Genomic DNA, 288,358 nt, shown 5'->3' with positions numbered 1-288,358 from the left:
ATAAAAATCATGGAACACAGGCGGTAGAAGTGGAAGTAGATCCAAAATGTCTTTCTTCTTTTCAGAAGAAATGGGGAACTACAGCGCTGTACCTTTTTAACATAGTTGTGGTTCAGAGATTTCTCTTTCCCCTGTGAATAAAGCTAACTTCCTTAAAAGGACCCTCTTGAATAATTATGATCTCTATGGTAAACAGTTCCTTCTTGATCCTTTACATATCGCAGCCATTGTACATTCGGTGTCTGACGGGAAGTTGCGGCAGCTGGTAGTTACGGCACGAGTAACAGAGACTGCACTATGCTACAAACATTAGTCGTGATAAACAGTGCGACAGACGCGTGATCATTATTAAACTGTCCATTATGCGGTACTTACTGTACAACTGCACTACCACTTGAAACTTCACAAGCACTTCAGTTCACAAGAATCACCACGGACGGAACCGATGTTTATTGTCAGGCCTTGGAACTTGAGATTGGCGCATGCGCAGCAGCTATGCTTACCCTCTACGCCCTTTACCCCATATGCACGCGACTTCTCGTCAGACAACCACCGTACATTGTTTCACTTAAAGCACGGGTGTCAAAGCTTGTCCGCCGTAAGCGCAGTGCCCGTGCTAGGAATACCTGTGCACGAGGGCGCAAGCCCCTTCCCCTCTGTCGGCTTGTACTTCCCCACGTTGCTGACTCAGGGCTGTGCACGCTTACCGGCGATAGGCTCCAGTTACCTGCACTGGTCTACAAGTAATGGTTGAAACATTCAGCTGCACAGGCTGTGGCATAAGAATTGGCACAGTGATTTGTTAGTATGTGTTTGTGTACTTCTGTATCAAATGAATGGAGAGTTGCTATAGTAGACCTGGGTATAAAGCTGAAAATTACAGGTCAGTCAGTTTGACATCAATTGCATGTAAGCTTTGGGAGACTATTATTTCTGATTATATTAGACATGATTGCGAAATTAATAACTGGTTCGACAGGACGCATTTGATTGATTGATTGATTGATTGATTGATTGATTGATTGATTGATTGATTGATTGATTGATTGATTGATTGATTGATTGATTGATTGATTGATTGATTGATTGATTGATTGATTGATTGATTGATTGATTGATTGAAAATCTCAATATCTACCCACTGATTACCAACAAAGTTAAATGCATGGAAAGATTATTATTATTAGTAGTACAGTTTTATCGTACTTATCTCTAATAGAAATAAAACTGCCGTTTGGTTAAATGGTGATGTATCGAAAGGGTTACGTAAACAAAGATACACACGAATATAACAGGCAAGATACTATCTAATGTACCGTATCTACACTACAATTCTCAACTGAAAAGTGGTTATGCGATTATTACCACTGGTAGATTAACTATTATTTTTCCTGCTCCTTAAAACTGAAAAATAATGGGTTGTCTACAAAAATTTCTCAAGAAAATTTCTGTCAAATCTACGCCGGGTACTTGAATTACAATTGTTCGGATTTAGAAATTCGATTATAATTAGCTAACCGCTCTTAAAAACTGGAAATTCGAGGGTGCGAAGTATACATTACGGACACTTCAACTACCTACTCAGAACTATAAATGATCGAAATACAGGAATCAGCTATAATATAATAATTTCGTGTGGCTATTTCTAGCCGAGTGCAGCCCTTGTAAGGCAGACCCTTCGACGAGGGTGGGCGGCATCTGCCATGTGTAGGTAACTGCGTGTTATTGTGGTGGAGGATAGTGTTATGTGTGGTGTGTACGTTGCAGGGATGTTGGGGACAGAACAAACACCCAGCCCAAGGGCCATTGGAATTAACCAATGACGGTTAAATTCCCGACCCGGCCTGGAATCGAACCCGGGACCTTCTGAACCGAAGGCCACTACGCTGATCATTCAGCCAAGGAGTCGGACAGGAATCAGCTGATTCTTATTTATATTTCCTTGACTACACTTGTAACTGTTCAAGTGTATGACTCGCAATTTTAGGTTAGGAATTGTTTATAAAATAATGTTTAATATAAAGTAGTAAATATCTTATGAGTTTTGAATTGAGATGTAAGAACATTATATTATAAGAAGAATTTGGGCGGCATCTGCCATGTGTAGGTAACTGCGTGTTATTGTGGTGGAGGATAGTGTTATGTGTGGTGTGTACGTTGCAGGGATGTTGGGGACAGAACAAACACCCAGCCCCCGGGCCATTGGAATTAACCAATGACGGTTAAATTCCCGACCCGGCCTGGAATCGAACCCGGGACCTTCTGAACCGAAGGCCACTACGCTGACCATTCAGCCAAGGAGTCGGACAGGAATCAGCTGATTCTTATTTATATTTCCTTGACTACACTTGTAACTGTTCAAGTGTATGACTCGCAATTTTAGGTTAGGAATTTTTTATAAAATAATGTTTAATATAAAGTAGTAAATATCTTATGAGTTTTGAATTGAGATGTAAGAACATTATATTATAAGAAGAATTTGGTAGTAGGGAATTATGTATCTACGTTTCTTTATATGGTGTAACCTTAATTTGTGTATGAATCTGCACATGGCATAGCAGTAAAGTTTATGCAACCAGAAAAACAGCTACTATATCGGTAAAGACAGTTGAAGTTGGTTTAAAGTGTTGCAACATGTGTATTTTGTGCTGCATGGAGCGAGTATCGATATGTGTGTGTGCGTGCTACGAGTTTATTGGTATTGTCGGGTATTATTGTGCATGACTGTTACAGTTGCTGATTATTGCTATTGAGGTTACTGTTGACGACAATTGATACCACGAAGTGGGTGCTGTACGAGCATTTTACGGGAGCATTATTACTGCACAACTACGGAGTCAAGAGTGCATTGCTCGTTAACAGACATTCCTAGTGAGCGGTTGGCGGGAGATGCTACACGGTGATGTTTTATAAGACTCTGGATTTTCCCTCGCCGAGGAAATGCATATTATGTGCAGCCTTTAAATGTGCAGTGTGGAGGTAAAATGTGGTTCACAGAACTAATTACAACTTGATGAAATATAGCACAATTGTTCATTACCTGCGTATTCTTGGAAGAATACCACATGCTTGTTGCTATTTATCGTGGAGAGAGTCTTTATAAACTTACGCGAGCATGGAACTGGGGTCATTATTCTTTTACATTGTCCGATGTGCATTCAGATTCAGTAACCAGTATGGACTCAGTGTGTGAACAGTTTTCATTCATACTTGTTTGGCTGCAGTTCTCTTCACTTCACGTAATTTGATATTTTCTTCGCAGACACTTGACTTGACATTGTACGTAGCTAAGATTTGATTGATATCACCTAGCATGCGGATGTGTCCATGTTAATATCTCATACAGTGACATTACTTGGTATTCTCAAATGGTGATGGTACTTCTTGCTCAGTGTATATACGAGATCAAAATGGGACTAAGATCTCGTAGCCTACTTCTAAACTGTCAGTAATAGGCTAAGCAGTCTGCAATCTGGATAAAGATGAGGGGAATTGGTGCAGTGTTTCCTAGGTGGTGATGTTTTGGAGCAACCAACCAACCTATAGATGGTTGTGGTAATTGGAAGGGCTCAGAAGTCAAGATTTAAGAAGTGAGCGTTGTATTAGGTTAGGGATGCACTTAGCAAATGACTGGTTTCAAATCATAAGGCTAGTTGGGGCACCTTGTCCTTACTAATCAATATGTTGAGTGAAAAGTATATGCGTTTGAACTTGTTATAAGGGATACCACATGTGGTACATATGTACAGTGTAAATATTATGTTGTTTGTGAAGTGGGCAAGATGGAAATGTAATTGTATATTGTGTGTAATGTTAGAATTTTTTATAAACTTCACTTCGCAGCAAATTTAATAGTTAAACGTATGATAACTTTTACTCATGGAGTGAAAACCTGGCATGTTACCTAAATTTAATTTCAGGGGTAAACAGGTAAGGTTATATAGCAAGTTTTTAGCATCGTCAGCCTGATGACCGTCCCCTTGATAGGGGGAGTTCTGTCATGCTCTTTGAGTCAATTATCCCTGTAAATTGTTTGCATGTGGCGCCCAGTTTAGTTATTTATATCTTATACTAGTGACTATTCATTCATGTAGTATTTCCTGTTTCGCCAACCTGTCAGAATTGGCGCCCAACGTGAGGCGAAATTATATCCAGACTTAATATATGACTTGAATGGGCACATTTAGTCCAGTATTTTATGAGCTCATGTTAGAAGTAATTTATCTGTGTTATCATGTTTTAGTAATATGTGTATTAGTGGAATATGAATACCAGTGACAGTAATAATAATGATGGTCTAATATTTTATGTGCTCGTGTTAGGAGTAATTTATCAGTGTTATGTTTTTAGTAGGCTACTGTGTTAATCAGTGGAATATGGGTACTAGTGAGAGCAATAGTAGTGTAATGAATTTGAGAAGGAGAACAGTGCATAAAGGAAGTATGTCTGGTAATGGTTTGGAGAGTAGCTCTGACACAAGTGCACAAAGTTTTGATGAAAGTAGTTTACATGGTGAAAATATGTCTACGGAAAAAGTGTATGGAATTGTAATGGGGTTGAAGGGTAAGGTAGTAAAACCAAAGTAACATGGGGGTTATAATGAGCTTATGAATTTAGTATTAGAGCAGCTGGCCAAATTAAGTGATGAAATTACTGATCAAGGGAATAATTTGTGTAGTAAAATTACTAATCAGGGGAAGGAATTAAGTAATAAAATTCAGAATCAACAGAAGGAGTTGCATAGTTTTGGCAAAATCCTTACAGATAAAATGGAAGAGAAATTTTCAAGTATTAGCAGAGAATTGTGGAGTGTTAAGGTTAATACTGAAAGGAGATTTGAATTGGTGGAAGAAGAGGTTATGAAGATGGATGGGATTAGAATAAGGCAGAATATTTTAGAGAGTAAGATTGAAGACCAAACCACTCAATTCTAAAACCAACATGTTCAGGTGGAGAAGGACAAAAATGAATTGAGATCCATTCTTGAAGAGAAAGTGGAGAGCGTGAAGTTCAGTGTGACAGAAGAAATTCGTGGAGTAAGAATGAATGTTGACACAAGAATTAAGGAAACGAAAGAGAAAACCGGAAAGTTGGAGAGGGAATTAAATAATTTAAACTCGAAACGGATAAACATAACTGAAGTAGCACAGCAGATTGAGGTGGTGAAGGAAGTTGAATTGCCACGGTTCAATAATAGGCAATTAGGTTCTATGGAATTTCTCAAGGTAGATAAACAAAGATTCGGGAAAGGGTTGTCAGATGGTATCACGCAGTGGGATGCCATAGATGTTAAGATTTCTGAAGCTCTTATGGGTGAGGCCAAACTCTGGTATGATGTACACAGAGAAACGATAACTTGCTTGAGTGAATTCGAGGTAGCCTTTAAGGCCAAATTTTGGAAGAATGACATCCAGGGGAAAGCTAAAGAAAAAATCAATTTTGGCAGATATAGGAGTCAGGGAGGGGGTAGCATGACTCAATACATCTTGGAGCATGGGTTACTAAATCAGAGTCTGAACTTGAATTCATCAGAACAGGATATTGTGAGAAGGATGTTGGGACATTTTTCTGAAGAAGTTCAGTTGGCAGCGTGTATGCAGAGAATTGAGACTATTAACGACATGGAACAGCTGTTAGAGATGTTCGATTCCTTAAGTTCGCCTAGGAATAACAACAGTCATTCCAATATCATTCTAAATGTTCGACAGAGACAGAACGGTCCAGGAGAGTACCATCGGTACCCTGACCAAAAGTGGCAACCACAGAGATCAAGACCCAGGGAGAAAAACCGTGGTTATGGTAGAGGTTCTGAGTCCCGCAGATATTTGGAGAATTGGGACAGGAGTAACAAGGATCGCATGGGAATCATACTCCAAATCGAGTGCATCAGTCACCAAGAAGAAATTTAAACGATTAAGGGGCGGGCGATATAAATCAGGCGACTCGTCCTTAATGAAGATGCTGTTGTAACGTGTGCTATGAAGGAAATTAACTGTCAAGTAGATGTTGAAGAGGATCTGATTAAAGACCACATTGCTGACAAGGATAATTTGAGTAACATGCCCATCATTCCCTTCATTGAAGTCTTTATTGAAGGGGAGAAGGTGAAGGTTCTAATGGATACTGGTAGCCAGAGGTCCTGTATTAATAATAGATTCTATGAGGAGTTGAAGTGTAAAGGAGTGGAGTTTGAGTAGATCCCTGTGTCTAATGTATATGTGATTTCTGCTGTTGGCAACAAGTCACAGAGAATCAGGAGTCAAGTCCTTGCTAAAATGAGTATTGGGGATGTAGTGAATGAACAGATATGTTTGGTAGTTCCAAATTTGATTTATCCAGTTATTTTGGGGTCAGACTTTCTGAGTAGGAGCAAGTGTAAATTGGGTTATATGCATGCTGAAGTAAGTTGGCAGACAGGTGAAGATCTGAAATCTGTTAGGTTATTATTGTGTGACAGGGAACTAATTAGCATATGGGATTTGTCGTATCCAGGTGAAGACAGAGAACAACTTGTCTTTATCGACAGAGAGAAATTTTGAAGAATATTGTGATTATTCGAAGAGGGAAGAGGAAAGTATCTCTGATGAGAAAAGGCACATTAAGTGTAAAGAAGAGGAGATTAGAGAAATTGTTGAAGAGACAGATCTAGATAAAGAAGGGAAAATTATTAGAGTTATTATTAGATTGTAAGGATGTGTTCTCAGAGAAACCTGGAATGACCAATTCGTATGTACATTCCTTCAATGTTACTGACAGATCGAGTTTTGATACTTATCGGTATCTTATACCCCATGTATATGCTAAAGCAGTAGATGATTTAATTAATGAACTGTTACTAGATGGGATTATTGAGAAATCACTGAGTCAGTATGTTAACCCATTGGTTGCTGTTGGTAAGAAAGACGGCACGGGACGTGTTTGCTTAGATGCTAGTCAGAAAACAAACGCATCACGGCTGATCATGATAGACCTGAGACTACAGAGGAGCTAGTTCAAAGATTCGAGGGTAGACCCAGGTTGACTTCTGTTGACTTGAGTTCAAGTTTTTTGGCAGGTCCCTCTCAGAAAAGAAGACAGGCCATTAACAGCCTTTTAACATCGTGAGAAACTGTACCAATTTTGCTGCGTCCTATATGGCACTAAGACATCATCTTCTGCGTTAATACGAGCATTAGATATTGCACTTGGTCCAGAAAATAATGATTTTACGACTACATACATTGATGATTTAGAAATTGCTTCTAGAACATTTGAGGAACATTTAGAAAATTTGTCCACTGTCTTCAAAAAATTGTTGAGATCTGGTTTTACTTTGAAATTGAGGAAATCTAGCTTTTGAACCCACAGTGTTAGTTTTCTGGGTTATAAGATCACACCTGAAGGTGTGACACCTGAGATAACTAGACTTGACAAGATATTTCCGGCTAAGACACCTAGGAACGCAAACAATTGAGATCTTTGTTAGGTGTATGTAACTATTTCAGGCGATTTGTGATCAAGTACTCATATCTCACAGAACCGTTTAGAGAGCTACTAAAGCAGAATGCTGAATGGAAATGGACGAAGAGGAACGATGAAGCGTTAGAGGCTTTGAAGAAAGGTTTTCATGAGGCAGTCATATTGCGATACCCTAAGCCAACACTGGGTTTTTATGTGATGACAGATGCATCTGATTTGGGCATAGCTGCTGCATTATGTCAACCTGACGAGGGTGGTAATTTCGGTGTAGTTTCTTTGGCCAGTAGAGGGTTTAACCCTGCCGAGAAAAGATACGCTATAACTGAGAAGGAATTGCTTGCAATGGTATATGCACTTAGAAAATTTAGAGTTTATTTGTTAGGTAGAAAGTTTACGATTTACACAGATCATCATGTTCCTGCTTTCATCAGACCTGTAAATTGACTTTGGGTCGTTTGTCGAGGTAGATTCTGGCAATCCAAGAGTACGACTTCGAAGTGGTTTATCTAGCAGGGAGTAAGAATGCTTTTGCAGATTATATGAGTAGGCACCCAGCTGACATGCAAGGGGAGGTAAAAAATGAAGAGAAGGAGGGTATACGCATATGTCGCTTGAGGAAGGAAGATAGTAAGCAAGAAAGATTAAGACTCTTAAATATGAGAGGGGAACAAGTCCAGGAATTGGAAGAGGAAGGACAAGGAAAAGACATACTTCGAGGGAGTAAGAAATATAAGTTGCTAGGAGACTTGGTATCAAGAGAAGATATAATTTGGTTTAACCACATTGAGCTAGGACATTTTGGAGCAGACAAGGTATTGGATGCCATACAAGAGAATTTTATTTGGAAGAATATGTGTAAAGACATTAGGAAGACTTTGGCAAAGTGTGATTTCTGTCAAAGAAGTAAACATCCTAATCGTTATCTGGAAGGCCCTAGGCAATCTGTTGTGACAAATGGACCTGGGGAGTTGGTTTGTGTAGATTTGTGTAGTCCTCTTGTAAAATTTAAATATGCATATCAGTACATATTTGTTGTTATCGACTCATTCACCAAGTATCTTAAATTGTATCCATTGCGTAAGGCCATTGCGAGGGCCAGTGCGGGAAAAAATCTGGACAAATATATACCAGAATTCGGTAAACCAAAAAGAATCTTGTCAGATCATGGATCTCAATTTCCTTCCCTGATATGGAGGGACGGACTGAGCGAAATTGGAGTTAGCGAACATTTCTCTTCTATACGATATCCTCAGGGAAATGTGTCCGAGAGGGTAATGCGCGAACTAGGCCGCATGTTTCGTACATATATTAGTGAAAATCACAATTCTTGGTTCAGCTACTTGGGAGACGTAGAACACTGGTGCAATGTAACGATACATGCATGACAGCACTGAATTTACACCAGTAGAGCTGCAGCTGGGACGTAAGCTTGCACGGGAATTGGCTAGAATGTTGAGACTTTCCACAGGCGAAGAAGTACCGAAGGACTTAGTGATAGTTTTAGCGAGGCAGAATTTAAGGAAGGCGTCGGATAGGAGGATGATTAAGCAAGGGAGGCATCATTTTGAAGTAGGGGAGAAAGATTATTAAAGGTTCCACACACTTCATCTGTCGAAAATAAGGAAATTCACAAATTCTTTAGATTGTATCAGGGACCATACAATATAGATAAAAATGTTGGCAGATGTGCTTATCACTTGTTGAACAGTGAAGGTGACATGATTGGTACATACAATATTCACAATCTTAAAAGGTATGTAAGGTGAAGTATTAAAGTGCACATGTTCTGTGTATGTCAACAAGAATGTGCAAATTGTTGTAATCTTGAGTGAACTTGCCGGGCTCTGCAGACTTTGATACTGAAAAAACTGTGATCTGCTCAGATGTATTGTAAGTAATATTCACAAATCAAGGGGAGGTGTTGTAACTGTACGAGTGTATGACTCGCAATTTTAGTTAGGAAATTTTTATAAAATAATAAATTAGTAAATATCTTATGAGTTTTGAATTGAGATGTAAGAACATTATATTATAAGAAGAATTTGGTAGTAGGGAATTATGTATCTACGTTTCTTTATATGGTGTAACCTTAATTTGTGTATGAATCTGCACATGGCATAGCAGTAAAGTTTATGCAACCAGGAAAACAGCTACTATATTGGTAAAGACAGTTGAAGTTGGTTTAAAGTGTTGCAACATGTGGATTTTGGCGGACGCTGTGCTGCATGGAGCGAGTCTCTATATGTGTGTGTGCCTGCTACGAGTTTATTGGTATTGTCGGGTATTATTGTGCATGACTGTTACAGTTGCTGATTATTGATATTGAGGTTACTGTTGACGACAATTGATACCACGAAGTGGGTGCTGTACGAGCATTTTACGGGAGCATTATTACTGCACAACTACGGAGTCAAGAGTGCATTGCTCGTTAACAGACATTCCTAGTGAGCGGTTGGCGGGAGATGCTACACGGTGATGTTTTATAAGACTCTGGATTTTCCCTCGCCGAGGAAATGTATATTATGTGCAGCCTTTAAATGTGCAGTGTGGAGGTAAAATGTGGTTCACAGAACTAATTACAACTTGATGAAATATAGCACAATTGTTCATTACCTGCGTATTCTTGGAAGAATACCACATGCTTGTTGCTATTTATCGAGGAGAGAGTCTTTATAAACTTACGCGAGAATGGAACTGGGGTCATTATTCTTTTACATTGTCCGATGTGCATTCAGATTCAGTATCCAGTATGAACTCAGTGTGTGAACAGTTTTCATTCATACTTGTTTGGCTGCAGTTCCCTTCGCTTCACGTAATTTGATATTTTCTTCGCAGACATTTGACTTGACATTGTACGAAACTAAGATTTGATTTGATATCACCTAGCATGCTGATGTGTCTATGTTAATACCTCATACAGCGACATTACTTGGTATTCTCAAACGGTGATGGTGCTTCTTGTTCAGTGTATATACGAGATCAAAATGGGACTAAGATCTCGTAGCCTACTTCTAAACTGTCAGTAATAGGCTAAGCAGTCTGCAATCCGGATAAATATGAGGGGAATAGGTGCAGTGTTTCCTGGGTGGTGATGTTTTGGAGCAACCAACCAACCTGTAGATGGTTGTGGCAATTGGAAGAGCTCAGAAGTCAAGATTTAAGAAGTGAGCGTTGTATTAGGTTAGGGATGCACTTAGCAAATGACTGGTTTCAAATCATAAGGCTAGTTGGGGCACCTTGTCCTTACTAATTAATATGGTGAGTGAAAATTATATGTGTTTGAATCTGTTATAACGGATACCACATGTATGTACAGTGTAAATATTATGTTGTTTGTGAAGTGGGCAAGATGGAAATGTAATTGTATATTGTGAGTAATGTTAGATTTTTTTATAAACATTAATTCGCAGTAAATTTAATAGTTAAACGTATCATAACTTTTACTCGTGGAGTGAAAACCTGGCATGTTACCTAAATTTAATTTCAGGGGTAAACAGGTAAGGTTGTATAGCAAGTTTGGAGCATCGTCAGCCTGATGACCGTCACTTTGAGAGAGGGAGTTCTGTCATGCTTTTTGAGTCGATTATTCCTGTTAATTGTTTGCAGCTGGCGCACAGTTTAGTTATTTATATCTTATCCTAGTGACTATTCCTTCATGTCGTATTTTCTGTTTCGCCAACTAGTTACACACTATGCCCTTTTACCACGATTCTAGCCAACAATGCAATATTTGAATACGAAGAGGTAAAATAATCGATAACAATACAGCAACTTTTGACTACTTCGCCAATGATATACTGTATATTCTGTTGAAATCCGTCCTTCAAACAATATAACAGTATCCCATTATTTAAAGAAAGTATTACCTTTGTGTTAGGTGGAACAGTTGAACTGCTATTTGAAATACCCTGTCTATTGCCTGCACTAATATAACCGCTGCGGAAGTTGCAGCTCTTTTTAATATCCCGTCTTTGTAAGTATTCCATCAACAAACCTAGTGATATTTAAATCATATTCTTTTAAATAATGATATTTCTTTCTTCACACAGTCCTAACGTACAACTTGTAATCTGACGAACGCCTACTCAGTGTAAAAATGCAAATAAATACCACTAATCTCAATTCTTACAAACAAACACTAAACACCAATATTTGTGGAACTGAATGTATCGCACATACACAAAATTAGTTAAATTTCTACAACTGTTAACTAGGCCTACTTTATCATTAAAATAACACAGAGCTCTTGTATCAACCAATCATGGAACCCGATGATTGCAAAAATATAAAAATAACTAGAGATTAGGACACGCGCAATAGAGACAAAAAATCACACTATTAAAAAATACATCACTGCGGGGATATTGGTGGAATATCGTTGGAGGTTATAACCGTCCTCGAATATCTTAAGTAATAACACCATTAGTCATCTTCTTATCGGTTTACCTAAGAATCCCTGCGCCTAAATTTCTCCTCTCTTACCGCTTTGTTATATCCTTAACTCATATCAGAATAATTTATTGAGGGACATTTCATTTCCCAATACATTCACTTGGTATTTACATATTATTGTCCTGTCCAGCTATCCTCAGTTATTGACCTATTTTCTATTCATTTCAACTTTCTTAACTGTATCATTTTCTTACTTTGTACATATGCGAATGCTAATCCCAAAGCCTGGACACTCTTTTCTTTGAGGAAATATTCTAAGGTATGCAAATGTATAACTTCTGCCCCGGAAGGTATCGGAATATTGATGCAGTTTTAACGGCGGTGCAGACCTTAGCTTCGGGATAATTGGTGGCTAAACGGTAAGTCGTATCACAAAGCAGAAAGCACAATCGCCATTAATTTTGTGGGGGGGGGAGGGTCCTATGACTTTTTGTCGTATTTCTATCCCTTGTACGATGAATAGAGTTGTAGTTCTCCATTTCAAGTTAATGTTGTACTTTTTACACGTATATGTTATCGTTTGGCATACTTATAGAAAAGATGCAATCGTGACATTGGGCACGCACATTTACATGACTAGTGGCCATATGTTCGCCAAATGTTATGATTCCAGTGACACATGGGTATCAAAAAATAAAGGAGTATGTGAAAACTGTACTTAATTTCACCCCATACAATGACTAACTGAATCTAACCCATAAATACAGGAGATACGAGAAAATGTTATAGGTTCAACCATGTAGAACACTGAACGAGGCGTCGCATGGTGAAGTCCGTTTGTAGATGCAATTTAGTATAATATTACTCACTGCCTTTACAGTAATTTACGGAGTAATCCGTATACAATGTAGAATACCCGAGCGAAGCACGGATACATTTGCTAGTTTTGGATATGAAGGCAAACTTTCGTTTACAGATACTACACAGGTGGAACTACTACTGGGATCTGGAATTAAATCACTTACAATAAGCACGTGGCCATCATCTCTAACTTATTTATTGTGAATAGATTCTCCAGCTTCCTTACAGGCCGTCCGTTTGTTAAAATAACTGAATAAAGTCTTCTTCATATTCGTGAAATAGACATTCGCTGTTTATTAAAGTAAACATAAACTTGATCGAGACTCAAGACTTCCAGAAGCAAAAACTGACCCAAGCGGGATCAAGCAATAAAACAAAAAGAAGGAAAGATACGACACTACTGAAAACGGCTGGTAATACTTTCTGTTAATTTAAAAATTAAAAGTTCTGCAACGTTGAGAAATTTAATATTCAATATCACACATTCCAGAGACTGATGAAACAGTGTAAGTAGAAATACAGTTGACAGTAGTGATTTGATGCGGAAGCTCTTCACTATTGGCCTTTGAAATACTGTGGAAGATTTAGAACATTAACGTGTTATAAAACAAAGAAACTTCAAACAATTTAAAGGGAATAGATTTCAGACTGCGTTCCGCCTTTCCAGATAGGTTTCAGGCTCCATTCCGGTGCGTTCCGGCACCACCGCATCCCTGCGGCTTCAGGTTCGTATGCAAAATGAAAGATGTTTCGTGAAGGGAGCTCTGTTCCTTCAAAGTTTAATGTGCACAGTTGTACAATTCAACAAAATTAGTGGCACTTACAGCACCATTCAGTTTACTTAAAATTTATCACAATTTTCTACTACTATTACTGCTGCTGCTGCTGCTGCTGCTGCTCAGTGACGACTTTCAGCTGTTGAGCTCGTTGAGCATAGCGAAGTAAGCGTAGGAACCTCTCAGAATCTGCAAAGAGACAGTACATATACTGTGTGTAACATATACCAATAACAGGATAACTACATAGTGTTATGGAACAATAACAGAACAATTAGTAATATGGAACATTATCAGGACAATAATTATATGGAACAATGGCAAGACAATTACCGATATGGAACAGTAACAGGACAATTAGTGATCGGAACTATAACAGAACAATTAGTGATATGGAAAAATACGCGTAACAGAACAATGAGTAATATGGAACAATAATAGAACAATTAGGAACATGGAACAATAACAGAACCATCAGTGATATGGAACAATAACAGAACAATTAGGGATGTGGAACAATAACGAACAATTAGTAGTATGCGATATTATCATGACAGTAAGTATATGGAACAACAGAACAATTACTGATATGGAATAATAACAGGACAATCACGGATATGGAAAAATAACAGGACAGTCATTGATATGGAACAATAACAGAACAATTAGTGATATGGAATAATAATAATAAGACAATTGCTGATATGGAACAATTACAGGATAGTCAGTGATATGGAACAATAACAGAACAATTAGTGATATGGAATAATAATAGAACAATTACTGACATGGAACAATAACAGAACAATAACAATTAGATGTGTTGTACAATAACAAAACAATTAGTAATATAGAAGAATAACAGAACAGATCTCTTCACACGGTCTTGAAGGTATTTTTGGGTTGTACTAAGGATGTAAAGGAGAGGTCATGTAAGTTACTGGTAAGACCACAATCAAAGTAAGGTTCCATTTTATAGGATCCTCACCAGGATTCTTGTTTCGAGAACTGTAAAATATCCCAAGGAAAGCAGCATAATTAGTTCTTGGTGATTTTCGTCAAATGTGTTACGGAAATATTGCAAACTTCCGGCTGGGAAGACTTGGGAGTAAGGAGACGATCAGATCAACTAAGCGGTATGTTCCTATATGTCATTTGAGGGATTCTGCAGACGAATAATCTTGAAAGGGGCTTTTAAAAGTAGGAAAGATCATAATATGAAGATAAACCTAATCATTGCTTAGAAATGGCTATAGGTTTAAGCTGCAATATGACGGCTGTTGTTTACCTCACTAATGTACCTTCAGGTTCGTATTCAAACTGAAAGATGTCACGGTGAAGGAAGCTCTATCTCTTCAAAGTTTAATGTGTGCACCTGTACATTGCAACAAAATTAGTGACACTTGCAGCACACCATTCATTTTTATTAAAATTTATCATAATTTGTTGAAAAGAAGAAAATGAGCTACAACAACGTACTATCGTAAATATGTAAAATATCCTTGAGGTAGCGTTCATAAACCTCTAGCCACCTCTATCGAACCCGGGACCCCTTGGATCAAAGGCCAGCACGCTAACCATTTAGCCACGAAGCCCGAGTTTTTTCTATAAAAGGAAATAAGTAATGTACAAGATGATTTTCTACTTCTGAACTAAATGCTATGGAACCATGTATTGCAGGACGATGTCCGTCAGGTATATATTTCATCTGTTTGTAGATGTACAGGTGTGAGTTGATGACCGAGGAGAGTACACAGCTCACAGATGTGGTTATTGAGTGCTCTTGGGGAGACCTTGACTTCGGTAGAACAATAACTTCAGATTCTCAGTCGGTCAACAAGTTTTCAGTTCCAAACTTATTTGGGGAACTATTCAAGTTAAACAACAGTAAAGGGCACTCGTTATCTACATAAATGAAAATATAATTTTGTCTGTACTCTCCACATTTTTACTCAAGCTTCGTCTTTATCTAGAACTAGATACATAAAAGCCGAAAATACATTCAGTTCGGTTTTGGACCACCTGACTGCCATCTCTTTTGGTTGGTCGGTAGGTCGGTCGGTCGGTCGGTCAGTTGGTTGGTTGGTTCACGACATTGTGGGGAAACGGCTGAACACACTTTCTTGAAACACGGTACTTAAGTTCAGGGATACTCAGATTATGCATTTGACTATATATCACTGTAATTAATTAATGTACAGGAGCGTAGCGATGTTCAGGGTGGCAAAACGAACATTTCTTTGTAAATTTTAGCTGATTCGAACAATTGCGCAAAGTAAAAGTTAAGAGTAATATAATATATATTTCTATTCCATTTATATTTCATTTTATATTTAGTATTTATATATTTATTTAGATTTAATATTTATATATATTATTCCTGCATTAAGGATAATAACGGAGATACTCAAGATTATTAAGAATTGCAGTAATGGCATGACGAATATAAGAACCAAGTGTGATTACTCAACTGTTATAGCGTGGTAGTTTGTGGACCCGCCACTGGGAGCACTGCAAACGTCGGAATCCAACACGTGCTTCAGTAGACCGGCAAACCATGTGTTGGAAAGTGCGGGAGATGTTGTTGTGCGAGATATTTCAAGTCAATAAGTTGAATTTCCTTTGCTTTCAGTTCCTAAACTCAGTTCATTGTGTGTTGTGCACTTAAAGCACGTGTGTTAGTGGTCTGATTAAATTAATAGTTCAACATGGCGTACTGTTTTGTGCCTGGCTGTAAGTCAGGCTATGGTAGAATAGTTAATGGTATAAAATTCTTTTCACCACCGAAGGATATAAATAAATTTGAAAAATGGGCCAGAGCTATTCCACGAAAGGATACTGTGTTAACGCGTAGAAGTAGAATTTGTCAAGTTCATTTCTCTGATGATTTGATAGTAAAATCAGATAACTTTATAGTGAATGGTGAAAAAGTGGTTATGCCTCGTGATAGATGGAAATTACGTCCAGGAGCAGTGCCTCACATTTTCCCTAATTTGCCGAAATACCTTTCAAGTGAGATTAAGTCCCGTGAAACTCCCAACAGGAAAAAGAATCTAGACACCACTAGGAGAAGAAAGAAGATTGAAGACGCGAGTGTAGCAGCAAATGGAGAATTCAAAGGTCAGTCTAATGTTGATCAAAATTTGGGTTATACTAGTGTGCTTTCTGATGCCGGAAAGACAATATTATCGCTCAAAAGGCGCCTAAAAAATGCTAATCGAAATTTAATTCGAGCTAGGTCCAGTCTAAACTCAGCAAAATCGAGAATTAATTTACTGGAGAAGCAGGTTAGAACTACACAGGAATTTAATTATAGAGATAACGAACACCTTAGCACGAAGGAAAAGATGATAATCGATACCATGCTTAAGAAATGCCAGGTGAAATCTTCTAATGGAATGAGGTACAGCAATGAATTCATTTTAGAGAGTTTATTGTTGAGAATAAAATTACCGAAAGGATTCCGTCATTGTCGGCGACATGACCTCTTGCCTCTGCCCTTGAGAAAACTTTGTAAAGGGCTTAAGTGCCCTTATGGAGTTAATTCGCATAGCATAAATGCTATTTCAGATTTTCTTAAGGATGAAAATGATAATTCACGTTATGGTGTTGTTATTTTTGATGAAGTTAAGCTAAGAGAAGAAATCCAGTTCAATAGTTTTTCCCATAAAGTAGATGGATTAGTTGATTTAGGTGAACACACGCCAGACCTCCAGAAGAACTTGCTTGCAAATCACGCTCTAGTGTTCATGTTCGTACCTTTTATGCATAATTGGGTGCAACCAGTTGCTGTTTATGCATGCAGAAATGCTACTCCAGGAGACATTCTCGCAAAAATTCTAATACAGGTGATTTTGCAGTTAGAAGAGGCTGGGGCGAGGGTGGTTGGATTTACTTGTGATGGTAGTCAGACAAATAAAATGGCCTGGAAATCGTTAGGAATCAGTGGCAAGACAAGTTCTCTACAACCTCACATCATTAATCCTGCAGATGTTAAGAGAAAAATCTGGGCTTTCTCCGACTTCGTGCATGTATTGAAATGCATAAGAAACCACTTTCATGATAAAGTAGAACTTCACTATAACGACAAAATCATTAATTTCAATTTCTATAGGGAATTGTTCAAAGAAGATCTATCAGGATATGCTGGGCTTAGAGCCTGCCCCAAGCTGACAGTTGCTCATTTAGACCCATCATCGTTCGAGAGAATGAATGCTAGGCTTGCCTTCCAACTTTTTAGTGATAGTGTTGCCAAAGGTATGAAATTTTATCGCGAAATGGGACTGGCAGGATTACAAGGTAGTGAGGACACTGAAACATTTACCAGCGATATAAATATTGTTGCTGATGCACTAAATGCATTCATCCCTTCTCAGGCTCTTCGTAGAGGTTCACCTTCTCATACAGTTCTTGTTAATTTTCTTCAAACTGTGAGATCTACTAATAACACCTTTGCCTCCAACAGAACCTTGGAATCACTTATGGTAACCCTACAGAGTACTTTGGAAATGTCTGAATGGCTTTGGGAAAGAGGTTATAAGTATGTGTTAACAGGAAAGCTCACCCAGGATCCCTTGGAACGGCACTTCGGAATTATGCGTTCTTTCAGTTCAGATGATCATCCATCGACAATAGATTTCCTTCATTTGCATCTACTTCAATGTGTCTATGTCCCTATAAAGCAGGCTTTAAATGTAGGAGGAAATTGCGAACCTAAACGGGAGCCGATCTTGACCTCGTATGTTAATCAGATGCGTATGTTAGCCCGGAATGTGGAAATGCATAATGAGACAGTGAAACAATCAGTGGAAACTTCCATTAAGCAACAAATCGTGGTTCAAGATGCAGTAAATATCGAAGACTGGGAAAGCTCTGTACCTGAATTTGATAGCGCAGTTCGAAACTCTTCGATTGAGAAGTGTTTAGTGTACCATTTGGCTGGGTACGTTGTTAAGCACTCTTCTAAATTTATTAAGTGTTCGTCCTGTGCCCATTCTCTACGTGATAATAATCATAGTACATTTTCAGTTCTCTCCGATATAAAAGACTACGGTTCAAGCAATAATGAAGTGTTTTTAACACGCCCTTCCAAAAGTATATGTGACATTCTTTTCCAGGCCGAGAAAGTAATTAGTGAAAAACTGAACTCAAAATCGATGTGGAGCGAAATATTTTTTGATTGTATCGATTCTATAGACAAAATTTCAGTTCATCATTCAGGTGCTGGCTGTTGTCTTCAACATATTATGGATATAATCCCCAGACTTGTTTATCATTATCTGAAATGCAGATTTTTCTTCAGAGTGAAAGAAATCCGGCGAGATTTACAATCTCGAACATCCGCCAAATCTTCACGCAAGCTTTCGAAAGTCTAGTAACCGACAAACTGAGATGGTAAATAGAGTATTAACTTTAAATAGTTCATGGGTGCTTCTTAATATGCTATGTATATGTATATATACACTCGAGTAACTTGTGCTTTTCGCAACATGTGATGAAAGTCGTAGCTCTTATTTCCGTGTGTGATATTTTTCCATTGTTCTCTGCCGTGGCATTTTAATTGTAATCTTTTTATAAAAGACAGTGTATATACTTATCAGTTACGGAGTAATACGTTTCCTGTGTCACCATTCCTAAGAACAGCTGATAGGTATTGTGGAGCCACCAAACTCTAGCGCTGCCTGGCAGGGCGCGCCTGAACTCGATGAGTCATCACACTTGGTTCTTATATTCGTCATGGTAATGGGATGACAGCTTTCCCATATAATGTCTCTATCTGAACATTAGGTAAACTACTCCAAGTTATGGCACCGTTTAAGTCAGAGGAGAGAGCTTAGGAAAGACAGCTTCAGGTGCGCTGGGTTTCGCCTAAAGAGTGACTACGGCATAGAAATGAAATGCGAACTAGGATAAACGCGACTTGTATGTGGTGGAGGGGAGTCACAGGCGTACTTTGTGACAAAAGAATGCCTCTCCGCATAAAGTGAAAGATATACCGAACTGAAAGCCGGCCCTCCAACAAAAGCGCTGGACGTCAGTTTCACGCCATAGAGATGCGAGTACTCCGCTGGTCGATAGGCATCTTCTTAATCCACCATATCAGGAATGCCACAATTCTGCAGCAAACTGACATCGCTACATTTACGGAGAAAATACGAGTAAGGAGTCCCCGATCGTATGGTCAGGTTCTACTGCTGCACCTGACATAGTCGCCAACTTTGCTTTCTACCGCACTTTGACGTAAACGGTGACCACTCACCTGGACGACCAAGAAAGCGCTCAAGAGATACGGTAAAAGCGGACGTAAGGGGAGTTAGCTTTGAGAGCAAACGACGCCTAGGACCGTGCAAAATGGCGTTTAAGGACTCAAAAAGCAGACCCTGCATCTGTTAGACAACGCTAAGAAGTAGAAGATTCGCGATTATTATGTTTTTTTACAAATTTCCAAATATTTCCGGAAAAATCTGTTCTATCTAAAAGGTATGCACATAACAAAACTGAAGCAAGTTCAATTTCCAATCTTCTATATTGGCTACATTATCACAGTACGAGTAATACTAATGATGATAATCGCGAATGTAGACTTTCATTACGAAGTACATCAACTGTGAGAATCGCTGGCGTGAAGATATTGTTCAGTTCTCATGGCAACTAACCGGTGCCGGAGGGTGTTGCCATCTTGATTGCTTTATAAGTTGAAAAATCGTGTGTTCATTAGCCCCTCTTGATCAGGAAGATAATGAATATCACTATGGAAGAGAGAAGAAGAATGTGAACGAACTATCACTTGGAGAACGATAAAAGAGGGGGATTGAGTGCCCAAACATTGCCGAGGCGAAAGAAAACCAATTTGTGATGAACTACAATGTTCTAAGCCCTTTATCAACAATAACATTACACTGTTAGATAGGATGTGCTCTGTCTCTTCTCCGGTAGGTGGTATTACAGCTGAAATAAAAAATGGTGATTTCAAAGTAGCCAATGTAAAAACAAAATAAAGTATTAAAAATAGGGCCAACAAGTAGTACGATACGGGAAAAAATTACAGTAAATAATAATCGCTTCCAAAGAAAACAAAAGTATGTTGATGAATATTCACTACAAACTTACATAATGGCGTAAAAACGTAAATTAGCAAATGCATATGCAACTTTTAAAATGTACTGTTATTGATACAAGAAATTTCTCTGTATATTACTGAACCCTTGAACTTACAATTCCATCGTTGGTCGGCCACGGCTGCTACAGTAGAACAATATAGAACTCTTAAATCATGGGTCGTTGCGGGAATAAATTCGGTCACGATCTTAACCAAACGATGGGGTTCAGAAGAGAGCCTAACTACTTGAAATGAGGAGCAAATATGTGCTTACTAACTTTTATTAAATCGAAATAGCACGACAACATTATTATTTTAATATAAATCCTTGAAAATAAAAAAATATAAATCTTTTATTATTGAATGTTTCAAACGCAGTCACATTGCACAGCGTTGATTTATTTCTCACAATATCGAAGAGTTGATTCGGAGAAATTAATACATTAGTGGACAACGAAACTGAAAAACTGAAAAAGGGAAGACCTGAAAACCGGGCACCTATTACTCCAAACGAGAACTGAGAGTTAATCCACACGATCCGTGGAAAATCTGACTTTCAACAAGTAGAACGCCTGATTTCCTCTCAATTAAGGTTATCCACCAGTCGAATACCCTTTACGGATACGGAACACCCGCCGGATGGACCCTTAATCGAACCAAATTGACTATCAGTTGTTTTGGATAGGTTGCGAAATATTATGGGAAAGCATGGTGTTCATTACGAGTTAACAGCATCATTCACAATTGAAATAAAATTCCACCATGTATTTGTCATTCATGACACCCTTAAGTGATAAGGTAATCCCGATGCTAAATGTGCATCACCCAAACAGCTGTTCGGAAGGAACCAACAACAACATGATCCGCGAGGATATTACGTTACGTCGTTCTAAAGGAACAAAACTGCGAAATGCAGGAAACACTTATTCATCACGCATTTAGAAGAAATGCCAAACACTGAAGTTAATTAAAAAGTGGTAAATCACTTGAAAAGTATTATTATCAACCGATTTTCAGGTTAGAAATGGATATGTTACGTTGAATAAAATTACCAGTCCACATTGAAAAATACTACAGCTTTAAGGAATTCTTTCCTTTGAAAAACAATGACCACCATTACAGATCCATCTACTTATTGTTTGTCCCAACACACTACCTATAAAGTGATTACTTAATCGAATTCAACTACGAATAAAATGAAAGTACGACAAAGATTGAAAAAATAATAATATTACTGGCTGACGAATCGAAACCGCATTCGCAACTCAAGTTTCACACTAATACACTGAGTGTCAATATGCACACTATCAAAACGAAACGGACGTCAGAACGACAAAACAATTAAGTCCGTAAAATAAAATAACATATCGAAGTCATTAAAACTCAACACGCAGGGAGAATTACAGTAAAATATTTAATCTCCATCAGGTCGATATCCAATATTTGGGCAACCCTCATTCGCCGATAGCGGCCCCGTTATGTTAGGGAACACCTTCCAGCTGTTTGGGGCTATGCACTAGTTGGCCTCATTATTATCGATCTAACCCTCTTCATATTTCATATTTTACTGTAGATGCTACATTCGCCCAGGTCACTTCGCAAAAACAAAAGAAACATGTAATCTGAGACTTGAGTATGTACAGCTGACATCCCAGACCTATCGTCGTGCTCACTTAAAATCTGTACATCCTAACACTAATCTCTATGTACACGATACCTTCCAAATTCTATCGTCGGGCGTGAACTAGGACGTCTCATCATCAGTAACTCCAAGGATAACATGTGACGTCCTAAATCTATGGTCGGGCGTAAAAATGGGTCGTACTACGCATCCCCTAGCATATCAGGCGAACTAACAGTTTCAAACCAACTCTGACATTTCAATACACATGGAACCACGTCTCTTAATATTAAACGAATGCAAGTCGGAAAATGCAGTAAGTCTCCATCTCGTTACAATACGTGAACTCGAAAATACCAAATATACGTGACGAACAATTCTCCAACTCAAACACAATATCAGCCTGTGCAATGAAGTTTTTAGGGAAGCAATGATAATTCCCAACACACGTCTACAATTTAGTGGATGTATTCAAAATAATAATCATCACTACCGCATTAGAAACTCTCAAATCGCCTACCGTCAATTCCAAATATTTATATCAATGACATACCCAGTGAAACGAAATTCAATACAACACCAACCATGTATTCTAAATGCTCTTTTATCCTTGAGGTCACATTATCTTAATATTCATACGGGCTTTACGTAACTAGTCACTTGACTTTTACTACCAAGATTTTTAACCTTTTACTAGAGTCATTTTCATTTGGGATCTTACTAGAAATCTACGGTTCCTCACACAGTAGTCGTCTCAAATTTCGGATTGGTAGCGGAAAACACTACAACCTGCCACAATACAGCCTGTCTCACAAATACTTCCTCGGCAAACATAGCCTGTCTCAAACTCATTCTCCTCGCCTTATCCCAGCGGTATCACTTAATATCCAGGCTCCCTTTCATCTTTAGTATTCCTATCCCTCTCATCTCCACATATATAAATTCTTCGCTCTCAATCCATTTTTCTTATATTTCCAAGACCCTATTCATATTTAATTCCTCTTGTGAAAACAACAACCATTATAAAATACACCTCTTTATTTTACTGTTACTACTACTTTCGGACCTCGAGAGTACAAGAACACACCGCGATTTTCCGTATCATCGATATACACGATGTCACAAAATTTTACTTCCCATGAACAAATATAACTCTATCGAATTTCACTGGAATTATCTAAATGCCTGCGATCCTTGTAAAATATCCTGGTTAAATGCACTTTTAACATAGAAAAATTTCTTTATCCCGCGGTAGACATTATTATTATTATTATTATTATTATTATTATTATTATTATTATTATTATTATTATTATTATTATTATTATCGACAAACATTTCTGAATTCATCTGATGTATGAAATTAAGACATTCGCCACGACTATTTTACCATTATAGCTTTCCTAATTTTCCTCACTTTGGACAATATCTCATAGAACATTAACACCAGATTTAAACGTCGCATTTTACAGTTTCTTGACGTGAAATTTACAAACTAAAATTTTCACACGCTGACCAAAATTATAACACTTTTCACCTGATAATTGCAAATATCAACCCGACAATCATCTTGAAAAATTTGTTGGGACAGACAATGAAATCTAACTACAACATAATACAAATATAGACAGACCTGCAAATGGCGTCATTCCCTGTATTCTGGCTACATCGTCGCCAGATGACCTCGTGCCTTTAGCCGTACATTGGTACAAATAACATCATCTTCTTCAACATATCAATCTTACAAACACTGCCTTTTTCACACGATATTAAATTACAACACAAATCACGCACTTTCCTCGTTATAATATGTACCACGAAACTCCCTCGTTCTGCAGTCAACTGCGACTGTCTGCTTTCTTCCCAGAGGTGTCTCTCTCTGTCTCCCAAAACACAACAGGTGTTCAACAGATAACGAAATCAGAACTACTCTGACTAGCTTCCCAACTCTCTTACCACTTTCAAACGCACATGAGGTGATACAATAAAATTAGCTGTGTACTTTAACAGACGCCTATACTTTCACAGTTTGTCGGCAAAAGTTCAGAAATTTTCTGTCACCTTCCCTTTCTAACCGAATATGTGGACCTCAGCCACGAACGTGTACTAAGTTGTTTGTAGATTAATCTGGTACAAATTTCTGCTGACGACGGGCGTAAGCTACCGCCGCTTCAAAAACCAGATCGACACTGAAAAATATGCAGTGGGGGGTTCCTTTTATAGTCTTATGAGGGACGCTACACACACTACTAAGCTTGATTGCGTAATCTGCTAATTTCGCGTCCAATAGACCGATTTTTATGAGACTTGTCCCAGAATTCCGGACAGACTTGTAATTATTTTAGATGTTAATCTCATAATTTTACCACACTCGCAACAGATGAAATAAATTATTTCTGCCCGGGCGTTTCGCGGGTTTTCTTCATCCATTGACCTTGATACGTGGAGCTAGATCTCGGATCTGACGCTGACTTGTACTTAGGCTTAACTGCATTTAGGTTTTACCCTGGGGTTCTGTCTTCACGTAGGGTTTAAGAATAATTTAGATTATTTATTTCTGTGTTTACTGTATTGCCAAAATATCTCGTTACGCAGAATTCCGTGAATTTAAAGAATTATCGGGCACTCGAAGTCCGCCGAGGTGTCACGGTATTTCACGAGCTTGCCGCGGGTGAGATCTTTCCCACGCGACATCGAGACTCTAGGAGCGCAACATGGCTGCCCTCAAAAATAAAAGTAGCTTGTTGAATTGAAATAAATATTGAGAAAAATAAAAAATATTTTTCTCATCGTAGAATTATGGGTTCAATACGTCTAAGGAAGAGATCAAAAGCCACCGGGCTGAGTAGCTTAGACGCGTGAGGCGCTGTTCTTCTGAGCCCAACTTGGCAGGTTCGATCCTGGTTCAGTTCGGTAGCATACGTCAAACTCGCGTCGGTAGATTTACTGGCATGTAAAACTACTGCAGGACAAAATTCCGGTACCTCGGCGTCTCCGAAAACCGTCAGAAGTAGTTAGTGGGACATAAAAAGTACAACATTAACTATCAGATCAAAAACCAATAAAATTAAGTAATTCCATGTACAAAAATGCGCATGTTTGGATTTGCCTTTGCCGCGTGTGACTTGTTTTTTTCTGAGACGCTACCAGGACTTGTTCCGTTCTACTCAGATTGTTTAGGGGAAGAAATGCGACGGTGACTGCTGGTACGGACCTTCTTGTGAATGTTTTAAAATCACACTGTTTCTAATCTCCGTCAACTCGATTACATCTTCTGGGTATTTTCAGGCTAATATACTTCCACAGACCAGACGGGAACTGGAGGTTATGAAATATTCGGTTGCTCGGCCACTTCGGCTTTCTTACATTTACACAGGCACTCTTATGCCCAGTCTCGGATATATTTTTAAATTAAGATAATGAGACATTTCGGAAATGTTCTCAAAATATTCTAATATTTCACAAGTTATCAACGTACTACACCCTTCCGGCCCTCGAATGAATGACCCACGCATAAGAATGCCTCCACGTAACGGGGTAAACACCTACGGATGAGATTGGATTGAAGAGAGGGTCGAATTGTTTAACGAGCTTCGAACCGCTCCCCTTCCTACTTTCTGTGCTGGCCCGGCAGCATGAGCACTTGGGGAGTGGTACGTTCGAAAGAAAGAAAAAAAAGAAACAAATACTTAAGATGGAGCCTTATGTATATAATATGAAAGTAGGATCTCTGGGTTCAAATGCCTACTGGATACTGCTTAGCACTGCTACAAATGACAAGAATCATAAAATAGGGGTTACGAATACTAATTTATTCAAAAATGACATATTAAAGAAATAGATACAACTCTATACAATGAACTCTCCGCATATGGGAGGAAAAGAAAATAAGGATCACTTTCAAATATGAATCGCCCATGGGCGTCGTCTGCATTACGGTGTAATTGAGGTTTTGCGATTTCTATCGTTCATCTTTCCTCATTAGTTCATACCGTTCATGACATTTTTATATTATTCTGTCGATCACACCGTGAGATGATATGATGTCCCTACTCACATATTACTTCCTGATCTTAGCACGAAAATAACCGGGGCCTACGCTACATAATTACCATATTAAAAGAAACATTTGCATAATACACAGACAAACACACATACCATTTAGCGAAACCCCGGACTTCCTCATCTATCACCAAGACCACACAACGTTGTACAAAGGTTCTGTTTGAACTCAAAAATGTATGCACATTAATTCTACACATACACAGATATATATATACACTTCATGCTTACAGGAGAACCATTCCTAGAAAGAAACAGCATGGTTATCACTGTCTCCGGCCCAAGGCGCAAGCTTGGGGCAACTCGCTCCCGGGGGCCATCCTGGTCCACGGCCGAACTGGCCGACTCCAGACCGAGAGGTACTGTGGATTCCTGAAAATCCCTAGACTAGCTACAGTCTCATATTACCGGATATTTGGGGGAGATCCCTACTCGTTTATTAATTGCCTTCTACATCACCGTGAGATTATCATTGACGGCAGTGTTTTAGTTGAACCATTTACACAACAGTAATTTACGGGGGAAGCCCATAGCCTCAAACCTTAACTAAAATAGCACAGCGGGACCAGCTCTGTCGTGAGGGGCGAGGAGCAAACACTCACAAGAAAAAGAAGGGAAGGTCATTCGCTACTACATCCATCACGCATTCATTAGCCACGGCAGATTCTTGACCCCTCTCAATTACCATAGCCAGCCGGGGCACATATCCCTGGCCCATTTCATTTGTTTATATCATCTTACCGCTGAGTTCCCAAGAAATACACTTTTATTCTCTCCCTTCTCGTTATTACCGCTGAGCGCCGACTGTGGGCACGATCACTTCTAACTCATCTCATCGTAAATTCCTCGGGCATTCGGCCCTCTCATTACGTCTTATATCGCGTATCTTCTTTCCTTGGGCATAGGGCTCTCATGACTCCTCAGTCAACCTTTCCCATACACCTCGCTCCTCGCACAGGAAATATACATATATTTAAATCTTTTGACCAAAGATTAGAGACTCCTGCCTCTGTGTCTCACCCCGGCTATAGATTTTAAAAAACTCCAGACATTCTGGCCAATTAATCAAAAATCAAGGGAGACTCGCACATGGTCCCTCACAACTACCTAAATAACACAGCATACACCTCTCCCGGCCGGGATTTCTTCTCTCTTGCTGTACATGCACTGATTATATGTGTAAGCTAGACATGCATTTTCTGACTGACCCATGAGTTTCCGCGGCATATACGATAGCCACGTGGGACAGTAACTAACAACATTTTGACATGGTTTTCCCTGCTCGCCAGCATTATTGTTCCAGCCACCCCTAAGGAGAACTCAAATATTCTCCTAACCTTGTTCCCATATTTGCTAGGACATTCTACATATTACTAAAAATAACCCTCACGATAAGCTAATCATTAAGAAAAAATGGGTCGTCCGGGAATTCAGCTCCCTTGAATTTACTTCAACATTATCAAGATCAATAAAATTTCCATATTAGGACATGCATTATCTTACAACATTTTGATATTTACAAAAGAAAGCTAATCCTATCCCCGGTTACATTATCATGCTTAAGAAATTAGATTTGGACATCACTCATCTGTTTGGTGGCCGTTGTTTTTCCTTCCACGGGAGACCCATGGTGGAGTTTAGTGCTGCATGACCCCGGGGCTGGAGGCGGGCGTGCAGTCCTTCATCCCTGGTCCATACAAGTCCGACATCCTAGGGAACTCGTTCACAGCTGAAATATTACACTAATCCAAAATGGGTAACACTTCACCACTCGTCACACGGCCTCTATTTCCAGAGTTTACACCACGAATAAGCAGGTCTTTCAAATCACGGCGGGCGCGTTCACGACAGGGATCGGGTGGCTCACGAGACTCGAGCACCCTGATTCAGAGTAACACTTTGGGTGATACCAATTTATTAATATCACTGACTCATTTAAGCCGGCACTGTCCCAGCCGACTTCCGCTACTCGTTTGTGAATTATGCTCGCGGATTGACTAGTTTGACACGCGGCACAGAGACAATTCACCTAGGCTCGTTTGGCCTCCCGTTTACACTTCACAAAGGCTTTGTACTTCGCGGCCGCGACGGACACAATAACACTCTTAGTAAGCGGTCAATGGGTTCGGACTGTAAAACTGGAGCACCACGGGACACACTGTCCCTTCTCAACGACCCGCAAAAAACTGTCTTCTGCGATGGCCAGCCCGGCCTATATTATTTTCCCCGCCGGAAGCCTGGGGGCGTAAACGTTCACGGTTCATTAAGGACAAGAGCTCCCTTCATACCAACAATTGAAGACATTTAAATAGTGCATCTTGTAGCCCTCCTTTTCCTCTTCTTGTTGACCCAGGTGCGCTTAACCAACGATCGGCAATTATCCCGTAATTCGACTCCCGCCTTTAATTATTTCATTAGCGTCCCTCGGGGGTGGAGTCATCTTTTGAGCACGACTCTTAGCTTGGGTAACGCTGTTGTATTCACATGTGTTAGCAATATGTTAAATCTGGACAGCTGGTGACCTCATTTCTTCTCCTGAAAAAATTATTACATATTTTTAGTCTGGGAAACGCAGAAAATTCAGCTCTATTCATTGGTGTGTCTCACATAATTTTCCTATGTCTGAATCAAAATATCATCCCATTTTTACGCGCCAAAACCCGACGTTGGCACCCGTAACACGTGCATAAAAACCGGAAGTTCCTTATGTTAGTCTGGAACTCTGGGAAGCTAAGCCACACCTCGGGGCGTATCTGACTACTCCAGCATCGCGTCCTCTTCTAGCTCTCTCTGCAAGTTGAGAGGGTCTCTTCGCGGGGGCTTGGCTCCTGCTCTGTCTTCCCTTTGTTTTCCAGGCGCTCTTTCGCGGGTTCCATTCTGGCCGGACGCCGCTCGATCCCCATCGCCCATACTGCTACCAATGACGCGACCTTTAGGAGTGATTTTAATGAAGTAGAAAGGCACCTATAATTCCAATGAGCTGTACAGGACACTGTACGGTTTCAGTACCTAGTCATCTCATAAATATTGTCACGGATATCGATAGACGAGACGAGCGACACCTAACGGTACTTGCTATCACCTCGCGGTCCCGAGCTGTATTAACTTTACAGCACGCCCCATGCTCCGAGTTCACCGGGAAGTGGCTATTACGCCACCTCACCTCGACAGCTGTTTGGGTAAGCTCTGGTATACATTTTTTGGGACACCCGGATTTTACGGAGGGTCCTAGTGCTGGAACGAAACGATACATGTATTGCACGTCAAAATGCATGTAAGAGAATATTCGCTGCAATCTTACATTACCGGTTCCGCTGCCTCTCGTATCAGATAACTCTACAGTTGCTCTCACGAGGCAGGGTGAACCCCGTTTCAGCCCTTAATCAAGAATTAAAATTCCTGGGTTAGTCGCGAAACGGACCCGGGCCCTCCAGTAAGAGGCAGACCCCAACATTACAGGATCTGCAATAGTAATAGTGTAATATCCGGAAGGAATGTTCATCCGTGAAACGAAATGTTTGTGTCCATTTCAGGGCTTAAATTAACACTTTGCCCTTGCAGTACATTCAGTCTCTCGATATTCATTAAATAAATGTACACCGAGGCATCCCATAACAACGTGAAGTTCTGTTGAAATTATATTATCAAAATGAGAACACGCGTGGGATAATATATTAAAAGCTCAAAGGTTAATGTACTGTACATCTTAGAGAGTCATATTAGCAGTAATACATGCTCGGCACCTTCGAAGAAAGTTAACTGTGTCTCGCCTCAGTACCAACAGCTGCAAGCACACGTTCACATACTTCTCTGTATTAAAACTTCTCGTGGCCCAAAAAGAAGATAATATACAGTCAAACCCGCTTAGAACGATTGCCGATACAGCGATAAACCCGGGTACAGCGATAATGTTATATGGGCCGGGCATATTTCCTATATTTACTATGTTAATTACCCCTCATTATAACGATGAAGACATTTTAGTAACACCCTGTTATAACGAAGACAAAATTTCGAGGATCTTATTATTTTCTGCTTCTAAAAATCTGACCATAACAGTACGTATTGTTTGTTACACCTCTAGACCTTCAGCGCTGTATTCTTAGAAGCTTCCCTACATATTGTGCAGCCAGTAAGCAAGTAGCGAATAGCCGCGGCAAGCTGTGCTCGGCGGCAAGTAGTAAGAGTCAAAGAGCTCCTGTGTTTGAAACAGTGTTAACTGTTGTATTCTGTACATTATTGAGCTTGAGTTGCAGTCAGGAGTGTTTTGTAGAGCCGTTGCCTACATGATATACAAGGCCTGGAAGAACGGGCGATTTTCCGCCAGAATAGCGGGACACTTCAGGTTTGTAGTCTTGCCGCTAGATGTCAGGTTTATGGGCTGTTGTCAGTCTACTAGAACCGTAACTTGGTGCAAGATTCGCGCTACTAGTGTGATACATTTGCAGTTCATTGGTGGTTTTAGAGGTGCATTTTGGCGTGCTATGGTTGAACGAAATTTTAGAAGCCTTATAGACGCATCCTGCCATGGTTTTTCCTTCATTAATTACAACTTTAATAATTTTTCATCTTATTCTATCTTTAAGTTAGTTTCGATCCGAGTTTCATATTTTGTAGTTTATTCATTAAATGTATAGGTTGCTTTTCCGTTTCCTTATGTACCAAAACACCAATACTACAATTAGTTATTTGTGGCAGCGACGATTACTGTGGTTTTGCTGTCAATAATATAATTATTGTAAGGCCAAGTCATACATTATTTAGAGAATATTTTTTAGAAATGTCAGTGAAGTGACAAAAATGGTGCATTGCTGTGCTCCGAGATGCATTTCAGACACTGCAAAGAAAGAAGAAAATGTGACGTTCCATCTGTTTCCTGCTGATCCAAGTTTACTAGAGAAGTTGAAAATTTCCGCTTCGAGGCAAGGTGAAAAACTAGTTTCTTTATGGTCACCCACAAGAGCATCCAAAGTGTGTAGCAAGCATTTCCTGGAATCTATTTTTAGTGGTAGCGCAACAAAGAAGAGTTTCCTTCCAGATAAAGTGCCATCCGTGTTTAATGATTACCCCACTCATAAACAAAAATGTGCCAAACGCAGAAGTTATCCTACCCCCAGATTAGTCTCGTCTAAAATCAGAAAACTTTCAAACAATGGCAACATCACCTACAAAGAAACTTCTCAATCTTCTATGAAAGAAGTAGGAATTCAAGCATATACACCATCTCCAAGAGCATCCCGAAGAGCTAAATACAATAGAAATAGACAGAACATTATTTTGTTAAGGAGGTCAGTTTACAGATATGAAAAAATAATTTCTAAGCTAAAACAGAGACTGGAAGAATTTAAATCTGAGAAGAAGGTGAAAATGACAAACTTACAGAAGAAAGTAAATGAAATTGAAAAAATTGCCAGTAATGGTGATTTAAATACACTATTTATTGCAGAGCTGCTAGATACGTACGGAAAAACATTAAATTTCATGAAACTACTTTGAAAATAGCTATTTCTTGGCACAGAAAAGCACCTAAAGGTTACGATTTCATTAAATCAATTTGTCTAAAACTTCCTCGCAGGAAGACATTAACACATTTCATTGGATATACTAATGCAGAGACAAGAATAACTTCTCTGATTAAACAACGACTGCACTATGCAGTAAGGAATTTGGAAAATCCCGAAGAAAAGATCGGTTCGATTATAATTGAGGAGATGGCCATTAAAGCGAAATGTTTTATGATCGCAATATCGATCAGTTCCTTTGCTATTCCGAAGGTCAGTTCGAAGAGACTGGTACCAGCTATAAAGTTGCAAACAGGCTTCTATGTTTCTTGTTCCGAGGGCTGTCAACTGCTTTTCGCGTACCTGTTTCACGCGCCAACTAACGGGCACCCAACTTCACACTTTGACGAAGAAATTTGTCATCGAGGTAGAAGAAATTGGATTCCAAGTTTTTGGAATCGTGACGAAAATTGTTCAGTGAACGTTCATATGATGTAAGGGTTTGGTAATGGTAACCTTCGGAGCGAAATTCCGCACCCTGTTGATGAGAACAGGCCTTCCTCAGTTTTGACTCAAGCCAAATCTTAAAAAATTTGCGCTCACAATTTCCGAGCAAGGACTTCAACCATACGTAATTGTCAAGGGGACAGATTAATTTCATTAATATGTAAATTCAATACTTAGCCTGTAAATAATTTAACGTAAACGTAACCAGCGCTTAAGGTCATCATGTTTTAGAAAACAAGTGAGTTGACTTTTATTCGTTATGTCAATGTCTTTTTATGATTATTTTTGCTTTACTTGTGGAGATGTTCTGGTCATCTCGGGATAAAGTAAATATTAAAGAGATATGTTCATGTAATATGATTAATCTAAAATTCAGCAATTAAACTTGGGGAGTAAGAAGATTCCACCATGAATGCGTATGACTGTGAGTGTATGTTAGATCGTGGAGCGATCTTGTGTTCGACGCCAGTATAGGGTCATCATGAATTTGTGTAAATAGAATAGTGTAACTGTGCCTATTATTGTGGAAGGTTATGTTGCCCAGAAAGACAGTGTCTTCGTCTTATTTCCAGTGTGTAAATACGTGATTGTGAAGGAACTAATGATGTGCGTGTTGTCTTAAGTTTCGACTGAAGGATTATTTTTGTGTCGAACAACTGAATCTCTATTTGAAGCCGCATATTATTAAGGTGACACTCCGGAGATAAAAATCGATATTTCGATCATTTTGGTGAAATTTTTATAACTGAAATTGAAAGGATTGAGTTTATTTTTTTCTTGTCACGAAGTTATTCCGCTGAATCCAAACAATGTATCACTGTAATAATGCTTTGTTTGCCATTGTAATTTTACATTTAAATCCCATTTTCTCCCATAATATCCTGCCAAATATAACAAAATGTGTATGGTATGTGCATCACAGCTATATTAAGAAACCTGCATATGGAATTTTGATTGCAGAATTTTTTCAAGTAGTAGAGAGTTTTAAGTCCAAAATTTTAGAACGTAAAAATTACACAAAGTTTAGTACGATATACATATCTCCTTATATAAATTATGTACAGAATAATCGATACGTAGTGCTTTAAAAAGAAGTATTATCTACCTAATTATGAGTTTACATTAACATGTTAATTAAATTTCATGAAAAAATAGAATTAAATTTTCAAAAAATATTTTGCAAAACTATTAATTGTATTTGAAAGAAATGTTCGTGATATCTCTACTTTTACGTGGGTGAGATTCTCACAAAGTTTTGTGAAAATCCATGCATTAAGTAAAAGTCGCCATTTGAATATGTTGTTATTAGGAGATGGTCACTAACGTTACGACAATAGTGGCATAAGTACGATCATTCGATTTTACGTTTAATCGAAGTAAATCATTTGATATGAGACTGAGTATTTCTTGTACACGCGGAAACGATCTTCGTAATACGCTCAAATGTATTATTGGGATAATCGGATATTGTGAGTTTGTCATAATTTGTTGTCATGTAAATTACTTTTAGGACCTGTGGTTTATTTGATTCAGTATTCATATAGAAATTTGTACTTCAATTAAAGACTAGCGTGATGAACACGTATTTTGTTAGACTTGCCTTGAGTAGTCTTTATTATTTTTGTTTGCGGCATCAACGATTGTACCTGGTCCCGTGTAGGCCAGTGAAATTTATTTGTGTGAGAATTGGAATCCCAGCTGCGTGAGAGGAGCATTATACTCCGTTGATGTTTTATTCCGTCGAGGAGTAGGGCCTAATTCCGACGAGGATTGTTTGCAACCAAGTACGGTCGTTGTTTAGTGCGGCCTGTGATCATATTTCACCCACGTTGTTAGTGGTTGTTCGGTTTGATGATTTATTTTAAGATTGAAATCCCTCGATTCGACCAGGGATTAGACATGGGTCGCCGAGGACCGAAGGCCGCGGCACTCAGCCAAAGAATCTGAACAATTCGTATCACCGTCCCGAGATAATGCAGCTCTTTTGGGTATACGTACCTTTTCAACGACTCTGATAAACTTAAATACCTGAGGATCAGGAATCGAACTCGGAGCTCTCTGAACCGAAGGCAAGAACGATGACCATGCAGTGAAGGAACGGAACTTCCCAGGTAATTATTTTTTTCTAATTTTTAAAAACCGCCTTTTGATAATTACTTCTGCCCGTTGATTTTTCCTTCCCGAAACTGTGGAGTGAAAGGTACCATTATTTATTTATTTATTTATTTTATTTATTTATTTATTTATTTATTTATCACTAATCGCATTCTGAACTACACAGATGTTAATGGGGCTTACCTTGGAATGAGGTAGGAGTGTGGCGTTTCTAGGTGGGGGAGGCGTAGAAAAATGCATGTTTGAGAAAACAAAAATCTGTGTTATATTACGCACCTATAAAAGAACAAAACTCTTGAAAAATGAAATTCGTAATTACTTTCATGAAAAAAGCACATACTCCACCTAAGATTGCAACTAATCAATAAAAAATAAGGTTACATTTTATATAATGTTTCGGTGTCAACTTCTTTTCTGTCTAAAACATCGTCGACATTTAAGAGCATGTTCTCGTAATTCCTTTGAGCAGTATATAATCTTACATCTCGCATTAGGAGAGAGAGACCTACCGTGGCGAAAGTGTCCAATGAGAGATCAGCAAACTTGCCCATGGTGAGTATAGCTGGCTTCTGACTGCGACTCATGATGATGCCAATGGACCGCTTAACGGAGGGAGTAGCGTGGTACCACTGAGCTGAGTAAGCTGCAAAGGCCACTGCCTCACTCTGCAAACATGAATATCACGTCATAAACATCGTGTTCAATAGACATCTCATTGTGCTTCTAAACCTTTTATTAAGAAAGGCCCTCCTTGCTTCTGCTAGTCTGCATTTTATGTCCTCCTTACTTCTGTCCCCATTAGTTATTTTACTACCCAAGCAAAAATGTGCATCTACTTCCTTTAAAACTTCATTTCTTAATCGAATATTTCCTGCATCACCTGACTACATTCGACTGCATTCCATTTATTTATTTATTTATTTATTTATTTATTTATTTATTTTCATTTTGTTGCCCTTCTCCAAGATTATGTCCATACCATTCAGCAATTCCTCCAGATCTTCTCCAGGCTCAGATAAAATATCTCATCATCGGCAAATACCAGAGTTTTTATTTCTTTTCCTTGGATTGTGATTCCTTTTCCAAATTCCTCATCGCATGTTCTATGTAAACAATGAAAAATAGAGTGGAAAAATTTCAGCCTTGCCTCGCTCCTTTCTGGATTGCTGCTTCTTTTTCATAGCCTTCTATTCTTATCGCTGCAAACTGTTGTCTGTACAGATTGTAGAGATTTTTCTCGATATCCGATCCCGATCACATTCAGAATCTCAAATAGCTTGGTCAAATCAACATTATCAAATTCCTTTTACACCTAGATCTACGAATGCCATATACATAGGCTTGTCTTTCTTAATTCGATCTTCTAATATCAGACATAAAGTCAGGATTGCTTCACGTCTTTCTACATGTCTTCTGAAACCAAACTGATATTTCCCAACTCAGCTTCAACTTGTCTTTCCATTCCTCTGTAAATAATACGTGTTAAAATTTTGCAGGCGTGAGATACTAAACTAATGGTGCGGTAGTTTTCACACCTGTCAGCACCTGATCTATATGTATATCATTCTGTCTAAAATCAGATGGCACTTCTCCTGTATCATATATCTTACACCCTAAATGGAATACCCTCACTATAGCGTTTGTCCTACGGTGGTCAGTAATTCTAACGGTATGTCATCAATTCCAGGTGACTTATTCTTATGCAGGTCTCTCAAAGTTCTGTCGAATTCTGACCTCAAAATTTGGTCTCCCATTTCATCAGCATCAACAGCCTCTTGTTGTTCGAGAACCTTATCATCTACTTCTTTCACTTGATAAAATTGTTTAATGTATTCCCGCCGTCTTTCTCTCTTGTCTTCTTTGCCTAGAAGTAGTTTTCCTTCTGAGCTCTTAATATTCATAGACCTAGTTTTCCTTTCTCCAAAGGCTTCCTGATTTTCCTATATGTAACATCTACCTTTCCTAGGGATATACAACCTTCAAAATCCTTGCATTTCTCTTTCAGACATTCTTTCTTGGCTGACCTGCACTTTCTATCTACTTCATTCTTTAATCTCCTCTATTCTTTTCTGACCTCCTCATTTTTCGTATCCTTGTATTTTCGCCGTTCATGAATCAGGTCTAATAATCCCCGGAGTTAACCACTGATTCTTACTTGATCTTACCTTACCTACTGATCTCATTCTTTACGGCTGTCCACTCTTCATCTATTGTGTTCCCTTCAGCATTTTCATTTTGTCTTTGTGCAATATGCTCCTTGAAACAATTCCACACACACATTTATTTCTCAAATTTTCTAGATTCCTTCTCCTTGCATTCCTTCTTGCGTTGTTGGATGATTTAGCCAGCAGTATTGAACGACATACACTGGTTGCAATTGGCCAATTGCTGTCCCGCTAGTTTAGTCAACCGCGGCTCTGTCGGCACAATCCTTCCACTATCTTAAGGAAACACTGCTGTATCTTTTGGAAGCTGACATCCGGAGGTATTGTGTTACTTCATGAAGGCAACTGTCGGCGTAACCATCTGAGTCTTCCCAGGCCTGTAGTTTACTCTCCTTTTGCATTTGTTTCCATATTCATAATGAATTGGAGTTCCACCATGACTCAACTTCTTGATTAGCTGTTCAAAGAAGACGAATAACAAATATAGATCTTTCGAGATATGAAACTACCGTGGTTGCTTCATCGATATGTTGAGATTTTCTGACATGTACACTTCTAATTACAGTGGTTACAAAGTGTGTAGCGCATTTGTAACGCTTATTTTTACCTAATGCTTTTATAATATCGCTGCCTTGATCGTCAACGAAAGCTAGATTATCACATTAGGCTATACTGTTATACCTACGGAGGCTCCCTCCTTATATTGTGTTTAATTTTCTTCTACGAAAACTCGTAAGTGAAAAGAGTCCTACTAATAAGCTAACAGCCTTTAATATACGGAGTTGTTATTGCAGTAAATGAATGTTTTCGCATGTCATCTGTCCACATTTCCATTGTGAAAGACAACTCACGATAATGCAGTGCCTGATGAATACAGCTGATACACGGAATTAGCTCTTTCCAACGTGCGTCCTGAAATAGTAGCCGGATACGGCAGCACGTATGGCTTCAGCTTACAGCAATATCCAATAAATACTGATAAAGCCATTACCAGCAACAATTTCAAATAGCCTCAAGTCCATTGCACCTTTTACTCTTACCACTTTTCACCTCACGGGATTTCGTTTATTCGTTTGCGTTCACAGTGTCTACGATATCACTCGTGGAACATTTATGTTCTGTGTTTTTGCTCACTGAACAGAATTCTCCGTATGGCCATGTAGGTGACTTGCATTCTTAACAAGAGACGATTCCTTCCTCACCAGGATTACTTGATTCAAGAACTGGAAATAATTCAAAGAAAAGCAGCTCGATTTGTTCTGGGGGATTTTCGACAAAAGAGTAGCGTTACAAAAATGTTGCAAAGTTTTGGGCTGGGAAGATTTGGGAGAAAGGAGACGAGCTGCTCGATTAAGTCGTATGTTCCGAGCTGTCACTGGAGAGATGGCGTGGGAGGACATCAGTAGACGAATAAGTCTGAGTGGTGTCTTTAAAAGTAGGAAAGATCACAATATGAAGATAAAGTTGGAATTCAAGAGGACAAATTGGGGAAAATATTCGTTTATAGGAAGGGGAGTTAGGGATTGGAATAACTTACCAAGAGATATGTTCAATAATTTTCCAATTTCTTTGCGATCATTTAAGAAAAGGCTAGGAAAACAACAGATAGGGAATCTGCCACCTGGTCTACTGCCCTAAATGCAGATCAGTATTGACTGAGTGAATCTTTGCACAGACGCTCCATTGGGCGAAAATGACATACGGCAATGTGCAAATTAATACTGTTAGTAGCTTACTGAATATTAATAACTAATGTGTCCTCATTTTGCTTTAATGTGACCTTATGAACACGTTGCGGCATAGATTCGACCAGGTTAGAGCAAATTTCTCATAGTTCGTCGTCATGAAACTAAACTTTTACCACATTTACTAGCATGTTTTTTTGTTTTGTTTTTTGAACAGTCCATTTTACCAAGACGCATTTTCACAATACTCGACAAATTCTCTAAGGAATTTAATTACCAGATCACTGGAGCACATTAATGTTATTTTCTTCCATGAACGTCTCGACAGCTTTCGAAGTATGACACAGGGGCAGATCGTGTTGAAATGTTCCTCCACCATCTGCAAAGGTCTGTCGGAATGGCACAATCCTGTGCCTAAGGATTTCTATGTACTTGGTTTAATTCAACCATCAACTGGAACTAGTGCCCCTGGGCCACTTGCAGTGAAGAAACCCCTAAACAGTTTTTTGGGAGGGTGTTTTACAGTCTGCTCAAGATGCTCATCTCTGATTGATTCATGGGTGTTTCGCCTGACAAGCCTTGCTTGCTCTGTAAAAATGCGACTCATCAATGGAATACGTTTCCAGCGTCATTGGAGGTCAAAGATTTATATATTTTTGTTCATGCCAACCATTTTTTCTTCATGGCAGGTGTTAACAAATGCTTCATTGGCTTTCATGCCTTTTGCCCACAATCAAGAAACCTACGCCATACCGTAGAAGAGTCAATTTCAACTACAGTAGCCAATAAATCTTTCTAAAGGTCCTTATATGTCTTGCGAGGATGAATTCTACTGTTTCTACGTAAAGTTTTGTCATATATAGGGGTGTTATTTTCTTCGTCAACATCTGCCTTTTCTCTTTGGAGACAATGAGATAGTATCGCTACATGCCCTAAGAAGTCTTGAAACACTACATTTTCCCACATCAACAACAGAGGCAATACCTCTTATAGTAATAGATGTGTGTTCACGAAGAGCAATTATTTTTGCCCGCTTTTTAGGTGAAATGTCCATTTTAACAGAAACACTAAATTTTCCTGTCGAGAACACAGAAATAGGACACGCTGTTACTACACATATAAACACTCAACTGAACTGGAGGGCACCTACAATTGCTGTTCATAGCCAAGAGTCCAGCAATTGGGCGGATAAAATTGGTTACAGCTAACCAACTTCAATTCCTTGTAAAATATGAGCTTGTTCCAATTAATTTGCACACTCCTGTACAACGTATAAGGAACAACTGGGCGCCTGCTATATCACTAGTACTGCCTGTAAGCAGGGGTGCCAATCATACGGTTTTAAAATAACGCATATCAGACAAAGGTAAGAAGTAGATGTATGAAAGGGTGAACTTACCACCGCACTTTGCCTGTAGCATTCCTGGTAAATTCAGTACTTTACACGAAGAGCATTATCCTTCTCCTCTATTCTGTTACGGGCCGGTCCTTCAACCCGACCCGAATCCGATAGATAAAACTATGGCCCGGCCCGAGTCCGACCCGGTAATATTTCTTGCGTCCGGGCCCGATCCGAGCGGCGATTATTACTCGGTTTCGCGGCCCGACGTGTTCGGGCTGTACCCATTGGGGCCATATCCCGACCCGCACTGTTCGAGCACGGGTATATATCAGAGTTCTGCGCACGGCTCTGAAGTAGAAATATTCAGAATATGTCTGCATTTAGTTTTATCTCCGTCCATTAAGTAGAAGTTCGGAAATGATAGGTTTAACCTTGATAATACCGCCTGTCAGCCAGAGGGAGGAGAACAAATAGTTCAGCGTTTTTCTTTGCGGGCCATTTGAAACACACCCAGATCTACTTTTGGTTTCTTGTTAACAACGGATGTGTTTGGTACTTCCATGCCTTCTGGTCGCTATGTAGAACACAAAAAAACTGTTTTAACATCGCTCACATGTGTACTGGCTGCAAGATTTTGTTTTTTATGATTATTTCTTCACTGATATCCTTAAGAGTAATGTCCTTACCCCGTACTCACGGTAAGTCCTCAGCACACACGTTGTTGTGCGACTTCAATTCTAGTCGTATACCTACTCGTGGCCCCACTATTAGCGTTCCATGTTTAAAGTGTAAGCATTTTCTCTTGTAACTGTAACTCGCTGCGTAGAATCCGAAGCCATCCGACGTACCTAACATTAACACCTCAGTCTTAGTAGCGTAGTACTTGGAGGCGCCCGACCTAGTGTTTCTTGCCGATCGTAGTGTTATATGCCCACTCTCGGCGACTTTCCTTGGGTTACATAAATGGCCACAAAATATACTTCCACGTGGTAAAATTTAGTATTAAGCAATAACAAACAGGGAAGTACTTACCTCTTCTTGCACCTGGTCCCCGAAGTAGCAGAACATCCCCAGTTGTGTGAGAGCTCCACTGATCAGTCCCCCCATGCTCACCATCAGCATCAGTATGTTCTTGCCGGGCTAAAGGGCACACATTCTACCGTTTAAAACAGTAAAACAGATTTGGAGACAATTTTTGTTAAGGACTGTTCTGACTTACAGAATTCAGTCTGCAAACCTCTGAGAATGCACTGACTTCACAATTTTCTTTTGCAAATGCAGCAGTGGACTATCGTACTCCTACACCTATGACCTTGAAACAACCAAATAAATAAGTAAATAAATAAATAAATAAATAAATAAATAAATAAATAAATAAATAAATAAATAAATAAATAAATAAATAATTGTAAACAAGGAAAAAAGGGTTTTAATAATCGTACCGGTATTCCATATATCAGTGCACCACGCAAGCTGTTTGCGGGCATTTTACAAACAACAGTGTGACCAATGGAGGAAAATAAATTGGATGAAAACTAGTGCAGTGTCAGATCTCAGATGTGCTGTCAGGACCAAATGTTTGCGATATTTTTTCAGTAATTGGAAGTTGCTACGGGAGGAATAGATTGTTGTGCTTAGCGAGGCATACTGATGGGTTATAGGATAAGGGTAGGTCATTAAGGACAATCAAAGGTATTTATGTTTACAATCGAGTCGCAATGAGAATTGATGGTACAATTTATGGGTTCCATACATTTGCAGGAATTAAACAAGACAGTAATCTTTCGCCCTTATTGTCAACAGTACGCATGATAATTTGCTGAAAGGGGTAAAATAGAAAGGAGAGATTCGATTGGGTTGGATTATGTTTGGTGTTAATGGCGGACTGTGGTGAAAGCACGCAATCTAATATCTTGGAGCTTGGAAAGAAGCTGCAGTGATTACGATAGAAAATTAACTTTTCCAAGACTAACGTGATGTCAGTTGAGAAGAAACCTCAGAAGACTGAAAGTCAGGCGGATGATGCAAAACTGAAACAGATGAATCATTTCACGTCATACTTAGGATCCGTATACTCTTCTCGAATTGAGGTGCAGCAAAGCTAATACTATATAATAAGCTTACAGTTGCGATCACCACTATTCTGTTAGAAAGAAGTCAGCTATCGGAGGAAATGATCAATTCTTCGGTCAATGAAAGCTGAGTGGACTCAGGTTATCTCATTTATAAGTTGGAGGTAGCAGACTGAATGTTGGTAGTACAAATAGGTAGAAATTGTGGTAGAAGGGTACTCGGAATGACGAGACGAAGGCTAAGTTAGGAATGAACTCGATGCATGAAGCTGGGCGAATATAGGAGGGTGAGCTACCTGCGAGGATAATGGAATCGGCCATACAAGGTAAGAAAAGTATAGAAAACCCAAGGAGACGATGGTTAGACTCGGTTATTAATGATTTCTAGGTAAGGGAGGACACCCAGCAGGTTGTAAATAGGGGCTTGTGGAGACAGTGCATTCACAGTGGCCGACTGAACGCTGAAAAGCATGACTGTCTATAATGAACAATAATTTATGTAAACTTCAGGCCTTCAAACTTCGCTTTAATCTCACGTTAAGTCGACATTTCACTACCAAGGACAAAGTATATGAATAGTAACTTACGGTAGTCAAGTGAAAAGCAGCAGTGCAGAACATCATAGAACTGGCGAAGAACTGTGACAGCATCACACGGTTCATGACATGTTCCAGAACATCTACAAACCTGTCAGGAAAATCAAATATAGTTCGGTAAAATGTGCAGATTGCATAACCTTGTTTCTCTATATAGTAAAGGAACTTTACATCTCAAAGAGAATGAGTTTGATTCTTCACACAGCCTTACAAATGTAATAACGGTGTCTCAAGACCAGCAATGCCCTTTCAGCTCATGAAATTCGAAGGCCTGTAACACACGTAAAAGTATACCTAGGAGAAAGGAAACGAAGAAGAAGAATATGGTCTCAGCTGCCATGTTAGCCCGCCTGGTGGCCATGGTCGTTAAGGCGTCAAGTCTGTATTGTCTGACACCGTGGCTTGCCGGTTAGAGTCTCCACCATCGGAAAGTTGGCCGGTAGAATAGATGTGTTGGTATAGATTCCTAATCACTAGATTGCGTGCCAAAGCTCTGGATTCAATTCCAAATCTTTTCGCAACGTCCCTATGGAGTGAAGATATATGACGCTGTTTATGGTGATTCGTCCGTTGGATGGAGACGTAAAGCCTTGAGCTGACCGCTTGGTGTTATTCGACGGGAGTAGGCTACGTGCCGACACCGGGTTTCACCCTCTCCTTACCTCATTATCTTCATCTGAACCAGGCCTTTCCGGACGCTATACATCACTTGCGCGGGTCACTCATGGTCTGCCAAGTTTGAAGAATGTAGCTGTGCTCTAGATATTAAAAAATATGTAAGAAACTGTGAAAAATGTAGAATATCAACAGTGGAATGGCACGAATTATCATTCAACACCTAACCAAGAACCAAGAGTAACTGGAGGTTTGGGGGCGATGCCCCCAACGAGCAGAGTCGAATCTATGTAATATATAAAAAGTGAAGTATGTAGGCTATGAGTGTAAATTCCACATCTCCTCCTAAACCAATGGAGCAATTTCAACCAAACTTGGTACACTTATGACTTAAATCTGGAGATCGAACATTGTGGGATGAAATGTAAAAAAAATTGAAAACGACCAATATTATTGTCAAATCCACGGTTTTGGGGGTCGCTGAGATGAATTGTGACACTCTGGATGTCGATTACGTCAATGTTCAGCCCCATCGGCATCGAGGGTGAGAAGAAGTGAAAAAGAAAATGGACTGATATGTGTGTGGGTTCCAGCATAACTATCAACCAATCTCGGCACACGTAATATGAGTTACTATCTGTAAAAAGTACTGTGGTGGTAATACACCCTTAGCATCCCTAGGAGCAGAGGTAGAAAGGGGTGAAATATAGAAATAACACAAAACGACCAGTATTAATGTAGAATCCACAGTTTTCGAGGTAACTGATATGAATGGTGACACTTCGGATGTCGTTTAATCCAAGTTCAGTCCCCATCGGCATAGAGGTTAAGAAGGGGTGAAAAAAAAGAAAATGTCGAAAATGGCAGAGGTTACGGATGAATGCGTGAATGTTCCAACATAGCTCTCAACCAAACTTGATACACATATAAGTTACTGTCTGGAGAAATTACTATAGGGGCAATAAACCCCTAGCAACCCTAAGGGAATGGGGTGAAATGTAAAAAATACCCGAAAATGACCGATATTAGTGCCGAATCCACAGTTTATGGGGCAGCTGAGATCAGTAGCGGCGATTGGGAATAAAAATTGTGGGGGCAAAGGATTTACAGACAACAAACAGTATCCGGGTTTGCGGGATATAGCGGAGGATGGGGGGGAGGGGTGTATATTCATCAAAACTTGAAAAAAAGAAAAGGCCACAAAATGGTACGTTTATTATGCTCTGTCAGCGAATTTCGACAGAGAGGTAAAGATTGACAGTTTACCAACTTAAATGCGGTAATAATAGTTGAGATTTTGATTCAATACTATACAATACAACTTTCGCCAAAGGAATAATATTACACATTTATTAAATTAAAAAGAAATACGGTGTGATTATACAATTAAAACCATTTAGTATTTCACTATACACTGACAACGTGACAGACACTAAAGAGACCGCCAGAATGACGAATGCACGCGGCAAGGTGGTGAATCGTACCTCAATGTCTATGACTTTAGAAAAAAAATATTGCCCTGGTACCCTTCCTTATAGCACAGGCAAAGTCTTCACTATTTGCTGAGGCGCTACACAAATCGGTTAGCCGGGACGAAGGACATTTTGTGCGTATTTACGCTAATAATTTTGGTAATGATTAAAGAAAATAAAGAAAAGAATTAGCTGATAAGACAACAGTGCTTGTACTAATGGCTTTTGTTAATAACTCTTAGTTTCAGCCGGCTAAAATGTAATAACAATATAATATTTTCTCCAAGAAATTGATGATGATTGTTTAAAGGGCCTAACATCTAAGGTCATCGCCTCTCTCCAGAAAGTAGGGGGGGAACTGCCCCCCCCCCTCGCCTCCCCCTAATCGCCGCTACTGGCTGAGATGAACTGTGACACTCTGGATGCCGTTTAATTCAAAAGTACATTTCTAGTCGGGATGCGGTTTAGAAGGGGACAAAAATAATATCGAAAATGATCGAGATTATGGATGCACGTGTGTATGTTCCAGCAAAGCTTTCAACCAAACATGGTACATATATGATTACTGTGGGGTAAGACACCCGTCCGGGCGGGGGTGGAAAATGGGTGAAATACAAAAATAATAGGAGACGACCAATATTAATGTAGAATACATACTTCCCGGGGTCACTGAGATGAATACTGACAATCCTGTTGTCGTTTAAGTCCAAGTTCAGTCCCCATAGGCATAGGGGTGAGAAGAGGTGAAAGAAAAAAAAGTATCCAAAATTGGAGAGATTACGGATGTATAGGTTCGAGAATAGCTCTCAATTAAACTTGGTACACATATGATTTACTCTCTGAAAAATTACTATGGGGATAAAACACACCAAGCACCTCTAGGGGATGGATGAAATACAAAACCAAACAAACCCCATGGCGCTACAGCTCTTGAAGGGCCTTGGCCTACCAAGCGACCGCTGCTCAGCTCGAAGGCCTGCAGATTGCGATGTGCCGTGTGGTCAGCACGACGATTCCTCTCGGCCGCTATTCTAGGCTTTCGAGACAGGGGCCGTTATCTCACCGTCACATAGCTCCTCAATTCTAATCGCGTAGGCTGAGTGGACCTCGAACCAGCCCTCAGGTCCAGGTAAAAATCCCTGCCCTGGCCGGGAATCGAACCCGGGGCCTCCAGGTACGAGGCAGGCATGCTATCCCTACACCACGGGGCCGGCATGGAGAAATACTGAATAAAAATAATCGAAAGTGACTCAAATTAATGTCAAATCCACAGTTTTCATGGTAACTGAGTTGACCTGTGACATTCTGGATGCCAGTTATGTGATACTTCACCCGTAGTGGGAATAGAGGTTGAGAAGGGGTGAAAATGAATGTACAAATAACCGAGATGTATGTGTGTGTGTTCCGATACATGTCTTAACTTAACTTGGTTCACATATGGCTTACTGTCTAGAAGCAAATACTGTGGGGGTTAGACAACCCTAGCGCCCATGGGGGAAGGAGTTAAATGTAAAAATAATCGAAAAGGACCTCTATTAGTGTCGAATCCATAGTTTTCTGGGTTCCTGAGATGAATAGTGACACTCTAAGTTAGTTACCGTTTAAGTCAAAGTTCCTTCTCCAAAGGCATAGGGTTTGAGAAGAAAAATGTCCAGAATGGCGAGATTATGGAGGTGTATGTGTGTGTGTGTGTGTGTGTGTGTGTGTGTGTTCCAGCATAGCTCTCAACCCAAATTGGCACATGTTTGACTTACTATCTATAAATAAATTACTATGGATGTGAGACACCGCTAGGGGTGGGGATTGAAAGGGGATGACATGTAAAAATAATTGGAAACGACCACTGTTCTTTCCGAAACCATATTTTTTCGGGTCGTTGGGATAAACAGTGATATTCCAGCTGTCGTGTAAGTCCAAGTACAATCCCATCGGCATGTGGAGTGAGAAGTAATGAGACAGAAAACACCCAAAATGATCAAGTGTATATATGTATGTATGTATGTATGTATGTATGTATGTATGTATGTATGTATGTATGTATGTATGTATGTATGTATGTATGTATGTATGTACGTATGTATGCATTGCACCCATACCTCGAATTTATATAGAATGGGTGATCATTTTAATCAATATCTAGTTGCAAACATAGCCAGCGCAGCGAAATTCACTCCAAGTTCGGCATTTGTAGTTCAAATAAATTTTGGGTCGAAAGTCTTCCAAGCAGGCAAGCTTCAAGGCACGTAGCAGGAAACTCTTAAATGGACAACACTTGTTGAGATCCCTCAAATAAAATTGAGATGCCGAGTGCAGAGTGTGCCAAAGGTTCGGTCACTCCCAAGTGGGGTGTAAGCTTAGCCACAGATGCAATTGGTGTGCTGGGCCCCCCTCCTCCCGTGACTGTCCGAATGGCAGAGACAGGGAGTATGTTAAATGTTGTAACTGCGAGGGGAAACACGCGGCCAACTACAGTGAGTGCCCGAGCCGCAGGGAATACGAAAGCTCCCTCAGAGCTAACAGACCGAGAACAACAGCGTGGCCGCCCTGACGCTCAAAAATGTCCATCAGGCAACAAAGGCCCACCCCCTAGCCAACCAGGCCTTCAGGTAAACCTGGCCAACCAGGAAATCGAGGACCTGCTAACGGTACAGGCCATTCAGGCCGAGGCAAGACACAAAATAAACAAACAGGACAAAACAGCACCCCGAGTCTCAAACTCAACCAACCCCGACTCCCCAAGCCTCGGGCAACAGAAATCCAGCCTCAAACAACCAAAGCAGGACCAACCCCCTAACCAAATGCAACAAAATGGACGCAAAGACCACGCCCAGGGAACCCGAGCAGGAACCAAAGGGAGAACCCGCCGCCTGCTCCACCCCTCGCAGTAAGCGCACGGTAACTAGGATCACACACAAAGCATCCGCTACCCAGACCACGCCCACCACCACTAACACAACACTAAACACATCACCCCAGCCACAACTCCCACGAGAACCTCCAGGTCAGAAGACCAATGCAGCCGAAGACATACTGAAGTCACTAGGCATAAACATACCGCTGACCAACGTGATCCCCACCATTCTAAACTTCTTAAAAAGGGTGGCAGAGGAGGAGAATCTCAAGTGGCTGCGGATAATAGTAAACCTCATCGAGTCATGTATCTCTATTCCCTGAAATGGCTGCACAAAATACACACCACATAAACACACACAACACATACGGGCTGCGAGTTCTAATTTGGAATTGCGAAGGAATACGCAACAAGAAAATAGAACTCGAAGCCTTCCTAGTAAAGCATGAAATACACGTAGCACTAAACGCGGAGACATTTCTCGCCCCAGGCTCGAAACTAACAGTTAAAGGCTACAAAGTACACAAGTACGACAGACCCTCACCCTGAGGCGGCGTGGCAGTCCTGGTAAGAAGAGACCTAAAACACATGGAGCTTGAAATTTCAGAGCTAGTGGCAATGGAAGCATGCGTAATACGCCTACAAGTACGTGGGACGTTAATCAACGTCATTGCAACGTGCTCCCCCATAAGGACAGTCAAGACAGGCGATATTGACGTACTCCTAGGATTAGTCAGAAACACGATAATTGGCGGAGACATCAACTCGAAACACGAAAGCTGGGGCTGTCTTAAGCCTAACAAACAAGGCACCACGCTATACGAACACATTATCGCCCGCGAATACGGAATAGCTGCACCCAAGGAACCCCACCTTCCTAGCTCCGAGAGGGCACACTTCTGATATACTAGACATTGCCCTACTCAATCACATCCCTCTGGAATACAGTATGAAGAGGATCAATGACCTAGCATCAAGACACCAACCAGTACTTCTAACACTGGATGCTGACCCTGAGGGATACGAACTAAATCCCAAGCGAAGGCTAAACTATAAAGCAGTCAAATGGGACAAGTTCGTAAGGAAACTTGATTCGCTGTTACAGGGAATAGAAAACAACACCCTGAAAGCCCCGCCGAGATTGAGGAGACAATATCAACTCTCATCAAGGCGATACAAACAGCGACAGAAATGAGCGTACCCACCCACACATATAAGGAGCACACTTTCGAAATTCCAAGTAACATTAAGGATCTCATGCGAAGACGGAACCGTCATAGGCGTAGCTGGGCCCGATACCACTACGACATAGACAGGGAAATGAAAAATCAGTTGAACACTGAAATTCAAAATGCCCTAAAAGAACACCGGTCTAACGAATGGAACAACAAGCTGCGAAAATTCGACACGAACACCAGACCCGTCTGGCAATTCGCAAGACACATCACACGCGAACCACACATTCCAACTATCAAGGGACCAAATGGACCAGTATTCGACACGTGGGAGAAGGCCGAAATCATAGCTGATACATTAGAGACAGCATTCACGCCGAATGACGACCTTTCAGACTACGAATTCACGCGGCAAACCGAAGCAAAGGTAGAGGAATTTCTGAACAATGCACCTAGGCCAGAAGTTAAAAAAGACCAATATCCACGAAATAAAATGGATCATTGATCACCTCAACCCTAAAAAAAGCCGCCGGGCCAGATGACTTCATGAACCTAGTTCTCAAAAAGCTAAGCAAGAAAGCCCTCACAATAATTACCAACATATTCAATGCCATGCTTAAGTTGCAATACTTCCCAGAACAATGGAAACTAGCAAAAATCTTTGTATTCGGGAAGCCAGGGAAAGATAAATCGGATCCCAACAACTATCGGTCCATAAGTCTACTAAGAGCCATAAGCAAAGTATTCGAGAAAATACTGCTAAAAAGGCTCGTAACCCACATCAAGGAAAAAGGAATACTAAGGAATGAACAATTCGGGTTCCGTAACGGACATTCCTCCACTCAGCTCCGCATGCGGTTCCTAGAACATGCCACAATCGGGTTTAACAAGCGAAGGGATACCGGCACTGTATTCTTAGACACAAAAGGCCTTCGATAAAGTATGGCATGAAGGCCTGCTGGCAAAACTGATAGACTACGAGTTCCATCCTGGATATGTAAGGCTAATTAAGTCCTACCTAACAGACAGAAAATTTCAAGTATACGTACCGTACATAACACTCTATCAAGTACGCGAAACATTAGAGCGGGCGTACCCCAAGGATCACTAATAGGACCGATCCTATTTGTCCTGTATACCAACGATATGCCGACAGCAGAGCTCACTACCACGTACCTCTATGCGGACGACACAGCAATTACCGTCCAGCACCCCCAGCTCCTGAGCACAAGAAAGAGGCTCCAGGTAGCGCTGCGCACACTGGAACCGTGGCTCACTAAATGGCGCAAAAAAGTCAACGTAGAGAAGTACCAAGCAGTGATGTTCACACGCAAAAACAGGCGCACACACCAACCCGCCAACATCAAACCACTCACACTATTCAACAAACAAATAAAATGGCACGAAAGAGCTAAATACCTAGGGGTAATCCTGGACAGAAAGCTAACGATGCTACATCACGTAAGAGACTTAAGGCGAAAAGTCCACATACGGCTTGTCAAACTGTACCGCATACTAAACAGCAAATCCAGCATAAACACAAAGGTAGCAGTCAAGATGTATAAAGCCTTGATCAGGCCAATCATCATATATGCTGCCCCAACATGGGGATACACGGCCAAAACCAACATAAACAGCCTCGAGTGCATACAGAATAAATGCCTGCGAGCAGCGGCGAAACTCCCTTACGGAACGGCAACAAGGGACCTACGCACCTTAACAACTCGCTCTATAAGAGACCACATCAGAAAGCAAGCACTTCGAGTGTTCACCAAGCCGTGGGGCAACAGGATCAATCCCTTAATCAGGTGTATTGGAAGGTACGACCCAGACCAATACAAAAAGTACCCCACGCCAAAACAAATACTATTCAGCCACAGGAATAGAAGATAAAGGGACTCCCCCAAATCCTTCTACGGCTTCCACCTCACTAAAAATATACATACGAACACCACTCAAACATCACTTTTAAAAAAGCTGTATATAAAATGTACATAATATGTTTTTCCATATTCTTGTATTTCTATATTCCCATGTTTCAGTAACGCGAGGGGTAAACAGGAGACCTGCCCCTCAAGAAGCGTACATGGACAACAATCGCATAAGATTGGCTGCAGCGACAAGAGAGCGGAAGCCCGAGCCCGCACTCAAACTTAGTGTACAGTAATCATTATAATATCAAGCATGTATGTATGTTCTTGTATGTTTATGTTTATTTTTAGATTAGAAGTGGCAGGAGTGAATACCACCGCAATACCGGGACACACCCAAGAGATGAGAGAAGAAGAAGACGTTGCCGAAGAAGACGTTAGCCCCACCTACACAGCTGGCTTGGCTCATCCCTTCTCCGCAAATGGAGGCTTGGCACCAGGGAACATTGGCGGCTGGACAATGGGACTTTTCCTGTGTCCCAAAGCCCAGATGCCATTGGACCCGCGCATGGAATTCCGCAGTGCCAAGAAGGCTGATCCCCTATAACAAACAATATGGCAGGAAAATGGACAAGACTTGTGCATGATACATACTCCTCACTAACACAACCTGGAAAAGTCCAGCCCACATCCTTGCATGTGCTATCTACAAAATGTCAGGTTTTACATGTAGGCATCTTTCTGTTTCCCCCTATGTGGTTTGGTCCTGACCCTTACTACCTGATTACACCGCTGTTGATACCCACCACCACATCTGGCCTGGTAACATGCTGAGCATGGGGACAGGCAGATACTCCTGTAGTATCACACTTCCACTCCTCCCTTCTATCTTTCTCTACTTAGAACTAATAGCATGTCGGAGGCCATGTAGATAGAGTCGATGGTCACGCGGGGGGAGCGGGCTTCGCCCCCCCCTCCCCCGAAAAAAAAGCACTAACTATCATTGTATTCTGAGTTCTCAATGTCAGTTCGTCCGTGTTACTTGTCACCTGTCAACGTCTCAAGTGAGTTACTTCAACACTTGTAGTGTTTCTGTGTCAAACTAGAAACAATGATTAGCAACATTGACTTTAAGTTGGTCATGCCGACAACTAACTTCAAGCCATCAGAGTCTCGGTGCATAATGAGTTAAAGAATTCATTCAGAATAATGGTTTCCAGTGGGGAAATAAACAATCTAAGTCTAACTTCAACAAGTAGTAATTCCATGTCTTGCCGTATAAACTATATCATTTGCAGATGCGGTACCACTTCTAATATTCGGTGCTCCTGATGTAAATACACCCCAGTTAGTTTGAAAGGGAAGGAGGATAGAAACTGTGCATTGGTTAACGGGACAGACACCTTGTAGTAGTTATTTTGCAGTGGGACAGGTAGCTGCTAGGGTAAGAATGTGTGCAATCACCGAGCAGCTCACTCAGACCAGTTCAAATTCCGAGAATAGCAGGATGACCGACCTTCAAACATAAACAAATGTTAGGCGACCTTGTTGGAAGGGAGCGGAACTAATCCGATATGACTCACCACTACTTTGAGGAATGTGTGCAAGAGTTTCTTTGTGGAAGCAGTATTAATGTCCGAGTGTAGATGCAATCATTGATCTTACTAAGTGCTATTCTAGTATAAGATAAATCGTGTAATTAGTGAGTAAATTGATCAAGATCGTGTTTCGTGTGTGTGACGAAGCGTACTTGCTTAGTTGTTCACCAAGTTCGACTGTGTGAATTACTGGACTGTCTCTGGAGTCGAATGAAGGAACAGACATTGTGTTGCGTGGCGAGTAACCCTGTGTTCAAATATAGCCGTCTGCATGGAGTTGCTGTGTGGGGTGACTGGATCTGGAGAAGTAAAAGTAAGGAGATCCTGTCAATAGCATTATAGACCTCTCAGGTAATTCAACGAGCCAGGACTCCTTGCCGTGTGTAAAGAACGCAGCCTTGTAACTAGACAGCAATTAGTAAGTATTAGAGTTGGCCAGTGTATGCATGCTCCGAAACCAGCGAGCTAGAATAACATAGAGGGGCTGTATACCTGACATCAGCGCTCCCTGCTTGAAGCAAGTTGATAAGGGGTAGCCATGTTAACGGTTGTCAAAACAAAGCGAATTGGCGCGAGAGCATATGTTGAGGTGACAGGGAGATCGTGCATGCCAATTTAATTCCCTAAGTTTTAAGAAGTGGAAACATAGATTCTCGCTTTCAAGAATGCCAGCCGTAAGCTCAGCGTATGGTTGTACTAATCGGAGTAATAAAACCAAGGATATATCGTACTTTAAGTAAGTATTACTGAATTATAGCCGAGATTCCTTTTTTTAATTTCTGTTTGTAATTAAATCCATTTTATTGTTTACTTAGCGAAAGTACGGATAGCCACGGTAATTATTTGTCGAATTTTGTTTCAGATTTCGTTTAAAGAACAAGGAATTAACCGAACAATGCGTTGTGAGGGCGAAAAGAGATAAATGGTATCCCACTCAATTCAGTTGCTTATGCTCTGTACATTTCCAGCCCTATTTAATTTTCATTCACATTTATAAATAAAGGAAATGGAGCGCCCACCACCAAGAAAGCGTAACCACAAAAAAACACTTATATCGTTCAAACGTACACCAAGTATGATAAATACAGCATTTTACTGCTATTTTTGAAATGTATACAGCCTTTATTGTAGATGTCTGTTGCCTTGGTTTTTAAAACTTTGCCACACTTCATAATGGACAACTTTCAAGTTTACCTTTCAGCTAGTAATCCCAGTATGATATGGTAATGGGAGAAACATGATATCCCTCCTACATTATAATAAATAATTACACTAAACGATTATTGTGGTAAGGTATTCATGGGCCGCCTCTGTGGTGCACTGGTTAGCGTGAGCAGCTGCCACCTCTGGAAGCCCGGGTTCGATTCCCAGCTCCGCCACGAAATTTGAAAAGGGGCACGAGGGCTGTAACGGGATTCTATCAGCCTGGGAGGTCAACTGAGTAGAAGTGGGTTCGACTCCCACCTCAGCCATCCTCGAAGTGATTTTCCGTGGTTTCCCACTTCTCCTCCAGGCAAATGCCGGGATGGTACCTAACTTAAGGCCACGGCCGCTTCCTTCTCCCCCCACAAGGCCCCTGTTCAGCATAGCAGGTGCAGCCCTCCCTCACAGTTGTATCCCCCGACCCAATGTCTCACGCTCCAGAACACTGTCCTAGAGGTGGGATCCGTCACTGAGTCCGTGGGAAAAACCAACCCGGGAGGGTAAACAGATTAAGAAAGGAACACAGTACTCATGAGGATGCAATAATTTTAAAAATATGAACATAATGAGGTTATAACCTATTGTAGGTCCCTATGATTTTAAGGTTTCCTGTCATAAATATTTATGTCCATCGTTTTTATTCTAATTTATGCTTAACAACAACAGCCAAGCAGGGTAACGCTCTTGTTCCGATTTCGAGGCCTATTCGTATGTCACTGTGCGATGATTTCGAACTACCCTACAATCAACTGATCGTGATGTTGGCCTCGTGCCGCAATATGATGAAGTGGCGGTATTCGCTTTCATGCTTCAAGCTTTCGACAACGGTCTTTAATTCTCCCCCAGCGATTCTAAAATGCGCATTTTCTACACTTTTCGTCATTTAAAGGCCATGCCCCCTTGCTTGTGTGACAACAGGAAACATGGCGGACGTTCGTTCTATTAGGTTCACCCAGGCAGCGCTTCCGCCTCTCTATGTTATTCTAGCTCGTTGTCCGAAACACTGAGCCGGCGCAATCAGCTGTCTCTTTCTCGTCATATCTACGCTGCACTGCTCCGAAGCAGTGAGACTGCTTCGTGTGTCGTGTCGCGTGAATATAAACTCCAGTCATTCCGTACCTGTCCTCTACATCGATCCTTCGAAACAATGACGGTGCTTTATCTTCTCGCCTCAATCGAAACATTCCGCGTGACATTGTCGTGAAGATGAGCCGACACTCTTTAATAGACGCTTCATATTCTGAACCGCAGTTCAGGTTACTAAAAGAACAATGTACTCCGCAATGTAAGGTCGTAGTTTTACACACAAAAAAAGAAATTATTCTCAAAGCTGGGTCATACTATAACAGAAAGACCCTCCCGTTTGTCAAATGTAAAATTTTCGACAATTATGTTTTTAAACTTCAATTTGAAGTAGATATCTAAACTAGTTTAGCTCAAGTTGTTACTTCACTTATAATACCAACCGTGGACTCTTCTTAGATTTAATTTTTCGTTTTCTATAATTCAAATAAGTTTAATTTATTAACTATCTTACTATGCTTTCGTAACTAGTTTAGGTTCTTTGTTAACGTATGTAAAATTCCTATTTCCGATTCTTCTTGGATTTCATGATTCATTTTATAATAATTCAAGTTTATTTTCTTAGACTAGTATTTTACTATGCTTTTGTAACTGGATTAGGTTAAGTTTGCTATTGTATATAGAATACTTATTTTGAACTCTTCTTAAATTTCATTAATCATTAGTTCCTGATTTCGCTTTTAACTGTAAAACTGACCCCTTTTTAGTATCATTCTAAGTGCTTAGTGAAGAAGCAAACACATAATATTACTACAGTACGCGAAACTTTTAGTGATACGTCGGCTCCCTAGTGCTCTTCGAGATTCGTATTGGTAACATTTCACACACAATCGATTACGTATCGCCGTGAGACATCTGGCATACATTTTACGTACTAGTACAGTTGTTGTTTACACAGCAAAGCCAAAATATAGAATTCATGCTAGGAACAAGATTCGCATCGAGAAATGTTATATAATGTGTGTGAGACACAGTTGTTGGCTTAAGATTAAAAAGTTTTAAAAAATTCATAACGATCGATCATACTATCGATTCAATTCAGATTTCATTTCCATTCAGTTGGCAGTATTACCGGAACCGGAGTAACCTCCCTCCTCACTCCTCACCCCCGTCAAGTCCAGCTCTATGGCTAAATTGTTAGCGTGCTGGCCTTTGGCCACAGGGTTCCCGGGTTCGATTCCCGGCAGGGTCGGGAATTTTAACTATAATTGGTTAATTTCACTGATATGGGGGCTGGGTGTAAGCTATGAGACGTCTTCATCATCATTTCATCCTCATCACGACGCGCAGGTCGCCCATAGGGGTCACATCAAAAGACCTGCATTTGGCGAGCCGAACTTGTCCTCGGACACTCCCAGCACTAAAAGCCAATCGCCATTTCATTTACCCCCGTAAAATGAAATATGACTAAAAGCTTCGCAAACTTTATGTACTAGTACTATTATACTGTACATCGTCTATTTATCATACTGTATTTTGTACATTTACTCGTTAAATATTTCATGAACCTCATGTTTTATCGTTATCAGAACGTCGAACAATATATTCAGTTAATTGAACTTAGCTATGAAGCGTGATTCATGTTTCACCACGCCATCGCGAAACACTGCTTCTCTTACAGTCCGAGACGGAAGAGTGCCGTGCGTCGACACACTGCTTCGAAGCAATTCGCTGTGCCGTATCGAACGTTTCGAAACAGGAGTGCCACTTCGCCTAACTCTAGTATGGCCATTGATTGTTGAGTAGGAGAGAGAGAGAGAGAGAGAGTGTGTTTTTATTGGGCCATCCTGAAATAAATTAGAGTAATAAAACAAACGGTGTGTTATTCGTACCAATATTATATTATATTATATTATATTATATTATATTATATTATATTATATTATATTATATTATATTATATTATATTATATTATATTATATTATATTATATTATATTATATTATATTATATTATATTATATTATATTATATTATATTATATTATATTATATTACTTTCAAGAAGTAGTGTCTTTAACCTCATGTAGTGTATGTGGTACCACGGTACTTACCGCAGTATAGTTTGATGATGTGTCACGCAGTTCTTTAAAGCGCGTTGCATCTCACGATGAACGTCATCTGATGTATAGAATTCGGATGCATCGATACTAACTTCTTGATTCTCTTCCTTATCTTCTTCTTGGTCCTCGTTTAAAGCTTCAGTATTCGCAGTGTCTCCGTACTTCATTCCTTCCACTTTCGCCGTAGCATAATTACGGATGTTTTGGAGAGTATCTTTCAAAATTCTGAACTGACCAACGACGTGACACATGAGAGAAGCGACAAAGTTATCGCAAGCAGGGATGAGAAAGATATGAACCAGACCTACATACCCGTGGTACAAATATACTATGATGTACATTACATTGCCACTTGAGTCGAATGGAAATGAAATTTTATATGGAAACCTCCAAACGTACGGCTCTGTGGAATTGGAATTGTTCCGATAGTAAAAGGCCTCGGTGAGAGGCACTAAAGTGAAGCCTATGACAGTTGAGAGACAAAGGAAGAAGAAGCCAAGAGTTAGTCGCCTCGCGTGATTATCTTGAACCTTTACGATCTGGAGGTGTTTGGCCCGCTGTCGTTGTTCGCTCATGAAAAAGTATCTATTGACAGTAGATACGAGTTGTTTGAACTCGTCCTCGTACTGGATAAGCATCAGATATTTGTGGAAAGTAACACCCACTAGGAAAGCTATACCGAGACACTCGGTGACCACCAGGAAATCTCCCAGTGAACGATAAACCTCTACCACGGTGCCAAAGAAGAACGCCAGAAACATTGCAATGATGGAGATCGACAAAGGAGTTAAGCGACCAATGATGGCTTTTTTCGGCCACAGGCCTGTCATGTACAAGAACTTCAAGTTCAGGTTCAGATATCCTTCTCCTACGTACAGTTCTCCCTTAGGTAGACTATCCATCTTCTTGCTCGGTTACCCACTGACAATGAGACACGAGAAATCATGGGGAGCTGAAATATTCAATGCAGTAATTTAAACTTTGTACTCTTCATGTTTCAGATTATTACTCGGAAAACGATCTGGTCAGTAATAGCCTGCTATTATGAATTTACTGGACTAGTGGTGGGATATAAAACTTGACAGATTACTATGGAGAAACAAATTTTGACTCATCGATTTAATCATACTGAACTATTGACGTAAGTACAACATGTCCAAGAAACCGTCCACCAATTGCGCTTTTAAAGTGACAACGCCAACGCATTCTTAATAATAATAATAATAATAATAATAATAATAATAATAATAATAATAATAATAATAATAATAATTTAAACGATATTATAAAGATACCGCTTTTCCCAAACATATGGGGTCCCGAATGCGAACTATGTCTCACAAGTGGATTTGGCCCTATTTTACGGCTGGATGCCCTTCCTGACGCCAACGCTATATGGAGGGTTGTAATCACTATTGCGTGTTTCTGTGGTTGACTACTGTAAACGATACCTAAGTGAATACATGGTTTACTGTGTTGTGTATTATGTGTTTAAATTATTATTATTATTATTATTATTATTATTATTATTATTATTATTATTATTATTATTATTATTATTATTATTATTATTATTATTATTATTGTTACGGAGTTTTTCCGTGGTAGGTAGAGGTGAAAGAAGGTGCGGGTGTGAATAGGTCTCCAGCTACGAAAGCAAAATTAATTTAAAATTTAACAAGGTTATATTTTCTTTTCAAAAACAAGAAATAACAAGCATGGCAGGTACAAAGTAGCAAGTCAAAAAGGGTAGTTACAATATTTACAGGAATTGGGCTTCGCGCCCTGATTTTACACAGCTTGGGCAATCAGCTCAGTTTTACCCCAAACACGAGTTTTAACAGAGGGGCAGAAAACCCCATTCATACCTAGGAGCCCTTGCTCCAAATTGCACAGAAAAGCCTCCACGAGGCATACAACACTTAATTTTCAAAAGAGCCACTCGCTTTCAAAATTTAAGCCTCTCCCAGGCCACACCAAACTCCACCTTCAAGTTGTCCTCACTGGACATAGACACAGGGGTACAATACCCAACCTACTGAGGTCTATTAAATGAAAAGGGGCAATTACATGACCTCTAAAATAACAATTTGAGAGGAGGCAATCTGCACTCCTAATACACTTGTTTTTAAAAAAACCTAATCTGGCTCTAGGCCACTAATGCAAGGGCTAATCCCATACTACCGAGGTGACTTTAGAAAAGAGCAATTTGTTTTGCATTAACGAAGAATAGGTTGAGAAAATAAGTTCACCTCAAAACAATAAGAGTGGGAGCTCGAGAGGGTTAGCACTCTCTATCCCAGAAGGTAGCTTAAAAGAGAATAGAAGAAAGATTGTTACATTTTAGGAAAAGGTTACATGGTGGAACGCTTCGCACCCGCCCCGAGAGTTAAACTGCTGAGCTAGCAAAGAAAGAATTTATTAATCGGCCATTACCTCATTGATGACCGCTGCCGAGGAAAGAGGCGCTTCCCGCCTCCTGCTATGTACTTTATACACTGAAAGATGGAACAGAAGTGGCCCGGAGACCCTAAAATCAGCAGTTTAAATCCTCTCGCGGAAGTTTCTAGGCGTTAGGGGAATGAAAACACCCGCCCACAATTACTTTATTGGCTAGGGTACAGAAACATATCCAAGATGGGGGAAGATACATCGGATTGGTCGGAAATTACTAAAAGAAATTCGGGATTGGATAAATCTAAAACAAGGGGGAAAAGAGGGGTATACAGCCAACTTAAACAATAACAGAAAGAAATTTAGCAAGAAACAAACATTTGAAATAAAAATTTCTCCAACAAAATAGTTCTTTGACTCCGCACTAGGGTGCACTATTGTTGATCTTCAGTAGTGTCCTCTAGAAGAGAAAGTTCACACTTCTTACTTCAAGCGAAACAAAAACACATCAAAAATGACACAGTTCAAAAATTCAAAATTTTCCACGTGGTGTCATCTTCTGAGAAGGTAAAGAATTAATAGCGTAGATAAAGTTCAGACTTCCTCCAGCAGAGGAGTTTCAACTGGCGCACATTTTAAATTAGCGGAGTGGAGGTGTACCTCCCGGTACAGACCTCCCCCCCCCCCCAAAAGTTCCTCCCGGGGTGACACATGAAATTGTTTGAAAACAAGGTCCAAGTTTTGATGTAGATATGGAGATTAATTGCCAAAAAAAAAAATTTATAAGATTTTCTTAATTTGGTTTGATTTAGTTTCAAAATTTTGTTGTTGCAGATGAAGTAAAGTTTTTAAGTTTGTAGAAGTAGAATTCCGAAGATAGACTTTTAATACTTAAAAGTGATGAAAAATTTTGCAATGTCCACCAAATATTGCTGTTGAATTCCCGAGTGTAGTCATTGCTTATCGTAACTGTCCATGTAGTTGAGGTTGATGAAGTTGGATGGCCAGACCGGCCGTTGCAGCTTGCGTCCAAAGGAGGCCGCTCGGACCCCTCAAGTACCCTGAGATACCGCTCGCCCGCACTATGAGGGGAGCAGTGGTGTTGAAAAACGCCGCGCCCGCGGTGAAGGAATACAGGCTGCGGGCAAGTAGCAGGACGTGCGCCGCACATCAGCCTAGGCCGGGAGGAGAGCTCCGGCTCGCCGTGCACATGTCGTCCTCGCTGGGGCCGAGGGGGCCCGTCCTCGAACCCAGCCGCGGCACAGCGCCGCGCGGCTGCGGGGGCACTGAAACATTTAAGCTAGGCGGCAGAATTGTGTTGGACCATCATGTTTCTTTTGAGGGCACAGGCATGTAGAGAGATTGAGGGGCCAGCGGCGTGCAGATATCCATGGCATTTCATCTAAGCCAGCCACTGTGTGTAGTGGAGCAGGAGACGGGAGCGTGGTAATGGCCGTGGCAAGGACAGGATGGCAGTTTAACAAATCGGGGGAGGTTTTACAGAAATGCTTACATATAAAATAAAATAGAAGGAGCAGAATGCCTTAAGAGTGGAACTCAAAAAAAAAAAATATAACCTTCATATTCCTATCAAATTATATGAAGCAAGTTGACACAAAATTTACACCGGTTTCACCTGGGACAGGTGAACCCTAAATATCCTCTCGGTGGCTGGATTGCTTACTAACAATGTAACCGGCGTAAGAAAATCGAAAATGATGCATGGCCCATGAAATCTGGGGGCAAGCTTGCCCGCGGGAACAAAATTCTTGACCATCACCTGGTCACCTACCTTCAAAGTGGTGGGTCTCCGTCCACGATCATACTTTTCTCTAACTTTTTCATGAGATACCTTAAGATTGGCTTTAGCCTTCTTCCAAAGATCTTTAATATTATCCGGATCTATTGTCTCGGGTAGAATGTCACTCAGAGACCAAAGGTTAGAGAGCGGCGTGTTGGGAACAAATTTGAACATCAAGGAAGCTGGAGTGCACTTATGAGATTCATTAACCGCCGAATTCAAAGCAAAAGCTAACCAATGCAGGGACGTGTCCCACCTGGAATGATCGTCATGATGATAGGCAATAAGTGCGGACCTGAGATTACGATTAACCCGTTCAGCCAGAGATGGTTGAGGGTAATAAGCAGAAGTAGTTACATGAGAGATGGATAAGTCAAAACAGAATTTACGAAATAAGTTAGATGTAAAAGCCTTCGCATTATCAGATACAATATATTGGCACGGACCAAAAGAAGCAAAAATAGAATTTAAGCAAGTAATGGTAGACTGAGCGGTAGCCAGCTTAGTCGGAAATAACCAAGAAAATCTGGTAAAACCATCTACACACACAAGGATGAACTTGTTGGCATTACCCTTTGACTGGGGGAATGGTCCTACATAATCAATATACAGGCGTTCCATGGGGCGCGACGCTTGCTGAGAAGACAAGAGGCCTACCTTGGTGGACATGGTCGGTTTACTAAGCAAACAGGATTTACAAGCCTTTACTAGTTCACGGATTTCACCCTCCATACCTTTCCAGATGAACATTTCACGAATCTTTTCACGAGTTTTAAAGATTCCAAGATGCCCTCCTAATGGGGTCTCATGATAATACTTGAAGATCATAGGTACAAGAACAGCTGGAACGACAACTTTCATCACCTTATCATGCCTCGAAGGGCAACATAGAACACCATTCCTCAGAACATAAGGGACAACATGTTCCCCAGAAGAAAGGGTTTCCATTATCGGAGCCAGCGTCGGATCTTCACGTTGGTATTTCTCGATATCCCTAAAGAGCATGGGAGCATCTGTTAGGATGGCATTAACCTTAGATAGTATGGACTCGGAAGGTGATGAATTGTCGACCGGTTCGTGGGTCTCGACGTCGTTAGAAGACATACGGCTGAGTCCATCAGCAACAACATTTTCGGTACCTCTGATATGTCTAACATCAAACTGGAAGGCAGAAATACGGATGGCCCAGCGGGCTATACGACCAGTACGACGCGGCCTACCTAAGACCCAGCTTAAGGCTTGATTATCTGTCTCCAGGTCGAATTTGACATGTTCCAGATAGAGACGGAACTTCTCTAAGGCGAATAAGACTGCCAAACCTTCGAGCTCATAGATGGAATACTTGGCTTCTTGAGCCGACAATGTCCTAGACGCATAGGCGATGGGGCGCCTCCCTAGTTCAGTCTCTTGAAGAAGGACTGCAGCTACCGCTGACGACGATGCGTCGGTTTGGACAATGAATTTCTTCGAGAAATCAGGCATAGCAAGTACAGGGGCATTACAAAGAGCTAATTTAAGGTCTTCAAAAGCGGCTTGTTGAGAAGGTCCCCACTCGAATTTGATGCCTTTCCTACGAAGAAGGTTTAAGGGCGCCGCTCTATTAGCGAAGTTAGGAATAAACTACCTGAAGAAATTCACCATACCAATGAACCTGGCGGTACCTTTAATGTCTTTGGGAGGTTTAAAATCACGGATGGCCTGTGTTCTAGAATGATCGACTGCTACACCATCCGGTGACACAATATGCCCTAGGAAAGACATAGAGGGCTTAGCAAAGGCAACCTTGGACAACTTAACAGTTAACCCAGCTTTACGAAGGCGATCGAGAACTTCTCGCAGATGATCTAGATGTTCTTCAAAAGTCTCTGAAAATACGACGACATCGTCCAAGTAGTGATATAAGTACTCAAATTTGATGTCGGAGAAGACCCTATCTAGTAGCCTAGTGAGTACAGCTGCTCCCGTGGGGAGCACGAAAGGCACGCGGTTGTATTCGTATAAATTCCAGTCCGTGGCAAACGCTGTAAGATGTTTAGACTCTTCGGCAAGGGGAATTTGATTATAGGCCTGATTCAAGTCCAAGATAGTAAAGAACTTGGCCTTACGAAACCATGAAAAACAAGAATGAAGGTCGGGAAGGGGCACAGATTGTAACACCACCTTCCGATTGAGAGCCCTGTAATCAATGACAGGCCTGAAGCCCCCTTGGGGTTTCGGGACTAAAAAAATAGGCGAAGAATACGCTGACTTAGAGGGCCTAATAATACCGTCCTTCAACATCTGATCGATGATTTCTTTTAGAGCCTTCATTTTAGGTGGAGATAGCCGATAAGGTGGAAAACGGACAGGAATCGAATCCGTGACCTCAATTTTGTATTCAATAAGGTCAGTAACACCAAGAGTATCAGAGAACACCTCGGGAAACGACTGACACAATTTGCGAATACTATCAGCCTGCTCCTCAGGTAGATGCCTAAGGTCTAACAACATCTCATCCTGGGTAGGCGAAATAGAAGAACATGATGCAGAATTACACTTTAATAGAGGGATATTACAATTAGAGGCAAATTTGAAAGTGCAAAACCTACTCTGAAGATCGAGCACAAGAGCAGTGTGAGAAATAAAGTCCGCTCCCAATATAATGGGGTAAGACAAGTGCTTGGCCACAAACAATTTAACTTTCCATGTGAATTTAAAAATACGAATTTTGGCATATAAGGAACCGAGAATTTCTAATGGAGAGGAATTAGCCGAAACGTATTGGATCGCCGACAAACAATAGTTAGGAAGTTTACAAACAGATTTCAATTTTGAATACCAATCAGCCGAAATAATAGAACAAACACTACCTGAATCTAAGAGAGCTGTTATAGGCTCGTTATTTAACTCAATTTTGAGAAAGGGGACCGGTGCGGGGGTATCCGCCGCAATCCTAAGACACTCTTTGGGACCTTCAAAAGATGAATTTGAAAATTGCTCGTTCCCTGAATTTACAACCTGTTTACCAGGGGCTGAGTCTCGGGAAGATGGATTAGTCGACTCAGCCGAAGCCACTAGTCACTTTTTATTATTGGCATAGGTGGAATTTGCACCAGAAGTTGAGCAGGAGGGGGTGCTATTCGAATTGGGACAATTCTTGGCGATATGTGAGAAAGCCCCACATTTAAAACAGCCTTGTGATGACCCGGCTCCATTCCTTGTCCCACTTGACTTGATCAGTGGACACTTGTTGCGCAGATGGTCAGGCGACCCGCAAGCATAACATTTACGGGGATTGACTGGTCGGCGAGGTGGAGGCCGAGTATTACTAAAGGAAGGCGGGGGTTCTTTCGCGACACGCAAAGAATCGGCGTATCTAACTCCTTCCGCTGAGACGGCCAATGCTTCAAGTTCAGAGAAAGTTTGCGGGCACGCCGCAAAACACAAATATGACCTGTAGGGTGGTGAAATCCCTTCCACAATAGCTTGTACAATCTGATCCTCAGGGAAATGAAGAGCAAACACCCTAGTATAAAACTTAATGTCCTGTATGAAATCAGCCAAATTTTCATCCAAGCGTTGTACACGGTAATAGTACTTCTGAATAAGGGAGGACCTGGCCCTAGCCGGGATGAAGTTAGCTAGCAAGTGGGCGTGGAAGTCTTCAATCGATGATTGCTCGGCAATGGCTCTTACGATTTTATCTGAGAGAATACCAATAGCATACGGACAGATAATTTGCAAAATTTGACATGGAGAAAGAGAAAACACAAGGGCATGATCCTGAAATTCAACTAGAAATCTTAAAAATGAAATTACATCACTGGTGGTATTAACGGAAAACCTAGAGATGCCTCTGAGCAACATTGCCAATGGATGAGGCAAGCTGCTAAACCCGGGTGACATAGTAGGTAAAGGTTTCAATGGCAAGGAAGTTAATTCAGAACGGATGTTACTCAATGATGCACGACGTTCAGATTCGTTGTCCAATGGGGCAGGGATAGTTTGAGCAGCAACGGTTATCCTATTAACTTCTCCCTTGGGAGGCGCTTCCTCACTACCTGCATTCACTGTGGTGGGTAGATCGCTTTTGGGAGGAACCTCCCCTGTTAACAATTGAGTGACCTTGCTAGATAATTCAGACATATTTTCAAGCAGCGTACTAGCTTCCTTCTTCTGAACGTCATTCAACTTTAGAGACAACAGATCGTTAACCCTATTCGAAAAATGATATAGCCTAGCTTGCACACGCTTAATTTGATTAGGAGAAGGATCATTTTCGTCAAAAAAACTAACTACAGGAGCTAGCCCAGTAATATTCTCCGTGATCGTGGAAAGAGAGTCGTCAATTTATTTCTCTCCCAAATTGGGGATGGAAATGGGCAAATCTAGGGACTCTCTAAGCTTGTTTGTGTCTACTGCAACCGTGCCTCCAGATTGTACATTTCTAATAGACAATTCAAAGATCAACTCCTCCTTGCGCAAAAAGTTAAGATGGAGAACATCGCGAGGGCCGGGCATGGTGACAGAACAATTTTGAAAAACTCAAAAAATTCCAGCAACTGGGAAAATAGTTAGAGTTCGGAACAAACAATGTTTAGCCGTCAAAAGGGGCTAAATTGAGACCCATTCAACCACGCTCTGCTACCACTTGTTACGGAGTTTTTCCGTGGTAGGTAGAGGTGAAAGAAGGTGCGGGTGTGAATAGGTCTCCAGCTACGAAAGCAAAATTAATTTAAAATTTAACAAGGTTATATTTTCTTTTCAAAAACAAGAAATAACAAGCATGGCAGGTACAAAGTAGCAAGTCAAAAAGGGTAGTTACAATATTTACAGGAATTGGGCTTCGCGCCCTGATTTTACACAGCTTGGGCAATCAGCTCAGTTTTACCCCAAACACGAGTTTTAACAGAGGGGCAGAAAACCCCATTCATACCTAGGAGCCCTTGCTCCAAATTGCACAGAAAAGCCTCCACGAGGCATACAACACTTAATTTTCAAAAGAGCCACTCGCTTTCAAAATTTAAGCCTCTCCCAGGCCACACCAAACTCCACCTTCAAGTTGTCTTCACTGGACATAGACACAGGGGTACAATACCCAACCTACTGAGGTCTATTAAATGAAAAGGGGCAATTACATGACCTCTAAAATAACAATTTGAGAGGAGGCAATCTGCACTCCTAATACACTTGTTTTTAAAAAAACCTAATCTGGCTCTAGGCCACTAATGCAAGGGCTAATCCCATACTACCGAGGTGACTTTAGAAAAGAGCAATTTGTTTTACATTAACGAAGAATAGGTTGAGAAAATAAGTTCACCTCAAAACAATAAGAGTGGGAGCTCGAGAGGGTTAGCACTCTCTATCCCAGAAGGTAGCTTAAAAGAGAATAGAAGAAAGATTGTTACATTTTAGGAAAAGGTTACATGGTGGAACGCTTCGCACCCGCCCCGAGAGTTAAACTGCTGAGCTAGCAAAGAAAGAATTTATTAATCGGCCATTACCTCATTGATGACCGCTGCCGAGGAAAGAGGCGCTTCCCGCCTCCTGCTATGTACTTTATACACTGAAAGATGGAACAGAAGTGGCCCGGAGACCCTAAAATCAGCAGTTTAAATCCTCTCGCGGAAGTTTCTAGGCGTTAGGGGAATGAAAACACCCGCCCACAATTACTTTATTGGCTAGGGTACAGAAACATATCCAAGATGGGGGAAGATACATCGGATTGGTCGGAAATTACTAAAAGAAATTCGGGATTGGATAAATCTAAAACAAGGGGGAAAAGAGGGGTATACAGCCAACTTAAACAATAACAGAAAGAAATTTAGCAAGAAACAAACATTTGAAATAAAAATTTCTCCAACAAAATAGTTCTTTGACTCCGCACTAGGGTGCACTATTGTTGATCTTCAGTAGTGTCCTCTAGAAGAGAAAGTTCACACTTCTTACTTCAAGCGAAACAAAAACACATCAAAAATGACACAGTTCAAAAACTCAAAATTTTCCACGTGGTGACATCTTCTGAGAAGGTAAAGAATTAATAGCGTAGATAAAGTTCAGACTTCCTCCAGCAGAGGAGTTTCAACTGGCGCACATTTTAAATTAGCGGAGTGGAGGTGTACCTCCCGGTACAATTATTATTATTATTATTATTATTATTATTATTATTATTATTATTATTATTATTATTATTATTATTATTATTATTAATATTATTATTATTATTATTATTATTATTATTATTGTTGTACCGGGCGGTACACCTCCACGCCGCTAATTTAAAATGTGCGCCAGTTGAAACTCCTCTGCTGGAGGAAGTCTGAACTTTACCTACGGTATTAATTTTCTACTTTCTCAGAAGATGTCACTACCTGGAAATTTTGGAGTTTTTGAACTGTGTCATTTTCGACGTATTTTTGTTTTGCTTGTAGTAAGAAGTGTGAACTTTCTCTTCTAGAGGACACTACTGAAGATCAACAATAGTGCACCCTAGTGCGGAGTGAAAGAACTGTTTTTTTGGAGAAAATTTAATTTCAAAAGTTTGTTCTTTGCTAAATTTCTTTCAGTCATTGTTTAAGTTGGCAATATTAACCCTTTCTTTCCCCTTGTTTTGAATTTAGCCAATCCCGAATTTCTTAAATTAATTTTCCACCAATAATGTGTTTCTTCTTCATCTTGTGTAGGGGTTTTCGTTATCCACCAATAAAAAGATTGTGGGCGGGTGTTTTCCTTCCTGAAACGCCTCGAACTTTCCGCGAGAGTATATAAACTGCTGATTTGAGGGTCTCTGCGCCACTTCTGTTCCATCTTTCAGTGTGTAAAGTACATAGCAGGGGGCGGGAAGCGCCTCTTTCTTCGGCAGCGGTCAACAACAAGGTAATGGCCGATTAATAACTTCTTTCTTTGCTAGCTCAGCAGTTTAACTCTCGGGGCGGGTCCGAAGTTTTTCCATAATGTAACCTTCCTTAAAATGTATCTATTCTATCTTTAAACTGCATATCGGGATAGAGAGTGCTTAACCCTCTCGAGCTCCCAATCATATTGTTTTGAGGTGAACTTATTTTTCTCAACCTATTCTTCGTTAACGTAAAGCAAATTGTTCTTTTCTAAAGTCACCTCTGTAGTATGGGATTAGCCCTTGCATTAGTGGCCTAGAGCCAGATTAGGTTTTAAAAACAAATGCATTAGGAGTGCAGATCGCCTCCTCTCTAATTGTTATTTTAGAGGTCATGTAATTAACCTTCTTCTCATTTAATAGACCTCAGTAGGTTGGGTATTTTACCCCTGTGTATATGTCCTTGGAGGACAGCTTGAAGGTGGAATTAGGTGTGGCCTTTGACAGGCCTGAATTTTGAGAGCAAGTTGCTCTTTTCCCGAAAATTTTGTTTTCTGCGTGCCTCAAGGAGGCCTTACTGTGTATTTTGGAGCGAGTGCTTCTAGGCATGAATGGGGTTTTCTGCCCCTCTGTTGAAACTTGTGTTTGGGGTAAAACTGGGCTAATTGCTCAAGAAGTGTGAGGCTGGGGCTCGAAGCCCAAATCCTGTAAATATTGTAATTGTATTTTTATTGCCTTGCTACTCTGTACCTGCCATGATTGTTATTTCTTTATTTGGAAAAGAAAATATAACCTTGTTAATTTTACATGCACTATAATTTCGTAGCTTGAGACCCGTTCACACCCGCACCTTCTTTCACGCATAACTACAACAAAAAAACGGTAACAAGTGGTAGCAGAGCGTGGTTGAATGGGTCTCAATTTAGCCCTTTTGACGGCTAAACATTGCTTTGATTCAAACTCTAACAATTTTCTCAGTTGCTGGAATTTCCTGATTGTTTTAAATTGTTCTGTCATCATGCCCGGCCCTCGCGATGTTCTCCATCTTAACTATTTGCGCAAGGAGGAGTTGATCTATGAGTTAACTATCAGAAATGTGCAATCTGGAGGCACGGTTGCGATAGACACCAACAAGCTTAGAGAGTCCCTTGATTTGCCCATTTCCATCCCCAATTTGGGAGAGAAAGAAATTGACGACTCTCTTTCCACGATCACCGAGAATACTACTGGGCTAGCATCGGTAGTTAGTTTTTTGACGAAAATGATCCTTCTCCTAATCAAATTAAGCGTGTGCAAGCCAGGCTATATCATTTTTCAAATAGAGTTAACGATCTGTTGTCTCTGAAGTTGAATGACGTTCAGAGGAAGGAAGCTAGTACGTTGCTTGAAAGTATTTCTGAATTATCTAGCAAGGTCACTCAATTGTTAACTGGGGAAGTTCCTCCCAAAATTGATCAACCCACCACGATGAATGTAGGTAGCGAGGAAGAGCCTCCTAAGGGAGAAGCCAATAGGATAACCGTTGCCGCTCAAACTATCTCTGCCCCATTGGACAACGAGTCTGAACGCCGTGCATCGTTGAGTAATATACGTTCTGAATTAACTTCCTTGCCATTGAAACCTTTACCTACTATGTCACCCGGGTTTAGCAGCTTGCCTCATCCATTGGCAATGTTGCTCAGAGGTATCTCTAAGTTTTCCGTTAATACTACCAGTGACGTAATTTCATTTTTAAGATTTTTAGTTGAATTTCAGGATCATGCTCTTGTGTTTTCTCTTTCTCCATGTAAAATTTTGCAAATTATCTATCCCTATGCAATAGGTATTCTCTCAGACAAAATAGTTAGAGCCATTGCCGAGCAATCATCGATTGAAGACTTCCACGCCCACTTGCTAGCTAACTTCATCCCGGCCAGGGCAAGGCCCTCCCTTATTCAGAAGTACTATTATCGGGTACAGCGCTTGGATGAAAACTTGGCAGATTTCATCCAAGATATTAAGTTCTATACTAGGGTGTTTGCTCTTCACTTCCCTGAGGATCAGATTGTACAAGCTATTGTGGAAGGAATTTCACCATCCTATAGGTCATATTTGTGTTTCGCGGCGTGCCCGCAAACCTTCTCTGAACTTGAAGCATTGGCCGTCTCAGCGGAAGGAGTTAGATACGCCGACTCTTTGCGTGTCGCGAAAGAACCCCCTCCCTCTTTTAGTAATCTTCGGCCTCCACCTCGCCGACCAGTCACACCCCGTAAATGTTATGCTTGCGGGTCGCCCGACCATCTGCGCAATAAGTGTCCACTGATCAAGCCGAGTGGGACAAGGAATGGGGCCGGTTCATCACAAGGCTGTTTTAAATGTGGGGCTTTCTCACATATCGCCAAAAATTGCCCAAATTCAAATAGCACCCCCTCCTGCTCAACTTCTGGTGCAAACTCCACCAATGTCAATAATAAAAAATGACTAGTGGCTTCGGCTGAGTCGACTAATCCCTCTTCCCGAGGCTCAGCCCCTGGTAAACACGTCGAAAATTCAGGGAATGTTCTATCTTCAAATTCATCTTTCGAATGCCCCAAAGAATGTCTTAGGATTGCGGCGGATACCCCCGCACCTGCTCCTTTTCTTAAGATTGAGTTAAATAACGAGCCTATAACAGCTCTATTAGATTCAGGCAGTGTTTGTTCAATTATTTCGGACCAATGGTATTCAAAATTGAAATCTGTTTGTAAACTACCTGACTATGTCTCATCTCCTGTTCAATATGTTTCGGCTAATTCATCTCCATTGGAAATCCTAGGTTCTGTAAATGTCAAAATTCGTATTTTTAAATTTACATGGAAAATCAAATTGTTTGTGGCTAAGCACTTGTCTTGCCCCATTATATTGGGAGCTGACTTCATTTCTTACACTGGTCTTGTGCTCGATCTCCAGAGTAGGTCGTGCACATTCAAATTTGCGTCCAATTGTAAAATTCCCTTGTTAAAGTGTAATTCTGTATCATGTTCATCTATTTCGCCTACCCAGGATGAGATGTTGTTAGACCTTAGACATCTACCTGAGGAGCAGGCTGATAGTATTCGTAAATTATGTCAGTCATTTCCAGAGGTGTTCTCTGATACTCTTGGTGTTACTGACCTTATTGAATACAAAATTGAGGTCACGGATTCGATTCCTGTCCGTTTTCCACCTTATCGGCTATCTCCACCTAAAATGAAGGCTCTAAAAGAAATCATCGATCAAATGTTGAAGGATGGTATTATTAGGCCCTCTAAGTCGGCGTATTCTTCGCCTATTTTTCTAGTCCCGAAACCCCAAGGAGGCTTCAGGCCTGTCATTGATTATAGGGCTCTCAATCGGAAGGTGGTGTTGCAATCCGTGCCCCTTCCTGACCTTCATTCTTGTTTTTCATGGTTTCGTAAGGCCAAGTTCTTTACTATCTTGGACTTGAATCAGGCCTATAATCAAATTCCCCTTGCCGAAGAGTCTAAACATCTTACAGCGTATGCCACGGACTGGAACTTATACGAATACAACCGCGTGCCTTTTGGGCTCCCCACGGGAGCAGCTGTACTCACTAGGCTGCTAGATAGGGTCTTCTCCGACATCAAATTTGAGTACTTATATCACTACTTGGATGATGTCGTCGTATTTTCGGAGACCTTTGAAGAACATCTAGATCATCTGCGAGAAGTTCTCAATCGCCTTCGTAAGGCTGGGTTAACTGTCAAGTTGTCCAAGGTGGCCTTTGCTAAGCCCTCTATGTCATTCCTAGGGCATATTGTGTCACCTGATGGTGTTGCCGTCGATCATTCCAGAACACAGGCCATCCGCGATTTTAAACCTCCCAAGGACGTTAAAGGTATCGCCAGATTCATTGGTATGGTCAATTTCTTCAGGAAGTTTATTCCTAACTTCGCTAATAGAGCGGCGCCCTTAAACCTTCTTCGTAGGAAAGGCATCAAATTCGAGTGGGGACCTTCTCAACAAGCCGCTTTTGAAGATCTTAAATTAGCTATCTGTAATGCCCCTGTACTTGCTATGCCTGATTTCTCGAAGAAATTCATCGTCCAAACCGACGCGTCGTCGTCAGCAGTAGCTGCAGTCTTTCTTCAAGAGACTGAACTAGGGAGGCGAGCCATCGCCTATGCATCTAGGACTCTATCGGCTCAAGAAGCCAAGTATTCTATCTATGAGCTCGAAGGGTTGGCAGTCTTATTTGCCTTAGAGAAGTTCCGTCTCTATCTGGAACATGTCAAATTCGACCTGGAGACAGATAATCAAGCCTTAAGCTGGGTCTTAGGTAGGCCGCGTCGTACTGGTCGTATAGCCCGTTGGGCCATCCGTATTTCTGCCTTCCAATTCGATGTCCGGCATATCAGAGGTATCGAAAATGTTGTTGCTGATGGACTCAGCCGTATGTTTTCCAACGACGTTGAGAACCATGAACCGGTCGATAGTTCATCTCCTCCCGAGTCCATGCTATCTGATGTTAATGCCATCTTAACAGATGCTCCCATGCTCTTTAGGGATATCGAGAAATACCAACGTGAAGATCCGAGGCTGGCTCCGATAATGGAAACCCTTTCTTCTGGGGAACATGTTGTCCCTTATGTTCTGAGGAATGGTGTTTTATGTTGCCCATCGAGGCATGATAAGATTATGAAAGTTGTCGTTCCAGCTGTTCTTGTACCTATGATCTTCAAGTATTATCATGAGACCCCATTAGGAGGGCATCTTGGTATCTAAAACTCGTGAAAAGATTCGTGAAAGGTTCATCTGGAAGGGTATGGACGGTGAAATCCGTGAACTAGTAAAAGCTTGTAAATCTTGTTTGCTCAGTAAACCAACCATGTCCACCAAGGTAGGCCTTCTGTCTTCGCATCAAGCGTCGCGCCCCATGGAACGCCTGTATATTGATTATGTAGGACCCTTCCCCCAGTCAAAGCGAAATGCCAACAAGTTCATCTTTGTATGCGTAGATGGTTTCACAAGATTTTCCTGGTTATTTCCGACTAAGCTGGCTACCGCTCAGTCCACCATTACTTGCTTAAATTCTATTTTTGCCTCTTTTGGTCCGTGCCAATATATTGTGTCTGATAATGCTAAGGCGTTCACATCAAATCTTTTTCGTAAATTCTGTTTTGACTTGTCCATCTCTCATGTAACTACTTCTGCTTATTACCCTCAACCATCTCTGGCTGAACGGGTTAACCGTAATCTCAGGTCCGCGCTTATTGCCTATCATCATGAAGATCATTCCAGGTGGGACACGTCCCTGCATTGGTTAGCTTTTGCTTTGAATTCGGCGGTTCATGAATCACATAAATTTACTCCAGCCTCTTTGATGTTCAATTTTGTTCCCAACACGCCGCTCTCTAACCTCTGGTCCCTGAGTGACATTCTACCTGAGACAATAGATCGGGACAACATTAAAGATCTTTGGAAGAAGGCTAAAGCCAATCTTACAGTGTCTCATGAAAAGGTTAGGGAAAGGTATGATCGTGGACGGAGACCCACCCCTTTGAAGGTAGGTGACCAAGTAATGGTCAAGAATTTTGTTCCCGCGGGCAAGCTTGCCCCCAGATTCCATGGGCCGTGTGTCATTCTCGATTTCCTTACGCCGGTTACGTTGTTATTAAGCAATCCAGCCACCGAGAGGATATTTAGGGTTCACTTGTCGCAGGTGAAACCTGTATAATTTCTGTGCTAACTTGCCTCATATTATCTTGAAAGGAATATGAAGGTTATATATATATATATATTTCTTTTTTTTTTTTTTTTGAGTTTCACTTTTAAGGCTTTCTGCCCCTTCTATAGTATTTTGTTTTATATGTAAGCATTTTTGTGAAACCTGCCCCGAACCGTTAAACTGCCATCCTGTCCTTGCCACGGCCATTACCACGCTCCCGTCTCCTGCTCCACTCTACACAGTGGCTTAATTAATGCCATGGATATCTGCACGCCGCTGGCCCCTCAACCTCTCCACAAGCCTGTGCCCTCAAAAAAGATGATGGTCCAACAAATTCTGCCGCCTAGTTTTAATGTTTCAGTGCCCCCGCAGCCGCGCGGCTCCGTGCCGCGACTGGGATAGAGGAAGGGCCCCTCGACCCCAGCGAGGACGACATGTGCACGGCGAGCCGGAGCTCCTCCCGGCCAAGGCTGATGTGCGGCGCACGACCTACTACTTGCCCGCAGCCTGTATATGTTCACCGCGGGCGCGGCGTGCTTCAACACCACTGCTCCCCTCATAGTGCGGGCGAGCGGTATCTCAGGGTACTTGTGGGGTCCGAGCGGCCGCCTTTGGACGCAAGCCGCAACGGCCGGTCTGGCCATCCAACTTAATGAACTTCAACTACATGGACAGTTACTATCAGCAATTACTATACCTGAGAATTCAACAACAATATCTGGTGGACTTAGAAAATTTTTCCTCAACTTTAAAACTAAAGTTTTCCTTCTGAATTCAACTTCTACAAACATAAAGACTTTACTTCGCCAGTCACAACAAAGAATTTGAAACTGAATCAAACCACATTAAGAAAATCCTATAAATACTTCTGCAATTAATCTCCATATCAACATCAAAACTTGGACCTTGTTTCCAAACAAATTGCATGTGTCACCCCTGGAGGAACCTTTGGGGGGGGGGAGGTCTGTACCGGGCGGTACACCTCCACGCCGCTAATTTAAAATGTGCGCCAGGTGAAACTCCTCTGCTGGAGTAAGTCTGAACTTTACCTACGGTATTAATTTTCTACTTTCTCAGAAGATGTCACTACCTGGAAATTTTGGAGTTTTTGAACTGTGTCATTTTCGACGTATTTTTGTTTTGCTTGTAGTAAGAAGTGTGAACTTTCTCTTCTAGAGGACACTACTGAAGATCAACAATAGTGCACCCTAGTGCGGAGTGAAAGAACTGTTTTTTTGGAGAAAATTTAATTTCAAAAGTTTGTTCTTTGCTAAATTTCTTTCAGTCATTGTTTAAGTTGGCAATATTAACCCTTTCTTTCCCCTTGTTTTGAATTTAGCCAATCCCGAATTTCTTAAATTAATTTTCCACCAATAATGTGTTTCTTCTTCATCTTGTGTAGGGGTTTTCGTTATCCACCAATAAAAAGATTGTGGGCGGGTGTTTTCCTTCCTGAAACGCCTCGAACTTTCCGCGAGAGTATATAAACTGCTGATTTGAGGGTCTCTGCGCCACTTCTGTTCCATCTTTCAGTGTGTAAAGTACATAGCAGGGGGCGGGAAGCGCCTCTTTCTTCGGCAGCGGTCAACAACAAGGTAATGGCCGATTAATAACTTCTTTCTTTGCTAGCTCAGCAGTTTAACTCTCGGGGCGGGTCCGAAGTTTTTCCATAATGTAACCTTCCTTAAAATGTATCTATTCTATCTTTAAACTGCATATCGGGATAGAGAGTGCTTAACCCTCTCGAGCTCCCAATCATATTGTTTTGAGGTGAACTTATTTTTCTCAACCTATTCTTCGTTAACGTAAAGCAAATTGTTCTTTTCTAAAGTCACCTCTGTAGTATGGGATTAGCCCTTGCATTAGTGGCCTAGAGCCAGATTAGGTTTTAAAAACAAATGCATTAGGAGTGCAGATCGCCTCCTCTCTAATTGTTATTTTAGAGGTCATGTAATTAACCTTCTTCTCATTTAATAGACCTCAGTAGGTTGGGTATTTTACCCCTGTGTATATGTCCTTGGAGGACAGCTTGAAGGTGGAATTAGGTGTGGCCTTTGACAGGCCTGAATTTTGAGAGCAAGTTGCTCTTTTCCCGAAAATTTTGTTTTCTGCGTGCCTCAAGGAGGCCTTAATGTGTATTTTGAAGCGAGTGCTCCTAGGCATGAATGGGGTTTTCTGCCCCTCTGTTGAAACTTGTGTTTGGGGTAAAACTGGGCTAATTGCTCAAGAAGTGTGAGGCTGGGGCTCGAAGCCCAAATCCTGTAAATATTGTAATTGTATTTTTATTGCCTTGCTACTCTGTACCTGCCATGATTGTTATTTCTTTATTTGGAAAAGAAAATATAACCTTGTTAATTTTACATGCTCTATAATTTCGTAGCTTGAGACCCGTTCACACCCGCACCTTCTTTCACGCATAACTACCACAAAAACACGGTAACAATTATTATTATTATTATTATTATTATTATTATTATTATTATTATTATTATTATTATTATTATTATTATTATTATTACTAGACCTATTATTGATAACTTTCTACAAAGTAGTTTTCCTACAACACGGAGGTTAATATACGTACTTAACTTGTCCACAATCTTCTGTCCTGTTTTTCCTCTCAAAAACCTATTTTAACCATGCTTCCTCCTACATCATCCTTCGACTATTTCCTACCTTTTCCCCTTTCCCTCTTGCCCTCGGTTTTTTCAATTCCGCATCGTTTTTGGAATTCTGTCATTTGCCATCTATTTCACGTGTCCAAACCATTTTAATATTCTTCCTACAATTATGTCCAAAACATTTTCTAACTCCACAATTCCTGCGATGTTCGTGATCTTGTCTGTATGCAATATTTACGTTCTAGCCACTCTCCTCCAAAATTTTACCTCCACAGCTAAATTTGTTCGCGTACCGAGCTCGATAGCTGCAGTCGCTTAAGTGCGGCCAGTATCCGGTATACGGGAGATTGTAGGTTCGAACCCCACTGTCGGCAGCCGTGAAGATGGTTTTCCGTGGTTTCCCATTTTCTCACCAGGCAAATGCTGGGGCTGTACCTTAATTAAGGCCACGACCGCTTCCTTCCCACCGAGTTCGATAGCTGTAGTCGCTTAAGTGCGGCCAGTATCCAGTAATCGGGAGATAGTGGGTTCGAATCCCACTGTCGGCAGCCCTGAAGATGGTTTTCCGTGGTTTCCCATTTTCACACCAGGCAAATGCTGGGGCTGTGCCTTAATTAAGGCCACGGCCGCTTCCTTCCCATTCCTAGGCCTTTCCCATCCCATCGTCGCCATAAGACCTATCTGTGTCGGTGCGACGTAAAACCAATGGCAAAAATTTGTTCGCTTGTTGTCAGTTTATTTCCCCTGTTTCCGCTCCATACAGCAACACACACTGCACACTAGTGTACATGAGGCTCTTCGTTTCATTTGACTTTTTTCTATTCCATACTGAATTTAGTGTCCCAATTGTCCTTACGCTCTAGAAAGCCAAGAATAACGGACAAGATGATTCGTCGTGCTGACGACACGATATCTCGTAATCTTCAGGCCTTCGGGCTGAGCAGCGATCGCTTGGAAGGTCAAGGCGTTTCAGGGCTGTAGTGCCATGGGGTTAGTTGTTCTTACAGAAGTTGCTTTACGTCGCACCGAAACAGATATGTCTTATGGTGACGATGTGACAGGATTGGGCTGGAAATGGGAAGAAAGTGGCCGTGGCCTTAATGAAAGTACAACCCCAGCATTTGCCTGGTGTGAAAATGGGAAACCACGGAAAACCAACTTCAGGGCTGCGGACAGTGGGACCCGAACTTACTATCTCCCGAATCCCAGCTGTTCTTCAGCTCTAACTTCTTCTCTCAATTGCATATACTGTAAACTAGTGTCTTCGTCCTCAGTTATTGATCCCAAATATTTAACTTAGGCCTACTGGCTGTCTTAATGTCCTCGTTTCCGGCCTGTAACATTCCGTCAGAATTTTTTTCGCCAAAGATGGGCCATTTCGGTAAGCAGGCATCTATACAAAATTCGAATATATTTAGTATAACACCCCAGTGACAACCTTTAATTGTGTAGAATGATCTGGACAGAAAACGTTCAGTTTTAATCCAGTACTTATAAGCTGTGTATATATAACATAAGATATCGACATTCCCTGTTGGTAAAAAAAAAATGGCGTATGGATTTTAGTGCCGGGATGTGTCTGAGAACTTCGGCTCGCCAGTGCAGGTCTTTTGATTTGACTCCCGTAGGCGGCCTGCGCGTCGTGATGAGGAAGAAATGATGATGAAGACGACATATACACACAGTCCCCGTGCCAGTGTAATTAACCAATTATGGTTAAAATTCACGACCCTACCGGGAATCGAACCCGGGAACCCTGTTACCAAAGGCCAGCACGCTAACCATTTAGCCATGAAACCGGAGAATGTTGGTAAGAAGCAGGACAAGAAGAATAATAATAATCTCAATGGCTCAATTGCTTTGTCGTTATCCTTCTGTTCTTAAGTCGGTGGCATTTGCGATTGTTTAGATGAGACAACTCTGCGTCGTTGTTTTCCAGCACTTCAAAAAACTCTTGAGGGGGAAGAAATACCGGCACTCTGACGTATTTTACGATCCGTAACATTTGAAGGGTCATAAAATAAATAAAATTATTAATATTATCACGATCATCATCTTATTTTCCGTTATGCGACAACATTTTGTATTCCTGTCGACCTGTTGTTGTTCGTATGAAGATTTCGACGGTCAGTAGGTTGGTCCAGTCTAAAGACCCATGATATCCCGCTTTTCTTCCTTCCTCATTTAACAGAAACCTTCATTATTGAATTGTAGCGATTGATACTATTTTAGCCCATATAATATGTGCCAGATATGTGTTTTCCTTCTTTCAGCAGGATTTAATAAATCCTCCCTCTCACGTTAATTCTCAGGACTACTTCATTATTTTCCTTCCTATCCTGTGGTAAATTCACATTGCAAGCAGAAGCTCATCAACCCTTCTAGGCCCAAGTCCAATCCATTTTAGTTTAGATATTTTGTTTCAGATAACAGTGTTAGGTGCCATGTATAATTATTTCAGCACCTGATGTATCAGTCAATTCTTCCATCGTGCAAATGGATCATATCAACGAGCTAGAACAACATAGAGAGGCTGTATGCCTGACTACAGCGCTCCCTGCGGAAGCAGGTTGATAAGGGGTAGCCATGTTAACGGCTGTCAAAACAAAGCGAAATTAGCGCGAGAACATAATATTTTGAGGTGAAAGGGAGATAGTGCATGCCAATTTAATTTCCTAAGTTTTCGTTTTAAGAAGTGAAAAGAAAGATTCTCGCTTTCAAGAATGCCACCCGTATGCTCAGCGTACGGTTGTACTAATCGGAGTAATAAAACCCAAGTATACATCGTATTTTAAGTAAGTATTACTGAATGTTAGCCGGAGTTCTTTTTTGTAATTTCTGTTTGTAATTAAACCCATTTTATTGTTTACACAGCGAAAGTGCGGATAGCCACGGTAATTATTTGTCGGATTATGTTGCAGATTTCCTTTAAAGAACAAGAAATTAACGGAGCAATACGTTGTGAGGACAAAAGGAGATAAATGGTACCCACTCAATACAGTCGCTTATGCTCTGTACCTTTCGAAGATAAGTACATGTATGAAACAATTGACCAACGGCGATTACTGGCAAATGCCGTTCCAACTCTATTTAATTTTCATTCATATTAAGAAACAAAAACAATGGAGCGTCCCTCCTAGGAAACTTAACCACGAAAAAGTCACCTATTTCGGTCAAACGTACACGAAGTATGGTAAATACAGTATTTTACGACTATTTGTAAAATTTATGTAGCCTTTATTGTAGATGTCAGTTGCATTGGTATTTAAAACTAGGTTACACTTCATAATGGACATCTTCCAAGGTTACCTTTCAGCTAGTAATCCCAGTATGATGTGGTAATGAGAAAAACATGATATGCCGCGTATATTATAATAAATAATTACATTAAACAATTATAGTGGCACTGTACTCATGGGCCGCCTCTATGGTATAGGGGTTAGCTGGTTAGCGTTAGTAGCTGCTACCCCCGAAAGCCCGGGTTCGATTCCCGGCTCTGCCACGAAATTTGAAAAGGGGTACGAGGGCTGGAACGGGGTCCACTCAGTCTCGGGAGGTCAACTGAGTAGAGGTGGGTTCGAGTCCCACCTCAGCCATCCTCGAAGTGTTTTCCGTGGTTTCCCACTTCTCCTCCAGGCAAACGCCGATATGGTACCTAACTTAGGGCCACGGCCGCTTCCTTGTCTATCCCTTCTAATCCTATCATCCCCCAACAAGCCCTCTGTTCAGCATAGCAGGTGCGGCCACCTGGGTGAGGTACTGGCCCTCTTTCCCAGTTGTGTCCCCAACCCAAAGTCTCACGCTCCAGAACACTGTCCTTGAGGTGGTAGAGGTAGGATCCCTCCCTGAGTTCGTGGTAAAAACCAACTCTGGAGGGTAAACAGATTATGAAAGAAAAACAGAACACATGGGGTTGCAATGCTTTCAAAAATATGATCAGAATAAGGTTATAACCTATTGTAGGTCCCTATCATTTTAAGTCTTTTTGTCATAAATATTTAATTCTACGGTTTTTATTGCAATTTACGCTTAACCACAGAAGCAGGGTAACGTTCTTGTTCCGATTTCGAGGCCTATTCGTATGTCACTGTGCGATGATTTCGAATTACCCTACAAACAACTGATCGCGACGTTGGCCTCGTGCCGCAATATGATGCAGTGGCAGTATTCGCAGTCTATGAAATGCTTTAAGCTTTCGACAACGGTCTTTAATTCTCCCCGAGTGATTGTAAAATGCGTATTTTCTACACTTTTCGTCATTCCAGGGCCACGCCCCCTTGCTTGTGTGACCACAGGAAACATGGCGGACGTCCGTTCATTAGCTTCACCCAGGCAGCGCTTCCGCCTCTCTATGTTGATTGATTGATGTTTGTTATTTAAAGGGGCCTAATATCGAGGTTATTGGCCCCTAATGGTACGAAATGAGACGAAATTAGGTGACAACTTAAAAGTCCAAAATCCTCCACTGACCAGAATTCAAAGCGTGAAGGCGAAGAATGAATGGACGGACGGACGGATATGAATTTAAAACGATCAGTGGATCCGACCCACATTGCCTCACATGCACAGAAGCTGGCACAAAATAATAGTATTACTGACCAAGGGACTGCTTCTATAGCACGATGCTGAATCGATTATGCTTATAATCGAATCGGGTCCAAAATCCAGGTCATCGGCCCCTCATAATGGTATTTATCGCTAGGAAAGTAGAACCATGCTATGTGTAATGTTGCGGTACTAATCAAAAATAGCGGAGACTCGCGGTATTCCACACATTATGGTACTATTCACAGGTAGTTTAATGCGCACATGTAACACAGACCTATGGTGTTTCGCATATTGCGGCGCTATTTACAGCCAACGCAAACCTATAAAAGGAACGCAAAACTATGGCGTTCCTCACGTAAGTGGACTAACCACTGGGACTCGTACTATCCCATGGAATTTCTCACATAGTGGGAATTGAGCATAGGTTAGGCAGAACCATGGTGTCGCTCATATAGGGGTACGAATCACAGGTACTGTAGGACCCACCTCCTGATTCACTAATCACCAACCTATTGCGTACCTAACTTAGTGGTAGTACGCGCAAGTAAATGCGACCCATGGTTTTCCCTGCGTGATGGTCCTAATTACAAGTAGTCTCATGGTTCTAATTGGATCATCCCTTGGTCGCCACTCTTAGTCGCCTCTTACGACAGGCAGGGGATACCGTGAGTGAATTCTTCGTCTCCGTCCTCCACCCACAGGGGATGTGTGTGTAGTCCGCGAGAGGTATTTTATTTCCCTCAAGTCCACCGGCAAGCCGGTTAGGACTCCCCTATCCGCCAGCTGGGACGCGCCACGTGGGAGTATCACTACTCCCCCTGCTACGCCAGCGTAGCAGGTTCGTGGCCTCTCTATGTTATTCTAGCTCGTTGGATAATATACAATAAACCGTCACCAATCAAGCTGATAATTGGGAGCGATTGCATAGACAATGAAGAAACGTAGCTAATCGAGCTGAATTGTAACAGCTATAAGTAGAAGGGCAGAGTATGTTCTGAAACAATGGGTACTGCGTCAGCATTTCCCCACGCTTTTGGCGGGAAAATTTGTACTTTTGCTGAGTCAGCATTTTTCTTGTGCAGGCAAGGTCATTGACCCCTAGTCAATGACGTAACCATGACGTCTAATCTTACCTACGTGGGCTGGTAGGTTATTACGTCGGGATGGCATCTTAACCTAACCTGCAACCACAGATGCTAACCTAACCTCATTGGGTTAGGTTAGGGACCGAGGTTCTTTTTTCTGGGAGGGAGAGGAGGGGATTTTTACCCCTCATTTATTTATTTCCCTTAGTTATTTACAATTTATGATATGAGGCTATTGGTATCAAAAGGAGCAATCCCCACTTTTCGTTGGAAATGAGTTACTGATACCGTTGTATTGTATTAACAGCTGTCTATAAAACTATGTTGTTTGTCTTTTTCAAAAAGAATAAAATCCTATCGTTTCAGAGCACGAAAGTGCAGTTTGACTTTCAGGCAGAACAATCTCCGCCGTCTGTTAGTATCAAAAGGGACAATCTCCAGAACTACCAATCAGCTCTTTCTGCTCACGCCATGTGAGTGCTGCCATATTGGTTCAATTGAGTTATAAATTGAGACTGTCTTGCTTAGGTTTTAGAGTTATACTGGAGGTATTTTCAGTGTTTTGAAAGTATATGAACGTGCACGAACATATTATATTACCATAACAAACTGTAGCTTTTTTCAGTGTGTTCTCTGATGGACATGCTACTGCAAAACGTGACACCATTGTCACCCACAAAAGCGAGGAAATAGACCCATGATCATAGGAAATGGAAATCAGTTGTTGCAAAAAAAGTGGCAATAACATTCAGTCAGTAAATATTTTTCTACCAGGTAGAAATTCAATTGGGAAATGGACTTATATACTCTTGTATAGTCAATATCCATATGAACTGATCATAACCTCAGGTCACTTTATTATAACAGCTATCCTTAGTTTACAGACTTCTCTTCCTTCTTTTTACTGACCCTCTTTTTTTTTCTTTTTTTTTCTATTTGTTTTACGTCGCACCGACACAGATATGTCTTATAGCGACGATGGGATAAGAAAGGTCCAGGAAGGGGAAGGAAGCAGCCGTGGCCTTAATTAAGGTACAGCCCCGGCATTTGCCTGCTGTGAAAATGGGAAACCACGGAAAACCATCTTCAGGGATGCCGACAGTGGGGCTCGAACCCACTCTCTCCCGATTACTGGATACTGGCCGCACGTACGCGACTGCAGCTATCGAGCTCGGTATACTATCTGAAGGTTAACGTTAATTTTTAAATGTTATTGTACCCTATATTGAATGTATTGGTAATACGATTGTTTGCAAAGCTAAACTGATGTGTTTCGTGCTGGTGGTCTTCCGTTTTTCAGTCTAGGTAATATTATTCACCACTTTTCTAACTCTCAAATAAATGTACAGTACATTATAGTGACATTCTTGACCTTTCAATCTAGTGTAAAGAAAAATAGTGTAGGTATCACAATTCTGTAAGTTATTAGCAAAAAGAGCAATCTCCTTACATGTTGGTATCAAAAACAATATCCACGAAAATCTGAAAGTTAGTATCAAAAGGGACAATCTCCGAAATACAATTTAAAATACCTAATTAACCATTAATGATATGGTAGGTTTTCTTTGATTACTCTCTCACAGCCTGTCTGTTGTGTATATAAGACAAAAATCACCCAGATAGAGTGAATAGAAATGCATTAGATAAAAAATCACTCCCACTGTAAAGTGCAGGAAGGTGGAGATTGCTCCTTTTGATACCAATAGCCTCATATACAGTTTATATTGGTGTTGTCTGAATGAGAGGTACATTAACTGATTAACAATGCGCTACAACGAGTTTACAATATTCTACATTACAATATATACAATATTTATTAGTTTACTTTGTAGTATACAGGTTGCGCTAGAGCACATTGCATTCCATGTTACAAAACGTAATACATATTTAGTTATAATGTGGTCATACAGGGTTCATTATATTACATATGTTATTTGTTTCTACTTCAGATCAATACAGAACTAATACTTGTTTCATCATCATCATCATTAGTCGTTATGCTCATTACTGAGCGTCGTGACCTCATAACTCTATCATTTCCGTGTTACAACCTTGACGAGATGTCTCTATCCCGAGCGGTTTTCACATTCCTTTAATATGATCTGAAGTGGTGGACCAATGATCTTCTTCACCTGATCTATCCACCTACTTTCTGTTCTTCCTCGTGGTCTACTGCCTTCGATTTTGTCTTGCAAAATTATCTTTTCCAAGTTATATCCGCCTCGTCTGAAAATGTGACCAAGGAACTGGAGGTAACACTCACTCACAAGGGAAGATAGACGTTTCTTGACGCAGAGTTCGTCCAGAATGGAAACATTAGTTCTTTTTTCTGTCCAGGGTACACTTAGCATTCTCCGCCAACACCACACCTCAACGGCATCAATGCGCTTTTTTTTCCGTTAGCATTCACGGTCTAGGTCACACAGCCGTACAAAAAGACGGAGAATATTAGTGATTCTATCCAGTGCATCTTCCTAGCTTTTGATATTGCCCGATTCTGCCAGATCTTAGCAAGTTTAACCATTGCAGCACGGCCTAAGGCAATACGTCTTTTTACCTCTTTATCACAGATTCCCGTGTCATTGATGACTGACCCCAGGTATACAAATTCCTTTACTATATCCAGGTCATTTAGGCATCCTGTAAGTCGGATTTGACCTTGCAGATCAACTACCATTAGTTTGGGCTTTTTAATGTTTATCTCTAGACCATACTGAAGATTAGTGTTCTTCACCCCTGTAAGCAGGTCAGAAAGTTCCTCTTCACTTCCAGCGATGAGGGAAATGCCACCTGCAAAGCGCAGGTTGTTCATTTTTCTGCCACCAACCGAGATTCCACCATTCCAGCCATTGAGAGCTCCCACGACAAAATAATAAGACCAAGTGAGAGCGTTTCGCACGACCAGGGATGATAACAATCAGTACAACCACAATAATAAATAGAAACACTTACCAAAGAGATCCCAAGAGATTCCAAGAGATCCCAAGGAAAAGGTCGTCGCAGAGTGTGAAAGTAAGGGCACACGAAGCCAAGCGGAACGATTAAAACTTAATTTTAATTTATCCTCGGCTGAAATAATAAAATTAACTGATTTGTGGAGAAAAAAACGTTAATTAAATGAAATTGATTTAAAAACTTCCGACCATGGTTAACAAAACTACAAATTAAACCAATTCAGATATCAACAATTAAGTAGAGATCAGTAAAGGGGGAAAATGCATTAATAGCAATCTCACAATGTTTGAAGACTTCCATTAGGATGTGAAAACAGAAAACAATTTCTAAGAGACTAACTCGGTTTTGTTGTTAGGACTGAAATCGGTAATGAAACACAAACGGCATGCAAGCTCCAAATTAAACAGGAGAAGAAAATCAAATATAATCCAAATAACGGCCACGAAGAAATAATGAAAATGAAAACCTACAACCTGTTTTCCAGTCATTGACCGGGTCAGGGATGTAATGAATGAAGCAGATATAGGCTATTAGTACGATGGGGTCGCCACTCCCAAAGTGATTATTAATGAATGATATATGCTACGAAATGATAATGGAGAGTGTTGCTGGAATGAAAGATGACAGGGAAAACGGGAGTACCCGGAGAAAAACCTGTCCCACCTCCGCTTTGTCCAGCACAAATCTCACATGGAGTGACCGGGACGAAGAAATAATACAGGCTCAAATAAATTAAATATCAATACCACAAGAGCCACAGTAAATTAGACTTAATTATCACCAGAGCGGACGAAAATCCAACCACACAAGGAAAATTCTCATCCCAACAGGCGAATGTCAAATGTCATAATAATGAGACGAAACGCAAATGTCAGGCTCAACAGAGTACACGCCCCCAAACTGTTTACACTCGGTTACATAGCAACGACTCACGTGACATCCATACCAACAAGATGGCGACCCAAACAAACCGAGCAGTCAACTAGAAAAGGTTTTCCTCTTACTACCTTTATACCCAAAATGGTGGTTGGGAAATACACAAGATAACAACCATGATTGCAAATGAGTTAAATAAGATCAATTTAAACCACCGAATAGAGTATTATACCAATAAGGTGTTCATAACCAATCATTCTTAGGAGCTCCTACAACATAGATTCACTTAACCTTACTTCATGAAGCATTTAAATTATCTCACCATGAAGGTCAAACCGAAATACACATTTACAGTTTCATTGAAACCCCAATTACAAGCCAAACATAACATTGACATGATTATGACCTGATTTTTAAATATTCCACCAATTCTGAATTACACGAAAATTGAATCAATAATTTCTCACACGGTTATTACGTCAAAACAGCTTCTATTTGCTTCTTAACATCATGCATTAGTAGTATCCGTTGATCAGGTTAGTCCCGTAGACAAGAGGATTCAAAACATACTCACAGCGTCGGAGAATACCAAATTTAAAAAGCAAACCAACATTTCAGGTCTAATCGCCCGGGTGGCGATTATTCTACCCTGGATCCAGTCCGAGTAACATCTCCACAGCTCTCAATTGATAGTTGTACCACTTAATATTCAACCAGAACGTTAGCCACCAAGCTGCTTTCTTGAAAATAATCAGAACAACTGCACTCACTCATTGTCGTGCTTACGGCAGACGATCGCGGAGCAAGTTCGACTTCACGTACCCAGGCGGCAGCACACACAAGCGACCATGAAGGCTAGTACACCGTTTCCCCCACTAGGAGGCGCACAATTAGCGAGCCGAGAATAAGGAAATGCATTTTACGAAGGTATAACCCACTCAATAGACCACAAATCACGTGAATGCATAGACAGAGCTGCAAAATACTTCATGACTCACATCTAATCATTTAAAATCCATTATAGAGCTCGTTTGATGACACACTCTGCATAGATGTTGTAGAGTTGAGGTGATAATATACAACCTTGCCTTACTCCATTTGTCACATTGAAAATGCCTGAGAGATCACCATCCACCTTTATAGTTGCTGCGTGGTTTTTATACAGGCCTTTCAATAACGATATTAAATGCACTGGAACCCCAAATTCCTTTAGCACCTGCCACAACTAGTACCACATAACACAATCAAAGGCTGTTTTGTAGATCAGGAGGCAAATAAAGGCAGGGACACAAAACTCGCGACATTTCTCAATTTTCTGTCTCATGTTCAGGATAGACTCTCGTGTTCCTTTATCTGCAACAAAGCCTGCTTGTTCCGCGGATATCATAGGTTGCAGGAATGGTTTTAGGCGTAGATTTAATATGTAGAGAAGAACTTTGCTTGCATGGGATATCAATGCAATAGTACGATAATTTGAACAATCCCTTGTAGACCCCTTTTTGCGAATAGGGGTTAGTATTGATGTTGTAGAAAAATAACGTTACATAGAAATTAAATAAAATACGTATTTGGTTGCAATGAGGTTATATACAGGATTGATGGTTAGAATGTGGAAAATAAAATAAATTAAATAAATAAATAAATAAATGGCATATATATAGTTAAAATGAAGTGATATACACAATTATTATGTGAATTAAAATATAGAGGGTTGTTGGATACAATGTAAAGGATAAAGAACATACATAAATAATACACATTTTGTTGTAATGAAGTAATATACAGGTTTGTGATACACAGGATTGTTTGGTTACAATGTAGTAAATAAAATAAAATAAAATAAAATAAAATAAAATAAAATAAAATAAAATAAAATAAAATAAAATAAAATAAAATAAAATAAAATAAATAACACATATTTGGCTTCAGTGTGTGGATTGTAGGTTTCTACTCACTGATGAACACACAGGGCAGGATGACATCGGATGCCGAGTGGGGGAAGCATTACTATTGAAGGGGGATTGGTGAGGGCGCGTGTGAGGGCTCCCAAGTGTGTCGTGTATTATATTATTGATTATTGCTATTGGGGGATGGGAGCTATTGAGGGTGGGGAGGTGGGGCTGGAGAGTGGGAGGTGGTGTACTCACAGTCCTCAGGGAGGGGAAGGGGACGATATAGGTGGTAAGGTATTTGGATGAAATGTGGGGAGGGGAGGTGAGCCATTGAGAAGGTGGTTTAGGAGGGGCTGATCAAAGTCGAGGGCTCGTCGGTAGGAGCGCTGGAATTGGGTGAGGACGTAGGAGTCAAGTTTGGGAAATGGAAAGATGTCGTGGAGGTCCGGGGTGTGATAGCGGAATTGGATCCGGAGGGCAGGATGCGATAGAGTTTAGGGTTGGATTTAGCTATGGCTATCCAGGTGGTGAGTCCGTAGGTTATGGGAGATCGGACGAATGACTTGTATGTGTGGAAGAGAAGCGAGGATTGGAGGCCAAACGGCGCACCAGTCAGGCACGGTTGGCCGTCTTGGACTTGAGGTGCTGGTCAAAGGGTATGCCGAGGCATTTTAAGGTGGGTTGGGTGCGGATGCGGGTGTCCCGGACTTTGAGGCTGAGGTGGTCAGGATGCGAGTGGTGCTGGATTTACCGCGGTTGCGGCGGAAAAGGATGGCTTGGGTTTTATCGGGTTTTAGTTTCAGATGCCACCAGTCGTACCAGGAGATGAAGGTGTCGAGGTAAGGTTGGATGGTTCGTTTAATGGGTTGGACTGAGTATAGGAGAGCCAGGATGGCTGTATCATCTGCAAAATGGAGGAGATGGATGGGGCAGAGGGTTGCGGGAGATCAGCTATGAAGAGGATAAAGAGTAACGAGGAGAGGGGAAAATCCTGGGGGACTCCGTGTGCGAGGGCGAACGGGGAGGGAGTAAGTTGTTTATGGATATCTGGGTAGAGCGATTGGTGAGGTATTAGGATATGAGGCAGATGTAGGAGATGGGTAAGGCGAAGAATCTGAGTTTAAAGAGGAGCGCGGGATGCCAGACGGAATCGAAGGCTAGCTGGAAATCAAAGGTGATTAGGAGCGTGGGACGAGCACGGTTAAAGTTATTGGATGTGGATTGGATGAGGCGGAGGAGTTGGTCTTCGGTGGATAGTTTGGGTCGGAAGCCAGATTGGAAGGGGGTAGGAGATGGTCAGACTGCATTTGGGGGCGGATACGGCGAACCAGGATGTTATCGAGTATTTTGACAAGGAATGTGATCAAGGTTATGGGACGGTAGGAGTCGAGTTCGGAAAGGGGTTTACCAGATTTAGTGAACAGAAGGATTGTAGAATGTTTCCAGGAAGTAGTAGAATCTTGTGCGAAGGATGAAGGTGCAGAGGTCGGCCAGTAGGGTAAAAAGAGATGGTGGGGCATGTCGGATGTGGAGGTGGCGGGTTTTGTTCGGCCTGGGGTCTGTGTTACGGGATTTGAACATGATTGATTGGATTTCGGTTGGTGTGATGGGGGTGTCTAGGGATTGGTTGGAGAGGGTGTGGCTATTTGAGGGAGTGAGTAGTGGAGAAGAGGTTAAGGAAAGATATAGTGGGTATCGGTATTGTCGAAGCAGGAGTCGATGTGGGTATTAAAGCGGTGGAATAAATGGTGAGCGAAGTTTTTCAGTTTCTCCTTAGTGTTGGCTGGAGCTACGCCGAGATAGATTATGGGGTATTAAATAGGTGAATTTAGTCCGGATGAGGCTATTGAACTTTGGCCAGAATTTAATGAGATGGGCGTGGACGGAGTTCAGGTTAGAGCAGGTTTGGGCCCAGGTGCGGGAGTAGTGGGCTGTAAGGTAGTTTCGGATGGTTCTAAGGGTTTTCCGGTGTAGACGAAGGAAGTAGCGGTCCCGGGCAGTGATGAATTTTCGAAGGTAGGATTATGAGAGTTTCCGTTGTTGGAGGAAGCAGCGGAGGGGGGGACAGTCGGGGCTGTAACGGAGAATGTAGGGTGGTGGGGACGCCGGATTCTGAGGCGGAGGTTATATCAGAAAAAAATGAACGTATTGAGGGTATGGACGGAAGTTTGATCGGTGAGGGGATGAGGAGGATTCTCTAGGGCTTTGTTTAGATCAGTTTGGTAGGAGGACCAGTAGGCTTTGGAGAAATTAGAGATGGGGATTGGAGGAGGGGGTATTGGCCGATTGTTTGAGGATGGGATTTGGAGGAAGACTGGCAGGTGGTCGCTTCCTATGCTAGGGAGTAGTTGGATGTTGAGGATGTGGGCTAGTGAGTTGAGGGCTATTATGGCGTCTGGGGTGTCATTGGAGGTGGGACGCGTGTGGCAGAGTATAAGGATTACGGAGCAGTCGCTGTCACTTACGAGGGTTTGGAGATTGTTCATTTTACAGTGGGTTCTAAATGCGAGGTTCAGGTCGGCATATATACAAGTGTTTGCAGTGTTGTGTGGGTGCGTAATATTAAGTGGTGCGGTGTAGTGAGTTGGTGTCCGCTTAGGAGGGGGGCTCTTTCGGACCTCCGGCCTCTTAAACCCTGTGGCTGAACAGAATGTGTTTCGGCGTGGGGTATTTGGTGTATAGATCGACGTCGTAGCGTCCTATTCTACTGACTAGTGGGTTGATCTTAATACTCCATGATTTCGTGTACATACGGAGTGTTTGTTTTCGCATGTGTTGCCTTATCAAGCTGACTTTCACAATTTCGCGTAAGTAAGCCCCTGCTGGGATAAGAGCCTGGGTATATATGTAGGAGCCGCTGACTCTCATTGGCCGCCAGGGAGAGGCGGGGAAAGTAGCCAAGGGACATGGAGGCAAGCGGCACGGCGGCCAACCTTGGGGAAAGAACTACTCTAGAGCGAGAATACATATCCCTTTACTCTAGAGCCATAAGTTGGAAAGGAGGGAGATACAATTTTATAATTAAATGCCTAAATGGCATAAAACATAAGACATCAATAACCACTGATTAAAAATAAGAAACAATCAGGCAATTTACAAGAATGAAAGTGAAGACGGAGGAAAGAAATAAGGGAGGATACAATTCATGGTACATTAATAATAATAATAATAATAATAATAATAATAATAATAATAATAATAATAATAATGGGGCCGGTGACCTTCGATGTTAGGCCCCTTAAAACAACAAGCACCACCATCATCATCATCAATAATAATAATAATAATAATAATAATAATAATAATAATAGTAATAATTGTACCGGGAGGTACACCTCAATCCCGCACATTTAAAAGAAGCGCCTTAAGGAACATTATCTATCGAACAACTTGTGAAACTGCTAATACGTAGAAGTTGGGACATTAATCAGAAGATGTCACTACTGAATAACTGAGAAGTTTGTTATTTTAAAGTTTCCTGAACTCACTGAATTTCTTTTTCTTTGTTTTGGTGTACATCTAGAAGTTTGCACTCTGGTGCAAGGTGGAAGAATGAGTGATTTAAATAAGTTTTGTTTTTATATGTTTTCTCAACTAAATTAACTTTCATTTATTTTGGTATTTCAAGGTTTGCAACACTTCCGATCTCATCTCGCCAGCTTTTGAGTCTGACCAATCAGAAACTTTCTGTATTTATTTTTCAACCAATAATTGGCTTCTTGTAACATTTTATTCTGCCAATAAAAATGAGAGGATGTGTCCGGATTTAGTCCAGAGCCTTATCGAGCCCTCCCCTCGGGTATATAAGCTGCGGCGTTTTCAAGCTACCTTGTCTTATTGATCGTCGAAGTTCTGAGTGTGTGTGTTAAGACAAGAGGCGGGGTGCCTCATTCTTCGTTACGCAGAACATCAGCCCAGGTAATGGCCACCAGTTCTCTATCTCTGTAGCTATCTCCGCAAACTTACACGAGGGGAAGGTCCTAATCTTCAACTATGTAACTATCTGTTTCTAAAGTGTAACTTTTTTCCTGCTAATGTAAAATTTCATGATTTAAACTGTAAATCGGGGATAGAGAGTGCGTTACCCTCTTCCCCGTTCCCCTTCAATTTATCTTGACCGGGCGAGTTGGCCGTGCGCGTAGAGGCGCGCGGCTGTGACCTTGCATCCGGGAGATAGTAGGTTCGAATCCCACTATCGGCAGCCCTGAAAATGGTTTTCCGTGGTTTCCCATTTTCACACCAGGCAAATGCTGGGGCTGTACCTTAATTAAGGCCACGGCCGCTTCCTTCCAACTCCTAGGCCGTTCCTATCCCATCGTCGCCATAAGACCTATCTGTGTCGGTGCGACGTAAAGCCCCTAGCACACAATTTATCTTGAGGTGACTAAGATTTTGTAACTGTTTCTCTTCCTGTAAAACTTTAATTAACCTTCCTTCTAGTCACATCAGTAGCTTGGGATTAGCCTCTGCATCAACGGGCTACGAGCCCAAGTAGGGTTTTATTCTTGGTTTTCTTGGAGCGCAAGTGTACGCCTCCATACACTGAGTTTGGGCCAGTAATTTAACCCGTTCTTCTTTTCCACGAAGGCCCAGCAGTTTGGGTAATATATACCCCTGCGTACAAAATTGTAAATTGTAGGTTGGCCTAGAGAGGCCAGAAGTGTAAGGTTTTTGTGTAATGTTGCCATGAGTAGGCTGTAAGAAACTGGGAGCACAGCCTCCTAGGTTGAAGTTGGAGAGCATGGAAACTCTTTTCTGATATTGCTGTAACATTGAGGGGTGCCTCTGGAAGGCTGTAAATTGTAACGCTTGGAGCAAAGTGCTCTGTCTTGGGAGTTTCTCTCCTTGTCTATCTAAACGCTACATTTGCGGCGTTGTAAACTTGTAATTTGGAGCTTGAAACTCAGAAATTGTAAATTTCATGTATCTACATTGCGTTGTACTTGTAACATTGTTATTTCACAAAGTAAAAATTTTGTTAAGTCTGACATTTGAAAAGAAATATTACCTGTATTTAAAGTTTTTATTTAATTTTTGATATCGTAGATAGACCCTTTCAAGGCCACGCCTTCTTTCACCTCTCTCTGTTCCACGAAAACTCCGTAATTAATAATAATAATAATAATAATAATAATAATAATAATAATAATGACGATGGTGATGATTCTACGGTTCTTCACTACTTGTAGGGTCGCAGGTGCGAACTGTTACATACATGTGGACTTCCCTAGTACAACGTGAATATGAAGAGGAAAGTTTTGGGATAAACAAAAACACTCAGTCTCCAACACACCAAACCCCATGGCGCAACAGCCCCGAAGGGCCATGGCCTACCAAGCGACGCTCCTCAGCCCGAAAGCCTGCAAATTACGAGGTGTCGTGTAGTCAGCGCGACGGATCCTCTCGGCCGATATTCTTGGCCTCCTAGACCGGGGCCGCCATCCCACCGTCAGATAGCTCCTCAATTGTAATCACGTAGGTTGAGTGGACCTCGCACCAGCTTTCAGATGCAGGTAAAAATCCCTAACCTGGCCTGGAATCGAACCCGGGTCCTCCGGGTAAGAGGCAGGCACGCTACCCCTACACCAACACTCAGTCTCCGAGCCGGAAGAATTAATCAAACGAGAATAAAAAATATATTATTATTATTATTATTATTATTATTATTATTATTATTATTATTATTATTATTATTATTATTATTATTATTGCCCGCCTCTGTGGTGTAGTGGTTGTTGTGACTAGCTGCCGCCCTCCGGAGGCCCGGGTCGATTTGCAGCTCTCTCACAAAATATGAAAATTGGTACGAGGGCCGAAACGGGGTCCATTCAGCCCCGGGCGGTCAACTGAGTAGAGATGGGTTCGATTCCCACCTTAGCCACCATCGAAGTGGTTTTCCGTGGTTTCCCAATTCTCCTCCAAGCAGCCCCGCTTCCTTCCCTCTTCCTCCACTGTCCCTTTCAATCTTAACCAACCCCCTACAAGGCCCTATTTCCACATAGTAGGCGAGGCCGCCTGGTTGAGGTACTGGTCTTCCTCCCCAGTTTTAACACCTGATCCAAAGTCCCACACTCCAGGACACTGCCCTTGAGGCGATAGAGGTGCTCGCTGAGTCCACGGATAAACAACCCTGAAGGGTAAACAGATGAAGAAAGAAATGAAGAAAGAAAGAAAGAAAAAAGAAAAAGAAAGAAAACATTATTATTATTATTATTATTATTATTATTATTATTATTATTATTATTATTATTATTATTATTATTATTAGCAGCAGCAGCAGCATCATCATAGGACTAAACATATGGTAAATGCAATGTGCTCAAATACCATAATGTGATTGAAGTTCGTATATCATTAAACGTATTTCTGCTCGTGGCGAATTTAAGACTTGTTAAGTGTTATGCATCCGTCAATGTGTTGTTAAACATATGTCTTCTGGAACCACGTATTTTTGTATATGCTTGTTATATGCTGAGTCATGAGCTGATTCTTGCATACTGCAATGCATATGTAGAGTTGATGAGACACTTCTGCAACGTGCTCGCCGATTTTTTAAAATTAAGCCTATACTTGATACCCAGCTCGGTTAACTTCATAGACACGAGTCATACCGCTACCTAATTACATGTGGTAGGTGAGAGGAGGTGAGGTGGATGAACTACTGTAAGTACAACATTTTACAGTATAGCCGAGTCTAGCTGAGTCTGGCATACTTCAATGCACGTGTGTGTAGTCCTAGCTGCGAGAGTTGCAGAGTTTCTGAAACGGTGTCATCTAGCTAGCCTGCGTATCAATGCATCCACGCAGCACATAAAATGAACTATTGCGGGACAAAATTCCGACTCCACTGAAAATACAAATTTCAATCATTTATCGTATATTGTGTGCTTTTAGTGTAAATAGTATGGAAATATTATTTCATACGTACGTTTGCAGCTTGTATTCCATTTCCAAGACTTATCAATGACGTAAGTATAACAGACATGCCAATGTTTAAAAAATAACAAAAATTGTATGTGCTTTTTGTGCATGAGTTAAAATAATTAATTCTTGTAGTCTTCAGCTAATTCTTCTGCTAGAAGGGGTTCAAACCGGTCAGGTCGCAAGCCCCGTTAGAACAGTCGAATATGATATGACCACCCCCCCCCCCCCGCCATTGAAGCAGCCGTATTGGTTAGGTGAACTGCAAGCAAGTTTAACACTTGTGTTTAACTAACCTAACCTAAACCCACACAGGCTCTTTACCGTCTGCTCTTAGAAAAGCGTAATCAGTTGATGGCGTGTAGTTGAAGTTAGAATGATATTATGACATTATAACCTAACTTTGTTACTAGAAACGCAAACCTAACCTCACACACGATATTTATTGACTCCACTGAAGGAGTTGAACATGTAAGGTAACGTGTGGGTAAGGTTAACACGTGTGTTAACCTAACCTTGCCTATAAACACTAACCTAACCTCACACTCTCCCCTTCAGAGTGCCCCAATTACTGTCTCTTCTTGCAAGTGTCAGGTTGGTGAGATTCATTCACCAGAAATAACCATTTAAATGTTCCTTTCTCTTCAGAACAGAAGAGATTGTATGCTGACTGTTCAAAACTTTTCTATTCATTAGAAAATTACGGTACATGTGGATTTGAAATTTATGAACAAGATAAGATAACAAACTAAATGCATGTTCTAAACACAAAATATAGGTCGTATGCGTTCAAAATTGCCAGGCGTGGCGCCATCTTGTTCACTCCCGCTACTTGGTAGAGGATGCATGCTGTCCGTTCCCCTCCACGCACAATGCATTCCCCTATCTTGCACACCTCCTTTCTCCTACGACCAGGGTAACATAACATCAGGGAATGTCTGTGTTTAAAACACACACAAAAGTTGTCTGGATTCAGTATTGGCAGGTGAACCTACCAACTTGCTCACATACGCAACCTAGCAGAAGACGCAGATTTATCTGCTTGCCTGATGTGTTAGTCTTATTTGTATAAAATTTCTTCCTTGACTGTTTTTTTGCTTGTGGCTTTACATCGCACCAACACAGATAGGTCTTACGGCGACGATGGGATAGGAAAGGCCTAGGAGTTGGAAGAAAGCGGCCGTACCCTTACTTAAGGTAGAGTCCCAACATTTGCCTGGTGTCAAAATGGGAAACCACGGAAAACCATCCTCAGGGCTGCCGACAGTGGAATTCGAACGCACTATCTCCCGGATGCAAGCTCACAGCCGTGCGCCTCTGACAGCACGGCCAACTCGCCCGGTCCTTGACTGTTGGAGTGCACTATATCTCATTGCGCATGTATGCTATCTCTAGCATGCGCACTACAAAGTTTTTACTCTTAGCCGTTAATAGTGAGCAGTAAAGTCTGTTCCCACATTCGCCCGTCAGAGTGCAATGTAAGAATTACGCTCCACATTCCCCCTCCTCACATCCACATAACGCACCACTCCCTCAACGAGCATAATGTTCTTTTCAGGCCAGAGCACAACAAATTGTATGAGGACAGTTATAAACTTTTCTGTTCATTACCAAATACGTCTAGATATTTAATTTATGCATGAGGTGACAAGAGAACGCGTAGGTTCTAAAATCATGCAAAGATTTAATATTGGCGGTTAGATAGGCGCGTGTCAACCATCTTGCACGCATGCGCTACCTAGCAGAAAAACAGCGAACTACTGCCAGTGCGTGATCTGTTAGCCATCTTAGCAACTAGCTGCTAGGCAGCGCCGCTCTACTTTTCTTCTTAGTCGCGTGGAAGCACTCTGTTATGTCTCTAGCGTGATCTGATAGTCATTTGTTTACAAACTAACCCCCACTACCTCCCACGTCCCCACTCCCACGCCCACTCTATAAAACACGAGGACGAGAAAAGCGTTGTTCGCGAGGACGGGTTTAGCAGTCACAGCCAGCGGACGTACGTGCTTCCCGCTGAGTCACTTTCCTCGCTAGGCGATCTGTACGTCCCAAGTACTAGCCAGGCAACTGTACCTGATACTACATCTTCCAAAAGAACATTGTCTACTGTTTGTACTTTTAAGTATGCAGTACGAGAATTGTCAGGAAGCACTTCTCAGTGCTAGCCATTTTTCAGGTTTTATTTCAGGAGGACAAGGATGGAGCAGCTATCCATCCCAGCGAGACCGGACGACTACGACTTCAGGACAGCGATGGAGAATCTCCGAGTGAGGCAGTGCTCGGAGCCCGCTCCCGACATTAGACTCCCGGCGCTGATGGTGTACAACCGGTGGGAGAAGCACACCTACAGGGAGACGATTGTCATAATCGATCTCCTCATAGCGATTGCAGAGCACTTCGGAGAGGAGACGATCACCCAGATCATCCACGAGGTGATCCCTGGCAGGACGGTCATCAACCGCCCTAGGGACCCAAACCGTCTCCGCGCCTACGAAAGACTGGAGTCTCAACACTTCCAGGTTGTCCGGATACCAGGACTCGGGGAGCAGCTGGACGACACAGGCAGCCAGGAGGCAGCAACCCAGACGTCACAGCAGACGTCTACCATCCAGACGCAGACTGCTAGGAGGCAGAGGAACAAGCAGGTGGGAACGGACCCACGCTTCTTGGCCCCTCCGGAGCCGAATACCGAGGACGACGGCGGCGCTCCCGAGCGGTGCGACCCAATTGGATTTGCTGTACTTCACGAAGTACACGCAGACCGACAAGGCCGCCAACCAGGAACGTTTACCACCTGTCCGGGCCAACCAGGGAAGGCCCACCACCTGGCCGCAGACCAGGAAGACGACCCGGACGGCGGGAGGCGGCACGGAGACGGACGCCCCCGGCGCTGCAGCTGGGCCACCCGCAACCCCAAGGTCGCCAGGTGGGGAGGAGGGCCACCAAGACGAGGTCTCGTCCCCAGCCGAGAAGAGACCACCCCAACCAGGAAGCAGACGCCGCCCCCGCACCAGGAAGAAGAAGACGTCGCCGGCCCACCAGGAGAAGGCCACCCAGCCGCAGCCCAGGACTGCTCCCAGGATAACAATCGACCGAGAAGCAAATCAGGAGAGGACCTAAGCGGCTAGCGGCAATCAGGTGAGATCGAAATGTTCCCCTCGGCAGCTCTTGCTGTGTTTCAACTGTTTGAGGTTGGGCTACGGCAGGAGAGGTGTGGGCTTTTAGTGAGGTGCAACCGCTGTGGGGGTGATCACCACTACACGGCCAGCGTGCCACTTAAAGAGGCGCCAACTGCCGGGAGCCACCCGTCCTCTCATCCCAGTTGTCCTGTATACCAGGCCATGGCGCGGGCGGAGAGGAAGGAGGCCCGGCGTCATGACCCACCCCTATCCAGGAGGCCCCTGCCCCGGCGGGCTTGGCCTCATTCTCCGGGATCGGAGACTAGGTACGAGGGACCCTAAGGAGGTGGCGCTATGCGACAGGCCCTAGTGGTAATTGACGCATGGCTACGCAACCGGCAAGGCTCACCCTAGTCACGGCAGTGCCCAGAAGAACTGATCCCTTGACAACTGGAATGGCGAGAATACGGATCATGGCTGGTGCACGATACATTTTCTCTAGTAACACAAACACCTGGACCTATCCAGAAACCACATCCTTGCATGTGCTATCGCAATTTGTCAGGTTTTACATGTAGGCTCCTTCTCTTTTCGCCTATGTGGTTTTCTCCTGACCCTTAATACCACGCCTTAACACCACCTTACCAACACAAACATTAAGAGAGTGTCAAGGAAGTGAGTGGAGCAGAGCAGCCGATAGAAAGCTAGACTCAAGGGCTGAATAGATGATGTCCTACCGTCGATATGCAGGACAAGGGAAACTTGGAAACGCATGTCTGAAATATGACGGATGCGAGAACACGAAGAAACAAGTCTGAAGTCCTAGAAACGGTTAGGAAGAAATACGATATGAGTAAAGGACTGTGTTAAAGGGTTGGACTGAAAGTGAAACTTGCACCTGTGAGGTAGGCAACCCGCACAGTAGTATTCAACTACGTATTTTGGATAAGCCGGTGTAGAATCCTCCCAGTATTTAAGGCAGCTAGGATCGGACGACAGTTGCGTTTGACGTGTTGCCAACAACTAGCCCGAGCTTATACTCCACTTATCAGCGCAAATTGTTTTTTAACTCCCTCCTCTTTTGAACTTCATTACCCATTATCTCAATACCAACGTTAATATCAACTATCAAGTATGCAACCTTACCACATCCCAGGCAACTGGCTGTTTAAAAAAAATTGTTATGTGGGAATCGAACCTCCTACCTCGGGCACTGTTCACTATCACATATCTCCCCGACAGCTTGCCATGTGAGCTACTGCGATACTTGGCCTACGGCGCCCACTCCCCAGCCCATACAGTGCCGTGCTCCCGGTCTTGCGTTCACCTCCTTTTTAAAGTACGTGTTCTGCGAATCTGTACTCGTTTTACGGGTTCATTTGAGGTACCCAGAATGAATTAATAGTGGTGAACATGATTCCTGCTGTCTTCTAGCCCGTAAACACAAATCTCGTTACATTACCCCGGTTTAGGGAGAGGGACCGATGATATTCAAAAGTGTAGTAAATGTGAAGGGATGCATAAAACAGGATCGCAAGGGGTTGGTGGACCACCCGGTATATATATCAGCACGAATCCAAAGTCAGGTAAGATTTCCACTGAACGCAAGCACGTTTCCTGTACAAAATAAGGAGTGCCTCTTTTCGCTCCCAATATACAAAGTCCGAAGACCAAGTTCCCGGTTGTACGGGGGTGGGAGAGACTAGTGAGAAGCACTGTACTACGATCTCCAACCACACCAATGATGAAGGCTGACTGTCTTGCCGGGAGGTTGGTCGGGTTCATAATTATATACTGTACCAGGAAAGCATAGGCCCTCGCACATACGAGTTATAAATTTTATTTATGAGCGTATAGTTAAGTTCCGATGCATGAACAGCTGTGTGAGAGAAGGTTCTTGTTCTCAATGTGCTGCGTGAGGGAGAGCGCAAGTCGAGCAAGGTCAAGTACGTCACCACTGCCTGTAGCTTCCCTCCCCTTCAGAACTCTCTCGACAACTATTTTATGAACTTGTTAACGCCTGGACCAATTAACATGAGACCAACGCTGAATTGTAGCCAATATTCTGGAAGTGAAACCCTGCCGATTTGAGATCAATACGTCCAGTGGTTTCCGAAATATAATAAGTTAAAGTTTGGAAAGAATTATCACCCCTTCATCACCTGATTCCGAGCGCTGCTCGCAGACCTGTATAAATAGGTCAGTGAACCAAGGTTATAACCAGTGTGTGTGTTCTGCATTTATGAAGGACATTATGCTCCGTCGCGATTCGCGAGGACATAGTAGTGGTCACACTCGAACGCTTTGAAAATAGTACGAAAACGTCGTAAGTCAAGTTTCTGCCGCGCCGCGACGACGGAAATATTCTAAAAGTTTCTCCGACTAAATCGTCGTTAGATAATACTCAGAAGTGTATTAACTTTAGGAATAATAGGAAGCTATAATAGGAATTGTGAATTGAAGTGTCAAGTATTTCATTTATCAGTATACGACATTGTGAACTTTGCCAATTTCACGTAATTCTGAACTGTGACGATATTCTAAGTCATTGCATGTGGTGAACTAAAATTCTAATTTCAGACGACTTCAAATCATTCTGAGACGTATTTCACCTACAATAATACAATCGTGCACTGTGTGAGACATTATTTCACTAGACATTCGTCCAATAACGGGGCTAGAAGTAACTATTTTTCTTGTGCACTTTCTCGATCTTTCGATCGTCACTGCGAGAAACTCAGTGAACATTAAGGACTTTTTATGACAATATTAAGTAGTACACACTCGTGTGTTGTAAATCCAGCCATAAAATCGTCTTAATCCATGAACAGTATTATTTGAGACACTGTTGTTAATAACATTTTTCAAGTGCTTGTGGACTGTGATCATTATTCCACGGTCGAACCTCAGACATAATTAGTGACAATTATGAACTGTGACAGTGTTAAATCTTAATTCCATGAACTGTGTGTATATAAAAACTGTGTTTTCCGTAGCATGGACTGTGAATTCGAATTCAACACCGTAAAATGAATATAAGAATAGAACTGTGTATTACAACTTGTGTCGGTGTATTATATCAATTCTAGTGATATTTGAGAGCTGTATAGTGCCAACTGAACTTTTCGTGTTCCGACATTACCTCAAAGAACAACGGAAACCTTGGCAAAGTGCTGTGAGATTCTGCTGCATCGAACGTCGTTTCCATCGTGGGATTTACGTGGTTTCTTCAGTTATGGTACCCATCGAGGGACGTCGACGAGGGAGATCAACGTGGTATCTTCACTGAACACGTCGCCGGTGCTAAGTTCGAGCCCTGGCTGCACGCTGCGGAATGTTCCAGGCACCAAGTCGCAGTACAGCACAACACCAACACTTGTAAGCAGATTCCAGGTAATCTTCTCATATTCTGAGTGAGTAATCCTACTGATTAACTTTTAACAAAGCACTCAGTTAATTACAGCGCTCCAACAAGTACTCCGTGTGAATATCAGCTTGTAATTTGCAATAATTCGAGGAAGGTTCATATCTTGCTTTTAAACTGTAAATTCCTTTTCAAAATCATTCATAAATTGAATTAATTTCACAAAGAAGAACTTTAGGATTTACAAGTGCACTATTTATTTCATTTCTCAACTCAAATGAACTGTAGGGACATACAGCAAGTGATCAAATATTTTCATTTAATCTATTAACTTATTCATGACAGTGTGTGTTCATTTTATGTTCAAAATATTAGAAAGACTGTAGGTCAACACCATAAATGATGAACTTGATGAAATTCAATATACAAGGTGATATTTTTGTATTTGAATCCGCATTAGATGAACTGTAGGGTATACTGTCTATAAAAAGAGTGATACTAATTTTGGACATTCTTAAACAAACAGACGTCTCAGAAGATAATGGTATCGATCTTTATTTTGCACTTTTTGAAAAATATTGGCTGGAAATTAGAGTTTGAAATTCCAATTTCAGGGTGATTTTTCTGTGAATACTTTAAATAAATTCTATCAAAAAGATTTACCATCTATTATTCGCCCTGCGATACTTTCCATCTCTGTACCTGCTCCAATAAGAAACCGAACACTACCTGAGATCCTTCCCATGCTCTGGCCCCCAATCATTTCCTGGTATAATACGGATGTACATGGAATTCATGAAGAGCATAAGGTCGACGGCTAATTCTTCTCGGAAGTCGGAGAAGTGCGTGACGTCAAGATGACGTAGACGGAGGGACAGACAGCAGCAGATCCATCCAGTGTGCTCTTGACCTCTGTGGTCGCTGGTAGAGGCGGGGAGCAATGTGATTGCCCCAGGATGTGCCGATACATTTTGCAACATAAGGTTTCAATCGTTATAGTGTGTTTCGCCTTTTGACACCCGACACAATCCAGCATACGTGGCCGAACAGTGGCGCTCTGGCCGAGTATCTATTGCGTGTTGGGGTTGGATGAGCTCTCGCGGGATAGGAATGTTGCCAGTGGCGTGCGGTGGTCTTTCTCACTACGGACTAGGTTTGAAAACGCATTTTTAAGGGATAAATATGTTTAGAAATTGAATGAGTATATGACTATGCATAATTTAACAACATAAATCATTACCTTAATAAATGAATCATATAAAAGGATAATTCAGCAATCAAATAGTAATAAAACAACTATCATAAACTCGCCTTTATTTGTATATTGTGTCATTGTAGATGTATTTGTGTAATTCTCCTTTCGCTTTACTGAAGGAACTCCTCGATAACTGCGTCGTAGAAGGATTTTTCACTTTGTAGTTCATCTAGCAATCCTCTTTCAGTTGACAGCAGGGAAAATGAAGAAAGTCTTCTCCCTGTGCGTATTATGAAATATCTTTACACGTTTCAAACAAGAGAATGTACTCTCTACAGTAGACATGCTGACTGGTATTGAGAACAAACAACATAATGTATATGTTTCGGTAATCGCTTCTTCTGTCAAGCCTGTCTCTTTCAAGAAATGCATTATTTCAGTCACAGTTTTGTTCGAAAAGTCCGAGAGCCTATAAACCGATATGAATTCACTGTCTGGATGTTCACCAATACCCTCAAACAGCCTAGTGTGTGTTTAGTTTTTATTCACTGGATTCACTATTCTCGAATTATTGTAATTCCATCTTATATTGGCAATACTTTGAAATCGTTTCATTACTTCAGATTCAGCAAATGCGTTAACGCGTTTCGACGAATGCGAAAATATATTCAGAATGCCACTCAATGTTCTAAAAAATATCTTATGTCCCTTGATATGGATAACAGGACGGGAAAGAACAAGATTGAATCTGCGAGCATAGCAGTGTAGAGTGCTCTGAGACACCTGCTTTTGTTTTGTTTTATAATCTGCTTCACGTCACACAATCACAGATAGGTCTTATGGCGATGATGGGACAGGAAAGGGCTAGGAGTGGTAAGGTAGCGACCGTGGACTTAAGGTACAGCCCCAGCACTTTCTTGGTGTAAAATGGGAAACTACGCACAGTGCCGACAGTGGGGTTCGAACCCACTATCTCCCGAATGCAGGCTGATAGCTACGTGGCACCTGTTTTTCACAAGGGACTGTAACCCATTTAAGTGACCAAAATAAATGACAACTCTATCATAACCTTGCGCTGCAAGCTATTTTTTTTTGCTAGTGGCTTTACGTCGCTCCGACACAGATAGATCTCATGGCGACGATGGGGTAGGAAAGGCCTAGGAGTTGGAAGGAAGCGGCCGTGGCCTTAATTAAGGTACAGCCACGGAAAACCATCTTCAGGGCTGCCGACAGTGGGATTCGAACCCATTATCTCCCGGATGCACTACAAGTTTTTGCTTACAACTGAAATGAAAGAGGATTTGAAAAACATGCTCGCTTAGAGCAATCGCAGTGCGATCACTTCTGACATCTGTAAAAACAATGAATCTCTTATGGATAGTGCCGTTTCTACGTATCGAATTACGGTTGGACATTGAGAGAGCTTTGCAATGTCCGCAGTTCCGTCCAACATTATCGCTGTAAAAATTGCATGGTATATTTCTGAATTAATATTAACCAAAATTACGTCATTAACACATTCAGTAATATCGTTTTGAATCCTATTTGATGTTCCTTTAAACACTCCCGTGCTGAGATGATGAAAATTAATTTGCTATCGTATTTGGAAAGAAAGTTAATTAGCTCAATTTATTTTCCCCAGTTAACACAATCTTCCCGCTCGTTACGACCTCTGAATAGCAGTTCTTGTTTAGCCAACGAACTACAGACATCAACCAATAAGTTCATTAGTTATCGGTTTGAACTAACCTCTGCACTATGTTTTAAAACATATAACCTTCGTTGCTCGCTCAACTGAAAATCAATTCTGGTTCTCCCTAAAGTTTTCAATTTAGTTATTATTATTATTATTATTGGAAACGCGCACATGCCATACAGAATTAAATTTACATTACATACACATTACTTTTCTTTGCTATAAGCTACGATGGATTTCTGTCTATTCCTGCATTTTACAATATGGTATCTATCACAGAATTCCAAGCACAACTCACACACACATTCGTTATTTGGTTCGTGAAATAATTTGTTACAGCACACCTTGTGGTGGAAACCATGGATCGCCAACCTCGTCGTCACGTGTCGCATATCATGATTAGCTTCCATCCAGGTCCTGTCTTGCATAGCAGATGTTGCATAGAAGTCCTCCGGTATGGTGTTTTTCTTCTCATGCAGATCTTGTATAAGCTGTTTGAAGCTGGTACTAGCTGGAAGTATGAGCTCGCATCTCAGATCCTCTATTAGGAAGGTCTCCCTGGTAAGCTCATACACTAGCCTCGATCTTGCATTCTGCGGGACTCCTAAAATTCTCTTCAGGTATCTAGCCTTTACTCGCTCCATTTCTTCCAGCTGTTTGTACGTGAGGTATTCTCCCACTAATTCTAGGCCATACGTCAGAACAGGTAGTATCTTTAACCTAAACAGGTCCTTAGCTGTGCTGATTGATAGTTGTGTGATGTTTCTGATTTCATTCATAGTTCTAGTGGCCGCCACTGCTCTAGATCTTATATATAAACTGAAACTCTTTCCCGTTGTTTGAATTGTGATACCTAGATATTTAAAATTGTTAGCCCTCTTGAGTATCTTGCCATTGCATTTGATGTTTTCTGCTTCAGTGAGTCTTCCTCCTTTCCTAAATACTACCATTTCCGTTTTTTCTTCGTTTATCTGGATGTCGTTTCTCTCCGCCCATTCACATAGTGTGTTTAGCGATACTTGCAGTTTATCTATATCTGTCGCTGCGATGGCCATGTCATCAGCGTATACGTATGTGCTTGTTCCTGCCATTCCTTTGGTGACATCGTTCGTGAGAACATTAAACAGGATAGGGCCGAGTGGATCGCCTTGGAGGACGCCGTTTGTCTGTGACAGCCAGTCAGATGTCTATTCCATCATCTATCTGTATGTAGTTTTCTGCCAGTGTGTTCGTTATCAGGGTCGTTGTGCTCGTTCTTCCAATTAGTTCCTCCAGTTTATCTATTAATACCTTTCTGTTGACCATATCGAAGGCTTTTGAATAGTCAACAAAAACCACATATAGTTTTCCTTTTGGTCTTTCTATCGTCTGTTTTATTTGTTCCAACAGGTTTTCTACTGCCAGAGTCGTGGACCTTCCCTTTCTAAAATCAAACTGTTCCTCTGGTAGAAGGGGTTCTAGCTTCTCTGCCAGCCGTTTGACGAGGATTCCTGTTAGGAGTTTCAGTAATGTAGATTCCAACGCTATTCCTCTATACACGTTTGGGTTCTCTGTGTCTTCTTTCCCCTTGTATAATAGATTGATTGTTGACTTTCTCCATTCGTCTGGTATACTCCCTAATTCTAAACATTTATTTAGAAGGGAGGTCCATATCGGTAGGTATTCTTGTGCTGTCTGCTTTAAGTGTTCACTTCTTATTCCATCTACTCCTGGTACTCTGTTATTCCTCATTTTCTGTATCGCTTTCGCAATTTCATCCGTGGTGAAGATCTCATCAGCTTGTGGAGTCATAGGTGTCTTAATCATGGGTCTTGTTTCTTTTGAGCAAATTACTATTCTTATATGATCTATCCATGTTTCCATGTTGGGCTGTATTTTCTGCCCTTTTGACCTCAGAGCTCGGTAGGGGTCTTCTTCTGCCTCCTCTACCATTTTCTTATTTTCTTCTTCCAGGTGTTGCTTTTTCTTCTTTTTTATTATGTCCTTGTATTTCTTTCGTTCTCGTTGGTATTCTTCGGTGGTTGCGCTTGCCATTTGTCCTCTAGTTTTATGTAGTGTTTTCAGTGTCAGTTTTCTTTGTTCATAACATTCTCTTTCGAACCACGGCCTCGCCTTCCTATTTGAATCTTGTGTGGTGGCCCTACTTATTATAGTTGATTTCAGCCATGTAGCGGCCTCATCAATATTTCCTGCTCTTATTGCTCTTTCAACCTTATCTTTTTCTTTCATTTTCCCTTTAATTTTTTCCATGTCCAGGATCTTGCCAAATGTTATATTTCGTCTTTCATCTAATTTGCTACTTCTACCGTTTTCTATATTTAATTGTACTGGAATGTGTTTACGGATGACTGCTGCTTCTTTTTTCACTGTGGTGGCAAGGTGTTTTGATCTAAAGCCCTTTGTGATTATTAGGTCTATTGTGCTAGCTCCGTTATGCCCTATGTATGCCCAGTCCTCCTGTCTGTTGTGTATTGTAAAGCCTTCGTTTGTTAGATATTCCATTACTTCTTTGCGTTTTCTATCTTGCCTATTTATTGCACAATTCAGATCTCCCGCAATGATTATCTTATCCATACTTCTACTGTGATCCAAGGCCATCCCTAGTTTATCTATTATGTCTGTCGCGGTGTGATCTGGATTAAAGTAGACTGCTACTATAACTCCAATTCTTGTTCTGACAACCAGCATGTTTTCCTCTCTTAATAGTAGTTTGAAGGGGGCCAATTGTGGTTTGATGATGCATAGCACACCGCCCGCTGGTCTTCCTCTTCTCATACACTGTATCGCATAGGCATGAAAATTGTAGAATTCTGGGATGTTCAGTTCGGTGTCCTCTTTTACCATTGTCTCTGTGAGTACTCCAATGTCATAATCAGCCATGATATTTCTCGGGAGCTGGCTCAAGACTCCCCTCAGGCCTTCTACATTCCAAGTTATTATATTAGTCCCTGGTTGCCGGACCTCTGAACTTCCAGGGTTGCCGAAAGGGCCGACATATTACATCTTCTGGCCAGAAGTTTCCATCGTAGACTGTTTCTAGGTCTTGCATTGGAATGCCTATTTTGAAGGCTCTGCTTCCTATTTTGTCATTCACCAGGTTGCAGTATATTTTCCCTTTTATAGTTATTGCGGACAGGTGTGAACGACGGCTCGCCTTAGCCGATGTCACAGTATCCAACATTATTCTACACTCGCTTTTCTGTTTCGAACAGAACGCAAGGCCAACAATACAGTTGATTTCTTGAATTGATGCAGTTACAGTAACCATTTTGAAGAAGCATAATAGTCCGTTTTGAAATTTCATTTTTGTCTTAATGGAAATGCTTGAAGTTTGTATACCTCTGGTTATTATTTGCTGCTTTTCTTCAAAACTGAGGCCTCCAAATGATACCATGAATAATATCTTGGTCGAGAAGAGAGCAGTCAGACTGCCGGTCCCCACTCCTATTCTCCACCGTATCGACTGACGTAACGACACTGCTTGCACCATCGTTTTGCTGCAGAGGACTAGATTTCTCAACGGAGTCTCCTTCCATACTTTACACTTGTATTATCAATATGTTTTAAAAGAGATTCGAACACTTCGTTTGTTCCTTTCCCCCGAGAAGAGCAGAACGTTGAAAATTGAGAAATATAACCTACGGGGTTTTTTCGTAAATGATTATCGCAAAATACTTTAATTACAATGTTAGAGGACTAGGCTGGTCCCCTTAACCGCACACCATTGAATGTTGCTCAAAAACGAGCAACGTCTCACCGCCATGCAATATGTGCACATTTTAGATAATTATGGTCCCTTCCCTGCGGATGCTTCATCCCGCCGGAGTTATATAATTTCAGCAGGACCTTTCTCCTATCCACACTACACGATTTGTTCAGGAATTGTTCGCAAGACCAGGTCTGGTCGAGCTTGCCGGCTGGCCACCCCATAGGGCAGCCGGGAATCCCATCGAGAACGTGTGGGCCGAAACGAAAGGATTAATGATGGAGACCTGGCCCAATCCCGCCCCAAATACGAACAACGCTCTGTAGGATGTCAGTGCGGCCTGGGACGAGGTGACAGGTGCCAATACGTATGTTTCTGTCCTAATCGATTCCAGGGCCACAAGCCTGGAGGAGGTCGCGCACGACTTTCAATGTAACCGATTTTTTTTTAAACGGAATTAAATTTTCAGCAAAATCAAAAAACACACTTTGAAGATACTTCTTGTCTAAACTGCAAACAAATTAAAGAACACATGGCAACGTTTCCGCCAAGCAGGTAAGACTTTCATGCAAGTAAAGAACATGTCATTTCCACAAGCGAAATTTTCTGTTCCCAATGCCCAGCAAGCATCCGTTTTACATTTAAAAAGGTGAAGTTCACTTCTATACACTGTATTCTTAACTCAAGAAACCATAAAATTGTGGACAAGTCCCCTTTTTGAACTCACCTCTCCAATTAAAAATGAGAGGACTTACAACATGACTTTTCACCCCATTTTCTTTCATACCATTATCTGGCTGTCCTCCTCACAACACTCCCAAGGTCCTTTGCAGTCACTCACAATCCTTTAACTCATGTATTATTCTGTACAGTATACCAGCATCAGCAAAAAGCCTTATCTGTGATTTCAGTTCTTTATTCATTGCATTTATATAAGCGCACCGGACAAAAAGTTGGTCAACCGCACGCGCATTGTCTCCACGTGAGCATTAAGGCAGTAGCGATCAGTGAGACATTGATGATTCAAGCGGACAGTGGGTAAATGTAAGGATGCGACAGATTGGCAAAAAGGGACAATCGTGTTTGGCCGTGCCCATGGCCATACGGTGCCTGAAGTTGCTGGATATTTGTTGCTGTTTCGCAGCGGACTGTTCAACGGGTCTACAAGCAGTGGTGTACTACACATGGCCACAAAACACGACGACAGAATTGTGGTCGGAAAAAGATCCTGACAGAGGGACCGCAGATGCGTTTCACGGTTTGTGAATCAAAATCGCCTCTAAACCCCACAGGAATTGCTGCAGTCAGAGAATGGAAGTCCATCCCAACCTGCTAGCGAGAGAACATTGCGACGCGAACTGCATGCAATGAACATTTGGAGTAGGTCGCCTCGCAAAAGGCCACTGATCACATAGGCACATAAAGCTGTGCATCTTCAATGGGCTAGAAATTATCGAACGTGACTGTAGCCGGCTGGCGGAACGCCATGTAGTCCGACAAATCACGTTTACGCCTGTATTCCAATGACGCACGTCGTCGAGTACACCGAAGGCCAAATGAAGCATTTCATCCTGGATGTGTGCAAGGTCAGGTTCAAGCCGAAGGTGGGTCTGTGATGTGTTGAGGGTGTTTTTCGTATCATAGGCTGGGCCCGCTCACTGAGGTGACCAGTAACATGAACCAGCATGTTTATTTACACATTCTGGATGATCAGGTGTTGCCTTTCAGTCAACATCTGCATGATGAGTATGCTATTAATACCCCAATTTTTCAAGATGACAACAGCAAAGTTCATCGGGCTGGACGCATATGTGAGTGGTTTTATGATCACTCCCCTACCTATTACATCTCGATTGGCCTACAAAATCACCTGACTTGAACCCCATTGAAAATCTTTGGGACATGTTGGAACAGTGGGTAAAGCGCCGAAATCAGCATCCCCGCATCGAATCTTCAGTCAGTGACTTAACCTGGATGAGACGTACCTGCACAACCTTGTGAACTCACTTTCTAACCGAATCCAGGCGGTTAACAAGCCCAGAGGCAGCGTTAAATGGTATTAAATAATGATCGTAATGATTTTTCCAGGAGTGACTGTCCGGTGAACTTATATATAAGAAAGCAAAGATCCAAAAGCAATGCTTTGGTACTAGCACCTACACGTAGTAAAACTGTAAATTAAACATTCATAAAAACATGAATATGTAGTTAGTTTCTGGGCACAAACTTGAGGAACATAATAAAAGGAACAAGGTTATAGATAATAATAATAATAATAATAATAATAATAATAATAATAATAATAATAATAATAATAATAATAATAATAATAATTGTACCGGGAGGTACACCTCAATGCCACGCATTCTAAATTAGCGTCTAAATGAACTCCTCTATCAATCAAAAGTGGAACTAATAACACAACAAGTTGGAACTTTAATCAGAAGATGTCACCACCGAAATATTATGTAATTTTGTTATTGTGCAGTTTCCTAAACTGACTGAATTTCTCCTAGTTTTTATTTGCTATACATCAAGAAGTTTGGACATTCCTCCACAGGTCACACTACCAAAGAACTATGATCATGTACCCTGGTGCAAAGTGAAAGAACATAATTTAAAGAAGTTTTGTATTTCTAGGTTTTTGTAACTGATTGATGTTCATTTATTTTTGGGTTGGAAATATTTCTTTTTCCTTTCCGCCAGTTTTGAATCTGGCCAATGAAAAATTTCTGTAATTTATTTTCAACCTATCACGGGCTTCTTGTTCGATTCTGAGTGTTACTTTTGAACTAAACCAATTAAATTGAGAGGGTGTGGCTGGTTTAGTCTTGAATGATCTCGAACCTTCTCTGAGGGTTTATAAACTGCGGCTTTTCTCGTTTCTTGGCCAATTGATCGTCGTCTATTTGAATGTGTGTGCTTAAGAAGGAGGCGGGCGACCTCCTTCGTCGGCAGCTAGAACATCTACAAGGTAATGGCCACATAACTTTATTTCTTCTTGCTAATTCCGCAGTTTAATCCGAGGGAAAGGTCCGCATCTCCAACTATGTAACCTACTTTTCTAAAATGTAACTTTCTTCCGGCTAATGTAAAAATTTCATAAAATCTTCTAACTATAAATCGGGGATAGAGAGTGATGTACCCTCTCGAGCTCTCCTTCATTTTGGTTTGAGGTGACTACGTTTTGTAACTGTTTCCCTCTGTAATGTGTTGAAGTAATTTGTATACGAGTCACCTCAGTAGTTTGGGACTAGTCCCTGTTTCATCGGCCTAGAGCCCTTTAGGTTTTTAAGTGTTCATATCTAGGAGTGCAAGTATACGCCTCCATTCCTTTTGGGTTCTGGCCATTAATTTAACCTGTTATTCTTATCCCATGAAAGCCCAGTAGGTTGGGTAGTTAATACCCCTGTAAAAATAAGTTCCATTTGTAAATGATGGTTTGAGAGGCCAGAGATTGATGAGGCTAGAAGAGGCTAGAAGATACTGAGAGCCTGTTTGCTCTTTTTCAAAGTTTTTTTAAGATTAATGAATACCTCAGAGGCTTGAGATTGTGGTTTAGGGAGCAAGTACTCCTGAATTAGGGAATTTCTGCCCTTAACTAAATAATACCACTTCCATTTTAAAATTGTAAAACTAGGGGCTTGAACTCCAAAATTGTTAAGGTTCTGAATCTTGGATTTTTCCTAATCTGGTTTCAAGATTGTCATTGTACCTGATATGTTTTTTTTATGTTCACCAAGTGAAAATTGTTAAGTCATCGTTTTTTGGAAAAACATAACCTTCAGTTCAAGTTTTAAATTAATTTTGATATTGTAGATAGACCCATTCACCCCAGCACCTTCTTTAACATGTTTCTGCTCCACGGGTAACCCCGAAATAATAATAATAATAATAATAATAATAATAATAATAATAATAATAATAATAATAATAACGGAGGCATGGAAGAAATGGAGTTCCACCAGAAGGAACTGTGACTTGATTGCCTTCAGAGATCAAAGAAAATTGACAGCACAAACTTTCAGGCAAGCGAAAAGACAATATGAAACAGATCAGCTGAAGAAGACCTCAGAAGATTTCCAGAAAAATAACACCAGACTGGGGAAGAACTTGTGAAGAAGAAGAAGAAGAAGAAGAAGAAGAAGAGAACCTACACAGAAGAACAGAAGAAAGAAGTCAGTGCAAGGATGAAGAAGTACTGGCAGAATGTGAAGTCAGGACTGGTGAAAAATAACGTAAAGACTGTAAAACGTGGTCCATAGATGGCCGGAACGATAATAAATAATAATAATAATAATAATGGATAAGGTTTTATTTCCAAATCACTGTAGGACCAGATAATACTTCACCTATTCTAATTCTCTGCAATCTATTTTCTACAAAATTAGCCACACATTAAATCACTAGTTCAATAGCCCAAATTTTTATCAATAATTTTCCATGATCTACCCAGTCAAAAGCCTTGGAAAGGTCAATAGTGATATAATTTTGAACACTCAATATCCTTCACAATTTACCTGAGTTGTGCTAATTGGTTCATCTTATATATATAAATGAGGGAAATAAATCAAGACAGTGAAATTAATGTGTTATATCTTTAATACATGCCTTTGCTGGCGAGATGTAGTGTTTATAGTGCATTATGTCTTCTGGTATGGACTATATCAAATTTGTTACTTTCATTGACCTGTCTCAGTCTCATCCTTGGCTTTGACAATATGAAAGTGACTGAGTTATGGGTGATGCTAGTAATACCATTGCTTATGCAGCCAGTCCCTGTTATCAATGGTGTGAAAATATCGCTCCTAGGGTCAGTTGGTGCATGCATTTCAGTGGGCTTGGCAGACTGATATGTAAGAGCAATGGCTGGCTCGGTGAGGAAAGCAACGGGAAACTACCTCACTCCTCATTTTCCTAGTACGCCTCTTCAGTGACGCCTAGGCTATTTATGACAGCTGTTGGCGGAGCTGCAGAGGATCAAACCAGCCTTCGGGCTGAATACCCAACATACAACACATCTTTAATACACAAACATTACTACTATCTGTTTGTCATATAAATAATATTGTATATATTACTGCAATGCCAGCATTATAGTAAGAGTTGAAAACTTTTAATATAAATGAATAACAATTTATTTCCAAAAGCATTTGTTACACATTACTACCACCTAGATGTAGTAAAATTGTAACATTTAAAAATCATAAATGTACAGTTAATTTCTGGACACAGACTCAAACAGAATAAAAGAAACAAGATCATCGCACACAATACTGAATACTAGTGGGGACAATATTTTTGAAAATAAATATAACAATAATACATAATCTCCAGATTAGGGGAACAAAACCTCCAGAATAAAAACCTAAATTCACAAGAGTAACGTACTTAAACTTTTATTTTAAAAATACTGAAAGGTAGTGATGGGCAATGCTCTCGCTCAAGAATCTTGAGATCGATTCTGCCGCGCTGCGAGCTGTGCGACGTTCTACTAACTACGAGTGTACACTTGATAGTTTATCATCAGCAGTTATTGCGTGAAATAACGTTCTCATATGGAAACATGTGAGCCAATAATTTTTGTTAAAACCCTGGAAAAGTATTGCATGTTCAACTACGAGCCCCTTAATACCGTTACCGAAAGTGAAAATAGAATGTCAGTATCTTAAACTGTTCACGACTTATTTGGGGTGGACAGCTTAGCTGAATAATCCTGTATAATTTGTGAATAACTGTAGATAGGATGTACACCTACTTGGAGACTAGAGGTGTGCACTGGTCGAAATTGAGACCAGGAAAGATGTGCATTGCTGCATATGCAACCACCATTACACACGATTGGAACGTGTAATCTAAAATGCCCGAGTTTGCTCCAATTCTTTTGACAGGGGTGACCAACGCTCTCGAGACCAATTATCCTATGCTGCAAGCTGTGCGTCCCAGTAACTACGAGTATAAACTTGATAGTATATCATCATCAGTTCTCATATAGAAACGTCCGTGATGATAAATTTTGTCAAAAGCCTAGGAAAGCACTGCATGGTGAACTATGAGCTCCTTAATACCATTAACGAAAGTGAAAACAGAATGTAACTTGACCTGTTCACGAGTTATTTCAGGTGAACTACTTAGCTGAATAACCAGTATAATTTGTTAATAACTGTAGATATGATGTACACCTTCCTGGATACCTCGCAATTGTCCACAAGGCAGCTTCTTGTGATGCAGACCGGGCCGAAGGTGTTCTGTGACGATTCACCTTCATTGATACATGTTTTTAAGTACCGGATTCATCCCAAAGTATTTCTGCCGACGTATTATACTTCTTTTGAACGAACAACACAGCAGGCTGTGCTATCTGTCATCTCTTCAGAGTAACAGACATCCACAACTTACGTTGCTTTTCGTAAATTGTCTTCACGTTGTCGCGTACAACTAGACACAATTACACATTGCATCGTCATATACCGAAGTATCTAATTATGACGCGAATACTCTATAACATTATAAGAAATTATTTCCTTCGTCACCAAAATATCGGTAAACACAAGCAGTGGGCATATGATATTGAATGTGGGACGAGATTACGATGTACACCTACCTGTCGAAAGAACTGCAGCAAACTCAAGCATTTTAGATTACACATTCCACTCATGCGTAATGGCGATTGCAGATGCGCCTTCCTAATGCACGCCTCTAGTATCCAAATAGGTGTACCTACAGTAGCCATCAGTTTCTGTACTTACTCTATTCATTCGTGTACTTACCGCTGCATACAATGCCAGATTGCGTATCTTTTATAATTATGTTATACTGCACCAAAATAGATCTCGGTAGAAATGAACGAAATGGACGCTCTAGTCGCTTGTTGACATATATTTACGAAATGGAGAAGGCGTGTGGTTTGCTATTTGCATACCCTGCACAGACAACATTCACCTCCGACTACCTGTAGGCCGATTGAAATAATAACATTAAGTTATTTATTAGACCACCTAATCAATACAAAATCGTCTTGGATGATTTACATAAATTTGTTAGCTAATAATGGGACATGTTTCGCCTTCCCTGAAGGCATCATCAGCCATAGTCTTAACCTTAAATTAAAAATAGGCGTCTAAATAACATGTAGTAATGAAATGAATTTTAAAAATCTTGAAGAGATTTGAAGTAAAATAAAGTTAAAAATAACAATGATGGTTTGAAAATACAATGTGATGAGATACAATAGTGGAAGTATTAACAAAATTAACATTAGAAGGCTGCTAAAATAAGTACAATGGATAAAACAACAGATTGTTATACAACAAGTAGTAAGATTGCATAAAAGTAAAGTTGATAGTCATGGCGGTTATAATTAGACAATGGCGAAAAATCTTATATAATCAAAGTAAAGAGGAGAGAATAAAAGTCAAAGTTAGTCGAGAGATCCAAAGTTCATCATGATCTTGAAGATAAAAGACGAAAGTCAGATGCATATGTTGAAGTTGTAGAACACGTTGAGGATATGAAGTTGGTGAATAGAAGTTGAAGAACAGTTTCAAATAGGATCACTATGGACCATCTCAAAATTGTTAATTTTGTTAATACTTCCACTATTGTATCTCATCACATTGTATTTTCAAACCATCATTGTTATTTTTAACTTTATTTTACTTCAAATCTCTTCAAGATTTTTAAAATTCATTTCATTACTACATGTTATTTAGACGCCTATTTTTAATTTAAGGTTAAGACTATGGCTGATGATGCCTTCAGGGAAGGCGAAACATGTCCCATTATTAGCTAACAAATTTATGTAAATCATCCAAGATGATTTTGTATTGATTAGGTGGTCTAATAAATAACTTAATGTTATTATTTCAATCTAATATCATCAATACGGACCAAAAATGATATTTATTACATGTAATACCTGTAGGCCTACGACAAGCTGCTTACCACACAATGCCGGGACAAATACAGTAGAGACAATACACGACACTTACGGATTTCGCCTTGCTAAAATGGGAGACAATTCGACGGTGGCACTCCTAGTGACTTGACCTGAACAAATCGCGCTAAATTCAAATATCAATGGAAATGTATATACGGAAATGGATAAATAAATTACGTCTAGAAAGAAAGTGGTATTGAGATATTAACTTCGAAGTTGCTAAAGCAATTCTGGATAAATGAATGAAGAATTGTTTAAAAGGTTATTATTCAAAGACTGAAATTAGACATATAAACAAGGTGTGAAATTGACTGCTGTGAAATGGCTTGATCTTTCATTTATGCATTACTTTTTTAGCTTTAGCATACCTGCCTGAAATCTTACGGTTGGATTTGTCTTTTTTCCTCACTTAAAAACATTGTATCATCACATTAAGACATTTGTCAATAAAAATATCGGCACATTCCTTACACATATGATGCAATGAATTAACATTTAATAGCTGGACAATTTTCCTCTTAACATGAAGCCTACTAACAGAAAGAAAATCTATAAAATCCCGGCTTTAACCTGAGAAGAAAGATAAAAGAAAGAAAAGTTTGAAAATGTTGTTGATAGTGATGCTTTGAGGAATATTTACGTACAATTAGAGTAAAAATGTAACATACCCTTGGCTGTATAGTCGAGGATTTTTAAAGTCGCTGGCCTGGAAATGATCTGAACAGATCTTATAATTCTTATACAAGCGTAACGTCCCTTCTTTCTTGTACACTTTATCCAAATCGCTTCTGTGACATTTCAAAACCCACAGATCTCACCTACAACAACACATCGGTATTAAAGGTTAACTGCTGCACTATACAATAAAATATGCGTATTATATTTTAAGCTCATTAAAACATGGGTCGAGCAGGTCAGAAGATAATGAAGTACTATAAAAATCTCTGTCACTGGAAGAATATATATATGCAAACTTACTTACATGTTCTTGTCACGAGGGAACCTGAAGAACGACCGCGCATTTTTCTCTACTTCGTAATTACTGCAGCCAAACACAGCACATACCTTTCCCCTCATGTTGAGAGGAGATATCAAGGAATGACACACGCTACTATTTAATTATGTCAACTTACTGAAAACGCATAAATAACACCAAAAACTTCGCACAAAAATACACGTGCTCTTATGACAGAATCAGTACCGTTCAGGTCTATCCGCTAGAGTGAGCTCCAATAGCTGTCCCTCGATATCTCGCTCAGTGTCGCGTATTGTCTCTACTGTATTTGGCCGGGACAACGCTCTCGAAATTTCTCGCGAGAAATAGTGCCTCCGCTAGTCTCAAGAAATATCAAGACTGCCCATCACTACTGAAAGGTAAATAACCAATGGACAGAAAATGTCACCATAGGAAATTCTTAATTATTATTAATTACATGGAAGCCAATGCAAAGTTATACGAGGCGTGTTTTTTAAGTAAGAGTCATTTGAAAATAACTACACAACGAAATATGATTTTCAAACACCACATTTATTTGCAGGTTCTACATACGTTACTCTATTTTTCAACATAGCCGCTAAGTTTGTTTAAACACTTATTATACCTTACAAGTAAGTTTTGAATACGCTGTTCATAGAAACTTGTCGCCTGCTCCGATAACCAAGAGTTCTTGATGTTGCGTTGGGACAGTCTGTGTGCCTCCATTCCATGCTCTGTAGCTTCGATTCGGGCGTGATATGTGAAACCCATGTTTTGTCTCCCGTTACGATCTGACTCAGCATGTCATCACCTTCTTCGGCATAACGAGTCAAAAACGTCTCCGAATACAATGGAGACACACATTCTCCTGTAAAGTTGAAGGCCAAACAGACTCTGTCCCAGCACAAGATCAAGATCTCTTTGTTATTGGAGCAGGTGGCATGCTTCTATGAAGATACTTCTAAGGTATGATAAGCATTTAAACAAACTTGGTGGCTATGTTGAAAAATAGAGTAAAATATGTAGAATTTGCAAATAAATGTGGTGTTTGAAAATAGCCTTTCGTTGTGTAGTTATTTTCAAACGCCCCTTGCTTAAAAAACACGCCTCGTATTAGTCAGGTCCACTAAAACGTTTGATATCCAAGAAACAACGAACTTCATTTCTGTCAGGTACATTCTACATCCAATAATAAATTTGTTAAATTAGGTACTACTCTTCTTGCTATGATTAAGTTCTGCAAAAATGGTAAACTTGTTGGCTGGGCCAAGTTGACTTGAACAATAAACTATAGAATTCTCAACAAAACTAAGACTTCCTTGAGCAACATGACATTTCAGGGGACAAGGATTTCTCTATTCTGGTGTGTTGTAGAATGAAATTTATCTAAAACTGTGCCTACCACATGATATACGTTTAGGTCAATGTCATGTGATACATGACAAACTGTAGGGAAATTTTACATTTTGTGAAGACTTTTCTCCACTTCCTCAAAAGGTTACCAGGCTTTTCCACAGTTTCCAGCAACAGATATGAGGACAAGTAAAAGTTATTTTTGTATCCTAGTGTATGTTATTTTACCGGTACCATTCGGTTCTCACTTTACTTACTCCCTGTTACCACTATTACAAATCAAAGCACACTTACAGGCACTGCAAAGAAGTTACATGTGGCAGAACTGTAATTCACTTGCATCCAAAAAGCAAACTACACATCAGTGCAAGGAGTAGATCAAGGAGATTGCAACCAGAGAGCACACTGAAGGGAAAACATAACTACTACTTGTGTGTATTTAAATAAGAATGGCATTAAAAAGTGATAATGTTGTTATTCTTGTAAAACTATACTTATAATAACATTGAAAATCCAGGGGGGTATGATGCGCAAAGGTATCACCCAAATATCACTATAACATTTGTCACAAATGGAACATAATAATTGCTTTTACACATATCAAGTGAAAAATCCCTGGCAAATTAAGAAATACCGTCGTTATTTGAGAAATATGAAAACATACTTAAGGCTTGTAGACAGGACTGGTTTATGTCGTACTACGCTGCTGGTGCCGTCTTTTGTTACTTTCTTCAGGTCCAGGGCTAGCACCGTGGAATGGGAGGGCTATGTCTGTGGATTCTCATTATCTTTGTCCATTCGCTGCTGGTGCCGTCTTTTGTTACTTTATTCAGGTCCAGGGCTAGCACCGTGGAATGGGAGTGCTATGTCTGTAGATTCTCATTATCTTTGGCCAGTATAAACAGCAAAATGGAGGTCAAACGAAAAATAGCATGATCCCTGGACCAATAAATATTTTTATTTCTGTTCGAACGAAAGTAGCTCGATCCCTGGACCAATAAATCACTAGTCCACTGAATTTTTCTTATGTACATTGGCTATATCATTTTGTCGCCTATTAAATATTGCATATCGCGATACAATTCATGAAATGATGTCATTGACAAGTGAAGAATGAAACGAAAGCAAAGAACTTCAGTGAACATAGATATCACACACGAAATTGTTCAAAGTGTAAGACAAAAGACATACGTGTGTCACTGTGAGCGCAACACCAAATGTACTTGCAAAGTAGTAAAGTACGTATTAATATTCTCCAAAAAACATATATTTCTTAATTTGCCAGGGATTTTTCACTTGATATGTGCAAAAGTAATTATTATGTTCCATTTGTGACAAATTTTATAGTGATATTTAGGTGATACCAATGCGCACTATACCCAATCCAGGGACTTCTGGGTACAAGTAATTGAGTCCAGGGACATTCCAGGGATAAATTTTCTCAGAGGACAAAAAGTAAAATTCATGGACTGTCCCCAGAAAACAGGGATGTTTGGCAACCTTATTGTAAATGTATCATGGCCGACGATGACTGCTTAATAATTTCCTATTAAACTTAAATGTTTAATGGTAATCAATGCAATAATAATATTAAAATGAATTCATGACTATAACCTCTAAAACAAGAATAAACCCTGCTATTTATACTATATTACCTACAAGAATTTATGTAAACATATGTCATTCTAAAAATACATTGATATCACATTTGTAAACATATGTACTTGTGTCTATTTCTGCTTTTTCATATTATTTTTTATTCATTGCGCTCAATAGGGAGCACATTTGAATTTATTTCACACACTGCTTCTCCTTTTCTTCCCAATACCTCTTACACTCATTCAGCAAGTTTCTTTTTGCATTCTTCTTTCCGTCCTGTATCTTTTCATTTAGGTTTTCCATCAAATTTATATTTGTTTATGAGAGTTCTGAATTTGAATCTATCTAGAATGGTTTCTTTGTTAATACAGATTTCTTGTAGGCCTTCATTTATTTCTACTAGCCAACTGTTGTAGACTTAAGAATTTTCTTTGTTAGCCTATTGTTATTCATTCAGTACTGATGACGATAAGATATTTTTCTGTGATTTGACAAATTTCCTGTGGTTTCTTATTCATTCAAATTCCATTTTTGCATTTTGGTCCTAGGACTTTTCAGAGGATTTCTGTCTATTGTTCTTTGTGCTTCTTCACGAACCTACTACGCTGTCATAACAAGCGAAGAGGTGATACTCCGACATGGCGCATCGCAGGAGGCGGATAGAGCGACCCTCACCAGCTTATTGGCGGACTTTAGTGAAATAAAATAGCTCTTGTGGACCAAGCACACAACCACCACCTCTGTAAACAACCACAGTTGTAATTTGGAACTTGCTCCAATTAAGGTTCATTACCTTCAATAGTCACTACAGAAAGGTCTTAAAGGAAAATAATTCCACTGTGTTCCCCAATCAGGCTTAGGAGAAGGCTACTTTGAATTCAGTAGCTAAATGAGAGACAGCAATGAGTCGAAGCATTTGCAAACAATTAAACTTAAGATGATTAAGCATCAACAAATGAACTATATTGCAACACACAATATTAACTCCCTACTTAATACTGGAAAACTTAAGAATTTCACAGATGAATTAAATAAACAAAAAAAATTAATTAGTGGGCCTTCAAGAAATAAGAAACATGATGGAAGAACCTTTTGAATCACAAGGTTACAGAATTTACAATGGGATACCTGACTAAGGAGTTATGAATCAATGTTCCCAATTTGGGAATATAATAGATTCTATAATCGATTTTCAAGCAATATCACCAATATCACTACCAAACTGTCAGCTAACAACTGTGACACATACTTTATAGACAGTTTTATTAATGGCCTCGGACTGAAACAGTTTAATATGTACCCAACCCATGGAACCAACACCCTGGACTTCATACTCTCCTCATTAGAACTTAAAATATTAACCCCAGGCAGAAACCTTTTCCTGTGCGACCACCAATCTCTCGATGCTACATTCCTCCTTCCCCACCCCTCCTCAAAGCCTCACAGCAGGACATCCTACCGCCCTACCTACATCTGGCGCCGTGACAACTGGCCTGCAATGTGTCGTGCCCTGCAATGCCTTCCCTGGAGTCTGCTCGAAATAGCTGATATCAAATAGGCTCTTGACCTGCTGTACAACTGGCTGCAAGCTGCAATTAAAGACTTTGTACCTGCACAACGGGCTACTACCAGCAAATATCAACACTGGATATCACAAGAGACCAGACTGATACTATTTAATAAGAAGAGAGCTTGGCGCCTGCGGAAAGACTTCCCTAACCCACACACTCACAATACCTTCGTTAAAATCCGCCGCCACGCGAGGTTTATGGTCAGAAGAGACTCCAAAACACACGTAGACACTGTCATTGAAAACGTCCCCAGCAATCCGAAGCGCTACTGGAGTTTCATCAACACACGGAGAAGGACGGAGCGGATTACTGTTGGCGTGAACCACAACGATGCAACAGCAGACGGCGCCGATCACAATGAACTGTTCAACAGGTATTTCTTCTCCAACTTCTCCCTTCCCTTACAAAACCAACCGCTCCATCCCGTTGGTACAGTTTCAGACAGAACCCTATCAAGCATAAGTACCACACCAAGTGAAGTTCATAACCTTCTTCAAACTCTTCATACCAACAAAGCTACCGCTGCCGACACCATAGGTCCTCTTTTTCTAAAAAATACTGCCAGCACTCTTTGCGTCCCTCTCTCTAAATTATTTAACAGATGTGTTGCCACGGGCTATTTTCCTATTACCTGGAAACTGGCAAATGTTGTTCCACTTCTCAAATCAGGCAACAAATTTAATGTTTCATCTTACCGACCAATTTCTATTCTCCCAACACTATCCTTGATCTTTGAAAAAATTATACACCAGCGTCGCCTTGCATTCACTTTGCCGTATATCTCAACCAAGCAGCATGGTTTTCTACCAGGTGGCTCTTGTCTAACAAACCTGGCCACTCTGCATAGCTTTGCATCACATGCCATTACAGCTAAATCACAGCTGGATATCTGCTACGTAGACATTTCGAAATCTTTCGATTCTGTAGACCATACTCTGTTGCTCCATAAACTCTCTGAACGATTTAATATACATGGCAGTCTTCTGAACCTTCTTGGTGGCTTCCTACATAACCGTTGGCAGAGAGTTGTAATATCGGGCATTTCATCCTCATGGTTACCAGTCACCTCCAGTGTCCCACAAGGCAGTACTCTTGGCCCCTTGCTGTTTTCTTTGTTTATGGACAACCTGCCATCCGAACTCAACGAAACAGCCAATACCCTACTCTTTGCTGACAACTGCAAGATATTTAGGGAGATCAGGAATCCAGCAGATGCAGCTCTGCTACAGTCCTTACTTAATGCCCTTTCGAACTGGTGCCGTACTTGGAAACTTATCCCCAATCCACAAAAATGCAGCCACATGACCATAACACAACGTAAATCTCCTCTACCGACATCATATTACCTACTCGACAAGCCCATCACTGTAGTTATGCAACAGCATGACCTAGGTGTAATATTCGATACAAAATTGCAATTTAAGACCCACATAGAAACATATACAACCAAGGTTATGAAATTACTAGGCATTCTCTATCGCTTCACAGAAATTTCTGACCCCATTGCTCTTTGTCACTTCTTCCTCAAGATCATTCAACCTCTCTTAAACTACTGCTCTCCTATTTGGACAACGGCCTCCCCCTCCAATACTAAGCAGTTAGACAGAGCAGTGTCCTTCTTTGCTGCAGTTGTAAGGAACAGAAACCCCAGGCTCAGAAATCTGTCTACGCAGCAGGTATTAATGGCAATTAATATGTCACCACTGCACATCAGGCGACAGTTGGCTGACCTGAGTTTCCTCCACAGGATCTTAAATGGACATTACCGCTCGGAACATCTTGTCTCACTCTTCTCTCTCTGTGTTCCTTTCCACTCCACCAAAACCAAAGACCTTCTCCACATTCCCCACAGTCAGCACTCAATACTTCAACGATCTTTCCTAATCAGCCTCCCAACACTCTTTAACAATATTAATAGGAGACAAGAGCTTGATATAGCATCAAATAAAAGTGTATTCGAGAGGTGTGTAAATAGTCTCTTAAAGATAAGTTGATGTGAAGGGATTATACTGCCATCTTGACCCACGACGACTTGGCTATGAACACAGACATTCTCATAGTTTTCGATTTGGACGGTTGTTTATTAGTAGGCTGTGTACCTGATCTTGTTATATTTTGATATGTTTGTTATATTTTATTATGAAAGTTTACGTTTGTTAAATAGTCTGTTGACAGTGCAAGTGAAATTTGCTCAGTGTAGCTGTATCTTGTACTTCGTGAATAAATAAATAAATAAATAAATAAATAAATAAATAAATAAAGAATTGCAACTCTGAACCTTAAAACAACAAACAACATGTATACAATAATGCTACAATTTTTATAGGAAACTTTAATTCCCAATTACAAAGGGAAAAAACAAAAAGAGATAATTAGAAAATGGGCTTCACATAAATTTTAAAAAAAAGAATGACCAAGGACTTGTCGAACCTTATATCTAATTCAATCTATTAAAAAAAAAAAAGCTTAAAACTTGGAAGTGTTCTGATTGGAGAAAAGGGGAATGGCAGGTAGAAGGAAATGTAAAATATAAAAATATAAAAGTATTAAGAGGAATAGCTACTGGTTCTGATCACTACATTGTCAAAATTAAATTCACACCACTAAAGAAGAACATAAAAACTAATGAAGAGGAATTATGACCCTCGCCAGTTAATAAAAAATGACAAATATAAAGCAGTCACACAAGCAATAAAGCTGACAAATGATGTTGAAGAACTGATCCCAATGCTCAAATAACAAACTGAAAATTTATCTCCACTGAACTGTCATAAAGAAACATGCCTGGTGGACAATGTAATGTGACAAAATTCATAAGGAGAGACATCAGGCATGGTTAAGGTTCCAAACCCATAAAACAGATGAAAATACTGTCAACACAAAAAATATCAGGAAGAAATTCTCACAAAATATTAGATCATCAAGATGTAATAAAAATCTATCATAACACCAACTCTAGAGACTATTATAACATTTTTGGAAGACAACTACAGAAATATGACCCTCCTACATTAATGTTAAAAGATGAAAATGGGAAAATGACATATAGTAGTAGTGAAAATATTGAGATTATAGCAAAAGCATTCAGCAAACTTTCCAACTGTGCAGAACATAAGGAATTATTATAAATTGATACAAATCCCCCAATAAAAATCAAATTTAATGACAAAGACCCTCCAACATTCCAGGAACTAGAAAAAACACTCAAAGAATTTTTTGAACTATAAGGCATGCAGAGAAGACCAGGTTTTCGCAGAGAGTGGAAATATTCAAGTTACGCAGTAAGGATTTTCTTACACATGGCTTTAACAAAAATTTGTATTATTGACCAATTTCTGGAACATTGGACAGGAGATAAGAGTAGCCCAGATAATTATAGAGGATTATGTTTTGTGCAAATGTCAGATAATAAGGCTCTCCTTCTCTGGTGAAATCCCCTCTATATTAATTGAGATTGTTACCAACATTGCTGAATGGCAAAACCACAAAAAGATCCAGAGAAATAAAAATCCAATGGTATGAAGAGGAGAATGACCACCTTGGCGCACCATTCACGGAAGAAGAACTGAGATATGCTATCAAATGTATGAAAACTAACAAAGCTGCCAGCTTGGATGACATAAGATCAGAGCAAATAAAAAAATTTGGCCCCATAACTATCAACTGGGTTTTGAAACTGATGAACACGTGTGTGACTAGAATGTTGATTCCAAAGATCTGGCACAAAGCAAAAAGTTGTGGCCTTGCTTAAACCAGGAAAAGAGCCAAATGACCCCAAAAACTTCAGACCTGTAGCTCTTCTCTGTCACCTTTTCAAAATTCTGGACAAGATGATATTGAATCGTGTTCCTGATTCTATCGATAGAAAGATTATAAAGGAACAATCAGGTTTCAGACCGGGGAAGTCATGTTCTGGTCAGATACTTAATCTAACCCAGCATATCTAGGATGGATATGAGAGGAAACAAATAATAACAGTTGCTTTTTTTGATCTCACGGCTGCTTATGATACAGTGAGTTAGTTATAAGAGAATGACAAGGAAGCTGTATTCAACAACCAAAGACTATCGACTGACACAGTTTATTCAATGCCTGCTCCAGAACAGAAGTTTTTGTCACTTTGAAGGACAAGAAAAGCCGATGGAGATGTCAAAAGAATTGTCTCCCCCAAGGAAGTGTGTTGGCTCCAATATTATATAACATCTATACCAACGATCAGCCACTTAGCACCAGAACTAGGGCTTTCATCTACGCAAATGACACAGCTCTTGCTGCTCAAGGAGTGACATTTGAAGAACGGAAACTGACATCTGCTCTTGAAGAACGAGCTGTCTACAATGACAAGAATCACCTGAAACTCAATCTGGAGAAAACTCAGGTATGTGCATTCCATCTGCGCAACAAGAAAGCAAGAAAGGAGTTGAATGTAACCTGGAAAGGACACAAATTAAACCATTGTGATCAACCCAAATATCTAGGGGTACAGTTGGACTGTGCCCTAGCTTATAAACAGCACTGTATAGATACCAAACAGAAGGTATGCAGCAGGAATAATCTCATTCGCAAACTCACACACACAACATGGGGAGCACAGCCTAATGTCCTCCATACATCTGCCCCAGGGGCAGATTTTCAGGTGAAGTAGGTGAAGTGCCACTTCACCACTTATTTTTACCATAATGAATTACTTAAATTTATTTTTCTTATGACATTTATTGGTTTTACGGAAAGAAAATGTTTTATTGTACGGCGTTTGGAGCACCTCATCACCTGATGAGAACCAGGGGAACTCACGAAAGCGCCGGCTGTCGGCCACCGTAAGGCGCGTGAGACTGAGTGAAGACGAGAGATTCTGCAGCTGCCTCTACCTTCCAAGTGCTCCCTCCTAGCACTTGGCCTTGGCGGTTGCCACGACAACCGTAACGTCACCCGCATACTTTCCACATAGCGGAATGTGATAGTGTTGTCGGAAGAGCGGAATGTTTCGTCTTCCCTGCATCATCCTGTGTGAAGTACGAGTACTTATGCATCGTGCTTCATTCGTAGTGTTGTGCTGTTTTATTTAAATATGTATCCTATTTATGACATAGTGTGCATTTTATTATTGTTACGGAGATATCCGTGGTAGGTAGAGGTGAAAGAAGGTGCGGGTGTGAATGGGTTTCAAGCTACGAATTTAACGTGCAATGTAAAATTAATTTAAAATTTAACTAGGTTATATTTTCTTTTCAAAAACAAGAGATAACAATCATAACAGGTACAGAGTAGCAAAAATGTAGGTACAATATTACTAGATTCGGGCTCAGTGCCCTTACTTCATAACTCTTGGGCCATCAGCCCCGCCTTACTCCAAAAAAATTTTAGCCAAGGGGCAGAAAGCCCCATTCATGCCCAGGAGCACTGGCTCCAAACATTACACATAAAGCCTGCACGAGGCATACAGAAACAAATTTCAAAGAGCGATCCGCTCTCAAAATTGTAAGCCTATCACAAGGCCACACCAAACTCTACCTTCAAGCTGTCCTCTAAGGACGTATTCACAGGGGTAAAATACCCAACCTACTGAGGTCTATTACATGAAAAGAAGGTTGATTACATGACCTCTAAAATAACAATTTGAGAGGAGGCGAACTTGCACTCCTAATACACTTTGTTTTTAAAACCTAATCTGGCTCTGGGCCACTAACGCAAGGGCTAATCCCATACTACAGAGGTGACTTAGAGAAGAACACTTTACATTACATAAACGAAGAATAGTTTGAGAAAATAAGTTCACCTCAAAACAAATGTGAGTGGGAGCTCGAGAGGGTAGCACTCTCTATCCCAATATGTAGCTTTACAAGAAAAAGATGAAAAGAGTAATTACATTTTAGGAAAAGGTTACATGATGGAAATGCTTCGAACCCGCCGCGAGTGTTAAACTGCCAACCTAGCAAGAAAAGAAGTTATTAATAGGCCATTACCTGGTGTTGAACGGCTGAAGAAGAAAGAGGCGCTTCCCGCCTCCTGCTATGTACTTAATACACTGAAAGATGGAACAGAAGTGGCCCGGAGACCCTAAAATCAGCAGTTTATATACTTTCGCGGAAGTTTCTAGGCGTTAGGGGAATGAAAACACCCGCCCACAAAGTTTTTATTGGATAGGACCCCGCAATCGATTCAAGTTGGGGGAAGATACATCTGATTGGATAGAAATTAATTTAAGAAATTCGGGATTGGATAAATCTAAAACAAGGGGAAAAAGAGAGGTATACAGCCAACTTAAACAATAACAGAAAGAAATTTAACAAGAAACAAACTTTTGAAATAAAGATTTCTCCAACAAAATAGTTCTTTGACTCCGCACTAGGGTGCGCTATCGTTGATCTTCAGTAGTGTCCTCTAGAAGAGAAAGTTCACACTTCTTACTTCAAGCGAAACAAAAACACATCAAAAGTGACACAGTTCAAAAACTCAAAATTTTCCACGTGGTGACATCTTCTGAGAAAGTAGAGAATTAATAGAATAGATAAAGTTCAACCTTCCTCCAGAAGAGGAGTTTCAACTGGCGCAACTTTTAAATAAACGGTGTAGAGGTGTACCGCCCGGTACAGACCTCCCCCCCCAAAAGTTCCTCCAGGGGTGACACATGAAATCAGTTTGAAACAAAGTCCAAGTAATGATGTTGATACGAAGATAGATAGCAGAAGCATTTACAAGATTTCTTAATTCAGTTTCAAAATGTTGTTGTTGCAGGTGAATGAAAGTTTTTATGTTTGTAGAATTTGAATTTCTGAAGATAAACTTTTAATACTTAAAGGTGAAGAAAAATTTTGCAATGTCCACCAAATATTGTTGTTGAATTCCCAAGTGTAGTTATTGCTTATGGTGACTGTCCATGTAGTTGATGTAGATTGAGTCGGATGGCCAGACCGGCCGTTGCAGCTTGCGTCCAACGGAGGCCGCTCGGACCCCTCAAGTACCCTGAGATACCGCTCGCCCGCACTATGAGAGGAGCAGAGGTGTTGAAGTACGCCGCGCCCGCGGTGAACAGATACAGGCTGCGGGCATGTAGCAGGTCGTGCGCCGCACATCAGCCTTGGCCGGGAGGAGAGCTCCGGCTCGCCGTTCACATGTCGTCCTCGCTGGAGAGGAGGGGGCCCATCCCCCTCCCCAGTCGCCGCACGGCGCTGCGCGGCTGCGGGGGCGCTGAAACATTAAAGCTAGGCGGCAGAATTGTGTTGGACTATCATCTTCTTTGAGGGTACAGGCTTGTGGAGAGGTTGAGGGGCCAGCGGCGTGTAGATATCCATGGCATTTACTATAATGAAGCCACAGTGTAAGGTGGAGCAGGAGACGGGAGCGTGGTAATGGCCGTGGCAAGAACAGGATGGCAGTTTAACGGGTCGGGGCAGGTTTTACACAAGGCTTACATCTAAAACCAAAATATTACAGAAGGGGCAGAATGCCTTAAAAGTGAAACTCAAAAAAATATAACCTTCATATCCTTTCAAAATAATATGAAGCAAGTTCACACAGAAATTACACCGGTTTCACCTGGGACAGGTGAACTCTAAATATCCTCTCGGTGGCTGGATTACTTAGCAATAAGGTAACCGGCGTAAGAAAATCGAGAATGATACAAGGCCCATGAAATCTGGGGGCAAGCTTGCCCGCGGGAACAAAATTTTTGACCATAACCTGGTCACCTACCTTCAAAGTGGTGGGTCTCCGTCCACGATCATACCTTTCCCTAACCTTTTCATGAGACACTTTAAGATTGGCTTTAGCCTTCTTCCAAAGATCTTTAATGTTATCCGGATCTATTGTCTCGGGTAGAATGTCATTCAAAGACCAGAGGTTAGAGAGCGGCGAGTTGGGAACAAACTTGAACATCAAAGAAGCTGGAGTAAATTTGTGTGATTCATGGACCGCCGAATTCAAAGCAAAAGCTAACCAATGCAGGGACGTGTCCCACCTAGAATGATCTTCATGATGATAGGCAATAAGTGCGGACCTGAGATTACGGTTAACCCGTTCAGCCAGAGATGGTTGAGGGTAATAAGCGGAAGTAGTTACATGAGAGATGGACAAGTCAAAACAGAATTTACGAAATAAATTAGATGTAAAAGCCTTAGCATTATCAGATACAATGTATTGGCACGGACCAAAAGAAGCGAAAATAGAATTTAAGCAAGTAATGGTTGACTGAGCGGTAGCCAGCTTAGTCGGAAATAACCAGGAAAATCTTGTAAAACCATCTACACACACAAAGATGAACTTGTTGGCATTACCCTTTGACTGGGGGAAGGGTCCCACATAATCAATATACAGGCGTTCCATGGGGCGCGACGCTTGATGAGAAGACAAAAGGCCTACTTTAGTGGACATGGTGGGTTTACTGATCAAACAAGATTTACAAGCTTTTACAAGTTCCCGAATTTCACCGTCCATACCTTTCCATATGAACATTTCACGAATCTTTTCACGAGTTTTAAAGATTCCAAGATGCCCCCCCAATGGGGTCTCATGATAGTATTTGAAGATCATAGGTACAAGAACCGCTGGAACAACAACTTTCATCAACTTATCATGCCTCGAAGGGCAACATAAAACACCATTCCTCAGAACATAAGGGACGACATGTTCCCCAGAAGAAAGGGTTTCCATTATCGGAGCCAGCGTAGGATCTTCACGTTGGTATTTCTCAATATCCCTAAAAAGCATGGGAGCATCTGTTAAGATGGCATTAACACCAGATAGTATGGACTCAGAAGGTGATGAACTGTCGACCGGTTCGTGGGTCTCTACGTCGTTATGAAACATACGGCTGAGTCCATCAGCAACAACATTTTCGGTACCTCTGATATGTCTAACATCAAACTGGAAGGCGGAAATACGAATAGCCCAGCGGGCTATACGACCAGTACGACGCGGCCTACCTAAGACCCAGCTTAAGGCTTGATTATCTGTCTCCAGGTCGAATTTAACGTGTTCCAGATAGAGACGGAACTTTTCTAAGGCAAATAAGACTGCCAAACCTTCGAGCTCATAGATGGAATACTTGGCTTCTTGAGCCGACAATGTCCTAGACGCATAGGCGATGGGTCGCCTCCCTAGTTCAGTCTCTTGAAGAAGGACTGCAGCTACAGCTGACGACGACGCATCCGTTTGGACGATGAATTTCTTCGAGAAATCAGGCATAGCAAGTACAGGGGCATTACAGAGAGCTAATTTAAGATCTTCGAAAGCGGCTTGTTGAGAAGGTCCCCACTCGAATTTGATGCCTTTCCTACGAAGAAGGTTTAAGGGCGCCGCTCTATTAGCGAAGTTAGGAATAAACTTCCTGAAGAAATTCACCATACCAATGAATCTAGCGATACCTTTGATGTCCTTAGGAGGTTTAAAATCACGGATGGCCTGTGTTCTAGAATGATCGACAGCTACCCCATCGGGTGACACAATATGCCCTAGGAATGACATAGAGGGCTTAGCAAAGGCAACCTTGGACAACTTGACAGTTAACCCAGCCTTACGAAGGCGATTCAGAACTTCTCGCAGATGATCTAGATGTTCTTCAAAAGTCTCGGAAAATACGACGACATCATCCAAGTAGTGATATAAGTACTCAAATTTGATGTCGGAAAAGACCCTATCTAGTAGCCTAGTGAGCACAGCTGCCCCCGTGGGGAGCCCGAAAGGCACGCGGTTGTATTCGTATAAGTTCCAGTCCGTGGCAAACGCTGTAAGATGTTTAGACTCTTCGGCAAGGGGAATTTGATTATAGGCCTGATTCAAGTCCAAGATGGTGAAGAACTTGGCCTTACGAAACCATGAAAAGCAAGAATGAAGGTCGGGAAGGGGCACAGATTGCAACACCACCTTCCGATTGAGAGCCCTGTAATCAATGACAGGCCTGAAGCCTCCTTGGGGTTTCGGGACTAGAAAAATAGGCAAAGAATACGCTGACTTAGAGGGCCTAATAATACCATCCTTCAACATCTGATCGATGATTTCTTTCAGAGCCTTCATTTTAGGTGGAGATAGCCTATACGGTGGAAAACGGACAGGAATCGAATCCGTGACCTCAATTTTGTATTCAATAAGGTCAGTAACACCAAGAGTATCAGAGAATACCTCGGGAAACGACTGACACAGTTTCCGAATACTATCAGCCTGCTCCTCAGGTAGATGTCTAAGGTCTAACAACATCTCATCCTGGGTAGGCGAAATAGATGAACATGATACAGAATTACACTTTAACAAGGGAATTCTACGATTGGACGCAAATTTGAATGTGCACGACCTACTCTGGAGATCGAGCACCAGACCAGTGTGAGAAATGAAGTCCGCTCCCAATATGATGGGGCAAGACAAGTGCTTAGCCACAAACAGTTTGATTTTCCATGTAAATTTAAAAATACGAATTTTGACCAGTACGGAACCTAGAATTTCTAATGGCGATGAATTAGCCGAAACATATTGAATAAGAGCTGAGACATGGTCAGGTAGTTTACAAACAGATTTCAATTTAGAATACCATTCAGCCGAAATAATCGAACAAACACTGCCTGAATCTAAAAGAGCTGTTATAGGCTCGTTATTTAACTCAATCTTAAGAAAAGGAACAGGTGCGGGGGTATCCGCCGCAATCCTAAGACATTCTTTAGGGCATTCAAAAGATGAATTTGAAGGCTGATTGTTCTCTGCATTTACAACCTGTTTACTAGGGGCTGAGTCTCGGGAAGATGGATTAGTCGACTCAACCGATGCCACTAGTCACTTTTTATTATTGGCATAGGTGGAATTGGCACCAGAAGTTGAGCACGGGGGGGTGCTATTTGAGTTTGGGCAATTTTTGGCGATATGTGAGAAGGCCCCACACTTAAAACAGCCTTGTGATGAACCAGCTCCATTATTTGCCCTACTAGACTTGATCAGAGGACACTTATTGCGCAGATGGTTAGGCGACCCGCAAGCATAACATTTACGAGGGGTGACTGATCGGCGAGGTGGAAGCCGAGTATTACTAAAAGAAGGCGGGGGTTCTTTTGCCACACGCAAGGAATCGGCATACCTAACTCCTTCCGCAGAGACGGCTAATGCTTCCAGTTCAGAGAAGGTTTGCGGGCACGCCGCGAAACACAAATATGACCTGTAGGGTGGTGAAATCCCTTCGATAATAGCTTGCACGATCTGATCCTCAGGGAAGTGGAGAGCAAACACCCTAGTATAAAACTTAATATCTTGGATGAAGTCTGCCAGGTTTTCATCCAAGCGCTGTACCCGATAATAGTATTTCTGAATAAGAGATGACCTCGCGCGGGCAGGAATAAAATTTGCAAGCAGATGTGCATGGAAATCTTCGATAGATGACTGTTCAGCTATGGCTCTTACTATTTTATCTGAGAGAACCCCAATAGCATAAGGATAGATAATTTGCAAAATTTGACATGGGGAAAGAGAAAACACAAGGGCATGATCCTGAAATTCCACTAGAAATCTTAAAAATGAAATTACGTCACTGGTGGTATTAACGGAAAACTTGGATATACCTCTGAGCAACATTGCCAATGGATGAGGCAAGCTGCTAAACCCGGGCGACATAGTAGGTAAAGGTTTCAATGGCAAGGAAGTTAATTCAGCACGTACATTGTTCAACGATGTGCGGCGTTCAGACTCGTTGTCCAATGGGGCAGAGATAGTTTGAGCAGCAACGGTTATCCTATTGCCTTCTCCCTTAGCAGGTTCTTCCTCACTACTTACATTCACTATGGTGGGCTGATCAGATTTGGGAGGAACTTCCCCAGTTAACAATTGAGTGACTTTACTAGACAATTCAGAGATAGTTTCAAGGAGCGTATTAGCTTGCTTCCTCTGAACGTCATTCACCTTCAGACACAACAGATCATTAACTCTATTTGAAAAGTGATATAATCTGCCTTGCACACGCTTAATTTGGTTAGGAGACGGATCATTTTCATCAAAAAAACTAACTACGGAAGCTAGCCCAGTAATATTCTCCGTGATCGTGGAAAGAGAGTCATCAATTTCTTTCTCTCCCAAATTGGGGATGGAAATGGGCAAATCAAGGGACTCTCTAAGCTTGTTAGTGTCTATTGCAACCGTGCCTCCAGATTGAACGTTTCTGATAGTTAACTCGTATATCAACTCCTCTTTGCGCAAATAGTTAAGGAGGAGAACATCGCGAGGGCCGGACATGATGACAGAACAATTTTTAAAAAAACTCAAAAAATTCCAGCAACTGAGAAAATTGTTAGAGTTCGAATTAAAGCAATGTTTAGCCGTCAAAAGGGGCTAAATTGAGACCCATTCAACCACGCTCTGCTACCACTTGTTACGGAGATATCCGTGGTAGGTAGAGGTGAAAGAAGGTGCGGGTGTGAATGGGTTTCAAGCTACGAATTTAACGTGCAATGTAAAATTAATTTAAAATTTAACTAGGTTATATTTTCTTTTCAAAAACAAGAGATAACAATCATAACAGGTACAGAGTAGCAAAAATGTAGGTACAATATTACTAGATTCGGGCTCAGTGCCCTTACTTCATAACTCTTGGGCCATCAGCCCCGCCTTACTCCAAAAAAATTTTAGCCAAGGGGCAGAAAGCCCCATTCATGCCCAGGAGCACTGGCTCCAAACATTACACATAAAGCCTGCACGAGGCATACAGAAACAAATTTCAAAGAGCGATCCGCTCTCAAAATTGTAAGCCTATCACAAGGCCACACCAAACTCTACCTTCAAGCTGTCCTCTAAGGACGTATTCACAGGGGTAAAATACCCAACCTACTGAGGTCTATTACATGAAAAGAAGGTTGATTACATGACCTCTAAAATAACAATTTGAGAGGAGGCGAACTTGCACTCCTAATACACTTTGTTTTTAAAACCTAATCTGGCTCTGGGCCACTAACGCAAGGGCTAATCCCATACTACAGAGGTGACTTAGAGAAGAACACTTTACATTACATAAACGAAGAATAGTTTGAGAAAATAAGTTCACCTCAAAACAAATGTGAGTGGGAGCTCGAGAGGGTAGCACTCTCTATCCCAATATGTAGCTTTACAAGAAAAAGATGAAAAGAGTAATTACATTTTAGGAAAAGGTTACATGATGGAAATGCTTCGAACCCGCCGCGAGTGTTAAACTGCCAACCTAGCAAGAAAAGAAGTTATTAATAGGCCATTACCTGGTGTTGAACGGCTGAAGAAGAAAGAGGCGCTTCCCGCCTCCTGCTATGTACTTAATACACTGAAAGATGGAACAGAAGTGGCCCGGAGACCCTAAAATCAGCAGTTTATATACTTTCGCGGAAGTTTCTAGGCGTTAGGGGAATGAAAACACCCGCCCACAAAGTTTTTATTGGATAGGACCCCGCAATCGATTCAAGTTGGGGGAAGATACATCTGATTGGATAGAAATTAATTTAAGAAATTCGGGATTGGATAAATCTAAAACAAGGGGAAAAAGAGGGGTATACAGCCAACTTAAACAATAACAGAAAGAAATTTAACAAGAAACAAACTTTTGAAATAAAGATTTCTCCAACAAAATAGTTCTTTGACTCCGCACTAGGGTGCGCTATCGTTGATCTTCAGTAGTGTCCTCTAGAAGAGAAAGTTCACACTTCTTACTTCAAGCGAAACAAAAACACATCAAAAGTGACACAGTTCAAAAACTCAAAATTTTCCACGTGGTGACATCTTCTGAGAAAGTAGAGAATTAATAGAATAGATAAAGTTCAACCTTCCTCCAGAAGAGGAGTTTCAACTGGCGCAACTTTTAAATAAACGGTGTAGAGGTGTACCGCCCGGTACAATTATAAACATCATTTTTACGTTGGAGAAACGAAGATCAGAATGAAGTTCTACATTTTGATCGCCCTACTGAATCACTGCAAATTTGTGCTACAAAAGAAGTGAAACATTCCAGTAAATCTTACAATCTTAGTTTCAAACGATCGTGGTTTAAGGAATTTCCATGGTTGTGCTCCTCTCCAGCTCTACAGAAGTTGTTTTGTTGGGCTTGCTTGCCTTTTATCAATAAAAATAATGTTTGGAATAAAGAAGGATTTTCAGCCCTTTTGAACATAACACGTTCTTTACATAAGCACTCAGACTCTGCAGAACATAAAATACGGCAGCTAGATTTCAAGACATTGGAAACAAACCAAAATACGATCTCTGATGTCCTGAAGGAAAATGCCAGACTGTATATTGTAATTGTACAGTTCAGTGAAAATGTACATTTAAATAGGCTTTTCCTTCAGTTGGTAATTGATGCAGTACTCTATTTAAGCAAGCAAGAACTAGGTTTTCGTGGTCATGACGAAACATTAAATTCAATAAATCGTGGTCACGTGCTGGATCCTCCGCCAGTCACAGGTACGAGGTACGAGTACAAAACAACCAAAAACAACACGTAGTTTCTAAATCTTGTCCTCCTCTGTGGTGTAGCGGTTAGTGTGATTAGCTGCCACCCCAGAGGCCCGGGTTCGATTCCCGGCTCTGCCACGAAATTTGAAAAGTGGTACGAGGGCTGGAACGGGGTCCACTCAGCCTCAGGAGATAAACTGAGTACAAGTGGGCTTGATTCCCACCTCAACCATCCTGGAAGTGGTTTTCCGTGGTTTCCCACTTCTCCTCCAGGCAAATGCCGGGATGGTACCTAACTTAAGGCCACGGCTGTTTTCTTCCCTCTTCCTTGTCTATCCCTTCCAATCTTCCCATCCCCCACCAAGGCCCCTGTTCAGCATAGCAGGTGAGGCCGCCTGGGCGAGGTACTGGTCATCCTCCCCAGTTGTATCCCCCGACCCAGAGTCTGAAGCTCCAGGACACTGTCCTTGAGGCGGTAGAGGTGGAATCCCTCGCTGAGTCCGAGGGAAAAACCAACCCTGGAGGGCAAGCAGATTAAGAAAGAAAGAAAGAAAGAAAGAAAGAAAGAAAGAAAGAAAGAAAGAAAGAAAGAAAGAAGTTCCTAAATCTGTCGCTCGAAACCGAACGGGTAATAGCTCTTTACCATACTTTACAGCCACGAGCCGCCACTGATCTGCCCTTGCCCTGTGTTTCTCTGCTGCAGAGTATGCTGCTCCAGTCTGGAGGAATTCCATTCATACAAACCAAGTGGATGTTGCCCTCCACGAGACAGGTTGCATTGTTACAGGCTGCTTACGACCAACTCCTGTTAATAAGATCTTTCCACTTATGGGAGTAGCACCTCCAGATGTTAGGAGACAAGTTGCAGCAGAGATTAAGAAGAAAAAGCAAAAAACTGATCCAAGACATCCAATGTTTGGACTTCACGCCCACCTATCAAGATTGAAATCGAGGAGGAGTTTCCTACAAACAACAACGTCACTCCCAACATCAGCCGAATCTCAGCGAAAGGAACACTGGAGAAGGAAGTTGCCTGTAGGATTATGGGAAGTGAAAGAGAAGCCAGCTGCAGGACATCATCTTCAATATGGACATTGGAAGATGCTTAACAGATTAAGGTCTGGAGTGAGACGATGTAAAACCAATCTGAAAAGGTGGGGGTACAGTGATCAAGATTTGTGTGAGTGTGGTGAAAAGCAAGATCATGGACACTTTCTCATCTGTACAAATCTGCCTAAACCATATAGTATGAAGGATTTGGTGGAATCCAATGAATGTGCCATCTCGACAGTTGAATACTGAAAAAACAAAGTGTAAATAGAGTAGTTGTAAATATATTGCAGTGATTTCGGACACGGATAAATAAATTTAAAAAATAGAGGATTATCTATCTTGGACAGCAAATATAAGATTTTTCCCAAGATCTTATATGGGAGGGTTAAAGATCAACTAGAACAAGAGTTAGGAGAATACCAGGGAGGCTTCAGACCCTGGAGAAGTTGGGCTTAAGAGATTATCACTCTAAAATTAATAATGAGATACTACAAACAATAAAACAGCCTATAGTAATAATATTTACTGACTTTAAGAAGGCATCAGATTGTATACATAGATATTCAATTTTAAAATTAATTAAACTGTTATCACTTACTTTAACTACTACCAAATCAAAAAAGTTTAGGAGAAGTTTCAGATCCATTTTTGATCAAAACAGGAGATGCGGACTATGACCTGCGACACACAAAGACGAGATTTGCAGTACTCGGAAGACGACTTTCCACACCCCAGATGAAGCCACTTGTGAATGTGAACTGTGCAGAAGATTGTGCGATCAGTACCATGCATTATGGTGTCAACAGAGATGAATAACTCTCAGTCAATTCTGTAATGACTAAGGCCATACAATCAGATCATTCATGCACGATATGCATTTTGCAGATTCACAAGTATTTTTTTTTTAATGCCACCTTGTCGATACATTAGTTGCTTATGGCAACTTATTGGTTAAAAGTGGTTCATGTTTCATATATTATTAACATCTTCAGCCACATAACACTGTTTAGATGAAAAATTCACATACTGACAAAATATCAATGCTTTGAGAGAAAGTGTCCTTAATATTTTGCTTTTAATGTTGCCATCTAATCTCCTTATGCTAATTTTAAGGACACTTTCTCTCAAGGCATTGATACTTCGTCAATATGTGAATTTTTCATTTAAACAGATGTTAATAAAATACGAAACATGTACCACTTTTAACCAATAAGTTGCCATAAGCAACTAATGTATCAACAAGGTAGAAATAAAAAAAATACTTAGTTGTGAATCTGTTCAAGTTCGATACGGACCATGAAGCTGATTTTATGTAATTCATTTTGCAGTCATTTTGCATTCACAGTACCATCAACATCAATAGAAACAATTCCTATTCAACACAAAATGTTATGAACACCATATTATGTGTTCTTTTAACCCTCAGAAATGAGATAATGTTTTGGTACATTGTTAATGACCAAACAAAAACATTTTATAGACAGGTGAGGTCTTTTTAGTTAAATACTAAACATGACAAGAGAAATTTAATTGCTCTCTACAAAATTTGAATGTAGTCCATAATGAAAGAAATATACCCTGAGCACTGAGAAGATTCCTTGATTCCCTGTTTTTACAGAATGGACACACTAATTAAATATTCAGACTAGTTACTGAAGATATTGAAAATTCTATTTTGTAACAAATACAATTAATAACTTTCACAACTCAAAAAAATATAGTTTTGCCATCCAGTAAACTTACCATAGGACACAGTAGATTTTAAAAAAACTGAAGTTTTCTGGAAATGACAGGATATCTAATTACCCTAAAACAAATGTGCAGAACACATGTTGAAGCCATGGCCACAGGTCTTTTCGGTGTAGAATACATTATGCAGGTCTTGGGTGGGTGTTGGAAATAAGTGTATGCACACAGTTCAGGTTTTAGATATTTTTTCTTGAATGGACCCTCCTTTTACAAACGCTGTAGTCACACTATTTCCAATTTAAGAGACATTTTCTTCTGTGTTTTTGGACATATCCATCTCCAGATGTCAGTCGGGAGTGTTAGGCATACTCACATTATGGCTTGTAGAGCTCGGCCATCTCAGCTGTTATACATTGTACATAGGCTCTCTTATGGTCAGACTCAAACATTTTGAGCTTGATCCATACTTTCTTTCTACATGTTTTCATTTGTGGTAGGTCTGAACCTTCTCTATATTACGATATTGAGATATTTTGGAAATTTTAGAAAATTCTAAATTATTTCACAATTTTTCATGCACGTAGTCAAGTGTTCTCATAACAGATGTCAACAGATCTTGAAAACAAACAGAACATCACCTCACGATTTGGGCTATGACATCACCGTACATAGTTACACTGGACTCATTTCACCACACACTCCAAGCTCTGATTTTTCCACAAATGGCAGGTGCAAGCACCAATTACTGTTGCACCATCTGACCATGAAAGCTATTTGGGTAGACTTTTCAGATCTTCCCCTTTTCTCAAATTAGTAATTATATTTTTACTAGCTTTTATAGTTTTAAAATTATTGAAGAAAGTCTGCTATACACTTTTTTAGAACACACAGATTTTCACTGAGGGACCCAGCACTAGAACAAAATGATAAGCTGTATTCTAAATCAATAGATGTTCAAGAGCTAGAACTTAATGCAAGGTGTTCTTTAGCATACCAGTAACATAGTTGATTAGGCACTCATTTCCAGTGATCAAGAAAGTAAGTTTGAAATCTTAGCATGGTTACTTGACATTTTAAGGGGGCACAATGCAACAGACCATGTCTGTAGGTTTACGAGCATGAAAGAGCCTCTTTCAGAGAAAAATTCCTGCACTCAAGGATCTCTTACAACTGATAGCAGATGAAGGGATTAAAAATATAGCATTATAAAATTAAATTCTTTAGAAGTTTGCTTCATGACATGCTTGAACACAATTTCAGGTATGCCCTATACAATATATTAGTATATTTTGGCTGCATTCAGGTACTGGCATTTGTGTGTTAACTGTTCAAGAGTCCATGTCACCTTTCTAAGTGTTAAAAACATAAGAACATTGTTCTAAGTAACCTCCATTAATTCACTTTTCTAGGTAGTTTCTCTTCATTTGTAATACTGTATACACACTGAGGCTTCTTTAGGACAGGATGGATATTCTTCAAACATCCAATTTTATTTCCTGAATCTCGATACTCCAAGTATTTCCTGACAAAGAATTTATTGCCATCATGAATTTGTGGATGATCTAAAAACTCCTGGATCTGGAAAGCAAAAAAAAAAATTATTATTATTATCATACAATTATAACACAAATACATGAAGTAATCACACACAGACTTGTGCACTCATTATAAGCAGCAATGAATATTCTTAGGGCAATACACTAACAAAGAGAGTGCATGAAGTTCCCAGTTAGGATTTTGATGAATCTCACAGTTGAAAGCAAAACTAGAATGGATTGTAATTGCAATTGTATCTAAGGGTAAGTAGAAAATGTTACAAGAGTTCGACGACTAGATAAGCAGCCCCTCGAATGTATTTGTCTACTGCTATGAGAATGTGAATTTACGATCCTAACAACTTCCACGCAAGTATAAACTGTTTATTTTCCAGAACGTAACAACAGCTCATTTATACAATTTCAATCACTACTGATCTGCATTTAGGGCAGTCGCCCAGGTGGCAGATTCCCTATCTGTTGTTTTCCTAGCCTTTTCCTAAATGATTGCAAAGAAATTGGAAAAATATTGAACAGGTCTTGTCCTCTTGAATTCCAACTTTATCTTCATATTGTGATCTTTCCTACTTTTAAAGACACCATCCAAACTTATTCGTCTACTGATGACCTCCCACACCATCTCTCCACTGACAGCTCGGAACATACCACTTACAAGTAACTATTCTCATTTTGGTTCCGTATTGAAGTTGACGTATGTCTCAAGTATTATTACAATATTATAAGTCCACCTGTTCAATACAAGTGTTCTCATAACAGATGTCAACAGATCTTGAAAACAAACAGAACATCACCTCACATCATATTGTATTGTATTGAACAGGTGGACTTATAATATTGTAATAATACTTGAGACATACCACTTAGTCGAGCAGCTCGTCTCCTTTCTCCCAAGTCTTCCCAGCCCAAACTTTGCAAAATTTTGTAACGCTACTCTTTTGTCGGAAATCGCCAAAAACAAATCGAGCTGCTTTTCTTTGGATTTTTCCAGTTTCTGAATCAAATAATCCTGATAAGGGTCCCATACACTGGAACCATACTCAAGTTGAGGTCCCACCAGAGACAAATATGCTCTCTCCTTTACATCCTTACTACAACCCTTAAATACTCTCATAATCATGTGCAGAGATCTGTACCCTTTATTTACAATCATATTTATGTGATTTCCCCAATGAAGATATTTCCATATATTTATACCTAGGTATTTACAATGATCCCCAAAGGGAACTTTCACCCCATCAACACAGTAATTAAAACTGAGAGGACTTTTCCTATTTGTGAAACTCACAACCTGACTTTTATCCCCGTTTATCAACATACCACTGCCTGCTGTCCATCTCACAACATTATCGAGGTCATTTTGCAGTTGCTCACAATCTTGTAACTTATTTACTACTCTGTACAGAATAACATCATCTGCGAAAAGCCTCATCTCTGATTCCACTTCTTTACACATATCATTGATATATATAAGAAAACATAAAGGTCCAATAATACTGCCTTGAGGAATTCCCCTCTTAATTTTTACAGGGACAGATAAAGCTTCACCTACTCTAATTCTCTGAGTTCTATTTTCTAGAAACAGAGCCACCCATTGATCTACCCTATCAAATGCCTTAGATAAGTCAATCGCAATACAGTCCAACTGACCTCCTGAATCCAGGATATCTGCTATATCTTGCTGGAATCCTACAAGTTGGGCTTCAGTGGAATAACCTTTCCTAAACCCAAACTACCTTCTGTCAAACCATTTATTAATTTTGCAAACATGTCTTATATAATCAGAAAGAATGCTTTCCCAAAGCTTACATACAATACATGTCAAACTGACTGGCCTGTAATTTTCAGCTTTATGCCTATCATTTCCTTTATATACAGGGGCTACTATAGCAACTCTCCATTCATTTGGTAAAGTTCCTTCATGCAAACAAAAATCAAATAAGTACTTCAGATATGGTACTATATCCCAACCCATTGTCTTTAGTATATCCCCCAAAACCTTATCAATTCCAGCGCTTTTCTAGTTTTCAACTTTTGTATCTTACTGTAAATGTCATTGCTGTCATAGGTAAATTTTAATATTTCTTTAGTATTAGTCACCTCCTCTATCTGGACATTATCCTTGTAACCAACAATCTTTACATACTGCTGACTGAATACCTCTGACGTTTGAAGATCCTCGCATACACGCTCCCCTTGTTCATTAATTATTCCTGGAATGTCCTTCTTGGAACCTGTTCCTGCCTTAAAGTACCTATACATACTCTTCCATTTATCACTAAAATTAGTGTACCCACCAATTATGCTTGCCATCATGTTATCCTTAGCTGACTTCTTTGCTAGATTCAATTTCGTAGTAAGTTCCTTCAATTTCTCCTTACTTCCATAGCAATTTCTTACTCTATCTCTTTCCAACCTGACCTCCTTCTTAGTCTCTTTACTTCCCTGTTAAAATATAGTGGATCTTTACCATTCCTTACCACTTTTAAAGGTACAAACCTATTTTCACATTCCTCAACAATTGCTTTAAACCCATCCCAGAGTCAGTTTACATTTTTATTTACCATTTTCCACCGATCATAGTTGCTTATTAAAAACTCCCTCATGCCTGTTTTATCAGCTGTATGGTACTGCCTAACACTCTTAATTTTAATCTCTTCCTTTCTTTCACATTTATTTTTAATTACCACAAAAACAGCTTCATGATCACTAATACCATCTATTACTTCAGTTTCTCTATAGAGCTCATCTGGTTTTACCAGCACCACATCCAGACTATTCTTCCCTCTAGTTGGTTCCATCACTTTCTGAATCAGGTGCCCTTCCCATATTAACTTATTTGCCATTTGTTGGTCATGCTTCCTGTCGTTCGCATTACCTTCCCAATGGACATTTGGTAAATTGAGATCACACGCTACGATCACGTTCCTTTCCTTATCGTTTCCCACATAGCTGATTATCTTATCAAATAATTCTGAATCAGCATCTGCGCTACCCTTTCCTGGTCTGTACACTCCAAAAACATCTAGTTGCCTATTATCTTTAGAAATGAGCCTTACCCCTAGAATTTCGTGCTTGTCATCTTTAACTTTTTCGTAGCTTACAAATTCTTCTTTCATGAGAATGAATACTCCCCCTCCTACCTTTCCTATCCTATCTCTACGATACACCCTCCAGTTCCGTGAGAAAATGTCTGCATCCATTATATCATTTCTCAGCCATGATTCAACTCCTATTACAATATCTGGTAAGTATATATCTATTAAATTACTTAATTCTATTCCTTTCTTTACAATACTTCTACAGTTGAGTACTAACAGTTTTATGTCATCCTTACTTGATTTCCAGTTCCCTGTTCCCTTAACACCGCTGCCTAGCGCACCCTGTTTCCATAACCCTTCTAAACAAATTTCCTAACTTATATGTACCACTGCAGTTTAAGTGAAGGCCATCTGAGCGCAGATCCTTATCTCCTACCCACCCATTAGGATCTAGAAATTTCACTCCCAGTTTCCCACATACCCACTCCATAGTCTCATTTAAATCCCCAATCACCTTCCAGTCAGTATCCTTCCTACACAGTATTCCACTAATAACAATCTCCGCTTCCTTAAACTTCATCCGTGCTGCATTTACCAGATCCCACACATCCCCAACTATGTTGGTACTTATACCTGCTTGTCTTACATTGTTAGTACCAACGTGAAACACTACCACCTTCTCCTTCCCCTCCTCCTTCTCTTCTACTTTCTTCAACATATGCCTTAACCTAATTCCTGGATAACACTCTACCCTGGTACCCTTTCCTCCACACACTTTCCCGACATGTCTAACGATAGAATCCCCCATGACCAGAGCCTCAACCCTACCCACCTCATTTGATCCCCTCCCCTCCTGGTCAGTCCTATCTTTCCTGACAGCTGCAGAAGCTACTTCCTCCTCCCTTTTCTCCATCCCATGACCCTGTTCCACCTGTCTTTTCCTATCCACTACTCCACATTTCCCTTTCCTACCTCTTCCCTTTCTCCTACTTCCAAACTCCTCGGCAAAAGTTCCCTGTTCCTCATCTTCCCTCGGTTGTTCTACCTGCAGTGACTCATACTGATTTCTCACAGACACCTGTCCTGAATTTTGATCCTGAATGGAGCCCTTAGCCTGCAATCTCCTTCCCCTTAAAACATTAGACCACCTGTCTTCCACAATTCCCCCATTTCCTTCCAATCCCTCTATTTCACCTACTGTATCCTGTACATTGTTTGGAGGCCTACTTTCCTTCCTGTCTGCTGAGAGTATCCTAATTATCTCCCTCAAGCTCTCCAACTCCTCCCTCATACTCCTTAATGCCTGGCCACACCCACAGTTCATACACTTGCAATGCTTAGGCATTTTTTACTAAATAATGAAAAGAAAAGGAAAAATAAGATAACTTATTCTGTGCAAAATAAAAATGAAAGGAAAGAAATATTGTCTAGGTTAGTTCACAAAGAACACACGACAGTAAGTTATTTAATATAGGCTACTACTACACTACAACACTACTTAATTGTACTATTTTTATTCCTACAACATGCTAACACGATGGAAATAGCTGTTAATCACTGGAAACAGAGAATAATACAAAAGAATTACACAATTCTTAACTGCAGTTAAGTCTACCCTAATTACAACAACAGAATTTTATTATTGTGTGCTCTCAGTGTGAGAAACAGCTGTGTTTCTAGCACTGCACTGGGAAAGTCCATTATTATGATTTGGAGTGAACATATAGTACAGTATTTTCTTCCTTATGTACACCTTCAAAGTTATTTTTGTTCATCATATGATCCATGCAGTGTTGAATTCAACCCTATACGGGCCCTTAGGCAGTTGAGCTCTTTGTGGCCCCCTTTGACAAATACCCCCCTACCAAGTATTTAACGTCATCCCAAAGTCAAAAGTCATTAATCAACCAATCAACTTTCAGTTACTTTAGAGAGAAATAGCATTACACAATATTAATATGATTATGCAATACACCATAGCTGTACAAAACACAAAGATAACATTTTAAATCTAATCAAACCAATATCACTTTAAACATCCTCTTTCCTAAAATACAGAAATAACATTTTAAAACTAATCAAACTGATATCACTTTAAACATCCTCTTTCCTTAATTTTTTTATTATTATTTTATTTTATTTATTTTCTTCCAGTAAAATCTTTCACTATATTTCAGAAATCTGTTTTTCAAGATGTCATATTCAGTATATATAAGGCAAGAGCAGTTAGTCGCTGTGCCACTGAAAATCAATGACAAACCTTCATTTGGAAAATGTCCATTCAGCAGAAGCATTTATCATGAGATTCCTAAAAATCTTCAATGCTGTCATTTGGGAATGTTGATTGCACCTTGTTTTCATGAACGAGGTTGTATGATACCGAAGCTGGCATATAAAAATTCTAACTCTATGTCCTCAGGATAATTCTCCCTGAATTTTTGGGTAGCTTGTTTAATATCAACACCTCCCTTCACTGGAAACTCAACCAGTATCCCAAATAAAGACTTTACTTTTGTACATACTTCCATGCAAAGTGGAAGCTTTAAACATACTATAGGCTTAGCTTATCCAGTATTGGTACATACGTTTCAAAATTGAGCTTTTCTTTTCCACAAAGGACAACCTCTTTCACAGTGCCATCGTCATGATTTCATCTTCTTATGTGCAAGTGCCTGCTTTTGTCTGTGTACTGTGCATCTGTTTTCTCACTAGCCTTCTCCTCATAATCAGCAAACATTTTTCTCTGTTTACAACGGAAATTTAATATCTCCTCCTATTCAATACATACACATCTCCATCATTAGATGGAGTAATAATAGTCATACATGTTTCAACTTGTTTGAGCCATCTTCAGTGAAAAAAATGGGGTTGCAAGTTTTACATAAATGATGTTAAAAAAATATGTTAAAACATAATGAAGAAAAGAATGGAAACAAATGAGACATGATGGAAATTAAAACAATTCAATATATACACATCTCCATCATTCTAATATCTTGTAATTTTTCCCTGTGACATTAAAATATTGAGTAGGGATCTCAGTAAATCGACAGCCACTTGAGGTTTTATGTTATCCTTCTACAGAGATTTTCTGGCTCCATTAATCTGATCTAGGATTACAGCTCTGAAGCCTGCCATGACAACATTTATACAAGTGGAAGCACTTGCTTTCCCTAGTGCACAGTCACTGCATTGCCCTACATAAGAGGCTTGCAGTGTAGTCTCAATGGGCACTAGCCGCCAGCATCTTCGAAAGGTGTAGCATTCCAACTGATGAGCCCACTGCTACACTGAGGTGAAACGCTGATAATTTCACAACTGAAAAAGCCTAAAGAGCTTAAATGTTTTTAACATTTTCTTTCTTTGGCAATCATTTGATAAACATCTGGCATCATGTGCTATCTCTGGTTTTTTATTCCCATTTTTATTAATGACCTCCAGAGCATTCTGGAAGCAGGTATAGCCTTAGGAAAGAGCTTTTGTTGCATCAGCTCTTGTACAACATCTTGTGTCAGTCACCGGTATAGCGCTGAGCTTTGATGGCATTCTACAGCATTGTCCTGAAGATAGTCTAGCTCTGGCATTACCGCTCAGCATTATGCTGATGCCAAAAACAAGTTGTATACTGCTTGTATAAGTCTGAAAAATGGGATAGTACCAACACACCTTTCTGCAGCAAACACTCCTATTAAATTGAGAGAGAGTGCTGCATATGTATGTAATGTGCAAGATTACTTACCTTTCTAATATGAGCTAGCAGATCTTTCTAGAATTCAGATATGTTTGCAGCACTGTCACAGGACTGTCCTCTCAGATTTCTTGTATCAATGTCGCACTTGTTTAGGAAGGTCAAAACAACAGTGGCAAGCGCTTCACCACTATAGCTTGCAATTGGGATGAACATGAGAAATTGTTCTACCACTTCAGTTACTCCGGCATACCTAAGAACTACCGTCAGCTGGTCAGTATGTGATATGGCTGGTATTGAATCAACACTCAGGGAAAAGTATCTAGCATCCTTGATTTTCTCTGCAATAAATTTATGAACCTTATCACTAGAGCCCGGATCTTTAGGCAGTAATAAGTTAGTATAGAAACTTGCTGAAATGAGTAACATGTATACTCCAGTCTGCACAATGGTTATGCTATGAGATTTGCATTAACTTTAACAGTATAGTCTATTAGAACCCCAACAATTTATCCAATCAAATTGAGAAGTCTTTTCAATATCAAACAATCAATCAATCATCTGAATTCAAGGCTATCGTGCAAGTGGCAGATTCCCCATCAATTGTTTACCTAGATTTTTCTTAAAAATCTATTGAACATTTCCCTTGATAATGTATTCCAATCCCCGAATCTTCGTCCTATAAATTCATATTTGCCCTATACCTTCACATTATGATATTTTCTACTTTTAAAAGCTCTGGTCAAGCTTATTCACCTACAATGTCATTCCACGCCATCTCTCCAGTGACAGCTCAAAACATACCACATAGTCTAGCACCTTGTCTCCTTACTCCCAAATCTTCCCAGTCCAAAGTTTTCAAAATTCTCAGAACACTACTCCTTTGTCAGAAATCACCCACAACAAATCATGCTGCTTCCCTTTGGATCTTTTCCAGTTCTCATATCAAGTAGTCCTTGTGTGCATCGCATACACTGATGGCAATTTCATGTAGATTTTCAATGGAATGAATTGCTTCATGCCTGTTGTTGGAAAGGATTGCTATGTCATCAGCAAAGGCCAGACACTGCATGTGAATTCTGTCTTTACATAGTCTTCCAAGGGTTATTCCTTTAGTTTCCTTTTCCCAGGTCCTGATTACTTTCTCAAGTACCAAGTTAAACAGCAACGGCGATAAACCATCCCTTTGATGGACCCCGGTGTTAACAGGAAAAGGCTCAGATATTTTGCCTAGGAATTTAACTTTTGAAGTGAGTGCCAGTTATTATTTGTTTGATTAATTCTCTTGTTTTTCTATCCACTTGAAATTCTTCTAGAGTACTGAAAAGTGTTTGACGGTCTATAGAGTCATATGCTTTTCTGAAATCTACAAAAGTAATGACTGTTTGTCTGGTTTTGCAAATTTGGAGGATAGTTTTGAGATTAAGGATTTGTTCTGTACAAGATCTTCCTTTTCGGAAACCTGCCTGGTATTCACCAATTAGATGGTCTGTTTGTTTCTCAAGTCTAGTGAGCAAGGCTTTGGAAAAAGTTTTGTAAGCAACTGGTATCAAGCTAATTCCTCTATCATTATTGATGTTCGTTTTATCCCCTTTCTTGTGTAGTGGATGGATTAGCGCATATTTCCAATCTTCCGGGATTTCTTCAGTGATCCAGATGTTTTCAAGAATTGAGTGGATTTTCCGGGCTACACTGTCACCTCCTATCTTCAGCATTTCGGCAATTATTCCATCTTCCCCCGGGGCTTTGTTATTTTTGAGTCCAAGGATTATTTCTTTGACTTCTTCCAGTGTTGGGGGTTCTAAACCTTGATTAGATAAGGGTTTTTCAAAAGTGAGTTGTTCTTTAGGGGATTCGCAGTTTAAAAGATCCTGGAAATCAACTACTAGAAGTTTGCAGTTCTCTTGATTATTCATTTCCAATGTCCCATCTGGGCATTTGAAGCAAAGACCAGATGCCTGATAATTTGAAAATTCTTCTCTGAAAGTTTTGTAGAAGTTTCATGTATTGCTTTTTGTAAAATCTTGTTCAATTTCTGCCAATCTGTAGTGTTTGTAGTTACATTTTTCAGACCTGATAATTTTTTATGTTTGTTTCTGTATTTTGGTGAATTCCTGGCAGGTTTGTTCAGTTTTATGAGAATTCCAATTCTGCCAGGCTTTAGTTCTAAAGTTTATGGCCTTGTCACAGGTTGCATTCCACCACCTATATTTCCATTTCCTGGGTGGTGTGCCAACATTTCGATAAGCCTTCAAAAGTATGTCTTTGAGTTCTAACCAGTTCGAAGGATTGTGAGTAGGAATACTTTCAAGGAAAGTACTAGTGTTCTGTTTAAGAAATTCCAGATCGACACACAGGTGTTTTGTTATTCTCGGTTTGGACCTGTTTGGTTGAAATTTGACCTTGATTAAGGATAGATGGTGGTCAGAGTCAATGATCCCTTTTTTAACTTTAACATTTGTAATTTCTTTTTGATTTTTCTTGGAAATAGCCACATGATCTAGTTGAAATTCTCCCAAGTGAAAATTTGGGGATCTCTAGGTTGTTTTCTTGTGTGGAAGCACCCAGCAATGTGTTGACATTAATTTGAGATCAAAATATTTGCAAAAATCAATTAATCTTTCTCCATTTTTATTAGTTCTATTGTGGGCTGGGTATAGTCCTACAATGGTCCTGGAATTGTGGCTGTAGTTTATTCTAGCAGTTCCCAGAAGTCTTCCACCATTTGTGGATCTTTTTTATAGTAGTTATTGGTGGGTGCATGCGCATTAAGTAATGTATAAGCTTTGTTTCCTGATTTATGGATAGTTTTGAAATTCTTTCAGAATGTGAAGAAAAGTTAAGTACTGAGTTTACAATGTTTCTTCTTACAGCGAATCCTGTGCCAAATTGTAATGGTCTCTTATGAAGGGAGATTGCTGGCTTGCCTTTGTAAATTCTATAATTTCCTGAATCAAAATTATTTTCTTCCATGTATCTGGTTTCCTGAAGTGCGAAAATTTGGATGTTTAAGTTATTTATTATTATTATTATTATTATTATTATTATTATTATTATTATTATTATTATTATTATTATTATTATTATTATTATTATTATTATTATTGCTATCATTGAGATAGAAGATAAGGAGGCCCAGAAACTTTTAGATATGGATAAAATTAAAATAGAATGGTTGGATTGTAGAATCCGAAAAAGGATCATGGTATCTCGCTGCTTTCGATGTCTTTCGTATAGATACCATGCACGAAACTGCAAAGGTGCAGATAGAAGCAAAATTTGTTTTAAGTGCGGAGAAGCCGGGCATAGGGCGGTAGGTTGCAAAGCAAATCCGAGATGCATAATTTGCACAGACATTAACGTCGACGAAGCTAATCGAAGTCATGTACTTGACTCAAAAGCCTGCACAGCGTTTCGTGAAGCTCTCGAAAAGGCTAAAACTAGCAATAAATGATGAAGGTTATTCAGGCAAATATGCACAGGAGTACCAGATTTGGGTAGATGCCCAGTATCAAACCAAGGATGCGGAGGCGGTTTCGTTTGGGTCTGCACTGGTAGATATACTTTAGTGAGCTGTTACTTTACGCCAAATGAGTCAGTATTTGAATTTCAGGCTAAGCTGGACGGCCTAGAGGACGTATTACAAGGTTTTGACAACGGATTAATTGTGGCTGGTGATTTCAATGCCCAAGCACTAGAATGGGGTATGCCACAGTATGACTCTAGAGGGCGCCGAACTATGGAGATGGCCGCTAGGCTGGGTTTGACGGTCACTAATATTGGAAATGTGCCAACTTTTCAACGACCGGGCTGTAGAGGAACCATACCGGACGTGACTTTTGTATCTGAGGACATCGTGTCGAATATCAATGACTGGCGGGTGATTGAAGAATACACAGGAAGTGATCACCAGTACATTACTTTTTGTATTCTTCCTGAAACTTCACAGATTAATATTACATCGTTTGAACTGACGCGGTGGAATATAGAAAGTATGGACAAAGAAAATTTCTTGCTATCCTAAGAAATGAAATGGATAGTATAACAGAACAAATATGTTGTTATAAAAGGAAAGAAGCTGCTGAGAAATGTGTTGAGCTCAACATGGAGCTTATTCGGAGAGCATGTGATCTTTCCATGACTCGTAAAACATCACGAAACAAGAAGCGTTCAGCGTACTGGTGGACCAAAGATATTGCTGATCAGAGAAGACGTTGTCTGCAACTTAGACGGAAGGCACAGAGAGCACGAGTCAGCCAAGAAGACACCTCACTCACAGCTGAGTATAAGTCGGCGAAGAAAGAATTGAGAAATGCTATCAAAAAGAGTAAAGTCGACAAATGGTGGAAAATGGCTAAAGAAGTGGATGACGATCCATGGAGTTTAGGATACAAGATCGTTGCGAAGAAACTTGGAAGTTTCTTGAACCCGATCATGGACTCAAATGCAATGAAGGATATTGTGGATACATTATTCCCAGATCATCCTGAGAGGTCTGCTGCTGCTGCTGATGATGATGATGATGATGATGATGAATTCATAGATGATGTGCCACTTTTTACACGAGAAGAATTGACAAGAGCGATTAGGTCCCTTAGAAATAAAAAGGCCCCAGAACCTGACAGTATTCCAGCAGAGATATTAAAGCTGATAGCAGATTTCTGTCCACAACTACTGCTGAAAATGTACAATAGCTGCCTGCTATCAGAGGTGTTCAGTGTTCGCTGGAAAACAGCTCAGCTAGTTTTAATAAGCAAAGGAAAATCTGGGGGGTATAGGCCTTTATGTATGCTGGATACTGCTGGTAAAGGATTAGAGAAACTTTTGCAGCCAAGAATACTTTCAGCAGTTCAACTAGCTGGGGACCTCTCTGATCGTCAACATGGTTTTCGAAGAGGGCATTCGACAATCGATGCAGTATGGGAAGTGTTGAATACAGCTAAAAGGACACAAATGGGTAATCATCACTCTCGAAAAGTGACACTCCTTGTGACCCTTGATGTTAAGAACGCTTTCAACTCGACCAGTTGGAATGACATATTGGAAGCGCTTCAAAATACTTTCAAACTACTGGAGTATCTCATGCGCATAATGAGAAATTATTTGAAAGATCGTACTCTAGTATATCACACAGAAGATAGGCAGAGAGTGAAACGGCTCACAGCTGGTGCAGCACAAGGGTCCATCCTTGGCCCAAATCTGTGGAACATAGTGTATGCTGGATTGTTGAGGTTAGAGATGCCGGAAGACACAATGCTAGTGGGCTATGCTGATGATATAGCTGTTTTGATAGTTGCTCGAAATTTGGAGCTGGCTCAGTTTAAGCTCAATCAAGTAATGCAACGGGTGAAAGATTGGATGGCGAATCACAGATTACAGCTTGCAGATCATAAAACAGAGATTGTTCTCTTGACGAGAAAAAGGATCATGACTGTCATTCCAATGTATATTGGACAAACAGAAATCGAAACATCTAGAAGTATAAAGTATCTCGGAGTGACACTTGACATCAAACTTACTTTTTGGGATCATATCAAACGGGTGATAGATAAGGCGGTGAAAACAACGATTGCGCTGAGTAGATTAATGAGCAACGTTAAAGGTCCGAAGTCTAGCAAACGACGACTTCTGATGTCGATAGTTCACTCGACACTTCTATATGGTGCCGAAGTCTGGGCTGAATCTCTGAAGTTTGAAAAATACCGTCGAAGGATAGCTGTGGTACAGCGGAGATCAGCTTTGCGTATTACAAGCGCATATCGCACAGTATCCAAACCTGCGGTCCTTACAATAGCAGCGGTTGCACCGATTGATTTACTTGCCTTAGAGAGACAGGAAGTCTGGCGAACTCAAGGAGAGCTCGGAAATAAGCGTGCTAAGGAGCTAGCTTATAGGCAGCGAAAGGAGTGGTGGCAGCAAAGATGGGAGGAAGATCCAAATGGACTAAGCGGCTGATACCACGCCTAGCTGATTGGGTTGCCCGAGCTCATGGCGAGGTTAACTTTTACATTACGCAACTATTGACGGGTCACGGATACTTCCGGAAATTTCTACATAGAGTAGGTAGAGCGAGCGACTCGGCGTGTATTTATTGCAATGATATAGACGATGTATTTCACACATTTTTCGTATGCTGTCATTGGTCAACTCAGAGAAGATGTTTATATACTGAGCAAGGAGAGTTGACGCCAGAAACTATTGTGCAGGCGATGCTACGAAACCAAGAATCTTGGGATCAGGTAGCAGTATATGTAAAAGGCATCCTGCGTCAGAAAAAGAGAGATATGAATGCTCATGAACGGCAGCAAGGAGAAATAAGGAAGAAGAAACCTGAGAAATTAGCACGACACCGCCCTGAAGTAATGCGAGAACAGTTCTGGGGCAGAGATATACGTCGTGGGAAAAGAGTGTGTCGGTTTTAGTGAGTAGGAACCTCACACGCTTGTGGAGTGCGGACCCTCACAAGTGTCTAATGAAAGATTTCCCACACGTCCCTCGTAAAAAAAAAAATTATTATTATTATTATTATTATTATTATTATTATTATTATTATTATTATTATTATTATTATTATTATTATTATTATTATTATTATTATTATTATTATTATTATTATTATTATTATTATTATTATTATTATTATTATTATTATTATTATTATTATTATTATTATTATTATTATTATTATTATTATTATTATTATTATTATTATTATTATTATTATTATTATTATTATTATTATTATTATTATTATTATTATTATTATTATTATTATTATTATTATTATTATTATTATTATTATTATTATTATTATATAATTTGCTGGGGCCATCAAGGACCACGTTAAGTCTTGTTGCATTTGACACTGAACTTGGCCTTCTTTAGAGCCCAAATTTCCCTCATTCTTTGTGAGTGGGCCTGCTTACGCTCCTCTGTCCAAGGGGCACCGTGTCTTCTCTTCGGTTGCTCGACTCGGTTTAGCCCGTCCGTCAATATTTTCTTACGGAAGAGATCTCTGTTAAGGGCGTCTTCAGCTGAGATATGTAGCATTTGCAGGTCTTTTGTGGTATTTCCAAACCAGGGAATTGTGATTTTGGGGTTTGAATCAAAAAAGTGAAAGATTTCTTTAGTTAACTTTCCTCCATCCATTCTTTTTGATGACCGTAAAATCGTGCCCGTCTTTTTTCTGATTGTGTCGGTAATTTTCTCTATTTTGCTGTAGATTTCCTCATTGGATCTCTTTTGATGGATTCCATTTCTGTACTTTGATCCCAAGATTCCTCTCACAATTTTGCGTTATTTTTTTTCCAGTTCTTCAAGGAGTCCTTTGTTGGCATTTAGAGACAGGGTTTCAGCTGCATATAGAACTTCTGGCTTCAGAACTGTTTCATAGTGACGTATCTTGGTGTTTTGGGAAAGGCATTTTTTTGTTGTAGATTGTGCGGGATGTTTGGTAGGCTATTTCCAGTTTGCGTACTCGCTCCTGACGTGCTTCTTTGTCCAGTCCATTTTTCATGATGATCTCACCCAGGTATTTGAATTTGTCTACTTGGATGATGTCCCCGTATTTTGTATGGAGTTTTGGTGGAGCCTCTTTGATGTTAGTCATTACTTCTGTTTTCTCAAACGATATCTGCAGACCAGTTTGTTCGGCAATTTCCTTTAAAATTTCAACTTGAGCTCTAGCGGTTTCTATGTTGTTTGAGAGAACAGCAATATCATCGGCAAATGCTAAGCAGTCTGTTGCGATTCCCTTGGATTTGGTTCCTATTCTTAATGGACTGTAGTTGGTTTCCTGTAATCTCACCCGCCAGGTTCTGATGATCTTTTCAAGAACACAGTTGAAGAGTATCAGGAATAGCCCATCACCTTGTCGGACTCCTGTTTTGATGTCAAAGGAATGCGAGACACATCCGTGGAACTTCACCTTGGATTTTGTATCGGTCAGGGTGGCTCTAATTAATGCCAGCAGTTTCAAATCAATTCCAAATTCATTTAAGATGTTTAGCAGGACTTCCCGTTCAATGGAGTCGTACGCTTTCTTGAAGTCCACAAAGATGGACACATACTGCTTGGACCTTAGTGTACAATATCTGATGATCGTTTTAAGATTTTGGATCTGTTTGGCTGTTGAGCGACCTTTTCTGAACCCTCCTTGGTATTCACCTATTTGATGTTCGACTTGTGCTTCCAAAGGCTTCAGGATGGCAAGTGATAGAATTTTGTAAGGTACGGGTAGCAAAGTAGTAGTAGTAGTAGTAGTAGTAGTTGTTGTTGTTGTTATATAATAATAATAATAATAATAATAATAATAATAATAATAATAATAATAATAATAATAATAATAATAATTTGCTGAGGCCATCAAGGACCACGTTAAGTCTTGTTGTATATGACACTGAACTTTAGAGCCCAAATTTCCCTCACTCTTTATGAGTGGGCCTGTTTACGCTCCTCTGTCCAAGGGGCACCGTGTCTTCTCTTCGGTTGTTCATCTCGGTTTAGCCCGTTCGTCAATATTTTCTTGCGGAAGAGATCTCTGTTAAGGGCATCTTCAGCTGAGATATGTAGCATTTGCAGGTCTTCTTTGGTATTTCTGAACCAGGGAATTGTGGTTTTGGGGTTTGAATCAAAAAAGTGAAAGATTTCTTTAGTTAACTTTCTTCCATCCATTCTTTTCAGATGACCATAAAATCGTGCCCATCTTTTTCTGATTGGCAATAGTCATAATGTTGATCAGTGCCAATCAGGTCCGTGCAAGATGTGCGAAAAATATCATAATTCACTATTGAATTATGACACCAGACGTGACCACAGCAGGCCAATGCTTAGATCACGGGAAACAGAGAGGGAATACAGCTCGCGCCAGGCAGTAGCTAATAACACAACCCTTTCAATAGATGTTGCTCAATGCGCTGTCAAGGAATCCGATCTGTCTACAGTTTTGATATCAACAGTACCGAGCTCGATAGCTGCAGTCGCTTAAGTGCAGCCAGTATCCAGTAATCGGGAGATAGTGGGTTCGAGCCCCACTGTCAGCAGCCCTGAAGATGGTTTTCCGTTGTTTCCCATTTTCACACCAGGCAAATGCTGGGACTGTACCTTAATTAAGGCCACGGCCGCTTCCTTCCAATTCCTAGGCCTTTCCTCTCCCATCGTCGCCATAAGACATAACTGTGTCGGCGTGACGTAAAGCAAAAAAAAAATGATATCAACAGCGAGAGTCAAGGTTAAGGACATTCACAGTAATATGCATGAAGCTAGATGTCTTTTGGATTCAGGTTCTCAAACGAATTTCGTGAGCGAAGAACTAGCTCAATTATTACGTCTCAGAAAACAAAAACATGTTACACCAGTAACTGGAATTAACGGTGCAGGAGTTCAAACCTCACACTGCATTACAGTTCATTTGCAATCTGCGGTCAGCCCTTTCAATATAGATGCCACATGCTTAGTGCTACCAAAGATTACAAACAATTTGCCAAATAGAAAAATCAACATTTCAAGATGGAATCTACCCACCAATATAAAATATAAAACCAAACCAAACCAAACCCCATGGCACTACAGCCCTTGAAGGGCCTTGGCCTACCAAGAGACCACTGCTCAGCCCGAAGACTTGCAGATTACGAGGTGTCATGTAGTAAGCACGACGAATCCTCTCGGCCGTTATTCTTGGCTTTCTAGACCGGGGCTGCTATCTCACCGTCAGATAGCTCCTCAATTCTAATCACGTATGCTGAGTGGACCTCGAACCAGCACTCAGGTCCAGGTAAAAATCCCTGACCTGGCCGGGAATCGAACCCGGGGCCTCCGGGTAAGAGGCAGGCACGCTACTTCTACATCAAGGGGCCGGCATACAACACCACCAAAGGGAAAATGCAACATCACTATTCATCCAGGTAGACCAATTAGACACACAACTTAAAAGATTCTGGGAAATAGAAGAACTGAATATGCCACCAGTCACAAAAGAAAAAAAGGGATTGCGAAGAACACTTCACCGAGAACACAACAAAAGATGCTACAGGAAGATTCCTAGTTCGACTACCACTTAAACAGACTTCATCGCAGTTAGGGAATTCATACCCACAGGCAGTAGTGAGATTCTACACCACTGAGAAGAAACTTAATCGTGATCCCAAATTAAGGGAAGAATATTCAGCATTCATGAATGAGTTATCTGAAACTTGGCCACATGAACCAGTACCCACATGCACCAAAGATGGAGGATACTTCATGCCACATCATGCCATATTCAAACTGACAAGCACCAGCACTAAAACTCGTGTTGTCTTTGATGTGTCTGCTAAAACTGACAGTGGCGTATCTTTGAATGATAAGTTACTCGTAGGTCCTACCATACAAGATGACCTGCATTCTACTGCATGTTTCAGATCACACAAGATTGCTCTTGTCGCAGATATTACAAAAATGTATCGATAAATTCAAGTTGACAACGAGGACATGAAACTACAACGAATACTATGGAGAAACACTAGCACCAAACCACTCCAGTGTTATGAACTCACAACAGTTACTTACGGAACGGCAAGTGCTCCCTTTCTCGCTGTGAGATATTTGAAACAGCCGATGAAGTATCAAAGAAATTTCCACAAGCAGCAGCTGTCCTGAGAAAGAATTTTTATGTTGATGACCTCCTAACCGGAGCCAATAATGAATCAGAAGCCATTCATTTACAGCAAGAATTAGAGACATTACTGTTAAGAGGAGGATTTGAACTTAAAAATTGTGTTCTAACAGCAGTAAGGTGGTAAAAAATACCAGAAGAAAATAGAGAAACCAAATCACCACTTCAACTCGACAATGCAGACACAGTAAGAACATCGGGAATACTCTGGCGCCCTTCTATGGACCAATTTCAATTCGATATAATTGTTAAAAGGGTTTCCCATGCAATCAAGAGAAGTGTACACTCAACTATTGCTGCAATTTTTGACCCTCTGGGGTTATTGGGTCCAGTTATTCTCCCATGCAAGGTCTTTACGTAACAACTCTGGACCTGCCAAATCAGCTTCTTAACACTTGGAATGCAATTTACTCGCAATTACCAGAACTTAACGATATAAAAATTGACAGGTACATTTCAACCCTCCAAATGGCAAATGCCTGATATCAGACATTTTATGTGTTTACCCAGTGGCAACGCCTCATATCAGGCATTTTGACATGCTCTATATTTTATTTCGATAACTGAATTATTATTTATCGAAATGTGCTAATTACGAATCAATCGAAGCAGAAATGTTCGGTCATAACCATGAAATAGTTTGTATAATAGCATGTTGCACTAATCTAGTGTAAATCGTTGCCAAAGTAGCCTCATAATCCCGCTGTCTTGTGCTAGCTGCTACATACTCAGCGGCCGGCCACACGTATGTTTCAGCTGAGCCAGCTATATTTAGTCTCCAGTTTTCCTTCTGATATCAGTCTGAAGTGTTGATATGCACTCATGTCAGGCATTTCATACCAACTCAGGAAATATGCATCGACGAATCAATGATAGGCATGAAGAACCGATGCGTGTTTATACAATATGTGCCAAATAAAAGACATGATGGCTCGGTTCAGCATAAAAAATTCTGAAGTGTGTGACAGTAGGACCTTGTATGTTTTGCATGTGGAACTTTATGGTAGGAAATGATCCATTTACCCAAAAAGGCATTTTGGCTTTGCTAGAAAGAACCCACTTATTAGACAAAGGGTACCATTTATTCACGGATAACTGGTATACAAAACTCCCCTTGGCTAACAAACTACTTGAAAGGGATACGTACCTCACAGGAACAGTGAGTAAATCTTCAAAGGGACTGTCTCAGATTGTTTTAGGTACAAAACTTGAACTTAGGCAAACAGTTTACTTAGGCAAGGTAACATTCTACTGGTTGCTTATAAAGAGAAGAAAACATGGAAACCAGTTTATTGTCTCATAACTGGATGTCACACTGAGGACAATGTTGTAAGAGTCGAAAGGGAAATGAAGGGTTGAAACCATTACTGATTCATAAGTACAATATCTTCATGGGAGGTGTAGATAATAAAGATAAGTGCATTTACCATGCCACTTGTTCCAGACCAACCAGAAAGTACTGGAAGCAAATTTTTTCAAATCTTCTAGATATGACATTATTTGACGCATACATCCTGTACATAATGAACACTGATAAGCCTTTAGCAAGACGAGACTTCATGGTCAATATAGTTAGGGGATTGCTAAATGAACAGTACCCAATTCCAGTTGTGAGGCCAACAGGTCATGCAGGAGGCCCCTCTCATGCTTTTGAAAAATTGCCACAGAATAACAATCGCCTATGTGTTGTGTGCTTGCAAGAAGAAGAAGAAGAAGAAGAAGTCTACATTCTGGTGTCCAGGATGTAATGGTGGTATTCACCAGGGGTGTTATCATAAACTAGTGCTCTTCTGGAGGCCTGACAATCGTGGAGTAAAAAGAAAGACCCACCCATGTGACTCTGAGTGAAATGTACAAGTGGTAGCATACAGTACAATTTTTTTATACTTTGTTGTATATTTTTCCAGCTAAGAACAATATTATAAACTATGTACCAGTACACAACTATTTACTATGAACTGGTGTTCCTTTTGTATATGTCATTTTTTTTAATTTACCTAAATATAAAAAATAAATAATATAAACTAATTCAATATATTTTTGGTCTTACACTTTTTGGATGACAAATAACAGCTTTAGTATCAACATCATCTTATTCCTTGTACTTCTCAGGATAAAAGCGTGTGCTGTTTATGTATGTATAAATAACATGTCTACGATTTTTAACACTCTTTATACTAAGAGTCTGCAACACTGGTAAAATATTGCTGCCACTACAGAATAAATGAGCGCCACTTCGAGGGTTAAGTAAGACTAAAATTGTAAATTGTATATTACATGGTTTCTGTGATGACTCTGAATGTGCTTACGGGGTGTGCATATACATTCATACCACAGATGAACAAGGGCTTATTTCATGCAATTTGATATGTCCTAAATCAAGAGTCACTCAATTTAAACAATTGTCAATTACACACTTAGAATTGTGTGGCGCTCTCTCCTGATAGCAAAATTACTTAAACAAACGTTCACAAGTCTCAACTTGGATATTAGTTCTATCCATGTGTGGACAGACTCAACCATTGTCTTACAATGGAGTTCGTCACCGTCGACAAGGTGGAAAACATTTATCGCCAACCGGGTCTCTGAAATCCAGGACACGGCTGAAAACTGCACGTGGCATCATGTATCTACACAACAGAATCCAGCTGACATATTGTCACGAGGAAGCGAGCCTCAAGCATTAAAATTACATGACCTCAGGTGGCATGGACTGTCCTCGTTGTGCCAGTCTGAAGAATTATGGCTAATCAGTACTGCAGAATGTACCTCAGAAGCACTTGAAGCCAAACCCACTACATGTGCAATCAACAGCTGCGATAATGAAGACTTCACTACAAGGTTTTCCTCGTTATCAAGAATGAAACATGTCTTTGCGTACTGTAAAAGATTCATCTACAATGTACAGCACTCTCACGCGAAGATTACAGGAAATCTAAGCAAGGAAGAATGCAACAATGCACTACTTTGCTGTGTACGATATATTCAACACCAGAAATTTCAGAAGGAAATTCAGTATCTCCAACTAAAAAAAGAAGTTGACAAGAGGAGTCAGTTAAAATCTCTTGCTCCATTTCTAGATAAAAACTAGTGTCTCAGAGTGGACCAGTTTATATTACCAGCGCATCACCACGTCACAAAATTAATTATTTGTGACAAACACTTAAGATTACTACATGCTAGTACACAGCTACTAGTTGCAGAACTTAGAATGAAGTATTGGATTCCTCACGCCAGGACAACTGTCAAAGGCATCATTCGCAAATGCGTGACATGTTACAGGTTCAAGGCTGACAGCTCATCGTAATTAATGGGCCAGCTGCTGAAAGAGTTAAGCCCACTCATCCTTTCCTATATAGCGGTGTAGACTTTGCGAGACCCTTCTTCATTAAACAAGAATCTCCTCGTAGTAACACGAGAGTAAAATGTTACGTTGCACTTTTTGTCTGCTTAGCCACCAAGGCCATTCATTTGGAACTTGGAAGCAATCTAGCCGTCGAAGCCTTCATTGCTGCTTTAAGGAGAGTGATAGCCCGGAGAGGAAAGGTACTTCAACTTCACAGTGACAATGGTTCATCATTCATTGGAGCCAGAAATAAACTTTGAGAACTTCATGAATTATTCCAATCAGAGCAACACCTACGACAGATTGATAATGTTGGAATCTATGAAGGATTTACCTGGAAATTCATTCCTCCACGAGCACCAAATTTCAGAGGTCTTTGGGAAGCTGGGGTGAAATCTATGAAATTTCATGTTACTAGAGTTACCAAGCATGCTCACTTGACATTTGAAGAAATGACTACTCTCCTCTGTCAGATAGAATCCATTTTAAATTCATGTCCAATCACTCTCCAGAACAATGACCCAAATGACACCTATCTTTCAACAGGACATTTCCTGATAGAAGAACCCATGATGGCCATACCTGAACCACACCTAACCGTATCAAATACTTCAAGGCTTTGCAGGTGAAACCATCTTCAAAAGATGAAGGGACATTTTTGGAACAGGTGGTCATCCAACTATCTGGCAGCTTGCAGCAACGCATGAGATGGAGGTCAGCACAGCCCAGTGTATCTATAGGAACTGTTGTCCTAATCAAGGATGACAACATTCCACCGTTGGACTAGAGATTATGCATTATTGAGCAAACATTCGCAGGCAAGGACGGGTTTGTGAGAGTCGTTGATGTCCTTACACCCTTAGGAGTTTATAGGAGACCTGTGCACAAATTATGCCCACTCCCAACTGACTAGTGATGAGACAGAACTCAATGCACTACTTGTTTTATTTTCAGGGTATTCAATTTCATTGTTATTGGATTTATTTTGTAAATGTAAAATGCGAGCACATTTTAAGTGGGCTGGTATGATACTGCACATATCGCATTAACAATTATATTTAAGTAATTATATAATTTATTTGTTTTAACTTAACAATATTGTAGTATTTCATTTATATAATGTACTTATTGAAGTTGTGTATAGAGGGCAGCACCTCGCTTCCGGGACTGTTTTTCTGGCGTGAATGACTGGCTAGGGATGCAGAGGAGATGGGCAACAGACATGCTGCGAGTAACATGTGGAGACAACAGTCTCATTAAATTATGTAATTGCACAACAGTGCTAACATTTTAAGTTCAGCCAAATGATTAGCACAATTTTAGTTACATCCTTTCAAGTGTAAATAATATTTGTAGTGTTTTTAGTGTCAGTGCTTACCTCATATGTGTGAATGTATAATTGTATATGTACAGGCAGTACATACAGTAATGGTGTGTTTTAGTTAACATATAACTGAATAAATCAGTGACTTGTGTGCTTTTTATTTTTTACAAAACGTAATTTTCTTAATAACATTTAAGTGGTCCTCCGAAAGTGTACTTTATTATGTGGTTATTATATGCGACCACCAGAGGTAATGTTAGATCGTGAACATACAGTAGTTTCATCTCAGTCAAACACATATGACATTGTCAACATCTCTGATCCGCTCACGGAAAATCAATAACCCAGCGCATGCGCTCTGTTCAGTAAACTAAACTGTCAAGCGACATCTTGACAAACATTCATGAATATTTAAAAAATAGAGTTATAGTTACCATCGAGCATAAAGTCATATGCAACTCGCCTATAATGGTAATTAAGACAATCTTATGGAAATAATAAAACTCGCTTTGCTCGTTTTGTTCGCCGAACTGTTGCAAATAAATTATGAATTTTGATTTGGACTATTTTAATTATTTTAATGTATATACGTGATTATTACGTACACATTAAACTTGTACAAAATAAAAGTTTTTTTTTTCAGTAATACAAATACTGATATTAAAATATTCATTGCATAATGGTCACACCCTACATTTTTTTTAAATATGGTATAAAAAGCGCAACGATTATGCAGTGAAATACAGTAGGTTTCTTTTATGAGATAAGACATGCCCGCATTGTTCATTACGGTCCACAACAAAACAAAAAGCTCAAATCCACCACAAAAATCACCATTCAAATGAAAGCATTATAATAAGTTTGGCATTGCCTTCCTTCAAGTTGCATCTTCTGTCTGTAACCACTATATTATAGTGGGATAAACCACACTCACTGCCAACATTGCTTGTTGGGGTTCACAATAAATCAAAACAAAATTTAGCAAATGCAGAGAATTCATGACTGCACTGCAGTTAATGCAAGCATGATATCACATTTTGCACTTTCCTTCAGTTGATTTTGAATTGCATCTCTGAGAGAACTGTGACCAGACCAGATTTCCTTTTGTGAAAGAAATGATGCACCATACAGTTTCTCAAGCTCAGCTGCTTTCCCATTATTGAAGATGATATTTTTAGGATACAGAGCTTGAGAAATAGCGACAAAATTATTTCTGTTGGGATCTCTGACTTTCAAAGAATGTGCCGCTTTAATCAAACTGTCTTTACATGCAGCTTTCTCTAAAGGAGTGAGCTCAATCAAGGCATTGTTAGTTGCTTCAGAAAAATTCCAGTCCCAGATTTCAGAAAAAGTTACCTCAAGGTTATGAAGTTTAGGGTACAGCAAATGAGGTTGGATACCGAGATCCCTCAAGTTCAGTAAGAAGCTGAACCATCTCAAATGCATGATTGCTGAAAAAGACCCTATGTGAATGAAATCAGGCAGATCCTTTATGTAGGTAAATCGGTCAGATCCTTTATGTAGTTAATGCCACAGTTATCTTTCTTGCCAGATGATTTGAAAAATGTGATAATGTGTTGAAAATACCCATTTAAACAGAAGACAGCATCAAACCAGCTGTACCACCGAGTGAAGGAAAAAGCTTTGCCTCCTTTGAATCCCCACACTGAGACCAAGTGTAAATACTTGTATTTATGCTTTCTTATATTCAACTTCCCCATGTTACCACATGATTCAAATCAGACATCACTGTGACCCAATTAACTAAGCTAAGCTTATGTGCCCAGCACTGCACAGGCTGAAGATGATCCCCTATAACAACACATGTCATAAGAGAAGGTCATATATGAAGGATGAATGGTTTCTGGACCAAAATAAACCAAGGAATTGAATCCTGGACCAAAACTTGATGTCTCAAAGGAGATTGCAAAGGCGGTTGGTGTATGGGCCGCTTTTACTAATGCACCTAATCTAACCTTTCGCTTCCATTTATGTAGTTAACGCCACTGCCATTTGGTTCAGATCCATTGTGTCCACTCGCTGCAATGTTGTATTTATGCATCCTAGATCCAAAGTAATACCAATTACGTGGTTCAGATAGGTACATTTTAGTTACCTGGTAAATATTCCTCATGAAGAGTTTTCACACATGCCAGCTCTTCATTCGAAAACTGTGTAACCCATGCTCATAACTCTTGGTTTTCGAGCTTTGCCAAAAGGTTATTTGCTTTTGTAAACACTACAATTGTTCTTTTTGAGAAGTGATCTTTGGAAGTTTTCTGGTGTTTGCAGCTGTCCAATCACTCCGTAATAGATGTATGTTGTATTTGAGATTGAAATGGACCAGCAACAGTGATAGAATTTTTGCATCGCTTTGTTATGCGTTTTTCACTGTTAACGTGTTTTACAGTACAGTCCTTTTCCAACGCAACTCTGAAATTGAAAAACTTGCAAAACATTGTTTTTTTTTTTTTTTTTTTTTTTTTTTGCAAGGGGCTTTACGTCGCACCGACACAGATAGGTCTTATTGCGACGATGGGATAGGAAAGGCCTAGGAGTTGAAAGGAAGCGGCCGTGGCCTTAATTAAGGTACAGCCCCAGCATTTGCCTGGTGTGAAAATGGGAAACCACGGAAAACCATTTTCTGGGCTGCCGATAGTGGGATTCGAACCTACTATCTCCCGGATGCAAGCTCACAGCCGCGCGGCTCTACGCGCACGGCCAACTCGCCCGGTGCAAAACATTGTCAATGAATCTGTGGCATGTAAACCATGTGAATATTGCCAAGCACATTCACAGGCATTAATTGCCATGCGTACCATAACCTCAACAATGAATGCAGATTTATTCTCTTCACCATGTGCACAACTAAATTCAAACAGGAATGACTGGAAGTGGAAACACACATCTTCCCGTCTTGTCTCGTGCCGATATAGCTTTTCAGCAATAATTGACAGAAAAGTTGTATGAAACCAGAAATTCAGGAAGAAAATGACATCTTGATATAGTTTATCGGTAATAATCGATAAGAAGTCATATGAGCGTTGTATAAATCAATTATTAATCAATCAATTCCATTAATACTAGTCTATAGTAATGGTTGAAAATAAGAGTTTTGGATGTTTTCTGTTGATATACATGGTTTTCACTAAAAAAAATGCATTTATAATTAATTACTTATAAAATCGCAAGTATTTGTTAATTTTGCATTATTCGCATTTTCAGTAAAAATTCGCATTAAAATTTGTGGCTACCATAAAATGTGAAACTTTCCAGTCCCTACCAATAGCTTTTTTTTTCCCTTTACAGGTACCATAGCCTATGTTATAGTGATTTAAGTGTTATATTTCATGTTTCGAAGGCAGAAAAACTTAAGTTTTTTTATCTCAGAAGATTTTACTTCAATCTTGTAATACTTGAGTTCTTTTTCTAAGTTGAGCATGTTGTTGTTTTATGTACCTTACGTATACATTGTAGAAATTTCGAATACACTGAATTCTCTTGTAACGAGATGACTGACATAGTCTTACTCAATCCGAGGTAATCGATCTGCCCAAAGAACTAAACAGCAATTTAAGAGACCATGGAAGCATCAATCTTGTTTGTAGTAAGTCATTTTTCTGATTTGAAGAGAAATATACTTTTACCTTCATCCATTTGCAGTCAGCTATTTCACGATCACACTTTTTAATTTCCAGAGTTAGAGGTGTCAATCCTGCTATAATATAAATATCAGAGCATCCAAACATTCCATGGTGTGTGTGTCGTAAAGTGATGAGGAACTGGAACTCAGCTGTAACATTTGTTTCCTCAAGTACTTCCCGCACAGCAGCATCTCCAAAATTTTCCCCTGTAAAAAGGCCATCACAAGTCCTTTAGAGCAACATTTTTCTAATATAAATCATAAAATGAGAATTCGTTTAATAATGTTAGTTAAATTATGCTATAAAAACTATTAAGTTATGTTTCTAGCAAACCAAGAAGAAAATACTTAGACGTAACACAGGGACATCAAGAAAAAAAAATAGAAATGAAGAGATTTGAAAGAGGTCAGGAGTTTCAAAACTAAAGACAGGATGGAAACAAACAAGCAAGCAAGTTGAAACAGTATGGGAATGTGATGGGAATGGGAGAAAAGTGAGTTCTAAAGAATATATTTATAGAGAAACCAACAGGAGAGAGAACACAAGGAAAGCCTTGAAAGAGGTGCAAGGGAACAGTGGAGGAGAGAGGAGGAAAGATAGAAGAAATATCGGAAGCACAAAAATAGTGGTGGAGAGACAGGTGATAATGGAGGTCCTTGATTCATGACCCAACCTAATAATGCTATTGGCTTAACATCCCACTAACTACTTTTACAGTCTTCAGAGATGCCAAGGTGCCAGAATTTAGTCCCACAGGAGTTCTTTTACGTTCCAGTAAATCTACCGACATGAGGCTGACGTATTTGAGCACCTTCAAATACCATCGGACTGAGCCAGGATCAAACCTGCCAAGTTGGGGTCAGAAAGTCAGCTCCTCAACCGTCTGAGCCACTCAACCCGGCATATATAACCCAACCTAGGAGAGGACTAGAAATGGGAACTGAAGAAGGAAAGCTGTATAACTAGATTCACTATATTGTGACAGCTTCTTCAGATGTTTAAATCTTGAGTGCAATGAAAGAAAGCTGTCAGCCTTTTCCAGATAAAATTAAGCAACACAGTCAGAAAATGTGGTCCATATCAAAATCAAACAATTCACACAGGTATCAGAGTTAACCTCAAAAATTCTACATAAAAGTTAATGTCTTTATTTTGTCTAAGGCATAAAATCTATTGAGTATTTCTTTCAAAACTGTAAATATTGGTGTTTCTTTTTCTTGTATCGGTTCTGCCCTGTCAATGCCTAAATATACAATCACAAAGATTGTTGTTTACATTAATTCTAAAAATGTTTTGAGAACCTTTGTTTCTCTCATCAGCTTACAAATTCAGTAACCTATTAGCATATCTAGACCATTAAAATTACCTAATCATGAAATGTACTTAAAAATGCAATCTATTTGTAAGGTTCTCATGGTTCTTATGCTTCACAAACACAATGAATCATAAACCTGATGAACGGTGTGTGATGGTCTTATACAAAGTTATAATAGTTATTAAGTTCCAAGAGTGTTTATATAAAAAATTAAAAAGGGGCAGATTTTAATGTCATATTTTTGCTTGAAAAGTCATATTCTGGACAAATTTAAGATATTGGTCATATTTTGCTTGATATGCAATAAACTCATATTTCTTGTCATATTATAAGGATTTTCATATAAAGTGAATTTTTGTGGCAAGCTATTCAGTGACGAAATCTTGCTGTAATAGGGAGTCTATTTGTGGACTGAATATTACTCTGTATGCAGGAATGGGCAGGTAGCAGGTAAATGGAATTATGAACAAGGGATCGTCTTGGAATTTCCTAATGAGGAGCACAAAGTGAATGACAATACTCAGGAGAAAGGCATCCTGGGGTGCATATGTAGGTAATGAACTGGTATTTCTGTTTACTAGAAAACAGAGGACTGTCTGGCTTGTTGTTTTGAGACCACTACTTCAGTGTAGTTTCAACATGCCTAAACTGAAGTGTTCACAGAGAGTGAAATTAATGCAGTTTGTTAAAGAATTTGGAGAGCAGAAATTGTAGTGATGGTGTTATTTTATATTGTAAACTGTGTGAAATGAAGGTATGTGCTCAGAAATATTTTAATGTGCAATAACACTGCGCTACAACTAAACATCAGAAGTGCTTAATAAAATCTTCCGTGGCAAAGAATAGGCAGTGTTTGCTTTTTTATGATGATGATGCTTGTTGTTTAAAGGCAGCCCAACATCTAAGGTCATCCGCCCCTAATGGTACGAGATGTACGACATGATATGATAATTACAATTTTAAAATGTATCTACTGACTAGAATTTAAAACAAATGAAAATGAATAACGATGGTGAAATTAAAATAATCAGTGGATCTAATTCACAATGCCTTATTTGTGGTAAAATGAAAGGTGATAGGTAATGGTAGAATAAGATATTGCCTTAAAATTCAATAATACGGTATATCATGCAAATGACTACTGAAAAATCACATTAAAATAGACATGATTCTGGTGCCGGCATCCGAACCCCTGGCCAGCAGATCCTGGATCCGCTGCACCAGAGGGTGCCAAGGGAAACAGGTATCAATAGACTGTAGCGAGCTCAAGGAGTCAGTACATAGCAGAAAGAGTCTGCGCTCATCAGACAGTGCGTACCGCAGAGATTCACAGATAGCACAGAACTCTGCTGTACACACATTACACGTTTTGCTTTTTGAAAGGGCCTCACTGGCACCTACTGCTCCGTCAGACAACAGATCGGAATTCCGTAAGGATCTCTGCAATGTGATGGTTACTTCAAATATTCCCTTGAAAAAACTGAACAGTTCACCAGCTTCAGGTCATTCTTAGAGAAGTATATCAGTCAACCTATTCTAAATGAATCAACTAAGAAAATTGTATATCTCGAGTCTCTATGAAGATGTTTTAAAGAAGATAACATACTGGCGTAAATGACCTAATGTAATTATTGGCATTCTGAAAGATGACAAGCCCAGTAATGTATTTCTCCTGATGTGTGCATTTTTAGAGGAAGTAAATAATTCCTCCATTGCAGTGCTGTCTGATGATGCTATAAAGTTACTGTGGCCAGATGGGGTAAAAAAAAAACATTCTACTTGTAACAGATGGCACCCCGTACATGAAGAAGGCAGCCAAACGACTAAAGCTACTTTATCCAAACACAGTCCACGTAATGTGCCTGTCCATGCTTTGCATAGAGTTACTGAAGAGGTTTGGATCAACTATCCTGAAATAGATAATAAGTTAATTGCAAAAGGCAAGGCAATATTCTTGAAGGCTCCCCTTCGAGTTCAAAAGTTGAAGAAACTGCTCCTGCTCTGCCTCTTCCACCTCTTCCCATGGAGGGAATTAGATATTTTTCACCCATAGAGCATGTCAAAAATGTCAAAACAGATCAGATGTAAGGCTTTTCAGGCGTTTGCTCTATTAACCAGCGTTTCGTCTTAGATCTGACACTAGACTCATCAGAGTGGGATGTGTCAGACCCTACCCACTGACGCTGGGGTGTATGCAGGTGAACTTATCAGAAGCCCTTATAAGAGGCACAGTCTCTGATAACTGCATACGGGAGATAAATCTCCACAATGGAATTATTGCCCGCCTAGCAATTCCGAATGGAAAATTCTAAATTCCCATGGAGGGAATTAGATTTTTTTTTTTTTTTCTTTCTTAGCGAACAATATCAAGACAGATCAGTTGAATGGAACATGCCTCAAACAGATTCTAGAGGGCGGCATACAATGGAGATGGTCGCCAGATTGGGATTAATGGTTATCAACATTGGTAATGTGACAACCTTTCGGCGACCCGGGTTTCAGGGAACTATACCAGATGTAACCTTTGCTTCTGAAGACATTGTGTCTAGGATAACTGAATGGTGAGTAATTGAAGAATATACTGAAAGCGATCATCAGTTATATCACTTTTCGTGTACTTCAAGAGACTCCGCATCTAAGGATTACCACGCGCAAGCCAGAAAGATGGAACATAGCCACTATGGATAGAGAAAAATTTCATGAAGTAATACAGAATGGAATGGACTGTATGACGGATACATGTCACGGAGGCAAAAAGAAGCATAATTGCTAATAAATGTGTGGAACACACCATGAGACTCCTTCAGCAAGCATGTGACGCATCAATGACCAGAATCAAACAATGGAGAGGCAAGCGTCCAGCATATTGGTGGAATGAAGAAATTGCTGAGCTGAGGAAACAACGCCTGCGACTCAGACGAAGGACACAAAGAGCACGACATAACGATGAAGCTCTCTCAGTAGAGTATAAGACTATGAAGAAAAGACTGCGAAATACAATTAAAAAGAGTAAAGCCGACAAGTGGTGGGAAATGTCTAAGGAAGTGGATGAAAATCCATGGGGATTAGGGTATAAAATTGTTATGAAGAAATTCGGGATGCTACCAAGCCCTATCATGGATCCACGCACCATGGAAGAAATAGTATACACACTATTCCCTGATCATGCAGAGAGGATTGATGATGAGGCCGAGAAAGAACTAGATAATGTACCACCTTTTACAACTGAAGAATTGATAACAGCAATTAATTCCCTTAGAAATAAGAAAGCCCCTGGACCAGATGGTATTCCAGCAGAAGTACTGAAGGTGGCAGTCGAATTATGTCCTCAACTGCTGTTGAGAATGTATAATCATTGTTTGGAAGTGGGAATTTTTAGCTTTCGTTGGAAGATAGCTAGATTGGTTCTGATCAGTAAAGGGAAAACTGGGGGTTACAGACCTCTATGTATGCTGGACACCGCCAGGAAAGGTTTAGAGAAGCTACTACAACCGAGAATACTAGCAGCAGTCCGATTAGCTGGCGACCTGTCTGACCAACAACATGGATTTTGCAGAGGTCACTCAACGCTAGATGCTGTGAAGGAAGTGGTGAAGACAGCAGAACGAGCTCAATTGGATAATCATTATTCTAGAAAGCTGACGCTTCTTGTGACTCTAGATGTTAAAAATGCTTTCAACTTGGCAAGATGGAGTGATATTTTGGAAGCACTACAAGAAACTTTCAAGCTACCAGAATATCTCATGTATATACTGAGAGACTATTTGAAAGACCGTACATTGTTATACGACATGGAAGATGGTCAGAGAAGAAAACGGCTCACAGCTGGTGCAGCGCAAGGCTCAATTCTCGGACCACACCTTTGGAATATCATGTATGATGGTTTGTTAAGGCTGGAGATGCCAGAAGATATAAATCTTGTGAGTTATGCTGATGATGTGGCTGCTGTGATAGCATGCCACAAAGAAGATGCTTAGAAGTTATGCAGGGAGAATTGATGCCAGGAGGGATCGTGTCAGTAATGCTACGAAGTCAAGAATCTTGGGACCAGGTAGCAGTCTACGTAGAAAATATTCTGCGTCAGAAGAAGAAGGACCTGGACGATTACAACAGACTGTAAAGCAGAAGAAGGAAGATGAAGCACAAGCTGCATTAAGCACGACATCCGTCCTGAAGTAATGTGAGAGCGGTTTCTGGGGCGAAGCTAAACACTGTGGGAAAAGGGAGTGTGGTTTTTAGTGGGTAAGAATCTCCACACACTTGTTGAGTGCGGACCCTCACAAGCGTCTTATGAAAGATTTTCCACACTCCCTCACAAAAAAAAAAAATTATTATTATTATTATTATTATTATTATTATTATTATTATTATTATTATTATTATTATTATTATTACTACTTTTTAACTATTATTATATTTTTATTCTATTCTCTTCTATCATCTGATTTTGCTATTTATTGATTAATTATAGCATTGCTTCATTTGATTTCATCTATTATGTATCATATATATGTGTGTACGTTAGCATTAAGATTATGTATATGGTGAGATTTGCTGCTTTATATAGGACTAGCAATTACCCTCAGTTGTGTGGATTTCATAATTTGATCAAAGTAATCATTCCTCGGCATTTTACTAAGACATTATCTGAAAATTCCTAAAGTATCAAACTCACCCAAAAATTGAGTATCATTTACCCCAGAAATTCTTTGTAAACCATGTTTGTGGTATTACCGTTTTGGGCTAAGACGATCGTGCGACATAGAACTGTACATGTGAGAAACAGTCTTCTCTCAAGTCGAAAAAATAAATACACGTTTATTTTTAAAGGTGATTCCAAATACCTATTCCCACATCTGTAACATCTTCAGTTTTTGAGATATACATAAGTATCACCATAAAGAGAATTCAACCCCTTGATCAGTCCTTCCCCCACCCTCACCCCCATCTAAGTGTATTTTCCGAAAACAAAAATACATGTTTCTTTATTTTTAAAGGAGACTCCAAATACCAATTTTCACATCTGTAACATCTTCAGTTTTTAAGATATAAGTATCCTCATAAAAATAATTCAACTATTTTCCACTTCACCCCCTGTTAAGTGCCTTCTCCGAAAACTAAAAGGTAGAGGTTTCTGTAATTTTAATGGACTTTCCGAATACCAAGTTTCTTGTCTCTAAAATGTTAACCCTGGAGTGGTTGCGTGGATTTTGTCAGTAAATGGTCGCACCGGGTCTCTCAGACCCATTTTTTCTCAGTGTTTTACTATTAGATTTTTATACTTTATTTCCAATTACAGTATTATAGGACACTATTTAGTTTATTTTAATATAGTTTACATGAATACAATATTTAACTATCCTGTTTCTTAACCAAAAGTATATTTTTATAATTACACTGAAAAACTGATTGTTTTCTGTTAACTAGTGAAAGGTAAAACAGGGTAAGAGTAAAATGCAATTTTAATAATTTTTTTTCATTTTCTCCTGCATTTACATCCACAAAGCAACACTTTCATCTAGATTCTACACAGTGTTAATAAAACATATTTTTGAGAATTTTACACTTGAACTATTGGTAAAAGATATGGATTTTTTTTAGGTATGTGTGAATTATATGTCATAATTCATGAAATAAAAATCAAAATTAATTTTAGAAACACATCCCAGTACAGGGAAACATCACTTTAATAAATTTCTATGCACATTCTGCAGCCTAGTTGTCCATGTTCTCTGCAAATGAAATTTTTGCACTGGGGGCAGATGAAGGATGTCTTCCTGTCTTTGTTTGTTGTGCTGAAATGACATCTCTTTCTTTTCCTGGGAATTTCTGTGGCAGGTGCTTGCACAGGGTAGTTACACCCAGAATTAGCTTCATCCATTGTTACACAGAAGAAAAAGTGTACTAAACTAACAATGCAAAGTTTGACAACAAAGACTAACGTTAACAGTTGCAATGGGTCTGCGAGACCCTGAACAGCCTGTACGCTCAAAGTTTCCAAGGCAACTGAGAGCGGGCTACTGTGTTCGGTTGAAGGTCTAGAGCCAAGAAGCTACCAGGGAGGCGGAAGCATTCGGTGCATTCCAACAACAGGAACACCAATAAATATGTCCGTCCGGGTCTCGTAGACCCATCGCGACCACTCCAGGGTTAAGCTTTTGACATATAATGCAGATATACCAGAACTCATTTTAAAAATTCACCCACTTTTCCAATTCTTTTCAGTCCCTTAACTGGATTTTCTGAAAACAAAAACAAAAATACATGTTTCATTATTTTTAAAGGAGATTCCAAATACCAGTTTTAATGCCTGTACGTCTGTAACTCCTTCAGTTTTTGAGATAAATATATACTCATAAGAATAATTCAACTTCTACTTCCTCACTTCTTTCCACCCCTCTCCCACCTTAAGTGGACTTTCCAAAAACAAAGAATACGTGTTTCTTTATTTTGAAAGGAAATTCAAAATACCAACTTTCACATCTGTAACAGCTTCAATTTTTAAGATAAAGTACCCTCATAAACATATTTCAATTCCTTATTTACTTATTATCAACCCCACACCGCTTACGTTGATTTTCAAAACAAGAAAACAATAAAAAAGTGTTTCTCTTCATTTTTACAGGAAATTCTAAATACTAATTTTCACATCTGTAACATCTTCAGTTTTCGAGATATAAGTATACTCACCAAAGTAATTCAACTCCCTTTTCACACACACCCCCCTCCTACCCGTTAAGCTGATTCCCCCCTCCCAAAAGCGCGTGTTCCTTTATTTTCAAAGGTGATTTCAAATACAAATTTTCGCGTGTGACCTTAAGTTTTTGAGATATAAGTTCCTCCATAAAAAGAATTAAATGTTTTCACTTCTTTTCACCCTCCCCCCTTAAGTGAATTTTCCTAAAACAAAAAACTTGTTTCTTTATTTATAAAGGAGCTTCCAAATGCCAATTATCATGACTGCAACATCTTCATAAAAAGGAATTAAACTCCTTTTTTCACCGCCCCCACCCCCAAACTGATATACCCCTCCCCCCAAAATGTGCGTTTCTTTATTTTTAAAGGAGATTCCAAATGCTACTTTTCACATCTGTAACATATTTAGTTTCTGAGATACACTGACTGACAGAGCAAATGCAACACCAAGAAGGAGTGGTTCGAAAGGGATGAAAGTTGGGGAAAAAACAGAGACGGCACGGACGAATAATTGATGTTTATTTCAAACCGATATGCAGGTTACACAATGCGCACGGCATTGACTCAGTAGGATGTAGGACCACCGCGAGCGGCGATGCACGCAGAAACACGTCAAGGTACAGAGTCAATAAGAGTGCGGATGGTGTCCTGAGGGATGGTTCTCGATTCACTGTCAACCATTTGCCACAGTTGGTCGTCCGTACGAGGCTGGGGCAGAGTTTGCAAACGGCGTCCAATGAGATCCCACGCGTGTTCGATTGGTGAGAGATCCGGAGAATACGCTGGCCACGGAAGCATCTGTACACCTCGTAGAGCCTGTTGGGAGATGCGAGCAGTGTGTGGGCGGGCATTATCCTGCTGAAACAGAGCATTGGGCACCCCCTGAAGGTACGAGAGTGCCACCGGCCGCAGCACATGCTGCACGTAGCGGTGGGCATTTAACGTGCCTTGAATACGCACTAGAGGTGACGTGGAATCATACGCAATAGCGCCCCAAACCATGATGCTGCGTTGTCTAGCGGTAGGGCGCTCCACAGTTACTGCCGGATTTGACCTTTCTCCACGCTGACGCCACACTCGTCTGCAGTGACTATCACTGACAGAACAGAAGCGTGACTCATCGGAGAACACGACGTTCCGCCATTCCCTCATCCAAGTCGCTCTAGCCCGGCACCATGCCAGGCATGCACGTCTATGCTGTGGAGTCAATGGTAGTCTTCTGAGCGGACGCCGGGAGTGCAGGCCTCCTTCAACCAATCGACGGGAAATTGTTCTGGTCGATATTGGAACAGCCAGGGTGTCTTGCACATGCTGAAGAATGGCGGTTGACGTGGCGTGCGGGGCTGCCACCGCTTGGCGGCGGATGCGCCGATCCTCGCGTGCTGACGTCACTCGGGCTGCGCCTGGACCCCTCGCACGTGCCACATGTCCCTGCGCCAACCATCTTCGCCACAGGCGCTGCACCGTGGACACATCCCTATGGGTATTGGCTGCGATTTGACGAAGCGACCAACCTGCCCTTCTCAGCCCGATCACCATACCCCTCGTAAAGTCGTCTGTCTGCTGGAAATGCCTCCGTTGACGGCGGCCTGGCATTCTTAGCTATACACGTGTCCTGTGGCACACGACAACATGTTCTACAATGACTGTCGGCTGAGAAATCACGGTACGAAGTGGGCCATTCGCCAACGCCGTGTCCCATTTATCGTTCGTTACGTGCGCAGCACAGCGGCGCATTTCACATCATGAGCATACCTCAGTGACGTCAGTCTACCCTGCAATTGGCATAAAGTTCTGACCACTCCTTCTTGGTGTTGCATTTGCTCTGTCAGTCAGTGTATAAGTATCCTCGTACAAAGTATTCAACGAATTTTTCAATTAATTCACCCCCTTAATTGGATTTTCCAAAGACAAAATATTACTTATTGCTTTACTTTGAAAGAAAATTCCAAATACAAATTTTCATGTCTGTAACATCTTCAGTTTTTGAGATATAAGTATCCTCATGAAAATAATTCAACTCCTTTTTTACTCCACCCCTGCCCGTTAAGTTGGTTTCCCCCATCCAAAAATGCGTGTTTCTTTATTTTTAAAGGAGATTCCAAATACCAGTTTCCACGTCTGTAACCTTCAGTTTTGAAATGTAAGTTTCTCCAGAAAAAGACCTCAATTTTTTTTACTTCCTTTCACACTCCCCACTCAAGTGAATTTTCCAAAAACAAACAGTACCCGTTTCTATAAAAGAGCTTCCAAATACCAATTATCACGACTGTAAAATTTTCAGTTTTTTGAGATTATCCTCGTAAAAGGAATTCATCTCAGTTTTCTCCCCCCCTCCCCACCTACCAAGTTGATTCCCCCACCAAATGCGTGTTTCTGTATTTTTAAAGAAGATTCCAAATACCAGTTTTCACGATTGTAAATTTTTAGATTTTTTGGTATATACATACATTCTCATACAAATAATTCTACTAATTTTTCCATTCTTTCACCCCTGCCCTCCGTTAAGGGTTTTTCCGAAAACCAAAGAAAACAAGTTTCCTTATTTTTAAAGGAGATTCCAAATAACTGTTTTCACGTCTGCAACATGTTAAGTTTTTGAGATATACTGTAGATACACTAATTTTAAAAATTCACCCCCTTTTACAGTTCCCCTTAAGTGGACTTTCCAAAAAAATATTTATGTTTCTTTACATTTACAGGAAATTCTAAATACCAGTTTTCAAATCTGTAATATGTTACATGTCTGAGATAATTTGCAGATATAGTCTTTTTAAAAATTCACCCCGTTTGTCACTCCCGTTCACCCCCTATTCATCGGATTATCCAAAAGCACAAAAATACGTGTTTCTTTATTTTCAAAGGAGATTCCAAATTTCAATTTTTATGTCTGTAACATCTTCAGTTTTTAAGATATAAGTCCCCTCATAAAAGGTGTTCAACCCATTTTCCCCCTATTTTCACCCCCCTTTAATGGGATTTTCCAAAAACAAAAAATACGTGTTTATTTTTAAAGGAGATTCCAAATACTAATTTTTATATCTGTAAACTTTTAAATTTTTGAGATAAAGATAACCTCATTTTTAAAATTCACCCCCCTTTTCACCCCCTTAGCGACGGAATATCCAAAAATCCTCACTTAGCGAGCACCTACATGTTAATATGAATGTATCCCCAATATTTGATTTCTTTATGTCCAGTAGTTTTGGCTCGGCGATGATGAATCAGTCAGTCAGTCAGGACAAGTTATTTTATATATACACATATGTATTTATTTTGTGAAACAACATTTAATAATGTCACATTTTGTGTTGAGTCATTGCTCTGTCACTGTTTTCATTTAGAACCAGAGGTGAGTCAGGGAGCTAACACAACCTGTGGTTATTTTATATATCAGGTGCAATACATCGACACATGGTTTGAGTGATGTCATGGACTGTTTTAACCATGACGTGGGTGTAATACCAAGTGTCTATATAAGGAGCCTGTATCCTATAGCAGCGAGTCAGTTGGATACAGAGCCTTGCCATAAGGAGTTCTACTGAGATGGTAGTGACCAGTCATATGCATAGTTAGGCCTTAGTCGGCCAGTCAGTTAGACAGAGAAGAAGCAATTATCTGGATACGGAGTTTTCCATGAGCAGAAGGATTAAATGTTCAGAGTGTGTTTCGTGCATATGCTCGGTCAACTCCTTGTCGGTTCGATGACAGCCGGAGATTGAGTCTTCGTAATGCAGACTAACAGTTTAGTGAATTACGTGTAAAATTTATTCTGCAGTATGATTATATTTTCAAGTCATGCTATCTCTCATTTATGAAACTAAAGGGATAAGTCACCAAATTAGGTCTGAGATACCTACAGCTGATGCCACTTCCAAGGAATATGTCATAATAACACTTAAAGTGTTCAAGATACAGTTAAATGAATTATTGCAGTATAAATTTCTTGTAGAGATTTCTAATGTCCGGTCAGGAGTATTGAAACTTAATGCCTTAACCGTCATTCCATTTTAACTTCAGAGTTTTATATTACACAGTAACTGTATTATCGCACCAAATCTCATATTTCAATACAAAAGTTAAAGAATATATTTTGTTTAGTATCAAGTACAGTTAATTGTTTTATCAAGTAACCTCAAATTTTAGTTGGGAAACGAAACGTCAATAACCTTTTCCCAGAACCTATATATTATGCTGTCAAAGTAAGCTTATTACCCCACATCCTAGAGATATTCAAGATTCTCATTCTACTACTGTTACATTTATTTGTAAATCGCGCCCATCATAAATCAAAGTGTTAGTATTTCTGGTTACTGTATGTGGAAACCTGAAGGTAAGTACAAAGTGAGACCACATAGCGCGATAATCAAGTATTTTATTTTATGCATATTAAATGTGATTAGAGTAGTTACAATCACACTCCTCCTCTTCTGGCCAGGAGAGTCGCGTGGGTTGGAGGAGTGAAAGATTTGGAAGATAAAGCATGACACAGCATTCAATTACTTACCTGGTTCTACATACCCCCCTGGTAGCTTCCAATGAGGAACATTAAAGAACCGTTCTTGTACCACCAAAATCTCATCAGCAGAATTCACAACCACAGCACCTACACCAACCATGGTGTGAGCAAATGGAGGGATATTACAGGTTTCTGTCTTAGGAAGCCACTTGTACATCGTGACAAACTGATTTCTTGTGTGATGAAAAACAAACCCATTCTGGAAATTTAAAAAATGCAAGATTCCAGATATTGTAAGAATTAAATAATAATTTAAAGAAACAATAACACCTGTCATAAAAACCTTTTCTCTTCCTTAATCTCTTTGATGAATAAAATCTTTTCATGAGAGGCTGTTCCTAAAAGCCTCGGCAAAAATAATAAAAATACAGACAACAACAACAACACCATCAAACTGTTTAGAGTTGAGTGTGTTTTTGCATAATTTTGATCCTACTTAACACAAAAACTGAACTGCAATAAGAATTAAAATTGTGTAAGATTGCTCATAAAATTAGGCATTAGGAAGTTTCAAAATAGGCAAAAATGCATTAAAACTTTTGGAAACTGGTACTTGTTATTAAATTAAGTACAATTCTTAAATGAAAATTTTAATTTCAGTCCCTTCAAAATTAGTAGAGTACTACCGGTACTCATCTTTCATTTTTGGTTTGAATGTGGAAATATAGCTATAACTTGCTAAAGAAATCAATATTTATAAACATAAAATTTTCAAATAAATTATAAATGAACATTATAAATGAAATTCCATAACCTAAAATATGCAATTTTCAAGAGAAAAGGGACTACAGGCCAACATCACCCAATCATCCCTTCAAATAGTAACAACGTAATCCAGCTTTCAAGAACTGGCCAGCAGGGTGTGAAGCGTAATTTCAAAAATTAGTAAGCACTCTCTAGATGTTTCAAATGGAACGCTATGTGACTTGTTAAAAAGAGACAAATAAGCATTTATAGACATTTTCATGTACAGTATATTTCTTCAGCACATGATAAATATTATTATTTTCCAATAATGAATTTGTATGTTTTTACAACTCGGTATGAGCAAAATTCTTAAAAGGTGAGAACTGTACCTTCTTTTGAGAGAGATTTTTTGGTGATTGTCAGTTGCTGTAGGCTTCAGTGATTATATTTGTCATCTAGGCAACCAATCGAGCAGCCCATTGCTGGTTCCATGTCCAGATAAAGGAGGAGGGTGGTGTCAGGAAAGGCATCCAGGCATTTTAAAAAATTAAGAAGGAAATCCTACTTTTCCAGCGTCAACTTAGTTAATGACTTGTAAGTTTTTCAGTCAGTCAAAAAACAAAATGTACTGACTTAGTTAACAACTCAGAATTCTCATTTTTTTACAATTATATTAAAAGTGTATGTAGTGTTTCATTTTGTGTTTTGACAGACTGAAAAACAAGTTAGTACAAAAAAATTGCCAAAACAGTGTGAAGAGTTGTTTAGATTGGCCTTGGAAAATGCTAAGGCATTATCCAGAAATGATGCTCAAGGATACTGCCTGCATCTTGTGAAAAATTGGTAAGGGCTACTGAGTCAGGTGGCTCAGATGAAGAAGTCAATCCAGGTAAGGGTAGAAACTCAATCTTGGGTCAATGACTGGAAGAGGACGAGAGGTGGTAGACATGATGGAGAGATGGAAGATCCACATCCTATGCCTACAGGAAACTCAATGGAAAGCAAACAAGACCAGAGAACTGGGTGAAGGGTATAAACTGTTTTACAGTGGTACTGGCAGAAGAAACAGAAATGGGGTAAGAATTGCATTAAACAGAGATCTGAAATCAAATATTACTGATGATGCTTACTGTTTAAAGAGGCCTAACATCTAGGTCATCGGCCCCTAATGGTACGAAATGAGACGAAATGTAATGATAATTTAAAATTTCAAAATCATCCACTGACCAGAATTCAAAATGTGATAATGAAGAATGAATGGATGAATATGAATTTAAAACAATCAGTGGACCCGACCCAAAACGCCCCACATTCCCAAAAACTATCGTAAAGCGATATTATTACTGACCAAGGGGCAGCTTCTAAAACACAATCCTGAATCTATGATGTTTGTTGTCTAAAGGGGTCTAAAATCCAGGTCATCAGCCCCTCATAATGGTACTTATCACTAGTAAAGTAGAACCATGGAATTTGTCATGTTGCAGGAATAATCAAAAGTAGTGTAGATTCTTGGTATTCCATACATTATGATACTACTCACAGCTAATGTAATACGCACATGTAACGTAGGTAGACCTATGGCATTTCTCACATTGCGGCGCCACTTACAGGCAACGCAAACCTATGGAGTTCCTCACACAGGTGTACTAATCACAAGGACTCTTACTATCCCGTGGTGTTCCTCACATAGTGGGTAATTAATTTCGTGTGGCTATTTCTAGCCGAGTGCAGCCCTTGTAAGGCAGACCCTCCGATGAGGGTTAGCGGCATCTGCCATGTGTAGGTAACTGCGTGTTATTGTGGTGGAGGATAGTATTATATGTGGTGTGTGAGTTGCAGGGATGTTGGGGACAGCACAAACACCCAGCCCCCAGGCCATTAGAATTAACCAATGATGGTTAAAATCCCCGACCCGGCCGGGAATCGAACCCGGGACCCTCTGAACCGAAGGCCAGTACGCTGACCATTCAGCCAACGAGTCGAACACATAGTGGGTACTAATCATAGACAACGCAGGTCCACTGTGTCGCTCATATAGTGGTACTAATCACAGGCAACGCCCAGACCCGTGATGTTTCTCACATAGTGGTACTAATTACAGGCAACATAAGCCCGTGGTGTTCCGCATGTAGTGGTACTAATCATGGGTACTGTAAAACCCATCCTGATTCACACACTGTTGCTACTAATCACAAACCTATTGTGTACCTAACATAGTGGTACTACTTGCAAGTAATGGTGATCCATGGCATTCCCTGCATAACGGTACTAATTACAAGTAGTCTCATGGTCCTAAACCAATCATCCCTTGGTTGCCCCTTTTAGTCACCTCTTACAACAGGCAGGGGATACCGTGGATGTATTCGTCTGCATCCCCCACCCACTGGGGGTTGTATGTTTGATCCGTGAGAGCTATTTTATTTCGCTCACGTCCACCGGCAAGCCGGTTAGGACCCCCTATCCGCCACCTGCGACACGCCACGTGGGAGTATCACCTCTCCCCCTGCTACGCCAGCATAGTAGGTCGTGGGCAAATATTATTACTGTCAACCACAGATATGATAGGTAAGCAGCATTAAACTGGAAATTTACCAAGCTCGATAGCTGCAGTCGCTTAAGTGTGGCCAGTATCCAGTATTCGGGAGATAGTAGGTTCGAACCCTACTGTTGGCAGCCCTGAAAATGGTTTTCCATGGTTTCCCATTTTCACACCAGGCAAATGCTGGGGCTGTACCTTAATTAAGGCCACGGCCTCTTCCTTCCCACTCGTAGCCCTTCCTTGTCCCATCGTCGCCATGTCGCCATAAGACCTATCTGTGTTGGTGCAACGTAAAGCAACTAGCAAAAAAAAAAAAAAAAAAAAAAAAAATTGGAAATTGGGAAAACATTCAACATAGTTTGTGCTTATGTCCCATAAACAGGATGTGAAGCGGAGGTGAAGGATGCATTCTGGAGTTGGAGCACAAAACTGGTGAACTACGTAGGTGCTTTGAAAAGTTCTTGGAATGTACTAGAATTAAGTATCTTACCTCGGTGGAACTGCTTTTATTTTTCAACATAGTCTCCCTGTAGACTGATGCATTTAGTCCAGTGATGTTCCAATGCCTTGATCCCATCTCGAAAATGAGATTCCTCCAGGCCTGCAAAATACCTCTCCAATTCAGCTGTCAGTTCTTCCCTTGTAGAAAATCTCCATCCACTGAGGAAAATTTTCAGCTTGGGGAATAGAGGAAAATCTGATGGTGCCAAATCAGGTGAATAAGGTGGATGTGGCACCAATTCGTACCCCAGTTCATGAAGTTTTTCCACGGCAATAACACTTGTGTGCGGCGGAGCGTTGTCCTGATGAAAGATGACCTTTTTCCTTGCCAAACCAGGCCTTGTTTCGCATATCTTTTCCTGTAGTTGGTCTAGGAGGTTTGCATAGTATTGCCCCATAATTGTTTGGCCAGTAGGAAAATAATCTATCAGCAGAATGCCTTTTGCATCCCAGAAAACTGAGGCCATGACCTTTCCGGCCGAACGCACTGCCTTTGCTTTCTTTGGTGGTGGTGAATCAGCATGTTTCCACTGCTTTGACTGCTGTTTTGCCTCTGGGGTATAGTAGTGGACCCAAGTTTCATCTGTAGTCACAAACCGGTGCAAAAATCTTGTTGGTTGCACTGAAAACGGGCCAGACTTTGTTCGGACATTTTCAATCTGGTGCGTTTATTGTCCAATGTCAAGAGCCGCGGCACCCATCTTGCAGATAATTTTTTCATACCCAATTCTTCAGTTAAAATATAATATACCCATTCAGGAGACATCCCTACAGCTTCAGCAATCTCCCGCACTTTCAGTCAACGATCCTCCATGACCATTTTATGCACTTTTACGATAAATTCTGGGGTCATAACACTTTTTGACCGTCCACTACGCGGATCATCATCCAAACTCTCCCGACCAAATTTCAACTCGCTGGTCCACTTGGCAACAGTTGAAAATGAAGGAGCAGAGTCCCCCAGTGTGTTCTGAAAGTCAGCAAAAATTTCCTTTGCTTTCATACCTTTCTTTACAAAGTATTTAATCACTGCTCGAATCTCAGTTTTTTCCACTGTCACAAATCACTACACGGGAACAACAACAAAGAGTCGTCAGTGCTCTAGCAGTGCACCACGTATTCACTCACAAAGGATGTGTGATTATTGCACGGGAAACTCGTTGCTCTAGCACTGACATCTAGCGGTGATTCCGAGAACTTTTCAAACCGTCCTCGTACTTTAAGAGAAAAGGGTATTCTTTAGGCGGTAACCTGCATGGCTACATTGGCAGGGAAAGCTAATGATGATGGAAGACTAGTGAATGATGGATGTAACTTGAAAGCCTTTCAGTCTGTCGCACACACAAGTTCAAGGTAAATATTACATTATAACATACCTGTAAAAAAACACACTATTAAACAAGGAATAAAAGTACATTATCTGCAAGAAATGAACATCATGGATCAAGACATCCACAACAGAACCACTTTCAGAAACAAGGTACATGTGAGGGGTTCCTAGAGCCAGAAACAGTGACCAAGAAACAACATTGGACAACTAAAAAGAAAGAAGCTGTAAGCTAGAGAATGAAGGAATACTGGCGCCAAAGAAAACTCAAATCATGAAGAGTTATTTACGTAGACCGTCGCTGGCCAAAATTGATACTGCCAGTCCGCTGGCCCTCTGTTACGTCACAACCCCCACCCTGGTCAGGTCAATGACACACTGCACTTGGCCTTCAGGTGCTTTACCTCTAGTGTTCCCTTAGTATTATCATTGCTGTGTTGTTGCTATCAATATTGTACATATATGCACATGATTTAAAGTGATTTGATAGAATGTGAGGATGCTCTTGAAGAACGAAACATGTCATTCTTTGTTTAATACTGTGTGGATTGGTTTGTTTTTTTTTTTTTTTTTTTTTTTTTTTTTGCTAGGGGCTTTAAGTTGCACCGACACAGATAGGTCTTACGGCGACGATGGGATAGGATAGGCCTAGGAGTTGGAAGGAAGCGGCCGTGGCCTTAATCAAGGTACAGCCCCAGCATTTGCCTGGTGTGAAAATGGGAAACCACAGAAAACCATCTTCAGGGCTGCGGACAGTGGGATTCGAACCCACTATCTCCCGGATGCAAGCTCACAGCCACGCACCTCTACACGCACGGCCAACTCGCCCGGTACTGTGTGTTTTACAGGTATGTTATAGTGTTACATATTATGTTTCAAACTAATGTATTTGACAGACTGAAAAGCTTTCGAGTTATATTAACTAAGGTGACAATGGAAAGTATAGTTTCCTTCTTAACAAACCTTTCAACAATAGTGTTAGCACTGTCCGCAGGTCTCTGGCGCACCCATCCTTCACAATTCAGTTAAACCTCAGGTCAGTGACCTTGAAGCATAGCAATTGAGAAAGGGAGTGCAGGTTCAGGATGAAGTGCATTCCTCCTGTACAGCCTCACCTTTGTAGATAAAGGAAACTTGTGCCATACCACCTGGAGCTACATGCCCAACATGCCCATATGTTTCAAAGTTTGCAGCATTCTGGTAGAAGAGCAACTAAGATTGGTCTTTTCTTATTACATCTCCATGCATCATATTGCATTAAAATTCCTTTAAACAATGGAGAGATTATTTTACTATGTATGCTAATTAATTACTGTAAAATTATTACTTTAAAAAAATATTTTTCAAGACCTGCAAATTAACCGTGAAATGAATTATCCACATGCAAGTTATCGGGCATACACTGTACAACAAGGTAATTCTGTTTGCTGACTTAGCCAACAGTGCTTTCTTTCTATCTTTCTTTCTTTCTTTGTTTCTTTATCTACAAATTCCACTGATATCAATAGCACCCAACTGAATCTCATTCTGTTTGCCGAGTTGTTTTCAAGGAGTCCTTGGCCTGTGAAATAGAAGTGAAACTGTCACTCCCATAGGTCTGAGGCTTAGTAAAATCACTGTGAACATCATTGTATGTTCAGTAAATTTCTATGAAATAGAGTCCCAGTGAAACCTTTTCATTCTGATGTTTTAGGGACCACTGGAAGATTTCAGTGTCCTGTCCACCCAAGCACAACTCAGAATACATCCCAAATGTACACTCCCATCCTACGGTAACTCAATAGTTGGCATACAGATTCTCAAGACTATTTACCAGACCAATGAACAATTGTCCATGATTCATAAACATTACTATAGGAACTCAAAATTACAAATCTTTTCAATTAAAGCAAGTGAATATTGTTTTTATCACTTACTGTACCTCTTACGTAATATGTATGAAAATATCACTCAGTTATAAATTAAATTGCCTTCCTATATATGATTTAAAGGAAGAAAGATATAAACCTTAGCAAGAACAGGAACCCAGTCAGCATGTTCTAGTGCCACTTGAAACCAAACACCACGAACATTTTTCTCACCCCATCTCTTCAAAGAAGCTGTAATAATAAAGATAAAGAAAGAAACAATATTAAATTCAATTAGGTAATTTACATATATGAGGGTGGATCAAATATAAACTGGAATATTTTTTTTAAAAAATGTTTGCATCAACCAAAAGATATACACATATAGGGATCACTTTTCTATATAGTGACCTACTTTCAATACACTTTTTCTCCATTGGATTGGTAAGTTTTTGATGCCATCCTGATAGAAAGAAGAGAGAAGTTTGCAGAGCCAATTGTGCACAAACTCTTCTACACTTGGATCACCACTGAACCGCTGTCTTCCTAGGTCTTGTATGAGTGGTCCAAACAAATGGTAGTAGCAGGGCAATAAAGCTGGACAGGTGTCCAGTGAATTTCCTCCAGTTTTTCCCGTATTAAATCGGCGATATGCGGCACTGCATTTGCATGGGGAAGAATGAAGTTTCGGGTCGGTTGCCAGCGTTGCTTGTTGCGATATGCTGCTTTTGCTTCATCCAAAAGGTGACAGTAATAGGCTGCACTAATTGTCCTTTGTTCGTGAAGAAGCTCTATTAGCAAAACGCCCGCAGAGTCCCAGAAAATAGTTCCAAGCACCTTTCCAGCAGAGGGGCATGTTTTGGCCTTGACTGGACCTGATTCGTCTCTTCGCTGCTACTCTATGCTTGCTTGCTTTGACTCTGAGGTGTCATGCTGCACCCAAGTTTCATCACAAGTCACAATACGATAGAAGAAATTCTCTCCTTCCTCCTCGTAGTGATGCAGGAGTCTCTGACGAACTTCCTGGTGTAAAGTTTTTTGTTCCTCATTGAGGAGATGAGGAACCAACCTGGCACACAATTTTCTGAAATGGAATTCATCTCGGATGATGGTTTGAACACTTCCGTAACTTATTCCTACAGCTAAAACAATTTGTGAAATTTGTATTCACCAAACTTCACCAAAAACATCACAAATGACAACAATGTTGCCTGCAGTGATGCTTGTCCGTGGACTCCTTTAATGAGGTTCATCTTCCACAGCTTCTCTTCCTACCATATATTTTTTAGCCCACTCATACACTCGAGTCTGAGAAAGTGTTTCTTCCCCAAACTGTGTGCGGAGCCATCTCAAAATTTTGGAACGTTTGGTGCCCTCTATTGCATGAAATTTGATAATGATGTGTTCCACAACAGGCATGTGCATCTCTTGCTCATTCATGGTGTACTGAAGCACCCCAGCTCACCACTGCTGTTCGCGCGTGCAAACCCCTTCTCCAGACACCCCCACCAACATCCTGGCAAAGAATTATTACTAACAGCAGCAGTACATTCAAATTCCTGTTTATATTTGATCCGCCTTTGTATATACATCGTTAAGAAGTAACATAGCAGTACAATGAATTAAACAAAATTCAAAAATAGCAGCAAAATTAATAAAGTGAGTACCGGTAATTAATGGTATTTTGCATGAAAGGAACAACTTCAAAAATATACAATTATATTTATGAGTATTTATAAAATGTTGCCATTAAAATTGGCACATTATATTTTCTACATATGTATGACAATAATTAAAATGATGCATGGATAAATGTGAGTCACTTAAAGTCTTTCAAATATTCTCTTTTGACTTGATGCAATGTTTGAGAGTGGCACCACTTGTTGAAAGATTGATGTGGATAGAAAAGAAATTAACAGTCTAATGGGTACTGGAAGATACCACATATGTGTTTATTCTTGTTGCCAATTTAAGAAAACTGTGAATACCCAAGTGTGTATGGTGAGAAAAAGTGCCAAAAAAAGTGCTGAAGGATTGGGAAAAGGGGATTATAATATCAACATGCAAGAAAGGGGGTAAGAAGATATAAGAGGAATTGCCATCATCTCCCATGTTGCCAAGATAATGCAAAGGATACTGGAAAGAAGAATTAGAGAACTAGTGGAAAGTTACAAGAGGAACAATTTGGAATCAGAAGTGGAAGGTAAACAGTAGAACCCAAAGTGCTGGAAATATAGAAAGCCTAATGCAGAGCCTCTGTCAGGGAACAAATAACAATGATATCTTACAGCTGTATGAAGACAACAGTGTGTAGAACAGAATGGTTTGGAATTGACAATGGGCTAAAACAAGGGAGTGTCACTTTTACTGTTCATCATAAAGGCAGCAAGAGAAGATTATAAAGGGGAAAGAAGGAATGTAATGATGTTTGCAGATGATTTGATCTGGGGGGATGATGAGGTAAAACAGCGGAATGTATTGAATAGAAGGATAGAACAATGGGGACTGGGGGTCACCATGGAGAAGAGCAAGACAATGGAACTGGAAAGGAACTACCAAAATTGGAGACAAGGAACTGGAAATAGTAGAACGCTTCAAATACTTGGGAAGTGAACTGACAGAAAATAGAAGACTGGATAGGAAAATTAGTAGAAGGATACAACTAGGGAGCGCCTTTCACCACAAGGTACAGAGATTAATATGGAATAAAAATGTACCAATGAAGGCTCAAAAAGTAATATATAAGGAACATTACTTAGCTACAATGACATATGCAGCAGAAACCTGGACAATGACTCAGAGATATGAGTACAGGCAGTTGAATTGAAATTCCTGAGAAGTATTAAACCAACTTATTTACTACTAACTATTTTCACTGGATCGGTCGAAACTGGCTAAAAAAATTTGCCAGGAGCTGAATCCAGTCCTCTTAGACTTATAACCAGAGCGAAAGGGGTACGTCCCAAAAATAATAATAAAATGATGCAGATCTAGGATTAATTTAAATTAAACATTTTTTAATATAAGCAAACAAGAAATCAGTTCAAGACTCTCATAAATGAATAAATAAATAGGGATATGGGAAGTCAATTACTCACATACATGAAGTACAACAATGGTCAATTGAAAGGAAGTGTTACACAATCTCATATTTCTTTAGTATACTTCTAGAAAACACGGTAGAGGAATCTGTTTGGAAATATAATACTTCTCTCACCACACAGTGAGCACAGCGCTTAAGATCAGATCCCAAATAATTTCTTTCTCGAAATAAGTAAAATAATCCTCCCGAGGTACATCATCAGAATCTATACTCTCACCTTTTTATATAACAATCCTCACGGAGATTAAACCCCCAATAAAATCAAAGAAGCCAGCGAAATCAAGTCCGGCTGAAAAGAAAAATCATAGAACACAAAAGAGTAAAGAAAAGGGTTGTCAGAGTAACAGGAAATAAACACGCGGCAGCAAGGTGTAAAAATGAGGTAAAAATCCAAAACACAGATAAATCGGCTAGAAAGGCCAGAAATGAAAGTAAGATAAAACAGGAACAATGATAATAACAAACAATATTTAACGTCAAAAATTTCATTTTTAGGTCCGTATTGAATTGAGATTCACAAAGTAATGAAACAAGATATTAGGATCCACCTATTCAATGCTAAATTATATGAGAGATTATTAAATCATCATATATTCATTTATTTCTCATAATACCGGTTTTGGCAAAGTGATTGCCATTATCAGCCTAGGGAATTTCTACAAAGACATTTGAAATTACATTAACATGTGACTCTTATAGTTAATACATACTTACCAACTTAAAATGGATATCCATGTAAATCCATGAATAATGTTATTTACAAGTGTTACATGATAGTCATTGAGCATTTACATTTTCAGGTTTACATCTTAACAATCATATAATTAAAAAGAAATTGACAGGCTAAAATTTCTGAGTGACTTATTTAAAATATACACTTTGTGATTAAATTTTAACTTATCAATCACTAGTAGTATGTACAAATGGCATTGTTTGTGTTCATTACACAGCTTGATTCAATTATAAGTTTGTGAGTATTGTAGCCAATTTAGTATTAATAGGCTAATATGAAAGCAACCGACGTTCTTGATAGAAGGTAGTTCCTCAAAGAAATATAAGCTGCAAAATTGTTTACAGCACTGGGCTCGAACTTCGTGCTAAGATGTGTGATCGTATCAGAGGAATGGATCTCACAGAACAAATTTGTTATTACTGGTGCTGATCTGAAATGTTCTCAAACTGAGACGGAACCTACAAGAAAAATAATTCGCAAATTAGCGTTATGAATGAAGAAACGGGGCAAAAAAGATTTATAGATAGAAAATTCACCTCGAGTAACAAGCTGGTGGTAGTAAGGTTGAGGAGGAACTAGCAGACTGATCTTACAGGCAGCAGACCGCCGGAGAGAGCAGGGAGGGGGGGGTATACTAGGTTGGAAGAGGGGAGGGCACAGTAGAGGAGGAAGTGTGGCCGGGGGGGGGGCGTGGGCAGTGATAGGGGTAATATGCAAGCGTATTGTGTGTTATCTGAAAAATTGATTGATTCTTAGGTAATTCAATATTGTTTTTCAGTTTTTCAGATAAATCGGAGAGATTTAGATTTGGATTGTAATATTGATCAAATAGAATATAGCATTGTTCAGTTAAGGCGAGTAAAGAGCCCTCATTTATTATTTCAATAATATCTATGTCATGATCTATGCTGTAGAATTTGTGTTTGCAGTCGTTCACATGTCGGCCTACTGCAGAGAATTTTTTGTATTTGATTGCATTCACATGTTCTGTGTATCTAATTTTATATGACCTACCAGTTTGTCCAATATATGTACTGCTGCAGTCATTGCAGCAGAATCTATAGAAGACAATGAGGGATAGAGTAAGAAATGTAATTAAAATGGAGTTGAGCAAAATATTTAGGTTTCTATTGTTGGTTCTAAAGGAAAAATTAACGTTCTGCTTCTTGAATATGTTCGTGACTCTATGAATATTGCAGTTAAAGGTGAAGGTTGAGAAAATTTTAGACTTTATTGTTTCTTTGATTAAATTAGATTTTGGGCAGTGTTGGAACTTGTCTATTATATGTTCTATAAAGATCCTATTGTAACCATTGTGAAATGCGATATTATGTATAGTATCTAACTCTTTGTTAAGGTCCGACTTCGACATTGGAACATTAAAAGCACGGTACACTAAACTATTGTAGGTGGCGCATTATGGTTGAGAGGGTGTACAAAATCTTGTTTAATTGTTGTCGCAGTGTGCGTACGTTTCCTGTAAATTTTATACTTGAAAGAAAAAGGAAGCCTGGTGATAGTTAAATCTAAGAAATTAACGGCATTATTGACTTCAAATTCTAGTGTCAATTTGATGTCCGCATCGATACTATTAAGTTATTTTAGAGTAGCAGCTGCATTGGTAGAACCCTAGTCTAAAATAATAAATGTATCATCTACACATCGGGACCAAAAGTGTATGTTATTAGATTTTCCATCTTTATCTATTTTTGTATGTTCTAGAAAGTCCAAATATATTTCAGCTAACACAGGGTGAACTAAAAATGCCGCACTTGGAGGTCGGCATGCGATTCCTCATCCCATTGCAAGACAAAAGTTTCTATAGCCAAATCGGATCTGGTACTGTTGGAAAACAAGTCGAAAATGAGAAGCTGGCAACACTGTCACATCCTGCAGTGCATCGGAATGTAATAGAGAAACGTGCATCATCCCGCTGTACCGTACCCGCCGTCGCAGCTCACTGAGTAGATGGCTGGGTTATCAAGAAAAAATTAAAGGTCTCCAACCAAGCACAACAAGCAAACCCACCATGCACAGGAACAATCAGGCCGATGCCACCTTTCGCTCTTAGCCGAAATGAGCACACATAAGTAGACATGCAAAGGAAGGGAGGTAACAGAAAATAAGTCTGCAACAAAATAATAAAAGAAATAACACACAAAAGGAGAGACCTCCTTATAAACAGGCTTACTACCTATTACAAACCAAGAATGATAGGAACAGACATTTTCAACTGTGAATGATAGGAATGAACATTACCTCAAGAAGTAGTCATAGTTCCAACTCTAAACTCTTAGAGTCGTACAGGATAATGATTTTAAAACGTTTATAATACCTCCTGTAAGAGACAAAATCCACATCACAAAACACAGTCTCCGTCTTATTATTCTTTCTCAACGTCAGACTGTCAAAGAACACACAATGTGCAAATAAGACAGAAAGAAATGCTTTGGCAATCATCATAGCAGGAGCTGCCATCTGTCTAAACAGGGATAAATCACACATCGGGCACGGCATTCATTATGCCAAGCAGCCATGACAGACAGACATAAGACATTGCATAAAATGCGGTACCTGAAGAATATGAAAACAAGAGAAGCAGGTTATGAGGTGCGGCTCAGTATGGTATAGAATACAATGAGGGACAGAATAAAAAATGAAGACATACAAAAAGAGCTGACTGTGCAAAAACTAAATGACAAACTGGAACAGAACAGATTGAGGTGGTTTGGACATGTCATGCAGACTGCCAAGACAAGCACTGGAAAGACAGATGACAGGGAAGAGACCAAGATTACGATGAATGGACTCTGAAGAACAGCATAGGACAACAGAATCTGGACTGGAACACAGTGTTGGATAAGGAATGGTGGAGACTCAGGACAAAGTGGTGAGAAATCATATTTGCCCAACCCGGTGTCAGCTGGAAAAGGGGACGACGATGATGATTGTTGTTGTCAATAAGGAAGCCTGTGAAGTTGTTGGTGTTGTTGACTAAATTAAGCAGGTCTTCTTAATTAGGTTGAGAGGCTTATAGTTATGAACTTCATTGGTTCCGTATTGAAGTAGGATTACAACAAAATTAATTTCTTTCAAGGTCCACCTATTCAATACAATGACGTTTTATTGTGATTTAATCACATGTCAAATAGTCAAATGGTACCAGTTTCGGCATCTATGTGCCATCATCAGCCTTGAGTACAAATTAAAACAAGATATATATTCCTAAAACATCTAAAACACATTTTAACACATTATAAAATAACATACAATTAATGTGGTGATACGTGAAATACGATAAATTATGATACAATTGGTGTGATATAAAATTCTTAAAATTCCGGCTGTTCGTTACATAATTCAGTCTGTGTGCATCCGGGATAAGTGAATTTTTTACAGTTGTATGCTATCTATGTGAATGACATTTGTTCCTTTAGATATTAGGTGGTTCCAGGGAAGTTTACTTTGATCATGTAAGATCGTGATGTATTTAGAGATGAATTCCCACTTCAATTTGAACCTGAAGGAGAAAATAGCTAAGTTAGATGTTGGAAGCAATGTATAGAAGTTACTAGAAACATTAGAATCGTTAAATGATGATTGACTCACCTTGAGCAGCATGTGAACGTGTTGTTACACAGACGGAGCCGGACGAAGTGTGTGAGCAACGGTAAAGGAGGTTAGGGGAAGGCGAGGGGAAGGAAGGAGGCGGAGCACTTGCGGGGGAATGGAACTAAGGCGGGGCGGAAGGATGGGGTAGTGGGGGTAATTGACGGGAGTGTGTATTCCGGATTACTTGGAAAATCGAACTGTGTTTCGATAGTTTGGTATTTTTAAGCCAATCGATTAAAAGATCAAAAAGGATATTGGGTTTCTCGTAAATCTCATTTAAATTATAATTGGGGTTAAAATATTGGTCGCAGTTGATGTAACAACTTTCAATGATATTCATTGTGGGTCCCTTGTTTACTGTTTGAAGAACTTCCATATCTTGTTCAATGTCGGTAAATTTGTGATTAGTGTCGTGCATATGTACACCCATGGCGGAGAACTTATTGTGTCTCATCGCGTTGACCGCCTAAAACCAAACTCATAAAAGAAAAAGAAAAACTCATATTTCAACCACCTTCACTTATAATAATGACGTCCACAAAATCACCAACCTTTTCCGAAAACACAACGTAAGAATTTTATTCAAAACTAACAATAGAACTTCCGAAATTTTACTGAACTGATTGAGAAATTAAAGGTATTAAACCTACAACCTAACCACTCCCTCCACTCCTTTGACATAGAAAATATGTACCCGAGCATACCAATTTCTAAACTTCCAAAAATCATTGAAAATAATCTAAGTAAATATAGTTCTCTTAGCAAACAAGAAATACAAGATTTCATTCAGCTTCTAAACCTGGTCATCAACAATAATTTCTTCGTTTTTGACAAAATTACATATCAACAGAATGGAATGGCGATGGGATCACATTCATCAGGAATTTTGGCTAATATTTATTTAGATAACTTAGAACATACAAAAATCAATAATAACAACTTTCCAAATATTCTCATGTGGGCTAGATATGTGGACGACACATTCGTCATTATGGATAAATTAATCAAGAACGCGGAATCCACTCTTCAAGACTTGAATAATATTGACCCATACATTAAATTCACACTAGAGTCAGAAACCAATAAAGCAATCAATTTTCTAGATATAACTATTATTAGAAATACATCTGGCCTGTCTTACAAAATATATAGGAAACCTACACAAACTGCTAACACTATACACAAAGATTCCATACATCCCATAATGCACAAACGTGCAGCATACAATAGCATGGTATATCGACCCTTCGCCATACCCACGGCAAAGAAAGATTTGAATAATGAACTTAATACCATAAGGGCAACTGCTAAGTTCAATGGGTACAACAGGCAATTTATAGAACAAATAATAAACAAATATAGGTACCGGCCTAAAACCAAACCCATAAAAGAAAAAGAAAAAACTCATATTTCAACCACCTACACTTATAATAATGACGTTCACAAAATCACCAACCTTTTCCGAAAACACAACGTAAAGAATTTTATTCAAAACTAACAATAGAACTTCCGAAATTTTACACAACTCTGCATCAATCAATACCCCCAGTATCTACTCCAAATCTGGAATATATAGACTAAAATGCAATGGATGCAGCAGCTCCTACATAGGTCAAACAGGACGCAACTTTATGATTAGATATTCGGAACACGTCAACGCGATGAGACACAATAAGTTCTCCGCCATGGGTGTACATATGCACGACACTAATCACAAATTTACCGACACTGAACAAGATATGGAAGTTCTTCAAACAGTAAACAAGGGACCCACAATGAATATCATTGAAAGTTGTTACATCAACTGCGACCAATATTTTAACCCCAATTATAATTTAAATGCGATTTACGAGAAACCCAATATCCTTTTTGATCTTTTAATCGATTGGCTTAAAAATACCAAACTATCGAAACACAGTTCGATTTTCCAAGTAATCCGGAATACACACTCCCGTCAATTACCCCCACTACCCCATCCTTCCGCCCCGCCTTAGTTCCATTCCCCCGCAAGTGCTCCGCCCCCTTCCTTCCCCTCGCCTTCCCCTAACCTCCTTTACCGTTGCTCACACACTTCATCCGGCTCCGTCTGTGTAACAACACGTTCACATGCTGCTCAAGGTGAGTCAATCATCATTTAACGATTCTAACGTTTCTAGTAACTTCTATACATTGCTTCCAACATCTAACTTAGCTATTTTCTCCTTCAGGTTCAAATTGAAGTGGGAATTCATCTCTAAATACATAACGATCTTACATGATCAAAGTAAACTTCCCTGGAACCACCTAATATCTAAAGGAACAAATGTCATTCACATAGACAGCATACAACTGTAAAAAGTTCACTTATCCCGGATGCACACAGACTGAATTATGTAACGAACAGCCGGAATTTTAGGAATTTTATATCACACCAATTGTATCATAATTTATCGTATTTCGTGTATCACCACCTTAATTGTATGTTATTTTATAATGTGTGAAAAAATGCCTTTTAGATGTTTTAGGAATATATATCTTGTTTTAATTTGTACTCAAGGCTGATGATGGCACACAGATGCCGAAACTGTTACCATTTGACTATTTGACATGTGATTAAATCACAATAAAACGTCATTGTATTGAATAGGTGGACCTTGAAAGAAATTAATTTTGTTGTTGAGAGGCTAGAATAAAAAGGAGAAGCCAGAATACGAGTATTTTGGGATTACTATTATTGGTTTTGAATGCAATGTTGAAATTTTGTTATCTTAAAATGTTGGTGATTTGGTGAATATTGTTATTGTTGTAAGTGAAGGTAATGCCAAAATACTCTTCAATACGAATTCTGTTAATAATAACACTGTAAATACAATCAGGGGCCTATTCCACAAAAGTATGGTCTTGTACATTACAAGTTACTAGTGTGGGTTCTTGTAATGTATGGAGTTGTACATTTCTGTTCCACAAAAGATTGAAAGTCTCTTGTATATTACCAGTGAATTGTTACAAGTTTTACAAGTGATGACATATCAATAACCATACTACATCATAGCATGAATCAGCTGTTTATCTTCGTATTCCATTCGTTAAATTAGGTTATGCTTGCCTCATTTATTGTAATTTTGTATTTTAAGGTAAGTTATGCAGCAAAGATTCAAAGAACTCTCATATTTCTGTGAATTTCTTAATGCTACACTGTAATTTTTCAGTTTATTTCTTTCACGATAGGAAATTACTCCGTTATTATCACTCATTCTGTTCTTCCGCCATCCTCGCATATGTTCCACGATAGTCTGACATACTTTGATCTGTCATTAGGAATCAGATGCCGCTAGTAACGATATTCGGTCGCCAAACTTAATTGTTACCAAACTGCAAACTCTGCATGAATTGTTAAAATGGTGTCAAGAGAAACGAAGTTATTCATTTTCAAGGAAATAAAAAGAAGGAAAGATATTCTTTTTGGTGCATTCAGTGAGAGTCTGAAAAAACAAGACAAATATTTGACTTGGGAAAAGCTCATGGAGCTTTTGAGGGGAAATGTTGGACATATGTAAGATATATTTTGCTCATTAATGATTCCAGGAATGTCCTTCCTGGAACATGTTTGCTCAGTATTTTCAGGCCAACAAACAATTTGAGGAAATTTTATATCATTTATTGCAGCTATCACAGAATGTGTTGACCTACAGACCGAAGATTTTGCCATCCCATGCATATCTGCAATACCATGGCACTGGCCACCATTTCCTAGCCAATGTAGTGTTGTTAGTAACTGTTGTTTAGCAGAGAGATTTATTTCTGTAGTAGGATGTTTAAACTATGCTCAAGTTCTTCCACTTGTATTGTGCTTAACCTAAAATGTTCATTGTATTCAAATAGTGTTAAACTGGAAATTTATTATTTCCCTGTACAAACAGTAGTTTTCATTTTCATCACCATCACCATCATTACTGCTAGACCATATATTTATAAAAATGTATCTGAAATAAATATATTTAAATAGCACTAGTACATTTATATATTATTGTCCTTTTACTGGTAGAGAATACTGCCCAATTCACTAGTAAGTTACAAGTACTAGTACTTTTGTGGAACACACCCATAAAAATTCACTGGTAAGTATGGAGTAGTTAAGTACAACTACAGAAAATTCTTTTGTGGAACAGGAACTCTGGTATTTGTACTAATTACTAGAGAATTTACTTGTAATGTACAAGACCATACTTTTGTGGAATAGGCCTCAGGAGTATACGAGCTGAAAAGCACAGAATGTGAAGCCACCACTTATATAGGACAAACTGGCTTTACCACACGTTACAAGGAACACAATGTTAATAGATACAGAAACTTTTCTGCGATTATTGAACACATGAAAGACAATAATCATAACTAGGGTCCGGATTATTTAAAAATGCATATGCAAATGCATATTTTGAATGTTAGTGCATATTTTGAACATTAGTGCATATAAAGATATATCTTTGCTTTCGTGTGTGATCGATTATTTAAGATTTCTGAACGAAGTGAATATTTAATGAAATCTACAGTATATGTTGTACACTCTTTGGCAACACTAAAAGCCTTCCCCATTCAAGAAAAAATGCTTTCAGTGTTGCAATACAAGCAGGTATACAGATAATGATCCTTTTCACAATAGCTACGGTATTTCCTTCTTTCTGACATTCCTTCCTACTTACAGTAGCCTCCCAAGGTTTGCTTAAACAAGTGTGTTCATGTGTTAACTTGCTCTTCGTCTATTGCAGTGCCATTTCTTCTTCTTCTTTATCTGCTTACCCTCCGGGGTCGGTTTTTCCCCTCAGACTCAGCGAGGGATCCCACCTCTACCACCTCAAGGGCAGTGTCCTGAAGCTTCAGACTCTGAGTCGGGGGATACAACTGGGGAGGAAGATCAGGTACCTCGCCCAAGCGGCCTCACCTGCTATGCTGAACAGGAGACTTGCAGTGCGATGGGAAGTTTGGAAGGGATAGACAAGGAAGGAAGCGGCCGTGGCCTTAAGTTAGGTACCATCCCGGCATTTGCCTGGAGGAAAAGTGGAAAACCATGGAAAACCACTTCCAGGATGGCTGAAGTGGGAGTCGAACCCACCTCTACTCAGTTGACCTCCCGGGACTGAGTCGACCCCGTTCCAGCCTTTATACTACTTTTCAAATTTCATGGCAGAGCCAGAAATCGAACCCGGGCCTCCGGAGGTGGCAGCTAATCACACTAACCACTACAACACAGAGGCGGACCGCAGTGTCTTTTACCAAATTAAAATGTAAAAATGCCTAAAAATAAGAGCTCTAGGTCTTTCTTTTTTTTAATTAAACTGTGGATATCAGGTAATAGTAGACTATACATGCGACCGTGATGTAGTGTACTGTCAAATGTGCGACAAGAGTGTAAGATGATATAGATGTTGACTCCCTTAGGGAACCTGAAACGCTAGCAACCAGTAATGAGTTAGCTGGAAAATGTATAATGTCCAATAACGGACCATTTATATTGGTAAGAGTGTAAAATGCGATAAAATGTTTCAAATTGAACAGCATTCGAAAACAACTTCACATCTCAGATCAAAAGAACAGAGTACGCATACACATCATTACTTTTAATCAATATGGAAACACGGCGTGAAGTTAGTGCATTTTCCGCTGATATTTGTAAAATGAAATGATATGAAATGGAGTATGGTGTTTAGTGCCAGGAGTGTCCGAGGACAATATTTGTAAAACTTTTGTATGAAGGTTGAAAATCCACATCTACGCTCGTTTCTTGAAAAGTATTGTGTTAATCAAAGGATACCGGATGAATCTACCCTTAGGAAGAACTGTTTATTTTCAATGCATGCTTCTTTCGTGGATTCGATACGATCTGGCATAAGAGAGAGCTGTGTCTGGATATCGGTAGATGAAACAACCAATTCGTGTGGTCGATACATTGCGAATTTCATAGTGGGTAAATTATGTCCAGAAGAACCTGGCAAACCTCATTTACTTTCATACAAGGTGCTAGAAAACTCCAACCACGCTACAGTTGTTAACGTGGCCTAGTGAATCGGGAAGTGGTTGTTACAAAGTGCGCCCTTTAGTCACAGATGCAGCTTCGTAGATGAGGAAAGCTGGTCAGTCTCTTTGAGTAGTTTTTCCAAATCGCATCAATGTCACATGTTTGGCCCATGGATGGTACTGAATAGCAGAAATACACGTACCCTTAATCCATCAGTCAACAAACTAATTTCAAGTGGTAAAAAATCTGATCCTAAAAACACCAACTCGTGTACAGTTGTACAAAACTCATCTGCCTCAGGTTTCTCACAAGATAGGGTACTTGGTTATCTGCAATATCGTTCTACCAGGGGAACTTTAATCAAGTGAAACGTGTAGTTGAAAGTACTGATGATAGTGATACTGTGAGTATTCATGAAGCAAAGTGCGCATTTGAATCTGAAACTGTATATAAAGATATCACTTTCGTCCATGTGCATTATTCGTCACTTTCGAAGGCGATTAAGGGCCTAGAAACTCGTGGTGCACTCCTACACGAATCCCTTCAATTAATTCAAAACGCCCGTTAGTTCTTTAAATGGTGAACATGGTGAAACTGGAGAAAAGGTTAAAATGAAACTCAGTGCGGTGTTGGACTCAAACCCAGGACTGAAGACGATCCAATCCATAATTAACTACATAAGTGGAATCAGGCAGTCTTTGCCAGAAGAATGTTCCGAGCAGTCAGTGCCAGTGTACAAATATTTCTCAGTTACGTCCGTCAACGAAGAACAATAATTTTCAGCGTATAAATTAATTCTGTCCACCAATAGAAAGTCATTGATATCTGAAAACATTGAAAAAACTGTAGATAACCTGCTGCCATGCATCATTTTGTAAGGAATGAACCATGTTTATCAATTTAACACTGAGTTTTATTTTTAGTTAAATCTTATAAGTAAATCATTTGCATTTTCAAACTTCCATGCAATATAAAACAAATCTGGGTCACACTTGAGGGGAAAAAATTCATTTTTCATAGATACACAAATGTAAAATTTAGTGGAAAAGTTATCTTTCTGTAAAAAGCGGAAGAATGATCTAACCTGTAATTACACATAAATGCTACAATAAAATGAAAAAAATATTCGGCATCAAGTAGCTTTTTCTTACACACATTGTGTGCTTTGCTATCCACACAAAGTTTGAATTAAAAGTTGCCTGTCTCCTTGATAATTATGTCTTCCTCAACTTCTCTGCATTTTACTTTCTTCAAAGTATATAAAACCCAAACCAAGCCCCATGGCACTACAGCCCTTGAAGGGCCTTGGCCTCCCAAGCGACCGCTGCTCAGCCCGAAGGCCTGCAGATTAGGAGGTTTCGTGTGGTCAGCACGACGAATCCTCTCGGCCGTTATTCTTGACTCTCTAGACCGGGGCCGCGATCTCACCGTCAGATAACTCCTCAATTCTGATCACGTAGGCTGAGTGGACCTCGAACCAGCCCTCAGGTCCAGGTAAAAATCCCTGACCTGGCCGGGGATCAAACCCGAGGCCTCTGCGTAAGAGGCAGACACGCTACACCTAGACCACGGGGCCGGCTCTCCAAAGTATATACCCTACTAAAATCATGGCCTGATCACCATATGTTAGCTGATAGAAGTTCAGAAACAACAACTTCATATGTGGCAAAATCTCTCCACACTGATATCAGCAGTGGCATATATTAACCTAAAAATAATATTTTTAATATAATTACATTGATTTTACAAATCATCATTACTGTACATTGAAGATAAACTGAATTTAAGGACGGCTTACTGAAATATATCACAGAACATTGCTAATGATTCTGAACATAGACATAAATATGTAAACAACTTACAGTACCGGTACACCTTAAGGTTAGATTACTATTCCACTCGTCTGTTGTGTTGGGAATTTCTTCCGCACAGAAAGCTCCTTCCTTCTCTTCTAGGGTTCCCCACCATTCCTCAGTACTTTATTTCTATTATCCTTCCATTAAAATAATGTATGTTAATTCTATGTTTTCAACTTTTTTTGAATTGTTTTTCAGCACTGCTGCTAAGAACTTGCTTGTGTTGATCTGCCATTTTCTTGAAGATAGATCAGTATGTGCCAGAAAGCCAACATTAAATATTAAATAACTCTGCTTTGAAAGATATTTATGTTGTTTTAAGTTAACGACGCCCTGAGTGGGTTAGGATGGATCATGATTTCACTGAAACCTCAACTTTTAATTTCTTGCGGGTTAGATCTTTATTCGGGGTAACCATTCAATTATGAACATCAACAATATTCAATTCCTTGCAACATGCGCAAAACAAGTCATAAGTTCCTCATCAGTCAACTCCACTTCTCCTCACAAACAGGCTTAAACAAACAAGAGCACACACTCACTCACTCACTCACACACTCACTCACTCACTCACTCACTCACATGAACATTTCAACTGATAACCAAACAACAGGAGCTAGAAGACAGAATGTGAGTTCAAGTACTTATTTACTTATTCTCAGTATCACTAACAATTACAATCACTCATCTTCCGGTTTCTCCTTTTCATTGTAGGTTCACGTATAACCTAATTAAGAATACCTGCTTAAATTTAGTCAACAACAACAAAACTTCACAGCCTTCGTTACAGACAATTTTCTTAATACCAATATTGGCCAAAAAAATTAACACATATAATGTGGTATCTTCCAATTCTTTTTTTACGTGGCACCGACACAGATAGGTCATATGGCAACGATGGGACAGGAAAGGTCTAGGAGTGGGAACGAAGCGGCCGTAGCCTTAATTAAGGTACAGCCACAGCATTTGCCTGGTGTGAAAATGGGGAAACCACGGAAAACCATCTTCAGGGCTGCCGACAGTGAGGTTCGAACCTACTATCTCCCGAATACTGGATGCTGGCTGCACTTAAGCGACTGCAGCTACCGTGGTCGGTCTTCCAGTACCCATTGGAATGTTAAGGTCTGCCCACATAGATCTTTCAATAAGTGGTGTCACACTCAAGCATTTCATCAAATCAAAGAAAATATTTTAAAGATTTTTAATGACTCACATTTATTCTTGCATCGTTGTTAATTATTCTAACACTTTTAAATATACACTAAATACTACAATGTGCCAATTTTAATGGCAAAATTTTGTAAATACTCAAATAATTGTATTTTTCTAGCTGAAGATGGCACAAACTGAGCCAAAACATGTCCCAGTTTTTATATATTCATTATCTGGACATAAATAGTTTAATGAAGTATTGAATAGGTGGAATTCAAAGTTTATATTCTACTCAGGGATAAACATATTTTTAATACTAGTGTCAATATGGAATTAAAACAATACAAAAATTGATGACGTCAGAACTGAGCAGGTGAAACAATTCTTTTATCTTGGTAGTATGATGCTGTTTGAGTCATCAGTCCATAGACTGGTTTGATGCAGCTCTCCATGCCACCCTATCCTGTGCTAACCTTTTCATTTCTACGTAACTATTGCATCCTACATCTGCTCTAATCTGCTTGTAATATTCATACCTTGGTCTACCCCTACCGTTCTTACCACCTACACTTCCTTCAAAAACCAACTGAACAAGTCCTGGGTGTCTTAAGATGTGTCCTACTATTCTATCTCTTCTTCTCGTCAAATTTAGCCAAATCGACCTCCTCTCGCCAATTCGATTCTCTTCATGTGTGATTCGATCTGTCCATCTCACCTTCAGCATTCTTCTGTAACACCACATTTCAAAAGTTTCCATTCTCTTTCTTTCTGAGCTAGTTATCGTCCATGTTTCACTTCCATACAATGCCATGCTCCACACGAAAGTCTTCAAAAACATATTTCTAATTCCTATATCAATGTTTGAAGTGAGCAAATGTCTTTTCTTAAGAAAGCTCTTCCTTGCTTGTGCTAGTCTGCATTTTATGTCCTCCTTCTGCCATCGTTAGTTATTTTACTACCCAAGTAACAATATTCATCTACTTCCTTTAAGACTTCATTTCCTAATCTAATATTTCCTACATCACCTGCCTTCGTTCGACTGCACTCCATTACTTTTGTTTTGGACTTATTTATTTTCATCTTGTACCTTTTACCCAAGACTTCATCCATACCATTCAGCAACTTCTCGAGATCTTCTGCAATCTCAGATAAAATAACAATATCATCGGCAAATCTTAAGGTTTTGATTTCCTCTCCTTGGACTGTGATTCCCTTTCCAAATTTCTCTTTGATTTCCTTTACTGCCTGTTCTATGTAAACACTGAAAAGGAGAGGGGACAAACTGCAGCCTTGCCTCACTCCTTTCTGGATTGCTGCTTCTTTTTCAAATCCCTCGATTCTTATCACTGCAGACTCATTTTTATACAGATTGTAGATAATTCTCCGTTCTCGGTATCTGATCCCAATCACCTTCAGAATCTTAAATAGCTTGGTCCAATCAACATTATCGAATGCCTTTTCTAGATCTACGAATGCCATGTACGTGAGCTTGTCCTCCTTGATTCGATCCTCTAAGATCAGGCGTAAAGTCAGGATTGCTTCACGTGTTCCTACATTTCTTCTGAAGCCAAATATTGATCATCTCCCAACTCAGCTTCAACTTGTTTTTCCATTCTTCTGTAAATAATACGTGTGAAAATTTTGCAGGCATGAGATACTAAACTAATGGTGCGGTAGTTTTCACATCTCTCAGCACCGGATTTCTTGGGAATAGGTATAACGACATTCTTACGAAAATCGGATGAGACTTCTCCTGTCTCATACATCTTGCACACTAAATGAAATAACCTTGCCATGCTGGTTTCTCCTAAGGCAGTCAGTAATTCAGAGGGAATATCATCAATTCCAGATGCCTTGTTCCTATTGAGGTCACTCACAGCTCTGTCAAAATCTAACCTAAAAACTGGGTCTCCCATTTCATCAGCATCAACAGCCTCTTCATATTCCAGAACCAAATTATATACATCTTTACCTTGATACAACTGTTGGATATGCTCCTGCCATCTTTCTGCTTTGTCTTCTTTCCCTAGAAGTGGCTTTCCATCTGAGCTCTTAATATTCATACCCCTAGATTTCCTTTCTCCGAAGGTTTCCTTGATTTTCCTGTATGCAGCATCTACCTTTCCTAAACCATACAACCTTCGACATCCTTGCACTTCTCCTTCAGCCATTCTTCCTTAGCTACCTTGCACTTTCTATCCACTTCATTCTTTAATCGCCTGTACTCCTTCTGCCCTCTTCAACATTCTTGTATTTTCATCGTTCATCAATCAGGTCTAGTATCTCCTGAGTTATCCACTGATTCTTAGTTGATCTTTTCTTCCTTCCTAACATTTCTTCAGCAGCCCTACTGACTTCATTTTTCATGACTCTCCACTCTTCCTCTATAGTGTTTCCTTCAGCCTTTTCATTTAGTCCTTGAAACAATCCCTCACACTCTTTTCTTTCAACTTGTCTAGATCCCATCTTTTTGCATTCTTTCCTTTCTTCAATTTCTTCAACTTCAGATGGCATTTCATGACCAACAAGTTGTGGTCAGAGTCCCCTTCTGCTCCTGGGAAAGTTTTGCAATCCAACACCTGGTTTCTGAATCTCTGCCTAATCATAATGAAGTCTATTTGATACCTTCCAGTGTCTCCAGGTCTCGTCCACGTATACAGCCATCATTTGTGGTGTTTGAACCAAGTATTGGCAAGGACTAAATTATGATCAGTGCAGAATTCAACCAGCCGACTTCCTCTTTCGTTTCTTTGTCCCAATCCAAATTCTCCTACTGTACTACCTTCTCTTCCTTGGCCTACCACTGCATTCCAGTCTCCCATCACAATTAGATTCTAGTCACCTTTTACATATTGTATTAAATCTTCTATCTCCTCATATATTCTTTCGATTTCTTCGTCATCCGCACTATTGTGGTGGGCATTGGTTTGGTGTCTATCTTGACGACAATAATTATTTCACTATGCTGGTCGTAGTAGCTTACCCGCTGCCCGATTTTCTTATTCATTATTAAACAAACTCCTGCATTTCCCCTGTTTGATTTTGTGTTGATAATTCGGTAGTCGCCTGACCAAAAATCTTCTTCTTCCTACCAACGTACTTCACTTATACTAACTACACCTAACTTTAGCCTATCCATCTCCCTTTTCAGATTCTCTAACCTACCACAACGATTCAAACTTCTAACATTTCACCCTCCGACTCGCAAAATGTCAGTATCCATCTTCCTGATGTAGTCCCCACCCGGATATCCGAATGGGGGACTAGTTTACCTCCGGAATATTTTACCCGAGAGGAAGCCATCATAAGTACGTCATTCATACAGAGAGAGCTGCATGTCCTCGGGAGTTAGTTACGGCTGTAGTTTCCCGTTGCTTTCAGCCGTGTAGCAGTATCAACACAGCTAAGCTGAGTATTATTACAAGGCCGTATCAGTCACTCATCTAGACTGCCGCCATTGTAACTACCGAAAGGCTGCTACACCCCTTTCGATGAACCATTCGTTAGTCTGGTCTCTCAACAGATACCCATCCAATATGCTTGCACCTGTGGCTCGGCTATCTGCATCATTGGGACACGCAAGCCTCCCCACCGCGGCAAGGTCACTGGTTTGCAGAGGAGGGGTAGTATGATAACAGAGTATAATAGATGCTTTCTGGAAATAAAGAGAAGAATAGCACTGGCCAAACAGGCGTTTATGATTAAGAAAAACATCTTAACCAGCACACACATGAACATACGGTAGATGCCAGAAAATCCTTGGCAAAATCATTTCTATAGAGTACATTGCAGTATGGAAGTGAGAGTTGGACTCTGGGTGAATTAGAAAGGAATCAAGCTGCTGAAATATGGATGAATACTTTGCATTGTAGTGATTTTCTGTTATTAGTAAATATATACATAGACTATACATGGAGTAAAAGTGGACAGTAACTAAAAAATACTAGGTGTCCAAATTTACCCCCAGCATAATCAATCATTTACGTAAGGACACATATATAATAACCTATATTCATTATTTACTTCAATACTATCTTTTTCTTCTAAAAGCTAATAGTGTATGTTTGCATTTTCGTTCCTGAATTCATTTAAATCATTTTGGCTAACGTTTTAAATATTGAAAAAAGAAAAATGCCAACATAAGTGTCCAAAATTAACCCTTATGATGGTACTTCAACACCCTTCAGCTCATAAAACCTTACCTTCCAGTTTTGTTGTAAACTGTGTCACATCACAAGGTTCATCAGAAGAAATGACAGTCACTCCTTGGTACCGGTCAACATTCCCAGTAAACAAACCCTCCAATGCTTGATTATTCATTCTAGTTGAACTTGATGGATGATGATTTTTTAGGAACCTACAAAGAAACAAAACTGGAATATTAGAGATGGGGAAAATTGAATGCTTAATGTTCCATTCCGCAACTACAGGATGATTAATGGGAAGTTTTTGCCACTAACAAAGCTGACTGTTGAAGACATTCTGAGTTTAAAATGTCACAAATGTCCAATACTCAATACCTATAGAGTTACAACAATTTGAAAGTTGTTTGTAAAACATACTTCGAGTCCTTTCATTGGCAGGGTAGTATAAAATAAAATTAACTCCTCACAAATAATATTTTACTTAAATGGCTCATATTCTGAGCTCAACATATGTGTAGAATTCCTTAATTGTTTCATACAAATATTTTTCATTTTTTAACTACAATAGTAAAAGTTTCTGATGAAATCATAACAACTGAGAAAAGAACACAGGTATTTTTAGCTTTAAACGTTGTCAGCAATCAGCTCCATATGTGGCAGTACATTTTTATGTTATTGGTTTTTACGTTCTAATAACTTCTTACGCATTTTTTGGAGATGCTGAGATGACGGAATTCAATCCCTCAGGAGTTCTTTTTTACATGCCAGTAAATCTACCAACACAAAGTTGACGTATTTGAACACGTTCAAATACCACCAGACTGAGCCAGGATCAAACCTGCCACGTTGGGATCAGATGGAAACTCAGCCTGATTTTCCATTCTTCAAGTTTCTCTGCTTTCCGTTTCATTTCGTAGTAGGAATCACATCTCATGTCATCTATTATTTGCATCATGTACTCTAATCTCGGCCGCCCTATAATTTTTCCCTCTATGGAACTCTATTATTTTCTTCAATAACCCATCATGTCTACGTGCAAGGGCAAGTCAATAAGTATCTGCAATATTTTTATATTTTACTAGCTGCTGTACTCGCACATCACTACAGAATTCTATGTTAGGTAGTGTACACATTGTTGATGATGATACTGATGATGATAATGCTTGTTGTTTAAAGGGGCCTAACATCTAAGGAACATCTAATGGAACAAGATGGACAACATAATACGATATTATCCCCATCAAATTTGCTGAATTTAAAGCATAAATCTACAAGCCTGTATCGAGTACTTTATTAGAAAACGAGGGTGAGATTTTGCCATCAGCGAGCTGTTTCAGTGTGTATAAACTGGATTGACAAGTTCCTAGCAAGAGCACAGTATTGATCGCCGGACACGTCGATCGAAGCCGGGGGAAGGCTACGTGGCCGACAGGTTTCTCGAGGAACGCTCCGCGCGTGTGCAGGTGAGTGATTACTTCTACAAAGATCCAGAATAGTCTCAGCCAATAAAATGGGACACTTACAAAACAATAACCTTCCTCAAAAGCGACAAACCCCCGAGCCTAAACAACAAGATTTTGAGCACACATTCTCTTATCCCCTTATTACTTCGTCTTTCGCACAGCTGATTTCAACCTGGACTACGTCTTATTTAACAAGGCTAAATTCTTACGGACAGCAGCCTACTCTGCTATTTGAGCTTACAATAGTCGAACATTACCGTGTGGAGTATTTCAAGCTTCAAATATAAGTTAAGTGTAACATTCAACGCTTCACTACAGTTTCGACTGGGTCGTGCACTCTAATATTGATTGTGTTAGTTACAGCTAAAATTCAACCTGCATGAGGAGAAGACTCAATTCATCGGCTATCATCATCAACCTCAAAATATATACAGCTATATCAAGAGGAACATCATTCTCATCGTGGGACATCAACTTCCGTGCCATCATGAATTGCTAAACATGTAAGGCGATTCTAGCATTGGGAAGGTGTACGTGATGGAGCCACTGGAATGGTGAATACGTCAACCAGGAATCGAACCTCATCATAAAATTTGAGTACTATTTTTGTAATATATATATATCCATCTGTGTAGAAACTAGATTATCTTTCTTCTCTAGCAAGTCGTTCTATTAAAATTTGCAGTATTTAGATATATTTTCACACTTCCATTCTTGATGGTGGCAAGGTAGACTAGTTACACGTGTGAACGAGATCTTGAACTCAGAGTAGTTTAATGTAGCTGATCTTCTGAATGATTTTTCAATTGCAGATCTATGCTTAAAAATAATTGACCTCACATTTAATATTTGATTTAGACTACGACTGTGATACTTTGAGGTACTGTGAGATGGAATTAGATGTGATCCCAGTGATTAGAGTTTCTGAGTTTCATCTTTGCATTGACCAATAATTCTTTAGGATTGTGTCATCTGTCTTCAAGTTAATTTCGAGACTGCTGATAGATATAATAATAAGGAGAAAAAGAAGAAGTATAAATTACAAGATTGGGTCGTAAGCCATAAATAGTGATGGATTATTCTTGAATAAATTATTTAACGTGCTCTATTTATGAAGTTGCCTGGAATATTAGTAATCCCATGGGATAAGATTATAATGTTTTTGAAGCTTGTGTCTTGGGAACACAGCGTGTCACTGTAATTTAGAGCACGTTTTGGATATATTTCTTATGTGTAAGAATAAAAATAATTCACTGAGGCTTACCGACCACATGCTAGTGATTTGAGATGACCCACCTGATGGTAGTGATTATTGTTTTCTATCAGATCTTCGAATAATACTCTTAAACTAGGACTAATCGCCGCCGTATGTGAATAATTCACTCTGTAAAAGTGATACTCTAATTCAATCACATACCACAGGCTAAGTCGAGTGTGTTTAATTGACCTCTGTTCATCCATGCGATTTCACTGACCTGACCACGTGTAAAAATCATGCAATGATAAAATTATGCCCAGGATTCGACTGTAAATTATGTACATACATTTTTGTGTAACCATGGTGTGAATGATTTGTGTGAATGTGGTAGTTAGCAATATTTTCTGATGTCAATTGTGAACATCGTGTTTTAATCTGGTCGTGTGTTCATCACAGTGATACAGATTATTTCGGTGTTGTTTTTTGACAATCTGCTGGTTCTGTGGAAGTGTTTAATGAAATATTATTGAAGTTATAGTAAGGTAATGACAAGATTTATGTTTTCTTCTCTTTTTGAATTTAATTGGTGTCAACCAGATAATTACCATGTGGCTAATAAAACTGGAAATTTTGAATTTATTTTGTTATTGAGAAATAGGAGAAGGTCATATGCCAGTTATTCTGTAAATGTTCGAATGAGTTAGGAAAGGCACCGTTACATTTAGTTTCCAATTTCTGAAGCCCGTGAAGGCTTAATTTTTTATTTATTGTCTTTTCAGAGCATAACCTTTGCCTACGCAGATGATATAATTTAATTTCTGTACAGTCCGTTCTGAGAAAAATCAACTTTGTGAAAGAATTATTGTTATCAGCAAGAGTATTTTGTTTGTTTATATGTGCTTATATATAATGAATGTCAGAAATGTTGTTTGAATTTGTTATTTTGTTTGGTCATCATTCCTATCCCTTTTAAATGCCTCTAAAATAAGGTCAGCCGGTAGACGAACGTTTCCCCTTGGGATCTCTCACTCACTGGCTGGGTTAGCCATAGTAAAAGGGAGCATTTAAAGTGGCTTTTCCCAACTGTGGGGCTTCATTTTAAAACTCTTGAGGTTTTAAAATGGCTTTCCGAACTTAGGGTTTGATATTGTGCTATCCAGTGTTTATGACATTGACAAGATCAGACGACCATTTAAGTTGAGCTGATTCTGTTACATTTACTTGCCAAAATGTTTGTGGCTGATATAAGCACATGATTGAATTTAATATGTGTCATTTATGATAAAGATAAAATTCTTGCTGTTAATTAGAAATTTATGAATGATTTGTGATGATTGATTTTAGATTCAATTAGGTAAATATTCACGAGCGATGTTTGGTAAACTAAATATTCATGAGGTTAATAAATCATTGTCTTTGCTACTGGATGGGATCGATTCCTGATATTCCCGCGTCCTGATCGGAATCCTTCTCATGCTAGTACAGCCATTCAATGATAAATATTGTTAAAATGGAACAACTTCAGCAGATGTTAGTGGAAATGGAAAACAGGCTTAGTGCTAATCAGGCAAATTTAGAGAAGAGAATTAATGACAGTCTTAGTGCTAGTCAGGAAAATATAAGGCAAACTCTTTGCGAAGAATTTAGTGAAGCTCTCAGTACCAATCCGGCAAACTTAGAAAAGTCACTTAGTGATTTAGTGCCAGTCAAGCTAACTTGGAAAAATCACTTAGTGATAGTCAAGCAAGTTTAGGTTTAGTGATCTTAGTACCAGTCAATCTAAATTGGAAAAAACACTTAATGACATTCAACAACAGACTAATGAAAACATAGGAAAACTTCACTCTGATATTAAACTTTTAGTGGCAGGTTAGCCTCAGTACAAAGTGACCTTGTGGTGGTTAAACGCGATTGTGTGACTATGAAAGGTGAAGTAAAGGAAAACATCACCAAAATGATGGCTGAAATGTCTAATGAATTCAGCAAACGATTAGCACAGGTCCAGCAAGACATTATGTGCGGGTTAGATAAATACAAGACTGAAGTCGAGCAATCCTTTCAGAACATACAACATAAAACCGAGGATAATAATTCGGACTTGGCAGCAACGAAGTTGATGTGGACGAAGAGGTTTACCGGACTCAATGAAAACCTTGAACAAATTGAAAAGGGTATTCTTGAGAAAATAAAAACATCCCAAGCCAATAATTCAGAAAGGTTCGATTATTTTTATGAGGCACTTGCGGGAAACCAAGAAGAACTTAAGTCCATAAAATCGACTTTTATCAAGGAGATTCAAAAGGCTAAGGTCGATGCAAAGACAGACACCAAAGGAATTAGGAAGGAATACACTGATGGAATTAAGGAGTTAGTCCAGGAGATGCATTTACTGACAATCCAGAGTGAGAGCATGAGTATGTTACTAACTCACTACTTGAGAAACAGGCTTTATTAGAAAAGTGCATTACCGGGACTACCCAGACATCAACTCCTTGCATTACGTTAGAACAGAACACTTTTAATCCGGTCAATGTATCCCCAGGGATAGCTTCTAACACATCTCAATTAAACACGACTGGTAAAACTCAAATTTTCAATATCATTAGACTTCAGGAGGACCAGGCGAAGAAGTTAAATAATAAGAAGTTAAATAATGTTCGCGGAATCACGCCCAAAAGTTTTATAAACGAATTACAGGACCATTTTCGCGACGCCAAAATCCCTCCTGAAAGGCAGCTCAGAGTCACTGAACGATACTTGGAAAATTCAGTACACACATGTTTGAGGCATTCAGGTTCTCTTTCGATGATTCTGAAGGATTCAAGAAAGGGTTCCTAGAAAAATACTGGAACAGTGACGTCCAGCATAACTTGAAAACCGAACTATATGCCCGAAAGTACGCATCACCTATGCCTACTAAATATTTAGATTTCTTCGCGAGCCAGCTAAGGAAACTTAGAGAGTTAGATTCACCACCAGCTGGGCAGGAGTTAGTAAAGGTCATTATTCGTCAACTACCTCCTGACGTACAACGTATCGTGATTGCCTCTAACACACAAACAGCTATCCAGGCCGAAGCTTTGTTAAGACCGCTGGATATGACCTCGAAGGAACCAGCTCGTCATATTCCTAGTTCGGAGCCCCAAGTTCACCAAATCACGACAGATAAAGAGAATGAACAGACCCCCGACAACCAAGGGAGAAACTGGAAGCGGAAATTTGACGGCAGAAATTCGCCTCGTGATCGTTCACCGATTCACAGAAATAGAACTATGAGGAACTGGGAATATTCACGCACCGTACGTGAATAACCAAAGGAACTGGAGACGAAACCAAGATTTCCGCCAGCCAAGAGGACAGAGAGAATGGCGAGAAGAGGAAAGAGAACGGTATGTGGAGGATCTCAAAAATACCACTCAAGAAAAGGAACGATGGAAAAAACGATCCACAACAAGGACACAAATCCTGATATCGTTGGAGCAGAGAGTCTGCAATACCAAGAAGGCTCAGGGAGCAAGGACAAGATCAATCGAGTCAAGGGCACAGTCAGGGAGCCATCAAAAATAACTCGATGTGAAGTAGAAGATAGCCGAAATCCTAGGGATATAAATGATACATTTCAAGAATGGATCGTCGTAAAGATCGACTCTTGGACGACCAAGGCAGATGATTTACTGGACGAAATGAATCAACCCAATTTTGGGACATCATTAACTTTGCTCATTATTTCAACTCAAATATGCAATGTTCAGGTCAAATGCTTCATAGATACTGGTTCGACTATCAGTGTAATATAACCGCATTCTTAAGGGATCTAAAAGTAAGGAAAGATATACCCATTATCCCTGTATCCCATGTGAATATCAAGGGTATTATTTCTGACAAATCCGTTTCCTGCAAGCAACAGACACTGTTAGACATTGAAATCGGGAAGATGAAATTTCCTCACATATTTCTAGCTATGTCCAACATTAAGTTTAATATTATTCTGGGAGCTGACTTCTTAATGTCGTATCAGACCATGATTCACTATTCATTTTAAGAAAGACAAATTTTCTGAAACTGCCATGTTCAACCCTCAGGAATTAAATGATCTGTATACTTTTTATGGGGACTCAAACGCCTTATCTCCGAGGAAATCAGAAGATCAGGAGGCTACCGAAGAAATTCTGATGGCCATGGACAAAATCTTAGAAGAAGGCGAGAACGATACACGCCCTTTCAACTTAATCAAAACAAAGTCAAGGCAAGCCATAGGGACTGAAGAGGATCCAACTCGACTCCAGAACTTTTTGCTGAAATATAAAAGCGTATTTAATTCCAAATCTGGCCTTATTACAGACTTTAAATACTCGCACCTCGTGACAGACCGGTTACCTTTCAAGAAAAGCCTTATCCGATACCCGAAAAGTTTCACTCCTGGTTAGGCAAGATTATAGAGGAAATGGAGAAAGATGGGATCATCGTGAAAGCACGAACTCCTTTCATTATCCCTTCTAAACCTAATGGATCTTTACGCGTGCGTGGACGTCAGGGCTGTAAATGACAAATTAATTCCGGAAAATGATCCGGCTCCCACATTTAAGGACATCATTCGCAAGTTCAAGGGCATGAGATATTTCTCCTCAGTTGACTTCACGTCTTCGTATTACCACATTCCGCTCGAGAAGAAATCAGGACTACTTACAGGATTCATGTATGACCAACAGAAATATATTATCTGAAGATTGCCATTCGGAATACGTAATGCAGGTGTCGCACTCATCAGAGCTCTTGACCGATGCTTAACTGATGAGGTAAAGAGCTTTACTACTAGGTACATCGATGATTTGCTCCTAGCTACAGAAACCTTAGAGGATCACATGGTAAAACTAGAAAAGCTGATGAAGAACCTATCTGATGCCGGTTTCCATGTCAAACTTAAGAAGTCACATTTTTGCAAGCACGAAAAACTGTTCCTAGGGCACATTATAGATGGTAATGGAGTGAACCGAATCCTGTTAAAATAGAAGCCATTAGTAACTTCCCTAAGCCAATCAGAGTTAAACAGGTGAGGCAATTTTGGGGCATGTGCCAACTCTTTGCGAATCACTGTCCGCAGTGTACCCAGACAGTCGCCCCGTTACAGGACCTACGGAAAAAAGGGAACAGGTGGAAATGGAACGCGGAGTGTGATCAGGCTTTCGTGAAGACGAAAGAAATGCTGCTGAACAACTATAAGTTAGGATACCTCGACTTTAATAAACCTTTTATTCTCCAGACAGATGCATCAGACATCGGAATTGGGGCCGTATTATTCCAGAAGAAACAAACGACCCGGAGAATAAGACATATTTGGCTTTTGTCAGCAGAAAACTAGATAACACGAAAAACATTACTCGGTCACTGAGTTGGAAATGCTCTCGATTGTCTACGTTCTCAAATATTGGCAGAAATTGATATATGGGTTTCCCATCATCGTCAGAACTGACCACCGTGCGTTAACTTTCATGTTAAAGACCACCATGGCTTCTGCCGGAATGCACATTGGAAATGGGTGGATGTACTACCTAGCATGGAATGTTCCAATGGCACTGTTCATGAGGCCACGTCTCAGATCCCTTCAGTACTTCACTTTAATCAGTATCCTGTAAGACCGTGGGATAATATCAACCAATGTCCCGGCACTCCAAGGCCTACTCCACAGGAAAACATTGTAGAGGCTAGTAAATCTTTAAAGCGCCCTGCCGAAAGACGACAGAAGAGAGTTCAAGAGAAGAAATTCCATCGGCCTCTCAGATTGAACGAATATGTTTTAATAAAAAAACCTACTGTGGCTGAACCGACCAGTAAGGTCTATGCGAAGTTTGCACCGTTGTTTGTGGGGCCCTACAAAAAAATTAAAGTTTTGGCACCAATTCTTACAAAATCCAAAGTTTAGACAAGTCCTACGAAGCGGTCCACAACGCGGTAATATAAAGGTACATCATCCGCCTGAATAGTGAATAAACACCTAAGTAATCCTCATCCTCAAAGAAAATCGTCCACTGAGGTAGCTTCCGAACTTATGGAACAACCTGTGTGAGAATCCACATTTACTGTACGCCGCGGCCGAAGCCGAGAACTCTTAACGTAGTGAAGATCGGCCAGCTGTTATGAGTTTAAAACTATTACCATAATACAACTTGATATCCAAATTTTCGGGAACAATATTAATTAGAAACAATTATTTAATCATTTCTCCTACTAAAAAATTATTCTCCAAACAAGGGAGAAATGTCCCCGTCAAATTAGGTGAATTTAAAGCATAAATCTACAAGCCAGTCTCGAGTATTTTATTAGAAAATGAGGGTGAGATTTTGTCATCAGCGAGCTGTTTCAGTGTGTATAAACAGGATTGAAAAGTGCTAGCAAGAGCAAAGTACTGATCGCCGGATACGTCGATCGAAGCAGGGGAACGCTATGTGGCTGAGGGTTTCTCGAGGAAAGCTCCACGCGTATGCAGGCGAGCGATTACTTCTACAAAGTTCAATAATAATCTCAGCCAATAAAACGGGACACTTACAAACCAATGAGGGGCCGATGACCTTCGATGTTAGGCCCCTTAAAACAACAAGCATCACAAAACAATAACCTTCCTCAAAAGCGCCGAACCCCCGAGCCTAAACAAGACTTCGAGCACACATTCTCTTATCCCCTTATTACTTCGTCTTTCGGACAGCTGATTTCAACCTGCACTACGTCTTATAAAACGAGGCTAAATTCTTACGGACAGCGACCTACTCTGCTATTTGCGCTTACAATAGTTGAACATTACCGTGTGGTGTATTTCAAGCTCCAAATATAAGTTAGGTGTAATATTCGACGCTTCACTAGAGTATCGACTGGGTCGTGCACTCTCTAATATTGATTGTGTTAGTTACAACTAATATTGAATCTGCTCGAGGAGAAGACTCAATTCATCGGCTATCGTCGTCAACATCAAAATGTATCCAGGTATATCAAGAGGAACATCATTCTCATCGTGGGACGTCACGTTCAGTGCCATGTAAGGCGATTCTAGCATTGGGAAGGTGCACGTGATGGAGCCGCTGGAATGGTGAAGACGTCGATCAGGAATCGAACCTCATCACAAAATTTGACTACTATTTTTGTAATATATCTATCCATCTGTGTAGAAACTAGATGATCTTTCTTCTCTAGCAAGTAGTTCTATTAAAATTTGCAGTATTTAGATATATTTCCACACTTCCATTCTTGATGGTGGCAAGGTAGACTAGTTACATGTGTGAACGAGATTTGGAACTCTATTAGAGTAGTTTAATTTAGCTGATGTTCCGAATAATTATTCAATTGCATATTTATACTTAAAAATAATTGACCTCACGTATGTGATATTTTGAAGTACTGTGAGATGGAATTAGATGTGACCCCAGTGATTAGAGTTGAATTGAGCATCATCTGTGCATTGTCCGATAATTCTTTAGGATTGTGTCATCTGTTGTCAAGTTAATTTCAAGATTGCTAATAATAATAATAATAATAATAATAATAATAATAATAATAATAATAATAATAATGTTTAAATTACAAGATCGGGTTAAACATTGATTTAATGGTCGTAAGCCATAAACAGTCATCGATTATTCTTGAATAAATTATTTAATGTGCTCTATTTGTGAATTTACCTGGAATATTGGTAATCACGTGGGGTAAGATGGTTTTTGAAGTTTGTGTCTTGAGAACACAGCGTGTTAGTATAATTTGGAGCACGCTTTGGGCACATTTCGTATGTGTAAGAATAAAAATAATGAACTGAGGCTTACCCACCGCGTGCTAGTGATTTGAGATGACCCACCTGACGGCAATGATTATTGTTTACTATCAGATCTTTGAATAATACTCTTAAACTAGGACTAATCGTCGTCGTACGTGAATAATTCACTCTGTAAAAGTGATATTCTAATTAGATCACATACCACATGCTAAGTCGACTGTGTTTAATTGACCTCTGTTCATCCATGCTATTTCACTGACCTGACCATGTGTAAAAATCATATATATATATATATATATATATATATATATATATATATATATATATATATATATATAATAAGAGTTGTGTCTGCACATTGCTCGGAATTTAAAAAGGATGGTCTTTCTGTATCGTTCGTGTCCATAGTAGCAAGGAAATGCACTTTTTAATTTTCCGTAATTTCTGTCTGTATGTATGTATGTATGTACGTATGTATGTATGTATGTACGTATGTATGTACACGTATCACGAGAAAACGGCTAAAGAGAAGTTAATGAAAATCGGTATGTAGTGTCCGGGAATATGTCGTTCTAATCTAGACCATAAATAATCTTATTCACGCTGAGAGAAATGGTAATTTAGGGGAAAGCCTAAAATTTAATTCTCAAATATCAATGTCATTAGTGGTCCTATCTTAATGAAAATCGGTATGCAAAGTTGGGAAATAAGTCGCTAAAATCTAGGCCATCAATAATCATACTCACGCTCAATGAAATGGTAGTTTAGGGGAAGGCCTAAACTTAAATTCTCAATTTTTTATGTTATTAGTGGTCCTATCTTAATGAAAATCGGTATGCAAAGTCGGGAAATAAGTCACTACAGTCTAGGCTATGAATAATTTTATTCACGCTGAGTGGAATGGTTTTTTAGGGAAAGGCCTAAAATTTAAATATCAAATATTGTTATTAGTGGTCCTATCGACAAGTACTGCATTACTAAATTTACATAGTATTAAATTTCCGATCATTTATATCTTATACATTTTTACCGTACCGGCTATGTAACAAAGATATTCATGAATTTGAATTTTTGTTGCTAAGTCCATATCAGCGCCAAGTCACGAGAATATGGGTAGACAGGATGTAATGAAAATCGTTATGTGAAGTCGGGGAATAAAGAACTACAGTCTACGCTATAAATAATTTCGTAAGACACCCTAATATCACCGAGTCGAAGGAAGAATAAAAATGAAGGGCTACAACACAGAAAACTCATAACATTGAACAACAATAACATTACATTGACCATTGTTTGTTGTGAAGTGCTTTGTGTCTTCTGTTGACAGTGATATCCGATAGATGGGATTACTGCTGTATACCGAGTATTTTTATTTGCTTTACGTCGCACCGACACGGATAGGTATTATGGCAACGATGGGATAGGAAAGGGCTAGGAGTGGAAAGGAAGCGGCCGTGGCGATAATTGCGGTATAGCCCCAGCATTTGCCTGGTGTGAAAATGGGAGACCACGGAAAAACATCCTCAGGGCTGTCGACAGTGGTTTTCGAACCCACCACCTCCCGAATGCAAACTCACAGCTGCACGCCCCTAACCGCACGACCAACTCACCCGGTCGCACCGAGTATTACAGCCTGCTTGAATAATGGCGGGAAGTAGTTGGGGAGTTAGATAACTTTCTTCTTAAACATGCGATTCCTCTGGTTCATACATTATCTGATACTACTGGTAGGCCTACGTAACAAACTGGTTCATCACAACATTCGAGCTATTCAGTCCCTACCCTGAAGCACCGATTGGAATGAGCAGTATATATATATATATATATATATATATATATATATATAACGCAACAATGGGAGAGGAGTGTTCACGGCTGTCTGCGGCCCGGTCATACCAGCACTGGAACTTTGGACTGTTAGATCGGCATCGTAGTGTTCGTTGAAAGTGAGAAAATGTGCGGTTTCTCATTTTTAGCGAGTATTTTATGATAACATTGCTTTTAATCCCTATATTCCTACTGACGTTTTTGTAATGGCCAAAGTTAACTAACTGTAGTTAGGAAAACCACAAAGACAGTCTTTCTTAGAATCCCGTAGCGAAGCACGTGTACATCAGCTAGTGCAATGATAAAATTATGCCCAGGATTCGACTGTAAATAATCTACATACATTTTCTTGTAACCATGGTGTGAGTGATTTGTGTGAATGTGGTAGTTAGCAATATTTTCTGATGTCAATTGTGAACATTGTATTTTAATCCGGTCATGTGTTTATCACAGTGATCCAGATTATTTCGGCGTTGTTTTTAGTCCTTCTGTTGATTCTGTGGAAGTGCTTAAGGGGATATCGAATCGCCGATCTTCACAATGTTAATTTAAAGGAACATTTTCTTGGGAAACATGTTAGGTACATAACCCAAATTTTTACTCTGTATGGAAACAGCTATTCTACGTATACTGAAACGATAATATGTTTTAAACAGGAATATTGGGGGAAATATAATTTTTTCTTACCTAAGAATTTTTTCATCACCGTTTTCAAATATATTATGACCAATAACATTTTGGAGAAACTACAGATCTACATAAAATTGTTACCATGTATGTAAAACATTTAAGAAAACATAACTTGAACATTTCTTGATTTTAGGTTGAGCAGAAACTGAGAAAATGTTCCCTGAATGCAAAAAAAGTAAATTTTCAGGAAATTGAGTTTAAAGTAAAAACATTCCTGCTCCATAGTTTGCATCATCTTCATCCCATCTGAATGCATACTGCAGTCTTCTTTTGGCACCTCTAATAGTCTGTCTTGCTTTTTAGCTACGTAGTTGTCAACATGATCACATGTGTATTTGGCCTTATTTTACGACCGGATGCCCTTCCTGACGCCAACCCTAAATGGAGTGAAGTAATCACTACTGCGGGTTTCGGTGGTGGTTTGTAGTGTAGTATGTATGTTTTAAAACATTTCGCTTTCCAATGTGACATGTATGCAGTGTGAAACATATTGGTAGTAGTGAGAGAGGCTTCCACCATTGTTAACCTCGGCATGTGATGGGGTAGAGTGGTTAGCTCTACGCCCGGCCGCCTTTGCCCCCAGGAAATAACCTGGTACTCATTTTTGGTGTAGGCTGATTGAACCTCAGGACCATATGCACCTCCGGAAGTGGAAATCTCGTTTCTTAAATTTTACGACTTCCTGATGGGGATACGAACCCACGCTCTCCCGGGCGAACCGATCACGCCTTTACCGCCTCGGCCAGACAACCCCTGTTATATTAACGTAACGACAAGATTAAGGTTTCCTTCTCTTTTTTAATTTAATTTAGAAGAATTTATTTTAAAGGCAAAGTTTTAAAACAATGAACGATTAAAAAATAATCTGTGATTAGGTTGAATACCCACTGACCAACGTAGATTGAATACTTAACCCCTCAGCGCCGACCTCTATACGTGGTATAGACCCCCTTTTCTTCCGTAGCCGCCGACCTCTATACGTGGTATAGACCCATACATGGTTTCGCATTTACGGCTATAGCGCGAAGAGTTTTGGTGTTATGGATATGCAAATTGTTTTGCTTCCAAGAAGACATTTTCGGGTTTATCAGTGTTCTAAATAAGTATTGAAAATCGTTAAAGTGTAGCTGCTTTTGCAAGGATAAGTATATGTCAATTATGTCGGAGCACCAATCCCTGCTTTTTTAATAGTCCGTTTGCTTCATTCTTTCCCACAGAATAAAATAAAGAAATGATGATCTGAGAAGTTTGTCTTTTCGTGTGATGTTCTTTGCTCTAATTTTGTATTAAGAGTGCGGTTTATTTATTATATTTGTCTTTATTTCTCAGCTTGTAGTCTTTTCGTAACTCTCTATGAGTACTCTGTATAGGCATCAGTTAGTGCTGCTTTCTGTCATACGACACGAGAAGCATTTGTGCATGGTATATATCTCGTTTGAAAGACGATGTATCGATCTTTTAATCTGAAATATGTATCGAGTTGTTTTGATTCGTCATAAATGTTATTCCCCTCATTCAGTTTCGTCCTGCCGCTTTCGGTCCCGCTGCAGCTTCATCAGCTTGTGTGACGCACCGCGCTCAATGGCTAGCTCCTGCTGAGTGTAGCGTGCTTGAAATATTGTATAATTCAAATGAAAGTTTAGTCGGAAGTAGTAGTGGCAGTATTAGCAGTAGTGATAATGAAATAGATGATGTAGCAGTGGTAAATGATGAGAGTGACGATGAGGAGGAACCAGAACTTGGAAATTTCGTGTAGGAGGCTATAGATACGCATACAGGTCAAAGGGAAGCTTTCAACAGTGAATAATGATTCCTAGATTCTCCAATAATATTTAGACAAGTCACAGGGACAAACATTGAGCAGTTATCTTATCAGTTTCAGCTGATGGAAGGTTTGTTTACGTAGTACAAAATACGCTTCTCGGGCGGGAAACGAAATATTCAAGGCCGGCGCTCATCAGATAATACAGTTCCAAGGTTGCAGGAAATACGTTTTATCAGGAAATTAGCACCCAAGAGTGAGAAATCCAAACCTCAGAGACGTTGTATCGCGTGTTCAAAACACGGTGAAAAGAAGACATCGGTGTACTGCTGCCAGGAGTGTGCCTTGGGTCTCTGTCTCGAAGATTGCTTCGAACTCTATCACACGGAACTAAATTACTACGGAAATGTGGAACAATTATGTAATTATCTTCATGTACATAGTTCTACCATAAGGAATTCCAAATTTCGTGAATATCGGGCCACTCTTATACTAGTAGTAACGCTTTAAGTTAATCAATGTATTTCAGTCGCGCGTAGTTGAAATCTCATCCGGCCGCGGGATAGGAAGCTCTTTAAACGGCTGCGACGCTGAGGGGTTAATAAGTATCTCAAGGAGATAATGATTAATAATTAATTCAATGGTTATATGAGTCATGACTAGTTAAAAATTAAATTAGAACAAATTAATTTATGTTAATACAATCGTGTGATCAGATAAAATGGCATAAAGGATCGTTAGGAGAGGTGTCAATCAGATAATTACCACGTGGATAATCGGAAAATTTGAATTCATTTTATAATTGAGAAGCAGAAGAAGGTCATATGCCGGTTATTCTGTAAATGTTAGAATGAGTTAAGAAAGGCACCGTTACATTTAATTTCCTATTTCTGACGCCAGTGAAGGCTTAATTTTTTTATTTATTGTCTTTTCAGAGCGTCCCGGTCTAGAAAGAAAGAATAGCGGCCAAGAGGATTCGTCGTGCTGACCACACGACACCTCGTAATCTGCAGGCCTTCGGGCTGAGCATAACACTTTGCCTACGCAGATGAAGATAAAATTTAATTTCTGTACAGTCCGTTGTGAGAAAAATCTACTTCGTGAAAGAATTATTGTATCAGCAGGAGTATTTTGTTTATGAGTGCATATATATATATAATAAATGTCAGAAATGTAGTTTGAATTTGTTCTTTTGCTTGGTCGTTAATCCTATCCCTTTTAAATGCCTCTAAAATAAGGTCAGCCGGTGAATGAACGTTCCCCCTTGGGATCTCTCGCTCACTGGCTGGGTTAGCCAGGAAAAAAGGCGGCAATATGATAATTACAATTTTAAAATGTATCCACTGACTGGAGTTTTAAAAAATGGTGATGAAAAATGTTACGATATTAAAACAATCAGTGGATCTAATTCGCAATGCCTTATTTTCTAAGAAAACGATAGAAAATACAGGTGACAAAGGAATAAGGCATTGCCTGGAAGTACACACACACACACACATATATATATAAATCAAGTTAGAAGTTAAAATAATACATTAAAATACCCAAACACTATTAATTGTATAAAAGCACAGTTATTACAAATACACTAGGACAAAGGACATCATTACACACGATAAAAAGTCCACTATCCCTCATAAAACGGATGACGAGGTCTGCTGACTGCGCGTCATCTCACAGGATGAGGGAGATTGTACTCGGGAGGTTAAGTCTACGGCGCAGATCGACCAGTCCACTTACTCCATAAGGATGTGTACCACGGTAACACGATCGCCGCAAATACACACCGGAGGGGGTTCCCCCTTCAGCAAATAGGAGTACGTTAGTATACCGTGGCCGATCCGAAGACGACATAGTATCACTGCTTCCCACCAAGAAGCCCGAAGGGAAGTCCTCCATACCTTCGTTGTTCCTTTTATCGCTCTCAGGTCATCTGGAAGTGGAATGGCCTGCCACCCCATCTCCCAATGGGACATAACCAGATATCTCAGCTGAGTGCGAAAAATCACTTGCTGGAACCTTGTAACTTGGGCAGTGTAACTGCCTCCTTGGCAGCCTTATCTGCTAACTCGTTTCCGTCTACACCCATGTGGCCTGGGAGCCGGCATCCGAACACCCGGCCAGCAGGTCCTGGATCCGCTGCACCAGAGGGTGCCGAAGGAAACAGATATCAATAAACTGTAGCGAGCTCAAAGAGTCAGTACACAGAAGAAAGTGTCGGCGCTCATCGGACAGTGCGTAACGCAGAGCTTCACAGATAGCATAGAGCTCTGCTGTGTACACAATACAGGTTTCCGGGAGAGCGAGAAGAAACCGATCACTGTCGACAAAGAAGACACAGCCCACCTTCGTTTCTGCCCTTGAACCATCCGTGTAAACGACGACTGAACCTGGATACCGGCCAACAACGGACAGAAAGAGCCTCCGATAAATCGAAGGGTACATGTTTTCCTTCGGGCCAGTGTGCACATCCAGGATTATTCCAGATCTTCGTATTATCCACGGAGGTACCCCACTTGGTTGACTGACAAGACAGGGAACCGAAGGTACATCAAACATTCTGTGACTGCTATCCAAGCGTATTCAAACCGGCCGCGTTGCTCGAGGATGAACATCGTACAGCGGACGGTTTCCATCGTGTAATACGCAAGGATAGTTTGGGTGAAGTGGCATCTGTCGCAAATTTGCAGCATAGAACACAAGCACTTGCTGGCGCCTCATGCGTAAAGGTGGCACACCAGATTCAGCGAGCAGGCTAGCAATCGGGTTTGTACGAAAAGCTCCCGTCATCAACCAAACCCCGCTGAGGTGGATGCTATTCAGTTTCGCAAGGGCGCTTTGCCTTCCTGATCTATACGCTGCACTGATGTAGTCTAACCTGTATAATATATGTGCCCTATGAAATTATATGAGAACCGTGCGGTCTGCACCCCAATTAGTGCCGCTAAAAACTTCAAGATATTCAACTTCTTGGTGCATTGTAATTTCAACTGCCGCGCATGTGGCTCTCACGATAATTTGCTATCGAAAAAGAGCCCAAGAAATCGGTAAGTTTCAACTACAGGAAGAGCAACATTCCCTAAAGAATAGCTCAGGATCCGCAAGAAGAGTGCGCTTCCGGCAAAAGTGGACAACAGTGGTCTTCTCACTTGAAAACTGAAAGCCATGTTCTAAAGTCCACCGTTCCATTCTCCTAACAGCTTGCTGTAATTGCCGCTCTGCGACTGCCATATTACGCGAGCTATAATGCAGAGCAAAATCGTCCACACATATAGCGACGGTATTACAGCTGAACCAGCAACAGCAGCAGCGACAATACCGTTTATGGTAATCGCAAAAAGAGTGACACTAAAAACCAATCCCAGTGGGACTCCATTTTCTTGAACGTGGTACTGACACATGCCCTCTCTACTTGGACAGGAAATACACGGAGGGACAAAAATGGGCGAAAGAAATACCGGCAAATTACCTCGGAATCTAAACTGATGCAGGACTGAAAGGATGCCATATCGCCATATGTTGTCACAAGCCTCTTCTAAGTCGAAGAAAACAGCCACCAACCCACTGGTACTCGGACAAAAGTCTGTTTCTCCACACGACACAAGCCGGCGATTTACCATCCTCCCAAATAACTTACACAAACAGTTAGTGAGACAAATAGGTCTATACCTTCCTGCATACTTAGGATTTTTGTCAGGTTTGAAGATAGGAATAATTATGCCCTCTCGCCACTGAGACGGAAACTCACCCTCTATCCAGATTCAGTTAAACACTCGAAATAATTAAAAAGTTTTAATATTTCTTTATCCCTCAGATCATACTTATAAACTGATTAATGTTATTCTTTATATTTTCATCCAACCTTATCTTATTCATATATTAGACTATCCTCACTAAGGTGTTTCAACATCTGGTTATGGACATTGTCTGGCCCACGAGACGTGTCCTTGCAAAGCGCCAAGGCGCTGCGGAGTTCCCACTCCGTAAAGTCCTCTGAAGCTTGAGTGGCAGAACTAAGGTGATAACGTTCTGCCTCCCGCTTCAAAGCGAAGAAATCACTATGGTGGTAGTCCGCGAAATGACTACCTAGATGGTTAGCAATCGAAAGTGGTTCAGTGATGATACTGCCTGCAATGGAAATTCCCGGTACAGGAGATGATCCTTGCATACCCGAAATACGTCGAAGTTTAGTCCACACTTGAGATGATGGAGTATGTAATGTCATAGACTTTATCTTCATATTGTGATCTTTCCTACTTTTAAAGACACCACTCAAACGTATCCGTCTACTGATGTCCTCCCACGCCATCTCTCCACTCACAGCTCGGAACATACCACTTAATCGAGCAGCTCGTCTCCTTTCTCCTAGGTCTTCCCAACACAAACTTTGCAACATTTTTGTAACGCTACTCTTTTGTCGGATATCACCCAGAACAAATCAGCTGCTTTTCTTTGGATTCTTTCCAGTTTTTGAATCAAGTAATTCTGGTGAGGGTCCCATACACTGGAACCATATTCTAATTGGGGTTTACCAGAGACTTGTACGCCCTCTATTTGACATAACCATAACCCCCATAACCAAGTGAAGAGATCTGTACCCTTTATTAACAATCATATTTATGTGATTACCCCAATGAAGGTCTTTTCTTATATTAACACCTAGGTACTTACAATGATCCCCAAAGGTAACTTTCACCTCATCAACGCAGTAATTAAAACTGAGGACTTTTCCAATTTGTGAAACTCACAACCTGACTTTTAACCCCGTTTATCATCATACCATTAGCTGCCTCTGTGGATCAGCGGTAGAGTGTCGGCCTCCGGATCCCAAGATAGCGGGTTCAAACCCGGCAGAAGTAGTCTGATTTTTGAAGGGCGGAAAAAAAGTCCATTCGACACTCCATGTCGTACGATGCCGGCATGTAAAAGATCTCTGGTGACATATTTGGTGTTTACCCGACAAAATTCATTAAATCTCAGCCATAGACGCCCAAGAGAGTTTCGGTTTACTCGGTCAATTAATCAATACTTATCTGCATTTAGGGCAGTCGCCCAGGTAGCAGATTCCCTATCTGTTGCTTTCCTAGCCTTTTCCTAAATGATTTTAAAGAAATTGGAAATTTATTGAACATCTCCCTTGGTAAGTTATTCCAATCCCTAACTCCCCTTCCTATAAATGAATATTTGCCCCAGTTTGTCCTCTTGAATTCCAACTTTATCTTCATATTGTGATCTTTCCTACTTTTATACACGCCATTCAAACTTATTCGTCTACTAATGTCATTCCACGCCATCTCTCCGCTGACAGCTCTGAACATAACAATTAGTCGAGCAGCTCTTCTTCTTTCTCTCAATTCTTCCCAACCCAAACAATGCAACATTTTTGTAACGCTACTCTTTTATCAGAAATCACCCAGAACAAATCGAGCTGCTTTTCTTTGGATTTTTTCCAGTTCTTGAATCAGGTAATCCTGGTGAGGGTCCCATACACTGGAACCATACTCTAGTTGGGGTCTTACCAGAGACTTATATGCACTCTCCTTTACATCCTTACTACAACCCCTAAACACCCTCATAACCATGTGCAGAGATCGGTACCCTTTATTTACAATCCCATTTATGTGATTACCCCAATGAAGATATTTCCTTATATTAACACCTAGATACTTACAATGTTGCCTGCTGCCATTTCTTGATGGATACAGTACTTTTGTATCCAACTCTTGGCACAGGCCATAGTAAAGTGTAGCTTCCACCGAAGTCCCAGTCTCATCCATGGCTGTGACAATATGGAAGCTGCTGGGGTATGGGTGGTGCTGAGTAATGACATTCAGAGCACGACTAGTGCATCTGAGTGTTATGAAAGGTGTTGCTCATAGGGTCAGTCGTGCTGCAATAGCACTTTCTGAACCAGTGAGGAAAGCAATGGCAAACTACCTCACTCCTCGTCTTGCCTAGTACGCCTCATTTTGGTGCTGCCGTTGGTTTTTGCGGTTTCCTTATAACCTTATAACCTTTGGTGGAGCTATTTGAGGATCCAACCAGCCTCTGGGCTGATGACCTAACAGACAGACAGACTTACAATGATTCCCAAAAGGAACTTTCACCCCATCAACGCAGTAATTAAACTTGAGAGGACTTTTCCTATTTGTGAAACTCACAACCTGACTTTTAATCCCGTTTATCAACATACCATTGCCTGCTGTCCATCTCACAACATTATAGAGGTCACGTTGCAGTTGCTCACAATCTTGTAACTTATTTATCACTCTACAGAGAATAACATCATCCGCAAAAAGCCTTACATCCGATTCCACTCCTTTACTCATATCATTTATATATATATATAAGAAAACATAAAGGTCCGATAATACTGCCTTGAGGAATTCCCCTCTTAATTATTACAGTGTCAGATAAAGCTTCACCTACTCTAATTCTCTGAGATCTATTTTCTAGAAATATAGCAACCCATTCAGTCACTCTTTTCTCTAGTCCAATTGCACTCATTTTTGCCAGTAGTCTCCCATGATCCACCCTATCAAATGCTTTAGACAGGTCAATCGCGATACAGTCCATTTGACCTCCAGAATCCAAGATATCTGCTATATCTTGCTGGAATCCTACAAGTTGAGCTTCAGTGGAATAATCTTTCCTAAAACCGAATTGCCTTCTATCGAACCAGTTATTAATTTCACAAATATGTCTAATATAATCAGAAAGAATGCCTTCCCAAAGCTTACATACAATGCATGTCAAACTTACTGGCCTGTAATTTTCAGCTTTATGTCTGTCACCCTTTCCTTTATACACAGGGGCTGCTATAGCAACTCTCCACTCATCTGGTATAGCTCCTCTGACCAAACAATAATCAAATAAGTACTTCGGATATGGTACTATATCCCAACCCATTGTCTTTAGTATATCCCCAGAAATCTGATCAATTCCAGCCGCTTTTCTAGTTTTCAACTTTTGTATCTTACTGTAAATGTCATTGTTATCATATGTAAATTTTATTGCTTCTTTGGCCTTAGTCTCCTCCTCTATCTCGACATTACCCTTGTAACCAACAATCTTTACATACTGCTGACTGAATACTTCTGCCTTTTGAAGATCCTCACATACACACTCCAATTGTTCATTAATTATTCCTGGAATGTCCTTCTTGGAACCTGTTTCTGCCTTAAAATACCTATACATACCCTTCCATTTTTCACTAAAATTTGTATGACTGCCAATTATGCTTGCCATCATGTTATCCTTAGCTGCCTTCTTTGCTGCCACCTAGTGGGGGTCTAGAGTAAAACGGAACGTCGAAATTGACGAGCAGACAGCCAGATGGCGTCAAATTGAAATGTCTGCACACGGTAGCTGAGGCCATACAATTATTATTATTATTATTATTATTATTATTATTATTATTATTATTATTATTATCATCATCATCATCATCATCACCATACCACTGCCCACCGTCCATCTCACAACACTATCGAGGTCACCCTGCAGCCGCTCACAATCTTGTAACTTATTTATTACTCTGTACAGAATAACATCATCTGCAAACAGCCTTATCTCTGATTCCACTTCTGTACACATATCATTGATATATATAAGAAAACATAAAGGTCCAATAGTACTGCCTCGAGGAATTCCCCTCTTAATTACTACAGGGTCAGATAAAGCTTCACCGGGCGAGTTGGCCGTGCGTGTAGAGGCGCGCGGCTGTGAGCTTGCATCCGGGAGATAGGTTCGAATCCCACTATCGGCAGCCCTGAAAATGGTTTTCCGTGGTTTCCCATTTTCACACCAGGCAAATGCTGGGGCTGTACCTTAATTAAGGCCACGGCCGCTTCCCATCGTCGCCATAAGACCTATCTGTGTCGGTGCGACGTAAAGCCCCTAGCAAAAAAAAGAGATAAAGCTTCGCCTACTCTAATTCTCTGAGTTCTTTTTGCTAGAAATATAGCCACCCATTCACTCGCTCTTTTTTCTAGTCCGATAACACACATGTTTACCAGTAGTTTTCCATGATCTACCCTATCAAATGCCTTAGATAGGTAAATCGCAATGCAGTCCATTTGGCCTCCTGAATCCAGGATATCTGCTATATCTTGCTGAAATCCTACAAGCTGAGCTTCAGTGGAATAACCTTTCTTAAACACAAACTGCCTTCTGTCAAACCAGTTATTAATTTCGCAAACATGCCTAATATAATCAGAAAGAATGCTTTCCCAAAGCTTACATGCAATGCATGTCAAACTGAATAAGAATAATAATGGTAATAATAATAATAAAAAGAAGAAGAAGAAGAAGAATGGTAAAATGGTCACTGTGTATTCCGCCGAAACAGCGGAACCAACGTTCGGCTGCACAGACTCAAGTCTATGCGAGAGTATGTGCCGTAACGTACACTGAATGTGTTGATTCACCTGTGTTCAAAAGACATAAACCCAGCTGTTTTACCAATGTCTCCAACTCCCTTACCCTGAGACTAGGCGCTTCAGAGCCCCATATGGGGAGGGGGAAGCTGATCTATAAGATCAGTGACACCATTTATGCTAAGATGCTGCCCTGGTGGTAAATAATCATTACACACTGTTGCCATGACAGGCAGCGGAACGCGAACTGCTACAGCCTCCAGCGGGGTTCCTTGCGGAATCTCTTCGCTGTAGGTATCAGAACGGACAAAAATGCCACCGCCACCGGAAACCCGGTCAGTATAATGTGGTTCTGTCGAGTAGAGCGGAAAATTTCTCAAGACCGTATGATGACCTGGTCTGAAATTTGTTTTCTGAATGCAGACTATACTCGCCGAATACTCGCTAATGAGCTCGCGCAGCTCAGCAAGATGCCTATCATAACCGTTACAATTCCGTTGTAACAGTGCCATAGTGTGGGTGTGGACTTCTGAGGTTTAGGTTAGGAGCAGCGTGATGTTACCTGACCTACACTCACATCCCCATCCGAAGGTGGAGATAAATGTTCCATGTGCATCACCTCGTCACCTCGTGAATTTCTTCGACGTAGTCCGGGGGCGCAGTTTCTTCCTACGAGGGGAGCGTGCAGGTTTTCCAGGAGGAAACCCCGCGAGCGCAGACTCAGACCCTCCGGGTAGAGTGCGTGAGACTCCATTCGTAGGAGAAGTGGAAGAACGCCTTGCAAGGGCACTCTTCTTTCCCGCCGTCGATTCCTGTTTAGACAGGCTGGGAGGTGATTTCCCAGGCCCGGTCGACGACCTCGTGAGGGAAGGATAGGATATTTTCTTCCCCTGCTGTATCGGCGTAGGTTTCTTAGCTGGCACAGGCTTATTGGTGGTCGAAGGCAGGGATGGACGCGCCTTCGAGCTCTTTCTCTTAGCGGTGTTGCTCACTGGAGCAACCGCCGCCTTGGGCGCAGCGATCTTCTGGGTTTCGGTAGTAAAGGACGAACATGGGAGAGACTGTGCTATTTTGCTGAAGTCTTGTGTCTTGCCGGTGCATTCAGAGAATTAAACTTACTGCGCGCTTCCTGGTAGGAAAGACCATCCAGGATCTTAAACTCCTGGATCTTCTCCTCACTCAGGTATACCGGACAGTTCCGATCTCGAGGAGAATGAAGACCAGGGCTGTTAGCGCACCTATATGGAGTTGTGCACTCTTCCGCGCTATGAGCTTCTCTTCCACACGTACCACACATAGAGGGATTCGAACAACGAGATACCATGTGTTCGAATCTCTGGCATTGATAGCATCGCATAGGAGGCACGATGCACGGCCTCACATCGCAACGATATGTTGATACCTTGAACAATGACAATTTGAAGGAGACTATGAACGCACCCGTGGCAACGTCTTCACCGTTGACTTTGCGCGTGATGCGCCAGACGTGTGTCACGCCACGGTGCTTCAAGTCTTCCATCAATTCATCGTCAGCGTTCAGAACGAGATCATGGTGGAAAATAACTCCACGACCCAGATTCAAGGTTTTGTGCTCTTCCACTTTGACGGGGATTTCGCCAAAGTGGTCGCACTTAAGCAACCGATCTGCTTGGAGCGCAGTGCTCGTCCTCAGAAGCAAACCACCATTGCGCATTTTCTTTAGATCCTCAAGTTCACCGTATACACCTTCGATGTGTCGACTGAAAAGAATCGATTTGATCAGCTTGGAATCTTGCCCATCGGTTCTGGTAGCAACCAGGAACCTAGGGAAGCTGGAACCCGTACTAATACGCTGCACTTGTTCCCAAGGGGTAGCCCCCTTAGAGAATCAAATGTTAAAGACCTGGGTAGCGAACTACCCGAGGAGGCAAGCGGAAGTGGTTTCGACGCCATGCCCGAAATCATCCTCCCCGAATGCCACCCACTCTGATCAGGGGTCTCTGCAGCCGAACCAAGCAGCCATGGCAATACCCACCTGGTCATAGCCGGTACTACCCGGGGTCCGATGTTGGACGATGCCTACTACGTGATGACTGAGGCAATGATCACTAGGACTCCCTTCCTCCAGTCACCCGCAATAGCATGTACCCCACAGCGTGTACAAAGCACTAAATTTAGAGAAAAATAAAAAACCTTAATAAGAATATGTCCTTCTGGCATTCGGCTGTGCAGAAACCTGTGTTGTCAGGTGGATACTACTGCAAGGGTACATGACACTCCCACCCGCCGCTTCCTGGGTGGTTAATGCACGGGCTTTCGAGCGTAGTCGCACACATACGAGGCCCATCTCCGAGCAGCACGCACATCAAAAATTTTCAATAGGTATACAATTAACCCTCAAAAACAATAAAAAATAAAGAGGGGACCATGGCCACATGACCCTTTTAGTCGCCTTCTACGACAGACAGGGATTACCTGTGAAGAATTCAGCCCTCCCATCCACAGGAGGTCCAACACACATCATACCACAATCCATGTCCACGCCTAGGTCACCCCTTTTAGTCGCCTCTTACGACAGGTAGGGGATACCGCGGGTGTATTCTACATGTGCGTCCCCAACCCTCAGGGAGTTGTACACGTTGTAAGTTTCTATTCAAGTGCATAGCTATTAACTTTATCCCAGAAACGCGATGAGGAAGTCACAATACGTCTTTTCTTATATGAAGACTGTGTTAGAGAATTTTCGTTGTAATTGTAGGCCAGCTTGCCTTACCATCAGTCACAATTAGGTTGGGAAGTTTTCATTATAATCGCAGACACTCACTCTCCACCTGCCTTTTTACATCCTCAGAAAGACTGTCTTAGTGGTTTTCCGAACAGAAATGAACACAGGTCATTACAATGACGTTAGCAGGAATGGCGCTATTAAAAGCAATGCTTTCATATGAAATACCAGTGGCGGCTGGTGGTATCTGAAGCTGGGTGTTGCACCAACATTTTCGGTGTCACATTTGTACAGCTTACAGAAATAACAAGAAACTCTATTATCGTTAAGTAATGAACTATATTCCTACTAAAACTGTAATGTATCTGGCAATTTCAACCCAGGACATAAGAGGCTAATTATACACAGCGCACATGGGAGCTGGAGATGCAGGTCCGGAGATCAGTGTTTGCCCAACGTAGCAGATGTCTGGTCATACATGGGATTAAGGAGAATAGAAGCGAGGACAAACTGGCATTACTAGATGCTATGTTGGAAGTGTTCATGCTAGGAGTGAAAGTAAATTGCACGGAATCCGAGGTGGACGACGTGCAGAGAATAGGAAGGACCCAGGGGAACAGGCCGATTAAAGTACAATTGGTATCTGGAATGAAAACTCACCAAATTCTTCGGAATGCCAGGAATTTAAAAGGGACGGAAGTCTGGATCCAGAGAGACCTGGGAATTGAAGAAAGGAAGGAGATGAGAATCCTACGCTTTCACATGGGGAGAGCAAGAAGGGAGGGCTACTTATACTAATATTCCTTTTACTACATATCACTATTGGCAATTTCTAAACTAACCGGTTCGTAACACAATCATCCATCCGTAATCTGTCCTACCCTCATTGTAGGCTCTTTTGAACACTCTTCTACATGAATTTCTAATCACAATTAACAGTTTACTTGCCAGGCTTATACCATTCTTTGTTTATCATCTTAATAATCCTATAGGTATTCTCATCCTCATTTATCATATATTGTTCCTAGCTATTCAAAAATGTCCTTCTCACCGCTATGGTTTCTTTACATGATTTCAACATGTTTTCACCACCTTGTTGCAGCCTTCACCCTAATCCATCCCTTGTTTTTGTAAATTCCCATCATCCACCATATCAAACCCCGGATTTCCCTTATATTTACACTCGAAATATTTATGTTCATATCCTGCCTTATCCCATTAAACTCTGAGAGGGTCACCTTGCTTCTACACTCGGATACCAACCACTGTCTTTGAATATCTCTGAGTCGTCTAATGATTTTATTCGTCGCTCTATCCAACCTCGCCCAATAACTTCCGTATCCCAACCTGTCTAATATACTTCTGATTTTCGTTAACCAATACTCTCCCTGGATATTTTCTCTCTGATGTTGATATGCGATCTGCAGAAGCTCGCCACCCTCTCTTCCTTTCAGTCTAAACAGATATTTCAAAATTCTCTTAACAATATCTACTTGGATATTTTCTTCACACCACAATTTGCTATACAATTTGGTAACCCCATTACAATTTTACAGAACTTACTTATAACCTGGTTCAGCATCTCACACTCTTTCTCTACACCCCATAGCTCAGCTCCATATAGCATTCGATTTTTTACTACAGCTTGCAGGACATTTCTCTGAATCTTATAGTCTATACTTGGGAATTTATTTTCAAGAATTCTAATTACTGATAATGCTGCAAGACCCTTCCATTTAGCTTGTTTTATCTGATGGACCCACTTCCCGTTATTTGCTATATATATTCCCAGGTACTCTAATCTATTTGTGACCTCCACTTGACATCTATCGTCCATTGTTCATTCTTCGCTCGCTTACAGCCTTTCTTACAGATCAGAACTTTCGTCTTGGAAATGTTAATTTTTAATAACCACTTTTTAGCAAACTCTGTCACAGCATTCATGCTCTTTTGCCTCCGGCCGCATACGTCATCAGCAGGACATCGTCCGCGAAAATTAGGCCTGGTATTTCTTGGTTTACTAAAACTGGGCTCATCCACTTATCACCTCCATGTCCATTTAATATATCGTTTATAAATAACAAAAATAAAATAGGAGATAGCTTACATCCTTGTTTCAAACCCAATAGAGATTTTATTTGACCAGATGCTACTCCATCACCTACCCTAATACTGCATTGCACCCTTCGATAAACCGCCTCCAATGCTTGTACCATCTTACTAGATACCCCCAATAGACGTAATTTCGGGAATAATGCGCCCCTGCTGACTGTGTCAAAAGCCTCTTCAAAATCTATAGCCGATATATATAGTCTTCCTGCTTTCGGTTTTTTATACTTATCTATCATTGTTTTTACAATCATGATGTTATTTATTGTTCTTCTGCGTTTCCTGAAACCACTTTGATATCTCGAGAGGATGGAGAATTCTTCCGCTCATTTCATCAGTCTATTTGCCAGAATTCCTGTATATAATTTACTTAGGGAGTCCAATAGTGTTATACCTCTATAGTTATTTGGATTACTTCTCTCCCCACGCTTCTTGTAGATTGGACATATTGTACCTGTCTGTCATGCCTTAGGAAACTCCTAGAATCAAATATCCTATTGAACAATTTTACTAGTAATTCCAGCATTTGTTAACTTTTTACTGCTTCTTTCCAAAATTCATTAGTTACACCACTGAAGCCTCCCGCTTTCCTACATTTGGCCTTTCTAATCATTTCTAGAACCTCACATTCTAATACTTCTTCATCTAAGCAGGGGATACAAATCTCTAAACCCCTCGAGATATCCATACATGTTCTTTTATTTACCCAAGTTTCCTGTCCTCCTAGCAATTTATTAAAATAATCAATCCATTAGCAATTGTAACATTGGAATATCCTCTCTCACCTCTACATATTTTGTTGATTCTATTCCATACCTTATCACTTTGATTATTCTTAAGTCTATGTTTATTAATTTTGCCTCCTCCTGTTGCCATATCCTCTTTTGTTCTACTAACACTTTATATTCTTTTCTTAGTTTACAATAGTGTGCCCGAACCTCTTCTCTATATGCCTTTAGGGCTCTAATCACCTCAATTTTCTTTGTTTTACACACATCATTGTACCATCCTTTCATCTTTATTATTATTCTGCTTTCTTTTCACATGAGCTACAGTTTTAAAGGGTTTCTCTACCAGTTCTACCGCTAAGTCCACCTTGCTACTCAATAACGCTACCTCTATTCCACTCTTAATTATCTGGAATTCTTCTCCCTTTAAATGTGACTCTAATCTTTTTGAGGTATTCTCGCACCACTTTTATTTATTAATTATCCTATTATTATCATTTTCTTTTACAGTGTTACGTTCCTCCTGTTCTTTCTCATACACTTCTAGGGTAACAGATACCGGGGAATGATGTGTTTCGGTCCATTCTAAGATCTTTATTTCCTTTACCATCTCTAAAATATCTCCCGTACACACAACCAAATCAATTACACTACCTCCTGCGCTGTGATATATGTTAGCTTTCCCGTTTCATCTCCCCGCCACCATTCATTTAGAATATATAAATTCCCTGCGGCACATAGTTCTAGTAATTTATCCCCATATACATTACGTTCTTTATACCCACTGTTTCTGCTACCTATCATTGACTCTATTCCTTCTTTACTATATGCTGGAATTGACTCTCCAATTCGTGCGTTCCAATCTCCCAACATAATGATTCCTGCTTCTTCATAGTTACCTCTCATTAAGTTAATCTCCTCTATTAAATCCTCAAAAAAGTTCACATTCACATATGGTGACCCCATAGGATGGTTGTATATAAAGGCTATGCATATATCTCTCTGTTTACTCCCTTCCAGTTTAAGTTTGATCCAAATTACATCTTGCATATAGTTAGGCAATTCTTCTATCTGACTACTAAACTCTTCCTTTATCAGAAGTGATATTCCTCCCGGAATTCTCCCTCGAGTCCCTCGTTTTCTTTTTATTACACTTCTCGTAACATACCCCTTCCATTTTAAAATCTTTCCTTCGGGCACCCATGTTTCTTAAAAGCAAATATCTCAAAAATTTTCACAAGCTCAGACACTCCATCATTCAGACACTCCATCATTCCCCAGTTTACTTAATAAGCCTTCTATATTAACAAAACCAATTCTCAATGCTAGTAATTTCGCTTTCCTATTATCAGAGACACTTCCTGTTTTGCTACGTGTGTTTATTGTTTTATCAATTTGTACTATACTTCCATGAAGAGAACTATAAATTTCTCCTAGCTTCTTTCCTTCCCGTTTATTACCTTTCCCATCTGAGAGCACTCCCTTCTTAGCCCATAAGTCTTTCAAGCTCTATCCCTGCTTCTTCTTATCCTCCTCTGTCTTGCAGCTGCTTTTTTCAGCTACCGGAGTAGTACACGAGCTATTTCCCGATTCCTCGTCAGGTGTTACAACATTTACTTACAGGTCGTCTCTCCGTACTACTGGCAACGCCCTCACTCTGCTCCTGTTTCCTGCACGTCATCATTCCTTCTTCCGTGTTGCGCTGGTACCGCACTTCCTCCTCGCGTCAAGGCTTCCAGCTGGGATGGCGTGTAGTTCTGTCTCCAACCATCGCCTGTGATGAATAGTCTCTTGCCTCTAATAAACGCTGTAAGGCCCTCTCTTCTTGCTCTCCCCATGTGAAATCGTAGGATTCTCATATCCTTCCTTTCTTCAATTCCAAGGTCTCTCTGTATCCAGACTTCCGTCCCTTTTAAATTCCTGGCATTCCGAAGAATTTGGTAGGTTTTCATTCCAGATACCAATTGTACTTTAATCGGCCTGTTCCCTTGGGTCCTTCCTATTCTCTGCACGTCGTCCACATCGGATTCCGTGCAATTTACTTTCACTCCCAGCGTGAACACTTCCAACACAGCATCTAGTAATGCCAGTTTGTCCTCACTTCTATTCTTCTTGATCCCATATATGACCAGGCATCTGCTACGTTGGGCAAACGCTGATCTCCGGACCTGCATCTCCAGCTCCCGTGTGCGCTGCTCCAACACCAATCGGTGTTCCTTAGCAATTTCCATTTCTTCCTGGTATTTATCCAGAGATACTTTTATACCTGCCATATCACCCCGAAGGCTATCTTTCATATCCTGAATATCTTTATTCTGTGCCATAATGAGCTCCCTCGTTGTGTCTGTTTGGCTGACTTTTTATCACCACCTTGATCTTTGCAATATATTCCCAATTCAGTGGCCCAGGGTTGCCTTCCACTCCTCCAATTACTAATAACGCAGCAATCACTAACGCTGCCAGCACGATTTCAGGGTATTTTATATCACATTTTAAACCACATACCTGATATTTTATTCTATTGTTCCATCGGCCGATGACCGCTCGGTACAGTTCTATGCTTATTCCCATTATGCTTACGCCACAACACTTAACACTCCGCACACACGTCTGCTCCGTTTGCAGGGCTCCAATCGACTGGCCGTAGGAAAGCAAAGCCCTTGAGTTTGATTCGAAGCCAGCAGCGTTTGTTGGTCCGTTACGAAGCATTAGTACAGCGAACGACCGAAGATGGTTGATTTTAACATGTTTAGAATACATTTTAGGTTTATTAAACTAGAAGAGAAGAAAAGACGACAAATGAAGTGCAAAATTATTGGGAGTTGTGCAACCCTGCAACAATACCACTCACCGCCTCTGTGAAATACTCGATCCAATGAAAACCCACACATTTCCTCTATTTTAACTAAGAGTACTACGCTGCCGATCTAACATTCCAAAGTTCCAGAGCTTGAATGACCAAGCCGCAAGACATCCGTTATCTGTGAACACTCTTCGTCCTTTTTCTGCGGGGGGGGGGAGTCTAACAGTGGAGAGTCCCAGGGAAAAATTTGCTCTTTTATTAATCTATTTCCTAAGAGTACCGTACCCGATGAGTCGGAAAATCTCAATTCACTACACTGGCGGCGGAAAAATCTTATCTGACTTTGAGGCAAATTTTTCCTCCAAGTCAGAGGAGAAACCTCCTCTTCACTGCTAATTTGGAATAAAATGAATGTAGGATTTAATAAAAGTGAAGAAGCTTTTCTTCAGAAACAGCTCTTTTCAGAACTGAATTTTGAGTTATTTCGTGAATTGTGGTGCTATAATTTGGAATAGGCCTAAACTGTAATTCTAGACCAGGTACTACTACTACTACTACTACTACTACTACTACTACTACTACTACTACTAAGTCAGCATCTGCCTTAACTGTGCACACTGCTCATTCAAAACAGCGCGTCAGAGCCAGGATCGATTAGCTGGAATACTATGATGAACCAGTGTGTTACGTACCAGCAGTATCAGAAAATGTATGAACCAGAGGAATTGCATGCTAAAGAATAAAGTTTTCTAACTCCCCAGCCACTTCCGGCCAATATTCAGTCAAGCTGTTATACTCGGTAAGCAGCAGTAATCCCATCTATCGGAGTTGAGTGGCAGCATAAGAGACAAAGAACATCACAACAAACAACAGTCAATGAAATGTTATTCTCCATCAATGTTATGCGCTTTGGATATTGTAGGCCTTCACATTTAGTTTTCTTCCGACTTTGAAATACCACTCTTATCCTAGTCGGTAAGGTAAAACAGAATGAAACATAAATGATCGGAAATTGAATTCTATATAACTTTAGGTATGTAGTATTTATCGATAGGACCACTAATAATATAAATATGTGAGACTTAAATTTTAGGCCTTCTCCTAACTTACCATTTCACTCAGCATGAATAAAAATATTTATACCCTAGATTGTAGTGGATCATCCCCCGACTTTACATACCGATTTTCATTAAATTATTTTCAGCCGTTTTCTTGTGATGCGTGCACATACATACAGACAGACAGAAAATACAAAAAAGTAAAAAGTGCATTTCCTACTTACTGTGGACATAACCGATACAGAAATACCATTATTTTCAAATTCTGAGCAATGTACAGACAAAACTCTTATTTTATATATAGAGAGAGATTACAAAAAGGGTACACACCTTTTATTGATATTTTCCAACATAGTCACCCTGCTCTTCAAAGCACATGGTCAACAGTTCCACAAGCTTTCTGATCATCATCACCATTTCCCTTTATTCAGCTGTTGCCGGGTAGGGGCAAATATGGTTCCTCTCCACTTTCTTCCGTCTTTCCACCACTCCTCTCCAACAGTGTGTCCCAGGCCTTCTTTCTATAATACTGTGTTGGATTGTGCCCTTCCATCTCAATCGTAGTCGTCCAGGCCCTCTCCTTCCTTGCATTTCCATCACCTTTTCTTGGCATTCTTTCATCACTCATTCGCTTTATGTGCCCAAACCTTCTTTCATCACTCATTCGCTTTATGTGCCCAAACCATCTTAGTCAGCTCTTCTCTATTCTATCATTCATTTTTTCCACTCCAATTTCTTTCCGGATTTTCTCATTCCTTATTTTGTCTCTTCTACTCTTCCGCATCATACTCCTCAAGAACTTCATTTTGGCTGCCTGTGTTCGACTCTCATCCTTCTTTGTCATTGTCCAAGTTTCTGCTCCGTAAGTTGTTATGGGTACGTAATACATCTTGTACATAGTTTCCTTTGCTTCCATTGTCACATCTTTGTCCCATAACATGTTTCTTACATTGATAGAAACAGCTTCCAGCTTGAATCCTCTTACTAATCTCAGCATCCAGTCGAGCATTCTCCATTAATTCACTCCTCAGGTCCATTGAATTACTGTCATCAGTTCTCATGTTCAGCAACTTCTGAAAATACTCTCTCCATCTATTTCTTATTTCTTCGGCTTTGTTAATATTATGCTGCCTTCATCCTTCACACATCTGATGTTTACTTGATCTCTCTTTTTGTTTAAAATACCATACAGTAATTTATTGCCACCCTGCATATCAACTCTCAATTTTTGTGTGAATAAGGCCCAGCATTTCCTCTTTTCTAACTCCACTACTTTCTTGGCCAAATTCTTTGGCTCCACATATTTGATTGTACTTTCTTAAGTCTTAGATTTTTTCCATGCTTTCCATGCCATTTTCTTCTCCTTCACTTTAATCTTTACCCTATCATTCCACCAGCGGGTCTCTGTCTTTCATATTTCCTGATGTTCTACCACATACCTTTTCTGCACATCCAACTAGTGCTTCCTGGAATCTTTTCCATTCATCTCCAATTTTAATTTCACTAGTAATTTTGATGTCCTGCCAACTTGTGTTTGCATGCAATTACAACATACCTGATACCCTCTACAAAAAAAGTTTTCGGTAGCACAGCAACCCCGTATGCACCACTTCCTTCACCTGTTGATCGGAGCTGAATGTGCATATGGTTCAACACGTCATCAACAGTAACTCATCTGTAATTCAGGATCATATCACGCACTTATTCAAATTGGCATCAGTTATGACTGCAGGTGGATGCCCAAATCTTTCCTAATCCTTCAAGCTCATGCGACCCCTTCTGAACTGTTCAATCCACCGGTAAACACTTCGCTGTGGCAAAACATTGTCCCCGTACTGTGCTGAAAGTCTTCTATGAATTTCTCCTCCTGGTACACCCTCAGACCACAAACGGATAACGGAACGCTGTTCTCCCTTGATGCAAGAAAAATGTGGCATTGCCACCTTAACATCACAACAGTGCAAAATGTACTGAAAGATGTGCTGAAATCGACCACAGATGTAGATAACAGTGCCATCTAGTGGCTGCCGAGCATACGCCATAGAGCCAACCTAAAGACTACTAGAGCAAAACTGCAAATACTTACTGACTTGCCTATGTATGTGGTCTATTAGATGATCTCACAGTCATTTTATTTCTATCATAAAACATCTCTCTTCTTCTCTTCTAAACACCTCTTAATTCGTGATCATTTCTCTCCAACTAATTTTCAATAATCTCCTAAAACACCAAGCTTCAAATGCAAGTAGTGTTTTGGCACTACATCCACTTAAAGATTTAAGATCAGCTGCCAACCTCCCAGGTGCTCAAGTGTAAAAGTGCTACACTGTTTGTTTTTTGTTTACATTTTCGTTGCAGACAATGAAAATGGATAAACATACAGTACCTCAGACCAGATGTTCGAAATGTCTCCCTCCTACTTGGCAACACAGTTCACATCAAGGCAACACTGATTTGTGTAATCTCTGGAAAATTCCCAGTGCTTCTCAGACAAGACGTGCAGCCTCAATTATCTGAACAGATGGAAGGACACTAGGAAGACAGAAGGAAGGTCGCCTCAGCAAAAAGAGTGTGTCTCACCGACAAGCATCTAGGAGGTAGGCAGCCAAAACTAATCACTGCAGACCTATGGTTCCAACATTCATAATACATGTCTTTGTACCCTCTAACATTCCTTTAATTTACAAAAAAAAAATGCTCCCTCTATACAAAACAGTTTTACTGACATGTATACAAAGTTTGGGACATCGTGATATATTACTTTTTTTTTTCTTTTTTTTTTTTTTGGCAATGACACAGGTCTTACGGCAATGATGGGATAGGAAAGGCCTAGGAGTGGGAAGGAAGTGACTGTGGCCTTAAGGTACAGACCCAGCATTTGCCTGGTATGAAAGTGGGAAACCACAAGGAACACATCTTCAGGGCTGCATTTGAACCCACCATCTCCAGAATGCAAGCACACAGCAACGTGATCCGAACCACGTGGCCAACTTACCTGGTAGGATATCGTTGTCAACAGTCTTATGTACTTAGTCTGATATCCTACTGATGTATTTGTAATTAATTAGGTAAGGAATAAGGAGGCATTGTAATCTAAATATTTGGTTCCAACCTGGGAGTTTCCTAGACACAAAGTCAGAAAATCACAAAAAACCTCAGCAAAGAAGTTAAGATTTTAAACAGCATCTGTTCATAATTGCTATACAAAATATACTGCAAGCCTATTTATGATATGCAAACAGTGTCCCTTAGTCAGCATTTAAATTTCCTTTCCATATTTACAGTACTGCATATCTAAAAAGCATTTTTGTTGCTACATTTTTAATTCTAGACATTAACTTGATCAGTAGTTTGAGAACGTGAATTTACATTTCTCATTCTCACTTTTCTTGATAGTTTTCTGTACTTCATCATTCCACCTTCATATTTGCCAATCTGTAAATGATAGTCCCCAGCACTTTAGAAAAGCACTTTGTACATACACAAATATGGTTGTGGAATGGTTTGATGGCCCTCCATACTTCAGAGAAGTGGTTCATAGATAAGTAAACATGGTTGTGGAATGGTTAGGTGGTATCCACAAAACTGTGAAAGAAAGGAGGAGGCTTTCAATACAGTACCTGTTTCCAGACTTCGAGTTAAGTGGATGATCAGCAGTATCAGTCCCTAAAGTTGGTGGACAAATAAATGGTTGCAGCAGTGAAACATCACACTACAACTGACAGTATGGAGAGCTGGATATATCTAAGAACACATAAGATCTACTGGCTGGCTCATACAACCAACCAACACAAGGTACCAACCTGGTCATAAATATCAAGAATAATAGACATCAAGTCCTCCAATACCCAACAGTGATGCTCCAGCAATGAAGTTATTACTGCTCATAAATATGCAGTAAAGAATTTCCAAAAGACAGGGCTGATCAATAATAATCATCATCATCTGCAGTTTCCAACTGTTGGCCAGGTCTGCTCGGAACATAAGCCTCTCCATCTCTTGTCTTTCCACCATTTCTTCCTCTTCACTCTTGCTTAGTCCTCTCCTCTTCTCTGCACACACTCTTCTACTCCTTTTATCCATCTGCCTCTTGATCGTTTTTCTTTTTTATCTCCATTTTGTGCATCCTCCTATATATATCCTTTCCTCTGTCGTTCTCTTCATGTGTCCATATGATCGAAGTCTAGATGTCTCTATCCTGTTCTGTAGTGGCTCTTCTTTTACTGTCATCTCTAACTTTCTCATTTTTAATCTTATCCATTCTTGTCACTCCTATCCTGCCTTCTCAGAAATTTCATTTCACCTGCCTGTATCCTAGTGACAGCTCTCTGCCTCACTATTCAAGTTTCTGCTGCGTACATCAGAACAGGTACCTAGTATATTACTCTTACTTGTACTTGGAATACTCTACCTTCCTAAGCTGTTCCCCTCCAAGCCTTATGCTTCTCATAGGTCTCTCCTTTCTAGTTGTGATCACAATCTTACTCTTTATGGCATTAAATTTCATTCCATATTGTTATGCCTCATCTTCCCATGCTTCTAACTGTTCCTGTATATCCTCTTCCTTTTCTCCCCATATTAATAAGTCATCTGCAAACATCACATTCATGTTTTTACTTCCCCAATTTTCATTGCCACTTTCATCAGTAACTAATCCATTACTATAATGAAAGCAAAGGTGACAGAGCACTTTCTTGTCTTAATCCACATTTTTGCTCAAACCAGTCTGTTCTCTCTCCTCCTACTTTCACACAACTGATATTTCCATGGTACATCTCCCTCACTCTTTCTACTGTCTGCTTCTCAACACCAATTTTCTGCAATCCTTCCCATACCTTGTAACTGCACACATGATCATATGCTTTCTCAAAGTCCAAGAAGAACAACAGCATATCTTAATCCCACTCTTAATGATGCTCTTGCAGTTGTTTTACTTCAAATATAAGGTCTACTGTGGACCGTCCTGATATGAAGCCATACTGCTCTTCTCTTAGCTTTTCTTCCACCCTCTTTCTGATTCTATTCTCCAGAATCTTAAACACCTTTGCACAAAGATATCAATGTGACTCTACTATAGCTTTTCAAATGTTTCCTATTCCCCTTCTTGAAGATGGGTATGATTATCACCTTCTTCCAGTCTTCAGGGGTCTTCCTCTCCTTCCATACTGCTTTCAACACACGATAAAAGGCCACCGTTTCCCTACCTCTCCTGCTGCATTACACCATCTCAACACTTCCTCTAAACCTGGTGCTTTCCCTCCTTTCATTTTGTCTAGTGCTACCTCCACTTCTCTCCATGCTAGGTCGTTTTCTTTTTCCAGGTTTCTTCCTTCTTCCATGCTTATACTTTCCTCTCAATGCATCCTTCTGGGTTTAATAAACTTCAAAATCCTCCGTCCACATTCCTTACAGTTTCTCTTTTTCCTGCACATCATTTCCATTTTTATCTATCTTTACAATATCTTCCCTCATGCCTTTCCTCTTACTCTTGGCCATTCCATACAGTACTTATTTCCTTTGCTATCTTCTTCCATCATGTCTGTCCACTTTTCCATCAATTTTTTCTCCTCCTCAGCTAGACCTTTTCAATTTCCTCCTTTTTGGTCTTATATTCTTGTCTCCATTGTCCTCTGTTGAGACCACACTCCACTCCACAGACCACTCTCCCCAACTGCCTCTGACTGTCGATCCACCATGGGGTCTCCTTGCATCTTTTCCTGGTACTAGTTTTCCCCACAAACTTCCTCTGCAGGTTTTACTAATGTCTTCTTGAACCTTTCCCATTCCTCCTCTCCTGCTTTTGTATCATCTGTTGGTAAGTTTAATTTTTTTTTTTTTTTTGGTATTCTTCCTTGGTTTTCTTCTACTTTAGTTTCCATATTTTGATCTGTCTGTCTTGATTCTCTGTCCTCTTTCTTTACTTCATTGTCCTCAGTTTCATTACCAGCAGTGTGTGGTCACTATCTAGGGCCCCTGATGGCATTACCCTTACATCTATATCATTCCTCTTCATTTCACAGTTTTAGAGCATGTAATCCACAATGAATTTCCAAGACCAGTCACTGCTGTTCCAGATTATGTTATTGTTCTCTCTTCTTGAACCATGAGTTCCCAACCATCATCCCATTTCTTTTGCACAAATCCAGTACCTTCCCCCCCCCCTCCTTCTGCTCCAAGTACATTCTTATATCACTTCCTTTCCATGCGTGCAGGGGCACTCAAGTCTCCCATTACTATGTTCTTTTGGCCATTGAACTGTCTCTCCAATTCTTCCTTGAAGCCATCTTAATCCTGTTCTGTGCAGTCTATTGTACTATTTCCCAGATTTTTCTTTGTAGCCCTACAACTTATTCCTCCTCAGTTGAAGCTATAGGTGGCAGCAAGGAGCTTCTTGACACACCTATATCCCCCGCTCCTCCACCTCCTCAGGTGCAAGAGCAAGGAAGAACGCATCATCAATATTACACCAGACACAAGACTGTGAAAGAATGACAGGAGTTACTGTTCCAAAAGAAAGCAGGCTTAATAAGAATTGACAACTAGGAATTAGTTATATTTTCATCTGCATTAATAATAAGAACCACATTGTGATATCTGGTTTTCTTCATTTCGACAATTACTTATAAACTGTATAATTTATAATTTATAATTTGACCTTTTTTCATGAATTATTAAGAAAAGAATATTCATTTAGGACATATTCTCTATGGAATATTGTACAAGTGTTTCCTTGACAACTGCTTTCAATTGTAGTAATAATTTATATATTTTCTCTTGAGTTTTTGTTTGTTTTAATGTTGTCAATCTTCTGTTAATTTTAAGGACACTTCCTCTTAAGCATTACTTTGTCAATTTTATATATTTTTCATCTAAACAGTGTTATGTGGCTGAAGATGTTGATAAAATACTAAACATGTACCACTTTTAACCATTAAATTGCCTTAAGCAATCATTGTATCGACTAGGTGGAAAATAATAAATACTTAATTGTGAATCTATTGAAGTGCGATACGGACCATGAAACTGATTTTATGTAAGACCCATCTGTGTCGGTGCGATGTAAAGCAAATAGCAAAAAAAAAAAAAAAAAAAAAGTTTAGTCAACCTCAGTTAACGGTTTGTTTTTGTTTTTTTGCTATTGACTTTACGTCGCACCGACACAGATAAGTCTTATGGCGACGATGGGGCAGGAAAGAGCTAGGACTGGGAAGGAAGCGGCTGTGGCCTTAATTATGGTACAACCCCAGCATTTGCCTGGTGTGAAAATTGGAAACAACAGAAAACCATCTTCAGGACTGCCGACAGTGGGGTTCGAACCCACTATCTCCTGAATACTGGATACTGGCCGCACTTAAGTGACTGCAGCTATCAAGCTTGGTCAGTTAACGTTTAACTCCACGTTAAAATAATTTAACAGTGAACTTAACCAAATAAGCATTTAACCCATTAGTGCCTGAATTTTTTTTTTCCCCCCAAGATTTTCTTATTTATTGTGTTTTGCCGCATGTTTGAGACCAAAATAAACTAATAAAACAAGTTTCAGAATTTTGGAATGGCTAGGTCATAAGATATTTGATGTTGCCACATGGCAATGCTAGGCGCTTGCACTACCTATTTTTAAACAATGAGTTTTGAAAGTCAAATTTAGGTTGCAACGTGTTTTTTGTTTTCTTTTGTCTTTTGTTTTCGTGCAATAACAATGTTGATATATCTTAGCATTATTTATTGTAAGAATATGGAATATCAATTTTTATTCACATCACAGCTAAAAGAAAAATATAATTCTTGAACAAAGGAGAATATATTTGTTTGCAGTACACAGACACATATGTACAGTTTGTTGCCTGTCAAAACAAAACACTCACTGGAACAATAGAATAAAATCAAAGATAAGAAAATGAAGAATCAAAGAACTTCATATGCAGTTACAAACTATAGAGTAACTACAGTAGTCTATATTTTCAGAGGCATATAAAAGCCCACCCTCAATATCTGCGCGTTAGCCACAGAGATAGAGAATGACAATCTTTCACTGTCCTAATATCATCCTGCGTGTCCCAATAAGAATGCTTGAAGAGCAACCTATTATATCCAGAAATGAAAAGTATGGCGGTAAACCAACAAATTTCATCAGAAGTTATTTGTGGGTCCATACAATTTAAAAACACGGCATACGTTTTAGTCTCTCAAACTAAATGTTCGATCAGCTGGTTATCTGTAAACAATTTAAAAATGTCAACAAGTCATGGATTTTCACTTGCTATAACTAGGCTCCGGAAATGTCAACAGTCGCCCAATATTGAAATCAGCCCCATCGGTCTATCTTGGTTTGTTATTTGATTTATTATTTCCTCTATCAGTTATCACTCTTTCGCAGCATCGGGTATTGAAACAGATCTTGCATCAGTAGACAGAAAAGGCACTTCATCCTCTGGTAACACACCTTCACCATCGTAACTAATCCCGATTCTTTCATTATTTACAAGCTTCATTTCAGCACTGATACGTAACTGTCAAGAGAGAGATTATCAATAAGCCCACCATCATCTTCATCACCAGGAGCCCTCATCTGTAAGTACATTGACATAGGGCGGTTCCACAAAAATATCACCATCGAGATCTTCAGTCAGTAGCATATCCAGTGCTTCTAAAAGGGAAAATCCCTTCCTGCAATGAAGATGTATGAATCAGTATAAAGTATCATGATCTGACAGCTGCAGCAATTTTACTGAGTATAAATGCCTAGCGTTGCCATATGGCATGGCAACGCTAATGATTCAACAAAGCACTACTACGGCATTGTGCGCCCGTACTATTTCAAATGCTTACAACATAGTGCACAACACTACTGTAAACATAATCCAATGAAAGAACTTCACTTATAGATTTTATATCCTTCTTACGTGAAGCCGGCAGCTATTTCGCAGGAATCTTAAAATAACCAAGAGTCTACCAGTCTTTGTGTCACAACAATGGATTTAAAATTAAATAAACGTGATTACTCGATTCTACAAACTCTTCTCTAACTGTCAGATGACACTACAATCTTCCAGATTATTTCTTGTTGTCAACAGTATTAAAAGAAAAAGGTGCAAAAATCGTTGCCATATGGCAACGCAAGGAGATAATGGGTTTTAATCAGCATTGGTTAAGATTAACAATCAGTTAAACTCTCAGTTAACTTAACTGCCCAAAATAAAGTAGTTAAACTCTCGGTTAACTCAAAATATGACAGGTACATTAAATGCAGAACTTCTGTATCTTGAATATTTGGGATATGATAGGCCTTTTCCAGAAAGAGTTAGAAACAGAAGAGATAATTTTCGTACAGTTGTTTCACTTGCTTGATCGTACATTGGCAAATGTCAGTACACACATTGAATTCCCTACAAATTTTCTGCTAAGCGTCACTTTTAGGATTGAGCATGGATCCATTAGTTTGCTTACTTTCTATAATACGTACATACTTGGCTATTTTATAATTTCCAAAAAGAGACATTTGAACAGCACATTTTCTTCTGGGCTCTTTTCATATTGGTCTATAGAGCAATAGAAAATTCATGGTTGAGACAAAAAAATTCTAATAAACGTTGACTTCACGTGCCTTGGTTTACAGCTGTGTTCAAACAAAAGCGTATCGGAGTGTGCCAAAAAACTGCATGGTTCTGCCACTGCCTTCTGGATTCTCACTGGTCATGACATGTGAAAGTTAACACAGTGTTAGCTAACAGTTCCCAGGAAATGTTTGGATAAATGCAGAACCTTAACATGCTGCTAAATTTTTAACGACCGAGCTCGATAGCTGCAGTCGCTTAATTGCGGCCAGTATCCAGTATTCGGGAGATAGTAGGTTCGAACCCCACTATCGGCAGCCCTGAAAATGGTTTTCCGTGGTTTCCCATTTTCACACCAGGCAAATGCTGGGGCTGTACCTTAATTAAGGCCACGGCCGCTTCCTTCCCACTCCTAGCCCTTCCCTGTCCCATCGTCGCCATAAGACCTATCTGTGTCGGTGCGACGTAAAACAACTAGCAAAAAAAAAAAAAAATTTTTAACGCTATAATAACAAACAGTGCTTTAGTGTTCTTTTAACTGAGATAGAATAAACAGGGGCCTCAGTGTACCAATTCATAATCCTGTTCCTTGTCAATGTGGTCGTCTGTTACATCCAATCGGCTTATCATTCCTCGCTTCCTTGAAAGCGAGTTAATATCCATCACCGACTAGCTAGGCCTGTCGTGATTTCACCAGTGCCCCATTAGCACCCATCTTTTTCAGGATTCCTGTAGAGCCTTCACAACTACTGTAGTGGTTTCGGGGCACAAATAGTCCCCACTGTACTTCGTCCCTACAGGCTATTCCCTACTTTATGATGTTGCTCATCTCCCACGATATGGATGAAGGGTTGGACTTGTGGGAGACTATTACAGAAGTGAAAGTCACAATCAGAAAATGAAGAATGGATTAAATCTTTCAAAAGGATAGTCAAGATTATTAATATTACACTGACTGGGAATAGAGCTTGTTTACACTGCCAGTTACACCAGACTTACGATCTGGAATCGGAATATGAAGACCTACTTCTTGGAACAGACATCTCAGGCCTTATAAGTGCTGCTAGTCATTGTCATCTGTTACAATGAATAGATATGTTCTACACACTTACAAAATGCATGATTGTATGATTTTTTAAATAACTGTAACTAATCACAAAGGCTAGGATTTTTATGTATAATATCAACATGCAAGATATGTACGTATGTAATAATAATAGGTGCGATATGTAATATTATATTTAAAATACATAATATTAATTTAATTTTTATATAAACGGTATATTAAATATATTACTTGAAGATTCGTCATTTTATTCATTATATCTTATTTTTGCAAAATAAAATGTAGTACAATAATTAAGCATGTCCATATTATAACAAACTTAAATTGCATTATTATGTATGAAAAATGCAAAAATATAATTGAAGTTTAAAAATTATTGTAATTTTCATAGTCACTGTTAAAAGTATCTGTCCACTAAATATTACTTTGCAGAACTCAATCTACTTACTTCACTCCAAATTGCAATGAACTATCAGATACATCTCTAAATTTTCCATTGTCATGAAATGCTGCCGGTCAGAGAGGATGTTTTTGTATGCAGAAAATGATCTCTCCATGTCACAGGAAGCTGCTGGTGGAAATTTAAGTAGATTAAACTTCTCAGGAGAGATATCGTCTGGAGGATTCTCTTCTTTGCTGCTGAGGATCTTGCACACTGCAGTGAATGTTGAGAAGCCAGGGTTTCTCTCCATAACAGACTCAAATTTCTTCATTACTTCTATTCCAACAGTCCCTTCAACATCACTTAACTTGTATTTCACATCTTCCACAATGTCTAATGATTTCTTCAAAGGCATGCCACGAGTCTCTACTTTTAAAATACTGTCAGGAATGAATCCAAAATTGCTTTCGATATAAGCTAATTGGCACTGTACATTTGCGTCACTGAAGGCATTTTGGGCATCTCTCACAGAAACTGTTGACTTACTTGGAAATGAATCTATCACAGACTTCACTTCTTTAAAATGTTCGCTATAAAAGCAGGCAGCTTCGATCCACGTACCACACTTAGTCGGGACAGGTTGAGGGGGCAATGTCACATTTGACAATTGTTCTCTGTAGAGCAACACACATTGGAGGGCTTTAGTGAAAACTTTCTTGGTGTTTCAAATAATGCTGTTCACTTGTGAATATTTACTTCGCACTTCTTTGGTGATACACTGCGGTTCATGGGCGAGACCAGTAAAATGGTTCATATTTTGATAGAACACACGTAAAGCAGTTCCCACCTTTAGAATGAACGCTACAGCATCAGAATAAAGAACGCCTTCAGGCCACAACACTAAGGCCATCACTCACAAAACGAGCCACTGTTGCATGATTTGAGTGTTCCAACACTTTCGAAGAAATCAGAAAAGGTGTACCGGCTTCTCCATCCGGCTTACCAATAATAAGATTGGAAACAGCATCCTTTCACATCCACAGTTTCATCAACAACGATCCATATACAGCTGCTGCCTATATGATGTTGTGCGCATGCCAGCGTTTCCTCGTAACACAAGTGCAGGTAATTTTTTCAGAGCACAGAATTGTTAGGTATCTGCCTCCTGCAATACTTCTGTAAAAACGTGCAATATTTAGGTACCTGGAGTTTGTAACATGGTATATTTGCAGTAACTTGCAGTTCTCTGTGACGTAACGCATGCCTGAATGCGTCAAAACAAAATTCTACAAAATCATCCATCTAGTCATGCTCCATAGAGCTGACCAGTGACTTAAGACATGAACATATACTCCAGATGTTGGACCTCCATCAGGACCCCAAAACATTAAAGTCAGTGGAGGAGTATGCATACTCGAGCTTGAGGCCGGTACCACCTCAGGGTTTCCCCATCCTGGATTGGCTTTGAAGTAGAGCAAGATCAAGTGTCTCCTCAGAGTTGTCTGAAAGTTCTCTTTCATTTCTATTCCTTCCTTTCCTATTCTGAACAACTTAACTTTCATCTCCCTTCCTACCAAACTAGCCTCTGCCTTGGGTAGTACAAATGAGTATGAACAACTTCCAGGTCGTATTGAGGTGATGAATGGTTACCAGAAGTGTCCCTTCACCAGATAATAGGTGCCCACAGGAGTATTAGTTTTACTTTAGCACATATGAACCTACCTTTTTTTGCAAGTTGCTTTACGTCACACCGATACAGATAGGTCTTATGGCGAAGATGGGACAGGAAAGGGCTAGGAATGTGAAGATAGTGGCTGTGGCCTTAATTAGGGTACAGCACCAGCATTTGCCTGGTGTGAAGATGGGAAACCACGGAAAACCATCTTCAGGGCTGCCGACAGTGGGGTTCAAACCCACTATCACCCGAATACTGGATACTGGCCACACTTAAGCGACTGCAGCTATCGAGCTCGGTATATGAGTCTACCAAACGTGGATCTCTTAGTTCAATAACGTGTATGAACACTATCTTCCACCTACCTTATCCCTTGTAAAACCTTCAATCACTGCACTATGTTTAATACATTTTAATTATCTTTTATTAAAAGCTAAGTACGGTAACATATGATTTCCCTGTAAATATGTATTGTAAATTCGTATAACCTAAAAATCTGCTGACTAACATAAGATTTCCTTGTTAATATGTATTTTAAATTTGTATAATCTAAAAATCTGTTCAGTCAAAAACTGTAGAAAACTCTGCAATATTCATATATTGGGTATAATCCACTATCATTCTGTTACATATAGAGGTTTCTGGAAACTTACCATGATGTTTTATTATCCAGATACGTGTGTAAACTTTAGGAATTATATATCTTTCTTCTTCACGGTTTTTCATATTCCAGCCGAATATTCAAGTTCAATCTACACTGGAGTACTCCAATCGAGTGGCCAGTAGATCGACTGTTCTTCGTATGTTTGGGTGTGTTCCTTTCGGAGCATTGCAAGAACATTTCCAGAAGTTAGAGATTTCTAGATTAGCTGTCGAATGATACATATCGAGCTAATTAATTCAACAATGATACAAAAGTTTATTGAGATTCACCTATTCAATACAAATTGGTTTCTTAAAAATTACTATTTACATCTTGTCATTCTAATTTAACAGGACATGTTTCGCCCATTTTATGGGCATCATCAGCCATAATCTCACCTCATAAAGATCAGGATCCTGATCACTCTAGTCAAAGTGTTACATAAAGAAATATGTGTGATATAAAAATGAGGAAACTTGTTGCAAGTTCCTAAATGACAATTTACACAATTAAAACATGTTTAAAAATATGTATGAGAAAAATTAGTAATGCTGGTGCAATCTTACATTGAAATCCTTAAAACATTTTTAAAATAGTCAAACTATCCTTATTTGAGTAAACGATAAGAAAGTATATAGCTAAAATTATGGCCTTCAGGTACAAGATCAAAATTAATCGGATCTGGTTAAAGGCAACCCAATTTGAAGTCGTAGAATGGTTACAATGATCCGTAAGTGGCTTAATCATTTAAAAAAGACATTAAATATTTTTGTCGAAAGTTTATAGTATTACCATAGAATATACAGCTGTGTGACTGATGGAGTTATTGTTGTTGTTGTTATTAGACCTGTATTTGTAGGCGAGTCCACAGTCCTCTTATTTTTATTGAAAAAATGATAAAAGATTTCTGGCTGAGTGTTGCCGTGCGTGTCGTTACCAGCTGATGCAATTGTTTCTTCGTTGTGCTAATAGTCAAATGAGAATGCTCATGCTTGATATTGGCTATAGCTTGAATGTTGAGAACAACTACTGATGGATGTGTGGTGAAGAATCTGTAATGAGAGGAGGGTAGAAAGACTAAGTTTAAAGAAAGAAAAAAAAAGGCTATATTTGGCAGGAAACATGTGTACATTTACTTACCCTCTTGATTTTTGTGGTGTGAATTAGTTACCTCTGCAGCGTCAGAACAAGTGACACTTGCATTTCTTGTATTGTATCTGTGTGGAATTGAGGGAGGGGGATGTGGTGCGGGAGAGGAGATGGGTGGAGCGTTAAGCTTGCGCGTTGTTGGATGTGGGAGGTTAGTAGGGGCTGACACAAAGGGAGTTACCTTTAATGGAATGGTGGGAGCTTTTGTGGATGTTATTTTAAGATTTTTAAGAATTTTACATTAATTTAAATTTAGTGATTGTAATAAGTTGGGCAAAATCTCATATAAGGGATTTTTTTACTTCAATTAGCCATAGACTTTCTTATCATTTACATAAATAAGGACAGTTTGACTATTTTAAAAATGTTTTAAGAATTTCAATGTAAGATTGCACTAACTTTACTCATTTTTCTCGTACATATTCTTAAACATGTTTTAATTGTGTAAATTGTCATTTAGGAACTTACAAAGTTCCTCATTTTTATAATACACATATTTCTTTATGTAACACTTTGACTAGAGTAATCAGGATCCTGATCTTTATCTTTTAGACATGAGATTACGGCTGATGATGCCCATAAAATAGGCGAAACATGCCCCATTAAATTAGAATGACAAGATGTAAATCTTAATTTTGAAGAACCCAATGTGTATTGAATAGGTGGATCTCAAAAAACTTTTGTATAATTGTTGAATTAAAGTACATTTCAATACGGACAAGTCATGAGATTTGTAACATGCAACACGTTGAGCTGATGGCCGAGAGGCCAGTAGTTAGTTGAACTTGCCTTGGTGATGGTGAAGTGAATAATCGGTGAGAGGACTACATGATATTACTACTTGTCAGAATCGACTGTGAATTGCTTCAGGGCATTTTTCTCAATAGCGTTGCAGTGTTGTTCAAAATTGTGTGTAACTGTGAAGTCGTTAAGCAAATCGAGTGGGAACTGTGTGTTGTTAAGGAACAGAGTCAGTGACAAAGTGATTTTTCAATCAAGAAGTGAACTTCTCATGTGATATTTATTTACATACATCATCTTTGTAGACCGTTATGCCTTTCAGTGTTCAATCTGCAAACCTCTTTGAATTTACTAAACGGCACCACAATCCTCTATTTGGAACTAATGCCGTGGCCTCATTTAGTTCTAAACCTCTTATCTCGAAATCATTAGAAACTGAGTCTAACCACCGTCGTCTTGGTTTCCATCTACTCTCTTACCCTCCATAACAGAGTCCATTATTCTCCTAGGTAAGCTATCTTCCTCCATTCACCTCACATGACCCCACCACCGAAGCTGGTTTATGCGCACAGCTTCATCCATCAAGTTCATTCCTAACTTAGCCTTTACCTCCTCATTCTGAGTACCCTACCGCCATCGTTCCCAACTGTTTGTACCAGCAATCATTCTCGCTACTTTCATGTCGGTTACTTCTAAATTATGAATAAGATATCCTGAGCCCACCCAGCTTTCGATCCCATAGAGCAAAGTTGGTCCAAAAACAGACCGATGTGAAGATACTTTCGTCTGTTAGCTGACTTCCTTCTTACAGAATACTGTTGATCGCAACTGTGAGACCACAGCATTAGCTTTACTGCATCTTGATTCAGTCTCACTTACTATATTACAATCCTGGGAGAACACACATCCTAAATACTTGAAATTAGTTCCAGCTTTGTATCACCAATCTGACATTCAATTCTCTTGGATTTCTTACCTACTGACATCAATTTAGTCTTCGAAAGGCTCATTTTCATCATTTTCATACCATATCCATTGAACCTATTTTCAGATTCCAAGACTACAGGCTTTCGGCACAATCTTCCATTAACACTAAGTCGTCAGCATAAGCCAGACTGCTTATTACATTTCCACCTAACTGAATCCCTCCCTGCCACTTTATACCTTTCAGTAGATGATCCATATAAACTACGTACAACAAGGGTGAAAGATTACAGCCTTGTCTAACCCCTGTAAGTACCCTAAACCAAGAACTCATTCCTGCCATCAATTCTCACTGCAGCCCAATTGTCAACATAAATGCATTTGACCGATTTTAATAATCTACCCTTAATCCCATAGTCCCCCAGTATGACGAACCTCTTTTCCCTAGGTACCCTGTCATATGGTTTCTCAAGATCAATGAAACAAACATGATTGTCTATTCCCCACGTAGCATTTTTCAATTACCTGGCGCATACTGAAAATCTGATCCTGACGGCCCCTCTGTGGTCTGAACCACACTGGTTTTCATCCAACTTCCTCTCAAACAATGATCGCACCCTCGCTTCCAAGATGCCAGTGAATAGTTTGCCTGGTATACTGATCAATAAGATACCGATACCTCGATAGTTGTTGCAATCCTTCCGATTCCCTTGCTTATAGATAAGTGCAATTACTGCTTTTGTCCAATGTGAAGATACCTCACCAAAACTCCATGCTAATCTTATCACTCTATGAAGCCATTTCATCCCTCCCTTCCCACTATACTTCATCATTTCAGCTCTAATTTCTTCTATTCCTGCTGCTTTATGAAAACTGAGTTTATTTACCACCTTTTCGACTCCTCAAGCGTAATTTCACCAACATCATTTTCCTCCTCCCCATGAGCTTGGTGGTTGGCGACACCACCAGGAAGATTTCCTTTCACATTGAGAAGATTTTCAAAATATTCCCTCCACCTGTCCAGTGATTCCCTGGGATCTATGAGTTCACCTGAATTATGCAAAACACTGTTCATTTCATTTTTCCATTCCTTTCTTTATTACTGTCCAGAAAGGTTTCCCTGCTGCTAGACCTAGCCTTTCCAGGTTATTACCAAAATCTTCCCAAGATTTCTGTTTGGATTCAGTAACTATTTGTTTCACTCCGTTTCTTTTATCTACGTACAATTCCCTGTATGCATCAGCCCTTGTTTGGAGCCATTTCTGACGAGCCTTCTTTTGAGTTTACAAGCTGCTCTCACTTCATCATTGCACCAAGATGTTTGCTTTATCCCATCTTTACGCACAGTTGTTCCTAAGCATTCCCTTGCTGTTTCCACTACAGCATCCCTGTATGTCACCCATTCTCTTTCTATATCCTGAACCTGCTTACTGTCCACTCTCCGGAACTTCTCACTATCATATCGATGTACTTCTATCTAACTTCCTCATCCTGGAGATTCTACCCTTATTCAATTGCAGACAGATTTCACTTTCTCTATCCTAGGCCTAAAGTTCACTACAGATAAGATATTGGTCTGTATCATTGAAAAATCTCTGGAAAACCTGTACATTCTTAACAGATTTCTTGAATTCGAAGTCGGTTAAGATATAGTCTGATATGAAAAGCCTTACATTACACTTTGCCCCTCCCCCTTTTTTTTTTTTTTTTTTGCTAGTGGTTTTAGGTCGCACCGACACAGATAGGTCTTATGATGAAGATGGGATAGGAAAGGCCTAGGAGTTGGAAGCGGCCGTGGCCTTAACTAAAGTACAACCCCAGCATTTGCCTGGTGTGAAATTGGGAAACCACAGAAAATCATCTTCAGGGTTGCCAACAGTGGGATTTGAACACACTATCTCCCGGATGCAAGCTCACAGCCGCGCGCCCCTGACTGCACGGCCAACTCACCCGGTCCTTCCCTTTTTAACACCCGTCAAGTACACTTTAAAATCTCCTATCTCTTCCTTGTTATCTCCCCTTACCCGAATATCACTTACTCCTAGCACATCCAGATGCATCCTCTTTGCTGACTCAGCCAGTTCTACATTCTTTCTTCCATAAGCCTAATATTGATAGCTCCCCATTGAATTCCATTTTGTTCGCCAAGTTGTTTTCAAGCAGTCCCTCGCCTGTCAAATGGGAGTGGGACTCCGTTACTCCCATAGGTCCGAGGCTTGCATAAAATGTTCTGAGCTCGGTAAATTCATGATACAGGATGCTACCCTACTTACACATAGTCCAAGTGAGGATCTCTCCTCTAACACATTAGGGAACACCGGTGGATTGTATAGACCTAGCCGCCTGAGCACAAGGAGGGCCATGACTCAGAATATGACTGAGATGCCCACTCCCATTCCATAGCAACTGGTATCCCGACTCCTAGGACCACTTACTAGGCCACTCAGCCGTTGCCCATGGTTCTATCTTTTGTTTTTACAATTTTAAAACTTCACTGTATTTGACAACACTCACATTAGAGAAACTGGACCGAGTAAGTTGGTCCTGTGCTTAAGAGTTGCATGACTGTGAGCTTGCATTCCAGAGATGGCAAGTTTGAATCCCTCTATCAACAGCCCTGAAGATGGTCTTCCATAGTTCCCCATCTTCAAACCAGGCAAATGCTGAAGCTGTACCTTCATTAAGGCCACAGTCACTTCCTTTCCAATTCTAGATCTTTCCTATCGCATTGTCGCTATAAAACCTCCCTAAGTCAGAGCGATGTAAAGCAGATAGTAAAAAAAAACAGCACTGAAGATAGTTTTCTGTAATTTCTAATTCTCAAACCAAGCAAATGATGGGCCACGGCTGCTACCTTGCCGATCCTTTACCAACCTTACATCGCCAAATCCCTTCGATGTTAGTGCAACATTAAACCACTAGCAAAAAAAAAAAAGATAAAACTGGAATATGCAGCATCCTTTCTAGGATGCACAAACATTTACGATTTCAGTGACATCGGTGGATGTCACATTCGATGCTGAACAAGCTGAGTGCACTGAGTGTCTTGGATCATACCATTTCATAGGTAGTTCTTGGCAAGTTTGAGTTTCCAAAATTGTTTTGCAGAAGTAAAAGTAACTAGGTCAAAAATTTATTTTGGTACCAATTTTAGTTGTATTTCTTATAGTAACTTGGCACAAGTCTTTCTGAGGAAGTGTGCCGCTCATCTTACGAGATGACAGTTCTAGACTCAACACAATAACAACAGCAGCCGGTTGCAACCACCTGACAATTACTCTACTTGTTGTTTCAACCATCAGTCCATACACTGGTTTGATGCAGCCTTCCATGCCACCCTATCCTGTGCTAACCTTTTCATTTTTATGTAACTACATCCTACATCTGCTCCCATCTACTTGTCATATTCATACCCTGGTCTACCTCTACTGTTCTTACTGCCTACACTTCCCTCAAAAACCAACTGAATAAGTCCTGGGTATCTTAACCGTACTACACAAACTGTCGTCATTTTTACTACACTCTTCTGGCAACAATGGTGTATCTCTTTACACTGTCGAGCCAGATTGGTTTCATTCCCAGTAGCCTACCTTCCTACATTGTCAGAGGATGTTCATGTGCTGGCTTAACTGTGAGTCACGTCGTAAATTTTATGAAGGTTTGTGAATACGTATAAGAAGGTGACGTTTCATTACATGGAAAATTTTGCAATATTCTAAGTTATGCAAATCTATCCTATATAATTATTTACATGATTAATTAATACTATTACAAAAGAGTATTCCACATGGTGAGGACCCTGATTTTTCAGAAAAAGTCATGAATATAATTGATGAATAGTGGTTCTGACAATGACATCAGCTCGGGAGAAGAAAAGGACCACCTGGAGATTGGCAATGTAGTAAACTACAGACATGGAAGATGAATGTGTAGGTATTCCAGCTCAAAATATTGTTATAAGCAGCAGTAGAGAATCTGCTGTATTTGAACAATCTGAAACTAAACGCAAGTGACTTCAGGTGACTTCTCAGGATTCTACTAGTTCTGAATCTCGAAATAATCTGAATGATGTTTCTTTGCCAGTGCAAAATGCACAAATAATAATGGCACCTAAAATTCTCCTTAGAGGTAAAAACAATCACCGCTGGTCTGCAAAATCTGCAACTAGATCTATAAGTTGCAAGCCAAGCAGGAATAATATCAACTTTGTTCAGACACCAATTGGAAAAGCTAGGGAAATAGAAACCCCCACCCATTCATTTTCTTTGTATTTTATCAATGATATGCTAAGAGCAGTGCATCATATAAATATAGAAATAGCGAAGCAGCAGTCGAGATACAAGACAGTAAAACATACTCGAGAAAATATTTGTACGACAGAGATGAAGCCACTCCTGGGAATATTTATTCTAACTACGGCACTGGAGTCATTTGTACCTTGCCTGAGGTTTTATGACAAAGAACCCCATTAAGAAAGGCTAGAAAATTATTATTTCACACCAATATGTGAATTGTGGGAACAATTCATTCAAAACTGCAGAATGCATTACAAAGCAGACCCATTTATAACATTTTTTTACGATTTGCTTTATGTTGCACTAACGCAGATAGGTCTTATGGTGATGATGGGATAGGACAGGCCTAGGAGTGGGAAGGAAGCGGCCATGGCCTCAATTAAGGTGCAACATTTATAACTGTAGATAAACAGTTATTAGGTTATAAATTAAAAGCTAAAAAGCTAAAAACGGTTCCAAATATTCAATACATTATTAGTAAAGCTAAATTATTTTGGGACTATTTTAAAACTTATGTTACCAAGCTCGATAGCTGCAGTCACTTAAGTGCGGCCAGTATCCAGTAATCGGGAGATAGTGGATTCGAGCCCCACTGTCGGCAGCCCTGAAGATGGTTTTCCGTGGTTTCCAATTTTCACACCAGGCAAATGCTGGGGCTGTACCTTAATTAAGGCCACGGCAGCTTCATTCTCACTCCTTGGCCTTTCCTGTCCAATCGTCGCCATAAGACCAATTTGTGTCGGTGCGACGTAAAGGAGATAGGAAAAAAACTTATGTTGTCAACTTCAGCCAAAAAATGTTATAAAAATTGACATGACATGACTAGAGTCCTGCACGGATGTGGATATGAGCCTATTTATACGCGAGGTTAGTGTCTTGACCTACACAACTTATAAGGCCCTGCAGATAATTTTGCTGATAATTTCTAAATAATGAAGTTTGTTGATTTTCATTTTTGCTTGTAATTAGGCAACCTTTGACATTGGTATGGAGAATGGTGATAAAGAGCCTTGAACCCATAAAGCCGTAAAACTGATCTAAGACCAACTGGCTCCTGCCCGCAATTAGGAACAAAGGTTCTGAAAGGGAACCGCCTCAATACATCGATAGTTGTCGCAAGAGGAAGTCCCTCATAAACCAACTACTGTAAGGGGACTGGTGCCAGGTATCCAGCCCGTTGTATTATGTTAAAAGATCTTTCCGTTTCAATACTTCGGGTGTAATACACAACCTGTGACAATAAAGTTCGATGAATAGTCCTGTATTATCAATATAGATGAACGATGCATGACAGTGACCTTACTGTCCTTCGAAATAGTCCCCTCCCATAACTATGCACTACCGAGATCGGCGATACATGTTCTGGAAACTTTGCAAGAAGGCTTCCTTTGGGATGGTGTTCAAAAGCCTTGTCACGTTTTGTTGGTTGTCAGGAATATCGTCAAATCTCTTTCCTTTCAAAGCGAGTTTGAGTCGTGGGAATAGGAAGAAGTCTGGAGGATTGAGATCTGGTGAGTATGGGGGATGTTCAAGTTGCATCATCCACTTTTCTGCATGAACTGTTTGACGATATTGGCTGGGTAACGATTTGTCGCACGATTCACGATTAATCTGCAGTTCACCCCCTATCATGCGCACAGTTGATCGCCGATCGTTCATGATTAATGTCCTCGCCTTCTCAATGTTTTCGTCAATGACGGCGGTCGCTGGTCTTCCGCTATGGGGGTTGTCAGAAACACTTTCCTAGCCCCCTTCGAAAATGGGTGAACCACTCGTATACACACTTCAAGGACAGTGCTTGATCTTAATAACACTTACCAGCATCGCATGCGTTTCTTTCGGTGTCTTTCCAAGCTTAAAACAAAATTGTACATTGATCTTTTGGTCGTTCATGTTCCTGTTCGCAGTTCAGAATCAACGCAGTGAACACGCACTGTGTCAAACAAGTCTTACGCGACACACACACGATGCTCAACTGAACAACGTTGGGAGCAGGTGGTCAAAACCTGCTGCTAGGCAGGTGCAGCATTGCACGTCGCCAGTGTTGCCAGATCGACCGTTCTGACTTCATTCACCGAACTTTATTGTCACAGGTTGTAGTTAAACAGCTGCAATATCCGCAGATAATCATTCGTGGATGTGGGTGCAGAGGAAGGAAGTGTGGATGCGGATAATATTTTGTATATCCACGCAGGCTTGAGTCAAGACATGAAAACATACAATGGATGAGTGTTAAAATGAAGTTCTGTTATAGGCTACAAAATAAATATTAAATTCATAGTCTTGCTTGCTAAACATCGTTGAATTAAAATTACCGCACAGTTCTGCTAAAACATTGGATAAAATGTCACCATCTTAGGTTTGTGGTTTACATCATTTCGTACAGAATCACACGAATGAAAGCTTGCATCATATTACATAGATTGTGGTATTTGATTGTTACTCATTTAGCATTAAGTGAAACCATGTCAAATTCCATTAGGGACGTGCTGGTATGTTTGATGAAAGTACAAAAGTAGAGAAAGAGTTGTTTTCCAATTCAGATCAAATTCACAAATTGTCTGAAAAAGACTATCAAATAATAAAATTAGCCATGTGGTTGAAAACAGATGGGAAATATGGCCATGTTGATATGAGACCCACCCCTTTATTGTGAAGCCCAAGGGATGTTGCTGATGCCGTGACAGAAACCACAATAAAATAATGTTGTATGGACATGAGTGAAGGGAAGGAGAGGAAGGATGGAGAGAAAGGGAAAGGGAAAGGCAAAGCATGAATACTTTAAGGCGGGGCTGAGGGGTGCAAAATGATATTAAGTTGCTGGAGGGGTGATCTGGAGGTATTATGAGATGGGAGAGTTTTGGTTTCTTAGTTAAAATATCATGGAAATGCTGAAAAGTTCCTCTATTGGACATTGTCAATGGTTGAATCAAGGACAGCACACGAAGATATGGTTAAATAACTGACATGTTCTTAATTTGCAGCTGGTAGACATTCGCAATTCAATGCAGTGCCCATGAAGTTAACCTTTCATTGTGGCATGTGGTGCATGGCCTATTGTTTTAACAAGCACTAATGGAAGATTTTAACATGATGCAACGCATTTTAGATTCTGATTTTAATTTTGTCATATTTTACATGTTGTCCACATAGTTCATCCCAGATGTTTTTAACACTTTTAATGTTATTTGTGTGTGTTTGTATATTTGTTTTTAGTTGTTGGATGTGTTGTACAGTTTTGCATTAAGGCTGATGGTCAGCCAAGGCCACAACTAGTTCCTAGATTAGAAATGCAATGTAAACATTGCAAAATATAGTATTGAAAAGGTGGACCATTATGACATAAGTTTAGTCGAGTCTTCGCTTTCACTGGTGCTGCCTCCCTTCTCCTCCACCACTCCTTACTGGCTTGTTTGAATTCAGGAATGCAGTGGTGGACCCATGTTTCGTAACAGGTGAGATCTGACTCAAAAATGCGTCAGCTTCTTCCACACACCATGCTGTAAGCCTCTGACAGACCTCCAAACGTCTCAACTTCAGATTTTTGGTCAAAAGGCAAGGGACCCATCTGGAACACACTTTATGTAACTGTAGGTCATTTGTGATGATTGCTTAACAGCTGCCACAACTGATTCCGACTTGTTCTGCAATTTCTGATACTCTCGCCCATCGATGGTCGTCAATAATGTCTTTAACTGCATGAATGTTTTCGTCTATAATGCTGGTCCGAGGACGGCGATCCTGTTGCTGATTTTCCACACGTTCTCATCTTTCCTGGAACTTCTTATGCCAGGCAAACACACGCGTCCTTGACAATGTTTGGTCACTAAACTGTGCAGTCAATCTAAGGCAAATTTCCACCGCAGGTAACTCCTTGACGAGCAAGAAATTTTATAATTATGCGTTGCGCAGTGGAGGGATGCACCTGCTTCTCAGACATCGTAAGCATTACTGACGAAACTGCGGCAAATATCTAACAGCACGCTCTCCCCACTCCTAACAGTCCCACCTAAACATAGCAGAAGCACAGTGCTAGTCCTACCAACTGTTGATGTTCAGGAACAAAAATCCTGTTTACATTTGATCGACCTTCGTATTAACAACTAGCTGAAACCTGTCAAGACATGACGGTCAATGGAGTAAATATTTATAGAAGGATTTCTTTATGTAAGACATTCCTTGTACTTTACCGACACAGATAGGTCTTACAGCAATGATGGGATAGGAAATGCCTAGAAGTGGGAAAGAAGTGACCGTGGTCTTAACCTGGATCCGCCCAAGATTGAATTTTTTGAGAATAAAGTTGTAACTTTTAGCGTTGGATACAGTGCGCGCGGTTTCAATAATAAGAGTCCAAGAAGACTGTGTAGTTTGCCGTGTCATATATGGCACGCTGGGCGGATTCAGGTTAATTAAGGTACAGCCCCAGCATTTGCCCGGTGTGAAAATGGGAAACTACGGTAAACCACCTTCAGAGCTGCCAACAGTGGGTTCAAACCCACCAACTCCCGAATGCAAGCTGATAGCTACATGACCCAAACTAGGCAGCCACTAGCTCGGTACATTCCTTATACAATTACCTTTTAGCACTATTGCAATTTTAAAATATTGCTCTCTTGACATTACAACATTTAACTGGTCATGGGTGAAAACTGGCTGAGGTAAATAGAGACCTACACATCCCTTGAGGTTTATTGATGGTGACATGAAATGCCAAGCAAATTGGAAATTGATACCTCTTGAAAGAAAATGGAAGTGTTTTATCAGATGTTGTTAAGCCAATTCGAGGGATTGAAGCTCTCTGTACACCTTTATCACCACTTATTATTTCCAAATATAAATAATATTCATACAAACTTCTTAGAATTAGGTCCTAACCTGGTTTCCGTTTAGGAGCCACTGAGAAACATTCCAATATCTAAGGAGCATAACTATGGGTCTAATTTTTAGAATAAGAATATGCAGAGGGAAACCAGTAATTCAAAGGAATTCAAGAATTATGTAGGGAAATGAAGTAACTAGCTTTCATCTTCAGTATTAATCTGTTGACACAAGCATATGGTTTTGAACTACCGGATATAAATCCAATGCCTTTCAAGAATAGCAACTTTCGAGAAAATGTCATTTCTCATAGAAGTGAACGTTTTGCTATAAATTTCAATCACGATATATCACAATGTGCTAAAATTCTGGCTTGTAGCTCAGCAACATTTGATCCATCACCATTTACAGAGAGGTAGTTGCGTTTATGTAAGCAACGTGTTTTGAAGAAGGGTGAAAAGAGAAGACAATTTAAAGCAATTATAACTAAATAATTGTTTGGCAATAAACATTTGGCAAAACATGTCTGCATGAAATCTCCCCCAAGAACAATAATTTTCACACCAGATGCAATGGAATGTCGTTACCTATGATATATTTCAGATGATATATTTCATGGCTGAGAAATAATATAATGGATGCAGAAATTTTCTCACGGCACTGGAGTGTGTATCGTAGAGATAGGATAGGAAGGGTGGGAGGGGGAGTGTTCATTCTGGTGAAAGAAGAATTTGTAAGCTACGAAAAAGTTAAAGATGAGACACATGAAATTCTAGGTGTAAGGCTCATTTCTAAAGATAATAGGCAACTTGATATATTTGGAGTGTACAGATCGAGAAAGGATAGCACTGACGCAGATTCGGAATTATTTGATACAATAGTCAGCTATGTGGGAAACGACATGGAAAGAAATGTGATTGTAGCGGGAGATCTGAATTTGCCAGATGTCAATTGGGAAGGAAATGCGAACGACAGGAAGTATGACCAACAAATGGCAAATAAGTTAATATGGGAAGGACAGCTGATCCAGAAAGTGATGGAACCAACCAGAGGGAAAAATATCCTGGATGTGGTGCTGATAAAACCAGATGAGCTCTATAGGAAAACTGAAGTAATAGATGGTATTAGTGATCATGAAGCTGTTTTTGTGGTAGTAAAAAATAAATGTGATAGAAAGGAAGGTCTTAAAAGTAGGACTGTTAGGCAGTACTATATGGCTGATAAAGCAGGCATGAGGCAGTTTCTAAAAAGTAGCTATGATTGGTGGAAAACGGTAAATAAAAATGTAAACAGACTCTGGGATGGGTTTAAAGAAATTGTTGAGGAATGCGAAAACAGGTTTGTACCGTTAAGGGTGATAAGGAATGGTAAAGACCCACCTTATTATAATAGAGAAATAAAGAGACTAAGAAGGAGGTGCAGACTGGATAGAAATAGAGTTAGAAATGGCTGTGGAAGTAAGGAGAAATTGAAGGAACTTACTAGAAAATTGAATCTAGCAAAGAAGGCAGCTAAGGATAACATGATGCCAAGCATAATTGGCAGTCATACGAATTTTAGTGAAAAATGGAAGGGTATGTATAGGTATTTTAAGGCAGAAACAGGTTCCAAGAAGGACAGTCCAGGAATAATTAATGAACAAGGGGAGTGTGTATGTGATGATCTTCAAAAGGCAGAAGTTTTCAGTCAGCAGTATGTAAAGATTGTTGGTTACAAGGATGATGTCGAGATAGAGGAGGAGACTAAGGCCAAAGAAGTAATAAAATTTACGTATGATAAAAATGACATTTACAATAAGATACAAAAGTTGAAAACTAGAAAAGCGGCTGGACTTGATCAGATTTCTGGGGATATACTAAAGACAATGGGTTGGGATATAGTACCATATCTGAAGTACTTATCTGATTATTGTTTGGTCGGAGGAGCTATACCAGATGAATGGAGAGTTGCTATAGTAGCCCCGGTGTATAAAGGAAAGGGTGACAGACATAAAGCTGAAAATTACAGGCCAGTAAGTTTGACATGCATTGTATGTAAGCTTTGGGAAGGCATTCTTTCTGATTATATTAGACATGTTTGTGAAATTAATAACTGGTTCGATAGAAGGCAATTCGGTTTTAGGAAGGGTTATTCCACTGAAGCTCAACTTGTAGGATTCCAGCAAGATATAGCAGATATCTTGGATTCTGGAGGTCAAATGGACTGTATCGCGATTGACCTGTCTAAAGCATTTGATAGGGTGGATCATGGGAGACTACTGGCAAAAATGAGTGCAATTGGACTAGACAAAAGAGTGACTGAATGGGTTGCTATATTTCTAGAAAATAGATCTCAGAGAATTAGAGTAGGCAAAGCTTTATCTGACCCTGTAATAATTAAGAGGGGAATTCCTCAAGGCAGTATTATTGGACCTTTATGTTTTCTTATACACTGACTGACAGAGCAAATGCAACACCAAGAAGGAGTGGTTCGAAAGGGATGAAAGTTGGGGAAAAAACAGAGACGGCACGGACGAATAATTGATGTTTATTTCAAACCGATATGCAGGTTACACAATGCGCACGGCATCGACTCAGTAGGATGTAGGACCACCGCGAGCGGCGATGCACGCAGAAACACGTCGAGGTACAGAGTCAATAAGAGTGCGGATGGTATCCTGAGGGATGGTTCTCCATTCTCTGTCAACCATTTGCCACAGTTGGTCGTCCGTACGAGGCTGGGGCAGAGTTTGCAAACGGCGTCCAATGAGATCCCACGCGTGTTCGATTGGTGAGAGATCCGGAGAGTACGCTGGCCACGGAAGCATCTGTACACCTCGTAGAGCCTGTTGGGAGATGCGAGCAGTGTGTGGGCGGGCATTATCCTGCTGAAACAGAGCATTGGGCAGCCCCTGAAGGTACGGGAGTGCCACCGGCCGCAGCACATGCTGCACGTAGCGGTGGGCATTTAACGTGCCTTGAACACGCACTAGAGGTGACGAGGAATCATACGCAATAGCGCCCCAAACCATGATGCCGCGTTGTCTAGCGGTAGGGCGCTCCACAGTTACTGCCGGATTTGACCTTTCTCCACGCCGACGCCACACTCGTCTGCGGTGACTATCACTGACAGAACAGAAGCGTGACTCATCGGAGAACACGACGTTCCGCCATTCCCTCATCCAAGTCGCTCTAGCCCGGCACCATGCCAGGCGTGCACGTCTATGCTGTGGAGTCAATGGTAGTCTTCTGAGCGGACGCCGGGAGTGCAGGCCTCCTTCAACCAATCGACGGGAAATTGTTCTGGTCGATATTGGAACAGCCAGGGTGTCTTGCACACGCTGAAGAATGGCGGTTGACGTGGCGTGCGGGGCTGCCACCGCTTGGCGGCGGATGCGCCGATCCTCGCGTGCTGACGTCACTCGGGCTGCGCCTGGACCCCTCGCACGTGCCACATATCCCTGCGCCAACCATCTTCGCCACAGGCGCTGCACCGTGGACACATCCCTATGGGTATCGGCTGCGATTTGACGAAGCGACCAACCTGCCCTTCTCAGCCCGATCACCATACCCCTCGTAAAGTCGTCTGTCTGCTGGAAATGCCTCCGTTGACGGCGGCCTGGCATTCTTAGCTATACACGTGTCCTGTGGCACACGACAACACGTTCTACAATGACTGTCGGCTGAGAAATCACGGTACGAAGTGGGCCATTCGCCAACGCCGTGTCCCATTTATCGTTCGCTACGTGCGCAGCACAGCGGCGCATTTCACATCATGAGCATACCTCAGTGACGTCAATCTACCCTGCAATTGGCATAAAGTTCTGACCACTCCTTCTTGGTGTTGCATTTGCTCTGTCAGTCAGTGTATATATAAATGACATGAGTAAAGGAGTGGAATCGGAGGTAAGGCTTTTTGCGGATGATGTTATTCTCTATAGAGTGATAAATAAGTTACAAGATTGTGAGCAACAGCAACATGTCCTCGAAAATGTTGTGAGATGGACAGCAGGCAATGGTATGTTGATAAACGGGGATAAAAGTCAGGTTGTGAGTTTCACAAATAGGAAAAGTCCTCTCAGTTTTAATTACTGCGTTGATGGGGTGAAAATTCCTTTTGGGGATCATTGTAAGTATCTAGGTGTTAATATAAGGAAAGATCTTCATTGGGGTAATCACATAAATGAGATTGTAAATAAAGGGTACAGATCTCTGCACATGGTTATGAGGGTGTTTAGGGGTTGTAGTAAGGATGTAAAGGAGAGTGCATATAAGTCTCTGGTAAGACCCCAACTAGAGTATGGTTCCAGTGTATGGGACCCTCACCAGGATTACCTGATTCAAGAACTGGAAAAAATCCAAAGAAAAGCAGCTCGATTTGTTCTGGGTGATTTCCGACAAAAGAGTAGCATTACAAAAATGTTGCAATGTTTGGGTTGGGAAGAATTGAGAGAAAGAAGAAGAGCTGTTCGACTAATTGGTATGTTCCGAGCTGTCAGCGGAGAGATGGCGTGGAATGACATTAGTAGACGAATAAGTTTGAATGGCGTTTATAAAAGTAGGAAAGATCACAATATGAAGATAAAGTTGGAATTCAAGAAGACAAACTGGGGCAAATATTCATTTATAGGAAGGGGAGTTAGGGATTGGAATAACTTACCATGGGAGATGTTCAATAAATTTCCAATTTCTTTGAAATCATTTAGGAAAAGGCTAGGAAAGCAACAGATAGGGAATCTGCCACCTGGGCAGCTGCCCTAAATGCAGATCAGTATTGATTGATTGATCGATTGATTGATTGATTTATTGATTGATTGATTGAAGTGATTCACACACATTAATGAACGACTATCTGCCATTGGGGCTTTATCCCATATTGAGCCGTGCTTATCAAATACAGTCAGTTGCTTAGGAATTTATCTTTAATCCAGACACTGAACTCATTTAAATTTAGAGGAATTTTGAATGTAATATGCACTGTTCAACTGCTGGGGTGCAAAACAGCAACTATTCCTGTCCACGAAGTACAGCTAACCAGTAAGTGTACGAACATGCCGGGTGGATTAATCCTCACTCAGCACTCATAACTCCTTTCTCTTCGTACAGGAATCTGAGAGACACAAAACATACCCATATATTTCAATAGTGGCATTCATGCCAGCACTTCACTCATCACTCTTCTCTCCGCTCCTCCCTCAAGAATCAAATTTATTTGATTTTGGAGCAATATGCTTCTTGAGTGGTGTTCTGTGATTGGTTGCCTCAAGGCCGCCTACTCATAATATTATCGGCTTATATTCATTGAAAGTAATATATCAATATTAAATTAGTAGGCTACTTGTTTATCTTTCCACAAATGTAATCTTTCAATAAAGTATAGATTATTTTATTGAAATGGAGAATAATATTACATTACTACTGCGTACGTTATTGTAATGGCTAGTTTTTCTTCAATGGAAATAGGGTTGACATGATAGTTCCTGTACTTCCGTGGTTTCATACTGTTTTCAATTCCTTGCAGCAAATATTGCCATATCTGCATTTTTATTCTTCTACTGCTTTTCCCCCACAGCTGTGGGTTTGCATGTGTGAAATGTGTCGCACATGTGGATTTGACCCTGTTTTACGGCTGGATGTCCTTCCTGATGCCAACCCTATGTGGACGAATGTAGGATGTAATCACTATTTCATGTTTCTGCGGTGGCTGGTAGTGTGGTGTATTCCCTGAATATGAAGAGGAGAGTGTTGAGACAAACACAAACAACAATCCACAGCCAGAAGAATCGATCTCACACGATTAAAATCCCTGACGATGCCAGGAATCGAAGTCGGGACCCTCCGAACTGTAGGCCTCAACGCTGGCCATTCAGCTAAGGAGTTGGACATTGAGATGTCTGCATTGACATTCTTAAATAGCCATGGTCTTTCTTCACTTCCTGGTATAAATGGTGGAATTCACCAAATTTCTGCTGTCTCTTATTAACTGGATGTGCGCTGTACCTTCTGTCAGAATTTGAAATCAAGTACAGTTTGCTTGCTCCTGTAAATTCATCATCACTACTGCAACTCTACTTAACCATTATGTACACAGATAACTGCAAACATTTGCATAAAAACAAAATTAAATTTAAACAACACAACGCGATCTTCTCGTGAATGCTGCACAATCACAAATGGATGGACGTTTCCTAGTTAATGAAGAAAGCATGAGGGTCCCCCCCAACCGGAATGCGCATCTTTGAATGATGAGTGATAAGTGAAGAGCACAGCTATGAGGACTGAGTGAGGAATAATCAATCCGGGATGTTCATACCCAAAGATGTCTCACTGTGCATGCATGCCAACTAGGGTGGGCCGAAAAAACTCGAATTATTTTTTCCAAGTCGTAATACCGCGGAAAAGTTGCTAATTGGGGAGAATAAAACGGGGTAAAAAAAGAAACAAAATAGGTTCATTTCTTCCGGTCGCGCGCGTGCTTTAAAGTTTGCCGAAACTCGGAAAAATGTACATTTTTAAGATAATTTTCTACCTTGCCTAACTTGTCAATATTTCAATGTAATAGCTCTAGTCGACTCTTACTCGAACCAATAATTATTTAGAAGAAAGAATGGTTCAAATCGGTTAAAGTCTTCCGCTCGCGCAACAGCCGTCAAAAATCTAACAAAATCTCACGCTCGTCGTAACTCGCTCAGGTCAAAAACTCTGATGCTCAGCAAACCTACCACTCTCGCCACCACGCCGTGCAATTGTTGGCTCAGTCTGCACTTATCCTTCGTGTCTGATGTGTGTTTCATTCGCTCTTCCAGTTATTATTGTGGCATTTGCATCTACTGTATTTCGATGTTTGTTCTGTGTTATGACACTTTTGTGTAACTTTGTGACTTAACGGTGGTATACTATGACTGTATCTCATAAAATCGTCACAAGACAGGTATTTGATTGACCTATATTTGCTGCACCTAAAGTCTTTTCATCAAACAAGCTAAAGTTAAAGTTGTTACCCTTCTAGTAAGGTAGCGATAGCGACCAAGATATTGGTCTACATCATCAGTTTCAACAATATTTACATTTGAATACGAGCACGAGGGTTTCAGATGAGATTCAGATTCATCATCCAGAGTGAAATGGCTGTCACTCGACCTCCTTTCCAATGATGTAGTACGTTTCTTTGTTTCAGACACGTCCAACCCTCCAATATTTCCTATTCCGTGCGCTCGTAATAAGTAAACAAATCTTAGCTCAACAGCAGGTATTTTGTTTGATTTTGCACACCGTTGACAGTTATATCGCATTTACACAAATCAAGTGTTCTGTTACAAATGCAATTAACAATGGGGCATTTGCAAGCCGCTACATCAAAAAGCAATGAGCATTTTTGCTTAAACTCGACAATTTTCTGCTTAAACGAATCTTTATTCTCATCCCGAGTATTTGAGTTTGAATGCTGTAATATTTATCAAGCAACGCTCTTATAAGTTGCACAATTCTCTTATCTGTAACCGTTGAGATGGATGCTTTCTGATACAAAACAATTATTTTGTTAGCTACTGTACTGGCACGTGTGAAAAACTGACGCTCTTATTGTTAACTTTAAGCGCCAAGTGGTATCTCTCCTGTGAACAACACCGAATCACGTCCTCACCAGTAGGAAGCTTGTTTGATGAAAGTCTAGGTGCAGCAAATATAGGGCAATCAAATACCAGTCTTGTGATGAGTTTCTGAGGTATAGTCATGGTATACCACCGTTAAGTCACAAAGTTACACAAAAATGTCATAACACAAAACAAACATCGAAATACAGTAGATGCAAACGCCACAATAGTAACCGGAAGAGCGAATGAAACACACATCAAACACAAGGGATAAGTGAAGACTGAGCCAACAATTGCACAGCGTGGTGCCGAGAGTGGTAGGTTTGCTGAGCGTCAGAGTTTTTGACACGAGCGAGTTACGACGAGCGCGAGAATTTGTTAGATTTTTAACGGCTGTTGCACAAGCATAAGACCTTAACCAATTAGAACCATTTTTTTTCTAAATCGTTATTTGTTCGAGTAAGAGTCGACTAGAGCTATTAAATTTAAATAGGTACTGACAAGTTAAGCAAGTTAGAAAATTATCTTAAAAATATACATTTTTCCAAATTTTGGCAAACTTTAAAGCAAGTGCGCGACCGAAAGAAATGAACCTATTTTGTTTCTTTTTTTACCCCGTTTTATTCTCCCCAATTAGCAACTTTTCCGCGGTATTAAGACTTGGAAAAAAGAATTCGAGTTTTTTCGGCCCACCCTAATGCCCACCCCTTTTCAACTTTCCCTATCATGCCACCTGCTCAGCGTTCTTACAGTTCAGGCAACCCGGAAGTACTGGCCTGCGCACTGACCAATAAAAATGCAAAATTTTTCTTTATTAATTTAGGAATATAGAGCAAGAAACTTTTTATTCTTTTGAAGACACACTGCAAATCTACGGGCCATGAGCTATCGTCAGAAAGCTTTATGGTGTCAATCGGTTCAGCTGTTCTCTCAAAATCCATGTAACAAAAATCAGCCTAGTGTTTTAAATATATAGATATTTTCAACAACATCCACTTCTGGGCCAGATATGTAGGTGACGCTTTGATAATAATAGATTAAAGCATGACCAAAGCAGCCACTACTATTTCCAGTCTGCATGCACTTGACCCACATATCAAATTCACTTTAGAATCAGAATTACATGTTCTCAACTTTTTTGGATTTAACCATAACTAGACATTCCAATTTTGGTAGAAATTCAGTATGTGCAACATAAGTTTTATAACATTATAATGAAATTTGAAATAGTACAAATCTTATGTAGAATACCTTGCAGAGGATACAAGTGTTCACTCACCCACCATCCCTCAGTTACATTTTATTTTATAACCTAATTTAATTTAGCACACACCATTATTCATTGCTCAAGTACGCTGAGGCATTTAAATTGTCTGAGATACAATCAGATATGATGTCATTTCCACCAGTTGAGTGAAATGCATTCTGTTACTAACACGCACAATAAAAACAACTAAATGCAATTGTGACAAAACATACAATACAGAACAAATTATTTGTCTGTCATTACTTCACATAACGAATGGCTATGTCAGTGTCAGATTTTCACCATTGTCCAACATAGAATGAGCAGCTATCATATTGACATACAGAATGCTACAAGCCTAACAGACATTTCATGGCCCTAACCTGGGGGCTTACGCTCTCAGACTCCTTTTGAGTAATCGCATCCAATGATTTTATCATTAAAATCAAATCAAAATCTCTTTATTTGCAAATGAGGTGTCTACCTCGGTGGCAAATGGTACACTAAAATACATTATTGTCAAGCACTAAACATTAAATTAACAAGAGAAGAACATTTTTCTATAATACAATAGGCCTATTATACAATTTACGCTAACAATTTTTTCTATTAAACACACAGCTCATCCTTAATAAATTTATATTGTTTACAAAATTCTACTTATCTCCTGTACTACTTACAAATATAGTCAACTGATATACAGTATGTGGAATTACTTCAAATGATACTATACAACTGGTATAAGATTAAACTTTACATTGTATTTATTTACTTATTTGTTTTTTTTTTTTTTTTTTTTTTTTTTTTTTTTTTTTTTTTTTTTTTACCATTCTTGAACCTAAGAAGCATAACAACCTGCTGCGTCTTAACCAGAGCCCCTTTTGCCACCACTTTTCAAAGTTCCTGAAGGGCCTTCACAGCTACCATAGCAGTCCCAGGGCCCTCGAAGTCCCCACTGTACTTCACCCCTACAGGCAGTCCCCTACTTTGGCTGTTCAAACTCCTTAGACCAGGGGATGGAATTAATTTATCCACACACATTTTTTTATTTACAATAACCTGCACTGGTCGAATGCCCTCTTAACACTTCATTTATTTTCTCATTAACCGGACCTAACCAATCCAGACCAATCGTTTTGTCACAAGCTGGACCTAATCAATTCAGAACAATTGCTTTGTCAATAACCTGCATGATAAATTAATTCAGTCTTTTGCCACTGTCCAACATAGAATGTGCCGCTATCACCGTACAGAATGCTAGAGGCCTAACAGCCGGTTCGGAGCTCTAACCTGGGGTTTAAGTCCCCAGACCCCCTTTGCTTGGTCACAGTCCAATGGTTTTGGCATTAACCAGAACTAACCAATCCAGACCAATGGTTTTGTCATTGGCCAGACCTAACCAATCCAGACCAATATCTTCATCACTAGCCAGCATGACAAATTAATTCAGCTTTTCGCCACTGCCCAACGTAGAATGCACTGCTATCGCCGTACAGAATACTTGAGGCTGCTTTGCAACCCTAACCTGGCGGTTATATCGCAATCCAAACCAAAACGCTAGTTCGTAAATTCAAAAGTTCTTAAGGTCAAGAGTTTGCAGCCCTGCACACCACACGATCATGTCCACCACAAGAAGTCAGCGAGAAAGAAACAAATGACAGTGCAATTGCACGTAGATCTCTGCACTGTAAAACTGCTGCAGTAACTAAACTTTTGCCCTACAAACTCAAATGCAGCAGCTGTAAGTCCACATATGTTGGCCAAACTGGCAGAAGCATCCTACACACGTTACACAGAACTTGTCAATGCAATCAAACGCAACAGATTCTCTGCCATCGGCCAACGTATGGAGTAATTTATTCAAGTATACATCCATCAGGCAAAGGATTCTCAAAGTGGCTAACAAAGGCTCTATGCTTAATATGTATGAAAACTGCTTCATCCATTTAGAGCAATATTCTACTCCCAACTTCAATTTCAACAAGATATCCGAGAAACCTAAAATCTTATTTGATATCGTAATTCTGATACCTGATAGCCAAAAACAAAGAAACACCCAACCCCCTCCCCCAATCTCTCGCAATGCCACTAATACCATATAAATCAGTCACTACTGATCTGCATTTAGGGCAGTCACCCAGGTGGCAGATTCCCTATCTGTTGTTTTCCTAGCCTTTTCTTAAATGATTTCAAAGAAACTGGAAATTTATTGAACATTTCCCTTGGTAAATTATTCCAATCCCTAACTACCCTTCTTGTAAACTATATTTGCCCCAGTCTGTGCTCTTGAATTCCAGCTTTATCTTCATACTGTGATCTTTTCTACTTTTAAAGACACCACTCAAACTGATTTCTCTACTGTCATTCCACGCCATCACTCCATTGACAGCTCAGAACATACCACTAAGTCAAGCAGCTCATCTCCTTTCTCCCAACTCTTCCCAGTCTAAGCTTTGCAACATTTTTGTAACGCTACTCTTTTGTCAGAAATCGCCCAGAACAAATCGAGCTGCTTTTCTTTGGATTTTTTCCGATTCTTGAATCAAGTAATCCTGGTGAGGGTCCCATACAATGGAACCATACTCTAATTGGGGTCTTACCACAGATTTATATGTCCTCTCCATTACATCCTCACTGCAACCCCTAAATACCCTCATATCCATGTGCAGAGATCTGACCCTTTATTTACAATCATATTTATGTGATTACCCCAATGAAGATCATTCTTTACATTAACACCTAGGTACTAAGAATGATCCCCAAAAGGAACTTTCACCACCAATGCAGTAATTAAAACTGAGAGGACTTTTCCTATTTGTGAAACTCACAACCTGACTTTTAACCCTGTTTTATCCCATAATATTGAGGTCATTTTGCAGTTGCTCACAATCTTGTAACTTATTTATGACTCTGTACATAGTAACATCATCTGCACAAAGCCTTATCTCTGATTCCACTTCTTTACTCATATCATTTATATATATAAGAAAACTTAAAGGTCCAATAATACTGCCTTGAGGAATTCGCCTACTCTGCTGTAATTCTCCGAGTTATATTGTCGCGGCCACCAAATTAGGCGGGTGAGGAAAACTGCTCTGTCGTCAGATATGGGAACAGCGAAGCGACAGATGGTCGAGAGTCGCTTACCTCTGAGCACGGATTGGCAACGCTGATCGTGCAGTGCTGTCTAGTTGAAGCCCATCCGCTACAGGCCACCTTTACCCGAGTCATTCCCTGTCATGCAGCTGCTGAACTCGCACCATAAGTGCTGTTATAGATAGATAGTGAATGTGTTCAGCCTGGTGTTTCTTCGGGTCTATCATCTGAAGAGGACGAAGTAAGTGCGAGAAACGAACAAGAAACTCCTCTGAAGCGTTGTTGGTTGGAAGGGCTTAAGAAGAAGGATTTAGCCAGCCAGACAAAATCCGTAATAGTGAATGTATTGCAATACGTGCAGAAGTTGGCCGAATCAAATATTCTACAGACTGTGAACCTCAAGAAAAGCCAAGAATTGACTGCAACGGTGTGTAATGTTCACCTTCGCTCAGTCCAGAGATGTGTTAATGAAGCAAAATATTCACCCAACAAAAAAATACTTTCATTGACATGCTACCACTGCCAATACAACCCAATTGAATTGATTTGGGTTCAAGTCAAGAGAGAAGTGGCAGAGAGGAACAAGACATTCAAAATAAAGGACGTAGAAAAACTCACGTCAGAAGCCATCGACCGTGTGACTGCTGCAGATTGAGAAAAGTGCTTCAATCGCCTGTAAAATCTTCAAGCAGACGATTGGGCCAAGGAAATAGTAAGGGATGAAAGAATGGAGCCATTCGTCATTAGTGTAAATGACGACTCGACAGATAGTGAGATGAGTGATGACAGTGACTAAGAAATCTTAGACTGCCTTGTAGCTAGAAACTGATTCTTAATTCACTGTAAATTAATGTAAACCTATTCTTTAAAATAGTTATTTTTCTATATTACTCAGTCCAATATACAGTATTCAAATATTTAAAGTTAGGAATGTAATAAAACTGATACACATTAATATGTAATCGGAATGTATTTACGGTGTCCTGCAGCCTGTGCTGGCACGCGCGCCCCGAACTGCCTCAGCTAGCGACATTTACATGATCGCTTTTCGAGCCATTTTCCAGGCAAACTACAAGACTCACGGAAATATGTTTCAGATAAAAAATATAAGTCAGGCAATTTCTTTACATTTTTCCCACAGACAAAATTTTATTGGCTGAAAAAATAAAAACTTGGCCGCTTACTGATATTTTCAAATACATGATTCTACGGACTTAAATTTACTCGTTCAAGATTTTATTTTTTATAATTATTTAAAGTGGTTTATATGAAAAATAGTTATACCACTGAAATCAGCAATCTTTTCTGAAGTTTGTAGTATAATTTGTTTTGAAACGTTGTATGAAGTAACATCAGGAGGTTGAGAGAGAACAATCTGCCTTGCGCTCCAAAATTATGTGTTCAGTTAGACATTTCTTTGCCAGTTGCTACATAACCTTGGCAACAGTGTAATTTCTCTGACCCACCTAATTTGGTGGCCATGACAATAGTCTAATTGCAAACAGTATTGCCAGTAGTCTCCCATGATCTACCCAATCAAATGCCTTAGATAGGTCAATCGCGACACAGTCCATTTGACCTCCTGAATCCAGGATATCTGCTATATCTTGCTCGAATCCTACAAGTTGAGCTTCAGTTGAATAATCTTTCCTAAACCAGATCAACCCGCCAGCCCTGCCTCGCCTTCATCTCCCCCCTCCTTCCCTTCACTCACATCCGTATGACGACATGATACTGTTGTTTCTGCACTGGCATCAGTAACATACCTTGGGCTACACAATGAAGGGGCGAGTCTCATATCAACACGGTCATCTTTCCCATCTGTTTTCAACCATGTGGCTAATTTTATTATTTGATAGTCTTTTTCAGACAATTTGTGAATTTGATCTGAATTGGAAAACAACTCTTTCTCGTCTTTTGTACTTCCATCAAACATACCAAGACGTCCCAAATGGAATTTTACAGGGTTTTACTTTATGCTAAATGAGTAACAGTCAAATACCACAACCTATGTAATACGATGCAAAACTTTCAGTCGTGTGATTCTGTACCAAATGATGTAATCCACAATTCGACACTCATCCTTCCTTGTCACTGTCCAAGTCTCTGCTCCGTAAGTTGTTATGGGTACGTAATACACCTTTGCTTCCATTGGCACATTTTTGTCCCATTATACATCTCTTGCACTATGATAGAAATAGCTTCCAGCTTGAATTCACTCCCCAGGTATTTGAACGTCTACTACTTCCAGGGTCTTGTCTGCAAGTCTAATCTGACCTTTCCTATCACCTCCAGTCATAACAAGAGTTAAACTCTTTTCTACATTTATTTTCAATCCACGTTCTTCGATCTTCCCATTCAGCACATCCAACTGTTCTTGAACATTCATGTCCTCTTCTCCTCAAATCACAATTTCATCTGCAAATAACAACACGTTCATTTCTCTTCCTCCAAATGCTGCTTTTGCTGTTCTCATGATGTCATCCATTACTACTGTAAACAGGATTGGCAATAGAACACTTCCCTGCCTCAGCCCACTAGTGATTTTGAACCAACTTGTCCTGCCAACATGTGTTTGCATGCAACTACAACATTCCTTGTACAATGCCATGATCATTTTTATTAATCCCTGTCCAATTCCTTTTTGCACCAGACTATCCCAAACTTTAGTCCTGCGGACTGTCATATGCCTTTTCACTGTCATCACCATACCATTCCCATACTCTCATTGCTTTTCCATTACTTGTCTCATAATGAAAATGGGCTCTATTGTTGACCTTCCACTCCTGAAACCAAACTGATTTTCAATCCTCAACATTATCCTACTTTCCAGTATCCTCTCCATTATCTTAGCAACATGGGATATCAGTGTAATTCCACTGTAGTTCTTCAATACTTTATCGCCTTTTTTGAAAATTGGGATGATTACTCCTTTTTGCCAATTCTCAGGGACCTCCTCATTCTCCCAGACAATCCTGAGAACTCAATATGTCCACTGTAGGCCTGCAGCTCCAACTGCCTTTATCATATCCACTAAAATTTCATCTATTCCAGCGGTTTCTCCATTCTTCATCTTTCTTACTGCCATTTCAATTTCATTGTAATTTCTTTATCCATTTCTTCAGCAACTAATTGCCTTTCCTGGTGGTCCATTGAATGATTGTCATTAGTTCTCATGTTCAGAAACTTCTGAAAATACTCTCTCCATCTATTTCTTATTTCTTCTGGCTTTGTTAATATTATTCCGCCTTCATCCTTCACACATCTGGTGTTTACTTGATCTCTCTTTTTGTTTCTTAAGATACCATACAACAATTTCTTGCTGCCCTGCATATCATCCAGGCACGGCTCAATAATACGATCTGCCGAGCTGCAGAACCACCAGAATGAAAGATATAATATACAGTGATTAACGATCCCAACCTTCATACTGAGTGTAGATATTGAGCCAGAGATTGATACCCATACAGATACTGGTGATCTGGCAACCCTGTTTAGATCTGTGAACGGCATCAGGAGAGCACGCTTAACTACAGCTTTCTTCTGAGAGGTGGCTAAGAGTCGCCCATAAGGTTATGTATGAACTGCAAGCCTTGCAGAACAGTTGACCTATTTGCGTGTGTCACAGTTTTTAATTTAGAAAAAACAGGATGTGGATTCGTAGCGTTTTTGTGCATCCGCTGAGGCGTCCTATCCATTTCCACTGTCACCAACACGACACACCTGAATAATGATTAAAATGCATGTATTCTCGCTAAAAATCCAGTGGCAGGGCCCTATATAGTTAAGCAACATCGAGCGTGGTCAGAGTTTGGATGGGTCACCAACCAGGCTCGGCCTTTGTCGCTGGTCCGAAATAATTTAGAAACAATTCAAATTATTACTAATACAGCCATGGTCCACACAACGCGAAGGTAGAACATTACCGAATTTTCACTTTACCGCAAGATCACAATACGATAACTTTTTTTTTTTTTTTTTTTTGCTATTGGCTTTACGTTGCACTGACACAGATATGTCTCATGGCAATGATGGGACAGGAAAGGGCTAGGACTGGGAAGGAAGCGGCCGTGGCCTTAATTAAGGTGGAAATGGGAAACCACGGAAAACCATCTTCAGGGCTGCCAACAGTGGGGTTCGAACCTACTATCTCCCGAATACTGGCCGCACTTAAGCGACTGCAGCTATCGAGCTGTCACAGATAACTTTAATATAATTATAATTATTATTATCACCAACTATAAACTTATTATTCTTAACACTTATTTTCCTGAACAGGCCAGCAGAGGAGTGCAATTAAGCGCACCGGTACTGGTACCCATTAAGGCCCCCCTCGGTGGTGCCCCAAACAGAACATTTGGATATTTGTGTGTGCGTCACAGACCAAAGAGTTAGTAAATAATCCACTATTGGTAGGATCAGTGCCACCATCTGTGAGAGAATCGCTGCAGCGAGCGAGCACATTGAAATCTCAGCTGTTTCGCAAAAAGCTCCCTCTACTTAGGGTTGCCATACGTCCTGAAAAAGCGGGATTGTCCTAAATTTGAACATGTGCCCCGACGTCCTGACTGAATTTTTAAAAATGTCCTGAATTTTAAAAATCAGAGCAAATTATATTTTTAAAATCTCAAATGCTTTTGAAAGGGAATGTCCCAACTGTTGCTTAAAAATCTATGCAAATAATTTTGAATATTAGGCCTATATAATTATGGAGTGGTCTCTAAAGTAGGCATTTTACTTAAAGTATGATTTATTATTTCTCTATTTGATTTTTAACATTAACATCATATAACAAGTGTGTCTTTTAGTAATGGATGGGACAGTTCACATGGAATTATCCAAATACACTCGTTGGAACCATTGGCGCCAAATTTTGGTCTTGAGCACAGAAGCAAGGATGAATATATCAAATATTTTTACGAGAGCAAAGACACGATTGCGTCCCCGTACCACTATATGCATGGGGAGCAAGTGCTCCCGTGAAGTCGGTGCCTATGTTTGGAACTTATCGATGTTGGTGTCCTGAATTTCATCCTGAACCTTATGGCAACCCTAACTTTACTGTACACATTAGTGTGAATAGAGAACTTTTAAAACTGTGTGGATATTGATATGGTTCAAAATTCTTACATGTCAACATTCTCAGATACTACAGTATAGTTGTGATGCTTCTGTTCAGTAGAAAGAAAGCCCAGATAGCATAAATACAGGAGAAATGTGTGATCAAAGATGATGACTATTCATGTTAAATCTTCAAACAAAGTACTTTATGATTGGGGGTATATATATTTCTCTATCTTTTGTGTAAATGGCCAGAACTTAAGCATAATTCTATCGAACGACCGAAAACATTCTCTCTCGTACGAAGCGAATGAGCGAGTTCTTAGGCCTACAAGTTATCATGAAAATGTTTCTTCGTAATGGCAGTGAATTCTACCGAGTTAGGTAGTCATGAAAATGAAAACAGGAATGTTACTACCCTCAGATGATGTTCCCCTCCATTAAGAAAGCCGACTCGCAAAGATGTATGCAGGTCTTGGAATCTCTGTAAATATCAGTGTGTCGATACTAGATCAAAATTTTTTGGTAAGCGGAAGAAAGGCTTTATTTTTTGTAACTTTTTAATTGTTGTTTTTGGTACAAGTCAGTTATTTATATCGTTGATGTCTCTCAAAACTGGCGTCTTACAAATTGAGATGTACGTCTACCTGTATTTTTTCTGTACTTTTCTGGGAACTTCGCACTGATAGGACATGGAGCAAAGCATTTCCGTGGAGTTGGAGGACGGATGCACGCGAACTCAGTTGGCACTTCCCGTATGCAATAAGAACTTAGATGTGTCTATTACACTTATTGCAATGACTAGGCGTCACAGAGCAGAACCACCAACATAATTCAGCACAAGCCGCCACTGGTATCATCTCTTAATTTCTGTGTGAATAAGGCCCAGCTTTTCCCTCTTTTCTTCCTCCACTACTTTCTGGGCCAATTCTTTGCCTCCACATATTTTCTTCTACTTTCTTCAGTCTTAGATGTTTTCCATGCCTTCCATGCCATTTACTTTTCCTTCACTTTAATATCGGGATCAAAATTGTAATCGCAGTAGACATAAAAACCAAGTATATGGTCAATGATTCACCTCATCTAGGCAAATGAACGCAGACTAATGGAATGCCTCTTAGGGAATTCTATGTCAAAAACTTGACCAAGACCCTTCATGGATCGAACAAAAATGTGACCGCTGACAACTGGTTTATCTCTGGAAAACTTGTAGAAGACCTCTGGAAAGACAAATGACACTGCTTGGAACAATTCACAAAAATACACCAGATATATCACCTGAACTACTATTGATGAAAGACAGAAAGTTCAGAACATACATGCTTTGCTTCGACAGAGAGAAAACGTTGAAGATGGATCTCTTGCATTCGACTGTCCATGGACAACCTGCCATCAGTGATGCAACAAACAAGCCAGTTATGATAGATGATTACAATGGAACAAAGTCGGGTGTTGATACCCGCGACCAAATGTGCATCTTTTATGAAATGTTGAATGTAGGGTCGGTGAACGTCTGAGTGATGATATACCGTCATAATAATCAGCGACTAAGTCGCGGTCAGTCTTCTAGGAAAAACTTTCTTATGAGTGAAGAATACAATAGGCCATGGATGTTGATGAGACTGGAAACACCTAGCTTACAAACACACCTTCGAATTGTGATTGAAGCAGTACACTGAAGGACGGTCTTTCAACATCCAGAAGCGAAAAATTGATTCCAGATGGTAAGAGAACTGTTTGTCACACCTGTCCTGCTAAAAAGCAAAGAATGACAACATCATACAGCAGTCAGTGCTACCGTGCATATAGGAAGAAACAACAGCAAATTGCAGCACCAAATGTTACAAGTAATTTCTTCTTGAGCAAGACGAAGGAACAAGTAGCAAAGGGACATTCATTTTTTGCCAGAAAATATGTTTATTTACAATGTTTTGTCTATTGTTTATTTATGATGTTAATTTTCATTTTTCATGTCAAAACTACCTAATAGTTTGAACAGTACGGTGCAGTATTATATTTGTGCCCAGTATTGTTTTCCTTCTGATTAATGAAAATTTCAGAAAGATGAGTAAACAAATTGCCTTTTCCTTCACTTTCTAATTCATTTCATGTTCTGTGAGTGTACCAGCTTTTAAAATAAAATAAAAAGTTGTAAATTTTATGAGGATTTGTGTTTATGGACTGTCAAATTAGGTTTTGTGTTCTAGGGTTAAGATGTGTCCTATCACTGTATCTCTTCTTCCCATCAAATTTAGTCAAATCAATCTCCTCTCACTAATTTAATTCAGTATCGCTTCATTCGTGATTCGATCTTCCCATCTCCCCTTCAGCATTCTTCTGTAATTATACTACATTTCAAAAGCTTCCACTCTTTCTTTCAGAGCAAGTTATCATCCACGATTCACTTCCATACAATGCCACTCCAGATAAAAGTCTTCAAAACCACCTTTCTAATTCTTATATCAACATTTAAAGTTTATGTTAAGAAAGACATTCCTTGCTTGTGCCAGTCCGCATTTTATGTCCTCCCAACTTCTGCCATTGTTATTTTACTACCCAAGCAACAATATTTATCTACTACCTTCAAGACTTCTTTCCTAATCTAATTTTCTGCATCACCTGATTTCATTTGACTGCACTCCATTAACTTTTGTTTTGAAATTTATTTTCTTCTTGCACTCTTTCCCCAAGAATTTGTCCATACCATCCAGCAATTTCTCCAGATCTCCTGCAGACTCAGATAAAATAACTATATAATCTTAAAATCTCAGGGTTTTGATTTCCTCTCCTTGGATTGTGATTCCATTTCCAAATTTCTCTTTGATTTTCTTTACCATCTGCTCCATATAAACTTTGAAAAGGAGGGGGAGATAAACTGCAGCCTTGCCTGACTCCTTTCTAGATTGCTGCTTCTTTTTCAAAGCCCTAGATTCTTATCACTGCAGACCAATTTTTATACAGATTGTAGATTATTCTTCTTTCTCAATATCATATCCCGATCATCTTCAGAATCTCAAATAGCTTAGCCCAATCAACATAATCAAATTACTTTTCTAGATCTACGAATGCTTTGTCCACCTTAATTCGGTCCTCTATGATTGGACGTAAAGTTAGGATTGCTTCACGTGTTCCTACACTTTTTCTTAAGCCAAACTGATCTTCTCCCAACTCAGTTTGAACTTTTCTTTCCTTACTTCTGTAAATAATACAGGTTTAAATTTTGAAAGCATAAGATATTAAGCCAATTAGTACAGTAGTTTTCACACTTATCAGCACCAGCTTTCTTGGCAATACGTACAACATAGTGTCAAAAATCTGATGGCACTTCTGTATCATTCGTCTTACACACTAAATGGATAATCTTGCCATGCTGTATTCTCCTAAGACAGTCAGTTCTGATGATATGTCACCAATTCCATGTGCGTTGTTCCTATTTTGGTCCTGTTGAATTCTAACCTTAAAATTGGTACTCTCATTTCATCAGCATCAACAGCCTCGTCTTGTTCAAGAACCGTATAATCTACTTCTTCACCTTGATACAACTGTTGGATATGTTCCTGCCATCCTTCTGCCTTCTAATCTTTTCCTACAAGTGGATTTACATTTAAACTCTTAATATTCATACACCTAGTTTTCTTTTCCCTAGTTTCCCTGATTTTCCTGTTAGCAGCATCTACCTTTCCTAGGACCATATGATCTTCAACATCCTTGCACTTCTCTTTCAGCCATTCTTCCTTAGCTGTCCTGCATTTTACATCCACTTCATTCTTTAATCACCTTTATTCTTTTCTGCCTTCCTCATTATTAGCATTCTTGTACTTTCCTCGTTCATCAATCCGGTCTAGTATCTCCTGAGTTACCCATTGATTCTCAGTTGATCTTTCTTTTCTTCCTCTCCTCTTCTTCAGCAGCCCTACTGACCTAATTCTTCATGACTGTCCATCCTTCCTCTATTGTGTTTCCTTCAAAGTTTTTATTTAGTTCTTGTCCAACATGTTCCTTGAAACAATTCCTCACACTCTTTTCTTTCAACTTATCTAGTTCCCATCTCCTTGAATTCCTTCCTTTCTTCAATTTCAGATAGCATTTTATGACCAACAAGTTGTGGTCACAGTCCATGTCTGCTACTGGGAAAGCCTTGCAATAGAACACCTGGTCTCTGAATCTCTGCCTAGTCATAATAAAGTCTGTTTGATACCTTCCAGTGTCTCCAGGTCTCATTCACATATACTGACATCGTTTGTGGTGTTTGAATCAAGTAGTAGCAAGGACTAAATTATGATCGGTACAAAATTCAAACACCGATTTCCTCTTTAACTCCTTTGTCCCAATCTAAATTCTCCGACTGTATTACCTTCTCTTCCTTGGCTTACCAGTGCATTCCAGTCTCCCATCACAATTAGATCCCCCTGTGGGAGGGAGCTATAGAATAACACCCACAGTATCTATTGCCTGTCATAAGAAGCAACTAAAAGGGGCCCCAGGGGCTCTTAACTTGGGAGCGAGGGTTGGTGACCGCAGGGCCCTTGGCTGAGTCCTAGCATTGCTTCCACTTACTTGTGCCAGACTGCTCACTTTCATCTCTTCTATCCGACCTCCCCTGATCAATTCTTGTTATTTTTCAACCCCGACGGTATTAGGTTTTCAAGGGCTTGGGAGTTTTTCGTTTTCACACCCTCCATGGCCCTTGTCTTTCTTTGACCGATATCTTCCTTTATCGAAGTGTCGAATCCCTTCAAATTTTGGTTGCCTAGTTGTACTTCCTCTTAAAACAATCACCACCACCACCGCCACTCACAATTAGATTCTCGTCACCTTTTACATACTGTATTAAATCTTCTATTTCTTCATACGTTCTTTCGATTTCTTCATCATCCGCTGAACTAGTACGTATATAGACCTGCACTATTGTGGTGGGCATTGGCTTGATGTCTATCTTGACAACAATAGGCTAATACTTTCACTGTGCTGGTCAGAGTAGCTTACCTAATGCCTCATTTTCTTATTATTAAACCAACTCCTACATTCCCCCCCTCTTGATTGTGTGTTCTGTAGTCACATGAACAAAAATCCCGCTCTTCTTGCAAACATACTTCACTTATAGGCCTACCAACTACATGTAACCTTAGTCTATCCATATCCCTTTTAAGATTCCCTAACCTAATACAACAATTCAAACTTTTAACATACGCTCCGACTCACAGAATGTCAGTGTTTATCTCCCTGATGATTTCGCCCTGTTGTGTAGTCCCAACCTGGAGATCAGAATGGGGGCCTATTTTACCTCCCGAATATTTTACCCGGGAGGAAACCATCATCAGTACATCAGTCATCAGAGAGAGAGCTGCATGTCCTCGGGAGATAATTACAGCTGTAGTTTTCCGTTGCTTTCAGCCATGTACCACTATCAACACAGCTAAGCTATGTTAGTATTATTACAAGGCCATATCAATCAATCGCCTAGACTGCAACCCTTACAACTTCCGAAAAGCTGCTACCCCTCACTTCCGATGAACCACTCATTATTCTGGTTTCTCGATAGATAATCATCTGAGAGGGGTGCAGCTGCACCTCAACTATCTGTTTCACTGAGGCGCACAAACCTACCCATAATGGCATGGTCACATGGTTCGCAGGGGAAGTTACTAATGAATTGTAAAAACTATCTTTTTTCACCCATTCTACAAAAATATCATCGTGTCACCGTTCCCCGTGCAGAGGGCTGGTAAAACTATTTATTCATTTTTTCCTGGGAAAGCCCACAGGCCCCTTATGCCCCTGTCGTGCTCAGACTACAGGCCTTGCAGGCCATAATGTTGTCACTGGTACCACCTGTCATTTACTCGAGAAAGTGAATGGGAACCCTACAAGAAACTCACTTTGGGGTGCTGTTGATAGGTAGCAATACTTGGATTTAATCTTCTGCTTCCAGTTCAACAAATGGCCTCATTAATTGGCCCAAACTGCTGGGTTTGAAAGGGGTACACCACTTTGAAAAGCTTTCCTTCTACCAAATAAACAAGTAAATTAGAATGCTGGTGCTGACGATGTTGTCTCAAGAGGAATACACAAAAAGTACAAACATCTAGAATGAAACCGTATGCTTTACACAAAGACCTCTTAATTTAATAATTAAAAAATGGCCATGAAATTTCTGCAATTAAGTCTAGTATTTTTCTATTTTAAACAGTGAAACGCATTGCTAACTGATAATTGATTTTCCTTCCCATTCTTGTAACGCAAACATTTTTGTGAAATGATAAAAGAATGCAGCTGCTTTTACTCATCCGTTAAGAGTCTGCATTATTACTTCCACTGTGAAATGAAATCATCAGCTGTAGTATGCTTGTTCCCTTGGTTCTTGACTTGAGAACCAGCCTTAAGGAAGAATACAATGATCTTTAAGTGGAGGAGAAACACTTCAAGTTCTCAGATCTATGATTATCTAAAGCATTCCATCACACTTTATGAAGACAATCACCGGAAATTCAAGATTATTTTTCCTTTTTTAACCCATGTTAACATGTAACAAATTTCAGATCGAAATACTTACTGATCTACAACAGCAGAACTGCTTGAGATATAATAACGTCTACTCTTGAATTGATCCACAATATTTCTGTTCCTTAGGAATACATTGCTTCTAACTAAATTTAAGAATCCAACTATGACAACGCACATTTATATCAATTTACCATAGCCACGAACTGCCGGTACAGACAATTCCATAATCGAACTTTGCACTAAGTGATATCAGCTGATTTCACATCGTGGATTAACCACGGAAACTCAATAGTAAACACCCCCAAAAAAATTATCAAATATGATCATCTGACATTTTTGGGGGAAATTTAGTTACACATAGTGGACGACCCAACACAAGGCCAGCTACAACATACAAATACATTGTCTTGTCTTGATAATTTGGTAGGCTTCGCGTCCATACATAATGATCAGTGTCGAATCTTCTTCATTTCACTGTTAATGGCAGCATATATAGTACATTCTGCATCATTGTTTTGGTTACAGGAGTTATCTTTTACAAATATAGGTTTTGTTTTCAAAACTTATCATCTGCTGTATAATGTTTAATGAGTAACGTTGAGCACGGAAACAAAATTAATCATTGTCGTAGTCGAATTGACGTTATACTCTGAACCTGCTCTGAACTCATTGTCACATTCTGAAATCTTATGTTGGTGGAACTGCAATTATTTAAAGCTACAACCACTAAAACAAAAGGGTGCAGCCAAATACAGTAGAGACAATACACGACACTGAGAGAGATATCGAGGGACAACTATTGGAGCACACTCTAGCGGATAGACCTGAACGGTACTGATTCTGTCATAAGAGCACGTGTATTTTTGTGTGAAGTTTTTGGTGTTATTTATGTGTTTTCAGTGAGCTGACATAATTAAATAGTAGCGTGTGTCATTCCTTGATATCTCCTCTCAACATGAGGGGAAAGGTATGTGCTGTGTTTGGCTGCAGTAATTATGAAGTAGAGAAAAATGCGCGGTCGTTCTTCAGGTTCCCTCGTGACAAGAACATGTAAGTAATATTGTGTTTGCATATATATTCTTCCAGTGACAGAGATTTTTATAGTACTTCATAATCTTCTGACCTGCTCGACCCATATTTTAACTGGCATAAAATGTAATACGCATATTTTATTCTATAGTGCAGCAGTTAACCTTCAATACCGATTTGTTGTAGTTGTGATCTGTGGGTTTTGAAATGTCACAGAAGCGATTTGGATAAGGTGTACAAGAAAGAAGGGACGTTACGCTTATATAAGAATTATAAGATCTGTTCTGATCATTTCCAGGCCAGCAACTTTAGAAATCCTCGACAATACAGCCAAGGGTATGTTACATTTTTGATCTAATTGTACGTAAATATTCCTTAAAGCATCACTATCGACAACATTTTCATACTTTTCTTTCTTTATTCCTCTTTTCAGTTCGAAAAATGAAGGTATCGGCCAAGGAAAGACAAGGGCTCAAATACGTCAGCCTCGTGTCGGTAGATTTACTGGCACGTAAAAGAACTCCTGCGGGACTGAATTCCGGCACTTCGGCGTTTCCGAAAACCGTAAAAGAGTAGTTAGTGGGACGTAAAACAAAAAACATTATTATTATTATTATTATTATTAAATGTTAATTCATTGCATCATATGTGTAAGGAATGTGCTGATATTTTTATTGACAAGTGTCTTAATGTGATGATACAATGTTTTTAAATGAGAAAAAGACAAATCCAACCGTAAGAGTTCAGGCAGGAATGCTAAAGCTAAAAAAGTAATGCATAAATGAAAGATCAAGCCATTTCACAGCAGCCCATTTCATATCTTGTTTATGGGTCTAATTTCAGTCTTTGAATAATAACCTTTTAAATAATTCCTCATTCATTTATCCAGAATTGCTTTAGCAACTTCGAAGTTAATATCTCAATACCACTTTCTTTCTAGACGTAATTTATTTATCCATTTCCGTATATACATTTCCATTGATATTTGAATTTAGCGCGATTTGTTCAGGTCAAGTCACTAGGAGCGCCACCGTCGAATTGTCTCCCATTTTAGCAAGGCGAAATCCGTAAGTGTCGTGTATTGTCTCTACTGTATTTGGTGCAGCCAAACAAATACAGTAGAGACCTTCTATTCTATCCTCTTTGGTAGAGACAACACGCGACACTACCGTATATAGCCTTGTTAAAAGGGAGACAATTCGCCAGTGGCGCTCTTGTGGCGCGACCTGAAAATTCGCGCTAAATTCAAATATCAATGGAAATGTATATACGGAAATGGATAAATGTATTACGTATAGAAAGAAAGTGTTGCTAAAATATTAACTTCAAAGTTGCTAAAGCAATTCTGGATACATGAATGAAGAATTATTTAGCAGGTTATTAATTAAAGATTGAAATTAGACATATAATCAAGATGTGAAATGGACTGAAGTGAAAGGGCC

The 288,358-nt window shown here is 40.0% G+C and overlaps 2 protein-coding genes across 3 annotated transcripts; both read right to left on the bottom strand.

Moving 5' to 3' along the window:
• Nucleotides 1-13,599: 13,599 nt before the first annotated feature.
• On the bottom strand, nucleotides 13,600-40,716 carry LOC136864436 (odorant receptor 2a-like). The gene is made up of 3 exons (XM_067141432.1): nucleotides 40,617-40,716; nucleotides 34,902-35,057; nucleotides 13,600-13,676 (listed from the first exon to the last, which is right to left on the bottom strand). Exons 1-3 carry the CDS (start codon nucleotides 40,704-40,706, stop codon nucleotides 13,623-13,625), a joined length of 300 nt encoding a protein of 99 aa, XP_066997533.1. The 5' UTR covers nucleotides 40,707-40,716; the 3' UTR covers nucleotides 13,600-13,622.
• Nucleotides 40,717-136,232: 95,516 nt separating this feature from the next.
• On the bottom strand, nucleotides 136,233-286,365 carry LOC136886263 (uncharacterized). Of its 2 annotated transcripts, XR_010861749.2 has the most exons (7): nucleotides 285,937-286,365; nucleotides 204,742-204,896; nucleotides 184,252-184,343; nucleotides 177,179-177,389; nucleotides 164,664-164,866; nucleotides 137,468-138,991; nucleotides 136,233-136,482 (listed from the first exon to the last, which is right to left on the bottom strand). XR_010861749.2 is itself a non-coding variant. In XM_067158999.2 (6 exons), the coding sequence occupies exons 1-6, from the start codon at nucleotides 286,062-286,064 to the stop codon at nucleotides 138,806-138,808; spliced, it is 975 nt and encodes a 324-aa protein (XP_067015100.1). In that variant the 5' UTR covers nucleotides 286,065-286,365; the 3' UTR covers nucleotides 136,233-138,805. The 2 variants fall into 2 exon arrangements, 1 of the variants encoding a protein (XP_067015100.1); XM_067158999.2 differs by having other exon boundaries at nucleotides 136,233-138,991.
• Nucleotides 286,366-288,358: the final 1,993 nt, after the last annotated feature.

Source organism: Anabrus simplex, chromosome 1 (assembly GCF_040414725.1).
Source record: "Anabrus simplex isolate iqAnaSimp1 chromosome 1, ASM4041472v1, whole genome shotgun sequence".
NCBI classification, from domain to species: domain Eukaryota; kingdom Metazoa; phylum Arthropoda; class Insecta; order Orthoptera; family Tettigoniidae; genus Anabrus; species Anabrus simplex.
Note: the sequence above shows the minus strand (reverse complement) of the source record. Positions and strands in the feature narration are given on the sequence as shown.

Bases quoted from the DNA above. Each gene is read 5' to 3' on its own strand.
- LOC136864436 (XM_067141432.1), bottom strand. From the start codon at position 40,706: ATGCTGATGGTGAGCATGGGGGGACTGATCAGTGGAGCTCTCACACAA. The intron at 35,058-40,616 runs GTAAGTACTTCC...TCATGTTTGCAG, and splicing joins GGGACCAGGTGCAAGAAGAG to AGTGAGGCAGTGGCCTTTGC. The intron at 13,677-34,901 runs GTAGGTCTCTCT...GTCTCTTTGCAG, and splicing joins CATTGGACACTTTCGCCACG to ATTCTGAGAGGTTCCTACGC.
- LOC136886263 (XM_067158999.2), bottom strand. From the start codon at position 286,064: ATGTGCGTTGTCATAGTTGGATTCTTAAATTTAGTTAGAAGCAATGTA. The intron at 204,897-285,936 runs GTAAGTATTTCG...GTTTCTTTGTAG, and splicing joins AGTTCTGCTGTTGTAGATCA to GTTCCTAAAAAATCATCATC. The intron at 164,867-177,178 runs GTAAGTAATTGA...GCCTTTTTACAG, and splicing joins AGGGGGGTATGTAGAACCAG to GGGAAAATTTTGGAGATGCT.